The sequence below is a fragment of the Oncorhynchus mykiss genome, chromosome 4, assembly GCF_057628025.1.
Source record: "Oncorhynchus mykiss isolate SJ-2025 chromosome 4, ASM5762802v1, whole genome shotgun sequence".
Lineage (NCBI taxonomy): Eukaryota > Metazoa > Chordata > Actinopteri > Salmoniformes > Salmonidae > Oncorhynchus > Oncorhynchus mykiss.
The window spans coordinates 29651421-29920000 of record NC_143025.1 but is presented as its reverse complement, the minus strand read 5'-3'; the positions used below and the strand labels follow the sequence as shown (position 1 = coordinate 29920000).

General features: G+C 44.3%; 10 protein-coding genes and 1 long non-coding RNA gene across 61 annotated transcripts in view; 6 read left to right on the top strand and 5 right to left on the bottom strand.

Annotated features, from left to right (window-relative positions):
• The window catches only part of LOC110521664 (sec1 family domain-containing protein 2-like), a 64717-nt gene extending 49350 nt beyond the window's left edge, over window positions 1-15367 (top strand). Inside the window, exons 3-5 of one of the 2 annotated variants that reach the window (XM_021599399.3) lie at window positions 7703-7823; window positions 12685-12804; window positions 14565-15367. In XM_021599399.3, coding sequence (XP_021455074.2) covers window positions 7703-7823; window positions 12685-12755 — 192 coding nt within the window. In that variant the 3' untranslated portion in view covers window positions 12756-12804; window positions 14565-15367. The remainder of the gene's footprint in view (window positions 1-7702; window positions 7824-12684; window positions 12805-14564) is intronic. The other variant, XM_090231822.1, reaches the window with a different exon arrangement.
• Window positions 15368-16602: 1235 nt separating this feature from the next.
• LOC110521663 (ras-like protein family member 11B) lies at window positions 16603-19188 on the bottom strand. The gene is made up of 3 exons (XM_021599398.3): window positions 18862-19188; window positions 18583-18719; window positions 16603-17901 (listed from the first exon to the last, which is right to left on the bottom strand). Exons 1-3 carry the CDS (start codon window positions 18971-18973, stop codon window positions 17401-17403), a joined length of 750 nt encoding a protein of 249 aa, XP_021455073.2. The 5' UTR covers window positions 18974-19188; the 3' UTR covers window positions 16603-17400.
• Window positions 19189-58501: 39313 nt separating this feature from the next.
• On the top strand, window positions 58502-77325 carry LOC110521662 (ubiquitin carboxyl-terminal hydrolase 46). The gene is made up of 9 exons (XM_021599396.3): window positions 58502-58932; window positions 66449-66529; window positions 69388-69601; window positions 70242-70483; window positions 71160-71236; window positions 71335-71418; window positions 73271-73468; window positions 74114-74192; window positions 74314-77325. Exons 1-9 carry the CDS (start codon window positions 58897-58899, stop codon window positions 74413-74415), a joined length of 1113 nt encoding a protein of 370 aa, XP_021455071.1. The 5' UTR covers window positions 58502-58896; the 3' UTR covers window positions 74416-77325.
• Window positions 77326-115208: 37883 nt separating this feature from the next.
• LOC110521661 (mitochondria-eating protein) lies at window positions 115209-121574 on the bottom strand. The gene is made up of 12 exons (XM_021599395.3): window positions 121113-121574; window positions 120170-120275; window positions 119978-120093; window positions 119721-119839; window positions 119455-119550; window positions 119212-119346; window positions 116846-117077; window positions 116484-116642; window positions 116135-116310; window positions 115874-115997; window positions 115697-115756; window positions 115209-115353 (listed from the first exon to the last, which is right to left on the bottom strand). Exons 1-12 carry the CDS (start codon window positions 121197-121199, stop codon window positions 115297-115299), a joined length of 1467 nt encoding a protein of 488 aa, XP_021455070.1. The 5' UTR covers window positions 121200-121574; the 3' UTR covers window positions 115209-115296.
• Window positions 121575-122871: 1297 nt separating this feature from the next.
• Window positions 122872-128378, top strand: LOC110522776 (beta-sarcoglycan-like). The gene is made up of 6 exons (XM_036969379.2): window positions 122872-123143; window positions 123969-124178; window positions 124362-124547; window positions 124892-125083; window positions 125244-125375; window positions 125649-128378. The coding sequence occupies exons 1-6, from the start codon at window positions 123129-123131 to the stop codon at window positions 125853-125855; spliced, it is 942 nt and encodes a 313-aa protein (XP_036825274.2). The 5' UTR covers window positions 122872-123128; the 3' UTR covers window positions 125856-128378.
• A 355-nt stretch (window positions 128379-128733) lies between these two features.
• Window positions 128734-140379, top strand: LOC110521660 (uncharacterized). Its single transcript, XM_021599394.3, has 5 exons — window positions 128734-128907; window positions 129146-129580; window positions 132126-132295; window positions 132403-132745; window positions 133474-140379. Exons 1-5 carry the CDS (start codon window positions 128892-128894, stop codon window positions 138306-138308), a joined length of 5799 nt encoding a protein of 1932 aa, XP_021455069.3. The 5' UTR covers window positions 128734-128891; the 3' UTR covers window positions 138309-140379.
• A 248-nt stretch (window positions 140380-140627) lies between these two features.
• Window positions 140628-148980, bottom strand: LOC110521659 (DCN1-like protein 4). Its single transcript, XM_090230774.1, has 10 exons — window positions 148777-148980; window positions 147049-147167; window positions 146234-146415; window positions 145167-145255; window positions 144489-144559; window positions 144198-144289; window positions 143848-143956; window positions 143245-143349; window positions 143035-143137; window positions 140628-142934 (listed from the first exon to the last, which is right to left on the bottom strand). Exons 1-10 carry the CDS (start codon window positions 148793-148795, stop codon window positions 142879-142881), a joined length of 945 nt encoding a protein of 314 aa, XP_090086900.1. The 5' UTR covers window positions 148796-148980; the 3' UTR covers window positions 140628-142878.
• A 14055-nt stretch (window positions 148981-163035) lies between these two features.
• On the top strand, window positions 163036-257080 carry LOC110521657 (protein furry homolog-like). Of its 50 annotated transcripts, none has more exons than XM_090231813.1 (64): window positions 163241-163482; window positions 175002-175074; window positions 212369-212571; window positions 214319-214372; window positions 215648-215787; window positions 215955-216051; window positions 217038-217117; window positions 220023-220103; window positions 220308-220476; window positions 221185-221277; window positions 221772-221870; window positions 222696-222797; window positions 224276-224320; window positions 225522-225625; window positions 225899-226007; window positions 226117-226203; window positions 226300-226471; window positions 226680-226812; window positions 226906-227013; window positions 227174-227411; window positions 227860-228036; window positions 228151-228237; window positions 228525-228793; window positions 229406-229610; window positions 229779-229903; window positions 230089-230146; window positions 230238-230329; window positions 230447-230619; window positions 230710-230870; window positions 230966-231076; window positions 231335-231489; window positions 231583-231682; window positions 231788-231956; window positions 232130-232398; window positions 232493-232633; window positions 232724-232895; window positions 233122-233209; window positions 233284-233396; window positions 235182-235332; window positions 235421-235524; window positions 235691-235873; window positions 236071-236272; window positions 236605-236726; window positions 236892-237079; window positions 237349-237443; window positions 237894-238522; window positions 238694-238962; window positions 239200-239340; window positions 240714-240914; window positions 241220-241381; window positions 241475-241573; window positions 241680-241856; window positions 242604-242816; window positions 243870-244037; window positions 245961-246289; window positions 246466-246543; window positions 247839-248046; window positions 248137-248286; window positions 248562-248660; window positions 249902-249970; window positions 251104-251121; window positions 253724-253834; window positions 254902-255095; window positions 255217-257080. In XM_090231813.1, exons 3-64 carry the CDS (start codon window positions 212452-212454, stop codon window positions 255458-255460), a joined length of 9300 nt encoding a protein of 3099 aa, XP_090087939.1. In that variant the 5' UTR covers window positions 163241-163482; window positions 175002-175074; window positions 212369-212451; the 3' UTR covers window positions 255461-257080. The 50 variants fall into 50 exon arrangements, with proteins under 50 accessions (XP_090087944.1, XP_090087941.1, XP_090087943.1 ...); XM_090231814.1 differs by having other exon boundaries at window positions 227857-228036; window positions 237894-238510; XM_090231812.1 differs by having other exon boundaries at window positions 227857-228036.
• A 205-nt stretch (window positions 257081-257285) lies between these two features.
• LOC100136720 (zygote arrest 1) lies at window positions 257286-258829 on the bottom strand. The gene is given in 4 exon segments (NM_001124681.1): window positions 257286-257619; window positions 257722-257796; window positions 257886-257978; window positions 258137-258829. Coding segments are annotated over 4 exon segments (1002 nt in total). The 5' UTR covers window positions 258827-258829; the 3' UTR covers window positions 257286-257475.
• Window positions 258830-258987: 158 nt separating this feature from the next.
• Window positions 258988-262378, bottom strand: LOC110521658 (putative sodium/bile acid cotransporter 4). The gene is made up of 3 exons (XM_021599387.3): window positions 261682-262378; window positions 260983-261193; window positions 258988-260163 (listed from the first exon to the last, which is right to left on the bottom strand). The coding sequence occupies exons 1-3, from the start codon at window positions 262227-262229 to the stop codon at window positions 259636-259638; spliced, it is 1287 nt and encodes a 428-aa protein (XP_021455062.3). The 5' UTR covers window positions 262230-262378; the 3' UTR covers window positions 258988-259635.
• Window positions 262379-263565: 1187 nt separating this feature from the next.
• Window positions 263566-264248, top strand: LOC149983977 (uncharacterized). Its single transcript, XR_016495201.1, has 2 exons — window positions 263566-263788; window positions 264208-264248. It is a non-coding gene; the product is annotated as an uncharacterized LOC149983977 (long non-coding RNA).
• Window positions 264249-268580: the final 4332 nt, after the last annotated feature.

Below are 268580 nucleotides of genomic sequence, written 5' to 3'. Positions count from 1 at the left end.
CTCTCTCTCTCTCTCTCTCTCTCTCTCTCTCTCTCTCTCTCTCTCTCTCTCTCTCTCTCTCTCTCTCTCTCTCTCTGTCTGTTTCTGTCTCTGTCTCTGTCTCTGTCTCTGTCTCTTTGTGCTTGTGTTTGTGTGTGTTTAGATGAGTAAGTAATGTGATTCCTCCCAGGTTGGTTTGTGTATGCTCAATGAGCTGACCTCTAGTTGTGTGGGTAAGTTGAAGCACTCGATGTTGGTTTTTAAAAGACCAACATATAAGAAGGTCAGTCTCCCAGCAGCCATGCCTAATATGGCTGAGCGGGCTGTCAGTCACGGGGGAGAGTCACTTCATTAGATAGAGAGCAGGGCTGATGGTGTGAGGCTGATTAATTGGTATGAACTTTGACAGGTGTGAAGAGGCCATGTCTGAGGGGCAGAAGGGGGTCTGTACCTGGATATTACTGTGTCATACCTGAGTCAAGCAGAGGAGGATGGAGCCATTTGGAGCCATCCCTGCTATTCAGAGTATTCTCATAAAGCCCTGCTATTCAGAGTATTCTCATAAAGCCCTGCTATTCAGAGTATTCTCAAAAAGCCCTGCTATTCAGAGTATTCTCATAAAGCTCTGCCACACTTTGGGGCTGCATTGTTCACTTAGGGAACTTCTCTCACATTAAAAACTCCATCTTGAATCCTTGGTCTGGTTATCTTGTAATCTAAAAATGGACAGCATTATAGGCCTGGGTAGCTGGGCAGATTAAACCTTCATTCAATTAATTCTGCTCTTTCTTCCTTGCACTCTCTCTCCCTTTCTCTCTTTCTCACTCATTCTCTCTTTCTTGTTTTTCCTCTCTCTTGTCTATGTTTCTCTGAAAGCGATATGCTTGAGTATTGTGTTTATCAGGTGCAATATAGGGCTCAACACACACCATGCCAAGAGAGACACCACAGCACTGCATAAAGAGAGACCTAAGACGACAACACAGCATGATGATAACTGTGTCCATGTAGGTCTTTTCAAAGTGCCCTCTCCGTCACTCCCAGCACTTTGGGGTTGAACTTTTGAACTGAATGCAGTAGCGTGTTGAAGGGATAGAGTGCTCTTAGTGTGCAAGGATAGAATAAATGTAGAATAAATATATCTCTCGAAGAGCTATTAAATGAAGAACGTCGAACTCTTCCTCTCCGAGTCGGGTTGATGAGCGTGTGTACATGTCTGCGACCTGCGCCTATGTGTGTGTGTTAGAAGGGCAGTGATGACGTGGGCAGCTTGAGAAATGTACACCTCCTGGGTGTGTATCTGTAGGGGCGTGTTGTTCTACCAGGATTAACCGGAATGCCCTGCCTGTGGCGGTTGGGTGTTTTGGTGGAGCAGGTTAGGTCACGTCGCACTGACTAATCAGCCATATTTACCGAGCGAACAGCCTAACAGCCTGCCTGGCTGACATGCCCGGCTGTGCAATCAGTGTATGAGCCTCAACAACACTCAACACAGTGCACTAATCAACAAGGCTATTCCAGACCAAAGTCATCAGCGCACACACACACAAACACTTAACACACAAACACTTGTCTTTAGCCATACCTTACCTTTACAATATCTTATTGAAACAGCGAATGTTCATTTTTATGCAGATGATGCTGTTCTTTATTCAAGTGGTGGTAGTTTATCTTTAGCTTTTGAAAATGCCCAAAGAGCATTTAACATCATACAACAGAATCTGTATGATTTAAAGCTGGTTCTAAATTCGGGTAAAACAAAATGCATGGTATTTTCAAATGCCGGGCATGTTACTAATCATGTAATTGCTCCATTGGCTGGACATACTATAGAGCAAGTTAAAGTGTACAAATATTTGGGTGTGTGGGTTGATGATAAGCTGAGCTTCACTGTGCATGTAGAGAACTTGATAAGGAAGCTCAAGCTGGGAATAGGTTTTTGTTACTGGCATAAGGCTTGTTTTTCTTTTGAGGCCAGGAAGGAGCTGGTACGATGTACATTTCTGTTGGTTTTAGATTTTAGTGATGTTATACAGTGCCTTGCGAAAGTATTCGGCCCCCTTGAACTTTGCGACCTTTTGCCACATTTCAGGCTTCAAACATAAAGATATAAAACTGTATTTTTTTGTGAAGAATCAACAACAAGTGGGACACAATCATGAAGTGGAACGACATTTATTGGATATTTCAAACATTTTTTAACAAATCAAATACTGAAAAATTGGGCGTGCAAAATTATTCAGCCCCTTTACTTTCAGTGCAGCAAACTCTCTCCAGAAGTTCAGTGAGGATCTCTGAATGATCCAATGTTGACCTAAATGACTAATGATGATAAATACAATCCACCTGTGTGTAATCAAGTCTCCGTATAAATGCACCTGCACTGTGATAGTCTCAGAGGTCCGTTAAAAGCGCAGAGAGCATCATGAAGAACAAGGAACACACCAGGCAGGTCCGAGATACTGTTGTGAAGAAGTTTAAAGCCGGATTTGGATACAAAAATATTTCCCAAGCTTTAAACATCCCAAAGAGCACTGTGCAAGCGATAATATTGAAATGGACCACTGCAAATATACCAAGACCTGGCCGTCCCTCTAAACTTTCAGCTCATACAAGGAGAAGACTGATCAGAGATGCAGCCAAGAGGCCCATGATCACTCTGGATGAACTGCAGAGATTTACAGCTGAGGTGGGAGACTCTGTTTATAGGACAACAATCAGTCGTATATTGCACAAATCTGGCCTTTATGGAAGAGTGGCAAGAAGAAAGCCATTTCTTGAAGATATCCATAAAAAGTGTTGTTTAAAGTTTGCCACAAGCCACCTGGGAGACACACCAAACATGTGGAAGAAGGTGCTCTGGTCAGATGAAACCAAAATTGAACTTTTTGGCAACAATGCAAAACGTTATGTTTGGCGTAAAAGCAACACAGCTGAACACACCATCCCCACTGTCAAACATGGTGGTGGCAGCATCATGGTTTGGGCCTGCTTTTCTTCAGCAGGGACAGGGAAGATGGTTAAAATTGATGGGAAGATGTATGGAGCCAAATACAGGACCATTCTGGAAGAAAACCTGATGGAGTCTGCAAAAGACCTGAGACTGGGACGGAGATTTGTCTTCCAACAAGACAATGATCCAAAACATAAAGCAAAATCTACAATGGAATGGTTCAAAAATAAACATATCCAGGTGTTAGAATGGCCAAGTCAAAGTCCAGACCTGAATCTAATCGAGAATCTGTGGAAAGAACTGAAAACTGCTGTTCACAAATGCTCTCCATCCAACCTCACTGAGCTCGAGCTGTTTTGCAAGGAGGAATGGGAAAAAATGTCAGTCTCTCGATGTGCAAAACTGATAGAGATACCCCAAGCGACTTACAGCTGTAATCGCAGCAAAAGGTGGCACTACAAAGTATTAACTTAAGGGGGCTGAATAATTTTGCACGCCCAATTTTTCAGTTTTTGATTTGTTAAAAAAGTTTGAAATATCCAATAAATGTCGTTCCACTTCATGATTGTGTCCCACTTGTTGTTGATTCTTCACAAAAAAATACAGTTTTATATCTTTATGTTTGAAGCCTGAAATGTGGCAAAAGGTCGCAAAGTTCAAGGGGGCCGAATACTTTCGCAAGGCACTGTATATATGCAGGCCTCAACCACTACCCTGGGAGAACTTGATTCAGTGTATCATGCAGCCCAAGGTTCATTACAAATCAGAAACGTCTAACACATCATTGTGATCTGTTGTGATCTGATGTTGGCTGGTCGTCATTGACCTTGCGTAGGCTGAAACACTGGTATACACTGATTTATATTGGGTAATATTATCTCTGTTCTTTTTTAGTCAGGTCAGTAAATAAATATCAATTACGGTCCCATTCTGATTTGCTTCTAACAGTACCAAAAATTAGAACAGGTCATGGTAGAAATATTTTTAGTTACGTGGTCCTGGAATTCTCTCCTGAACATTTTAAAATGTGATGATCTAGTTTCGTTAGTGGAGTTTAAACACTTGATCGATGTATATATCATAGAAGAGTGTAATTCTCTTCAGGACAGCTGATTTTAGTCAAGATGTTTTTGTTTAATTGTTGTACTGTATGTGTGTTGACAGTTTTGTTTAATGTTGTGTTAGTGCAGTACTTCTCAAATAGTGGGGCGCGCCCCCCTGGGGGGGCTCGGAGCGAGGCCAGGGGGAGGGCGCGTGTGCCCCCGGGGAACATGCTTTTTTTGCCGCAGGGAGTAGGGTTTTTTTGCACTGAACAAGAGCACACAGCACAGAGCAGGAGATATGAAGTGCAGATAACAAACCCTTAACAGACACCATGGAAAAATATTTAACAGGGATGAAAAGAAAGGCAGAGAGAGACGGGGATAATGAGACAAACGTAAGTCTCCCGAAAGCTAAGACGAGGAAATATGACGAAGCGTATGTAGCGCTTGGCTTCACTGTGACTACGGTGGGAGACGAGGAAATATGACGAAGCGTATGTAGCGCTTGGCTTCACTGTGACTACCGTGGGAGACGAGGAAAGACCGGTATGCTTACTGTGTCTAAAAATGTTGGCAGCGGACAGCATGAAGCCAAATAAATTAAGGCGTCACTTAAAGACATTACACCCCAACCACGCTGATAAGCCACTTGAGTTTTTTTCAGCGAAAATGTGCCGAATATTGCCAACAATCGTCCCGCTTTGTGAACGCTTCTTCAGTAAACCTGCGAGCACTGTTAGCATCCTATAAGGTGGCGTACCAAATTGCTCAGTGAAAACCCCAGTCCATAGCAGAGGAGCTGATACTGCCTGCAGCATTAGACATGGTCTCTGTCATGCTGGACGACGCAAGTGCTGCAAAAATAAAAACTATCCCTCTGTCCAATGACACTGTCGCTAGACGTATAAATGACATTGCAAACGATCTTAAAGAACAGCTGGTAGATAAACTCAAAGACAAACGTTTTGCCTTACAGTTCGATGAAGCAACTGACAGCAACAAAGACTGTTTGTTTATCGCTTATGTACGTTTTGACCTGACAAACTCCCTGTGTGAGGATCTACTTTTTTGTAAATATGTCAGAGACAGAGCCACAGCTGAAGAGCTATTCAAAATGCTGGACTGCTTCCTGACTGAGAATGGGCTAAAGTGGGAGAACTGCATTGGTGTTTGCAGTGATGGTGCACAGACCATGGCAGGGATGAGAAAAGGACTTTGGCAACTCATCAAGAAGGCCTCACCTAATGCTGAGTGGACACACTGTGTTATACACAGAGAAGCACTGGCATCAAGGCACCTTTCCTCTGAATTAAGTGAGGTTATGACTGACATTGTAGGTGTAGTCAATTTTATAAAGACCAGACCACTAAAAACAAGAGTCTTCTCTGCTATCTGTGAGGAGATGGGAGCTGAACATCAAGCTGTGCTGTGTCACAGTGAAGCAAGGTGGCTGTCACAAGGAAAAGTCTTGTCCCGAGTTTTTGAGCTCAGAGAGCAGATAAGAATGTTTTCGGAGCAGGAGCACAAGTATGACCTCACAGAAAAATGTTGTGATGAGAACTTCCTGGCAAAACTGGCCTACCTGAGTGACATATTTGGAAAGCTAAATTAACTAAACCTACAGCTCCAAGGGAAAGATAAACACCTCCCTTAGGTCACAGACAAGATCAGCTCTTTCACTCGAAAGCTTGCAATGTGGGACAGGCGACTTGATGAAGGAAATACTGATTCATTCGAGAACCTGCATGAATTTATTGACACTACTGACTATGATGCCACCTCAGTGATTCCATATATTAAGGAGCATATTTCATCACTGATGGGATTCTTTAAAAAGTACTTCCCTGCAAACAGTTCCCAATATGACTGGGTGAGAGATCCTTTCAATGCACCAGCTCCAACTGGTTTCAGCTCTGCAGAGGAGGACCAGTTCATTGATATGACGTCTGACTCCACATTGAGACTGAGGTTCACATCACAGACACTGAGTGAATTCTGGTTGAGTGTAGAGAGGCAGTATCCACTCTTAGGGCAGAGGGCAATGGGCATTCTTCTTCCTTTTGCAACATCTTATCTTTGTGAGACTGGCTTCTCTGCTGTTGCTGCACTGAAGACCAAGTACAGGTCCCAGCTAAACACTGAACAGGAGCTGAGAGTTGCAGTATCATGCTTCAAACCCCGCTTCGAAAAGCTGTGCTCTGCAAAACGTGCTCTTTGTAGCCATTTAATCCTGACTTCCTCGTTTTGATTTTACAAAATCAGCATAAATTGTTTTATTCATTTTTGTTTCATAGGTTTCGTGTATTGTGCTCCTGAGTTAATGTTGCTGATCAATTTGAATGTATTATTATTTATTGATTATATTTATATTTGATTATATTTATTTAAATTTCAGGCAAATGGATGCACTTTAAGTCTTTTCTGTTACAGACTAAAAAACAATGTTAATAAAGTTATTCTTTGTTGTAAGTTGATCTATATTTCTTTCTTTTTTCTTTTTTTGTTTTCTTTAATGTTAATAAGGATACAATGTTATGCAGAGGTGTACTTATAACAATTTTATAGACAAATGATACTATTTACAGTCGCGGCGGAGAGTTGGGGGGCACGAAATGTTTACTTCTTCCTAGGGGGGGGGGGGGGCGTAACAGAAAATAATTGAGAAGCACTGTGTTAGTGTATGTAAGTTGTTTTGTCTTAAATGTTGTTCCCCCTGCTGCTATTGGACCAGGTATTTCTTGGAAAAGAGATTATCTCAATGAGAAAAAACCTGAATAAATAAAGGTAAAATTAAAATAATTTAAAAAAATACCAACCACAGCACACTGGCTTATAACTGAAAACAAGTCATTTTCATCCCGAGCAACAATGACCCTTTCATAAACAACTCAATACCATCATCTCATCTGCATGGACCATCCTAAATTCAATGAGAGGCCTGCCTTAAAGAGGTGAGGGGTTTATAAATCTCCTTCATAGTTAATCACATCACATCATCTCTCATCCATCCAGTAATGGAGGGGACTGGAGGGTCACACCCAATGATGTGCATAAACCCTGGATGGGTGACGGGGCGCTGTATTGAAGCCGCCGTGCAGCCATCTTGGATTGCCTTCATTGTTTGTTTTTTTAGAAGTATATTCTATTACATACACCTTAATTAATTATTTAAAATTAAGTTCAACATTTTTTACTAATATTACTGTCCCCACCTCAACAAAGAAATACAAAAATACACTTGATTTTGTCCTTGAAACATTTGATTGAAATACTGTAGAATTCCCTTCATTCCTATGGAGGACCGCTCCTTCTGGGGAGTACCAATATGGCGGCCGGTGGCTTCAAATCTTCTAATTGGCCAATACATAGCATTAGCAATCCAGGGTTTATATATACTGTACCACATTGGTCACAACACTGATGAGGGTTCTTCACGCACAAACCCTCTTTCTTTATTCTAACAACCCAGACAGACACAACTCACAGCTACCTAACTAGCACAAAGACCTAATACACAGTACCACTCAATATACAACCATATAACAGTCCCTGTGCTATATATCGCTCCCCATCCACTTTGTTGTCAATATGTCATAACTCACAAGGACAAAGCAACAGGACTGGGAACAGGCTTTTAATCGGCAGCCGCTAACTAGTGAAGTATGATTCATATGTTGTGACTGTCCCTGTTCCTTTGTGTTCCTCTGTGTTCCTGTGTGTTCTCCAGGTGAAGTGCCGTCCATTCCTCAGACAGGTTCTGGAGGAGATCTTCCACCCAGACAGACCTGAGTGTCCCGACATAGAACACATGTCTGGAGGCCTCACCGACCTGCTCAAGACTGGCTTCAGTATGTTCATGAAGTTGAGAGACTGAACCAACACACATATACACACACACACACACAGAAGAGACACACACACACACGTGAGAGGTCTAGTTATGAAAGGGTCATATTTGGCTGAGATGTGTTGGATATGGAGATTGGGACAGAGGTTTATGTAGATTTGGCACAGAGGATATGGAGATTTGGGCTTGTGGGTAAGGTATATACACTACAGACTCCTTTCTGCCAGCAGTCTGACTTCCCCACGTCTGGTATTAGTTAAACTGGTGACTGGCCTGCATAGAGAATTAGACTGGTTGTGCCAACATGGCCTAGTTTCACAGAAATGAAGACCTAAAAAGACAGCCAACCAAGAAAGTCCATACCATCAAAGTAACTTTCTCTGAACCATACAATCTCTATAGTCATCCTATACACACCCTCCATACAGTAAAACATTGATATAAAACTCACTGAAAGTGCCATAAACAACTTTTCTATAAGACCTCTGTACCTTTACAGTATAAGCTTTATCCATAAAACACATGCAGTGTACACCCTCTAGTCTGGAGAGAACATAATGCACTTTCACTGTCTACCTTACCGTCAAGAGGAGACTTCTCAGAAGACTGTGTGCATGTGTAGATCCACTCTATAGGTGAAGGTGTGTATGTGTAGATACACTCTAGGTGAAGGTGTGTATGTGTAGATCCACTCTAAGGGAAGGTGTGTATGTGTAGATCCACTCTAGGTGAAGGTGTGTATGTGTAGATCCACTCTAGGTGAAGGTGTGTATGTGTAGATCCACTCTAGGTGAAGGTGTGTATGTGTAGATCCACTCTAGGGGAAGGTGTGTATGTGTAGATCCACTCTATAGGTGAAGGTGTGTATGTGTAGATCCACTCTAGGTGAAGGTGTGTATGTGTAGATCCACTCTAGGTGAAGGTGTGTATGTGTAGATCCACTCTAGGGGAAGGTGTGTATGTGTAGATCCACTCTATAGGTGAAGGTGTGTATGTGTAGATCCACTCTAGGTGAAGGTATGTATGTGTAGATCCACTCTAGGTTAAGGTGTGTATGTGTAGATCCACTCTAGGTGAAGGTGTGTATGTGTAGATCCACTCTAGGTGAAGGTGTGCATGTGTAGATCCACTCTAGGTGAAGGTGTGAATGTGTAGATCCACTCTATGGGTGAAGGTGTGTATGTGTAGATCCACTCTAGGTGAAGGTGTGTATGTGCTGCGTGTTTGATCGCAGAGTTGCTGTGATGTCTTGTTTAGACAGACTGGGAGTCGTACAGACTCCCTGGCTTCAGCAGCCGCACTTTTAATACTGTGCAACTTATTTCTGACTTTTTATCAACTACTTTTCCACTCAACAAAAACAAAAACTGCAGTTTTGACCACTTTTCCCCAACAACTTGGACAAAAACGTGGAGGTTAAATCTTAGTCTGTTTCCCTGTTACTCAAATCTGAAATCAGAACAGGAATAACTTCTACCAATCAAGACGTACAGCTGTTTTAGTAAGTGCATCAACGACTTTTCCTCTCAACTTTTTGAAGCAACTACCATTTCACCACTTTCCCAACAACTTGGACAAAAACATAGGGCATATGAAATCTTAGTCAACTTCTCTGCTTTTCGAATCTGAAATCAGAACAGAGGATTTGAACCAATCAAGAAGTACAGCTGTTTTAGTAACCCCATCCACTACTTTCATTAAGCTTAATTCCCACTGTTTAGTGAACTGCAATGGATCTTCCCTAAACGCCTACATTTAAAATGGGTTGTTTGGATCCTGGATACTGATTGGACAAGCAGCATTCTAAGCCATGCTGTATTCACAGACACAGGCACACCTATGCCTGTGTAACGGATGTGAAACGGCTAGCTTAGTTAGCGGTGGTGCGCGCTAAATAGCGTTTCAATCGGTGACGTCACTTGCTCTGAGACCTTGAAGTAGTAGTTCCCCGAGGGTGACTGTTGTTGATGTGTGCAGAGGGTCCCTAGTTTGCGCCCGGGTATGGGCGAGGGGACGGTCTAAAGTTATACTGTTACACCTGCTAACAGTTCCGCCTGCATTATCGCTGCGCCTCTATAAGAATATCATCATTTTTACACTGCTGTCCGAATCATCTGTTGTATTTCTCTCAACTCGCACACATTCCCCCTTGCTTCCAGCCTGGCATTTAGTTTGGTGCAGCGGAGGTTAATATAAGCCTAGTTGCCTGCCTCTCCGAACTCGGAAACAATGTTCTGTACCATAGAGAACAAACGGTGTCCAGACGAGACATCAACTTTTTCTGAGCCAGGTGAAATCACGCATCAATGTCATTATTATGGATATATTCAAGTCAACGACAATAGAAAAACAGTTCAAACAAAGGAAAGTGTAGCTAATGTAAGGTGCGATATTTGACGTGACTGAGTTAGCTGAAGTTGGCAACATCAGCACCACGTGTGTTATTTCATAGTGTTGATGTCTTCACTAATATTCTACAATGTAGTAAATAGTAAGCAAATAAAGAAAAACTGTGAAGTGGGTGTGTCCAAGCTTTTGACTTGTACTGGATATGTGACCAATAAAATGTGATTTGATTTAAATGTAATCGCGCATCTGACCAATAGTGCAAGACTTTTGTTCTGGTTTAACCAATATTACGTATTGCTTAATTATAGCACTGGGGGAGCACATTCTGAGAATGAGACAATTACTAAACAATGTGACTTTTGACTCAAATCAGCTACTTTGACCACTTTCCCAACAAGTTAGACAAAAACGTAGAGGGTGAAATCTTGAAATCTTAGTCTACTTCTCTGCTATTCAAATCCGAAATCAGGGAGAAAATGGGGTATACCACCTTGAACACACCTGATCTCGGTAGCTAAGCAGGGTCGGGCCTGGTTAGTACTTGGATGGAGGTCCATCTGGTAATATCAAGTGCTGTAAGCTAAAAAATATATATCATCTGAAATCAGAGCAGAAATATATTCTACCAATCAAAGATAGTACAGAATGTAAAGCGTGACTGGTTCACTTAACTAAAACAAACAGGGCCAAACTCCAATTATTTGTGTTTATTGGTTTTGGGGGGTTTTGTAACTCAGTCGGGGTCTCAACTTACAATTGAGAGTTAGAATAGTAGAATACACAAGGTGCAAATTTGGTTGTGCATCAGCAGTTTTTCTCGTGAACAGTGAATGTATCAGTATTCACTCAATTAACCATGTCAGCTAACTGTTTTTGACTTGTGAGTTAGTCTAGCCAGTTATCTAAACTTTTAAGTAATCATGTCTGAATACAGACGGGCACATGTCCGGGGGCCCTGACCTCCAGTGGGCCCTGACCTCCAGTGGGCCCCCATTGATGAATTTAGTCACTCTCACTCAGATATCATTTACATGTGTAGAATTGTAGGAAATGAGCTTTAAAACTGCAAAAACATCCCTGCCCCATGGCAAAATGAGTAGAATTTAATTAAATGTACACACATACTCAGGTACAAACTCTATTGGGGGGGGGGCCAACCAAATCCCGCTTAGGACCCCCAAAAAGGCTAGAACCAGCCCTGAAAACAAACTTCTTCAACTACCATGAAAATACTTTTAAACAGCTGAAGTAAGTCACACAAGTTTACTTCATGTCAAATTACATTTCTAATTTGGTTGATATTATGTTCGCTTCTCTTTCCTTTCCTTCTCTTCCCTTTCTCTTCTTAACCCTCCCCACCTCCCCTCCCCTCCTCTCACTCCTACAGACGTATCCAACTCTTGGTTGTTGCTAGAGTACAGTGGGTGTGTGTTGCCTGAAGGAGGGCAGGTCTTACCTCTTTAAGGATGCACATGTAGATGTTGTGTTTTTGTCTGCTGTTCTGTGTGTGCTGGTATAGCTAATACACAAATGCATGCACCCGCACACAAAGACTCATACAAATGCGAAATACAAAATGAACACAAAGACCCATACCCATCTGACCTACAACATTGAACAAACATGCTCAGTCTCACATCCACACAAATATTTAAACGTAAACACACACACACTCATATATACACGCTACCTACTCTGAGACACATGTTGAGCCAGCCCAGGCAAACAGCCCTGATGCACATGTCAGGCCATGCAGGACCAGTCCCGCCCCCCTGCAGCTTTGATTGCACGGTTATTATTCGAAGACTGCAGATGTGGCCTTGGCGCTGCTTCCCAGCCAGTAGAGCACAGCCATTATCCATAGGCCAACCAATCACACACAGCACGCTCACCAGACCCTCTGACTCACACTCATGTACAAATCCGTGTATGTCTGGAATGAGTGTTGTTTAAAGCCTTCGACTGAATAGTGCATTCTGACCACTGCTTTGGGCAGTGACTCAGACCAGAGAGAGGAGAGACTGAAGGACAGAAGGGGAGGCCCACTGGGCACAGACCTCAGTTTAATGTCTCGTTTTGATTTACATTTGGTTGAGTTGTAAACTATTGTGAATGAAATCAACAAAAAATTGCCATGTCATTTGATTTAAGTCAAGCGTTAGGCATAAAAAAGACGAAATGCCCTCCTTACGTTGATAGCTTTGAGCAAATCCCATGAGTTTTCCACTTTGACTCAAAGTCATCACATAGAAATGATGTGGAAAAAAACGTTGATTCAACCAGTTTTTGCACAGGGGGTAGTGACATACAGAGAGACAGAGAGAGGAAGAGAGAGAGTGAGTCAGTTTATGCAGAACTGTAATCTGGCTCCACAGATCAGAGTTTGTCTTCAGAGTTTCAGCTCACCAACCATAACATAACCTTCAATTATGTTATGGTTAGCTTGTTCCGTTCAAATTACATGAGCTAATCCTGTCGTGTTCTTTTCATCCCAATCCCTAACCCCTCTCTAGGTGAGCCGGTCACACCACAGCGACCACGGCCTGCTCTTTCTCTTCCTGGTGGGAGGAGTCACTCCCTCTGAGCTGCGCCTGATCCGCGAGGTAGTCTCCGCCCACAAGCCGGGCACACAGGTGAGAGACCCCGGCCTGCTGCTCTTAACTTATCTGGGAGAGCTTGAGTTGAACAAACAACACAGAGGGAGGGATTGGGGAGAGAGAGGGAGGGATTGGGGAGAGAGAGGGAGGGGTTGGAGAGAGGGAGGGGTTGGAGAGAGGGAGGGAGGGAGGGATTGGAGAGAGAGAGGGAGGCATTGGAGAGAGGGAGAGAGGGATTGGAGAGAGGGAGGGGTTGGAGAGAGAGAGGGAGGGATTAGAGAGAGAGAGGGCGAGATTGGTGAGAGGGAGAGAGGGATTGGAGAGAGGGAGGGGTTGGAGAGAGGGAGGGAGGGGTTGGAGAGAGGGAGGGAGGCATTGGAGAGAGGGATCGAGGGGTTGGAGAAAGGGAGGGAGGGGTTGGAGAGAGGGAGGGAGGGAATGGAGAGAGGGAGGGAGCGATTGGAGAGAGAGAGGGAAGGATTGGAGAGAGAGAGGGAGGGATTCGAGAGAGAGAGGTAGGGATTGGAAAGAGAGAGAGAGGGAGGGATTTGAGAGAGAGAGAGGGAGGGTGATGTAAATGGATCAAAGGAGAGGAGATGTGAGAGGCCAGGTGCAGACTACGCTGCTGTGGTATTGATGTGTTGTTTAGGCTACAGCTCTCCAGGTTGTGGCTCAGTGTCGTTACATAACACTCTGTGATGGGTTTGTCATCAGAGTCTGAAGGGACATATCAAAAGAGGAACCTGAGCAGAAAATGCAGCGAGAAGCAGGGAGGGGGCGACCACAAAAATCTGGGTGCTGAGTTGACGATGTTCCTTCATCTGCCCTGGAAGAAAGTCAAGAGTAGCTAGATATTATATAACCCGACACACACACACACACACACACACACACACACAGACCCATATTCTCAGGTGACAGACAATGGATAGTGCAGCAGTAAAAGCAACTCATGTTATATACTCACGTCATATAGACACGTACAGTAAGTGCAAAGCCATTGTGTGTGTTTGGCTGTTTTGAGTGTGGTAATGCATCTCAACAACATCCTCAGCATCAGTGTGTATTGTACATTGTGTGTACATGGTTAGTGAACTGTGAGCCAGTGTACTGTAGTACAGTCTAATCCCTGGCTAGCTGTGCTAATGAAAGGGACGTATAATGGGGTTCAGAGGGGATGAAAGGCCTGAGCAGCATCAAAGCCTGATGAATACATCTCGAATCAGAACAACAGAAGAAAGAGACGCTCTTACTGTGCTGTAGGACCCTCATCCTGAAGCCAGCAGCCCACACACAGTCTGACCTCAGCCCACATACTCTGACCCCAACCCATTCAGACTGCTCCGTCTGTCTGCCTTTAGAGGTGTTCTGATCAGGGCTGGCTTCCAGGAACATAGAGGTCATCTAAGGACTTGGTCATGAATGAAGCCAGATTTAAATGCAGTCAGACAATAGTTTTGTTTGAATTAATGATACAGATATGATGTTTTTTTCAAATCCAGTTCAAAATGAATAGCCTGGATTTGCTTAATGTCTAAACTGAGTCATTGGGTCATATACTGAATGTGGACAGAAGGTGCAATAAATGGCATCTCTATCGAAATCAATTTGCATTATTTTAATTGAGAGATTGTTGCACCTTCCATGTACATTCAGCATCTGCTTATTTTAAGTAGGACGTTTACTCCAGTTGTCTGAACCAATGGTCTGAACACACAGCAACTGTTGTGTTTCTCCTTTGCTGATGTAGCCACTGGCCAGTCTGACTCTCCCTGTCTGTCTGTTCTTGTTCCCAGGTGCTGGTCCTCTCTACCAGACTGTTGAGACCTACAGACGTCCCCGAGCTGCTCTTCACCACCCAAAGACTGGTGCCAGACATTGGTGTGTGAGCACGGAACAAGGACCACACACACACAGACACAGACGCACACACAGACACAGACGCACACACACAGACACACACAGACACACACACACACACACACACACACAGACACACACACACACACACAGACACACACACACACACACACACACACACACACACACACACACACACACACACACACACACACACACACACACACACACACACACACACACACACACACACACACACACACACACACACACACACACACACACACACACACACTCCACCAACACATACCACTCTTAGGGTGTGGAGAGGAGAAATGAGAGACTCCAGTGAGATTGTGTGGTTTGGTAATGGACTGGAGTCATGGGTGTGGTGAGCAGAGGTGGAGGTTTATGAATTTGTCTAGAGGAAAAAACAGAGGATCTAATTAGGCTTTTTTCAAAGGCATTCCCAAATATTTACTTCAGTTGTGTTACGTTAGAGTCCTCTCCCTTCCTTTGTACTACCCAAATCACATTGTAAGGCAACACTTAGGTACTTATGGATTCTCTCATTCCAAACTGTACAGAATGTAAACGTGATCCAATCTGGTGTAATCTGATCTTGAAGCTCAACTCCAAACAGACAGATGACATTCAAATCAAGTTACTTTAATACGTGTTTTGTTGTTTACATTCAATCTGAATATGTTGAATAAATCTTGTATATTTGTGAAACTCATCCATGTGAAATGGAAAGTTCTTGAATGCTAGTGTGTGTGTGTGTGTGTGTGTGTGTGTGTGTGTGTGTGTGTGTGTGTGTGTGTGTGTGTGTGTGTGTGTGTGTGTGTGTGTGTGTGTGTGTGAGTGAGTGAGAGAGAGAGAGAGTTGTAGGGTTGTTCTGGCTGTGGCACTAACTGAAGTGCTAACAGTCCTATAGTATGTGTGAGCTCATTAGAGGTGAGAGTGTGAAGTAACGTGAGGCGTCCTGGTGTTGAGATGGTGTGTCAACAACCAGCCGTTCAGTAGGCAGAGCAGCGGAAATTAGAGACATGTCTCCATGCACATTACAACCCTGACCTGACACCACAAACATACATCAGCCCCTCTGTGACACCACAATAATACTGTTGTGTGGTGGCTGTGATATTTGTTGCCCTGACAATGACATGATCAGTCATGTTGTAATCCTGAAGATCACACAGACACAGCTGTCCTGTCAGTCACACTGCCCACCTTCCCGTGACATCATAGTAAGACAATGGTGGTGCGCTGTTGTAGCTGTCATGTTAAAGGACAATTCCGCCACTTTTGAACCTTATAGTCATGATCTGCAGCACCCAACTAGTGTACCTGTTAAGATAAAGGTCCTACAAAATGCTTCTCTGTGACAGTGTAGGATCAAACTCTGCAGAAAGTTTAGCCAGTGCTCCCCACAAATCAGTGTTTGAAAATCTGTATATTTCTTTCTACACAATGTAGAAATGCACCGTTTACACGAACACTGGTATTGTGCTGATAGTGAGAATGAACTTGAAAGTTGGTGTAATTGCCCTTTAAAATCAAGGCCTCTAAAGATCTGTATCTATGGATGAGTCAAACAGCCGTCACCCTGGTTTTTGTGCATTCTACACCCACTGCTGTGGTAGAATAGAACATGCCATGGATTCTACTTGATTAAAAGCCTTCCTCCCACTTAGAATGGGGTATATGCTAATTCTGTGGCGCCACAGTCATTGATCAACCATTCTTCTCATGAGGTTCAGAATCTGAATTCTCTGTGGTCTTTTAAGAACAGCCCCTTTGAGGACGAGCCTGGTCTGTTAGTGTTCAAAAATGGCATGGTCTTATCACGCTTCATTGTAAATAGTGTAGACCCTCACACGTCTGTGTGTACCTGGTTCATACCTGCCCCGTATAAAAGTATGTCAGTGTATTTCTCAGACAAGAGGTTGTAGTCGAAGACAAGAGTCGTCATGAATTCAATCATTTTATTTTCAAAAATGTAACAAATAAATATCAGTAAGCCATGTGGCTTTCTTAAAGTGCATCACAGATACCCAACACCCCAGTGTCCAATCTATGCTGCCCAGCAGTGACCCTGCTGTCGTCACATAGTTCACTACCATGATGTGCAAAATGATGGTTTTGCCTGCTGTACAAGGAATGCACTGGGGAACTGGAGATAATGACAGACGAGAAATGGAACAGTGACAACACAGCGCGCTGACTTAAGTGCTCGGCGTGTCTGACAGAGTGTTCTCTCAGCATTGCCAAGCAGAGTGGCAGCCCAAATACAAAACTCAAACTGACACAATAGGTACCAGCTTAAAAAAATAAAAAAAAACATTCTGTGCAGTGTCCTTCAAGGCTTTTGTTGCCAGGAAAAAAATATGAGATTGTGTTCACACGTATCTGGGTTTCATTCAGCGCACGGACAGCTTCCCCCTTTGTCCCTTCTGGTGGGCTGACATACCAACACCTCCCAGCTGCTGTCTCATAGCAGACCTCAGTGAACAGTCTCAGACAGGACAGGAGTGACGGTGACAAACAGGCTGACACCGGTCCGCCCCACAGGTCATTTCCGCTGTCAGAGTGAACATGGGGTCAGAGTTGAGCCTCCATTTTGTCTCTGCTGCTCATCGTAAGTCAGGCTGCTCCAGCCATATTGAGAAGTCCCAAACAAGGCACAGGAATCTTCTCTGCCTTCTTTTCTCATTTATTTTCAGTAGCCACTCTGGACCACGTTGTGTAGTAGACGAACCCAAGTCCTTCTCACACAGAGGTGACAGTCCTGACTTTAGCCGACAGGGCCTGCTTGAAGCGCCTCTTCAGGTCCTGCATGTTGGGGGACTTGGGCCTGGGGATAAGGGGTGAGCGTCCCTTCTTCTCAGCCACGCCACTGGAGCTGGCGTGGGAGGACAGAGAGGCTGTGGGCTGCTGTTTGGCCATGTGGCAGCACAGCCTGTGGAAGGCCCCATGTACCTGGCTGTAGTCTTCGCTGGCTGACACCTCGTAGAAGGAGCAGCCCAGCGCTGCCGCCAGCAGGGGGCCCTGTTCGGCATCCACCCGCCTCATGTGCAGCAGGTCCGCCTTATTGGCCAGCAGGATGACGGGTGGCACGTTGGCCCTACCCGCTCGGGCCACCAGCTGGTGCAACTGGCCAATCAAATCAAAGCTATGGCGGTCGGTCACAGAGTAGACCAGCACCACGGCATCGGCCCATTGGATGGAGCAGGTCACATGATCAGGGATGCTGAGGCCGTTACCGGTCAGCTGAGGAGAAAAACGAGGAGATCATGGTTAGAGAACTGTTGCATTGGAACCCATTTGATGAACGTTATATAATCCACCCTAGACAGCTATGGGATTTAAATTGAATCCAGATCAAATATTCCCATCTGTTTATGCAACAGGTCTGTTCTACTGAATGGAGTGCTGTAGTCTAGTCAGCCAGTGGGAGTAACTTAACTCCTCCCCTGCCCCTAGCCTACTCTCTCCTGTGGCTGCTGAGTGAGTGAAGGGGAACTAGGTGAGGTTGATTGAGGAGCCAGGAGTGGGGTATCATTTACCCCTGGCTCAGACATTCACTGAATAGAAATGGGAAATTAGATGGCTAGACTACAAGTCTCTGTACTTCAGTAATAAAAAAACCTGCGGGTTTGGACCAAAGCCCAGACCAGGGAGGGAAGAACTCTACACAGAAAGCGCAGACTTCTCATAGCCTACTATAGTAATATAACTACTGTATATACTGATTCGTGGTAGGAGTAAATCATGATCTATTCCTAAAACCTCACACCAAAAACCCTACACTGATCAGAGGCTAGCCTAAATAGAAGACTAGCCTAAATGGCGTTGTTTTGTAGGCACTCACAAGCAGACGTCTCGAGCGCTCAATTTGAAGCTGTGGGCGGATTTTGAGTTTGTGTAGCAAAAGGCAGATGGTGAACTTACATCAACACCCGGCGTGTCCTGGACTTGGATGGCTACTTGCTCTCCTCCGTCCACCTGGACCTCTCTTGAATAAAGGTTTCCTGCGTTTCTCTCGTAGTCCCCGATGAAGCGCCTTGTTAGAAATCTTACTACCAGAGCTGGAAGAGAAGACGACCATAACATTAATCAAATGGTCTATGAATTTACAAATACATTTCTCAAATGTAGTTAACATAAACAAACAAGTTCAAACAGTAAAACGAAAAACTGTAGATAAGTCCAACTGATTTTTCAATGTACCTGTTTTGCCAACTCCGCTGCCCCCGATCACTGCTATTTTGATGTTCCCGTTGGACCGGCACTCTGGGGTCGCAAACTCCGCGATGGTTGACATGTTCTGGATCAGACGCATTTTGACTAAATCCTCGTTCAGTTTTCAATATGATGCAAAAAAATTATTCAGCTCTGTCAAACAATGTTTCGTAAAATAGTTTGTAAATACCTAAAGTAAGCCCTTAATAGCAGCTTCAGAAAACCAGAAAATCTCTTGTCGGCTGTTCCTTCCAACCCGGAGCTGACTTTGTGAATACTGCAAGATGTGAAAGCCCGTTGGATTTTATAGTGCCAAAGAAATGGTCGATGCTGATTGGCTAGTGGCAACAGCAGGCTCTCTCGGCACCCTGCCTCCTTTCACGTGGATCCGCGAGCCAAACACAAGGAGAAAAAGACTGCAACCACCAATTGGATTCCACGGAATTGTGGAGAAAAAGTGGCCAAAATAAATAAATAAAAAGAATGCCCCGTGCAACAAACAGGTGGGTCAGTTCTTAACAAAACATCATTTCGTATACATAATAAGCCTTAATAGCTACTGTAGAGGGACTGGGGCGCTAGTAATTGACCAGATATATGACATTTTATAATACCCAAAACACGTGAAAAAAATGGTGAATGAGATTATAGTATAAATATTGATCCCCAATAGAAACCAAACCTATCGAAAAAGTTATTTGGGCCTAAGTATAAGAAAAAAAAGGAAGAATATAATGACCACGTGCACACAAATGCTATTTGCACATCTGCAAGGAGAATCTAAAACATCGACAGGTAAAGTGTGATCAAACGCACATCCTATAGTGGGGTGCAGGTCCGGAAAAATTAGTTCTAAAAGTAAAACCCGCACACTCGTAAACTCCACCACGTACCCGTATGAATAAACCCACAACATTTCGATCCTGCAAGCAGTGGCGGATTTAGGTATAGGCGACATGGGCAGCCAACCAAGGCGACATCTTCCCGAGTGCAGCACGAGACAATGCACACAAAAAAAATCGTAATGGTGACATTTGCGCGATCGGTTTTCTATCGCTCATTTGCAAATCACGTCAATGATGCCGGTCTCCCACTCAGAAGTACGAGATGGGGGGGGGGGGGGGGGGGGGGGGGGGGGGGCTAGGTTGACCAGAGTTCTCCCCACTGGAAGCCTGAGGTAGGGGGAGAGGGGGAATCTATCAAATAGCGCACCTTTAAGGTTGTACAGTACTAATGCAATTAGTACAATCAATCACACTATGAAATGCTACCAAATAACCTACAATTCATTCATAATACTGTGAATATATAGTTTCACTGACATATTGTTGCATTTTTTTCTGGTTTGTGTGAAATCGGGTCGCCCAGGGAGCCATACAAGCTAGAACTGCCTGCAAGGATCTTCATGTTTATTAATAAAGGCACAGGGTGGAGTTTATGAGTGTGTGGTCTCTATTTCTAAAATATCACAGTACATAGGCTACACAGGAAAGCAGAAAGGTATTTGTTTAACAGGTGTCCTATTTAGAGACGCATTGACTGTACTTGTCTGTATAAAACATGTGTACCCGGGCGCGAACCAGGGACCTTCTGCACACATCAACAACAGTCACCCACGAAGCGTCGTTACCCATCGCTCCACAAAAGCCGCGGCCCTTGCAGAGCAAGGGGAACTACTACTTCAAGGTCTCAGAGCAAGTGACGTCACTGATTGAAACGCTATTTAGCGCCCACGCTAACTAAGCTAGCCGTTTCACATCCGTTACACTTGCACACAAACATCCAGGTCTTTTGTGTCTGACAGTGTGCACGTGCAAAAGTACTGAGAAGATAGCTGTCGTTTCAGTGGCAGCCGTCCCTAGTTGTGTGAATGGAATATAACCAGACCCTTTGTAGACGACTCCATGGAGTATTGTTGTGAAATAGATCCATGCTGTTGGTGGTAGGTAATGGGAGCAGTCAAACAGGCTCTTCACAAGGCCTCAGCACAGGGGGTTGATGTTCTCTAAACGGAACCCCACACACGCCTATCAGACCCCATGCAATCACACAGAGGTGTGAAAGTTGTCTGGCTGACACCTAACTCGAAGTCTTCCTGACTTCAGAGTCTGGAAAGGCTCCATGGTGTTGTAGGAAAGATGCGTCTATAATGACTGGGGCTGTGGTTTTTAACTGATTGGTTCGCCTGTGTCTTTCTCACTCAAATACTAACCTAACGTAGCAGGCTCAAACACCCACATGGACAGCCACACAAAGGCCCGAGCGCCGCCTCCTTCCAATACAACTGTTGGGTTTTCAAATCCAAACAACGAGATGTCGCAGTCCCCTAGGGAGAAGGAAAAAAAGGTTGACAGAACCAATCAAAGCTCAAGCCAACTTCTGTGTGAATACTGCACTAACAACAGACTCCTGTCCAGACCAGTGTGTCACAGCTCTCCCTCACCATGTACCACGTGAGTCGCGTCAGCCAGACTGTGGCTGCCCCCTACCTCCTCAATTATTTACAACCCTCAATTCACAGCAGAGCACTTAAATATTTCCAGAAACAAAGTATACCGAACAAAAATATAAACGCAACATGTAAAGTGTTGGTCCTCATGAGCTGAAATAAAAGATCCCAGAAATGTTCCATTTGCAGTAAAACTTATTTCTTTCAAAAGGCCTCACAACCACAGACCATGTGTAACCACGCCAGGCCAGTTCCTCCACATCCGGCTTCTTCACCTGCTGGATCGTCCGAGGGAGTGGGAGTGGTGGGTGCTAGGTGCAGAGGAGTATTTCTGTCTGTAATAAAGCACTTTTGTGGGGAAAAACTCATTCTGATTGGCTGGGCTCCCAAGTGGATGGGCCTATGCCCTCCCAGGCCCACCCATGGCTGCGTCCCTGTCCAGTCATGTGAATTCCATAGATTAGGGCCAACATTTTTTTTTTTAAATTACAGAATTCCTTCTATGAACTGTGATTGTAAATCGTTGAAATTGTTGCATGCTTTGGTTATATTTTTGTTCAGTGTAACTTAAATTCAGTAGTATAATGACTTTAAACATTCACTTTTTTTATTTATTTTTTCCATCTTTGACTTTCTTTTGCTCACTTTGTGTTCGTGTGCGTGCGTGCACTCTTGTTTATGTCTGCAGCTTGTGCAGCAGCAGGAGTGTAGGTGCCTGTGGTAACAGAGCAGTGTTTCAAAAGAAAGCATTTTGTCAGTCTTTATTGTTTCTACTACAATTACTGCTGTTCAATAACCTACTTCTCTTTTTAACCTATTCCTTTCATTTTCCTCACTTTATTATCTCTCCCTCTCTCTCTCCCTCCCTCTCTCCCTCTCCCTCCCTCCCTCTCTCCCTCTCTCCCTCCCTCCCTCCCTCTCCCACCTTCCCTCCCTCTCTCCCTCCCTCCCTCTCTCCCACCTTCCCTCCCTCTCTCCCTCCCTCACTCTCCCTCTCTCGTTCTCTCCCTCTCTCTCACCCTCTCTAGCTCTCTCCCTCTCTCACCCCTCTCGCTCTCTCACTCTCTCGTTCTCTCCCTCTCTCCCTCTCTCTCACCCTCTCTAGCGCTCTCACTCTCTCGTACTCTCCCTCTCTCGCTCTCCCTCCCTCCCTCCCTCTCTCCCTCTCTCCCACCCTCCCTCCTCTCTCCCACCTTCCCTCCCTCTCTCCCTCCCTCACTCTCTCGCTCTCTCCCTCTCTCACTCTCTCGTTCTCTCCCTCTCTCCCCTCTCTCTCTCCCTCCCTCTCTCCCTCTCCCTCCCTCCCTCTCTCCCTCTCTCCCTCCCTCCCTCCCTCTCTCCCACCTTCCCTCCCTCCCTCTCCCTCCCTCACTCTCCCTCTCTCATTTCTCTCCCTCTCTCTCACCCTCTCTAGCTCTCTCCCTCTCTCACTCTCTCGCTCTCTCACTCTCTCGTTCTCTCCCTCTCTCCCTCTCTCTCACCCTCTCTAGCGCTCTCACTCTCTCGTACTCTCCCTCTCTCGCTCTCCCTCTCTCGCTCTCCCCCCCCCCCATCTTTCATCCGCGTTCATGCGTCTGCCTCTTGAGGTATGTTGGCAGCCGGTCGTAGACTGATTATGGTCTGGTATGTCTTTTTTATAAGAGCCCCGATGACAGGCGAGGGCACTCATATATAAAATGAATGCCTAGGATTCATCAGCAGACAGGTCCCTGCTAGCTGCACAGCACAGCATGTCACCAGCCCCCCCCCCCCCCCCCCCCCACAACCCACCTCACCACATCACAAACACCAGCCTCCAGTGCCTCATAGGATGGCCGTGTGTTTACCATGCCCATAACCAGCTTGTTCAGGAGTGTCCTTTGTACTGGTGAGTGATCTGCAACTTTGCACTGTCACAATAACGGCTTCGTAATTGTAGCTGCAGGATTTATGCTGGTGATATAGAAATCTCTGCAGCCAGAACCAAATTGTTTAAGCACGCTGGCCACTGGTCAGCTAATGTTAAGGCAGTCACGAGAGACAGAAGTTGTACACTGATGGTTTTTGTGACCGTGCCCTGGCTACAGCTACTTTATTATGCCATGATGGTGACACACTCCTCAGCTTCTATCCCCCTCTAATCTGCCCCCATACAGGTGACTAATGCAGTCATGTCAGAGCCGTTCTACAAATGAGCTCAGTGTTCACCTCCATGCCCGAGGTGTTGCGTTAGCAGCTCTAGGTGCCTGTTAGCCTAATGAAGGGCAGGTGATATTCACTCTTTAGCTCCATAAAGACAGATGTCCGATACGCTGTGAGCCTGTCATTCACATAGAGGTTTTAAGGTGTCGGGTCGTCCAGCCATATAACATCTCACTGACGGCGTACAGCACGTGTCCCTATTATGATATTCTGTGCATTGTCAATTGACAAAGGTAATTGATTGTGTTTTTCGGAATGTGGGTCATAAACCATTCCATTATTGAGTGTAGGATATTGTGATACATACAACCTGGCAGTAAATCAATTGCTCCTCATACTGATAGTTGTTGTTGTTCCTGTTTTAGAGAGACAATGCATTTCAGTTTATGGTATTGTGTTAAGATCATGAGTGTGAATGAGCTCCCTCAGGTACATAGTGCTGCGTAGTTGTGCATTGGGCTGAAAGTTCATTTTCACTGAGCGAGGGAAAGAGAAACACATCCAAATAAATGTGAATGTAAAGAGCAGACAATTAGCCAGAGAGAATAAACAAAGCGTGAGTAGAACAAGGAATAAACTAGAGATAGGGGTGTTACTCACACCGTGGTGACAACAGAAGGCTAGAGGGGACAGAATGGGGGTGGTCTCTAGTTGGGGTGTGGACCCTCAAGGGGACAGGGGGCTTCCATGGAGAAGCAGGGGAGTGGCAGGGTAATTGGGCTTGTGGAGTGGGCAGGGGGAGGGAGTGATGTGGGGGGTATTCTCAGAAGGATGTTTGTTGACACAGAGGTGAAGACTGATTTCCCGTGGTGGGGAATGGAAGTACCCCGCCTTTTACACTCTCCCCAAAGAGGAGAGGAATTCATTAAGGCCATAGACTGGTTCTCAGTACACAAATGCAGTGATCTGGTGGACAGGGACAGTCTGACATGACGTCATGCTTTGGGTCACACCTGTTAAAGGAGCACTAGGCAGAAATCGCTCCACCATTTCCTGGTTGCTAAAATTCTAATAGTTTGCCTAATTTCCATTTAAAACAAGCAAGTATAGTGTAGATAATCATTGTACCATCTAAACTGCTGTGAAATATATTTTCCATAACCAAAAATATTGTATTTTCAGCAGTTTGAAGCTGGTGTACAAAACCAAAAGTAAAATACGCAAAACAAAACGTAAGAGCAGGAAGCGTAGAAATGGCGCAAATAGAATAGGTATACGGCTTCTTAGACCTGCTTTCAATGAGAATGACAGATCTATAACTCACATTGCTATGTGAATTTGGTCGGGTCGCACAATATTGTTCCATATTGCAGCTTTAAGTCTGGGTGAGGTATGATTTGTGTATCACAATATGGATGTTGGTGATATGCAAATCATCCAATTTCATCTCTCTCATGACAAAGCAGAACATTTTCAAAATGGAAGCTGTGCCACGTAAACTTAGCACTAGCAACACTCATGTAGTCATTTTGGTAATTGTTGAAACTATTGAAGTATATGAAACGCTTCAGTCTGGTTTTAGACCCCATCATAGCACTGAGACTGCACTTGTGAAGGTGGAAAATTACCTTTTAATTGCGTCAGACCAAGGCTCTGCATCTGTCCTCGTGCTCCTAGACCTTAGTGCTGCTTTTGATACTATCGATCACCACACTCTTTTGGAGAGATTAGAAACCCAAATTGGTCTACACGGACAAGTTCTGGCCTGGTTTAGATCTTATCTTATCACTCTGACAAATCAATTGTACATTTCGGTGTTCCTCAAGGTTCCATTTTAGGACCACTATTGTTTTCACTATATATTTAACCTCTTGGTGATGTCATTCGGACACATAATGTTAACTTTCACTGCTATGCGGATGACACACAGCTGTACATTTTGATGAAACATGGTGATGCCCCAAAATTGCCCTCCCTGGAAGCATGTGTTTCAGACATAAGTAAGTGGATGGCTGCAAATGTTCTACTTTTAAACTCGGACAAAACAGAGATGCTTGTTCAAGGTCCCGAGAACTTCTGTCGAATCTGATAATTAATCTTGATGGTTGTACAGTCGTCTCACATAAAACTGTGAAGGACCTCAGCGTTACTCTGGACCCTGATCTCTCTTTTGACGAACATATCAAGACTGTTTCAAGGACAGCTTTTTTCCATCTACGTAACATTGCAAAAATCAGAAACTTTCTGTCCAAAAATGATGCAGAAAAATGTATCCATGCTTTTGTCACTTCTAAGTTAGAACTGCAATGCTCTACTTTCCGGCTACCCGGATAAAGCACTAAATAAACTTCAGTTAGTGCTAAACACGGCTGCTAGAATCTTCACTAGAACCAAAAAAAATAATAATATTACTCCAGTGCTAGCCTCTCTACACTGGTTTCCTGTCAAGGCAAGGGCTGATTTCAAGGTTTTACTGCTAACTTTCGAAGCATTACATGGGCTTGCTCCTACCTATCTCTCTGATTTGGTCCTGCCGTACATACCTACACGTACGCTATGGTCACAAGACGCAGGCCTCCTTACTGTCCCTAGAATTTCTAAGCAAACAGCTGGAGGCAGGGCTTTCTCCTACAGAGCTCCGTTTTTATGGAATGGTCTGCCTACCCATGTGAGAGACGCAGACACGGTCCCAACCTTTAAGTCTTTATTGAAGACTCATCTCTTCAGTCGATCCTATGATTGAGTGTAGTCTGGCCCAGGAGTGTGAAGGTGAACAGAAAGGCACTGGAGCAATGAACCGCTCTTGCTGTCTCTGCCTGGCCGGTTCCCATCTCTCTACTGGGATTCTCTGCCTCTAACCCTATTACAGGGGCTGAGTCACTGGCTTACTGGTGCTCTTCCATGCCGTCCCTAGGAGGGGTGCGTCAGTTGAGTGTGTTGAGTCACTGACGTGATCTTCCTGTCCGGGTTGGCGCCCCCCTTTGGATTGTGCCGTGGCGGAGATCTTTGTGGGCTATACTCGGCCTTGTCTCAGGATGGTAAGTTGGTAGTTGAAGACATCCCTCTTGTGGTGTGGGGGCTGTGCTTTGGCAAAGTGGGTGGGGTTATATCCTGCCTGTTTGGCCCTGTCCGGGGGTATCATCGGATGGGCCACAGTGTCTCCTGACCCCTCCTGTCTCAGCCTCCAGTATTTATGCTGCAGTAGTTTATGTGTAGGGGGGCTAGGGTCAGTCTGTTATATCTGGAGTATTTCTCCTGTCATATCCGGTGCCCTGTGTGAATTTAAGCATGCTCTCTCTAATTCTCTCTCTTTTTCTCTCTTTTTCTCTCTTTCTTTCTTTCTTTCTTTCTCTCTTTCTTTTTTTTCTTTCTTTCTCTCTCTCGGAGGACCTGAGCCCTAGGACCATACCTCAGGACTACCTGGCCTGATGACTCCTTGCTGTCCCCAGTCCATCTGGCCGTGCTGCTGCTCCAGTTTCAACTGTTCTGCCTGCGGCTATGGAACCCTGACCTGTTCACCGGACGTGCTACCTGTCCCAGTTCTGCTGTTTTCAACTCTCTAGAGACAGCAGGAGTTGTAGAGATGCTCTGAAAGATCGGCTATGAAAAGCCAACTGACATTTACTCCTGAGGTGCTGACCTGTTGCACCCTCGACAACCACTGTGATTATTATTGTTTGACCCACCTGGTCATCTATGAACATTTGAACATCTTGGCCATGTTCTATTATAATCTCCACCCGGCACAGCCAGTAGAGGACTAGGTTTCTTCCTAGGTTCTGGCCTTTCTAGGGAGTTTTTCCTAGCCACCGTGCTATTACACCTGCATTGCTTTCTGTTTCTGGTTCTAGGCTGGGTTTCTGTACAGCACTTTGTGACATCAGCTGATGTAAGAAGGGCTTTATAAATACATTTGATTTGATTTGATATTGTGATATGGATGCCCATACTGCCCAGGCCCTAGACCTAATACATGTAACACCGCCAGTGCCAATGTTTAGGGTAATACCTGTAAGCCTGCCAACGCCTGATATCTGACATCAGTAGGATGTGTGCCATCCTTAATGTTTTTCCCACAAGATTCCTAAGCAAATGCAAAAAGCAGGGGGTATTTGGAAAACAGAAAAAGAAGGGATAGCTCTATTCACTTATTTGTTTATATCTCTCACAAGTGTGTTAGCATTTGCAATGACCAATAGAAATTCTATTGACCTATTTGTCACAGCAGCTCTTCGCCCGGACAAAGGAAGAGAGGTTGTTTATTCTTATTGAAATGTGAAGATTCAAACATGTTGACAATTTGCATAGTCCTGCATGTCAACAAAGAGGCTGGGGGGCGTGAGGGTGGTGGTGGTGGGGGGGATGAGTGCTGCTATGCTGCTGAGTCTGAATTACAATAGCCCCCTACTCTTAGGAATGTGCCCAAGGCTCTTACAGTGTAAAGTCATTTTATATATATATGTTTTTTTTTTTTTTTTTATTGGCCCATTCACCTCTTTGGAGGACAATAAATAACTTTGTTTTTACAGCTTTTCATTTTTTGTTACCATTACATTCTACACATATTTTACATACATGGCACTTTTTTTACACAGTAGTTGACAAAATATAGTAATTTGATATACAGTGCTCTCCGTAATGATTGGGACAGGGAAGCATATGTGTATTAAAGTAATCAAATGTTAAGTATTTGGTCCCATATTCATAGCATACAATGACTACATGAAGCTTGTGACTCTTCATTTTGGTTGTTTTGGTTGTGTTTCAGATGATTTTGTGCCCAATAGAAAGGAATGATAAATAATGTATTGTGTCATTTTGGAGTCACTTTTATTGTAAATAAGAATAGGATATGTTTCTAAACACTTCGACATTAATGTGGACGCTACCATGATTACGGATAGTCGTGTATGAATCGTGAATAATAATGAGTGAGAAAGTTAGAAGTTAGACCCCCCCCCCCCCCCCCCAAATGCTAACCTCCCCATTATTGTAATGGTGAGAGGTTAGCATGTCTTGGTGAAAAACAGACTGTTTTTCACCAAGACATGCTAACCTCTCACCCTTACCATTTTTTTTTGGGGGGGGGGGGGGGTGGTATGACATTTGCCGTCTAACTTTCTCACTCATTATTGTTCACGATTCATTCAGGTTTACCTGTAATCATGGTAGCATCCACATTAATGCAGAAATGTCAAACTCTATTGGAGAGATGCGACACCATTCTTCCATGAGAAATTGCATAGTTTGCTGTTTTGTTGATGAAAAACGCTGTCTCATTCACCACTCGAGAATCTCCCATAAGTGTTCAATTGGGTTGAGATCTGGTGATTTAGAAACACACACGATCACACACACACACTTTAAACCCCCTATGCTCCTTTGAGACGTGGCATTTATTCATGTATGCCAGGGGAAACCAGGCTTCCCCTAAAAATACACCAAGAAAATAAGAAAAAAACATATTGTTTTTTCAAATCTTTTGTCTCTCTTGTGTTTCAGTTTCCTTCAATTCGGAAGAGGCTCAATGTACAGTTGAAGTCGGAAGTTTACATACACTTAGGTTGGAGTCATTAAAACTTGTTTTTCAACCACTCCACAAATTTCTTGTTAACAAACTATAGTTTTGGCAAGTCGGTTAGGACATCTACTTTGTGCATGACACAAGTAATTTTTCCAACAATTGTTTACAGAAAGATTATTTCTCTTGTAATTAACTGTATCACAATTCCAGTGGGTCAGAAGTTTACGTACACTAAGTTGACTGTGCCTTTAAACAGCTTGGAAAATTCCATAAAAATATGTCATGGCTTTAGAAGCTTCTGATAGGCTAATTTACATAATTTGTGTCAATTGGAGGTGTATTTGTGGATGTATTTCAAGGCCTACCTTCAAACTCAGTGCCTCTTTGCTTGACATCATGGGAAAATCAAAAGAAATCAGCCAAGACCTCAGAAAAAAATTGTAGACCTCCACAAGTCTGGTTCATGACGGCTGGTTCATGCAGCCGTCATACCACTCAGGAAAGAGACGCGTTCTGTCTCCTATAGGTGAACGTACTTTGGTGTGAAAAGTGAAAATCAATCCCAGAACAACAGCAAAGGACCTTGTGAAGATGCTGGAGGAAACAGATACAAAAGTATCTATATCCACAGTAAAACAAGTCCTATATCAACATAACCTGAAGGTCAGCAAGGAAGAAGCCACTGCTCAAATACCGCCATAAAAAAGCCAGACTATGGTTTGCAACTGCACATGGGGACAAAGATATGTACTTTTTGGAGAAATGTCCTCTGGTCTGATGAAACAAAAACAGAACTGACTCAGTTACACCAGCTCTGTCAGGGGGAACGGGACAAAATTCACCCAACTTATTGTGGGATGCTTGTGGAAGGCTACCCGAAACGTTTGACCCAAGTTAATTAAACAATTTCAAATATAAACTGAGTGCATGTAAACTTCTGACCCACTGGGAATGTGATGAAAGAAATAAAAGCCGGAATAAATCATTCTCTCTACTATTATTCTGACAACCCTGATGTCCTTGCCGTGTCTGAATCCTGGCCCAGGAAGGCCACCAAAAATTCTGAGATTTCTATACCCAACTATAATATTTTCCGTCAAGATAGAACTGCCAAAGGGGGAGGAGTTGCAGTTTACTGCAGAGAGAGCCTGCAAAGTAATCTCATACTTTCCAGGTCCATACCCAAACAGTTCGAACTACTAATTTTGAAAATGACTCTCTCCAGAAATAAGTCTCTCACTGTTGCCGCCTGCTACCGACCTCCCTCAGCTCCCAGCTGTGCCCTGGACACCATTTGTGAATTGATCGCACCCCATCTAGCTTCAGAGTTTGTTCTGTTAGGTGACCTAAACTGGGATATGCTTAACACCTCGGCAGTCCTACAATCTAAGCTAGATGCCCTCAATCTCACACAAATCATCAAGGAACCCACCAGGTACAACCTTAAATCTGTAAACAAGGGCACCCTCATAGACCAACTGGCCCTCCAAATACACCTCTGCTGTCTTCAACCAGGATCTCAGCGATCACTGCCTCATTGCCTGTATCCTCTACGGAGCCACAGTCAAACGACCACCCCTCATCACTGTCAAAGGCTCCCTAAAACACATCACTGTCAAAGGCTCCCTAAAACACCACGTATCCTGGAAGGACATTGACCTCATCCCGTCAGTTGAGGATGCCTGGTCATTCTTTAAAAGTAACTTCCTCACCATCTTAGACAAGCATGCTCCGTCCAAAAAATGCAGAACTAAGAACAGATACAGCCCTTGGTTCACTCCAGACCTGACTGCCCTCGACCAGCACAAAAATATCCTGTGGCGGACTGCAATAGCATCGAATAGGCCCCGCGATATGCAACTGTTCAGGGAAGTCAGGAACCAATACACGCAGTCAGTCAGGAAAGCTAAGGCCAGCTTCTTCAGGCAGAAGTTTGCATCCTGTAGCTCCAACTCCAAAAAGTTCTGGGACACTGTGAAGTCCATGGAGAACAAGAGCACCTCCTCCCAGCTGCCCACTGCACTGAGGCTAGGTAACACGGTCACCACCGATAAATCCATGATTATCGAAAACTTCAACAAGCATTTCTCAACAGCTGGCAATGCCTTCCGCCTGGCTACTCCAACCTCAGCCAACAGCTCCGCCCCGCAGCTACTCGCCCAAGCCTCTCCAGGTTCTCCTTTACCCAAATCCAGATAGCAGATGTTCTGAAAGAGCTGCAAAACCTGGACCCGTACAAATCAGCTGGGCTTGACAATCTGGACCCTTTATTTCTGAAACTATCCTCCGCCATTGTCGCAACCCCTATTACCAGCCTGTTCAACCTCTCTTTCATATCGTCTGAGATCCTCAAGGATTGGAAAGCTGCCGCAGTCATCCCCCTCTTCAAAGGGGGAGACACCCTGGACCCAAACTGTTACAGACCTATATCTATCCTGCCCTGCCTATCTAAGGTCTTCGAAAGCCAAGTCAACAAACAGGTCACTGACCATCTCGAATCCCACCGTACCTTCTCCGCTGTGCAATCTGGTTTCCGAGCCGGTCACGGGTGCACCTCAGCCACGCTCAAGGTACTAAACGATATCATAACCACCATCGATAAAATACAGTACTGTGCAGCCGTCTTCATCGACCTTGCCAAGGCTTTCGACTCTGTCAATCACCATATTCTTATCGGCAGACTCAGTAGCCTCGGTTTTTCGGATGACTGCCTTGCCTGGTTCACCAATTACATTGCAGACACGGTTCAGTGTGTCAAATTGGAGAGCATGCTGTCCGGTCCTCTGGTAGTCTCTATGGGGGTGCCACAGGGTTCAATCCTCGGGCCGACTCTTTTCTCTGTATATATCAATGATGTTGCTCTTGCTGCGGGCGATTCCCTGATTCACCTCTACGCAGACGACACCATTCTAAATACTTCCGGCCCGTCCTTGGACACTGTGCTATCTAACCTCCAAATGAGCTTCAATGCCATACAACACTCCTTCCGTGGCCTCCAACTGCTCTTAAACGCTAGTAAAACCAAATGCATGCTTTTCAACCGTTCGCTGCCTGCACCCGCATCACCACCCTGGATGGTTCCGACCTTGAATATGTGGACATCTATAAGTACCTAGGTGTCTGGCTAGACTGTAAACTCTCCTTCCAGACTCATATCAAACATCTCCAATCGAAAATCAAATCAAGAATCGGCTTTCTATTCCGCAACAAAGCCTCCTTCACTCACGCCGCCAAACTTACCCTAGTAAAACTGACTATCCTACCGATCCTCGACTTCGGCGATGTCATCTACAAAATTGCTTCCAACACTCTACTCAGCAAACTGAATGCAGTTTATCACAGTGCCATCCGTTTTGTCACTAAAGCACCTTATACCACCCACCACTGCGACTTGTATGCTCTAGTCGGCTGGCCCTCGCTACATATTCATCGCCAGACCCACTGGCTCCAGGTCATCTACAAGTCCATGCTAGGTAAAGCTCCGCCTTATCTCAGTTCACTGGTCACGATGGCAACACCCATCCGTAGCACGCGCTCCAGTAGGTGTATCTCACTGATCAACCCTAAAGCCAACACCTCATTTGGCCGCCTTTCGTTCCAGTTCTCTGCTGCCTGTGACTGGAACGAATTGCAAAAATCGCTGAAGTTGGAGACTTTTATCTCCCTCACCAACTTCAAAGATCTGCTATCTGAGCAGTTAACCGATCGCTGCAGCTGTACATAGTCTATCGTAAATAGCCCACCCATTTTTACCTACCTCATCCCCATACTGTTTTTATTTATTTACTTTTCTGCTCTTTTGCACACCAATATCTAGCCTGCCTGGTTAAATAAAGGTTAAATAAAAGAAAAAAGAAAAATAAAATTTCACATTCTTAAAATAAAGTGGTGATCCTTACTGACCTAAGACAGGGAATTTTTACTCGGATTAAATGTAAGTAATTGTGAAAAATGGAGTTTAAATGTATTTGGCTAAGGTGTATATAAACTTCCGACTTCAACTGTATCTCAACGGAGACGGAATCCAAGTGAGAGAAACAGTCTACGTCTGTCTCAATATGTGTAGCCTATGTCTCTGATGTTTTCTGGCCCAAAAGTGTATGAAATTGTTGCCGCCCGTAGCATTAAATTCAATAAGAAGGGACGCGAGCGAGCATTTGGCCTCATTTGATTAAAAAAAAAAATTATAATAGCCAATCAGCATTGAGCTAAACTGAGTGAGCTCAACTGTGAATGGTCCTGGGTCACTGAAAAAGTGTCAAGGGATGCCAGTTTGGATTTCACACCATACACATCACATCAAAAGCAGAATGTCAATGACAGAAAAAAACGTGAATTGTTTCATGTCGTTGTCCTCCGGTGGCTAGCGAGCTAGCTAAAATCATCCCTTTCCTAAATTAGAGTCATAGACCGTTTCATCAACATGAAAGAGAGGAGGATGGCATTGGCTTTCCTCTAAAACATGTTTTTGTACACACACACACACACATGCACACACACACACACACACACACACACACACACACACACACACACACACACACACACATCATATTTAGCTTACATTGATTGGACAAAATCGTTTTTGGTACCTTTTATAGTCACTATTAGACTAAGCAAAGGTGATTTGATGATGTTGAAATAGAAGTTGGTACTGGAATAGTGGAGGCAGCTCCTGTTTTCTTTGCAACTTGTGGTAACTTTCTGTGGTTCTAAATAAATAGTTGTTTAGTTGTCCATGACAATGCTCTTTCCATGACATAGACTGACCAGGTGAATGCAGGTGAAAGCTATGAAAGTCACTTGTTAAATCCACTTCAATCAGTGTAGATGAATGGGAGGAGACACTTTAAAGGATTTTTAAGCCTTGAGACAATTAAAACATGGATTGTGTATGTGTGCCATTCGGATGATGAATGGGCAAGACAAAAGATTTAAGTGCCTTTGAACGGGGTATGGTAGTAGGTGCCAGGCACAGCAGTTTGTGTCAAGACCTATAACGCTCAACAGTTTCCCATTGTGTACCAAGAATGGTCCACCAACCAAAGGACATCCAGCCAACTTTATACAACTGTGGGAAGCATTGGAGTCAACATGGGCCATCCTCCCTGTGGAACGACACCTCGACACCTTGTAGAGGTCATGTCCCAACGAACTGAGGCTGTTCTGAGGTCAAAAGGGGGGCGTGGTTATGATGTTGAACTGATCAGACATGTTTTTAGTGCTCTCCTGCCAATTTCGGCTAATCTTATTTTTTATTATTTTAATCTCTTATTTCAAATCCTCATAACATGAACAGCAATTTTCTTGGATAATTTCAGGGGTATCTACATCCATTATGAATCGACTTAAACATAGTCCTCCTAAAACAAAAAGAACATCTCGCACTGACAACGTGGTCCAGACTAGGCCAGTTAGCCCTGCTAATTCAGCCAGCTCTACTAACCCAGTTAGCCCTGCAAGCTCCTCACACCACAAGTCCGACATGACAACCAACGATGTCGATGACCTAAACCAGAACTAAGGGGTTTTGGAAGCAATCTCTGCCATGAGGGCGGACTTTTCCATCAAACTCGAAGGTGTCCTAACAGGGATTATTGAGGTTAAACTTGACCTTAAAGCCTGCGCTTGGACGAAACAGAGGAACGCATTAGCATGGTGGAAGATACTGTCGTCACTGTCAAAACATGTTGGAGAAACAGGTGGCGGACCTTACTTCAAAACCTAACTCGCTCGAGAACCACCACAGGAGGTCAAATTTGAAACTGGTTAATCTACACAAAAAGTAGAAAATGGTGACGCATTTGCATTTCTCGAGAGATTGTTTCCCGAGGCATTGGGTCCAGACAACTTTCCGGTTCCCCTGCGCATTGAAAGAGCCCATCGGCTTCCGGCTCCTACAAGCACAAGAAACCACCACCTCTCCTCGAGCCCTTTTCTTGAAGTTTCTCAACTTTCAAGACAAAATCTGAGAGATGTGGAAAGCCAGGGCTAAGGGCAAGGTGATGTACGGAGACCAAGAGATCGTGTTCTTCCTTCAGATGGGAAGTATCCAGACGCCTTTAGTTGCACAATGTTCCATCTAGCTAATGTGTTTGGTGCAGTATTTCTCAAGTTGGCTGTGTTTATGACTCCTTCACACAAACACACAGAATGTACAGTAGCTCTATCAAACATAGGAACTGGAGTTGTAAAGTGATTACAGCTGCACAGGGAATTTAAGGAAGCACAGACCACAGTAGATACTCTCTATACACACACAGTCCTACAGATCATGTAGGGACGCAGAGGTAAGAGACTGAGATTTATGGGTTTAGGCGACTGTCGAAGGACCTCATTTAGCTGGTAATTTAGCTGTGCCCCTGGGGCCCTGTCTGTCTAGCCTGCTTTACGTGGCCTGGCCTGGTCTGGTCTGCTTCTGGAGGAGTACAACAAGGACTTCTGTTTTCCGACACAGAGCTTCCCTATGGGCTGCCTCTGGGCCAGCTCTTCTCTGTTCTGTAGAGGATGGTGGTTACAGTCTGGAGAAGAGAGGGGGAAGCAGACCCTGGACCAGCACTTTTTTGGCAGATCACCCTCTGGGCTCTACTTTAGGCTTTATGCTTTATATTCATATGGGCTATACATCTCCATCACACAGACAGACAGGCAGAGTGGGTCATAAATCTCCATCAGACAGGCAGAATGGGTTATAAATCTCCATCAGACAGACAGACAGGCAGAGTGGGTTATAAATCTCCATCACACAGACAGACAGGCAGAGTGGGTTATATAACTCCATCAGACACACAGAGTGGGTTATAAATCTCCATCAGACAGATAGGCAGAGTGGGTTATAAATGTCCATAAGACAGGCAGAGTGGGTTACAATCTCCATCAGACAGGGAGAGTGGGTTATAAATGTCCATAAGACAGGCAGAGAGGGTTATAAATCTCAATCAGACAGGCAGAGTGGGTTATAAATGTCCATAAGACAGGCAGAGTGGATTACAATCTCCATCAGACAGGCAGAGTGGGTTATAAATGTCCATAAGACAGGCAGAGTGGGTTAGAAATCTCAATCAGACAGGCAGAGTGGGTTATAAATCGCCATCAGACAGGCAGAGTGGGTTATAAATCGCCATCAGACAGGCAGAGTGGGTTATAATCTCCGTCAGACAGGCAGAGTGGGTTATAATCTCCGTCAGACAGGCAGAGTGGGTTATAAATATCCATCAGACAGGCAGAGTGGGTTATAATCTCCGTCAGACAGGCAGAGTGGGTTATAATCTCCGTCAGACAGGCAGAGTGGGTTATAATCTCCGTCAGACAGGCAGAGTGGGTTATAATCTCCGTCAGACAGGCAGAGTTGGTTATAATCTCCGTCAGACAGGCAGAGTTGGTTATAATCTCCGTCAGACAGGCAGAGTTGGTTATAAATGTCTGTAAAACAGACAGAGTGGGTTATAAATCTCCATCAGACAGACACACAGACAGACAGACAGACAGAGTGGGTTATAAATCTCCATCAAACGACAGACAGACAGAAAGACAGACAGACAGACAGACAGACAGAGTGGGTTATACATCTCCATCAGACAGACACACAGACAGACAGGTAGACAGACAGAAAGGCAGAGTGGGTTATAAATCTCCATCAAATGACAGATAGACAGACAGACAGACAATCAGGCAGAGTGGGTTATAAATCTCCATCAAACGACAGACAGACAGACAGACAGACAGACAGACAGAACTTCCCACCACCAACGGACCAAGCAGCATGGTAAGGTGGACTCCTGGACATGGGAGGACGTTCTGGACGGCAAGGGAGTCTACACATGGGATGAGGTCCTGGCGGGAAGGGATCGCCTTCCATGGGAACAGGTGGAGGCAGCTAGGAGAGCAGAGGCAGCCGGAGAGAGGAACCAGCGGTATGTGGGAACACGGCTGGCAAGGAAGCCCGAGACCTGAGCCAACTCAGTACTGTCACGCCCTGGTCATAGAGAGGCTTTTTATTCTCTATTTTGGTTAGGCCAGGGTGTGACTAGGGTGGGCATTCTATGTCCGTTTTTCTATGTTTTGAAAATGTATGCTTACCATGCTGCACCTTGGTCCAGTCCTTCAGCCAGCCGTGACAGTTGGAGCAACGAATGCGCACCGCATAGATTATATGCAACGCAGGACACGCAAGATAAACTAGTATTATCATCGACCATGTGTAGTTATAACTAGTGATTATGATTGATTGATTGTTTTTTATAAGATAAGTTTAATGCCAACTAGCAATTTACCTTGGCTTCTTACAGGCAGGCTCCTCGCGAGGCAGGTGGTTAGAGCGTTGGACTAGTTAACCGTAAGGTTGCAAGATTGAATCGCTGAGCTGACAAGGTAAAAATCTATCATTCTGCCCCTGAACAAGGCAGTTAACCCACCATTCCTAGGCTGTCATTGAAAATAAGAATGTGTTCTTAACTGACTTGCCTAGTTAAATAAAGGTGTAAAAAAAAAAAAAATCGCCAAAATCGGCGTCCAAAAATACTGATTTCCGATTGTTATAAAAACTTGAAATCGGCCCTAATTAATTGGCCATTCCGAATAATCGGTCGACCTCTAATACTGTGTCATTACTCTGTCACAGCAGCCCCCCTCCCATCACCATCACTGTCCTACTCACAGGAAACAGGTGACCTAGCTAAACAGCACACTGCTGCTACGAGCAAAAAATATCCCCATCACCAGGGCTTTTGAATCCTATTTGGACAAGTTCTCATTTCTATTTATTTACGTAATTATTTAGTCGGATCATTTGCCTGCTCACTGTTGTTACAAGCAGATGCCACAGTTTATAACCATGAACGGCTAAGGCAGGTTTTGTCTGTCCAGTGTCTAATCACAGACTAAAGGTTAATGTGTTAACTCACAGACAGAGGCTCACCCTTGGGTCCTGTCAACACATTCTGTTACTTAATGAATGGAGCAGTTTTACGATGGATTTCACGCCTCATACGAACGAAAATCAAATCAAGAATCGGCTTTCTATTCCGCAACAAAGCCTCCTTCACTCACGCCGCCAAACTTACCCTAGTAAAACTGACTATCCTACCGATCCTCGACTTCGGCGATGTCATCTACAAAATTGCTTCCAACACTCTACTCAGCAAACTGAATGCAGTTTATCACAGTGCCATCCGTTTTGTCACTAAAGCACCTTATACCACCCACCACTGCGACTTGTATGCTCTAGTCGGCTGGCCCTCGCTACATATTCATCGCCAGACCCACTGGCTCCAGGTCATCTACAAGTCCATGCTAGGTAAAGCTCCGCCTTATCTCAGTTCACTGGTCACGATGGCAACACCCATCCGTAGCACGCGCTCCAGTAGGTGTATCTCACTGATCAACCCTAAAGCCAACACCTCATTTGGCCGCCTTTCGTTCCAGTTCTCTGCTGCCTGTGACTGGAACGAATTGCAAAAATCGCTGAAGTTGGAGACTTTTATCTCCCTCACCAACTTCAAAGATCTGCTATCTGAGCAGTTAACCGATCGCTGCAGCTGTACATAGTCTATCGTAAATAGCCCACCCATTTTTACCTACCTCATCCCCATACTGTTTTTATTTATTTACTTTTCTGCTCTTTTGCACACCAATATCTAGCCTGCCTGGTTAAATAAAGGTTAAATAAAAGAAAAAAGAAAAATAAAATTTCACATTCTTAAAATAAAGTGGTGATCCTTACTGACCTAAGACAGGGAATTTTTACTCGGATTAAATGTAAGTAATTGTGAAAAATGGAGTTTAAATGTATTTGGCTAAGGTGTATATAAACTTCAGACTTCAACTGTATCTCAACGGAGACGGAATCCAAGTGAGAGAAACAGTCTACGTCTGTCTCAATATGTGTAGCCTATGTCTCTGATGTTTTCTGGCCCAAAAGTGTATGAAATTGTTGCCGCCCGTAGCATTAAATTCAATAAGAAGGGACGCGAGCGAGCATTTGGCCTCATTTGATTAAAAAAAAAAATTATAATAGCCAATCAGCATTGAGCTAAACTGAGTGAGCTCAACTGTGAATGGTCCTGGGTCACTGAAAAAGTGTCAAGGGATGCCAGTTTGGATTTCACACCATACACATCACATCAAAAGCAGAATGTCAATGACAGAAAAAAACGTGAATTGTTTCATGTCGTTGTCCTCCGGTGGCTAGCGAGCTAGCTAAAATCATCCCTTTCCTAAATTAGAGTCATAGACCGTTTCATCAACATGAAAGAGAGGAGGATGGCATTGGCTTTCCTCTAAAACATGTTTTTGTACACACACACACACACACACACATGCACACACACACACACACACACACACACACACACACACACACACACACACACACACACACACACACACACACACACACACACACACACATCATATTTAGCTTACATTGATTGGACAAAATCGTTTTTGGTACCTTTTATAGTCACTATTAGACTAAGCAAAGGTGATTTGATGATGTTGAAATAGAAGTTGGTACTGGAATAGTGGAGGCAGCTCCTGTTTTCTTTGCAACTTGTGGTAACTTTCTGTGGTTCTAAATAAATAGTTGTTTAGTTGTCCATGACAATGCTCTTTCCATGACATAGACTGACCAGGTGAATGCAGGTGAAAGCTATGAAAGTCACTTGTTAAATCCACTTCAATCAGTGTAGATGAATGGGAGGAGACACTTTAAAGGATTTTTAAGTCTTGAGACAATTAAAACATGGATTGTGTATGTGTGCCATTCGGATGATGAATGGGCAAGACAAAAGATTTAAGTGCCTTTGAACGGGGTATGGTAGTAGGTGCCAGGCACAGCAGTTTGTGTCAAGACCTATAACGCTCAACAGTTTCCCATTGTGTACCAAGAATGGTCCACCAACCAAAGGACATCCAGCCAACTTTATACAACTGTGGGAAGCATTGGAGTCAACATGGGCCATCCTCCCTGTGGAACGACACCTCGACACCTTGTAGAGGTCATGTCCCAACGAACTGAGGCTGTTCTGAGGTCAAAAGGGGGGCGTGGTTATGATGTTGAACTGATCAGATATGTTTTTAGTGCTCTCCTGCCAATTTCGGCTAATCTTATTTTTTATTATTTTAATCTCTTATTTCAAATCCTCATAACATGAACAGCAATTTTCTTGGATAATTTCAGGGGTATCTACATCCATTATGAATCGACTTAAACATAGTCCTCCTAAAACAAAAAGAACATCTCGCACTGACAACGTGGTCCAGACTAGGCCAGTTAGCCCTGCTAATTCAGCCAGCTCTACTAACCCAGTTAGCCCTGCAAGCTCCTCACACCACAAGTCCGACATGACAACCAACGATGTCGATGACCTAAACCAGAACTAAGGGGTTTTGGAAGCAATCTCTGCCATGAGGGCGGACTTTTCCATCAAACTCGAAGGTGTCCTAACAGGGATTATTGAGGTTAAACTTGACCTTAAAGCCTGCGCTTGGACGAAACAGAGGAACGCATTAGCATGGTGGAAGATACTGTCGTCACTGTCAAAACATGTTGGAGAAACAGGTGGCGGACCTTACTTCAAAACCTAACTCGCTCGAGAACCACCACAGGAGGTCAAATTTGAAACTGGTTAATCTACACAAAAAGTAGAAAATGGTGATGCATTTGCATTTCTCGAGAGATTGTTTCCCGAGGCATTGGGTCCAGACAACTTTCCGGTTCCCCTGCGCATTGAAAGAGCCCATCGGCTTCCGGCTCCTACAAGCACAAGAAACCACCACCTCTCCTCGAGCCCTTTTCTTGAAGTTTCTCAACTTTCAAGACAAAATCTGAGAGATGTGGAAAGCCAGGGCTAAGGGCAAGGTGATGTACGGAGACCAAGAGATCGTGTTCTTCCTTCAGATGGGAAGTATCCAGACGCCTTTAGTTGCACAATGTTCCATCTAGCTAATGTGTTTGGTGCAGTATTTCTCAAGTTGGCTGTGTTTATGACTCCTTCACACAAACACACAGAATGTACAGTAGCTCTATCAAACATAGGAACTGGAGTTGTAAAGTGATTACAGCTGCACAGGGAATTTAAGGAAGCACAGACCACAGTAGATACTCTCTATACACACACAGTCCTACAGATCATGTAGGGACGCAGAGGTAAGAGACTGAGATTTATGGGTTTAGGCGACTGTCGAAGGACCTCATTTAGCTGGTAATTTAGCTGTGCCCCTGGGGCCCTGTCTGTCTAGCCTGCTTTACGTGGCCTGGCCTGGTCTGGTCTGCTTCTGGAGGAGTACAACAAGGACTTCTGTTTTCCGACACAGAGCTTCCCTATGGGCTGCCTCTGGGCCAGCTCTTCTCTGTTCTGTAGAGGATGGTGGTTACAGTCTGGAGAAGAGAGGGGGAAGCAGACCCTGGACCAGCACTTTTTTGGCAGATCACCCTCTGGGCTCTACTTTAGGCTTTATGCTTTATATTCATATGGGCTATACATCTCCATCACACAGACAGACAGGCAGAGTGGGTCATAAATCTCCATCAGACAGGCAGAATGGGTTATAAATCTCCATCAGACAGACAGACAGGCAGAGTGGGTTATAAATCTCCATCACACAGACAGACAGGCAGAGTGGGTTATATAACTCCATCAGACACACAGAGTGGGTTATAAATCTCCATCAGACAGATAGGCAGAGTGGGTTATAAATGTCCATAAGACAGGCAGAGTGGGTTACAATCTCCATCAGACAGGGAGAGTGGGTTATAAATGTCCATAAGACAGGCAGAGAGGGTTATAAATCTCAATCAGACAGGCAGAGTGGGTTATAAATGTCCATAAGACAGGCAGAGTGGATTACAATCTCCATCAGACAGGCAGAGTGGGTTATAAATGTCCATAAGACAGGCAGAGTGGATTAGAAATCTCAATCAGACAGGCAGAGTGGGTTATAAATCGCCATCAGACAGGCAGAGTGGGTTATAAATCGCCATCAGACAGGCAGAGTGGGTTATAATCTCCGTCAGACAGGCAGAGTGGGTTATAATCTCCGTCAGACAGGCAGAGTGGGTTATAAATATCCATCAGACAGGCAGAGTGGGTTATAATCTCCGTCAGACAGGCAGAGTGGGTTATAATCTCCGTCAGACAGGCAGAGTGGGTTATAATCTCCGTCAGACAGGCAGAGTGGGTTATAATCTCCGTCAGACAGGCAGAGTTGGTTATAATCTCCGTCAGACAGGCAGAGTTGGTTATAATCTCCGTCAGACAGGCAGAGTTGGTTATAAATGTCTGTAAAACAGACAGAGTGGGTTATAAATCTCCATCAGACAGACACACAGACAGACAGACAGACAGAGTGGGTTATAAATCTCCATCAAACGACAGACAGACAGAAAGACAGACAGACAGACAGACAGACAGAGTGGGTTATACATCTCCATCAGACAGACACACAGACAGACAGGTAGACAGACAGAAAGGCAGAGTGGGTTATAAATCTCCATCAAATGACAGATAGACAGACAGACAGACAATCAGGCAGAGTGGGTTATAAATCTCCATCAAACGACAGACAGACAGACAGACAGACAGACAGACAGAACTTCCCACCACCAACGGACCAAGCAGCATGGTAAGGTGGACTCCTGGACATGGGAGGACGTTCTGGACGGCAAGGGAGTCTACACATGGGATGAGGTCCTGGCGGGAAGGGATCGCCTTCCATGGGAACAGGTGGAGGCAGCTAGGAGAGCAGAGGCAGCCGGAGAGAGGAACCAGCGGTATGTGGGAACACGGCTGGCAAGGAAGCCCGAGACCTGAGCCAACTCAGTACTGTCACGCCCTGGTCATAGAGAGGCTTTTTATTCTCTATTTTGGTTAGGCCAGGGTGTGACTAGGGTGGGCATTCTATGTCCGTTTTTCTATGTTTTGAAAATGTATGCTTACCATGCTGCACCTTGGTCCAGTCCTTCAGCCAGCCGTGACAGTTGGAGCAACGAATGCGCACCGCATAGATTATATGCAACGCAGGACACGCAAGATAAACTAGTATTATCATCGACCATGTGTAGTTATAACTAGTGATTATGATTGATTGATTGTTTTTTATAAGATAAGTTTAATGCCAACTAGCAATTTACCTTGGCTTCTTACAGGCAGGCTCCTCGCGAGGCAGGTGGTTAGAGCGTTGGACTAGTTAACCGTAAGGTTGCAAGATTGAATCGCTGAGCTGACAAGGTAAAAATCTATCATTCTGCCCCTGAACAAGGCAGTTAACCCACCATTCCTAGGCCGTCATTGAAAATAAGAATGTGTTCTTAACTGACTTGCCTAGTTAAATAAAGGTGTAAAAAAAAAAAAAATCGCCAAAATCGGCGTCCAAAAATACTGATTTCCGATTGTTATAAAAACTTGAAATCGGCCCTAATTAATTGGCCATTCCGAATAATCGGTCGACCTCTAATACTGTGTCATTACTCTGTCACAGCAGCCCCCCTCCCATCACCATCACTGTCCTACTCACAGGAAACAGGTGACCTAGCTAAACAGCACACTGCTGCTACGAGCAAAAAATATCCCCATCACCAGGGCTTTTGAATCCTATTTGGACAAGTTCTCATTTCTATTTATTTACGTAATTATTTAGTCGGATCATTTGCCTGCTCACTGTTGTTACAAGCAGATGCCACAGTTTATAACCATGAACGGCTAAGGCAGGTTTTGTCTGTCCAGTGTCTAATCACAGACTAAAGGTTAATGTGTTAACTCACAGACAGAGGCTCACCCTTGGGTCCTGTCAACACATTCTGTTACTTAATGAATGGAGCAGTTTTACGATGGATTTCACGCCTGTGGACAGAGGACTGATCTCACATGAACTTGCACCAACCCATATGCCAAAACAATTCTAGTTATGAAGGTATTTAACTCACGTCAGAGAAAATATGAACTTGTCTTGATCTACATCCACGTTTCCCAGACATGAAAGCGGGACGTTTAAGGACACAGAGCAGTAGATCGCGCTGTGAGGTGACTGACACGTTTTAAACAACAGTGGGTTGAAAAATGAAATGTGAGGAGTTTGTCTATCGCATCGGTCTGTAGAGCTGAATCGAGACCAGACACAAACAATGGTACTCATGAACGTGCTGCAGCATGCAGCGGTGCTCCGCTGGTTTTCAATTTAGTTTTGGTTTAGTTTTATTGAGTTCAGCGAGGTCAATAGTCATGTTCGTTTTCCGATATCTGCAGCCCAACTACGAAATCAATAATACTGTTCGCTACATCGTATGATAATGTTTTTTCCTCTGTCCCTCCCCTGTCCTGTGTTTCCTTAGCTGGAGAACCAGAGCTCAGAGAATAGGGTTGATGAATCTCCTTCTGGAAGGAAGGCAGTGTGGCTCCACTTCACAGGTCAAGCCACGGTGCTCGTCTCCTCTTAAAGTGATGAGTTAGTCCCCAACTTGCACCAATCATTGTGTTGAGAAGAGAAAAGAGAATAATTGCCTGTGAAGTGAAGCTTTAGTCTCAGTCAGCCGTCACCCAGAGGAGAGAAGTCATGTGGCGGAAATTCTTTCTAATTCACTGATACTTTTATCTGTGCCTCTGGCCTAGTTGAATGGAATTAATTTAAGAATTATATATATATTTATTTTTGATTTTTTTGGGGGGAGGGGGTCTTATACAAATACTGACAAATACTGACACATCCAACAAACACACATACACACACAAGGTGTAAACGCTCAGTCAAACGGATACTGTGTAGGCCACACACACACACACACACACTCTTCTCCCCCTAGTCTGTGTAGTGTTGGCGAGGCTGATTCAGAGAGAGATGAGTCTCTCTGTGTAGATTCCCAAGGTCATTCTCTGACGGTTCCTGTGTGCATGTGTGTTTGTGTGCGTGTGTGTGTGTTTGTCAGCAGAAGCACACCACTCGTAGGAGGTCAATGAAAATCTCTACGTCTGAGTTTCAAATGCTCACCTACAACAGTGCTTCTGCGTAAATTGATGTGCAAGACATTTTTATCTAAAGTATTTTTCCTCACAAGACTATATGGGTGTTGCTCACAGTCAACTTTTATGAATAAGCCCAAATGACATGTATATTTAGTTGTTTCCAAGAATGTGTCTGGTTGTGTGTCTTGATGTGTGTGTGGTTGTGTGTCTTGATGTGGTTGTATGTCTTGATGTGTGTCTGATTGTGTGTTTAGTTGTGTGTTTGGTTATGTGGCTGTTCCATTTCCACGTTGCTGAGTGGACAGCGGGTAACACCGCAGGTTCATGCCTCTGCTTCTCTTTAGCCTCTTAAGCCCACCACAGGCGGTACCTGGAGGCCAGTAAGTGCACCCTCTTTCTCCTGACCCGGCCGGGCCCAGCTCTCACTAACACATTCTCAGCAGCACCAATTTCATCTGAGGCGGAGACGAGGAAAATAGCAAGCAATAAAGGGGGACTGGATTCAATGTTCTGGGTGGATACACCATGTAGAATTGGCAGCTGGTGCCAGCGGAGAGGAGATGAGATTTGCGTCTGATAGGCCCCTCAGAGATGAACCACTCAGCACATGACATTTAAGTTCCCCTCGTCCTTACCAAAACACGCCTGGCATCTGAGAGGGACTCGCTGTGCCTGCAAAACGGGTTCACATGTTGCTGCATTTTACCCCTTGGGGAGAGAGAGCAGGCCCAGCCATTTGATTATCCTGACGTTAGTGTGTGAGACAGGAAATCATGGATTTTGGGTGTCGACTCGAGTCACTAAGGACAAAAGGAAGCAGACAGACCGATTAACAAGAGGAACAAGGTAACAGAGTATTTGAGAACCCTGAAATCATATTCCCTCTGCCACACAGAACTATCTATGAATTGGAAGGCTCACCCAGAGAAACCTTTCCCCAAATGTCTATATTCCTCTAGATTACATTAGAGCCATACCAGAATAAGGTTCATGGGGGACATCCTCTCCACCTGGCACAGTAACAGAGTTAAGGCAGTAAATTGGGTTAGAGCTGCCATGTGCACTGTAAACTGACGCATCCCGATCTGCCCGGTTACCCCAGAGAGTCCCTTATACCATAAACATAATTGTCTGTAATCAGGACAAGATACTACTGAGCCATTTCAACCTAAACTTTCAGTTGGACTCTTGACAATAGAGGAGAGGAAACATCGTAGATGTCCAGGCTTTATGCAGCTGATCAGTATCTCTCCCTCAGTACTACTCCATGGAAACTCTCCTTCAGCTGCTTTTGGAACTGTGTCACTCTCTCACAATGCCTCCTGAAAGGTGAGTCACCCACTGCTCACTGTAGGGCTCTCTTAAGAGTGGATCCCCAGGCACACACAGAGTATGAATATGCCCGTCTCAGATGGACTATGACTGAAGAATATTTTCGCTGTCATTGTCCTTGATGGCTGTGGTATTCTGGGGGTAACTTGGGAAGTGCTCTATTTAGTCTGGCACCCAGTGATGGAAGGCTTCTAGAGTGATAGATTGAACATGGAGGTAAGGGACAAACAGTGATGGAAGGCTTCTAGAGTGATAGAGAGAACATGGAGGTAAGGGACAAAGTGATGGAAGGCTTCTAGAGTGATAGATTGAACACGGAGGTAAGGGACAAAGTGATGGAAGGCTTCTAGAGTGATAGATTGAACACGGAGGTAAGGGACAAACAGTGATGGAAGGCTTCTAGAGTGATAGATTGAACACGGAGGTAAGGGACAAACACTGATGGAAGGCTTCTAGAGTGATAGAGAGAACACAGAGGTAAGGGACAAACAGTGATGGAAGGCTTCTAGAGTGATAGAGAGAACACAGAGGTAAGGGACAAACAGTGATGGAAGGCTTCTAGAGTGATAGATTGAACACGGAGGTAAGGGACAAACAGTGATGGAAGGCTTCTAGAGTGATAGAGAGAACACAGAGGTAAGGGACAAACAGTGATGGAAGGCTTCTAGAGTGATAGAGAGAACATGGAGGTAAGGGACAAACAGTGATGGAAGGCTTCTAGAGTGACAGAGAGAACATGGAGGTAAGGGACAAACAGTGATGGAAGGCTTCTAGAGTGATAGAGAGAACACAGAGGTAAGGGACAAACAGTGATGGAAGGCTTCTAGAGTGATAGAGAGAACACAGAGGTAAGGGACAAACAGTGATGGAAGGCTTCTAGAGTGATAGAGAGAACATGGAGGTAAGGGACAAACAGTGATGGAAGGCTTCTAGAGTGATAGAGAGAACACAGAGGTAAGGGACAAACAGTGATGGAAGGCTTCTAGAGTGATAGAGAGAACACAGAGGTAAGGGACAAACAGTGATGGAAGGCTTCTAGAGTGATAGATTGAACACGGAGGTAAGGGACAAACAGTGATTGAAGGCTTCTAGAGTGATGATTGAACACAGAGGTAAGGGACAAACAGTGATGGAAGGCTTCTAGAGTGACAGAGAGAATACAGAGGTAAGGGACAAACAGTGATGGAAGGCTTCTAGAGTGACAGAGAGAATACAGAGGTAAGGGACAAACAGTGATGGAAGGCTTCTAGAGTGATAGATTGAACACAGAGGTAAGGGACAAACAGTGATGGAAGGCTTCTAGAGTGATAGATTGAACACGGAGGTAAGGGACAAACACTGATGGAAGGCTTCTAGAGTGATAGAGAGAACACAGAGGTAAGGGACAAACACTACTCTCTCCTTCTGATATCCCCACCAACACACTCGGCTGTTTTTGAACGACAGAGAAAGAATAGAGGAGCTTTATACATTTCACTTGAATGCATTCAGTTGTACAACTGACTAGGTATCCCCCTTTCCCTTTCCTTTTCCTTTAATATAAACATGCATGACCTTTAAAATTCAGCCTGTGCCCCCCCCAGTCACTGTGCATGCACGTACGTGTGCATACACTGTACATGTCATACGCACACATGCACTCACACATCATCACACTGAACTCCGCTGCTCCCAGCTGCTCTCTGTTAAAATGAGTACAGAGTGTCTATTGTTCTGCTGTTGCTATGGCAGCGCTGTTGGTCTCTCAGGTGACTGGGGCTGAATGTGTGGCAGCAGCACAGGTGCATTGTGGAGGAGTTCTGACTGACTACGAAGGCATCTGTGGAGGAGGCTGTAACAATGGGCCTTGCTTTCCTGTGTGTGCGCATGTGCATGTGCATGTCACTGGATTACATACCGTTCTGTAACTTTACTGCCGTTTGGCCTGATACCAGTTCAGTATGTCCCCTGCTCTGTCTCCTAAATGATAACTCAGGATGGTAACACAGAGACACATTTTACAGTACATACCAATAGGAGGGTCGGCCCCACGGTGTCAGTAGCTCTGGGTCTATAAACACACAGCTGGTCTAGGGGCTTCCACCACCACCACCACCACCACACTGCCTGCCCTGCTCTGCTCTGTTTATAGAAGCAGCTGGGAAGTACATGTTTGGAATAGATTCCAGATGGGGCTGGTGGAACACTGTGTACCCAAGGCAATACATCCACATAGAGTTAGTTTGGAACATACACCTCTCTGCCTCGTCGTTCCATTCTCTCCGTACTATCACTGTTCATCCATTCACTGGCATCAGGCTGATGTTTTCTGAGCCCCCCATAAGTAGGCTACAACTTGGCTGCCAGAGAGAGGACTAGACAATGATCTTGCTCATGACTGGAAAACAGTCTGTCTGCCTCTGAGCTAGTCTGAGTGGAGTGGAATGGGTGACCTATGAGAGAGACTCGTAACTAGTTGATCCGTCTGAACAACGGTCCTCTGTGAGAAGGGTACAGGACATATTATCAAAACCATATGGAGATCAGACACAGAGAAAAACACACATACTATCCCTTTGGAATTTCCTGTGGTTGAGGAGAGAGACCAACCTGCTGTATTCCACTGTAATACAGAATAACACTATTGAACACCCTGCAGACAGAGGCACTATTGACATTCCAGCCACGACATATCAAACAAGATGCATTGCTATTACTGTAACCATTACATCCCACCAATTACCAGAAACGCACACCAGCTTTCAAATGAAAATAAGTTGTTTCCCTTGTTCACATTAAACAAAACCCAACCACTGTTCAAGAGTTTCCGCTCCATAGTACCGTCTCAGCGAAGAGGCCGGTGCCAAGGATAAACAGTCTGCACGACATCACTGTTTCTACTGAATTTCTCATAAGGGGGGAGGGGAGGTTATGTCTCAACTTTTGGGAAATTATACATAACTCAGCTCCTTTTTATGTCTGTAGCAGCCCACAACAGGAGTCATCATCGAAAGTCTCAGCTGGCTGAAACCCTTTAAAGATCTGGAAGATGTGTGTGTGTGTGTGTGTTGTGCATGCTTGCATATGTGTGTGCTTGCTTCCTTCTGTGCGCGTGCATGTGTGTATCTGTGACCCATCTAGAAGAAAAGGAAACGCATACCTATTTAGGCGAGGTGCTTGCTAGTGGAGTAGAAAACTTGAAAATAAAGGAGACCACACTCTAGGAGCTCAGATGCAAAAATGTAATGTCCAACGTTTCGACAGCCAAGCTGTCTTCATCAGGGTATAATCACAAACACTGCGGGATGACTCGTTTATATAGTGTCAAAAGACACGCAGGTGTCTGTAATCATGGCCAAGAGTGGCCTAATATCCTTGGTTAATTCTCAAATATTAAAATGGCATACAGCATACAAACAACAAATGGATAGCATACATGTACGATCCTAGATTCATTTGACTACACAAGCTTACAAACAATTACAATGGCAAAAGTCACAATAATCACAAGAATGGCTTCAGATCAAAGTCTACGTTGAGACCGAAGGGAGCAAGGGTCTTTAAATTAAAGATCCAGGCAGTCTCTCATTTTAACAGTAAATTATCAAGGTCACCCCCTCTCCTAGGGAGGGTGACATGTTCGATGCCAATATAACGCAGAGACTAAATCGAGTGGCCTGCCTCCAAGAAGTGGGCCGCAACTGGATAAGTAAAGTTTTTACACCTGTATCTGTGACCCAGACATGTGGGCCTGCCTGTCTCAGTAATGGGTATAACAGTCCTACAGGCCCAGCAGCGGGTATAACAGTCCTGTCAAATGACAGAGCCACATCTGGGACAGATTAAAGCCCTGAAAACAAAGGCAGAAAACAGCTGTAATAACGTTATAGATTTTCAGGAGGACTAGAGTGGGTATAGCTGAGTGGATTTTCAGGATTAGAGTGGGTATAGCTGAGTGGATTTTCAGGAGGACTAGAGTGGGTATAGCTGAGTGGATTTTCAGGAGGATTAGTGTGGGTATAGCTGAGTGGATTTTCAGGAGGACTAGAGTGGGTATAGCTGAGTGGATTTTCAGGAGGATTAGTGTGGGTATAGCTGAGTGGATTTTCAGGAGGACTAGAGTGGGTATAGCTGAGTGGATTTTCAGGAGGATTAGTGTGGGTATAGCTGAGTGGATTTTCAGGAGGATTAGTGTGGGTATAGCTGAGTGGATTTTCAGGAGGATTAGTGTGGGTATAGCTGAGTGGATTTTCAGGAGGATTAGTGTGGGTATAGCTGAGTGGATTTTCAGGAGGACTAGAGTGGGTATAGCTGAGTGGATTTTCAGGAGGATTAGTGTGGGTATAGCTGAGTGGATTTTCAGGAGGATTAGTGTGGGTATAGCTGAGTGGATTTTCAGGAGGATTAGTGTGGGTATAGCTGAGTGGATTTTCAGGAGGATTAGAGTGGGTATAGCTGAGTGAAAATGAATCGGACTGATCTTTTGTGGGTAATGATGTTCTTTCTTTCCAAGCAGGCAGCCAGACATGTGTAAAGGACACAGTCTACTGCCCTTTGAGAGGCATTTTACAGCCTTTCTGAGATGAAACTATTCAACACACTTCTCTAATGGCTACTCCAAAGACTAGAGTCATTCCATTATGCGCTATGCAATATCATTTATTTGACGAACCTTTCAGTCAGTAGTGACTGGAAATAGTAATAACTGTAATGACCATGTCAATAAAGCTTTCAAACACTGTATCAATGTCTTGAGTGGCAGGGAAATTAAAACGTTTGTGACGCTAAGATTCAAAGTCCATTAAGAGTGACTTGACTAAAATCTGTCCAAATGGAAAAGAACCAGTCAAATCCTCTGACTGAAAAATGTTGCTATGGAATTTAGCAGCCTGTTTTAACATTGGACTATAAAAACTGAGAACATTCTGTTCAGACACAGTGGGGTTAAGAGAACCCAGCAGCTACCAATCTTAATTGTTCCCCTAATTCATAAATAAACCTTGGTATATACAAGAACCTATCAATCAACATGCTCTCAAATAAACCCCTGGAACATTCCATAGCTCAGGCCAACAATGAGGCTTGACGACTTCATCTAATCTTGGTCATTCCCAGCTCCTCATAACACACAAACTGACAGCACACAAACTGACAACACAATGGTGTTGTTTCATTCAATTATTTTCATTTTTCCCCCCCATTTCTCTTGAAGTCTGTTATTTATCAAATTAAATTAAATCAAACTTTATTTACACAGCACATTTCAGACATGGAAAGCAACCCAGTGTGCTTTACAGAAAAAAACTAATGAATAAAAACTTAAATATTAACTAAACCAAAAGGATAAAAAAAAACTAAAGAATAACAATAAAAACGGAATGATTGAAAAGGACCCTAAGGAAAAGCAAAGCTAAAAAGGTGTTTTAAGATCTCTTTTAATGTCCACAGTTTTGGCCCCCCTCGGGCAGGCTATTCCAGAGGCTGGGGGCATAATAACTAAAGGCTGCCTCTCCATGTCTCTTGGTCCTAGGCTTTGGGAGAGTTAAAAGGCCAGTGCCAGAGGACCTGAGGGACCTACTGGGTACATAACTTAAAAGCATGTCTGACATTTATTCTCAGCTGTTTTTGTTCCTTCTTTTTGTTCACATGTAAATGGTATGGAGATAATTGCTGTCAGTGGTGTGAAAGCCCAGAAAAAGCCCATGTTAAAGAAGAGAGACCTAAGGGCCTGGGGCCCTGTGGAGCCTCAGAGAGATCAGTCACTCCTTCCCTCCTCTGTATTATTGACATATAATTGGTGTTTAGGGTGCATGCTAAAGACCCATTAACCTTCCTCCCTCCGAAAGATACAGATACTGTGCCACAAGGCATGGCTGTCCTGTGAGAGAGGAAGAATATTTTATATTTCAGTCAGTCTTCAAAGTGAAGCTAGGTAAGATCATATCCACCCTGCGTCAAACACTAGTTTTCTAATTAGGCCGTCCCGCTATGACCCTACTCTGCCAGTCTTGTCCAGTGTAACTTTTATAATCTTCCATGATTCTATGGGTAGCCTGTTCACATCCTTCCCCAAAAAGCATGCATTTACACAGGCAGCCCATGTCTGATCTTTTGACCAATTATTGGCAAAAGAACTGATCTGATTAGTCAAAAGACCAATTTATGGAAATGATCAGAATTGAGGTGCCTGTGTAAACGCAGCCCTAGTGTCATGTAGTTTTCTACACAATTTAAGGGGTTTTCACAATAGCACTCAGAAGTGAAAATGACTTAATTGGTAATGAATGGGCTTAGGTCATGGGATAATGAAAGTGCCACACATCTCAATGGAGCTCAGATGTTTATTTTTTAGCTAGGCAAGTCAGTTAAGAACAAATTCCTATTTACAATGACGGCCTCCGAGGAACAATGGGTTAACTGCCTTGTTCAGGGGCAGAACGACAGATTTTTACCTTGTCAGCTCGGGGATTTAATCCAGCAACCATTCGGTTACTGGCACAACGCTCTAACCACTAGCCTACCTGCCGCCCCAGATAGGGAGAGGATATCAGATCTTCGTACCAGGTGATTAGACAGGCCTGATTAAGTGTAAAGCCTCAGCCTCTGTGTTGTAATGCACCAGAAATAATCACTGAAGTCACAACAGATATTTCAAGTGTACAGTACAGTATGTGACAGATAGCCTTTTGTTGTGCAGTGCTTGAGAGGACCTGGGCAATCACAGTGGGTGAAGCTCTTGTCTGTGTTGACAATAAACAGCAGTGGGCTGTGAGTCTTTGAAGGGTGGTTGTTGTGTCCACACCGATTTCACCATTAGGCGAGGCTGGTCCTGTTCAAATACCTTTGCAATGCATCCTTTACTTCCCTACAAAGTTATCACTGATCTTAGATAGGCAAAGGAACAATCTACCCTTTCACTTCATACATGATTACACGAGAAGAAGGAAAGAGTGATGCATTAAATAGTATTCATCCTCTAGTCTAGTTAGTGGTTTTCAGTATGACTGATAACTGGCTCCGTAAAGCAGTCACATGCGCCGAATACAACAGGTGTGGTAGACCTTACAGTGAAATGCTTACTTACAAGCCCCTAACCAACAGTGTAGTTTAAAAAAAAATATGGATAAGAATAAGAGATAAAACTAATAAGTAATTAAAGAGCAGCACTAAAAAATAATAATATATACAGGGGGGTGCCGGTACAGAGTCAATGTGCAGGGGCACCGGTTAGTTGAGGTAGTATGTACATGTAGGTAGAGTTATTAAAGTGAAGATGCATAGATAACAACAGAGAGTGGCAGTGGTGTGGAGATGGGGGGGGGGGGGGCAATGCGAATAGTGGGTAGCCATTTGACTAGATGTTCAGGAGTCTTATGGCTTGGGGGTAAAAACTGTTGAGAATCCTTTTTGCCCTAGACTTGGCGCTCTGGTACCGCTTGCCGTGCGGTAGAAAAGAGAACAGTCTATGACTAGGGTGGCTGGAGTCTTTGACAATTTTTAGGGCCTTCCTCTGTCACCGCCTGGTATATATGTCCTGGATGGCAGAAGGCTTGGCCCCAGTGATGTACTGGGCTATTCGCACTACCCTCTGTAGTGGCTTGCGGTCGGAGGCCGAGCAGTTGCCATACCAGGCCAAGCCTTCTGCCATCCAGGACATCTATACCAGGCGGTGACAGGCCCCATGCCAAATCTTTTCAGTCTCTTGAGGGGGAATAGGTTTTGTCGCGCCCTCTTCACGACTCTCATGGTATGTTTGGACCATGTTAGTTTATTGTTGATGTGGACAACAAGGAACTTGAAGCACTCAACCTGCTCCACTGCAGCCCTGTCGATGAGAATGGGGGCGTGCTCGGTCCTCTTTTTCCTGTAGTCCACAATCATCTCCTTTGTCTTGATCACGAGGAGCCGTGAAAGCTGTTAGAACACATCTTGAACTTTTAAACACTCCACAGGAGCCTGTCAAAGGTTTGTTTCCCCTTCCATCATCTGCAAACTTGTCCTGTCAAACCAGAGGACTGAGACATAAAGCACTGAAAAAGGCATAAAACAGCCGACTGGCCTTCATTAACAGCCTTTCTGTTAATCTGTCATACTGTTACTGGTCAGGCTTGATGCCAGTTACCACCATGGCTGCACAGGTCCAGGTCTTCTCTCTCCAAACAAAAGACACACTTCAGGGACCATCATGGGGTTTCAGGAGGAAACAGGGGATGCTATCATAAATAAGGAGTGAGGTTAAACAAGGTCCGTCTGGTGTCGATAGTCTTTTCCAATCTTTCACTTGTCCAATATGAAGACATCAGTGCGCCTGTTCTTGAAAGATATCAATCATCGTTGGTTGGTTCCTAGATCTGTTACAATTGTCAAGGTGCAGACAGTAGTGCACATCCTTCACAGACATTTTAGGTGTGTCTGTGGCCCTTCAGAGTTGTATGTTCCTCTCAACAGGTCCAGAGCCAAGGGTGGAGCCCCTGACCCAGGTTGAAGATATGGTTGCTCCGTCCCACGGAAATGGCCTTGTGACACAGACAGCCATGAGTAAGCAAAGCTTAGAAGGAGTGGGAGTCAGTCTCTAGTCGTGGCCATTACTCGCCTCAACAGGTCTTTCACACAACCACTGGCACACGCCCTCTTCATATGACACACTGTATGTTCAGTTGAAGTCGGAAGTTTACGTACACTTAGGATGGAGTCATTAAAAGTCATTTTTTTCAACCACTCCACGAGTTTCTTGTTAACAAACTAAAGTTTTGGCAAGTCAGATAAGACTTCTGACCCAGGTAAGACTTCTGACTCCTGAACATCTAGTCAAATGGCAACCCAGACTATTTGCATTGCCCCCTACATGTACATACTATCTCAACTAACCGGTGTCCCCGCACATTGACTCTATACCGGCACCCCCCTGTATATATTATTATTGTGTATGACACAAGTAATTTTACCAACAATTTTTTACAGACAGATTATTTAACTTATAATTCACTGTATCACAATTCCAGTGGGTCAGAAGTTTACATACACTAAGTTGATTGTGCCTTTAAACAGCTTGGAAAATTCCAGAAAATGATGTCATGGCTTTAGAAGCCACACCACAGGAGGTGTACCTGTGGATGTATTTCAAGGCCTACCTTCAAACTCAGTGCTTCTTTGCTTGACATCATGGGAAAATCAAAAGAAATCAGCCAAGACCTCAGAAAAAAAACAAGTCTGTTTCATCCTTGGAAGCAATTTCCAAATGCCTGAAGGTACACATTCATCTGTACAAACAATAGTACGCAAGTATAAACACCATGGGACCACGCAGCCGCCATACCGCTCAGGAAGGAGACATGTACTGTCTCCTAGAGATTAACGTACTTTGGTGCAAAAAAAAGTGCAAATCAGTCCCAGAACAACAGCAAAGGGCCTTGTGAAGATGCTGGAAAAAACAGATACAAAACTATCTATATCCACAGTAAAACGAGACCTATATCGACACAGCCTGAAAGGCTGCTCAGCAAGGAAGAAGCCACTGCTCCAAAACTGGCATAAAAAAGCCAGACTTCGGTTTGGGGACAAAGATTGTACTTTTTGGAGACATGTCCTCTGGTTTGATGAGACAAAAATAGAATTGCTTGGCCATTATGACCATCGTTATGTTTGGAGGAAAAAGGGGGAGGCTTGCAACCTGAAGAACACCATCCCAACCGTGAAGCACGGGGGTGGCAGCATCATGTTGTTGGTGTGCTTTGCTGCAGGAGGGACTGGTGCACGTCACAAAATAGATGGCTCATGAGGAAGGACAATTATGTGGATATATTGAAGCAAAATCTCAAGACATCATTCAGGAAGTTAAATGGGTCGCAAATGGGTCTTCCAAATGGACATTGACCCCAAGCACACTTCCAAAGCTGTGGCAAAATATCAACAAAGTCAAGGTATTGGAGTGGCCATCACAAAGCTCTGACCTCAATCCTATAGAAACTTTGTGTGAAGAACTGGAAAAGCATGTGCGATCAAGGAGGCCTACAAACCTGACTCAGTTACACCAGCTCTGTCAGGAGGAATGGGCCAAAATTCACCCAACTTATTGTGGGAAGCTTGTGGAAGGCTACATGGAACATTAGACCCAGGTTAAACAATTTAAAGGCAATGCTGCCAAATACTAATTGAGTGTATGTAAACTCCTAACCCACTGGGAATGTGATGAAATAAATAAAAGCTGAAATAAATCATTCTCTCTACTATTATTGTGACATTTCACATTCTTAAAATAATGTGGGGATCCTAACTGACCTAAAACAGGGACTTTTTACTAGGATGAAATGTCGGGAATTGTGAAAAACTGAGATTAAATGTATTTGGCTAAGGTTTAGGGTTACTGCTGACATCAATTGTACATTTGTGATGAAAGAGACAGAAAGCTGTTAGAACACATCTTGAACTTTTAAACACCCCTCATGAAGATGTCCAGCTGCATGGAAAAGGTCCCGACAGGATCCACAAAGAGGAAGTGGCTTGACTACAGGTTTATGAGAGAACTGCTCAACCCCTGTGTTCATCACTTAGGACATTTCAGGTCTTAGAGAATTCATTTTTTACAACCAAATCAATTTTTAAAAAAAATGTAAATGGCACATTATAGAAGGGCCCAGAAACTTTTTTTTTGTTATTTCATTTTTTGGGAAAAACGCACTTCAACTTCATCCACAACATTATATTCCATTCTGTGCGACTCGAGCTGTTTCCCCTATCCAGCTGTTCCATTCTCCACGTAGCCTGTTACTAGAATGGACAGAGAGGTATCGCTCGAGTCTGTAAGGACCGACACTGGAGATGAGAAGCAGGTATGGGGAGTTGACATTTAATACGGAACAGACAGGTAACAAAACAGGAACAACGTCAGCACACGGGTAAACAAGGACACATGACAATTAATGCTGCAGCAGGGAATAGAGCGGGGAATCAGACAGATATAGGGGAGGTAACGACAGAGGTGATTGAATCCAGGTGAGTCCAATAATTGCTGATGCGCGTGACAGGGAAAGGCAGGTGTGCATACTGATGGTGTCAGGAGTGTATAATGCTGGAAAGCGGTCGCAGGTGCGACAGTACCTGACGGGCTGGCCGAGGAAGGGGCGCTGGGCAAGCCGGTTGGGGCGTAAACTCCCGACGAACCAGGAGAGGCATGGGAGCCTGACGATCCCGCTGCGGCGTGGGAGCCCGATGATCTGGCTGAGGCGTAACAGCCTGACGAGCCATCTGGGCATAAAAACCTGACGATCCGGCTGAGGCCCGAAGTGGGATGGACACCTTCCGAACCTCTCGAGCCAGCTAGGGTGTGACAGCCTCATGAGCGGGCTTAGGCACCCCTGGTTCCATTGGTGTTGGCCCCCGGACCCGACGTCATCACCAACCAGAACACCAGCACTCCTCGATGCTTCATTAGATGGCTGTAGCTTTCTGTAAGGACCGACGCTGGAGATGATCATTTTGAGATACTTTGGGATATTAATAGTGATGTAATTAATGTACAATGTAATTTTGTTTTGATTTTTGTTTAATTAAAATAAGATACCTCAAGCTTTTAAGAGTCAACTGCTCAAAAATGTCAAAATAAAATGTATAAAATATATTTTAACACACTTATCTTCAAGATACATTTTGCCACATAGAGGGTAAAATGTCCCCTTTCTAGCAACTTTTTTGTTTAAAAACATTTTCCTTAAAGCTGGAATCCTTAATTCCTGAAACTGCCACTTCCATTTGCGATATTACAACAACAAATAAATCACTGCAAACAAGAAACAGATTTTTTCACTTCGGATATTTTAGCACAGCCCAATATGTACTTTTTTTCACAACATTGGGCGACTCTCCTCGATTTTACTTTGTCAACAAAACAAAAACCATAACAAAGTCCGTGGGTCGGACCGTGGCACTGTTGCCCCTACAGGGGATTCTATCTTTTGGGGGGTGGGGTGGTGTTTTCACCAAATGTACCCTACTGTCTATTGAATTGGCTGGTTTTGATGGCAAAGGACGATGGCAACATTTGCAATGCAAATATGTCTATAAATTAAGATTCAAACCAATATAACGCGAGCAGCATGACACTTGAGTATCACCATAGTTGGCAAGTTGGTGTGAAATGTGACGTGATTATTCGATGTATGTAAATTATGTACTACTAGCCAAATTCACCACAACTCCCAAAATCCATTGCATCATTCAATCCCTGATCCGAGGATCTGATTAGTCTGTCTGTTCTGTCAATCAAACATCAGAGCACTCGATTCGACAGAAATGCGGTAGCTTTTTGAAGTGGGCGGGATGTACATTTCCTTACATAGCTTGTTGTCCGTTGCTATCAACCTGCCGCAACTTCATGTGTGTTTAGTCACTCATGCATTTGTCATTTTTAGATAAATTATACGTTAGCAGTCTGCGACAATTAAGTAATCAAAGCGTTAAAATTAAGCTGCATTTTTTAAATTTCGTGTTAACTGCATGCGGGTTGGTCTCTAGTCGACACAGTCATTGCCCGTTTTTTTTACCCCTGTGTTTGCGGTCTGGCCTTAGCCGCGGCTGCGAATCAGCTTAATCTTTTCTCAGTATCGTCCTGCATTGAAACATGTTTATTTTATAAATATGACGGTGAGAGGGACCCTGTAAACTAAATGACTGTCAGAAATATCGCCTCCATTTGTAATATGGTAAGTAGCCATAGCGCCTTCGAGTGTCTGCTGCAGTCACCGTTGGCCACCTTGTCTGTGTAATGATGATGAGAGGTTCATGGTTGAATTGCTCCTGGGAGCTCGAGCTGATCGGCTGTAGTATCAAGCCACCAGACCTTGTTTGACAGGGATGCATGGGGGGTCCATCATTTCGGAAGGGTAGCTTGATCTTGAATGATGAGTATGAGCCCTACATGTTTAGCTACTCTAGCCAAATAAACACATGCAATGTCATTTGGCGACGTCAGGAAAATTGGTATCAGACAGCAACGTTGTCACACAAAGCTTGCTGTGCACACTTTACAAACACCTCTTAGTACGGTGAGTGACGTGGTTTGACACCTTTTGACAGGTTGATTTCTAGTGTCAGGCTCGTGTGAATTTAAAGATCCCTAAACTTAACTTGGAAGTGAAGAAAGGGAATATGACAGGTCCTCTCGTATGGCCAGGAAACTATGCTAATCTATATTTAAAGGACCCATGTGCTGTGTGAAAGTGGTTTTCAGGTCAGCTTCCTCAATTACATTATCAGTGACAGTCAGAGAGTATCCTGTCTCATGACATGGTTCCATCCCCACTGCTGCACCTGCACACCTGTGTGCACACACTGCTGCACCTACACACCTGTGTGCATCTGCTGCAGAGCCACGGCAGTGATTGGTGAAGGCAGTGCAATAAGCTGTTAGTGGTGGGAGACTTAATGACATTTTAATTATTCTATGATTGCAATGCTATGTCTTAATATAAATGTTTTGGGTTCATTGTCTCACATGGAGGTGATGACTTGCCAAGGGCATTACTGATGGGCATGATGAGCATCTGACTAACTCAACGTATAGAGGAGGTCCTTCGGTGTAACATTTTACATTGCAGTGTCCTTATGACTCTGTAATTACTCCAAACAGGAATAAGTACACTAGGCTAATGTAGTGTTACCTTTCTTTACCAGAACAGTGTTTAGGCTACTGAATCCTGCTGTTGATAAGGATTCAAAAGTCAAGAAGATGTCAAGTTTGGAAGTACAAAAATGTTATGTGACGCAGAGCATTTGATTGGTGTTGAATGGAACTGTTATCATCATCTGGTCTTTGTTTACTTTCCTTTGTGCCGTTGTTTGTGTAAGCTTTTATGGGACATTATTATTTAGATGAGACAAGAAAGTGTATGTTGTCTAGTTTGATTAAACACTTTGTGTGTCTTTGGCACACGAGCGCAGGCTCAGCGGTGTGTACATGCGTCTGTATGAGAAATTCAACATCGAGAACTCTGTCAAAATGGAAATCAGAGACAACAAAGCAATGTGTTCTGCTTTGACTGAGAGAAAATGACAGCAATTTTAAGACTAAAACAACGCTAGCAGAAGTCTCTATGTTCTCTCAACAAAGACATGGCTTCATCTGGAAGCTCTCTGAGCTCTGGTTAGTCAATGGGCTCTGTCAGGAGATAAGTACCCTGTCACTACATTACAGAATGTTAAATGCTCTTGAATATTTGCATTGTGATACTTATCCCCCTGAGTGAAGAGGTTGGTAGTGAGTTTGTCAGATGATGAAACCAAAGGATTCCTGATTTCCAGTATTATGAATAAGCAGGGTTTGGGATGGGAAACGGCAAGCTACATGAAAGCTATAATAGGCTGGAGGGGACTGCCAGTCATTGTCAGAAATAATCCAGGCATTCACATATCTGAAGCAAAGGTTAGACTTATGTGAGACAGAGACATGTGCAGCATGTGACCTCTCTATAAAGAGGCTTTGGTCCGTCAGTTCCTTGCGATATACTGTACTTACCTAGATGACTATTAGACCAGAGAGTTCTTGACCAGATTCTCTAGCTGCAGTAGTTTTGTGCCTATGAACCAGAGGGATACCTTTAGCACTGAGGCAGTGTGCCCTAGTAGGAAGTCCAATGTGTGCAGCTCACCCAGCACTAACATAAATAACATGAGCATGTCTACCTCAAATCAAATCAAAATCAAATGTTATTTGTCACATACACATGGTTAGCAGATGTTAATGCGAGAGTAGCGAAATGCTTGTGCTTCTAGTTCCGACAATGCAGTAATAACCAACGAGTAATCTAACCTAACAACTACCTTATACACACAAGTGTAAAGGGATGAAGAATATGTACATAAAGATATATGAATGAGTGATGGTTCAGAACGGCATAGGCATGATGCAGTAGATGGTATCGAGTACAGTATATACATATGAGATGAGTAATGTAGGGAATGTAAACATATAAAAGTGGCATTGTTTTAAAGTGGCTAGTGATACATGTATTACATAAAGATGGCAAGATGCAGTAGATGGTATAGAGTACAGTATATACATATGAGATGAGTAATGTAGGGAATGTAAACTTTATATTAAGTGGCATTGTTTAGTGGCTAGTGATACATTTTTTACATACATTTTTCCAATATTAAAGTGGCTGGAGTTGAGTCAGTATGTTTGCAGCAGCCACTCAATGTTAGTGGTGGCTGTTTAACAGTCTGATGGCCTTGAGATAGAAGCTGTTTTTCAGTCTCTCGGTCCCTGCTTTGATGCACCTGTACTGACCTCGCCTTCTGGATGATAGCGGGGTGAACAGGCAGTGGCTCGGGTGGTTGTTGTCCTTGATGATCTTTATGGCCTTCCTGTGACATCGGGTGGTGTAGGTGTCCTGGAGGGCAGGTAGTTTGCCCCCAGTGATACGTTGTGCAGACCTCACTACCCTCTGGAGAGCCTTACGGTTGTGGTCGGAGCAGTTGCCGTACCAGGCCGTGATACAGCCCGACAGGATGCTCTCGATTGTGCTCTCGATTTGGCGACAAGCTGCATTTCTTCAGCCTCCTGAGGTTGAAGAGGCGCTACTGCGCCTCTTCAACCGCTGTCTGTGTGGGTGGACCAAGTCAGTTTGTCCTTGATGTGTACGCAGAGGAACTTAACTTACTACCCTCTCCACTACTGTCCTGTCGATGTGGATAGGGGTTGCTCCCTCTGCTGTTTCCTGAAGTCCACGGTCATCTCCTTTGTTTTGTTGACATTGAGTGTGAGGTTATTTTCCTGACACCACGCTTCGAGGGCCCTCACCTCCTCCCTGTAGGCCGTCTCGTCGTTGTTGGTATCAAGCCTACCACTGTAGTGTCGTCTGCAAACTTGATGATTGAGTTGGAGGCGTACATGGCCTCTGCTAAGCTTCCCAGTAAAGCAATAAAAACAATGGCCTCTGCTAACCTTCCCGGTAAAGCAATAAAAACAATCAAGTGTCCCAGAAAAGTTAGAAAAAATAGCCCACATTAACAAATGCAGCTTAAGAAACAAGGTTCATGAAATTAATAATTTGCTAGTAACAGATGACATTCATATTCTGACAATCTCTGAAACTCACTTAGATAATACATTTGTTGATACAGTATTGTTGTTGTTGATACATGGTTATAAGATCTACAGAAAAGACAGAAATAACAAAGGTGGAGGTGTGGCCGTTTAAATTCAGAAACACATTCCTGTAAAGCTTAGAGAGGATCTCATGTTAAATACGGTTGAAGTAATTTGACTACAGGATCATCTGCCTCACCTAAAGCCCGTTCTGGTGGGGAGCTGCTATAGACCACCAAGTTCTAACAATCAGTATCAGGATAACGTGTGAAATGCTTGATAATGTTTGTGATATCGACAGAGGGGTATATTTTTTGGGGTGATTGAAATATTGACTGGCTTTCATCAGGCTGCCCACTCAAGAGAAAGCTTCAAACTGTAACTAGTGCCTGCAACCTGGTTCAGGTTATCAGTCAATCTACCAGGGTAGTTACAAACAGCACAGGAATGAAATCATCAAGTATTGATCACATCTTTACTAATGCTGCAGAATTTTGCTTTAAAGCAGTATCTAAATTCATCAGATGTAGTGATCACAATATAGTAGTCATAGCTATGAAAACCAACATTCCAAAGGCTGGGCCTAATATAGTTTATAAGAGGTCATACAATAAGGTTTGTAGTGATTCCTATGTTGTTGATGTAAAGAATATGTGTTGGTCCGTGGTGTGAAATGACAAGCAATCAGACGCTGCACTTGACACATTTATGAAATTGCTTATCCCAGTTACTAATAAGAATGCACCCATTTAGAAAATGACTGTAAAAGGGTTAAATTCCGGTGACTTGATGAGGAAAAGAACATGTGTATGGTTGAGAGGGATGAGGCAAAAGGAATGCAAATAAGTCTGGTTGCGCAAACGTACTGCAAATTGAGAAATCGTGACTAAACTGAATGAAAAGAAGAAGCTACACTATGAAACAAAGATAAATGACATAAAGAATGATTGTAAAAAGCTTTGGAGCACCTTTAAATGAAATTTTGGGCAAAATGGTAACCTCAACACCATCATTCATTGAATCAGATGGCTCATTCATCACAAAACTCACTGATATTGCCAACTACTTTAATTACTTTTTTCATTGGCAAGATGAGCAAACTTAAGCATTACAGCAACAAACGCTGACACTACATATCCAAGTATATCTGACCAAATTATGGAAGACAAGTCTTTTAATTTTGTGAGTGTGGAAGAGGTGAAATAATTATTGTTGTCTTTCAACAATGATAAATCACTGGGGTCTGACAACTTGGATGGAAAATTACTGAGGATAATAGTGGACGATATTGCCACTCCTATTTGCTATATCTTCAATTTAAGCCTATTAGAAATTGTGTTTGACCAGATACAATGCTATTTTACAGTAAACAAATTGAGAACAGACTTTCAGCATGCTTATAGGGAAGGACATTCAACAAGCACAGCACTTACACAAATGACTGATTGGCTGAGAGAAATTGATGATAAAAAAGATTGAGGGGGCTGTTTTGATAGACTTCAGTTCGGCTTTTGACATTATCGATCATACTGCTGCTGGGAAAACATATAGGTGTTATGGCTTTACTATATTGCAATATTGTGGATAAAAAGTTACCTGTCTAACAGAAAATACTGTTATTTAATGGAAGCCTCTGCAACATAATCCAGGTAGAATCAATAATTCCCCAGGGCAGCTGTCTAGGCCCCTTACTTTAAAAAATCTTTACTAACGACATGCCACCGACTTTGAGTAAAGCCAGTGTGTCTATGTATACGGATGACTCAACACTATACATCATACTATACATCAGCTACTACAGCGACTGAAATGACTGCAAATTTTTTTTTTAAGCACTGCAGTTAGTTTCAGATTATATATATATATATTTCTAAAAGTTAAAGCATTTTATTTGGGACAAATCATTCACTAACCCTAAACCTCAACTAAATATTGTAATAAATAATGTGGAAATTGAGCAAGATGAGGTGACTAAACTGCTTGGAGTAACCCTGGATTGTAAACTGTCATGGTCAAAACATATTTATACAACAGTAGTTAAGATGGGGAGAAGTCTGTCCATAATAAAGAGCTGCTCTACCTTTTTAACAGCACTATCAACAAGGTAGGTGCTACAGGCCCTAGTTTTGTCTTACCTGGACTACTGTTCAGTTGTGTGGTTAGGTGCCACAAAGAGGGGCTTAGGAAAGTTGCAATTGGCTCAGAACAGGGCAACAAGTCTGGCCCTTGGATGTACACGGAGAGCTAACATTAATAATATGCATGTCAATCTCTCCTGGCAGAAAGTGGAGGAGAGATTGACTTCATAACTGCGTGTATTTGTGAGTGGTGGTAACATGTTGAGTGCACCGAGCTGTCTGTTTGAACAGCTCGGACCCATGCATACCCCACAAGAAATGCCACCAGAGGTCTCTTCACAGACCCCAAGTTCAGAACAGACTATTGGAGGCGCACAGTACTACATAGAGCCTTGACTACATGGAACTCTATTCCACATCAAGTAACTCATGCAAGCAGTACAATTAGATTTAAAAAACATTGATAAAAATACACCATATGGTACAGCAGGGACTGTGAAGCAACAATCATAAGCACAGACACATCCATACATACACTACAACATACGCACTATACACACAACCTCAAACAGTCACACTCCAAACTCCACTATGGCCAAGACCAAAGAGCTGTCAAAGGACACCAGAAACAAAATTGTAGACCTGCACCAGGCTGGGAAGACTGAATCTGCAATAGGTAAGCAGCTTGGTTTGAAGAAATCAACTGTGGGAGCAATTATTAGGAAATGGAAGACATACAAGACCACTGATAATCTCCCTCGATCTGGGGCTCCACGCAAGATCTCACCCTGTGGGGTCAAAATGATCACAAGAACGGGAGCAAAAGTCCCAGAACCACACGGGGGGACCTAGTGAATGACCTGCAGAGAGCTGGGACCAAAGTAACAAAGCCTACCATCAGTAACACACTACGCCGCCAGGGACTCAAATCCTGCAGTGCCAGACGTGTCCCCCTGCTTAAGCCAGTACATGTCCTGGCCCGTCTGAAGTTTGCTAGAGAGCATTTGGATGATCCAGAAGAAGATTGGGAGAATGTCATATGGTCAGATGAAACCAAAATAGAACTTTTTGGTAAAAACTCAACTCGTCGTGTTTGGAGGACAAAGAATGCTGAGTTGCATCCAAAGAACACCATACCTACTGTGAAGCGTGGGGGTGGAAACATCATTCTTTGGGGCTGTTTTTCTGCAAAGGGACCAGGACGACTGATCTGTGTAAAGGAAAGAATGAATGGGGCCATGTATCGTGAGATTTTGAGTGAAAACCTCCTTCCATCAGCAAGGGCATTGAAGTGGCTTCATAAGAAGCATTTCAAGGTCCTGGAGTGGCCTAGCCAGTCTCCAGATCTCAACCCCATAGAAAATCTTTGGAGGGAGTTGAAAGTCCGTGTTGCCCAGCAACAGCCCCAAAACATCACTGCTCTAGAGGAGATCTGCATGGAGGAATGGGCCAAAATACCAGCAACAGTGTGTGAAAACCTTGTGAAGACTTACAGAAAACGTTTGACCTCTGTCATTGCCAACAAAGGGTATATAACAAAGTATTGAGAAACTTTTGTTATTGACCAAATAACTTATTTTTGCCATAATTTGCAAATCAATTTATTAAAAATCCTAAAATGTGATTTTCTGGATTTTTTTCTCATTTTGTCTGTCATAGTTGAAGTGTACCTATGATGAAAATTACAGGCCTCTCTCATCTTTTTAAGTGGGAGAACTTGCTTAATTGGTGGCTGACTAAATACTTTTTTGTCCCACTGTATGTGGTAGGGGCCTGAGAGCACACTTAATGTATTGTGAAATCTGTTGTGAAAGTATTGTAATGTTTTTAAAATTGTATAACTACCTTAATTTTGCTGGACCCCAGGAATAGTAGCTGCTGCATTGGCAGCAGCTAATGGGGATCCATAATAAGTAACACAGCCCTGAAGAAGATAGAACAGACATGTGTGAGTATGGCACTCCAGATGATGTGGAGCCTATTTCATGCTTAATAAGGATGTTTAAACAGTGCACATTTGAGCTCATGTTCTCTCTCTCTGGTCTCCCTCAGGGCACCAATGCCTCTGCTCTGGAGAAAGACATTGGTCCGGAGCAGTTCCCAATCAACGAACACTACTTTGGATTGGTCAACGTAAGTGTCATTCACTCTGTCCACTAGTCATGTTTTCCATTGGACAGGTGCTTGGTGTTGACACTTCATGAGAAACAGGTTGTTTTGTTTGTTGGCTTGTCAGTAATGCTACCATTGTTTGAATGATGTCTTTACACAGTTTTGATGTCTCTGGCTGTCTCAGTTTCCTTGCTATTCTATTTCTAGTAGCTTAACAAAACAAATCTTTGAGGGCCTGATGTTACCCAACTACTCTGTTAGCCAACCCTTCAGATGGCTTCTGTTTAATGACTGGAATGTAAATGAAATGTTGAGCGGTTCACCGTTGGATTGTATGTATAAAAAACATTTAATTAAATAAAACTTCAGATGGAGATTGATGATACTCAAGCGGAGTTTGGCTAGCCTGGTTTCCGTCTCCGTTCAGCCATTACATTCCACTCCTTTCCACTCCTGTCATTTGCAAAAGCGACTGGCCTTTCTGCAATCTTCAAATATTAACATTCTGTCATTAATGCGCTCGAGAAGATTAGAGGATTTGATCCTGATTTGATAAAACCCTCACATCTTTCATCCAATCACAATGTTTATGCAAATTAGACTGATAGGAACATGTTCTAATTCATTCATACATTTGATTGGTAGCATTCTAACAATGGGCATTCTGACGTAATACATTCAATTGTAAACAAAAACATTGCACGTGGGGAGAACAGGAAGATTCCTGTTTATTGCATTTTTACCAGAAGCCAATGTGATCACAATACACCAGAGAAGCTCTTGCCATTCAAAGTTCCCCAGCAGTTCATTGTGAACCCTGGAGCCTATTTTATATCCAGCAAGCAAGAGCAAGGTGCTTCTTTCCTCAAATATATATATTTTTTTATTTGCTCAAAATAAGTGACCAAACTACACTGAACAAAAATATAAAAGGAACATGTAAATGTTTCGTGAACTGAAATAAAAGATCGATGTTCCATACGCACAAAAAGTTTATTTGGCTCAAATTTTGTGCACAAATTTGGATACATCCCTGTTTGTGAGCATTTCTCGTTTGCCAAGATAATCTATCTTCCTGGCAGGTGTGGCATATCAAGAAACTGATTAAACAGCATTACTACACAGGTTCACCTTGTGCTGGGGACAATAAAAGGCCACTCTAAAATGTGCAGTTTTGTCACACATCACAATGCCACAGATGTCTCAAGTTTTGAGGGAGTATGCAATAGGCATGCCGATTGCAGGAATGTCCACCACAGCTGTTGCCAGAGAAGTAAATGTTAATTTGTCTACCATGAGCCACCTCCAACGTCGTTTCAGAGAATTTGGCAGTATGTCCAACCGGCCTCACAACCGCAGACCACGTGTATGGGTTCGTGTGGGCGAGCGGTTTGCTGATGTCAACGTTGTGAGCAGAGTGCCCCATGTTGTCGGTGCGTTTATGGTATGGGAAGGCATACGCTACGGACAACGAAAACTATTTTCATCGATGGCAATTTGAATACACAAAAGTACCGTGACGAGATCATGAGGTCCATTTTTTTTTAAGGTATATGTGAGCAACAGATGCATATCTGTATTCCCAGTCATGTGAAATCCATAGGGCCTAATCAATTTATGGAAATTGACTGATTTCCTCATTAACTGTAAAATCAATGACATTTTTGCATATTGCTTTTATATTTTTGTTCAGTTTATATATTGCTACTTCTCGGTATCACATTGGGCAAGGCTACTGGTTCAAGAGCTATAAGAAGCACACAGAGAGGATGGAAGAGAGAGATGCCAGTGGAGATGCATGAATTTTGCAAGAAGGGAACAATGAGTGGCAGAGATGTGTAAGTTAGTTCATTCATAGGCTGGGCTATTAATCCACCACTTGTATGCTAGCCTATATATTAGGCCTAGCTTACTAGAATGAATTTAGGCGACCACCACCTGTGCTATGCAAGCCAGAGATAAAGAACAATAAAAAAAAAGATGAAGAACATGCTATAAAGGGAAAATACTGGAGTTTTTATAATGTTGTGATATTGTCATAACGATGCCATATATCAACAAAAAAATATCCTGATATGTAACTGTATTGATCCCCCCGTCCCGTCTATGTCCGTTCAGAAAGTTTCCTAAAGTAGCCTGTCTGGAATCCATCTCTTAATAAGAGAGGAGGTACAAATAATGCAACTGAAATGAGCATAACATTTTTAAAATGTAAGCAAGTCATGATGATCAGCATATGTGCGAGGAATGACGACAGGTGCTAGTTTTGCGTTTATTTCCTCTCATTAATGAGAGGCAACTGAAGCAAACGTAGCTTGATTGAATCTTGTTGGCTAATATTTTTCGTATGATTATTTCTCTCATTACGGAGTCCTATATAGCCTCTTTGAACAACATAATCTTGCATTGACACTGTCTTCTCACAAGGGAATGACCGAAGCAGGTGATAATAGTATTGTTTGTTGTTCTTAAAATCCTCATTCTATATTGCACCAAATTTGCACGCACCCCATGTTCCATAATGTTGTCATGGAAAATATGAATGTTTCCAACTACCAATCAGCAGCTGTGCTGTAAATCTGGCTGCATATTGAACGCTAAGATTGCCCGAAAGACCAGTGACAGGAGTGGAATGTTAGCTAAAAAAGACTGCTACCAAGACTAGTTTGGCTACATTAAGTTAAAATTCATACAGGTATCTGATGGCAGCTGTGCAGTCTGGCTGTCACATCCCTTTTTAGATGTGAGAACACTCATCTCACCTCACTCACTCATGAATCTTCTCTCCATATTTTCAATGTTACGTTTTTCGGTCCTCAGAGTGATAAAAATCTCACCCTCTCTTTTTCTATTTGTCCCTACCGGGTTGGCCCCCTCAGTTCGGCAACACGTGTTACTGTAACTCGGTGCTTCAGGCCCTGTACTTCTGCCGGCCCTTCCGGGAGAACGTGCTGGCCTACAAGGCCCAGCAGAAGAAGAAGGAGAACCTGCTCACGTGTCTGGCAGACCTCTTCCACAGCATCGCCACCCAGAAGAAAAAGGTGGGAGTCATCCCGCCCAAGAAGTTCATCTCACGCCTGCGCAAGGAGAATGGTGAGCGAGACTACACCAAACCGAAATACAATCACTGTCTGCCAGGGACTGTCTGGGAGAGGGCTGAGGCTGGGGACAAATACACTACATAGTGTAATACCCTCATAGCTACCATTTTGTATAGGTTGTCATATGATTGTTGTTGGTTGACAAACCGACTGTGTGTTGATCGGTTTTAGACCAGCGTTTAGATGTTTCAGACTGCTGAGACTAGTTATCTTGAATCAACCGTATTCAGGAAAGATACAGTAGGCATGTTTTGAGCTGGGGATTGAGATTGGGCTAGAGGGGAAGTGGAAGTGTTTTTGACAGGTGATAATCACTGTGGGGTGAAGGGCAGGTGCATGTTGTGGTGGCGGGGCGGACATTCAGAGCGTGGGCCTGGAATAGAAGCAGGTTGTTGTCTGACTCCAGGCAGCTCTCTCTCTGAATGAACAATGGACATCTATGTGTGGACTAGGACCTGTTCAGCTGCTTACTGTCACACTCTCCAATTTCACATTTCACACATATCAGATTTGTGTGTGCATGCATGTGCGTTGACCTGCCTTGATTCACCTTGATCAGGCCTGTTGACTGACTGATCACCTTTCTACACAGTTTCCCTGAAAGCCCCTGTCCTCTGTGTCTCCCCCTACAGACCTGTTTGACAACTACATGCAGCAGGACGCCCATGAGTTCCTCAACTACCTGCTGAACACGGTGGCAGACATCCTGCAGGAGGAGAAGAAGCAGGAGAAGCAGAACGGCCGCCTCAAGAACAACGGCACGGCGGTCACCACGGAGACGGAGCCCGAGAACAAGCCCACGGAGCCCACCTGGGTGCATGACATCTTCCAGGGAACTTTGACCAATGAGACGCGCTGCCTCAACTGTGAGACGGTGAGTCAGCGCTGGTAGACCCTATAGAGTGATTTCTGGGGTAGTGGGTTTTGTGGAGCCTCGCAAGCCGCCTGATCTCATGTAATCTCGCGAGATCAGGCAGCTTGCGAGGCAAGGTTTTATGTTCTCTGGCAGGGATTGAAATGGGTGGTCCTAATTCAACCAAGTTATGTAGGACATAAACGCTTATGTAAGAATACTTTATTGATTGGAAATGTGTCTTGTTTTATTTTTAACTCAACCCCTTCCTCAGCAGTGTTGGTAATGCTTTGCCAATCGACTACCAGGGCATAGCTAAGTGACTGTCTCCCACAGAGGGATTAGCTCTGTCTGTAATAGTAAGCTCTCAGCTCTGACGGATATCCTCCAGCCCCCACAGGCTGTGGCATCGGCCTACCACTCTGCCACTCTCTCCTTCTGTATCTGCGACGCAGGAGGCATTGATGCTCAGAGAGGAAGAGAAGTGTGAGGGAGGGAGGTAGAGAATGGCCTTGAACAACCCTCTTCACCACGCTACAGGCACTGTGCTTCTCAATGACATATACTATCAATACATTAAACAGACCCGCTCTCATCTTGTGTGCCAGTGTGTGGTCAGGTCACAGAGCACGTGAAGAGGCAAGTACACTGACTCACCTCATCTGTGTGTTTCTCCTTCCTTCCCTCTCTCGGACAGGTGAGCAGCAAAGATGAGGACTTCCTGGATCTGTCTGTGGACGTAGAGCAGAATACATCAATAACACACTGTCTTAGGTAATATTGACCTGTTACCTGGTATCTTTCTGTACCATAACTACTCCCTGTATCAAGCTTACTGACACAGTCCCCTCTGTGTGTGTTGTGTTCCCCAGGGACTTCAGTAACACAGAGACCTTGTGCAGTGAATACAAATACTACTGTGAGGCATGCTGCAGCAAGCAGGAGGCCCAGAAACGGTCAGTACACAACACTGTTCCCGCTCAGATTGGGTGTGTATGACTGCGGTATCTGTCTCTTCATGTACAGTACCAGTCAAAAGTTTGGGCACACCTACTCATTCAAGGGTTTTTACATTGTAGAATAATAGTGAAGATGTCAAAACTATGAAATAACATATATGGAATCATGTAGTAACCAAAAAAGTGTTTAATAAAATCTAAATATTGTTCAAAGTAGCCATCCTTTGGCTTGATGACAACTTTGCACACTTGTCATTCTCTCAACTAGCATCACCTGGTATGCTTTTCCAACAGTCTTGAAGGAATTCCCACATATGCTGAGCACTTGCTTTTTCTTCACTTTGCAGTCCAACTCATCCCAAACCACCTCAATTAGGTTGTCGGGTGATTGTGGAGTCCAGGTCATCTGAAGCAGCACTCCATCACTCTCCTTCTTGGTCAAATAGCCCTTACACAGCCTGGAGGTGTGTTGGGTCATTGTCCTGTTGAAGAAAAGATAATAGTCCCACTAAGCGCAAGCCAGATGTGATGGCATATCACTTCAGAATGCTGTGGTAGCCATCCTGTTTAAGTGTGCCTTGAATTCAAAATAAATAACCAACAGTGTCACCAGCAAAGCACCATCATACTTCCTCCTCCATGTTTCACAGTGGGACCCATACATGTGAAGATTATCTGTTCACCTACTCTGCGTCTCACAAAGACACTGCGGTTGGAACCAAAAATCTCACATTTGGACTCGTCAGACCAAAGGACAGATTTTCACCAGTCTAATGTCCATTGCTTGTGTTTCTTGGCCCAAGCAAGTCTCTTCTACTTATTGGTGTCCTTTAGTAGTGGTTTCTTTGCAGCAATTTGACCATGAAGGCCTGATTGACGCAGTCTCCTCTGAACAGTTGATGTTGAGATGTGTCTGTCATTTGAACTCTGTGAAGCATTTATTCGGGCTGCAATTTCTGAGGCTGGTAACTCTAATGAACTTATCCTCTGGAGCAGAGGTAACTCTGGGTCTTCCTTTCCTGTGGTGGTCCTCATGAGAGCCAGTTTCATCATAGCTCTTGATGGTTTTTGCAACTGCACTTGAAGAAACTTTAAAAGTTCTTGAACTTTTCCGGATTGACTGACCTTCATGTCTTAAAGTAATGATGGACTGTCGTTTCTCTTTGCTTATTTGAGCTGTTCTTTCCATAATATGGACTTGGTCTTTTACCAAATAGGGTTGTCTTCTGTATACCAACCCTACCTTGTCACAGCACAACTCGGGGCGGCAGGGTAGCCTAGTGGTTAGAGCGTTGGACTAGGTTGCAAGGTTGCAAGTTCAAATCCCCGAGCTGACAAGGTACAAATCTGTCGTTCTGCCCCCGAACAGGCAGTTAACCCACTGTTCCTAGGCCGTCATTGAAAATAAGAATTTGTTCTTAACTAGTTTAAATAAAGGTTAAAAAAACACACACAAAAAACAGCACCACTGATTGGCTCAAACGCATTAAGAAGGAAAGAAATTCCACAAATTAACTTTTAACAAGACAAAACTGTTAATTGAAATGCATTCCAGGTGACTACCTCATGAAGCTGGTTGAGAGAATGCCAAGAGTGTGCAAAGCTGTCATCAAGGTAAAAGGGTGGCTGCTTTGAGACTTAACACTTTTTTGGTTAATACAAGATTCCATATGTGTAATTTCGTAGTCTTGATGTCGTCACTATTTTTCTACAATGTAGAAAATAGTAAAAGTAAAGAAAAACCCTGGAATGAGTAGGTGTGTCCATACTTTTGACTGGTACTGTATTTCTGTGTGTTTTTACTCTTTGCTTGTCTATGTCTGTATATAACTCCTGTGTGTCCCTGTAGGATGCGGGTTAAGAAGTTGCCTATGATCCTGGCCCTGCACCTGAAGCGGTTTAAGTACATGGAGCAGCTGCACCGATACACCAAGCTGTCGTATCGCGTCGTCTTCCCTCTGGAGCTCCGCCTCTTCAACACCTCTGGAGACGCTACCAACCTCGACCGCATGTATGACCTGGTCGCTGTGGTCGTCCACTGTGGCAGGTAGGGTGCACAAACACATACACACACATGTCTATTCTATACTGAACAAGAATATAAACGCTACATGCAGCAATTTCAAGGATTTTACGGAGTTACAGTTCATAGAAGGAAATCGGTCAATTTAAATAAATAAATAAAGCCCTGATCTATGGATTTCACATGACTGGGCAGGGGCGCAGCCATGGCAGGGCATAGGCCCACCCACTTGGGAGCCAGGTCCACCCACTGGGGAGCCAGGCACAGCCAATCAGAATGAGTTTTTCCCCACAAAAGGGCATTATTACAGACAGACATACTCCTCAGCACCCCCACTTCCCGCAAGTGAAGAAGCCGGATGTGGAGGTCCTGGGCTGGCATGGTTACACGTGGTTTGCGGTTGTGAGGCTGGTTGAATGTACTGCCAAATTCTCTAAAACAACGTTGGAGGCGGCTTATGGTTGAGAAATGAAAATTTCTGGGATCTTTTATGTCAGCTTGTGAAAAATGGGACCAACACTTTACATTCATATTTGTGTTCAGTATACATTCAGCACCTTTGGACACACATTCTTATGCAAACACACTTACTCGTATCCAAACAAACTTGTACCTTGTACTTTGCAGAGACTTTGTCATATCACTGCTTTCCCCTTCTTTCTTCCTCAGTGGACCCAACAGAGGACACTACATCACCATAGTGAAGAGTCACGGCTTCTGGCTGCTGTTTGATGATGATATCGTGGAGGTGTGTGTCACAGTCATACTTTTCTGTAATACTGTTATTTTTACTTGGCCAGCACACCTGTTTTATATGTCTCATACAGCATGTTTCATCATTTTGTTGTGTCCCTCTCTGGTTTGTTCAGAAAATCGATGCCCAGGCCATCGAGGAGTTCTATGGGCTGACGTCAGACATCTCAAAGAACTCTGAGTCTGGATACATCCTCTTCTACCAGTCCAGGGAGTAAATTGATTAAACACCCAGCTAACCAGAGCCTCTTAGAGAGAACGATGGGAACTTTGACCCTTACCTGAATCCTGTCTGAGATGTGTGCCAACACCATTCCCTATCCCACGGCCTGCCCTGGGTCTGCCTGCACTTAATTTCCCATAACCCCCTTCCCTCCCTGCACTCAGCATACTGGGAGGACTCTGCCAACTGCGTTTTGCCCTTCAGCCACATGCAACAAAAAAACAAACAGTCACAACAACAAGAACAAGGGGGAAAAGGAAGATCCAACAGGCTGGTGTGTGATGCCTGTTTGTCCCAGCATGGGTCACTCTCCTGGGGTCTGCCTGGCATACAGAGCTGGCTGGACTGGTACAGATACAATCTTCTTTCCAACAGCAGTCTGTATCCTTTATATATCTGTATAGTATGTCTATTTTCACGTAATGTCACACGCTCATAAATCATTTTAGTAGGGTTATCCTGTGACCTTATATTTGTCCTGCCCATAGAAGTCTTCTACCTGGGGTATAGCTAGAGCTGGGATGGAAGTTCAAGTGAAAGATAAACTAGGTGAGAGAGGGTATATGCATATGGTGTAGCTGAAATGCATATTTCAGTGTTAACAGTTTAAGCTGGTGTGGATTCGAGTTGACTTGAGTTGTAACCAAGCCAAACCTTTTCATTGCGGTGCTGAGAAATTGTAGTCCCACAGAAGACCAGGCTTGCATGTACAAACTACAGCTCTACTAGTCTCTAGAATAATCTGGTTTAGTTCATGCCCAGTTCATTATCTGTCTAGTCCTTGTTGTGCAAAACACTATTTATTGCTCTTATTTTATTCATGTTGGGGAGTTGTAATGTTGAGTGTGCTGGTAGGCGGAGGATATTGTGTGTCAGACTCCATCTTGTCTTGTGTATGTGACATCTCCCCCTTACAGAGTCATGTAGGTAATTCACATACAGAGCTCTCTGGGGTTGAATTGAACTTTGACAACGTCTTTTTTTATTTATTTTTGCTCTAGTTTGAAGTATGTGGATAGCTGAGCTCTGTCAAAAGAACCACATGAGGTAAGACGGAGGGGTCAAGGCATCCTTGAACTGTACTGTTTTTCACAGTGAGATCGGTGCAATAGGAGGAGGTGAAATGAGCTGATAAGATGTTGACTTCCCTGTTGAAGCGAATATAGATATTAAATGCTGGTGTGTTTTGTTACCAGCTGGTCTCCTCCCAGTCGTGTGTATCTGTGTGTGAGATGGATCAACAGAGGTGGAACTCCTTTGCTAGGTGCGATATGGGGCTGCAGTTCACACACTGCAAACGTTGGTTTGATGTTACTTAGAACCTTTTAGTTCTTCTGCAGTGACGCCATAGTCTGAATATTGATATGGGTCAGTCCATTGTTGAAGTCATTACATGTGTTCTATCACCATTTTATTTTGCCTCGTCCCTTCCATTGTTAGGCACTTGACTTGGAACCAATGGTCTTTACTCAGAAGCTGTGCCTGGCAGATACTTATATTAAGTTGTGTTTAGTGTAAAGGTGACCAGTGGTCTATATAGACTGTTGATTTACCATCCCATAAGGTTAGGGCCACGTACTGTAGAGTAGAACTATATCAAAGGCCATATAGAGATATTTGAAGACTATTTGAAGAGTGCTGCTCAGACTGTCCTATGGCACTCTAATTCACTGTAATACTGAAAGAATATTGACCCAAATGCATCTCGCTTTAAAGAGATGCTCTGGAACTTTGGCGACTACTAAGTATTCTTTAAACCTCCTGCTTTGGGCTGGATGTGTCAGTGTAGTTTATACATGCAGAATGACTACTTTACCTAAATTAGCCACAAAATCCCTAGTTTGAAAGCGATTATTTCTGGAATTTGTGCTGTGCCATTTTCCTACAGCCCCCTAGCAATTCGAGTTCTAGCCAATGAGCTTCAGACCTTCGCCATTTGAGTAAAATCTGCACATATGTGATGTAGTACACCATTTTCAGGGAACACATTTGTCTCGTGAGAGCTACTTTCAGAACTACTGGATAAAAAGTATACAAATGTACTGGAGAATCTCTTTAAATTAGAAGTAGAGATGATTTGGGTTGTGTGTGAGGTTGAGTGTGCCTCCTCCTTTTTATATGTGAGTTAGCATGTGATGTGTGAGAGTGTGCTGAAGCATCTAGATGGTTAACTGACTATTTCCTTCTGTTTAGTATAACTGGGTAAAGTCAATGATGAATATGTGCCAATCTGGAGTCACTAATGACCTTGCAAAACTGGACAGGAACTCTTACAGAACACTATTTTCTCTGCTAAGATACAAGTGTACATACATTATGTAGGAAATATATTTTTAAAAACCTAGAAGCTAAAACACTAAGAGAAAGAGGAGTTAACTAGAAAATAAAAACAAACCCTGTAAAGAAATATGGAGCTGCTTTACAATCAGTCAAACACATAATCAATTCATCACACAATAGTTACACAATCAAGGAATGTCACAACCAGTCACATTGGGGTTCAAGAGAATTAGCCAGAGCTGTTTCAGGCATTTTAAACGTTATGATGGGAAGAGATACTGTGTGTGCTAATCTTCCAATTACTGTTCTGCACACACCCTCGCTCAGATGCTGTCTTATTGTACTCCTAACGTGGTCTCAACAGTCTAGAAATGTGAAGTGTTCTACCTATGGGACTCTGGTGCAGTGCCTAGAGATGAATACGTACTGTACTAGCATGTCTATGTTGGTAAGAGGAGAAGTTGAAGGGAGATCCAATTAGCTACTCTCAATTCCAATTAGTTGTTTGTAAACTGAAAGTGCACTTTACTAGTGATGAGCTTAAATGCTTTAATGAGAGCCACAGTCTGAGTACTTTTTGGAGTTCCTTGCCCTCTGTTCAATAAAAGGACTATCTACTAAGGCACTGGGATTTGTGAAGAATTAGTGTGTCATGTTCTTTGGATTTTTAAAGTTTTCTTAACCCCCTCACCTTCAACTCGTTCTTCTCTTATCCTCTTCACCCCCAGGCCAGTCCTTCACATCCCCACAGTCGTGTCAGTTGTTTTCCTTTACCCGTTAGTTACGCACACAGTTCATTCCTGTGTTGTCAACCTGGTCACTTCCTCTGTCACATAATGTTTACCAGGCAGTTGCTGTGGTGACAGCCAGCCACAGCATCACAGAACACAATGTACAACAGCCTGTGAGGGGAGACTCCAATAGAGAAAGAGAATGTTCCAGAACTATTAGACATCTTGCTTTCTCCTTCCTTCATCTACTCTATAGTACAGCCATCTGTGACGAAGGTGAGGAAATGAGGAAAGAATGCCTTGTTTTATTGGAATGTGTTTAGTGAAGCTCTGACCCTTGAGAGCCCATCTTGTAGAAGCCAATGCATCATCCGTTTTGCCAGATCGCCTTTTTTTTTTTCATAGACCGCTCTTATGCAGCACAACTAGGTTTAAGTGCCTTGTTCAAGGGCACATTGACGGATTTTTTTTTTTGTTGTTGCAGATCTGGGATTTGAACCAGCAACCTTTTGGTTACTGGCCCAACACGCTTAACCACTAAGCTACCTACCGCTCTGCAGGCTAACAGTCCCATAGGTCTGCATTTTGGGGTGGCATCTGCCTCAGAAAAATATATTTAATGTCTGCCATTGTGATGATTTTAAGGGCTACTGTATGTTGTGTGTGTGTGTGTGTGTACACGCCTGGCTGTGTTTATGTATGTTTCTGCATAGCTGTGTGTGTGCGGAAAGTCATATTTGTTGTATTTGTCTGTGGGTATCAGAGTTAGTCAACTCTGTGACTCTGTCCTTCCCCAGCTCTGAGGACATTTAGTTCCCCTCTCAATCATCCCCAGCTCTAATTACCTCCTGCAGTCTTCACTCTTCCTCACCCTCTCTGTTCTCCCTTTACCCCGGTCTCCTCCCCCTCTCCCCTTGTCCTGTTCTACCTCCCTCCCTGCAGATCAAGTGAATGTACTCTGACAGCTGACTGTGCGCCAAACATTGTAGTGTAGAGGACTAATACACAAACCAAGGCTCCTCTAGCTCGACACATATATATACACACACACACACACACACACACACAACAATGTGGGTACGGTATACGTGTATAGTTATGTGGAATGATTGTGTGAGTGTCTGTCTGTCCAGCCTCACGTCTGCCTGTCTCTGTAAACATGAGTGTCAGTAGGCCACAGTAGTGCAAGTTGTCTGGCATAAGTGAAGACAGCCAGAACAGGGGGCCTAACCAAGCCAGATCTGATCTGGGATTAGTCAGTAAGGTCAAATGTCCTGCCTCATCATGATTACAGCACTGAGTGTCTCTGCATCTGCCACATTATTGTAATTACACATCATTATAATAATTATCTACATAATTAACTCTGATGTAGCAGCAGAGTTCTGCTATTGATGAATGCTAGAAGGGCAGGAAATATGTCACTGATTAAATAAATCAATGAAATAACTTATTTAAATAATTGCATAAATCCCTGTCATAATTCCATGAATCCCTGCTATCTGGTAGGTGATGTTTCTGTAAGAAGTACTATACCCTCCTAGTGTATAAACAAGTAACTTATTGACCTGGGAACAGTTTTTTTTGTGTTTGCTTGTGCGTGTGTGTGCATTTCTGAGGAAAGCAAAGGATGGGTGAGGGGAGCGGAAGGTGGGTGCTTATGTCTGGTCATACATGTCAACAATCGGAGAGGAACTACCCACAATGAATGCCATAGGAGGACTGTGAAGCTGCTTCTTCCTTTTCTTTTCTATGGAAAGCCTCACACCGACCCTGGACCATTCTTAGTAATGCTCCTCCTCCCACGTACCAATATATACAAGGACAAATATCAAACCATCAAAAGAGAATAATGAGTGCAACTTCTAGGAACAAACTAATCACAGCAACAACATCTTCCCAGAACGCATGATAGAAAAAACCCCTGGGGTTCCAAGGAGTTGGAACTTGTGATAAGTATGCTATTATACATAATCTAAAAAAAATAATATTGAATAAAGAGAACAGAACAAACTGTAATGCTGCAGATAAGGTGTAACCAACCGGTGATGACAGTGTATCTATCTGCATTTATATTCCAATACCAAGGAGCACTGAACAACATTACACTACCTGATATTACACAGGAGACATGATATTTGTCCCAGTGGTGACCACCAACCAAACACCAGAGAAATACTTGCTTGAGTTGTAAAGTAGACATATGAACGTGGAAGTTTACCGTCATTTAATCTGGCCAAATAAAGGAATGTTTTTGTTAATGCACTCTTGCTTGTAAAATGTCCATTAGTAATGTTCCTTGGAAATGGACGGGCTGGATGACTTAATACAGTTATTATACTACAAAATTCTGAGGCACTACGGTCTCTGGTGCTTAGTCACTTCTATTTTGGGGACATTCTTATCAGACACAAAACAAGCACATGGATTCCTTGTCGCTCTTAGGACAGAGGTTTAAAAATAGCAGGCAGTTTAGTTGGATGTAAATTCCTGGCATGGACCCCCGAGAGAGGTGGGTACTTCCAGTCCAAGCTTGATGTGCATCCCATCAATCAATCATTCAAATGTATTTATAAAGCCCTTTTTACATTAGCTGATGTCACAAAGTGCTGTACAGAAACCCAGCCTAAAACCCCAAACAGCAATGCAATGCAGATGTAGCAGCCCGGTGGCTAGGAAAAACTCCCTAGAAAGGCAGGAACCTAGGAAGAAACCTAGAGGAACCAGGCTCTGAGGGGTGGCCAGTCCTCTTCTGGCTGTGCCGGGTGGAGATTATAACAGTAAACAAGCTTCTGCCAGACCCGCTGTGACGGTGAACCTTTACTATGCAGGCTTAATTCAAGAGAAGGGTGGCTGGATCACTGCAAACAGAGGTATCACCCTGTCTGACGTGAGACAATAACATGCACTGCTTTTTGGTGCAGTTTTATTCGTCACTGACAATTCAAGGCGAAGATGGTCCATTCACTCACAGGATGTTTCATTTTTAGGTTTGAGTGCCCTCCAATGGCCATTTACTGTCATTACAACTGCAAACCGAGGAAGCTGTTCAGCACCTTCCATTCTTATAGCTTCCCTAACCATCATGCTGAGCCATGTTAACACGGTTGCATTCTAAAACCAGGGTCTGTGTGCCTTTCAGAGGCCTTCTAGACTAGATTTATAATCCCAGTTAGTTTTGCGACCCTAGCAGGGAATAGGTCTGGAGCTAAACCATGCTAAATAAGTCTGCTGCGGGTGGATGCAGTGTGTCTCTTCCCAGTGTGAAACCCCATACAGGCACCATGAGAACAGCTAGACATGCTTTGGCTGAGGCCTTTTCATCTTTCACCAGCAGGACATAAATGTGGTTTCAGAAGCAGCTCAGCAGAATATATAGCAATAAAAGTGCAAGAGGTATTATAGATTGAGACTCACTTATTATTAATATAATCGTCCTTACATGTGACTGTATGTGAGGAGGAAGAACAGGGACTCCACTGTGCTGTTCAGGAAGTGAATGATTCAGAGGAGAAAAAACACTTTGTAAAATGGATTCATTCATTTTGGGCTCCCGAGTGGCACAGAGGTCTAAGGCACTGCATTTCCGTAAAAGAGGCATCACTACATTCCCTAATCCGAATCCAGGCTGTATCACATCCGGCCGTGATTGGGAGTCCCATAGGGCGGCGCACAATTGGCCCAGTGTTGTCCGGGGTAGACCGTCATTGTAAATAAGAATTGGTTCTTAACTGACTTGCCTAGTTAAATAAAGATAAAATAAAACATTTCAGAGGATTGTAACCGTTCAGTAGTTGTTATGAAAGGATAGCACGCAGGTTGTTACGTCAACATCAGATCCAGGGGGTAAAGGTGTCAATGAACGAGGTTTTGACATTATATGTCCCAAAGTGTGCCCTATAGAGGTCATACCAATTATGTATATGTATTCATGTCATTGGATGTTAAGTTATGAGCACGACACGTTTTAGGCTATGTGCTCTATAAGTGGTCTGGAACAAGCGGCTGTAGACACACTGTGTTGGAGCACTGAATCATGAGTCAGAGTCATGCATTCCCACAAAGGAAAGCAGAGGCATGAACACAGTGGGACTGCACATGTGTGACACACAACAGACATGCACAAGCTGTGTTATAAATTGGAGCACACACTCAGACTCAGACTTATCAACAAACAAATAAAATACCCTGCACACACTCACACACACACACACACACATACACACTCACAAGCGCTGGTGCGTGTCTGGGAACGTGTTCCCGCTGAGCACATAAACCTACTGGATATTAATTTATCTTAGAGACACAAGGTGGTGAGTCTGCACACACTGGAACATGGGCTGTTGCAGCTAAGCAAACACAAGAGACATGCTTGCTATGTTATTCCCTCACCATTCATTTAAAGCTTTCACATTTCATGATTGCAATTATAATGCATAATGTGGTATTTTACACATGTTATTATCAGCATCCCTCTTCTTTTAGTCCACCTAATCTACATTTAGAAAGTATCTTAGGAAGTGTGGGTTCTCTCTCTCCCTCCGTGACCTCCCTCCCACTCCCTCCACCCCAGCGAGAGCATGTCCTCCAATCCACGCCCCTCCACCCCAGAGAGAGCATGTCCTCCCTCCCAGGCCCCTCCACCCCAGAGAGAGCATGTCCTCCCTCCCACGCCCCTCCACCCCAGAGAGAGCATGTCCTCCCTCCCACGCCCCTCCACCCCAGAGAGAGCATTCCTTCCTCCCACGCCCCTCCACCCCAGAGAGAGCATGTCCTCCCGTCCACGCCCCTCCACCCCAGAGAGAGCATGTCCTCCCATCCACGCCCCTCCACCCCAGAGAGAGCATGTCCTCCCATCCACGCCCCTCCAGGCCAGAGAGCGCATGTCCTCCCGTCCACGCCCCTCCACCCCAGAGAGAGCATGTCCTCCCATTCACGCCCCTCCAGGCCAGAGAGAACATGTCCTCCCGTCCACGCCCCTCCACCCCAGAGAGAGCATGTCCTCCCATCCACGCCCCTCCACCCCAGAGAGAGCATGTCCTCCTATCCACGCCCCTCCAGGCCAGAGAGAGCATGTCCTCCCTCCCACGCCCCTCCACCCCAGAGAGAGCATGTCCTCCTATCCACGCCCCTCCACCCCAGAGAGAGCATGTCCTCCCATTCACGCCCCTCCAGGCCAGAGAGAACATGTCCTCCCGTCCACGCCCCTCCACCCCAGAGAGAGCATGTCCTCCCATCCACGCCCCTCCACCCCAGAGAGAGCATGTCCTCCTATCCACGCCCCTCCAGGCCAGAGAGAGCATGTCCTCCCTCCCACGACCCTCCACCCCAGAGAGAGCATGTCCTCCTATCCACGCCCCTCCACCACAGAGAGAGCATGTCCTCCCATTCACGCCCCTCCACCCCAGAGAGAACATGTCCTCCCGTCCACGCCCCTCCACCCCAGAGAGAGCATGTCCTCCCATCCACGCCCCTCCACCCCAGAGAGAGCATGTCCTCCTATCCACGCCCCTCCAGGCCAGAGAGAGCATGTCCTCCCTCCCACGCCCCTCCACCCCAGAGAGAGCATGTCCTCCCATCCACGCCCCTCCAGGCCACCTTAGTACACTGATCATTCACAAGACTTCATGGACTGTTGACCGTGAAGTCTGGGTCAGAGGAAGTCACAGTAGCCCCCTCCCCCAACCCCTGAGTTTCATCCCTGCAGAAATATTTATCTTCCTGTCCCTACTGGGGTGAGGGGCAGAGACGAGGGGTGCATGTCTGGACACAAGTCACAAGGCTCCTCAAACAGGGTTGTGTTGGCTTAGGGATCCCTGTGAGACAGGAATGCCTACATCTGAGTACATCAACCACAATGCCCCTGTCCCTGCATAGTCATTAACAAGTTATTATTTCAAGTGTGAAGTCCACTGTTACTATAGGCTTTACGTTACATCAAGATAGGTTCTGCCACTGGATTTATGAGTCAAATGTACGTAATGTTAGTTCTCTGAACAGCACCAATTTGAATGGGAGTATGTAATGGTGTACCATAACTTCAAAATATAGTTCAAAGCTGTATTTATGACTGCAATCTAGTTCCAGACTTTCTCTGATGGGCTCTGCCTGGCTCGCCGCTAGCCTCTCCTCACTAACATAAAACAGAAGTAGACAGCTTTATGACTGGATTGGAAGTGCATGGAGGCAGTGCTGGGGGCAGTACAAATATCAGTGTACTGTGGTATAATGATGCCCTTATGAAGTCCTGTTCAGACTCTGGAATGAGTTCAGCATAGAGAGTAAAGACAGAGGGAGGGTTGACTGAACAGTAACAAGCTGCGTTCCCCAGGGGACGTTAACTAAGGTACGCACATAGGAAAGATTGATCTCACCCCCTTGTGTGCAGTTCTGTGTGGTAGGCTACTGTAATGTTTTGTGTACGTTTGTTTGTGTTTAAGAGAGAGAGAGAGAGAATATACAGCAAAACCATATACAGGATCAACTACAAATTTTAGAATCAACTATTAAAGATGACCAGAAACCACTGGATTCTCCAATTATATTGAAGGAACTACAGGACAAAATACCAACCCTCCAAACCAAAAAAGACTGTGGTGTTGATGGTATCCTAAACAAAATTATAAAACATACATACCAGAAATGTCATTTGGCTATATTTAACCCTTATGTTGTCTTAAGGGTAAAAACAAATGACCCACCACTATGTTAAACAGCAAAGAAAACCCCCTAAATTATAATTTTTCAACTTGAAATGTGATGACTTTTCCTAGAGTGACCACAACATTAGAAAAAGTGAAACATCGCCTTTGTGGCTGAGATCAGTGATCGTGAGGACAGGAAGCCAGCCATCATCCTGGACTACAACCACAACATAGGAGGCGAGGACAACCTGGACAAGGTGATTGGAACTTACAACTGCAGGAGGATGACTTCCCGCTGGCCCCTGATCATTGTCCATAACATCATTAATGTGTCCTCATACAATGCCTTCGTGATATGGAACAAGATCAACCCTACCTGGATGCCTGATAAGCGAATCAATAGGATGGTTTTCCTGGAGCAGCTGGGAAAGGCATTTGTAGGAAGGGCGCGCCTCCCATGCACAGCAGCCTCTGCAGCGCTTGTGAAAGCTCTTCAGGGGGCTGAATCTTGTCCTGATCCACCTGAGGCTGCAGCTGGGGCAGGCAAGAGGAGGAGATGCCAATTCTGCCCCCCAAAGAAGGACTGTAAAAACAAATACTATGCACATGTGAGAAATACATCTGCAAAGTCCATGCACACACACTTGTACACTTGCATTCAGGGCAGCAGGTAGCCTAGTGGTTAGAGCGTTGGGCCAGTAACTGAAAGGGTGCTAGATCGAATCTCCAAGGTGACAAGGTAAAAATCTGTTGTTCTGACCCTGAACAAGGCAGTTAACCCACTGTTCCTAGGCTGCCATTGTAATAATACATTTGTTCTTAAATAAAGGTGAAAAGGTGAACAAAATATGCTAATTAGAATTGATTTAGGTTTTTGTTTTGTATCTATTATCTTGTTTCATTCTTATTTATTGTTGTTGTTTATACACCTTGTGGGTGGGGGCAATGGTTAAAAAAATGGGAGAAGACTAGTATTTTGTTGTTGAATTCCGCATTGTACAGTATATAATAATATATCACTATGTTGCCAAAAAAGTTCAATACTTATTGTTTCCTTTCAATAAAATGCATTCAAAACTACTTTCTGCACATTTCTGCTACTTTGTTAGGCTATACAAGTGTTCTCTTGCAAAACATATATGTTCACACATTTGCAGTACATTTAGCAATAATAATAATAAACCTCTACTTTAGTAAAGAAAACATTTATGTGTTGTAATAAAAACGAGTGGTGTCCACTGATTAAATGCAGTCTTTCTGCATTGTGAAGAGGGAAAACCCAGATATTCACAAAGTTTGTGATGAATGACAGGTTGTTTCTTCATGCAAAATAGATTTGGGGTTCAAAATTCAATTAAGCTGCTTTATTTTGGGGGTTTATTGAAGGCAGGTCATTTTTTACCCTTAGGACAAGGGGAGTATACAGAATGTTAAGACTACACAAGGGTTAAACTCTTTAACATCATCCTCAGCTTTGGCAACTTCCCCAATATTTGGAACCAAGGACTGATCAGCCCAATCCACAAAATTGGAGAGAAAAATGTCAACCCAATAATTACAGTGGAATCGGCGTCAACAGCAATCTCAGAAAAAGCCTGCAGTATCATCAACAGCAGACTTGTACATTTCCTCGGTGAAAACAATGTCCTGAGCAAATGTCATATTGGCTTTTTACCAAAATACGTACAACAGACCGCGTATGCACTCCATCACTCTCCTTCTTGGTCAAATAGCCCTTACACAGCCTGGAGGTGTGTTGGGTCATTGTCCTGTTGAAAACAAATGATAGTCCCACTAAGCGCAAACCAGCTGGGATGGCATATCGCTGCAGAATATGTAAAATATATTTTGATTTGTTTAACACTTTTTTGGTTACTACATGATTCCATATGTGTTATTTCCTAGTTTTGATGTCTTCACTATTATTCTACAATGTAGAAAATATTTAAAAAATAAGAAAAACCCTGGAATGAGTAGCTGTGTCCAAACTTTTGAGTTGTACTGTATATTTTATTAAACCTTTTTGAGTGCAATATTTAATATTCAATTAAAATATTTTTTTGTTGATGTTGTTTGGTGTCTTCTCATTTAGATGTATTGTTTAATTCACTTGCTTTGGCAATGTTAATATGTTTGCCATGCTAATAGAGCCCCACAGTGGAGAGAGAAAATGAATGGTGGAAAAACGATTGGAACCATTTCCCTGTTTGACTGCTGGATTTTATGGGTATTATGATATTGCGTTACTCTATAAAACCCCATTGAATTGAAAGAAAGAGAGAGAGAGTGTGTGAGCGAGAGAGAGAGAGAGAGAGAGAGAGAGAGAGAGATGCCAAAATATGAGCCTTTCTTTGTTCCCCATGGATGTTGTTGGCTTTTTGCAACTTTTGTGTTGTTGTAATGAAATAGTAGCAACTCTTCATGGATTGGTGTATATATCTGTCATCTTGCTGACACTGAATGTAGACACTTTGCTGGAAGGACCCTACAAAGTTGTGTGAGGGTCAATACAGTTGTACGTGGCCAGACTGCCATCCAGTGTTTATGTCGAGTATTTTAGTACTAAGGGTGAATTGTGAAAAAGTCCTAAGGGATGTAAGTGAATTGGCACAGATTCTGCAACATCCAGAATCCAACACAAATAATCAAACAGATGGGCCTCTGCCTCCCATGGCAGCCTGGAGGAAATGCCTTTACATTGATTTCACTATGAATAATGGGATCTGTGTGTGTGTGTGTGTGTGTGTGTGTGTGTGTGTGTGTGTGTGTGTGTGTGTGTGTGTGTGTGTGTGTGTGTGTGTGTGTGTGTTTGTGTGTGTGTGCGTGTGCGTGTGCGTGTGTGTGTGTGCATGCGTGTGTGTTGGTACATCTTGTGGCCAATGCCTTTCTCCTTGCCCTGTTCTCACTCTCCCCCACCTCGTGGGTATTTGCTTTGGTTGGCACCTATCACCTATGACTGTAACCCACAAACAGAACAATGGAGGATATTCTCTCAACTCAGCATCTTGGTGAGTTAGCATGGTCAAACAACAACAAGGAGCAAGACTGAGACCAGAGAGACCACATTACTGAAAGTCGCATTGAAAACCACAGCAAGCAGATTAACATCACAGCACAGGGCATTATTTTCATGCATGCTTTGAAGTGTTGAAATACTTCACCATGCACATGGGGAAAAAAACTAAATTGCTCTTGAAAGTTATATTATTAAAAACATTGTCTAGGCTAAATGTAAAACTGCCACTCGAATTGGTAGACTGCGTTGTTCTCTCTGCTTTGTGCCAGTCCATTACAGCATTGGGAAAAGATTTCTCTCTGCTTTGGAAAGAGTGTTAGGTGGAAACCTCTTAAAGGCCCAGTGCAGTCAAAAACGTGATTTTCATGTGTTTTATACACTGCTCAAAAAAATAAAGGGAACACTAAAATAACACATCCTAGATCTGAATGAATGAATTATTCTTATTAAATAGTTTTTTTTTACATAGTTGAATGTGCTTACAACAAAATCACACAAAAATTATCAATGGAAATCACATTTATCAACCCATGGAGGTCTGGATTTGGAGTCACACTCAAAATTAAAGTGGAAAACCACACTACAGGCTGATCCAACTTTGATGTAATGTCCTTAAAACAAGTCAAAATGAGGCTCAGTAGTGTGTGTGGCCTCCACGTGCCTGTATGACCTCCCTACAACGCCTGGGCATGCTCCTGATGAGGTGGCAGATGGTCTCCTGAGGGATCTCCTCCCAGACCTGGACTAAAGCATCCGCCAACTCCTGGACAGTCTGTGGTGCAACGTGGCATTGGTGGATGGAGCGAGACATGATGTCCCAGATGTGCTCAATTGGATTCAGGTCTGGGGAACGGGCGGGCCAGTCCATAGCATCAATGCCTTCCTCTTGCAGGAACTGCTGACACACTCCAGCCACATGAGGTCTAGCATTGTCTTGTATTAGGAGGAACCCAGGGCCAACCGCACCAGCATACGGTCTCACAAGGGGTCGGAGGATCTCATCTCGGTACCTAATGGCAGTCGGGCTACCTCTGGCGAGCACATGGAGGGCTGTGTGGCCCCCCAAAGAAATACCACCCCACACCATGACTGACCCACCGCCAAACCGGTCATGCTGGAGGATGTTGCAGGCAGCAGAACGTTCTCCACGGCGTCTCCAGACTCTGTCACGTCTGTCACATGTGCTCAGTGCGAACCTGCTTTCATCTGTGAATGACCACAGGGCTCCAGTGGCGAATTTGCCAATCTTGGTGTTCTCTGGCAAATGCCAAACGTCCTGCACGGTGTTGGGCTGTAAGCAGAACCCCCACCTGTGGACATCGGGCTCTCATACCACCCTCATGGAGTCTGTTTCTGACCGTTTGAGCAGACACATGCACATTTGTGGCCTGCTGGAGGTCATTTTTCAGGGATCTGGCAGTGCTCCTCCTGCTCCTCCTTGCACAAAGGCGGAGGTAGAGGTCCTGCTGCTGGGTTGTTGCCCTCCTACGGCCTCCTCCACGTCTCCTGATGTACTGGCCTGTCTCCTGGTAGCGCCTCCATGCTCTGGACACTACGCTGACAGACACAGCAAACCTTCTTGCCACAGCTCGCATTGATGTGCCATCCTGGATGAGCTGCACTACCTGAGCCACTTGTGTGGGTTGTAGACTCCGTCTCATGCTACCACTAGAGTGAAAGCACCGCCAGCATTCAAAAGTGACCAAAGCATCAGCCAGGAAGCATAGGAACTGAGAAGTGGTCTGTGGTCACCACCTGCAGAACCACTCCTTTATTGGGGGTGTCTTACTAATTGCCTATAATTTCCACCTGTTGTCTATTCCATTTGCACAATTTATTTGTGAAATGTATTGTCAATCAGTGTTGCTTCCTAAGTGGACAGTTTGATTTCACAGAAGTGTGATTGACTTGGAGTTACATTGTGATGTTTAAGTGTTCCCTTTATTTTTTTGAGCAGTGTATATATTTCTAAACTACAAGGTTGGTAAAAAAAGGTTGAAATAATGAACATGATGATAATGCCCTTTTAGTGAAAGAGCTGTTTGAAAGTGCTTTGTTGTGATTTAATCTGCCAAGCCTCCACTTGATGTGACACAACTCCCAGCTTCCCCCCTTTCCCCCACCAGCTTCCCATCCTCCCAGTCTGGGATGTCTACAAAATGCTCCAAGCGATCAAGGTCTGTAAAGTACCCGGCCCGGACCTAATTCCCCAGAAACTGTTGAAAGATTTTGCTTGTGAGGGCAGTACTCTCCTATGTCATGTTCACAGCTCCTCTCAGCTCCTAAACATTGGAATGAAGCAGTGGACATCCCCATCCTCAAAACCTGTCCATGTAGAACAACTAAGACCAATATCTCTGACATCCCAGTTTGCAAAGATTGCTGAAGGCTTTGCTCTCCAGTGGATACTCAATGAAATCTCTTCTGACCCCAGACAGTTTGAAAGTCTAAAAGGCAGGTCCACCTCCCATCATCCCCATGACCTTGTTAGCCTTGTCTCTCCAAAGACTCAAAAAAAACTTGGTCTGCTCTTTGGTAGCCACAGATTTCAGCAAAGCATTTGACAGGGTTATCCTCACAATCATCATAAAAAAGATTCTGTCAGTGGGGGTGAGGCTCGAAATGGTCCCATGGATTTGTGACTTTATCGCTGACAGGAGATGGTGAAGCGTGATTCATCACTCCAGAGAATGCATTTTCACTGCTACAGAGTCCAATGGCGGCAAGCTTCACACCACTCCCGCCGATGCATCATTGATGAGTGCAAGGAAAAGGACAGGGCCAAGGAAGGTGAGAGACTCCCATTCAGATCGGACACCACGATAGCGATCACCATCTGGCAGTCCGATGGACAAATCTGGGATTGGTTGATGCCAGGAAAACGCTACCTGCCCAAATGCATAGTACCAACTTTAAAGTTTGGTGGAGGAGGAATAATGGTCTGGGGCTATTTTTTATGGTTCGGACTTGGCCCCTTAGTTCCAGTGTGGAGAAATCTTAACACTACAGCATAAAATTACATTCTAGACGAGTCTGTGCTTCCCACTTTGTGGCAACAGTTTGGGGAAGGCCCTTTCCTGTTTCAGCATGACAATGACCCTGTGCTCAATGAAAAGAAATGTGTAGTGATGTATGTCACACCCCCTTCTTCATCAACGGCGTTCCCCTGTCAGAAACATCAAAGGTCAGGGTGCTGTGTCTCACTGTCCTGCAGGACCTGTGTTGGAGGAGCCAGGTTAGCACCATGACCACAAGCACCAGAAGGAAACTGTTCCTCCTCAAGCGCATTAAGCGCTTCTCTGTAAAGACCTACTGTCCATCTACATTGGCTACGTAAGACCAGTTCTGGAGTATGTTGTACCTGGCTATTTGTCACGTGCGCTGAACACAACAGGTGACCTTCAACCTTACAGTGAAATGCTTACTTACAGGCTCTAACCAATAGTGCAAAAAGGGTATTAGGTGAACAATAGGTAAGTAAAGAAATAAAAGCAACAGTATAAAGACAGTGAAAAACAGTAGCAAGGCTATAAACAGTAGCGAGGCTATAAAAGTAGCTAGGCTACATACAGACACCGGTTAGTCAGGCTGATTGAGGTAGCATGTTACATGTAGATATGGTTAAAGTGACTATGCATATATGATGAACAGAGAGTCGCAGTTGCGTCATGAGGGGTTGGCGGGTGATGGGTGGCAGGACACAATGCAGATAGCCCGGTTAGCCAATGTGCTGCAGCACTGGTTGGTCCGGCCAATTGAGGTAGTATGTACATATGTACATGAATGTACAGTATAGTTAAAGTGACTGTGCATATATGATAAACAGAGAGTAGCAGCAGCGTAAAAGAGGGGTTGGGGACACACACACACAAAGCAAATAGTCTGGGGAGCCATTTGATTACCTGTTCAGGAGTCTTATAGTTTGGAGGTAAAAACTGTTGAGAAGCCTTTTTGTCCTAGACTTGGAACTCCGGTACCGCTTGCTTGCTATGTGGTAGTAGAGAGAACAGTCTATGACTGGGGTGGCTGGGGTCTTTTATCCATTTTAGGGCCTTCCTCTGACACCGCCTGGTGTAGAATAACATCCTATCCCTCAACGTAACCAAGACTAAGGAGATGATTGTGGATTACAGGAAAAGGAGGGCCTCTGTAGTGCCTTGCAGTTGGAGGCTGAGCAATTGCCGTACCAGGCAGTGATTTTGCAGCTGTAGAACCTTTTGAGGATGTCAGGACCCATGCCAAATCTTTTTAGTTTCCTGGGGGGGAATATGCTTTGTCGTGCCCTCTTCACGACTGTCTTGGTGTGTTTGGACCATTCTAGTTTGTTGGTGATGTGGACACCAAGGAATTTGAAGCTCTCAACCTGCTCCACTACAGCCCCGTCGATGAGAATGGAGGCGTACTCGGCCCTCCTTTTCCTGTAATCCACAATCATCTCCTTAGTCTTGGTTACGTTGAGGGATAGGTTGTTATTCTGGCACCACCCGGCCAGGTCTCTGACCTCCTCCCTATAGGCTGTCTCGTCATTGTCGTTAATCAGGCCTACCACTGTTGTGTTGTCTGCAAACATAATGATGGTGTTGGAGTCGTGCCTGGCCATGCAGTCATGGGTGAACAGGGAGTTAAGGAGGGGACTGAGCACGCACCCCTGGGGGGCTCCAGTGTTGAGGATCAGCGTGGCAGATGTGTTGCTACCTACGCTCACCACCTGGGGGCGGCCCGTCAGGAAGTCCAGGATCCAGTTGCAGAGGGAGGTGTTTAGTCCCAGGATCTTTTGTTAGTGATGAGCTTTGAGGGTACTATGGTGTTGAACTCTGAGCTGTAGTCAATGAATAGCATTTTCACATGAGTGTTCCCTTTGTGCAGGTGGGAAAGGGCAGTGTGGAGTGCAATAGAGATTGCATCATCTGTGGATCTGTTTGGGCGGTATGCAAAATTAAGTGTGTCTAGGGTTTCTGCGATAATGGTGTTGATGTGAGCCATTACCAGCCTTTCAAAGCACTTCATGGCTACAGACGTGAGTGCTGCGGGTCTGTAGTCATTTAGGCAGGTTGCATTTGTGTTCTTGGGCACAGGGACTATGGTGGTCTGCTTGAAACATGTTGGTATTACAGACTCAATCATGTTGGTCGGACAGTTGGTCGGCACATGCCCGGAGCACACGTCCTGGTAATCTGTCTGGCCCCACAGCCTTGTGTATGTTGACCTGTTTAAAGGTCTTACTCACGTCGGCTATGGAGAACGTGATCACACAGTCGTCCGGAACAGCTGGTGCTCTCATGCATGCCTCAGTGTTGCTTGCCTCAAAGCGAGCATAGAAGTGATTTAGCTCATCTGGTAGGCTCGTGTCACTGGGCAGCTCGCAGCTGTGCTTCCCTTTGTAGTCTGTAATAGTTTGCAAGCCCTGCCACATAAGACGAGTGTCGGAGCCGGTGTAGTATGATTCAATCTTAGCCCTGTATTGACACTTTGCCTGTTTGATGGTTCGTCGCAGGGCAGAGAATAATTTCTTGCAAGCTTCCGGGTTAGAGTCCCGCACCTTGAAAGCGGCAGCTCTGCCCTTTAGCTCAGTGCGAATGTTGCCTGTAAACCATAGCTTCTGGTTGGGGTATGTACGTACAGTCACTGTGGGGACGACGTCCTCGATGAACTTATTGATAAAGCCAGTGACTGATGTGGTGTACTCCTCAATGCCATCGGAAGAATCCTGGAACATGTTCAAGTCTGTGACAGCAAAACAGTCCTGTAGTTAAGCTTCTGCTTCATCTGATCACTTTTTTATAGACCGAGTCACTGGTGCTTCCTGCTTTAATTTTTGCTTGTAAGCAGGGATCAGGAGGATAGAGTTGTGGCCTGATTGACCAAATGGAGACTGCTCAGCTGGAGTGTGTCCAGAAGAGAGCCTGCAGAATAATTCTGGATGGGTCATATACCAGCTAAAAAAAACTCAGAATAATGTCCTTGGAGAGCAGACAAGAGCAGAACTCCCAGATTGCAGACTGGCTCACCTCAACCAGACAGCAGATTACTGGACGGGCAACCTGCAACAGCCGCAACCTGAACACTCCCATTACACGCACAGGGCGCTATCAGAACTCTCCCATTCCATACTTCACTAAACTGATTAATGCACTTAATGCACACACCATAGAGCCCAGGGGCCTTAGAAATAACTTCCTAAGAACTTTGAAGACGTATCTTCCAAAGCTGCCACCCCAAACCTTGTTGTTGTAGTATAATTTGTTTTGTATTTATTGCATATTTTAACATTGTAATCTATTAAGTTTTTGCTAGATTTTACTATTTGATAATTATATATAATTGATATTATGATTGTAAATTGGTGTATAATTCAGTCTATGACTTTGAGAAACCAATAAAGCCTACTACTACTACTACTTCTAAAATAGCCTGTTTTGGTGGGATGGGTTTTTGGACTTCCATGGTGACATCCCCATGGGGGAAAATTAAGTAATAGACCGAAAAGAAAGAGAGTTCCAAACCTCTCTACCAATAACAGCAAGTTTTCCCATCCCCACCCAGACCTCTCTCAGACAGTACTAGCAAAATTCTTGCTTGAGTAATTTCACTTTGCTAAGAAGCTATTTTTGTTTGTTTTTTGACCATTTGAATTGGAAACAATCACAGTAACGTACTTAATTGGGGCGTGCATACGTATTTGAGAGAGAGCCTGAGTGTTCAGAGGATTCAATGTAAGAGATTTAGCAGCTGCTCTATAAAGTATTTTGTTTTAGCCTTAGACCTCTGGCTCAGTGAGGGCAAACCACAGCTATGAAAGAGTTTATATTCATTTGATGTGACATAGCCTGTTACATATGACCCCTGTGAATCCACAGTTACTCCATCTCTCAGATCCACACAGTCTCCCTACGACAAACATCAGAGTCCCAGATGTACCCTCTCCCTCTATTCACCTCTCTCTCTCCCCCTGTGGGGTGGGGCTGTTAAGCGTTAAGTCAGGGCCAGTCGGAGGCAGGATTGACGCCGTTTTTTGATCGCCAGTTTCCGTGAGAGTCTCAAATCAGGCTTCGCTGTAACTAGTCTCCAGGGAGCAGTAACACTGGGAAACTCACACCTGCACAAAGACTCTACCCAGAGATACTCTGTAATGTATTGCTGCTATAGCCATTAAACAAATCAACCAGATGGTTTTTTATAAGTTACTTTCCAGAATCCAGGCAGGGCTTACTGGTCTGAAGCACATAGGCCAGATATATTACGAATTTCAATTTGTACCATATTTTACGAATTAAAATTCTTACAATATGTAACGAAATTGCCAAACGGATGATAAGTTACGAATTCCGATTTGTGGCTAAAGCTAATGTTACCTAACATTACCTAGGCGAGGGGTTAGGGGTTAAGGTTAAGGTTAGGGTTAGGGTTAAGGTTAGGAATAAGGTTAAAGGGTTAAGGCTAGGATTATAGGGGAAGGGTTAGCTAACATGCTAAGTAGTTTCAAAGTATCTAAAAAAGTAGTAAGCAGTTGTAAAGTTGTGAATTAGCTAAAATGCAAAAGTTGTCCATGATAAGTTTCGAGCATAGAAACTTTGGGTTGCTAGACATTTGCGTTATACACCAACCCATCCACCCCGACCAACCACCCTACTATAATTTTGGCCTTAAATCACATTTCCTGGTTGCAAAAATTCTAATAGTTCACCTAATTGTATTTTATGTGACAAAACAAGCAAGTACAGTGTAGATAATCATTGTACCATGTAAACTGCTGTGAAATATATTTTCCATAACCAAAAATATTGTATTTTCAGCAGTTTGAAGCTGGTGTACACAACCGAAAGTAAAAGATGCAAAAACAAAACTTAAGAATGTGAAGCATAGAAATAGCACACATAGAACAGCTCTACCGCTTCTTAGCGTTCAATGAGAATGACAGATCCATAACATACATTTCTGTGTGAATTTGGTCGGGTCGCCCAAAAAGATACATATTGTAGCTTTTGTCTTATGTAAACGTAACAGACAGTACCGTAATACTTGAGTGTCCCGGATTAATGTTTACTATGTTACAGTGGCAAGAAAAAGTATGTGAACCCTTTGGAATTACCTGCCGCAAACAAAAGAGATCTCAGAAGACCTAAGATTAGGAATTATTGACTTTCATGAAGCTGGAAAGGGTTACAAATGTATCTATAAAAGCCTTGATGTTCATCAGTCCACGGTAAGACAAATTGTCTATAAATGGAGAAAGTTCAGCACTGTTGCTACTCTCCCTAGGAGTGGCCGTCCTGCCTAGATGACCGCAAGAGCACAGCGCAGAATTCTCAATGAGGTTAAGAAGAATCCCAGTGTCAGCTAAAGACTTACAGAAATCTTTGGAACATGCTAACATCTCTGTTGACAAATCTATGATACGTAAAACACTAAACAAGAATGGTGTTCATGGGAGGACACCACGAAAGGAAGCCACTGCTGTCCAAAAAAAACATTGCTGCACGTCTGAAGTTTGCGAAAGTGCAGCTGGATGTTCCACAGCGCTACTGGCAAAATATTCTGGGGACAGATGAAACTACAGTTGAGTTGTTTGGAAGGAACACAACACTATGTGTGGAGAGAAAAAGGCACAGCACGCCAACATCAAAACCTCATCCCAACTGTAAAGTATGGTGGAGGGAGCATCATGGTTTGGGGCTGCTTTGCTGCCTCAGGGCCTGGATAGCTCGCTATCATCGGAAAAATGAATTCCCAAGTTTATCAAGACATTTTGCAGGAGAATTTTAGGCTATGTGTCCGCCAATTGAAGCTCAACAGATGATGGTGATGCAACAGGACAACGAGACAAAACACAGAAGTAAATCGACACAGAATGTCTTCAACAGAAGAAAATACGCCTTCTAGAGTGACTCTGACCTCAATCCGATTGAGATGCTGTGGCATGACCTCAAGAGAGCAGTTGACACCAGACATCCCAAGAATATTGCTGAACTGAAACAGTTTTGTAAAGAGGAATGGTACAAAATTCCTCCTAACCGTTGTACAGGTCTGATCCACAACTACAGAAAACGTTTAGTTGAGGTTATTGCTGCCAAAGGAGGGTCAACCAGTTATTAAATCCAAGGTTTCACATACTTTTTCCACCCTGCACTGTGAATGTTTACATAGTGTGTTCAATAAAGACATGAAATTTATAATTGTTTGTGTGTTATTTGTTTAAGCAGACTGTGTATGTCTATTGTTGTGACCTAGATGAAGATCAGATCAAATTTTATGACCAATTTACACAGAAATCCAGGTATTTCCAAAGGGTTCACATACTTTTTTTTGCCACTGTACGTCTAGTTTATGAGACCAGGCTGGTACCCCTAGCTGGTTCCTTACTCTGTAGCTGTAGACTGTAGCTCTGACCACCTGTGAAGAGGACTGGATTGTTCATTGAAGTGAAATGTTTTTGCTCCCTTTTCATGTGTCCTCGTTCATATACACTGCAAAAAGTGAAATCTAAACAAGCCTAAATCTTATATTGAGTGATATTTCACTTAAAATCTGTTTTTTTCTCAATTTTTTTCTTACCAAGCGAAATAATATACATTGGTAGATCATTTAGCTTATTTTAACCTAAAAGGCTGAATACAAGTATTTATTTCAGGATATTTTACCTCAGTAAGAAGATTGAAGTAAAATGTCTTGAAAAACATCTTGAAATGAGAAACTAGTTGTATGAAGCCTTTTTTGTGTTTTTTTTTGTGTGAAAATGATCTGTGAATGATGTTAGATAATTTTGCTTGGTAAGAAAAAAAAGAAAAAATACACACAGGCAGTGCAGGTTGAAGGTTACATTAGCATGACCTCAAGAGCTTTAGTTGTTGTTAATCAGAACACTCTCCATTTCTGTTGGAAACTGGCATGAGACCGTTATTAAAAGATCCAACTGCAAAAAAATATGTACTTCTTTTATTGATTCTGTATTCATTCAGAGAGAAATGATCATGACAGCCTTCATGGCTTTAACGAAGTCTGAAACGCTAGTCTGTCAAAAGCATTAACCAAATCACCTTTCAACCGGGCCCTTCGTGTGTCGTTGTGCTTTTAAAATAATTTAAGTGAAAATGTTTCTTCAAATGATTAGCAGTACCGGGTCCAGACATGTCTCTGGAAACTGGACTGATTTCAAAAATAAAATATGACTGTTTCAACAGGCTAGTGGAGCCACAATTCTCTCTGTGTTCTGAGCCCTGAATGTCAGCCAAACATTTGGTTACTGAGAGCTTTGATTGGCACACAGGTGGCAGAAACCAGCAGGGTTGGTTAGGTTACTTTCTAAATGTAATCTATTACAGAAGAAGACAAAAAGGATCCATTAAAAGCATATGGTGTGTCATCATATTGGTCTCTGACTTGTGGTCGGACTCACTCAGGTGGAACAAACTCAAACTTGGCCCTTTTTTCATTGTTGAATTGAATATCATTGAGAAAACAGAAAGGTTTCCCGCAAATATATTTTCTGAATTTAAAAGTAATCCAAGAAGTAATCATCTAGTTTTACAAAATTATCTGTAATCAATATTTTATCTGGCAATTTAACCCTAACCAGTCACCTGTCTCCAAGCTGATGACAACATCCTATGAAACCTGAGGTCCAGCGGGCCAAACATTGATCTTATGCCTCCACGTTTTAAAAGACAGACCTTTCTTTTGAACTAACGCATTGAGGCTACACAACTCAGTGACTTTCATTGGTCATCGTTGCTTGTGAAATTCCAGATGTGCTACAACAGAACAAGGGGAGGAAAGAAACGTTGACAAATCTCTGCAGAGGGAGATGCGATGGCCAAAAATATTAAGTAGGCCTAGTTGATGTGAGGTAGATTTATCTTCAGAGAGATAAGAGGAAGGAAGTGTTTGGCAACGGAATCGCTGGCAGAGTGGTCCGTCCGGTTTCTGACCTCGCTGGAGTTGAGCTGCGGAGGTAATGTTGTGTCACGACTGTTTGGACTTTCCTCCTCAGGGTCCGGACGTCAGGCTGGCTGTTAATCAGGCTAACGGGGCTGTCGCCTCTGGCCAGCCCCCATACTGACCTCACAGACTCAGCAGACCCTAGTCATTGTCCAAGGCCATATCACCACTGGCCGACCTGGACAAAGAGAGATGCATCCACTACATCCCCTCCCACACACTGTACACTCCAATACACTCTTCTTCTGTGTGTATGTATGAAGTCACACAAATACTGTACACGATATTTCTAACATACTGTAAACTCTCCAATCACACCTCTCATAACTCTCCCACTCTGCCTACCCTGGTCCCTGCTGTCATAAACAGGTCCCTCCTGTGCAGCGGCCACTGTGTCCTGCTCTGGACCAGATGTGTTTTTATGGCCCTCCAGGGCCACACAGACCCAGAGTCTCCAAGCGTCCAGCGGTTTCCTGACTTACTCCTCCAGTGAGGGATTTCTCCATCAGGGAGCAGAGTAAACTGGCCAAACCCCACCACGTCATTACAACGTGGATAATTGGGTAATATTTATTTGAGACATTGAGATTATAACCTATATTCACCCACTCAAAAAGACAGCCAATGTGTTATCACTATGCTTTCAATCATCTAAAAGCACAAACATATTCCAACAGAAAACAACCTCTGTTTTTTGGGTTTAGTTGCCACCCAAATGTCTATCACTGCGCTTCCACGTCACAATACGGTTGACAAAGTACGTTGAAACAACATTGATTCACCACAACTCTGGACCCCTGGCCCAGTCTGTTTCACATGGACCAATATCCACAACCACTATCAACAGTTTCATAAACTTTGTCTGTGAGAAAGTATAATGTAATCAACCTTGGACTGGACACAATGTAATCTGTTGCAATCTCTTGAGTAAGCATATTACAAGTTCCCATGTTCAGAGAGTGTTGTTGATTGGGAATTGGGAACTGTTCTTGACAGTAGACACACACACAGCCTTGCTTTTGTTCTGTCCTGCGAGTCTACTCTAAAACCTTTCCTCTAGATATTTTTTTCCCTAAGTTGAATGATATACCTCTTTATCTTGCACTTTCCTTGCCTCTCCCCCACCCCCCCTCGTTCCCTCTCTCCCTCCTCCCTTCCTCCTTCTATCCCTCCATCTCTCCCTCTCTATTTTTTCCTCCATTTTCATATTCTCTTTGATTTATGCACTTGGGTCCGGTCACCCATAACTGTGTCATCATGTGCAGTGATATACGGCCCTATTAATGTACCCCTGTTCATCTGGCAGGCTGCAAGGCCTGGAGATGGGGGCCAGAGGCCGGGCCAGGGAGGGTATTCACTCAGACTTCCACTTGGAGTAGAGAGAGCGAACCTCAGGGCTGGCCAGAACTGAATACAACACAATGAAAATGGCCCTGGGCGAATGAGAGGAAGCATCATATGCTTCATTGATGTCGAAACAGAGCTTTGAGGCTGAACTGAAGGCACAATTTGGACTCACATCTCTAGATCTAGCCAGGAGGAGGTCCAACTATAACACAGCTCCTCTAACTAGGGCTGTAAATAAATGTCTCACTTCTATCTCACAGCTGCTCATCCATGTGCTCACCTTGGTGCAACAAGACACAGTAGTCCCATCTTGTCACTTCCTGACTACCAGAGTACATCCACACTGAGAACACCATGTTATTTCAATGTGGAAATGTGGGTAATATTTGGTAGAGATGTTGATCAATGAGATCTCAACCTTTATTTACCCACTCAAAAAGTGAGCCAGAAGTTTGTTTAATTCCCAATGTGTTATCACTATGCTTTCAACCATCTAATACCACAACCAAATTCCAATGGAAAAAAAATGTCAGATTTTTGGTTTAGTTGTCATCTAATTGTGTTATCACTGCACTTTCAACCATTTTGAAGCACAACAAAGTTCAAGAGGGAATACAATGTCAGATAACAAACAACTTAATGTGTTTTTAAATTAATGTGCACAACCAAATGAGATAATAATAATTCTCATGATAATTCTCATAATTCTCATGATAGCACATTGTTAGTAGTCTGTGACAAATATCTAAGCTAAAACCCTGGATGGGAGACCCAATGAATAGCTATAGAGTGTAGATAGATCCACTCTCCAGTAGGAGGTGCAGCCCAGTTTATAGTTATTTTTCTTTCTGGTAGTGGATCTGACGTTAGTTTGAAATATATCAATTCAACTTATATATACAAGGCTTATCTATGTTGAAAATTCCTTACAATTATGACATTATCCTGTAGTTGAAATTTCACCCTCAAAACAACAGTTTACGTTGCTAACTTTTTTTTAAAATCCAATTTTCCACAGAGATGCGTTGAAACAATGTTGATGTTCAACCCGTTTGTGCACAGTGAATCTCTATTCAGAGTCCTCAGTGAAGCAACTCTTTCTCAGTTTCTGCACCGATTCCGCGTATGAAATTGCATGTCAATAGTCATGTGCGTGTCATTATTTGTATGTCCACATGTGTTTGCTCTCTAACAAAAGCTCCCGTGAGTGAAATATTAAGCCTTTAAAGTCAGGAAGTGTTTTCGAAGTGTCCATTAGTCTGTGATTTGAGGACCTATAAAAACCATAGGGGGTGGGTTTAATGGTTTAATGGTTTTTAATACAGAAGATTGCAGGCCTGAATGGTTTTGTCACATGTGGAGCCACCAGAGGGCTGAGAGCGGGGGAACCGTCTGACCCCAAAGATTCAGCCTGGGTCCAGGGCAATAGATCAGGGAAATTGATTCACCTGCAACTAGGGCAATAGATCACATGTGACTTGTGACCAGGGAGATAAATCCCAGGTGACCAAACAGGAGATACAGATGGGTTCTGTTTGGTTCTGCCTGCACTTCATTACCCCATGCACTTTCTCCACCGCTCTTTGACTCTTGGAAAGCAATACGATTCACAAGAAGGGTTGCAACGGGAGGGTATATTACTGGAAACTATTGAAGTTTACCAGTAAACTACCAGAATTTTAATGGAATCTATCAAAAGACATCTAGTGGCCCCTTTGGGTAATTCAGATTTTTACAGGTGTCTAATTATCTCTGGCCCTCTGTTGCGGCCTTATCAAATGTAAAATATATGAAATAATTTAATAAGATGCTTTTAAAATAAAAAATAGACTGACAAAGCTGTAAAACATTATCTTAAATATGAACCATCAACTTAGTGAATGCCACTGGTGTTGACTATGAGGGTTTCAGGATGAAATAAAACTAATTTACACACTTATTTATTTTCGAATGTTAGTATGTACTTTTTCTCAATGTTTTGCATCAAACTAGTGGCAGTTGTAAAAAATGTTGCAGAGTTAATAGAAAATAATGCCATTTTTGATTAGATGCTTTTTCATTAATTAGGCTATTTTCTCTTGAACCATATGGTCCATCTACTAGAAATTCATGGACAATATTGACACAGATATTAAAAAATGGTATTATATATAAATACATTTTTTAAAACGTTATCCAAGTATAAATGACCAAAGTTACGATAGATTGCCATAGATGTTCTGTTAATTACCAAAATTACTGAAGAATCCGGTAACTTTGGTAAAAATACCGGTAGCTTTGCAATCCTACTCACAAGGTTGCAGTTTATGTACAGTTCATTCGGAAAGTATTCAGACCCCTTGACAATTTCCACATTTACAGCCATATTCTAAAATTGAATAAATCATTTGTTTCCCTCAACAATCTACACACAATACCCATAGTAACAAAGCAAAAATAGTTTTTAGAAATGTTTGCTAATTTATACAAAATTAAAAACAGAAATGCATTATTTACACAAGTATTCAGACCTTTTGCTATGAGACTCCAAATTGAGCTCAGGTGCATCCTGTTTCCATTGATCATCCTTAAGATGTTTCTACAACTTGATTGAAGTTCACCTGTGGTAAATTCAATTGATTGGACATGATTTGGAAAGGCACACAACTGTCTATATAAGGTCTCGCAGTAGACAGTTCATGTCAGAGCAAAAACCAAGTCATGAGGTCGAAGGGATTGTCCGTAGAGCTCCGAGACAGGATTGTTGTTGAGGCACAGATCTGGGGAAGGGTTCCAAAACATTTCTGCACCATTGAAGGTCCCCAAGAACACAGTGGCCTCCATCATTCTTAAATGGAAGAAGTTTGGAACCACCAAGACTCTTCCTAGAGCTGGCCGCCCGGCCAAACTGAGCAATCGTGGGAGAAGGGCCTTGGTCAGGGAGGTGACCAAGAACCCAATGGTAGCTCTGACAGAGTTCCAGAGTTCCTCTGTGGAGATGGGAGAACCTTCTAGAAGGACAACCATCTCTGCAGCACTCCACCAATTAGGCAGTTATTGTAGAGTGTCCAGACAGAAGCCACTCCTCAGTAAAAGGCACATGACAGCCCGCTTGGAGCTTGCCAAAAGGCACCTAAAGGACTCTCAGACATTGAGAAACAAGATTCTCTGGTCTGATTAAACATCTGAAAGACATTTGGCACCATCCCTACAGTGAAGCACGGTGGTGGCAGAATTATGCTGTGTGGATTTCTTTTGGCTGCAGGGATTGGGAGACTAGTCAGGATCGAGGGAAATATTAACAGAGCAAAGTACAGAGAGATCCTTGATGAAAACCTGCTCCAGGTCGCTCAGGATCTCAGACTGGGGCAAAGGTTCACCTTATAACAGGACAATGACCCTAAGCACACAGCCAAGACAATGCAGTACTGGCTTCAGAACAAGTCTCTGATTGTCCTTGAGTGGCCCAGCCAGAGCCCGGACTTGAACCCGATCTAATATCTCTGGAGAGACCTGAAAATAACTGTGCAGCAACGCTCCCCATTGAACCTGACAGGACTTGAGAGGATCTGCAAAGAAGGATGGGAGAAACTCCCCAAATACAGGTTTGCCAAGCTTGTAAAGTCATACCCAAGAAGACTCGAGGCTGTAATCTCTGCCAAACGTGCTTCAAAAAAGTACTGAGTAAAGGGTCTGAATACTTATGTAAATGTAAAATTTCCGTTTTTAATTGTTAATACATTTGCAAAACTTTCTAAAAACCTGTTTTTTCTTTGTCATCATGTGGGATTGTGTGTAGAGTAATGAGGGAAATTAACAATTTCATCAATTTTAGAATAAGGCTGTAACTTAACAAAATGTGGAAAAAGTCAAGGGGTCTGAATACTTTCCCGAATGGACTGTATTATAACGTCCACCAAATGAAAATGAAAAAAGCAAGCTTCTACGTTTGCCACCACAGGTTTCAGCTCCTCAGTTCCCATAAACCCATAAAGTTGTATTTTTTTAAATTATGGGTTATTACACGTTCTACTGGGCGTTCAAGTCCCAGGAATGGAACAAGATGATGTTGAGACAGGAAACCACGTCGAGAGAGAGAGAGAAAGAGAGAGAGAGAAAGAGAGAGAGAGAGAGAAAGAGAGAGAGAGAGAGATTTAAAGCAGCAGACAGACTAGAGGGTCCCATGGCTCATCTCCAATGCATGCTCCCCTCCACATTATCTCTGCAGCTATAGTGCACAACGCAAGAGAAGAGAGAAAGGCAAGGAAAGAGAGAAAGAATGTGTATGTGCGTGTGTGTTATAGGTGGTGTACTGTATGTGTGTGACTTCATAAAGTACATACAGTGAGTGAATATAGTGCGCAGTATAGTCATGTTGCCTAGGGCGCCCAAAAGGCTAGAGCCGGCCCTGCATGTTGGGACGGACCTGCCTCTCGATAGGGGAGAGTTGTGAGTTATTGTCCCCAGAAGAGACCCGGCAGAGCCAATAGAGACCCCTCTCTCTCTCATCTGTCCCATCTGGACTGCGGGGTTCTGTAGTTAACCACTCCATGACCACGGCTGACCACAGCACACCTGTGTAAACATTGCCCTGGCTCTGAAAGGGAGATCTCTCAACTCTCACTGGTGTGGTGGCGCAGCAGCACAGCCCCTGTAGAATGCAGGTTGGTCGCACCTTAATTGGGGAGAACGAGCTCGTGTTAATGGCTGGAGTGGAATTTGTGGAATGGTATCAAATACATCAATACATGGTCTCTATGTGTTTGATGCCATTCCATTTGCTCCGTTCCAGCCGTTATTATGAGCCGTTCTCCCCTCAGCAGCCTCCTGTGCTGTAGACTCAGTTCCATCTACGCCATGGTAACGGCTGGTCCTGGCACTGGGCATGGGAGCTAGGAGCTGATTGGACCATGCGAGCCGGGTCAGAAAGGACACGCTCGGTGTGGGAATGGGGTGAGGAAACATGGCCGCAGTTTCCATCACATCCTGGATGGAGTGATTGAGGACGTCATTGATTGCACGTTCCAGAACACACAGGGTTTTCCATACATATTCCCCGGTCTCCCAGGATTCATAGGTTCACTAACACAAAGGTTAAACAAGGATATATAAATAAGTTAATGTGAGGAAATGTTTCAAACTGGCTGATTGCAAGGGAGCCACAATATATCAGGAGAGTATGGAAAAATAACACATTTACATATATTTTAACAACATGTATGTACGTACATGTGTTATCATATATGTAAATTACAGATATCTAAATATAATCCTTATATGTACATATATATTTAAATATATGGACAAAAATACATGGACATATTGCAAAATTGGCAGTTTTCATAGAGTTCTACATATGCGTTTATGTGTGTAAGTATATGGTGTGGAAATATTAAGCCATTAAAAATAAATATACAGTACCAGTCAAAAGTTTGGACACACCTACTCATATGTATTTTTACTATTTTCTACATTGTGTAAAAATAGTGAAGACATCAAAACTATGAAATAACACATATGGAATTGTCAAGTATCTTCCCAAGGAGAAGTGGGTGTGGAGTCAGGCGCAGGAGAAAGCAAATTTGAAAAGGGCGTTTTATTATACAAGTCCAAAGAACAGGAACAGGACTACAACAGAAGCCTCAAAACAACCAGACACCGTCCAGAAAAAAACACCTGTTCAACAGAACACAAGAAAAAGCAACCCAAACAAAATGACAGCTAACGTAACAATCCCGCACAAAACCCAGAGGGCACAGATTAAAATACCCCCCTAATTACCCTAAATCGAACACAGGTGAAACACAAGACAGACATAACCAAATGAAAAGGAAAAAGGATCGGTGGTAGCTAGTAGACCGGCGACGACGACCGCCGAGCGCTGCCCGAACAGGGAGAGGAGCCACCTTCGGTGGAAGTCGTGACAGGAATCATCTAGTAACCAGCTTCATGAGGTAGTCACCTGGAATGCATTTCAATTAACAGGTGTGCCTTGTTTAAAGTTAATTTGTGAATTTTCTTTCCTTCTTAACACGTTTGAGCCAATCAGTTGTGTTGTGACAAGGTAGGGGTGGTATACAGAAGATAGCCCTATTTGGTAAAAGACCAAGTCCATATTATGGCAAGAACAGCTCAAATAAGCAAAGAGAAATGACAGTCCATCATAACTTTAAGACATGAAGGTCAGTCAATAATGAAAATTTAAAGAACTTTGAAAGTTTCTTCAAGTGCAGTTGCAAAAACCATCAAGCACTATGATGAAACTGCCTCTCATGAGGACCGCCACAGGAAGATCCATAGTTACCTCTGCTGCAGAGGATAAGTTCATTAGAGTTGACTGCACCTCAGATTGCAGCCCAAATAAATGCTTCACAGAGTTCAAGTGACAGACACATCTCAGCATCAACTGTTCAGAGGAGACTGTGTGAATCAGGCCTTCATGGTCGAATTGCTGCAAAGAAACCACTACTAAAGGACACCAATAAGAAGAAGAGACTTGTTTGGGCATTAAACATGATCAAACATTCGACTGGAATTCTGTCCTTTGGTCTGATGAGTGCAAATTTTAGATTTTTGGTTTCTTCCACCGTGTCTTTGTGAGACACAGAGTAGGTGAACGGATGATCTCCGCATATGTGGTTCCCACCGTGAAGAATGGAGGATGTGTGATGGTGTGGGGGTGCATTGCTGGTAACACCGTATGTGATTTATTTATAATTCAAGGCACACTTAGCCAGCATGGCTACCACAGCATTCTGCAGTGATACGCCATCCCATCTGGTTTGCACTTAGTGGGACAATCAAACAGTTTTCAACAGGACAATGCCTTAAACACACCTCCAGGCTGTATAAGGGCTATTTGACCAAGAAGGAGAGTAATGGAGTGCTGCATCAGATGACCTGACCTCCACAATCACCCGACCTCAACCCAATTGAGATGGTTTGGGATGAGTTGGCCCGCAGAGTGAAGGAAAAGCAGCCAACAAGTGTTCAGCATATGTGGGAACTCCTTCAAGACTGTTGGAAAAGCATTCCTCATGAAGCTGGTTTAGAGAATGCCAAGAGTGTACCAAGCAAGTAAAGGGTGGCTACTTTGAAGAATATAAAATATATTTTTTAAATGTTTTGCTTACGACATGCTTACTACATGATTCTATATGTGTTATTTCATAGTTTTGATGTCTTCACTATTATTATACAATATAGAAAATAGTACAAATAAAGAAAAACCCTTGAATGTGTAGGTGTGTCCAAACATTTTACTGGTACTGTATATATTTTTAGGAACTGAAACATGAGGTGATGGCGGTGGATGACTGGCACGACAATGGGCCTCGGGATCTCGTCGCGGTTCTCTGTGCATTCAACTTGCCATCGATAAAATGCAATCGTGTTCATTGTCCGTAACTTATGCCTGCCCATAACATAACCTCACCGTCACCATGGGCCACTCTGTTCACAACGTTGACATCACCAACCTGCTCGCCTACACGATACCATACATGCTGTCTGCCATCTGCCAGGTAAAGTTGAAATGGGGATTCATCCGTGAAGAGCACACTTCTCCAGCGTGCCAGTGGCCAGCGAAGGTGAGAATTTTCCCACTGAAGTCGGTTACAAAGCTAAACTGCAGTCAGGTCAAGACCCTGGTGAGGACGACGAGCACGCAGATGAGCTTCCCTGAGATGGTTTCTGACAGTTTGTGCAGAAATTCTTTGGTTGTGCAAACTGACAGTTTCATCAGCTGTTTGGGTAGCTGGTCTCAGACGATCCCGCAGGTGAAGAAGCTGGTTGTGAAGGTCCAGGGCTGGTGTGGTTACATGTGGTCTGTGGTTGTGAAGCCAGTTCGACGTACTGCCAAATTCTCTAAAACGACATATGGTAGAGAAATTAACATTAGTTTATCTGGTAACAGCTCTGGTGGACACTCCTGCAGTCAGTTGCACACTCCGTCAAATCTTGAGACATCTGTGGCATTGGGTTGTGTGACAAAACATTTTAGAGTGTAATGATCATGCCGTTAAATCGTTGTCTTGATATGCCACACCTGTCAGGTGGATGGATTACCTTGGCAAAGGGTAAATGTTCACTGACAGGGATGTAAACACATTTTTAGTTAAAAATTAATTGGGAATTAGCTAGTTAAATGATAAAAGGCTACATTGTCTGCGGTCTGTCCATAGGCAGCTGGCTCCAGACCAGATGGATCCACTGCAGTAGGAAAAATATGAATTTATTTTTGGCTAAACATAATATACTGTAGCTAGCTAGCCAGTTCTATCAGAGACACCCGACCCTCAGTAAAGCTAGCTAAGTTATTTAGCTAGCAATCAACACATTGCTTGGCTATCCAATAATGTCTAACAATAGCTTTGACAATATTGTTTAAAAATATATATATATTTCACCTTTATTTAACCAGGTAGGCCAGTTGAGAACAAATTCTTATTTACAATTGCGACCTGGCCAAGATAAAGCAAAGCAGTGCGACACAAACAACAACACAGAGTTACACATGGAATAAACAAACGTACAGTCAATAACACAATACAAAAAATCTATATACAGTGTGTGCAAATGAGGTAAGATTAGGGAGATAAGGCAATAAATAGGCCGTAGTGGCAAAGTAATTACAATGTAGCAATTAAACACTGGAGTGATAGATGTGCAGAAGATGAATGTACAAGTAGAGATGCTGGAGTGCAAAGGAACAAAAAAATAACAATAACAATATGGGATGAGGTTGTTGGATGTTCTATTTACAGATGGGCTATGTACAGGTGCAGTGATCTGTGAGCTGCTCTGACAGCTGAGGCTTAAAGTTAGTGAGGGAGATATGAGTCTCCAGCTTCAGGGATTTTTGCAATTCGTTCCAGTCATTGGCAGCAGAGAACTGGAAGGAAAGGCAGCCAAAAGAGGAATAGGCTTTGGGGATGACCAGTGAAATATACCTACTGGAGCACGCTACGGGTGGGTGCTGCTATGGTGACCAGTAAGCTGAGATAAGGCGGGGCTTTACCTAGCAAAGACTTATTGATTACCTGGAGCCAGTGGGTTTGGCGACGAATATGAAGTGAGGGCCAGACAACGAGAGCATACAGGTCGCAGTGGTGGGCAGTATATGGGGCTTTGGTGACGAAACGGATGGCACTGTGAAAGACTGCATCCAATTTGCTGAGTAGAGTGTTGGAGGCTATTTTATAAATGACATCGCCAAAGTCAAGGATCGGTAGGATAGTCAGTTTTACAAGGGTATGCTTGGCAGCATGAGTGAAGGATGCTTTGTTGCGAAATAGGAAGCCGATTCTAGATTCTATTTTGGTTTGGAGATGCTTAATGTGAGTCTGGAAGAACAGTTTACAGTCTAACCAGACACCTGGATATTTGAAATTGTCCACATATTCTAAGTCAGAAGCGTCCAGAGTAGTGATGCTGGACCGGCGGGCAGGTGCAGGCAGCGATCGGTTGAAGAACATGCATTTAGTTTTACTTGCATTTAAGAGCAGTTGGAGGCCACAGAAGGAGAGTTGTTTGGCATTGAAGCTCATCTGAAGGTTAGTTAACACAGTGTCCAATGAAGGACCAGAAGTATACAGAATGTTGTCGTCTGCGCAGAGGTTGATCAGAAAATCACCAGCAGCAGGAGCGACATCATTGATGTATACAGAGAAAAGAGTCGAACAGAGAATTGAACCCTGTGGCACCCCCATAGAGACTGTCTGAGGTCCGGACAACAGGCCCTCCAATTTGACACACTGAACTCTCTCAGAGAAGTATTTGGTGAACCAGGCAAGGCAGTCATTTGAGAAACGAAGTCTGTTGAGTCTACCGATAAGAATGTGGTGATTGACAGTGTCGAAAGCATTGGCCAAGTCAATGAATACGGCTGTACATTATTGTCTTTTATTAATGGCAGTTATGATATCATTTAGGACCTTGAGTGTGGCTGAGGTGCACCCATGACCAGCTCGGAAACCAGATTGCAAATTTCTGTTTGAAAAAGCTAGCCTTTGCTTTCCTAACTGACTGTGTGTATTGGTTCATGACTTCCCTGAAAAGTTGCATATCGCGGGGGCTATTCGATGCTAATGCAGTACGCCACAGGATGTTTTTGTGCTGGTCAAGGGCAGTCAGGTCTGGAGTGAACCAAGGGCTATATCTGTTCTACATTTTTTGAACGGGGCATGCTTATTTAAGATGGTGAGGAAAGCACTTTTAAAGAATAACCAGGCATCCTCTACTGACGGAATGAGGTCAATATCCTTCCAGGATACCCGGGCCAGGTCGATTTAAAAAGGTCTGAAGTGTTTTAGGGAGCGTTTGACAGTGATGAGGGGTGGTCGTTTGACCGCAGACCCATTATGGACGCAGGCAATGAGGCAGTGATCACTGAGATCCTGGTTGAAGACAGCAGAGGTTAATTTAGAGGGCAGGATGATATCTATGAGGGTGCCCGTGTTTACAGATTTAGAGTTGTACCTGGTAGGTTCATTGATCATTTGTGTGAAATTAAGGGCATCTAGCTTAGATTGTAGGACGGCCGGGGTGTTAAGCATGTCCCAGTTTAGGTCACTTAACAGTACGAGCGCTGAAGATAGATGGGGGGCAATCAATTCACATATGGTGTCCAGGGCACAGCTGGGGGCAGAGGGTGGTCTATAGCAAGCGGCAACGGTGAGAGACTTGTCTCTGGAAAGGTGGATTTTTAGAAGTAGAAGCTTGAATTGTTTGGTCACAGACCTGGGTAGTATGTCAGAGCTCTGCAGGCTATCTCTGCAGTAGATTGCAACAACGCCCCCTTTGGCAGTTCTATCTTGTCGGAAAATGTTATAGTTAGGGATGGAAATTTCAGGATATTTGGTGGCCTTCCTAAGCCAGGATTCAGACATGGCTAGGACATCCGGGTTGGCAGAGTGTGCTCAAGCAGTGAGTAAATATATTGATATCTAATACATACATGAAATTAGCTAACTCTACTCAACTTCAATTTTAAAAACAATTCTTACCTTGGTCAGTCACAATGCACGTTGGTGGCAAGCTAAAAATGAGCTAACTAGGTAGGTAGCTAGCTGTGTTAGCAAGTTCGTTGAAATCGTATTCTTCTGTCACCCACCATGTGAAAAACATATTTTAATTCAATGTTATGAATGTATAATCAAATAAAATGCCATTATCCATTAGAAAGCTTTTTGGAGGGGACATCTGCTCTTCTCCTTCTGAAGTCTCCGCGACCACGAGAAAATTCAATTTAATTGTCCATTGCGCTATGAAGCGGACCTTCAGCATTACGGATTGAAAAGACCCCTTACAGGCGCTATCTCATCGCCAAACAACTATGACCAGTGAGCTGCTATCATCAACAAAAAGGACCTGGAGGGTGGAAGTTGGCCTAATGTCTGTTTCAGTTTAGTGTCTGCTCTGTCAAGCAGGGGTGCTAACTATATGCGCTGGACAGCCAACTGTGTCATGTGTCTGGCCTGTGAGGAGAGGAGGCGAGCAGGGCAGGACTGGGCTAGGCACAGGCATTGCCTGGGGAGAGGGAAGGGGAGCAGGCCAGGACCGGGCAAGTCCTGGGAGAGTTGGCACTAATTAGACTGTGTTAATTAGGGACTGTGAATGCTGGATAATCACGAGACTGGCATCACCACTGGGATTGTGCTTAATGAGTGCATTCATATGAACACACAAAGACACACACACGCACGCACACACGTGCACTGCACACACGCGCTCTTCAGCATGTCTGGGGGCTCTCATGTCTTATGTATATTCTTTCTCCCTGTTGCTCTCTCCATGGCTCTCAGTGTCTCTTGATGGAGAGTCATGGTTTAGGCCCTAATTTAACTACACAGCCACAAACACTTAGTCTTGCACCAAGTTCCTGGTGTGCAGTGACTTTGAGAGTCCAAGGACAAGGCCAAACTTCCCATCTCTTCTTTAAACAAGTCAAAAGCATATTTTTGGCTCAAGAGAAAACCTTTGTCTTTTTGGAGCCACACTACTCCCCTGCAGAGTCTAGTCTCTACAGTGGAACAACAGTGCCCTCTCATGTCTTACGTGCGTGCAATATGTACAGGAACTCCATTTTTAACATCAGTGCAGAACAGTAGAGGAGAACCACTGAGATCAACACCCTGATGAGATTCTAACTAATGGTGGAGCATACTTTTAATTGACAGCTCTAACTTCACCCATAGGGAACATGCCTGTTTTTCCTTTCATGCACTATGAGGGGCACTGGTACTGTAAAGGATGATGGAAGAGTAATTTGCTATAGTTGGGAGAGAGAGAGGGAAGAACGTTACGGTGCTACATGTTTCTTGCTGTAAGAATAACTTCAACCAGGGTTCTTTGAGGACACAGAAAACAGTATGAGCAAAATAGAGCAGGTTTTTTTTGCTGAAAATTACAAGTGTATGAATTCATAACACATCTGCATGCATTATACCAAGCAGTGCTTTCTAATTTTGCTGTCGGCTTGAGTCCTGAGACATTCTGTAATTACATGGCTGTAGTCTCTCTAAATAGGCCAAGGCTGAGGGAGGTTATGTGATATCCTGGCAACGACAGAATGGTATTGTTATTTGTCCTCGTGGTCAGTGAATCAGTCTTTCGAAACAGTGTGTCTTAGTAACTGGTTTGGTGTGTTCCATGCCTGTCTGCCTGTCTCTGTTTGGTCTCTAGACTCTCTGACAGGGACAAAGAACAACACTAAGGATACTCCAACAGCCACCCACATCATGAACAACCCAAAGCCACATTGGTAATGGGATTATTTGCCACATAGGATGTCCTCATCCCATCCCCAAATGGACCTGTTCATAGCTTACATTCATAGCCTACATTCATAGCTTACATTCATAGCCTACATTCATAGCCTCCATTCATAGCCTATATTCATAGCCTACATTCATAGCCTATATTCATAGCCTACATTCATAGCCTACATTCATAGCCTACATTCATAGCCTGTATTCATAGCCTATATTCATAGCCTATATTCATAGCCTACATTCATAGCCTACATTCATAGCCTATATTCATAGCCTGTATTCATAGCCTGTATTCATAGCCTACATTCATAACCTACATTCATAGCCTATATTCATAGCCTACATTCATAGCCTATATTCATAGCCTACATTCATAGCCTATATTCATAGCCTACATTCATAGCCTATATTCATAGCCTATATTCATAGCCTGTATTCATAGCCTAAATTCATAGCCTACATTCATAGCCTACATTCATAGCCTACATTCATAGCCTACAAAGTACACATAACCTACATACTAGTACAACATGATCATAATAACTGACTAGAATTCAGCATGTTCTGCAGTGGATGAGGGTAAGGACTGCAGGAAAAAATTACTGACAGTGGATGAGGGTAAGGACTGCAGGAAAAAATTACTGACAGTGAATGAGGGTAAGGACTGCAGGAAAAAATTACTGACAGTGAATGAGGGTAAGGACTGCTGGAAAAAATTACTGACAGTGGATGGAGGGTAAGGAAAACAATAATTAAATTAGTCTTCATTATCACAAGAAATTGTTAGTAACCTTTTTTCTGATTTTATTAATTTATTTTATCTTTGAAAAGGCACAATCTCTCGGTAAATAATTACGTTTTTTGTAACAAGAACAGCACAACTACATTATATACAGTGCCTTGCGAAAGTATTCGGCCCCCTTGAACTTTGCGACCTTTTGCCACATTTCAGGCTACAAACATAAAGATATAAAACTGTATTTCTTTGTGAAGAATCAACAACAAGTGGGACACAATCATGAAGTGGAACGACATTTATTGGATATTTCAAACTTTTTTAACAAATCAAAAACTGAAAAATTGGGCGTGCAAAATTATTCAGCCCCTTTACTTTCAGTGCAGCAAACTCTCTCCAGAAGTTCAGTGAGGATCTCTGAATGATCCAATGTTGACCTAAATGACTAATGATGATAAATACAATCCACCTGTGTGTAATCAAGTCTCCGTATAAATGCACCTGCACTGTGATAGTCTCAGAGGACCGTTAAAAGCTTGCCACAAGCCACCTGGGAGACACACCAAACATGTGGAAGAAGGTGCTCTGGTCAGATGAAACCAAAATTGAACTTTTTGGCAACAATGCAAAACGTTATGTTTGGCGTAAAAGCAACACAGCTCATCACCCTGAACACACCATCCCCACTGTCAAACATGGTGGTGGCAGCATCATGGTTTGGGCCTGCTTTTCTTCAGCAGGGACAGGGAAGATGGTTAAAATTGATGGGAAGATGGATGGAGCCAAATACAGGACCATTCTGGAAGAAAACCTGATGGAGTCTGCAAAAGACCTGAGACTGGGATGGAGATTTGTCTTCCAACAAGACAATGATCCAAAACATAAAGCAAAATCTACAATGGAATGGTTCAAAAATAAACATATCCAGGCGTTAGAATGGCCAAGTCAAAGTCCAGACCTGAATCCAATCGAGAATCTGTGGAAAGAACTGAAAACTGCTGTTCACAAATTCTCTCCATCCAACCTCACTGAGCTCGAGCTGTTTTGCAAGGAGGAATGGGAAAAAAATTCAGTCTCTCGATGTGCAAAACTGATAAACATACCCCAAGCGACTTACAGCTGTAATCGCAGCAAAAGGTGGCACTACAAAGTATTAACTTAAGGGGGCTGAATAATTTTGCACGCCCAATTTCAGTTTTTGATTTGTTAAAAAAGTTTGAAATATCCAATAAATGTCGTTCCACTTCATGATTGTGTCCCACTTGTTGATTCTTCAAAAAAATACAGTTTTATATATTTATGTTTGAAGCCTGAAATGTGGCAAAAGGTCGCAAAGTTCAAGGAGGCCGAATACTTTCGCAAGGCACTGTATATTTGAGTCCAAGTTTTTGGGGTCTATCACCAGGTTTTGCATACACAACACTAACACACTGTTTAATGCAAAATGAAAGATTAGACTGTATAATGATTTCAAATAGTGAAAAATAGTTAGGCTCCACATTTCATTGATTACAGCCTAACAATTATCCTAAATATGGTATATGTTGCTTTTGGATCTTGTGCGTACAGTAGATAATAAGCAACTTCATTAGGACTAACAAAAAAAGGCATATTTTCTCAAGTCAACCATTTGAAGTTACAGAATATGTTTTGCATCACTTTAAATCCCTTCTATTGTTACACATCCATCCAAACCACACATCTAGCTAATATCACAACACCAAAAAAAAGAAACATGGACTGGAACGGATTACTTTACAAACTGTACGCTTAATCATTATTCTCAGCAATACCAATCTCTCGTGTTTTTTGTGGAGTTGAACAGTTCTGACTGAACTTTAGCACCATGTGTCTTACAACAACAGAAAATCTAACAAAAAAGCAGGCTAAGACTTACATTAAAATTACATTAAAATGTATTCATTATATTCTTTATAACCCAGAGTCTATCAAGGTTTGAGGTTAAAGATAAAACCTAAACTACAACAGTCTCAGAAAATGATACTGTGCAGGTCTAAATGTCCTTAAAAAGTTACATTATGGTCAACCACACAATCATCCTGGTTTTGCATAGTGCACAGTTAAGAATCACTAATATATTGGGCATAGATTAAACACACACACGCGCACACACACACACACACATAGCCTTGTCACGTGCTGCTACAGCACCCTGAAAGGATTGTTCTGAAAGGACCAGCTGCCAGAGTCTCTGGATACTGTAATGGTAACATGGAACTTCTCTCCAGAATACTGTAAACCCTGGACCAATGTCCATCTTGACACGGAGTCTAACTACTTAACATCAAGTCATCACAACTGACAAATAACGACAGGATCCAGTCCATTAAAGCTAAAGATCTGTCTTTGTTGCAAACATGAAATCGATGTGTAGAATTTGGTTTTCCTTTTGTAACTCAGTGGTCAGTTAGGGTTTACAGGCGACTGGCGGAGAGACGTCCAGGAGAGGGGCTTCTGCTGCGACTAAACCCCTGAGAAAGAGAGAAAGTCTGTCACACAGAGCATTTCTTGCACCTTTGGATTTGAGATGAAGTTACTCTCTCCCACTAATACAACATCTAGAAGTTGCTGTTTTGTTGTTGTACTTACCCCAAGGGCTCAGGGTATGCATGGATGTATTTTGGTGGCAAAAGAAAAGTCTTAACACTAAATCACACATGCACAGCTTTCATCTAGTGTGCTTTCCCAACCGCAACTTCCCTGAATATTTTCTTGCATCATAAAAACCCTGGGCTGACACATCTTTCCAAAGAGTTTCTTGATATTTGTGACATTATTTCAACGTGTTAGGTCTCAGTCGTCGTAGTAACTTACGAGAGTGCGTGTGGGGCTGCCAGAGCGAACAGGACTGCAGCTCCTGCTTCTGCTCCTCCACTGGAAGAAAGCAGAGAAACACCACATGAGTCATTCTGCATGTTATATTGTGATCATGCAGTAATTGCTCAAGCAAAGCCTATGATTCTACAGTAGGGACTGAAGGTGCATCAGTACCAGAGCTCCTCTCCTGGTGACTGCCTCTCCCTTCACTATGACACTGTCCCCCTCCACCAGTGCTGGCCACACATGATACGCCACCAGAGGAGCAGTAAACTCAGAGTCATAGCTACGACGATACCTGGTAAAGAGTGAGAGAGAGGGAGAGAGAGACAGAGAGAAGAGGGAGGAGATGTATATACGGGACCAGGGTGACATCTAGTGGTAAGATTAGGAATTGTACATCTAACATCATGAAGTCAATGGATGCAGACTGACTTGTTGTCGCTGTAGAGTTCTCCACCACTGGTGAAAGCCAGGTCCAGAGGAGAGTCCAGTGTCTGCATGGCGAAGGCCACTCTGCATGTCTCCCGGATGAAGCTGTTGATCAGGACAAAGTCCACCTCCGGGGGGAAGGAGATCCGTGGGTTTACATTCATGGCGTTGATCACGTCCTGGGAGAGGGAAACACATCACAATACACTCTGACACACATCTCCTATTAACAAACACTCAATGAGCTACAGTGCGTGAGACTCTTGAAATTGTAATGTAAAGGTGACTGGAATCTACAGGTTTTTGTAACATGTCAGACATTGTCAGTAAGAGAGAAAAGTGTAGGCCATACATTAACACTGGCCTGCACGTCGTAGAGGTCCAAGTTCCTGACGATATAGTCCACCACCGAGTCCTCCAGGGTCTCCGGCCCCAGGTGGGAGGGTGACAGGGTCTTCTTTACTCGCAGCTTGAATTGACGGTAGGCCAGCTTGGCTGCCTGGAAGGCCTCCTGACACACACACACACACACACAAAGGGATTAGAGATACTGTATGGTATAGGAGATTTACAGAGAAACCAGAACCTCAGATCTGACATGTCAAAATGTGCTAGGATGATAATCTCCAATACATTGTGAATCCCAGCTAATCATCACAGGTTGTACTGTATGTAGTGTTATTCCATAATGTACAGGGTTTCCAGATGTCATACCACAGTGGCAATGAAGATGATTCTCTGGACCATCTCCAGGTCATCTATGTAGCGTCGGAGCAGACTCTGGGCCTCCAGGCGCTCCACAGCATACAAGTCACTGAAGCGGGACACCAGCCTGGCGTGGCGGGACGAATTGGTGAGCTGGGCCCGGGTGGGAGACTCACTCTTCAGAGGGCTGGAGGGGCGGCTCTGTCTGGGCAGGGGGCTGGGGGAACAACTCCTCACCAACCTGAGACAGATAGAAAGGAAGAGAGGAGGGATGGTTGACTTATGCCATGTTAATATGATAGTGCCTTGCGAAAGTATTCGGCCCCCGTGAACTTTGCGACCTTTTGCCACATGTCAGGCTTCAAACATGAAGATATAAAACTGTGTTTTTTTGTGAAGAATCAACAACAAGTGGGACACAATCATGAAGTGGAACGACATTTATTGGATATTTCAAACTTTTTTAACAAATCAAAAACTGAAAAATTGGGCGTGCAAAATTATTCAGCCCCCTTAAGTTAATACTTTGTAGCACCACCTTTTGCTGCGATTACAGCTGTAAGTCGCTTGGGGTATGTCTCTATCAGTTTTGCACATCGAGAGACTGACATTTTTTCCCATTCCTCCTTGCAAAACCGCTCGAGCTCAGTGAGGTTGGATGGAGAGCATTTGTGAACAGCAGTCTTCAGTTCTTTCCACAGATTCTCGATTGGATTCAGGTCTGGACTTCTAACACCTGGATATGTTTATTTTTGAACCATTCCATTGTAGATTTTGCTTTATGTTTTGGATCATTGTCTTGTTGGAAGACAAATCTCCATCCCAGTCTCAGGTCTTTTGCAGACTCCATCAGGTTTTCCAGAATGGTCCTGTATTTGGCTTCATCCATCTTCCCATCAATTTTAACCATCTTCCCTGTCCCTGCTGAAGAAAAGCAGGCCCAAACCATGATGCTGCCACCACCATGTTTGACAGTGGGCATGGTGTGTTCAGGGTGATGAGCTGTGTTGCTTTTACGCCAAACATAACGTTTTGCATTGTTGCCAAAAAGTTCAATTTTGGTTTAATCTGACCAGAGCACCTTCTTCCACATGGTTGGTGTGTCTCCCAGGTGGCTTGTGGCAAACTTTACACGACACTTTTTATGGATATCTTTAAGAAATGGCTTTCTTGCCACTCTTCCATAAAGGCCAGATTTGTGCAATATACGACTGATTGTTGTCCTATGGACAGAGTCTCCCACCTCAGCTGTAGATCTCTGCAGTTCATCCAGAGTGATCATGGGCCTCTTGGCTGCATCTCTGATCAGTCTTCTCCTTGTATGAGCTGAAAGTTTAGAGGGACGGCCAGGTCTTGGTAGATTTGCAGTGGTCTGATACTCCTTCCATTTCAATATTATCGCTTGCACAATGCTCCTTGGGATGTTTAAAGCTTGGGAAATATTTTTGTATCCAAATCCAGCTTTAAACTTCTTCACAACAGTATCTCGGACCTGCCTGGTGTGTTCCTTGTTCTTCATGATGCTCTCTGCGCTTTTAACGGACCTCTGAGACTATCACAGTGCAGGTGCATTTATACTGAGACTTGATTACACACAGGTGGATTGTATTTATCATCATTAGTCATGTAGGTCAACATTGGATCATTCAGAGATCCTCACTGAACTTCTGGAGAGAGTTTGCTGCACTGAAAGTAAAGGGGCTGAATAATTTTGCACGCCCAATTTTTCAGTTTTTGATTTGTTAAAAAAGTTTGAAATATCCAATAAATGTTGTTCCACTTCATGATTGTGTCTCACTTGTTGTTGATTCTTCACAAAAAAATACAGTTTTATATCTTTATGTTTGAAGCCTGAAATGTGGCTAAAGGTCGCAAAGTTCAAGGGGGCCGAATACTTTCGCAAGGCACTGTATCTGAGTGAGTGACTAACAATATCAATGAGGGCCCCCTGGAGGTCTCCTGGGCACGTACCCTCAGTGCCCGTCGGTAAGTCGGCCATGATTACTACATGTTTAGATAGCTGGCTAGACAAACTAGTCTAATTTACCAATCTAAAAAAAATGACTGACCTTGTGCATTCTACTATTCTAACTCTCAACAGTAAGTGACTGAATTCCTAAAACAAATGTTGACATTTTTTGTTAAGCTTTTTTTTATTTTTTTATGACCAAGGTCTGACCCTCTGTGTCCTCAGTTGAAGCTACGGCCCTGTGTGTGTGTATGTGTGTATGTGTGCGTGTGTGTGTGTGTGTGTGTGTGTGTGTGTGTGTGTGTGTGTGTGTGTGTGTGTGTGTGTGTGTGTGTGTGTGTGTGTGTGTGTGTGTGTGTGCATGCGTGGTTGCGTGCGTGTGTGTGTGTGCGCGTGTCCTGCTCACCTCTCCTGCAGCATGCTCTTCTCTGCTGTGAGGAAAGACACCTCATCCCTCAGCAGACGCACCTGTCTCTCATAGTCATCCAGAACATCCACCTTCCTCTTATAGGTCTCCACCTGGTCACGGGCCGCACGCAACCTGACACACAGATACACACCATAATAACCTCGGAACATACACACCAATAAGCCAAAGAGGACAAATAATACTTAAATGAAATATTGTATTACAGTATTTATCCCTCACTCTGCTTTCAGCTGTAGTATCTCATCCTCGGTGGCCAGCAGAGTTGTGGCTGACATATTTTTTGTGTTGTCCAGCTGCAGATGAGCATCCGCCAGTCTGTAAATGCATTCAACATACCAGTAGGTGAATAAAACAGAGACCAGAAAGTTAGCCATACTAACGTAACCTGGGGCAGACTGATTTGGTTGGATAGAAATGTATAGATGTATAAATGTATAGTCTATTGTATAGATGAGTCATTTGTTGTATGTTTAGCGCAGACTTACTCCTGTTTGACAGAGTCCAGCTGTAGGTGAGTGGAGCACAGCTGAGTCTCCATCTTCTGCATGTCGTTCTCATGGGAGGCAGACAGCTCTCTGATCTTCCTCTCCTTCTCCACGGACTCCTGCATGACAACACTCCTCATTTAACCTTGATTATCACTGTCTTATTTACACTATGTGACAGGACAGCATAATAGAATAGAATAACTTAATGAATGTACAGTAGCTAGAACCATAAATAACAGAACAGATTATTTCACCTGGATGAGGTTGAGGCTGGTGTCGTTGGTGACAGAGGAGGTTGCCATGGAGAAACAAGTCCCCAACCAAGGCAGCAGGCGTGATTTGAGCACATCCACTCCTGCATAGTGACCACCTGAATCAAAGGAAAAGGAGACATTATTAGAGAATGTCAAAAAGAGAGGGAAGTTGTGAGAAGCTTGAACACATACCCTCTCTAGCAGTGAAGTTGAGGATGGTGAAGAGCTGACCCTGTATCTTGGAGGTGAGCTCTACCAATTCACAGCACCTGTTCAGATTCTGATCACAGGAGATGACCTAGGAAGGTGACAGACACTGTATGAGAATTATGTACCATCACAAAAGGGACATACATTTTAAAGATGTAATGTCATCTCAATTGTGGGGTCAACAATGTAGGACATTTCAAAAACAAACATTCACATGGATCATTGATTAGTGCATATCTGTATTGATCATATTGAATTGAGGGATATATATGTGCTTTTAAAATAAATTATCTGTGGCTTTCAGGCAAATGCACTGGTTGGTCTCTGGAGTATCTGTGTGATGATGCATGGGTTCTGTCAGGACAAGCGGTTCAGGTTCACACCAAAATGCTCAAGGGGGCGTGCACGAGCCACTAGCTTTCAGAGTCAGCAATGGTTTCACGGTCACCATGACGACTAGCGTCTATAGCAACCAAACTTCGCCAGAAAATCTATTTAATCGAAACAATTGAATTCCTTTAGCCCCTACAGTGTTTCAAAAACGTTCCAATCTATTGTCAATGTGATACATTGTAAAAAAAATTAAATAAAAAATACATACCAAATAATGATTCCAAATATATTTCACTATCTGGCCATAAGTAGGCTAATCAAGTTATTTTAGATGGGTGGACATAAATTCTATAGAGGAATCAAGTTCTCATGGGAAGAACGCATTTGCTGAATCAAACAGTGATTCATTAAATATGCTATTGATTTCCACACTAATATCACATTTATTATAGCCAACACTAATTTAGACAATAGCCTAAACTATTACATGGATCGAATGATTGCAATAATCATGTGTCGCCTATCTGTATTGTTGGTTAGGCCACTTTTCAGCCAACAGATTTAGGGCAGAAATAAATTATTGATGACTTACATGGTAGTCCTTGTACCAGGACTCAAGTTTGTCCTGTAGAACGCTGAAGGAAGATGTGTTCACCAGCCTCCTTAGCGAGTCGGCCATGTCTGCTCCCTCCCTAATCTTGAAAGGTTCAAAACGCTTTGGACAACCGTGGGACTTAATCTGGGGCGAGAGCGCCCGTGACAGGCGCGCGCTCCCTTTTTATACCCGCCTTAGAAATTCTTGCCCTTGCCGTTTTGTCCACCTTCGTTACAACGGGTGCCAAGTACCATCTCAGTTGTGGCAACGCTTTTTACTCATTTTACTCATATACAGATTGAGAATGTTTGCTAAAGCCACTTGCATTGTTTTCAGTAATAGTCTGGTTATTCTTGTGAGAAATGTATAGACCGTAAGCGTCTTCTGCCGGTTCTTCCTTTATGATGTAGGCGCACAAGTGAAGTAGGCTGTCTGTGCTGTAAACGAGACCATTGTAATGTCATACTGTTACACACACGTGGGCGTTGGGTGTCTCCTGCCATTAATGTCATATGTGGAAGATGTGAAACACTGAGCTTTTTTTTCAGAGCCCCAGTCAATTTCGGATGACGTCAGTATTAGTTAGACAAATCGGTTATAGGCCGTTTCTGTTTTAAGGTAGGCCTACTGTACTATGGTAATTTTGTAACACAATCAAAATAAATGTTTTTTGGTTTGTTGCTGAATGTGTTCTGTGCTTGAAAAAAATGGTTTTGGTTAGTGTGACATCATCGTAGTGTGTGTGGTCAGGTTTCCTAGGTGGGGCGACCTGTTAAAACTCATGAAAAACCGGCATACATATGAAACCTTGCGCTAGAATGACAAAGGCATAATTCTGTTAATTATAATTAATTATAAACAATTTAACTTGTTGTGTTAAAACAAACTGTTATTGGTAGTGTTTTAAAACATAATAATTATTCATGTAAACAGTTATTATATTTTATGAAAACCAGGTTTTAGTATTTAGTATTGTCCCACTTCCCCTGATTGGTGTTTGATGAATCTTAAAAAATGATCTTTAATTCATTCAAATATATTTCTGGCATTAGATATTATAAAATACATTGTAATTAGTTGTTTAAGTTGTTCATAGCATCTCTGAATCGATGTTATACACTATATAGGAAATAAACAGTATAGGATGAGGGTGGAAGGAATTAGAGGGAAAATAACAAACAAGGGTAGGAAGGAAATAAAGGAAGCACAAGGACATGGAAGAAAGAGACTATAGAAAGAGGCTACATTCATTTTGAAAGGGGAATTTGGGGGATAGTAGTGTTCCAGGATCAAGTTAAAGCTGTGCAGACTCCCAAAAGCTTGGAATGTCCCCCAATTCATTTTCCAATGGCATGGGGAGGGTTTAGTAAATGTTTATTGTCACAAAATTGTGAAAACAGTGTGTTATCTACAAGCTTCTACAAATTCTACAGTCTTATTGATTGAAGTGGGACACGAATGTAGTTCTAAGGAGAACAGTTAATTTACTAAAATGTCCCACTAACACTGAAAGCCACGCTTTAGCAAAAGTGTTGGTCTGGTAGTGTTTTAGGGGCTGTGGCATCCATACATTATCAAGTTGTGTCATCATCTCTGATAAAACCTTTATTACTTGAAATAAACAACACTTAAGTAGGGATAAAGTGATGTTAATTGTCTGTGGACTAGTATTCGGAAGCCCTGCCTGGAAGAAAATATGAATGGACAGGCTTTATATGGACTTTCTTATTTTGGAATCCTGTTGCGGGCCTTTCCCATTGGCTGGTTTAGCCAGGAAGGAACCATCTGTGATAAACATGGACTGTAGCCTACAGTGATCCAGCTATGAACAATTTGATAAAAAGGCTTCAAATTCCACCTGCTAATATAATAATTACCCTAATAAAAAACTCGTCACAAGTATTAAAACTGGACAGATATATATTATTTTATTCATTTGAATGAAGTGGTCTAGTCCACTGTCTTTCCGGACTCCGGAGCTGTCAAACGCTTTGGAAGAGGGGGAGGGTGAACATGGCGTCTGAGCAGGTCTGTTTCCAATAAGACATTATTGTTTTTCTACATTTTGCATTCCCGTTTTGCTTTCCAAACGTCGGTGGTTTAGATGTAGGCATCTATATGCACTACGAACTCATTTGAAAGGAATTACGGTATTCGGGCGGGCGTTGTAAAGCGTATGCGGAATATCCATAGTACGCTATCACGCTTCCAAGCCCTGTACTACCGTTACGCTTTTTATGATAGACATAGCTCGAAATAACGGCTTGATTGCCGCAGTTTTTCCACGGCATTGGGAAGTTTAAACTGGTTGTATTACCCCAAATCATGAAGTTATCTTTTCATCAGAGTTGAATATGGACATGGACTATTCATATTTGTTACGTGGAATATGCGTGTACTTTATTTTTAGTCATTACCTACAGACAGAGAGACCCGGGTGTTTAATTGCGCGCATTCCTCAGAAGCAACCTGTCTATCCAGCGACGCCTGCATAAAGTCTAATAAAATAGAATGTGGTGGTTACAATATGTGGTTCTGTACTCAGAGATACAGTATATTTGTTACATTGTAACTACATATGACAGCTAAATAAGCTGTCAATTGGGTTGTTACAATGTATCAACTACTAGGTCAACTAGATTGCAGAGTGGGAAAAAAATAACATGTGGTAGTTACAATGTATAGAAAACTCTTAATGTTTAATCTCACCCAGAGAGGTGTACAGTGAAGTCTATGCTTTGATTGATGGGGACCACCCAGAAAGTGTTGTTTGTAGATGTCACAGCAGTATAGCATGTTAAAGCTGAGTGAGCCTACTGAGCCTTGACATTGCTGCTGTTCTGTGTGCTGAAGGAGAGTTCTAATGGGCCTGTGAAGAGGTCCATGAGGGAGAAGGCCATGGAACGGAGGACCACCAACAAGGAGCACAACAGCAACTTCAAGGCGGGCTATGTGCCCATTGAGGAGGAGCGCCTGCACAAGACAGGCCTGAGAGGACGCAAGGGCAACATGGCTGTTTGCATCATAGTCCTGCTCTTCTTGCTGGCTCTCATCAACCTCATTGTGAGTGCCCAATGACACACAAAGCATCCTCTGCATAATGTCACCATTCTTATTTATCTGAATTCACTTTTTAACTCAGGCTAGTATCATCAGAATGTTAGTTATGGATATGTTATAACTAGTTCTGATTACGACAAATCAAGTCAATATATCTGAATCTCTGACATTTGTCCCGTCTCTCAGATCACTCTAGTGATATGGACAGTGATCCGCATCGGGCCCAGTGGTTGTGACAGTATAGAGTTCCATGAGAGTGGGCTGCTGCGTTTCAAGCAGAAGGCAGACATGGGCGTGGTCCACCCACTACACAAGAGCACTGTGGGGGGCAGGAAGGACCAGGACCTGGTTATCACCGGCAACAACAACCCGGTGAACTCAGGCAAAACACACTCGCTTAGGAAAAATACACTCACTTAGGCAACACACACACAGAAACACACACACACACACACACACACACACACACACACACACACACACACACACACACACACACACACACACACACATACACACACACACACACACACACACACACACACACACACACACACACACACAGAGAATAGATTCAGAACACACAAATACATTGGTATAAGCAGTCTATACACACACACTTCCCCAGTCTGATTAATGTATTCATACCCAGATATGAATACCTTAATCAGACTGTATGCTCTTACATGTATATGGTTTTTGTATATGTGTTCCAGGTGGTGTTTCAGCAGGGCTCCACTAAGCTCAGTGTTGAGAAAGAGAAGACATCCATCACCAGTGACATGGGCATATCCTTCACTGACCCCCGCACTCAGAACACCTTCTTCAGCACTGACTTTGAAAACCACGAGTTCCACCTGCCCAAAGGAGTCAAAGTACTCAGTGTGAAGAAAGCCTCCACAGAAAGGGTATATTCCAGGCCAACAGAAGCCATCTAATAAAACATGTAGCACCACAAATAGTGTTACTGTAGATAAAATACATTCTAGTATCCATTGCTGTCATTGATTGATTTATTTTTATCCCAGAAAAAAGTGGTAGATCTCTGAATACTCTCTCTGCTTTCAGATCACCAGCAACGCTTCCTCTGACTTGTCCATCAAAGGGGACAGCAAGGCCATCATCCGCGGCAATGAGGGGGTCTTCATCATGGGCAAGACGGTGGAGTTCAGGATGGGAGGGGACATCGAGCTCAGAGCTGTGAGTGTTACCCCTTACCCAATTTGGTCTACATGTTTATCAGGCCCTCTCCTCGGGCCCCCAAGACTTTTCACATTTTTCTTTTAGCCCTAAACTGGCACACCTGATTCAATTAGTCAAAGATTTGATGATTAGTTTACTAATTGAATCAGGTGTGCCAGTTTAGGGTTATAACATAAATGTGAAACATCTGGGGGGGGGTTGGGAAACCCTAGTCTATGGTGTATTGCATTCCATTAAAAGTTATGGTTAACAAGGTCTTTCTCTTTGCAGGAGAACAGTATTGTTCTGAACGGGTCGGTGATGGTGAGCGTCAGTCGCATGCAAAACTCCTCAGTGGGGGCCAACGTGTATTTCGACGAAGGTCTGTTGAGGTACAAGCTGTGTATGTGTGGAGACGGCACTCTGTTCCGTGTCCAGGTGAAGTATCAGAACATGGGCTGCCAGACCTCAGACAACCCCTGTGGAACGGCCCACTAAAGAGACTGGAAGACAAACTGATGTTACACCATCCATCCTGTCCTACAATTAACAGATGGTCAAGTATGGCCAGCCAATGTTGAAATACCCTATACTGCATACACATTCAAAATGTAACACCCAGAAACACTCTCTTTTTTTATGGTGGCCTTTTTGTTTGTCTGCATATCCGCTTGGCCAAAGATAAGAGCTACATACTGTATTATCATTTTGTTTTGTTTAGACTTAGAGCAGCACACTATATGAGGTAACAACAGACACAGCACTCTACCAAGCAGTCCAGTATTATTACCGGTGTTCTGGGTATTTATATTGATAATGATTTGCTTATGTATATTTCCACTGGCAGCTGTGTGTGACTCGAGTACAAGTCACCCTGTATTAGGCATCAGCCACTGATCACTTAGCCACTATATTTATGTTTTGATTATGGTTAGTTAAGGAGTAATGACTTGGAGTTAGTGGGATATGTGCAAGGGTTAACACTTAAAATAGGAAACATAATTTTAGCTTAAAATAGGAAACATACTTTTAGTGCGCCCTACATTGCTATCTACAGTGCATTCGAAAATTCTTCAACATTATGTTATGTTACAACCAATTAAAATTAAAAAACAGAAATACCTCAGTTACATAAGTATTCAGACCCTTTGCTGTGAGACTCGAAATTGAGCTCAGGAAAAATCCTGTTTCCATTGATCTTCCTTGAGATGTTTCTACAACTTGATTGGAGTTCACCTGTGGTAAATTCAATTGACTGAACATGATTTGGAAAGGCACACACCTGTTTATATAAGGTCCCACAGTTGACAGAGCATTTCAGAGCAAAAACCGAGCCATGAGGTCGAAGGGATTGTCCGTAGAGCTCCTAGACAGGATTGTATCAAGGCACAGATCTGGGGAAGGGTTCAAAAAAATGTCTGCAGTATTGAAGGTCCCCAAGAACGCAGGGGCCTCCATCATTCTTAAATGGAAGAAGTTTGGATTCACCAAGACTCTACCTAGAGCTGGCCAAACTGAGCAATCGGGAGAGAAGGGCCTTGGTCAGGGAGGTGACCAAGAACCTGATGGTCACTCTGACTAAGTTCTAGAGTTCCTCTGTGGAAATGAGAGAACCTTCCAGAAGGACAACCACCTCTGCAGCACTCCACCAATCAGGCCTTTATGGTAGAGTGACCAGACGGAGGCCACTCTTCAGTAAAAAGCATATGACAGCCCATTTGGAGTTTGCCAGAAGGCACCTAAAGGACTCTCAGACTATGAGAAAGATTCTCTGGTTTGATGAAACCTAGATTGAACTCTTTGGCCTAAATGCCAAGTGTCACATCTGGAGGAAACTTGGTACCATCCCTTCCGTGAAGCATGGTGGTGGTAGCAATATGCTGTGGTGATGTTTTTCAGCGGCAGGGACTGGGAGATTAGTTAGGATCGAGGGAAGCATGAACGGAGCAAAGTACAGAGAGATCCTTCTTGAAAACCTGCTCCAGAGCGCTCAGGACCTCAGACTGGGGCGAAGGTTCACCTTCCAACAGGTCAACGACCCTAAGCACATAACCAAGACAACGCAGGAGTGGCTTCGGGATAAGTCTCTGAATGTCCTTGAGTGGCCCAGCCAGAGCCCAGATTTGAACCTGATTGAACATCTCTGGAGAGACCTGATAGAGCTTGAGAGGATCTGCAGAGAAGAATGGGACAAACTCCCCAAATACAGGTGTGCCAAGCTTGTAGGTTCATACCCAAGAATATTTGAGGCTGTAATCTCTGCCAAAGGTGCTTCAACAAAGTACTGAGTAAAGGGTCTTAATACTGTGATAATAACAAACAAAAAAAAGTGTAATACATTTTGAAACATGTCTAAAAACCTGTTTTCGCTTTGACATTATGAGGTATAGTGTGTAGATTGATGAGAGGGAAACAAATATTTTATCCATTTTAGAATAAGGCTGTAATGTAAAAAAAGTGTGGAATAAATCAAGTGGTCTGAATACTTTTGGAATGTCCTGCACATCTGCCTTCTCATCCTGTATGTGCCAAACATTGTCTCTGTGTTTTCACAAGGGAAGAGATTGGAGTGTCTTTAGTTTCGGTGCCAAATGAAATTCATTTTCATGTGTCTATAATATCATACTGCCTAATGCTCAGAAACAGGACAATTGTAAGATATACTACAGATTAATGCAGTCAGCTGCTTGTTGTTGTTGTTTTTTGGGGTGGTATTCATGAGGCTTTTGTGTTTGTTTCAATTATACATTTTGATAACATTGGTTTGAAACAAATCATTTTGAGTGACATTTTGTGCAACATAACATGAGTGGCAGTGCTACACGTGTGATGTGTATTTACTTTGTGCTAACTGGAGTGTATATTCAATTGTTGCTACGGTAACAGTGTGGTCATCATCTCAAGCAGCAATATGGACTCCATGCCTTTTATTTATGTATGTATTCATTGTTTTCCACTGGAAAAAATGGCCATTATTTATCTTCCATGTTTGTTTAATAAAGGGTTGTGCTGTGTTTGAAAGGCCCTGTTGTCTTTTGTCAATTTGCAGTTTTATTTTCATGTTTAAAACCACCCTTTTTGTGCCCTATCCCACCATGCCCACTTGGAGGTGTTATGCCACAATTCATTTAGTGTGTATTACATGTTTACTACATTTCACACTGTAAAGGGGCTAAATAACCTAGATTTCTTTTTTAGCTTAATTCAGTTCCGATCCAGTGATTTATCAATCAATTGTAAATCCAAGCTAGGCTTAGTTGTCCTTGTTATGAGGATTCCTGGCAGCACAGTTACCTATGAAGGAGAGGGTAATAACATCCTGGTAAGACATTAACCATGGCATGTGAATGATTGAGGGAATCTGCGAAATGCTTATGCCATTTTTGTGTATGTGCATGTCTGACTCAACATGGCAGTACACACTGCAGACTTTGATCTGAAACTACAGGAGACAAAGTAAAATAATATGCTACCTTTGCCGGTGCACTGGGTGGGGAGAGAGTGAGAGTCACAAGTTCGCTTCGGTTGTATACAATGCGTACACGGAAGGGTGAGTTAGATTTTTTAAAACGATTTCATTTAGATTTTTGTTTATGACGTGTGCCAATATTGCAGTTTGATTTCTACATTCGAGAGTAATGTGTGTGTTTTGATTCCATTTGGGTGTTTTTGTATGTGTTAGATGTATTAGATTCATATTTAATACGGTATGTGTTCAGATATTGTCTTTCATGTTGAAACTCACATTTCGCTAACTTTAGTTATTCTCTCTTGTTTTACCTATATAGGCACAGGGCGGTTTGTGATGGCCGTGTCTCAGTGGATGTTCTGTGCTGCAGTGCTGCTCCTCCTCATCCAGGGGATCCAGTGTTCTCCCGTTCCCCCTGCTTGTCCGGAGTCCTGCCTTTGTCAGAAAGGTCTGCTAAACTGTTCCTTCGCTGGCCTTTCCCAGGCCCAACAACATGTTCCATCCACTGTCACTGAACTAGATCTATCTCACAACCTCCTGAAGTCCATTACCCCCTCATGGTCAAGTTGGAGGCTTAAGAGTCTATGGCTTGGACACAACAGCATCACTCACCTGTCTCTGTGTGTGCGGAGGACCTGGAGGGGTAAACATTGGAAAATCCCCCTCTCACGTAGCCGAGGGAGATGTGTGTCCTGGGCCCCAACTCTGCAGCTGCTCTCTGCTGAGAGGAACCAGCTAGAGATGATTCCTGAAGGTGAGTCTCTCTCTCACACACACAAATACATAAGGAATTGCTTCGCTGTACTATACATGTAGTTACACTAATCATGAAAATGTGACTTTGCCTAACACACATACAGTAAATAAGCACACATGCTCACACACACACATTCACACCCATACGCCTGTGAATGATTATCCTTAATAATTAGGACTTTGCTCTAAAAGAAAATGATTAAACCAGCCCTGCCAATCACAAAAATAACTTGACAAACCATTGCACAATCTTCAGCCAATCTTAGAGGCTGTTTACTGACATTCCAATGGCTCATAAGAGGGTGTAAAAGTGCAATGATTGTGTTTTAAAAGAGGGCCAAGCCTCAATCATCATTTTACAGTAGTAGTTAATCTCTCTTTGTCAACATTCCATCAGAAGAGTTGAACCTTTGAGTTGTATATGTATCTGCTGGTGACTGTGAGTGTTTTCTCCTAGTTTGAGGTTTGTGAGGACTGTGGGCAGTTGTTATGTGAGCTCTGTGAGACAGACAGAGGCCTCTCTATGCTGCTTGATATTCTGCTCACAGTCTCCCAGTGCTCCTCTAATGAAGCCCAGGCCCACAATGTCTCACTTCAGCTCAGCAGTCTCAGCCTAGAGAGAAGAGGAGACTGGGGAGACTGAAAATCATAGTGTGAAATAAGTGCTGTCAATAGAAAATCCTTGGCTTTAATCAGTCATAACAGTACACATATTTCTACCCAACCCCAGTGATTGTTTGTTGTCCCAGGCAGTGGTGTAAAGCACTTAAGTAAAAATACTTTAAAGTGTTACTTAGGTCGTTTTCTGGGGGTATCTGTACTTTACTATTGATATTTGGATAACGTTTACTTTTGCTTCACTACATTCAAGTATGAAAATAATGTACTTTTTACCCCATACATTTATCCTGACACCCAAAAGTACTTGTTAGATTTTGAATGCTTAGCAGGACAGGAAAATGGTCCGATTCACACACTTATCAAGAGGACATCCCTGGTCATCCCTACTGCCTCTGATCTGGCGGGCTCACTAAACACAAATGTTTTGTTTGTAAATGATGTCTGAGTGTTGGAGTGTGCTCCTGGCTATCCGTAAATAAATACACAACAAGAACCTTGTGCCGTTTGGTTTGCTTAATGTAAACAATTGGAAATGATTTATATACTCTTACTTTTGATTCTTAAATATAGTTTGCGGTAACACTTTACTTGACACCCAGTCCCAAAAACACAACATGACATGCTTATAACAGCTGACATAACTTGTCATAACCTGTCATAATATGGTCATAACACTGTCATGACCCATACATTTACACCTGCTGTGACATGCATTGCATTATGTTTTGTCTGGTTATGACACGTAGTACATAAGAGTGTTAAAACCCACATTTATTCAAATTCGTTTTTCCCCTGCCAAGAAGTTTCCTTTTGTTTGAAAGTTTGTTTCTTAAATCCTTTGTTGTTAGTGTAATGAATTCTTTAGTCATGTGTTTTTAGATCATATTTTAAATAGCTTGTAGAAAATACACTTTATGACACTGTCATGAAGCATTATGGGCTTCATAATCATACAAGCCAGACAGGCCTTTCATGTACATGCCCTTATATTAGTCATCAGTCAAAAAGAGGGTGTCTTATCCTGCTCCTGAAATCTGCTCCTGAAATCTGCTCCTGCATTCATCCCAGTCATCAGCAACAGAATATTGGGGTAGTTGCATGTCTGACATCAATGTGTGTGCAATTACAATTATAATTTAATATGGTCAATATATATATATTTTAAATATAAAAATATATATACACACACACACAACATAAACATACTGTTGACACGGGCTACGATGTAATGGAATCCTTTGCCTTGTGTGGTAGGTTTTGTGGGTTTTTACACTATTTTGTAGGTGTCATAACCAGCCATAAAATCACGCAATATATGTCACAACAGGTCTAAATATATGTGTCATAACAGGTTATGACAAGTTATGTCAGTTGTTCTGACATATAATGACATGGTTATGATGGTATCATAACATGTTATGACGCTAGGTGTCAAGTAAAGTGTTACCACCAAATACTTTTAGACTTTTACTCAAGTAGTATTTTACCAGGTGCCTTTAACTTTTACTTGAGTCATTTTCTATAAAGGTATCTTTACTTTTACTCAAGTATGACAATTGGTTACTTTTTCCACAACTGATCCCAGGATGGAATGTTCAGCGTAGATAAAAACAAAACGGTTACAAGTACTCTACCATGTTATTGTCAATCACTCAAATACTGTTAGACCTGTCAGTTATAGGGAGCTGTAAGGGCAGGTATACATTCATCTCTGATTGGTCGGCTGCTTGTAAAGCTCTGAGAGGAATGCTGGACTGCTGCCCATGTATAGAACAGTACAGAGGTGAGCAGGGGACTTACACCTTACAATTACTATCCTCTGTGCATTCACACTGAGGACAAACAGGGGCCGCCCCAGTCATCTGTGTAATTACACCAATGTTACTCCAATGTTAGGACTGTGTTTGTGCTTTGTCCTTCAGGCCTGGGAGGTAGTGAGTTCCTACAGGTGCTGCAGCTCTCCCACAACAGGATTTCTGACCTGCGACCTGGAGACCTGAGCAGGTGCCCCCTTCTGAGAGAGATCCATCTGCAGCACAACCGTATCTCCAACCTCCACCCACAGGCCCTGAGGGACATGCCAGAGCTCAGGGTAACTATACACATGATAACTACAACATCATAACAGTCATTTTGTTATCCTTTTCCTCCCACCTGACCATATTTTTGATATTCATGTTCATCATGTCATCCTTCAAGGTCCTGGATATGAGCTTCAACTTGTTGACCACGATCACTCCATCAGACTACCTGTCGCTGCGTAACCTGAATGCCCTGGTGGTGAGTGGGAACAGGTGGAGGTGTGACTGCAGCCTGCGGAGCTTGAGGAGGAAGATGGCCTACGACAGGGACATGGCCCTGCAGCAGACCTGGAGGGGGGTGGTGTGTACATCCCCCTCCACCCACGCAGGTAGAGACCTGCTACACCTGGAGGACAGTGACCTCACCTGCTCTACTGCTGAGAACAGGGCGGGGCTCCACCAGGATGTGACAGTGGATAAAGGGACGGAGATCCTGCTGCCCTGTGGCTCTCCAAAGCAAGGTAACACACTTCTTTCACGGTCTCCCAAACTCGGTCCTGCCCCCCCCCCCCCATGTTTTGTTTTTTGCCCTAGCACTACAAAGCTGATTCAAATAATCAAAGCTTGATTATGAGTTGGTTGTTTGAAACAGCTGTGTAGTGTTAGGGCTAAATCCAAAACGTGCACCCAGAGGGGGGGCAGGACCCTGCATTACACCAACAGTTAAAGGCCAAGTCTAGTCAAAAACGTGATTTCCCTGTGTTTTATACGTATATATTTCAACACTATGAGATTGGAATAATAATGTGGCATTGTGAAAATGATGATAATGCCCTTTTAGTGTGCGAGCTGTTTGAAAAGGCCGACTGAAATTTCAGCCTGTTTTGGTGGGAGTTTTGGCCTGCCTAGTGACATCACCAGGCGGTAAATTAGTTAATATACTAATAAGAACGAGTTCCAAACCTCTCTGCCAATAACAGCTAGTTTTCAGTTTTCCGTTCCCCACTCAGACCACTACCAGACAGTTTTAGCAAAATTAGAGCTAAGAAGCTATTTTTGTTTTCTTTTTGACCATTTTAATTGAAAACAATCACAGTAAAGTACTTAATTGTTATCCAGAAATAAAAACAGATGCATTGGACCTTTCATTTCTTTGTTTGTGTGTGTTGAGTATATAGCTAACAACCATTCGAATTGTAATCACGCTTGGCTTTATAATAGTCTCCCACTGTTTGTGTATTTGTTCTAGATTCAACATGGTGGACGCCCAATGGACAAGTTCCTGGGAGCCAGGCAGGCCTGCTGATCAGTGACATCACAGAGCGAGACGCAGGACTGTACGTGTGTGTCTCTGGGCCTCACGAGGAGTTTGTGTCTGTATTCAACCTGCTTGTTCACAAGGCACAGAGGAAAACTAGAGACACTAGGAGTTTACACAGGGAGCGGCTACAGATTAACTCAGAGTTAGGCAGCATCCAGGGGGAAGGTCAGGAGACAGACTTGAACTCTCTAGACCTCCACAGGGCTACCCAGAGAACACAGTCTGACTTGGTCCTGGCTGTCTGCCTGTCTGTGTTCATCACCTTCCTGGTAGCATTTGTAATTGGTGCTCTGACCAGACCTCTCCTGGACGCTCTCTGGAGGAGGTGCTGTAGCTGCTGTAACCGTACCAAGCAAAGCGCCTCCCCACCACAATCGGTCTCCTCTGCTGGGCAGTCCCCCTACGATAACAAGGCCTATTCAGATGAGGATGAGCGAGAGGAACTAGGGACACACAGGGAGAGGAGAGTGACATTTAGTGGACATCCTTCAGAACAAAGGGATCAGAATAGTATTCCATACTATGATACTGTGGCCAATGGTATGCAGGACAACCTCGCTGGGGAATATGATGCAACATATGAGAATGTTCAGGAGAGGGATACCTCACACCCCTCCCTTGAGGTCTATCACCCGCCTGAGGAGGAGAAGCCTAGGGCACGGGGCTCTGTCAGCTCAGGAAGCTTCCGACATGACAACCCAGAGACAGACACTCACAGTGGAGACCTCTCTGATATGTCTCTGAGTGAACCACAAAGGGGAGCTTACCCAGTCCATACCCACGGCATGGAGTTTGAATCCATCCCCGACCCAGAACAGTTGCAGGGGTGTCGAAGCTCGTCTGTGTCTTCACACTCTGACCAGGAGAGTCCAGATAAGGATCAGGATATGGACTGGCCCAAAGACAATTTGGCTCAGAGATTGGAGGAGCGCAAGACCCGGAATAATTCCTGGGAGCCTCAATCCCCCCAGAAGGAAGACGACTCCTTTGAGCGGAGTTCAGATTTCCCTACAGTTAAACCAGTTGATGTTCTACAGATCAACATTGGCAGAGTGGGTGAGATCCCTGGATTTACTTATAGGAAATCAAACATGGCAGATCCCAACCCCATGGATCCTGAGCTGTGGAATGACAGCGGAGAGAGCTTTGAGTTCCCTGATTCCATCCAAGGTGCATCGGCACGATCCAGTAGTCAAGATCTTTCAGGTTCTGCTTTTGCTGATCAGTTGAGAAAAGACTATGAACAAGCGTGGAATAAAGAAACACTTGTGAAAGAATGGAGGGAGAATGATGAGTCCAGCTCCAGCAACTCAAGTGACAGTGGGAATGAACCTACAGAGTACACTGTGAACCCAGAGATGGGGGTAGTGAAGGAGAAGGAGATTGTCCAGGATGCACTACTTACACATGATAGCACAACAGACCCTGCAGCAGCGAACCCCTATCTCAAACATGATGTCAGTTTGGACAAGCAGCACTATAAGGACCCAGTCAGTCCCTCTCCAGGTGAGGATGGATTTCATGTAAGTGAACTGAGACAGGAAGTTCAACGCTCTCATTTGTTTTCAGAACACTCTGATTTGTCCAGTGATAGTAGTGATGAACCCACAAAGTCCACAGTGAACAAGGATAGCGATGAGGAAGAGGAGGATGAAGCTCAAGTCCCAGCTGTGACACACAAAGGTCCATCTCTCAGTCTTGGAGACATTAATGTATCTTTGGCCTCAAGGAAAGCTCTCAATATTGGCTTCTCCAAGGATGGTTTTCAATATCAACCAGAGCCTGAGACAAGGTCGCCTGGCTTGGATCGAACCACCCAGAGTGCCATCAGCACAAAGGAGCCCCTTCCCCAAACTTCATTGCCCTCAGACGTGGCAAGGGTTGAAGACCCACCAGTTTCAGTCTACATCCCCAGACTCAGTAAGCGTTTAGATACTCAGCCTCCTCAGGAAGCTTCACCTGCTCCCGCAAAAACACCACCACCCTCTGAATCCTCTTCCAGCAGTGAGAGTGAAGATGAGACTACAGATAACTCAATGAAACTTGACAGAGAGGTCCCAGATGTCTCACAGAAGAATTCATCTCTCAGTCTTGGAGACATTAATGTCTCTTTGGCTCCAAGGAAAGCTCTCAATATCGGCTTTTCCAAGCAAGGTTACCAATATCAACCAGAGCCTGAAAAAACGTTGACTGGCGTGGGTCTTTCTTTCCAGAGTGCCATCACCCCAAAGGAGCCTTCATTGCCCTCAGACGGGACAAGGGCTGGAGAGTCTCCAGCTCCATTCTATATCCCCAGCCTCAGGAGATGTCTGGATATTCAGCCTCCTCAGGACACTACACCTGCTCCACCACAAACACCACCACCCTCTGGTTCATCCTCTTCTAGAAGTGAAAGTGAGGATGAGACTACAATGAATCAAAAAAGAGAAGAGAAAGCTAAGGTCCCAGATTCATCTTTCATTCCCGCAGGCATTGATGTCTCTTTTGCACCAAGGAAAGCGCTCAATATTGGCTTCTCCAAGGAGGGTTTTCAATATCAATCAGAGCCAAGTTTGACTGGCATGGGTCTAACCTCCCAGATTGCCATCAGTACAAAGGAGCCCTTTCCCAAATCTTCAATTCCCTCAGATGGGACAAGGGATGAAGAGTCTCTAGTTCCACTCTATATCCCCAGTTTCAAGAGACATGTGGGCATTCAGCCTCCTCAGGAGACTCCACCTGCTGCCTCACAAACACCACCACCCTCTGGTTCATCCTCTTCTGGAAGTGAGAGTAAGGAACTTGACAGAGAGGTCCCAGATGTCACACAAAAGGATCCATTTCTCAGTCTTGGAGACATTAATGTCTCTATAGCCCCAAGGAAAGCTCTCAATATCAGCTTCTCCAAGGAGGGTTTTCAATATCAACAAGAGCCTGAGACAAGGTTGCCTAGCTTGGATCTCTCCTCTCAGAGTGATATCACCCCAAAGGAGCCTCTTCCCCAACATCGATTCCCAGAAGGGACAAGGACTGGAGAGACTCCACTAGATATCCCCAGCCTCAGGGGCCATTTAGATATTCAGGCCACTCAGGAAACTCCACTTGCTGCCCCAGGGTCACGCCGACCTGCTGGTTCATCCTATTTTAACAGTGAAAGTGAGGATGAGATGACAATGAATCAAAAAAGAGAAGAGAAATCTCAGGACTCCGATTCATCTTTCATTCCCGCAGGCATTGATGTTTCTTTTGCACCAAGGAAAGCGCTCAATATTGGCTTCTCCAAGGAGGGTTTTCAGTATCAATCAGAGCCAAGTTTGACTGGCATGGGTCTAACCTCCCAGATTGCCATCAGTACAAAGGAGCCCCTTCCCAAATCTTCAATTCCCTCAGATGGGACAAGGGATGAAGAGTCTCTTGTTCCACTCTATATCCCTATTTTCAAGAGACATGTGGATATTCAGCCTCATCAGGAAACTCCACCTGCTTCCCTACGAACATCGCATAACTCTGAATCAACCTCTTCCAGCAGTGAGAGTGAAGATGAGACTACAATGAACCAAAAAAGAGAAGAGGAGAAAGCTAATGTCCCTGATGTCACATATAAGTATCCATCTCTCAGTCCTAGAGACACACCCATGAATGTCTCTTTTGTTCCAAGGAAAGCTCTCAATATTGGCTTCTCCAAGGAGAATTTTCAAAATCAATCATCAGAGTCAAAGTATGAGAGTATAACCACCACAAATGATAGAGGTTTTCAGGAAGATGCCAAGCCTGCTCCCAAAACATCAATATTTTACTCCACCTCCTCAGACAGGGCGAGAACTGAGGAGCCACCAGTTCCACTCTACATCCCTGGACTCTGGAGGCATCAGAATATCCAGCCCTCTCAGGATGCCACACTGGCCGAATCATCCTCTGCTAGCAGTGAGAATGGAGATGAGCTTACAGAACACACAAAGAAACCAGGGAGAGACGTCACAGATTTCTCGCTCAGTCCTGGGGACACGCCTATTAATGTCTCCTTTGCCCCAAGAAGAGCTCTCAATATCAGCCTTTACAACTCAGCCAGTACCACAGATGAGGTGGAGAGGAAGACCGGAGCAGAGGACAGGTGGGAAAGGCCAGGGCTTGGTGGTCTGAAGGCACTGTCAGAGACACAAAGGTGGGACACAAAGGACAGTTCTACAAACATGAATGTTTCTTTCTCTCAAAGGAGTGCTCTCAATATCAACTCAGACAGCAGAACAGATGAGGTGGGCAGGAGAGCCAGAGCAGACTACAGCAGTCCCATACTAGAGCGTACCATTAGCAGAAAAGACGGAGGCTTTGAGGAAGAAACCAATCCCTCTCCCCAACTGTATTTACCAAAAACATCATCCCCTTTCTCCACTTCCACTGATGAGGCGAGGCCTATAGAGTCTCCACTCCAAATCCCCCGCCATAGGAGGCGTCTAGTTGTAGACATTCAGCCCCACCTGGCTCCACCTAGTGCCCCAGGAACACCACCACCTTTCCCAGAGGGAGAAGAGGCAGCTGGTTCTGGATGGAGGAGCAGGGGACAACAGAGGTGGAGAGCCATAGATGGATTTGGCCGTACATCCATGACACAGGGAGATGAAGGAGAGAAGAACTATATGGGGTTATTGGCTGCTAAACCATTCGGCACAGCTCGTCAGTACCAGAGCGTTACCCCAGAAACCATTATGGCCACACAGCATAGTGAGATCTCCGAGAGGGATGGTTCTGACCTCACCTTCTCCACTGTAAGACACAGTGAGGCTTAAGACCGACTGTATTTGTTTGTGCTGATTTAAGATAAGTTGCACTTAATCTTGAGAAAAACGCAGCAGACGACAAAGAGATTAGAAGTTGGATTTTATATTTTATTACAGAATTATACTGTTCTTACATTGTTGTAAAATATGAGTAATTTGTGGTGGAAAACCAGACACGTTTATTGTAATGAAAATGGCTGTTTATATGACTTTGAATGATATAATAGACTGAGGGATTGTAAAGGTAGGAGCATTAAACACTGTTTGAATTTCCCAGATTCACATCCTTACCTACCTTACTCGATACACAAATCCCCTTTTTTCTTTGCCACAAAATATATATCTTCATGACACTGCCTCTCCACATGATGTGTATGCACAGACTGGTCATAGACTAGACGTAACATGGCAAACGTAAATCCGGGACCCTGATATTAGTATGATACACTATATATACAAAAGTATGTGGACACCCCTTAACATGACTGTTTTCAGCTATTTCAGTCACACCCATTGCTGACAGGTGAATAAAATCGAGCAGACAGCCATGTAATCTCCATAGACAAACATTGGCAGTAGAATGGCCTTACTGAAGAGCTCAGTGACTTTCAACGTGGCACCGTCATTCTGATGCCACCTTTCCAACAAGTCAGTTTTTCAAATTTCTGCCCTGCTAGAGCTTCCCCGGTCAACTGTAAGTGCTTTTATTGTGGAATAGAAACGTCTAGGAGCAACAACGGCTCAGCCATGAAGTGGTAGGCCACACAAGCTCATCGAACGGGACCCCTGAGTGATGAAGCGCGTAAAAAAACGTCTGACCTCGGTTGCAACACACTACCGAGTTCCAAACTGCCTCTGGAAGCAACGTCGGCACAATTACTGTTTGTCAGGAGCTTCATGAAATGGGTTTCCATGGATACCTGCCCCAATGCATAGTGCCAACTGTAAAGTTTGGTGGAGGAGGAATGATGGTCTGTGGCTGTTTTTCATGGTTCGGGCTAGGCCCCTTAGTTTCAGTGAAGGGAAATCTAAACGCTACAGCATACAATAACATTCTAGAAAATGTTGTGCTTCCAACTTTGTGGCAACAGTTTGGGGAAGGCCCTTTCCTTTTTCAGCATGAAAATGGCCCCGTGCTCAAAGCGAGGTCCATGCAGAAATGGTTTGTCAAGATCGGTGTGGAAGAACTTGACTGGCCTGCACAGAGCCCTGACCTCAACTCCATCGAACACCTTTGGAATGAATTGGAACGCCGACTACGAGTCAGGCCAACATCAGCGCCTGACCTCACTAATGTTCTTGTGGCTCAATGGACGCAACATCTAGTGGAAAGTCTTCCCAGAAGAGTGGAGGCTGTTAAAGCAGCAAAAGGGGGACCAACTCCACATTAATGTCCATGATTTTGGAATGAGATATTCGACAAGCAGATGTCCACATACTTTTGGTCATGTAGTGTATGTTATGTTTGGTATGTTTACATAAGATAGGTTACTTAAATCAAAAACAAAAAGGGAGGGTGGAAAAAGGAGGAAGGGAAGCGCTACTAAGGGACACAATAGTACATTTTGGTAGATAGAAGGTGCTCTTTGGTAAAAGGGGTAAATTGGTCATCAAAAAGAAAGGAGGACCAAGGCACTCTTTATATAATTAATTAAAATGCCTTTATTAGTATGGCATGTTCAATAGAAACAAAGTTTTAAAAAACCTGACGTGTTTCAGCTACATGGCCTTCATCAGGGAGTACAAACGGAGGGTGGTTGGTCAGGTGGATGGGTAAACATAGAACGTGAACACCTAGCAACCCAAAGGTTATGTGTTTCAACCTCATCATGGACAACTTGAGCATTTTAGCCAATTAGCCACTACTTAAAATGCTAGCCAACTCTTCCCCTAACCCTAACCATTTTAGCTAACCTCCCTAACCCTAACCTAGCTAACATTAGCATTAGCCACCCCTAGCTAACGTTAGCCACAACAAACTGAAATTCGTAACATATCGTATGAATTGAAATTCATAACATATCGTACGAAATGCTCTGAGACCACGTTGGTATGCGTCATAAATAAACCTGTAAAGAAAGTAACTGTGTTTGTGATGCCTTTGTCTCTGTTGTTCTATGGATACCTGAATAATAAGGTGCACACACTGCACATGTAGTTATTACTGTGGTAATGCAATAGTCAGAACAAAAAGACATTAGGCCTACAGTAGAGGGACCAAATATGATCCTGTGCAATTTAGGAACGCAGAATGAAACATCCTTTGACAACAATTGTTCACAATCGTTCTGTAAAGGAAAATGACAAAGCAAAAATGAAAGACAACGATAAGTTAATAAACCCATTTATACGTAGAGATAGGTTACAGTGAAAACAGACATACATACTGTACATACAGTCAGGACAAAGTTGTTCTTCCTCCTGCAATACCAATGTAGAATACCATCTGAATTAGACTTTGTGCAAATGATTAGTGAGCCGTTTAGAAACTAGCTCCATCTCCTACCAAAACCTAATATACACAAATACACTGATTACTGACAGTCAAAGCATCATGGATCACTGATAGGTGAAGCTATCATGTGTTCTTATTACTTCAGAAATTGAACCATTTACTGTACATGCTTTAGTTCAGACCACTGGGTTTGACCAATAAATGATTGACATATGACCCGGATACCACTCTTACACCACACCTTCAACACTGCACAAAACTTGTCTTCTTTCTCCAATTTCTCGAACTTTTGTTAACTTCAGTTCATGTCAATTTGTTGGAGAGACTAACAGTGTGGTTCTGTGTGTGTGTGTGTGTGTGTGTGAGTGTGTTAGAAGGGAGTGGTTGGGCAAATGCAGGATGGAACTCCTCTTCCCCAAATGAGGTTGCATGTGTGTTCCAGCTCTGAATATACACAGTCATGGTTTTCATAAAGCGTTAAGACAACATGACCAAGGATATCAAATGAAGCACAAAAACACTTGCACAAATTCCTGTACAAAAACAACAACAATAAAATAAGTATTCAAAAAAATCTCATCCATTCGCAGATGGCTCTGATGGAGAGCATGCATGCAAGGTTTCACTCTCATGACAATTGAGCGTCACATCACAGCTAGAGACAAAAGTTGACATGTGTTACAAGAACATTAGCCCTACGCTAGGCAAAAAGAACACCATTACATCACCACCGGGTTCTAAATCTAACCCGTCAGTGTCCATGGTTTTGAGACCTCTTGAATGATACATGGCAATGCATGCATGCTGGGATTGGATTTCCCCTTAATGTACAGCCTGCCTACCCTACACAACCTATTCCTCAAAGGCCTTAAACAGTCTTCCAATTATAACACTCTCAGTACTGGGGAGAGAGAGAGGCTCGTTAGTAATATGGATTAAACTGGACATGTTCAGTGGACATAACAGAAGACAAGACCAAAGCAATATGCCAGATATGAAGAAAAAAATAGAGGTACGTTTCTATTTTAACTTGCAACTTAGGCCAAACAGTCTAATTTAATCCTGAACGTATCCCTGACCACTGTGTGTGTGTGTGTGTGTGTGTGTGTGTGTGTGGGGTGCAAGTAAAGTGACTTCTATAAATTGTTAAAGAGGCACAGAGAACTCTTAAAAACCTACAGCTTAGAAACATAGATTGGTCACATAACCAATGAATGCTGGCCAGTCCACTAACGACTGACCACTGCACTGTAATAAGAGTTAATAAGCAGCACTGCTGATTGGTTAGTTGTTGTGGTATGAGGTAATCTGAAGCCTTCACAGGGGGCTACAAAGCTTTAGCACAGGCTGGTATCACAGTAAGACTAAGGATGGAAAAAAAAGGGGCTCAAAAAGCACTGGCACAAATGACTTCATCACAGTAAACTGTACAGGTGTCATCATCCACCTGTAACAACAGCTTTAATGACCATGACTAAAAGAGCACCTACTGTAACACTCAGCCATTTGACAGTGTGCTTCTTCAAGAATTCCAATTCAACCCAAACAGGACAAAACTGATAGAAACGATGGGTTCTGTAGGTTATAAAGAGTCAAGCACAGATCAAGTTCAAAGCACGGATATGCAATATTCAAATGTGACCGGGTCAAAAAGACCTTGTTTTTAAGACTAAGACCGACCGTTCAAAATGGAGGGATTTAGTTGAATTCCTCCTAACGGGAGCAAAGGGTTCAAGAGTGGATCTCTCGCACACACAAAACCATTTAGCCACTCATGAGAACACGATATCCTAACACGCAGCAATATGACATCACAGTGAGGGGGCGCAACGCCACTGGGGCTCGCCGTGTGATTACCCACAATGTAACATGGGTAGGGATCATTACCTGGAGAGGGTTTTTTGTCTCCATGGTGACCTACATCCTAATCTCGCCAGAGTGGCTTGCACCTAACCCCCCACCTCCCCCCTCCCCCCAAACCATATCGCTATCATTACCTGGATGCGCCACCTGCCATCACTGACAAGCACCTCTCCCATTTTGTATTCTTTGTTTTTAGTTTTCTCATAGCCGTTTGTCATCGTCGTTGTATTATAATGTGGTTTTGTTGCAGTCTACCTGATGCTATGACATCTCTCTTTCTTTGTACCATTCCACAAACTCATCCAACAAAACGGGCCCTGACAAAAGGAGAAAAGAAGGATCACGTTAGAGCACTGATCCCTTGTACCACTTAGGGAATGAGTGATTGTGTATTAGTGTGTGCATGTGTCCACTTACAGGCTCCATCCTCATCATAGTTACTGAGGTCTAGGTTGATTGTCCTGCTGAACTCTAGAACGTTGCACCACTGGTCTTTGTTGATAACCTTATACTTGGACTGCTGAATGACAGACAGGACAGGCAGTCAAGACATAGTGACAAAACCGTGTCAAATGTTGTATGTACGGTATCAAGTTGAATGTTACACAGGTTAGTTAGACACCATACCTCTAAAAACTGATTGAATACAGGAAACAGTGGCCACGTCTTCCCCAGGAGAAGCCCCAGCATGCATTTGGCTGTGTTCAGGTCTAAACTCCTCTGGTCCTTTTCCTACAAAATCAGAAATGAAGGTCTCTATTCAATCAGTATCACGGAAATTCAGCTTTACAGCGTGACCGAAATTTAAAGGCAATGTTCCCGCTTTAGCGGAGACTGCCTTCCCTGTAAATATGTCGGCTCAAACGGAAATGACCTTTACATTTATTCTGCGGAGTCTGTAATGCCTCACCTTTACAGATTGAATAGAGCCCTAAGATGTCTCAGAAGTCAGGGGTCAAATATGACTGACTCAATAGATGAGAGCTTCAGCCATGCAAGACACTCAAAACTAAGAGCCTATCAAAGACATACTTCCCTACCTGACGTCACTTATCCCTTGTGTTTATTTCTACAAATGGTAATAGTTTAATTTGTCTGTCATCTTTTGTGTGTTGAATCTAAACATCAACAAATAAATATACCAGTCAAAATAAATATCCCAGGGGAATAAATATCCCAGTCAGAGGAAATCTAGTGAGAATACTGCAGATGCGGCTTTGCCTCACTCACCCGAGCAAAATCGAAGGCGTATCTGTAAATGAGCTTAAAGTTGGTGGTGTCGTTTAGGACAGACCTCAAGTAGTCCAGGGAGTTCCTCAGCCTCTCTGTGGAGTCACACCTGACAACGCCAGAGAGACAAGTTAGAGACAGACTAGAGTCCCGGCTGACAGAGTACAGACTGTTGACTATAAAACAGACAGTTGAATATAAAGTAGACTATACAGACAGAGGCAGTCTATAAACCCAGTCTGGAGTCAGCACCATTTTGTACATGGCACAGCTAGAAAAGGACAAACTGTAGGGACAGACACACAGAACACACGTAGAGTAAAACACACAAACTGAGAGCAGAGACTTACTGCAGGGAGCCCATGCCTTTCAACCACTCCTGTAGGGTGAAGTAGCCCATACTCTGGGCATCCAGCTTCCAGGCCAAAACCAGCATCACCACCTGTTCACAAAGAACAGCATACACTCACATGCTATAACACAATGAAATGCTTGAGATGTTTACTTTTCAATGAGCCATTTTCATCTTTGTGCCATCTCTGAATAACGGAGCTGTACCCAACTATAACCACCAAGTGCATGCACATGTGGATGGATTACAAATGTCACCCATCTACATAGACATGACTAGCCATCCTTACATTCTCTGGTTCCACTCCAATATCTTCACAGAACTTCTCCATTCCCTCTGGCCCCACGACATCATCACAGCCTATCAAAGATACACACATATATATATACAGGGCCATTATTTATGACATCATCCACTCCTACCAGAAACAAACACATAGGATTAATCTCTGATATTATGACAGCATAGTATGCCACAGACACAACAATGCTATGACATCACAACCATAGAGAGTCTATTATATTTACATGGTGTGATATCATAATGTGGAGGTCAAAGCAGTCCCTATTATGACATCGCATCACGAAAACTATGATTGTAATCGCTATTGTTATGATGTCATAGAATTCTATGACATAGAATGAGGTAACAAAGTATTCTGACATCATCACAGCAAAAATTACAATCACAATGCGTACATACATACGTAACAATTCTCTATGACCCTATCCCACCTGCAGGTGACAAACACAAAACATTAATCTATGACATCATTTCAGCAAGCAAGAGACATCCTTTATGAAGCAATCAATGATGCCCGATTCACAGCTCTCACACAGTACAATTCAACTATGACATGAAAACCCAAATCTAAAAGTAACAAAGGTATTTACACCATTATGGGCAGTGTGCTTATATAAACTGATAGAGAATTGCAAAATGTATATTTACAAACCTTGAGTCTCACCTGCGTACTCATAGAACCACTCCAGACATCTTTTACTGGAGAAGGTCTCTTCCTCTCGGATTTGTGGTGCCTCATGTTTTCTAAAAACACTGCATTTGGAAAAAGACCATTCAGACACAATCTACGGCACTGCACACCCAGCATATTTCACACATTACTGCGGGTGCTGGGAATACAGTGTGTGACCTAAAATCCTACCGTCTAGGAGCATATCAAACACTACGATGGAGAAAAAAGTTAATCCTGACAAATAACTATTGGATGAGCTATGTGATGGAAAGTCCTCTTGCTGCTCTTTTGGATTTCTAAGCTGACAATGAAGTATGCAAATCCACTGGGGAGACAAATCACGTGTCATCACGCATGCATACCGTTTCAGTGAACAGTTGAAAATCCAGAACAAAAATTGCATGCAATTGCGTAACATACTGGATTAGGTTCTGGGGGAGATGTATGAGAAAAAAGATACTGGACTGAGGAGCAAAAGAAGGGGGGTAGCTCCACCCGCCTCTCTCTGCAAGGCTATGGGTCAAACGTACCCTCCCCTTCCCGAATTTCGATAAGACGCGCACACCCGCTAAATCAAGACTTGTTCAAATAACCAGTGACAAAAACCTGCGCACATCAACAACTGTTATTCGCTATGCCTCGATCAGACTGACAGCGTCTTTGCATCAACGCTTTGTAATTAAATGACACAGCATTTTTATTATGCAATCCAAAAATGTTTACTGGATATGTGTGCAACAAAAGTTCAACATCCACCCTTTTCTACTATTTCTGTCAAGCCCGATGCATACAATTTGATGCATACGTTGGATATATAGACCACAAAGAATGCACTGCAACTGCCTCCACAAGGTAATGCTGCAAGGCAAACACAGCGTTTATTTGGAAATGAATGTACTTCTGGTGTCGGTGTGATTGAGGTGTTAGTCATCCCCGTCTTTTGACAGATAGCCTGTCCACGAGTGATTAGTGAATCTAAATAAGTTGGATATAATTCCTTTTATTGTGTAAAACCCGATGTAACTGATGCATTCGTTGGTGTAGCAGGTTGGTAGTACCTGTCCTGGCGACTCTTCTTAGCTGACAGATCATCTCCAGTAGTGGGTCTCCTCTTTTTCCTTGGAGGCATGGCTCTGGAGCGGCAGGCTGAGAGAAACACAATACGAGAGAGACAGAGAGTGAGGAGAGAGATATAGAGAACAGCAACCAGGTTTCCATCCAACCTTTTTATGCGAGTAAATACATGTCAGATTGAAAATGTATTGACAGGCCGTGATGGAAACAGCAAATTTGTCGGTAAACTTTCCAAATGTCGACAAAACAAAACACGCTAGACAAGGTGGGATCTTTTTGCGTCGGTAAAATGTATTATGTGAGAAATGGCCATGGAAATGCCTTTATGCGCAAATAACCATCACATCGAAGTAAACTTGGGAGTCACTCGATGATATGTTGTGTGGTCCTCCCACTACGACTTGGAAAATGGTGGTGGGAAAATGCTAATATTGTGATAAAACCTGCCGCCAATTGGATCGAAACCTAGCTAGTAAGTGTCATGTGGGTCTTCGCATGCAGTGAGCAAGGGAAGGGTGTGATGGGAGGCCTGCGCTCTCATTTCCTCAAGCTTGTAACCTTTAGAGATGCAGTTATTATTTCAGAGAGAGAGAGAGGGAGGGGAGAAATAGGATGAGAGGAAGGATGAATTAATCCCTTTTAAGTATCCATCCAGGAATAGAAAAATCTATCCATGTCTATAACTCATTAATAACTAGGATTCATTTGTAGATAGGGGTAAATGTCCATGATCAAATTCTTAGCGTTTTGCCAGAGTAACTCCATAATGTAAACTGTTGGAACAGGTGGCTGGTACTCATATGTCACATGAAAAACACATAATGGTATGAGGGCAAAATGCTTTTACCAGCCTGTGCAGGGTGTGGTAGATTTTGTGGATGCTGGCCAGCGTAGAAAAATGGGAGTTCAGCTGAAAATCTAAAGGAGGAAAAGTACATTTCAGCACATCTCTATATGTAACACCACTACATCACATGCATTAGATATGGAACAGACACGCAACAGCAACAGTAGGCCATACTAAACAATGATCTGCTTCTCAGAGAAACATAACCTTCTCACAGAAATATAGGTTTCCCAGGGCACTGATAGCTGGGAGAACTCACAATCTGCTACCCACAGCCTGCCTACATCACCATGCTCCTCCCTCTGTCATAGGGGTCACATCTTTGCATTCAGCCAATAGGAATGAGAAGGTATGCATGTAACCATCTTAATCACCTTCATAATTTGCATCAAAGTAGTTGGGATGACTAAATAGTGATGTCAAACAGCCATAACTGCACATAATCAATGCCTTTCATCGTGATGGGATTGACAATAAAATGTTCATTTTTATGCTGAGCAGTTATAATCGTTCAGTAGGCATAATACCAACAAGAAATAGGTATGAAGGACTGTAGCTACGTAGATACATTAGAATACAGTAATATAATACAGTAGTCTACAGTCAGATCATGAGCAGGATTGACAGGTGAGGATTGTATTCAAACGTAACAGGGTTCACAGAACGCCAGACAAAAAAAGTAGAGTGGTCGATTATGATTAAACACCACGCCGACATGGCCTATCCAATAAAACATGTAATCTCCTCATCTGCGCTCACGAAGTGTCATTTTCGTTTTTAATCCGTTTCTTTAGTCAAAACGCTCACACACCTAGATCAACGAAAGGCCGAACCTCATGATAGCACTAACTGAATAGACTACTTAAAATAGCAATACAGACACACAACTTGCACAGAGTTTACAAAGTATCTGGAGAGTAGAGGGAGACATTATGGTTGTTGTAGTCCATTTCCTGGATCAAGGCTCTAAGATCTTGATCAATGGAGAGTGGAATTAGACTACAATTCCCGCCCTCAGAAATTAACATTTCATTCTGCACCCCTCTCCTGACACTCACCCCAACTGATGAATGCATATTATATCGATACAAAAATGTTAAATCCTATGGAATAGTGCATGCAAGTATCTTATGGTTCTCTTGCAACAGTTGATGTATATGACGCGCAGTCGGCCAGCTCTATTGCAGCAAGCATAGAAATATATTTTACAGAACTGCGTCACAATTTTCATCCTCTGTAATTTTCCGCAGTTGACTGGAAAACTGACCTATTTAGCCTACGTTGTTCCAAGTGTAACTTGCTTTGCAGTAGCACTTCATTCCCGTCCGTAAATAAGCGACAAAATAGCAGTATAATAGGTCGACAATAATTACATATTTTGCTGATGTATTCAACCGAATAGTAGCCTTTGCAACGTTAGTTGTCCTAACAATAAGTCAACAAAAAGTGCGTACATTCAGCAATAACACAGTACAGTCCCTTTGTTGCGCCCCAAGACAACACTTGGAAATACAAAGAGAATGGCAATAGACAGATAGTCTGCACATACCTCTATTTGACACTCGATTAACAGCTAAATCTAAAGGTAAACAGATAGATGCAATAGATCCGGTCGCTGTTACGTAAGTTATCAATACGAGGAGCCTAAACACACCAAAAGCCACTACTATAGCTACTTACTTGCCGCATCAGAGTGCATTTTTATGAAACACACAACTGCCTGTGTGAAGTCCGCAGACCGGCCAGTAGGCGGGACATGTCAACATAACCAATGCCCACAGATGATTTGGGTGGACAAGGAACCTAGTAGCCGCACCCCTACTCCTTCATAATAGGCTGTCTCTGGTGTCATGTAGGAAATCTGAAGACAAAGAATTTGGACCCTCCTTTGGGTGAACGTGAGAGGTCAAAATTCCAAACCAGGCCATCCCACCGCTGAAGTTCATTGGCTAGGAAAAGTACCTACGTATGTCAATGGAAGAGTTCGATTAAGCTGCCTCGGGTTGAACCGAACTATGGCCCAACACGTGACCGGGCGAAACCGGTGAGCGAGGCACGCTCTTTTCAAATCAAACAGTAATCTGCGCCGCTCAGTCGTATTGTGAAAAGTGCAGCATCGTTCAGAAACATACATCTATTTTTTCATAAAATATATGCTCGAATTTTCAAACTGGTTTTCATTGTGACGGCAGATAAAGCGTTTTTATCTTAATCAATCACTTTTGCAAGTGTTAACACATAATCATACTCGTTACTCCACGACCTTAACCCGAAGTCACTTTTGTTTTGAGCCGACTTCTCCGCCGGCCAAAACGGGGCACCCGGCTCATGTTCCAAATGGACGCAAACAACGCTAAGCCGGTTCACCCAGGGAATGCCCTGAGCATTAATCGAATCCCCTCACTAATCGGAATTTCCTCGTGCAAGAACGAAAACCAACCCACGATGGACCTTCATTGGCCGGTTCACGCAGTAGGAACCTCCCAATACACTTTGTGAATGGTGAAAATTACCTTCAGTCATAAGCAACTACGTTTGTTGTAAAATACAATTGGTTACACAGAAAACTGTTGTTTACAGAAGGGCGTGATTTTATTTATTGTTCCCCATCTGAATGAATTGTTTTTTGTCTCAAGTTCAAAATGATATTCTGACATCCCATGTTTCTGCAACATATTTGACAAGCATAATGTGTAAAGCTCAATTTTGTAACATTCTGTGCCTGGCCTCAAATTCATAAATGTATGGAACTTAAAAAGCCATGTACTTTTCATTTCAAAGGACTTACATTTCATAGCTACCTTTGCAGAATAGGTGCTGCTTGATTCCACATAAGAGCAGCCCGTTAGTTTGCTGGAATAGGTCAGCCTACATTATAGTGATGGGTTTGACAGGGCAGCCTTTGTGGGGATCTCCCAGTCACATACCAGAACTGCAGGGAAAACATCCTGTTCTCACAAGAAGGGTTTAAGGAGGAGGAGGCATTTACTAAGGGGTAGAGCACTGAGAGGTCAATACAGATTGAGTTACAGTGCTTCACTAGAGGGAAAATAAGAACATAATAAATTGTCACCTGGATTAATGGGTTAGAATGGGACAAATAAAGCAACATACACATTTTAGTCAAAAGGACATATGTTGTTCTGTGATTTTCAAATGAAACTGCAAACCTGGGTAAACAATGGCATATCTACAACACTTCATCTTCATTGAGATATTTTAGGCCCTCATCATAGATACAGCATATATCTCTGCCTCAACATAGGATAATATAAGCAGGTTAAGTCATGTAATGGGAGGGGGTTGTACTTCCTAGTATTCATATTTAAATTGTGCTTCAAATATTCTTGGAATCATATGTGAAATATTTCTTAGAGTAACCACTGTAGCTTACTGGGAACTTAACTACTCGTAACAAAAATATAAACACAATATGTAAAGTGTTGGTCCCATGTTTCATGAACTGAAATAAAAGATCCCAGCCATTTTCCATATGCACAAATAAAGGATTTCTCTCAGATGTTGAACACAAATTTGTTTACATCCCTGATAATAAGCATTTCTCCCTTACCAAGATAATCCATCCACCTGACAGGTGTGTCATGTCAAGAAGCTGATTAAACAGCATGATCATTACACAGGTGCACCTTGTGTTGGACAATAAAAGGCCACTTCAAAATGTGCAGTTTTGTTAACAACACAATTGAATGTTAATTTCTCTACCATAAGCCATCAGCAAACCGCTCACCCACACGACGCTATACACGTGGTCTGCGGTTGTGAGGCCGGTTGGATGTACTGCCAAATTTTCTAAAGCGACCTTCAAGGATGAATGGCCCATTGTCGTGCCATTCATCCGCCGCCATCACCTCATGTTTCAGCATGATAATGCATGGCCCTATGTCGCAAGGATCTGTACACAATTCCTGGAAGCTGAAAATGTCCCAGTTCTTCCATGGCCTGCATACTCACCACACATGTCACCCATTGACCATGTTCAGGATGCTCTGGATCAACGTGTACGACAGCGTGTTCCAGTTCCTGTCAATATCTAGAAATTTCACACAGACCTTGAAGGAGTGGGACAACATTCCACAGGCCACAATCAACAGCCTGATCAACACTATGCGAAGGAGATGTGTCGCACTGCATGAGGCAAATGGTTGCACCAGATACTGACTGGGTTTCTGATCCACAACACTACCTTTTCTTTAAGGTATCTGTGACCAACAGATGCATATCTGTATTCCCAGTCATGTTAAATCCATAGATTAGGGCCTAATGAATTTATTTCAATTGACTTATTTCCTTATATGAATTGTAACTCAGTACAATATTTTAAATTGTTGCATGTTGCATTTATATTTTTGTTCAGAGTAATAAACAATAAAATACCCTATGTATTCAATCAGATCCATTCAAGACCACAAGAGGGCGATAACACCTGCAATCTAGTAATCAGTCTGGTAAATACAGCCGAGGACAACACCTAAATGAGACTAGGCTGGCACACCCAAATCATTTACATTTACTGAGCTGGACTTTATTCCCAGTGACTCAAATATTTATTTGATGTATAGTTGTCCTTGTGTGACAACAGCAATGTGGCAAGAGTCATGTGACTTGAAAGCAAAGTATATGGCATATTACATACAGTTGAAGTCGGAAGTTTACATACACTTAGGTTGGAGTCATTAAAACTTGTTTTTCAATCACTCCACAAATTTCTTGTGAACAAACTATTGTTTTGGCAAGTCGGTTACGACATCTACATCTAGTATTTTTTCCAACAATCGTTTACAGACAGATTATTTCACTTATAATTCACTGTATCACAATTCCAGTGGGTCAGAAGTTTACATACACTAGGTTGACAGTGCCTTTAAACAGTTTGGAAAATTCCAGAAAATGATGTCATGGCTTTAGAAGCTTCTGATAGGCTAATTGACATAATTTGAGTCAATTGGAGGTGTACCTGTGGATGTATTTCAAGGCCGACATTCCAACTCAGCCTCTTTGCTTGTCATAATGGGAAAATCAAAAGAAATCAGCCAAAACCTCAGAAAAAAAATGTAGACCTCCACAAGTCTGGTTCATCCTTGGGAACAATTTCCAAACGCCTGAAGGTACCACGTTCATCTGTACAAACAATAGTATGCAAGTATAAACACCATGGGACCACACAGCGGTCATACCGCTCAGGAAGGAGACGTATTCTGTCTCCTAGAGATAAGCGTAATTTGGTGCGAAAAGTGCAATCAATCCCAGAACAACAGCAAAGGACCATGTGAAGATGCTTGAGGAAACAGGAACAAAAGTATCTATATCCACAGTAAAATGAGTCCTATATCGACATAACCGGAAAGGCCGCTCAGCAAGGAAGAAGCCACTGCTCCAAAACCACCATAAAAAAGCCAGACTACGGTTTGCAACTGCACATGGGGACGAAGATCATACTTTTTGGACAAATGTCCTCTGGTCTGATGAAACAATAATAGAACTGTTTGGCCATAATGACCATCGTTATGTTTGGAGGAAAAAGGGGGAAGCTTGCAAGCTGAAAGAACACCATCCCAACCGTGAAGCATGGGGAGTGGCAGCATCATGTTGTGGGGGTGCTTTGCTGAAGGAGAGACTGGTGCACTTCACAAAATAGATGGCATCACGAGGGAGGTAAATTAGGTGGATATATTGAAGCAACATCTCAAGACATCAGTCAGGAAGTTAAAGCTTGGTTGCAAATGGGTCTTCCAAATGGACAATGACCCCAAGCATACTTCCAAAGTTGTGGCAAAATGGCTTAAGGACAACAAAGTCAAGGTATTGGAGTGGACATCACAAAGCCCTGACCTCAATCCTATAGAAAATTTGTGGGCAGAACAAAAAAGCGTGTGCGAGCAAGGAGGCCTACAAACCTGACTCAGTTACGCCAGCTCTGTCAGGAGGAATGGGCCAAAATTCACCCAACTTATTGTGGGAAGGTTGTGGAAGGCTACCCAAAACATTTGACCCAAGTTAAACAATTTAAAGGCAATGCTACCAAATACTAATTGAGTGGATGTAAACTTCTGACCTACTGGGAATGTGATGGAATAAATAAAAGCTAAAATAAATAATTCTCTCTACTATTATTCTGACATTTCACATTGTTAAATAAAGTGGTGATCCTAACAGACCTAAGACTGGGAATTTTTACTCGGATTAAATGTCAGGAATTGTGAAAAACTGTATTGAAATGTATTTGGCTTAGGTGTATGTAAACTTCCGACTTCAACTGTACATACTGTTTGTAATATTATTTTCTTGAGTTCTTTTTGAAACCACTGATACATGAAATGATATACTCATTAAGACCACAGCAGGTCTTTGTACTCTGGACCTGCCCTAGCTAGCAGATTGTAACGGGTTAATGTGAAGCTGAATTAGCCGTTACAGGTTAGGTACTGTTTGGCATAGCGCAGATAATTTGAGACCAGGGCCTCTGCAGTGTTTATTGAAAAAGGGAGCAGTGAGGAGGACAGTGTAGTCGAGGAACAAACAAGAGTAAATTGAAACGTGTAGCAAAGAAGACTAGGTACAAGGAAGAGAGCTCCTGATATAGAGGTATTGACCATGGTGGTGTACCACACATAGCCTACACATCTAAACAACAAACCTGTTTAAACAGTGCCTTCAGAAAATATTCATACCCTTTTATTTTGTGTTACAGCCTGAATTGAAAATTGATTACATCTATTTTCTTCTCACCCATCTACACACAATAACCCATCATGACAAAGATTTTAGACATTTTCTCAAGCTCTGTTAAATTAGATGGGGAGCAGCAGTGAACAGCAATCTTCTTGTCTTTCCAATTATTTTCAATGGGATTCAAGTCTGGGCTTTGACTGGGCCTCTCAAGGACTTTCATAAAGCCCAGATTGGTGAAGTGCTGCAGAGACTGTTGTCCTTCTGACAGGTTCTGTCATCTCAGCCAAGGAATCTGTAGGACTGTCAGAGTGGTCAGTGGGTTCTTGGTCATCTTCTTGCCCTGTTGCTCAGTTTGGTCAGACGGCCAGCTCTAGGCAGAGTCTGGGTAGCTCCATATTTTTTTCAATTATGGAGACCACGGTGATCTCGGAAACTTTCAACACTCTAGAAATTGTTTATACCCTTCCCCAGATATACTGTATGTCTCATCACAATTTCATCTCTATCAAGGCGAGACCCAAATGCAGACACCTGAGGCAGATGGTTGGAGTCTTACGCTTACTAATCCAAAGGGGTAGGCAAGAGAATGGTCGTGGACAGGCGAAAAGGGCAAAACCAGATCAGAGTCCAGAAGGTACAAAGTGGCAGACAGGCTCGTAGTCAAGGCAGGTAGAATGGTCAGGCAGGAGGTTACAAAGTCCAGTAAGGGTCAAGGGTCAAAACTGAGAGGACTAGAAAAAGGAGAATGCAAAAAGCAGGTGAATGGGAAAACCACTGGTTGACTTGGAAACATACAAGACGAACCGGCACAGAGACAGGAAACACAGGGATAAATACACTGGGGAATACAAGCGACACCTGGAGGGGGTGAATAAAACTATATTTAAAAACAGATTTTTACAGGAACTAGAAAAAGTGTTACGGTAATGAGATGTCCACAGACACTGTTTGTACCTAATAAATATTATAGTTTAATGTAAACTTCAAATAATATACCATTTTTAGGATTTATGGACAAACTACAGCAACATATTTGGCATTTTATTAAAATATATATATTTTTTCAAAAGTAAAATTGATATAAAATGACCTGAGAATTTAATCAAGCCCCTTTCCCTGGAAATGACATGTTTTCACATTCTACCTTCTGCATTCCAAACCATCTCAGACCTGAAAATTGCTGGACGCTGTTGGTGACTGATGATGGGGGGGCAACCTGGTGTGTGTGTGTGTGTCTATGTGCATGTCTTTCTTTTCCTCTTTCATTCTCATTCCTTTTTTGCTCTGCTCAGAGATGAACAGTAGTCTGCAAATACTGTGGTTTTGTATAATTGCCCGTATTCAAAGGGTTTGTTCACAAGAGGACTTCGGACCTTTTTTAATGCCTTGTTTTCTGACCATCAGTCACCAAACGGGTTAATGATCTCCATTACAGTGGAAGTTCAGTGAGAAGGTATGATGTAAATAAAGCTGAACATCAACCAAACTGCCAACAAATAATACAGTATGACAACTACTAACCTCATGTTCCTCTCAGCTCTTCCCCTCTCTCTGGGAAGCATGGCCGTCACTGGGGGGGGGGGGGGGGGGGGGGGCTCATCTACAAAGGTAAGACACTAACATTACAAAAGTAATATTGGAATTACCACTCTGCTGTTACACAAACAAACATGCACTTTCTAATATGCATTAAAGAAACTTGTCCCATTCCCAAAACTAGCAGGTGAGTCGTGAGTCCATACTGTTTGTGGAAACCTGGTTTCTATGGTGACATGGTCACACATTACTTTTTCTGCAACTTTACAGGGACTGTTGGCCTCAGTGGAGTTGATGCTACCTGCCTAAATGGTGGCAGATGCTGAGTTGCTGGATAAACAAATGGGCATACATGTTGATTTTAGCATTTCATGGGTGACAGGTAGACTGAACCTGTATGTAAATACGATATCAGCTATCGTGGCTTAAACTTTAACATGCCAGTGGATTATCATGTATGTTAAAGTTAAGGCACATGAATGGTGTGTGCTGGTGTGAGTGATTAATAAAGCTAACGTCTGATTGGGAGTCTGTTGGATGACTGGTGTGATGTGGTTGTTGAGCGGCTTCACTGCAAGTATATTGTATGTTTTGGATAATAAATAAATAAGATTTTTGAAAAATGTAATAAATAAAGCTAACGTTGGTGAGTTTAAGCATTAGCAGGATCCTCTGTCTCTTTTATTCACTGCCACCATGTGTGTGTGAAGAGTGTAAGAGACAGCGAGTCCCTGCTGCACCTGCACCTACAGAGAACATGCAAAGCTAGAGGTAAAACACACTCAATTATAATGATCCTCTATTCTCCCCCCCAGTAAGTTTGAGACACCATGGAGTCCAATCCAGGGGATGTCACAACTACTCCCGCTCCTCCCCTCCGGCATTAGACGTGGCCAGTATACTAACCACCGGTCCTGGGATCAATCATTATGTGCACCTGCACGTCATCATGAGGCACACCTGGACTCCATTACCTCATTTATTACCTCCTCTATATCTGGCACTCCCTCAGGCTCTTTCCCCAGTCACTATTGTTCCTGTGTTTATGCATAGACTCTACTGTTATGTTGTCTCGGTCCATTCTTGTTTTACTAAACGGCTCACCTGCTTCTTGACTCTGTGTCTCTGCTACAGGATGCTGTGCAAATGGACTTGACGAAATGATTGTGTGTGTAGTTTTACAAAAAATAAAGATTGAGTATTTACCTCAGTTAAACACCTTGTTGATTTGTGTTCAAGTTTGTGTACTCAGGATGAAACCATGTAGCAGTCCTTGCCATAGCAGCATTGTTGAACAGATTAGATGGCTTTGCCATGTTCTCTTTTAATTATGAAAGTTAACGATCAGAAACCCTGAGCTGTGCAGGGCATGTTTATTGACTGAGTGAAAATCACTTGGACTGACTTCTACTTTGACACGCACACACGTGTTTGTATGTCTGTCATCCAAACAAAGCTAGCATATTTGTAGCTTCGGCCTTTGTGGAGTCCAGCAAAATTAAGGCAGTAATAAAAACATTTTTTTTTAACATTGCAATACATTCAAAGATTTTACAACATTAAGTGTGTGCCCTCAGGCGCTTACTCTACTACCACATATCTACAACACAAAATCCATGTGGATGTGTGTGTATAGTGCATATGTTATGTGTTTGTAGAGTGTCTGTGCCTATGTTTGTGTTGCTTCACAGTCCCTGCTGTTCCATGCGGTGTCATTTTATCTGTTTTTTATTTATTAAATCTAATTTTACTGTTTGAATGAGTTACTTGATGCGGAATAGAGTTCCATGTAGTCATGGCTCTATTTAGTACTGTGCGCCTCCCACAGATTGTTCTGAACTTGGGGACTGTGAAGAGACCTCTGGTGGCATGTCTTGTTTGGTATGCATGGGTGTCCGAGCTGTGTGCCAGAGACAGCTCGGTGCATTCAACATGTCAATACCTCTCACAAATACAAGTAGTGATGAAGTCAATCTCTCCACTTTGAGCCAGGAGAGACTGACATGCATATTATTAATGTTAGCTCTGTTCGTGCTGACCTGTTCGGAGACAATTGCAATTTTCCTAAGTCCCTCTGTATGTGGCACCTAACCACACGGCTGAAAAGTAGTCCAGGTGCGACAAAACTAGGGCCTGTAGGACCTGCCTTGTTGATGGTGATGTGAAGAATGCAGAGCAGCTCTTTATTATGGACAGACTTCTCCCAATCTTAGCTACTGTTGTATCAATGTTTCATCATTACAGTTTACAATCCAGGGTTACTCCAAGCAGTTGTCTCCTCAGCTTGCTCAGTTACCAAATTAGCATTACAAGATTTAGTTGAGGTTTAGGGTTTAGCGAATGATTTGTCCCAAATACAATGCTTTGAGTTTTGGAAATATGGAGCATACAGCATGAAGAAGACAAATGACTACAGCCGGCAGACCCTACCCAAACCAATTTGGTTTAATAATCAACCCAATTGTTTAACAAAACATAAGCGGAAGTAAAACAATATGCGTTGCAGGGCTATTTTTCATGTCTGCTGTACATGGTGGATTTCTGCGGTGACGGCGCCACATCTTACTGAAAAGTCAACAGACCTGACAGCTGGGCAAGTCTGGTCCTGGAGGAAATCTCAGTCAACACATCCTTTGTTATGTTACTTTTGACAATGCTGCGAAAAACCAAGTGAGGGGACCTATACATTACAATTGAATACAGCCAACAAACTTACTAATAGCCTGTTTCCATCCCATCATTTTCGTTCAAATGTAAAATGTTCAGTATTACCAAAGTCAGCTCATACTTTTTTGAAGGTTTATCTATAAATCCTATTCCTAAATGAATACATAAATATTTTTCCATGTCAGTGAATAATTCCATTCTTTGATGTCATCTGGACCTTTTCTGGTGTCAGGTTCTTGTGCTGAGGTGACCGAGATCCCAGATTAGAATGCCTGGGGCAGCAGGTAGCCTAGTGGTTAGAGCGTTGGACTAGTAGCCGAAAGGTTGCAAGATCGAATCCCAGAGCTGACAATGTAAAAATCTATTGTTCCGCCCCTGAACAGGCAGTTAACCCACTGTTCCTAGGCAGTCATTGAAAATAAGAATTTGTTCTTAATGGACTTGCCTAGTTAAATAATTATATTTTTTTTAAAGCTGAAAGTCAAGGGCCTCTTTTTTAAAATGTTATTTATTTATTTTTTCCTTTATTTAACTAGGCAAGTCAGTTAAGAACAAATTCTTATTTACAATGAAGGCACGCCAAAAGGCAAAAGACCTCCTGCGGGGACGGGGGCTGGGATTAGAAATAAAAAATAAATAACATATAAATATAGGACAAAACGCACATCTAGACAAGAGAGACTACACAAAACTACATAAAGAGAAACCTAAGACAAAAACATAGCAAGGCAGCAACACATGACAACACAGCATGGTAGCAACACAACACAACAACATTCTTGTCTCTAATAATGGACAATTCTAGAAAGCTGCTATTCATCTTCACTTTTGACACTATATTATTTTGACATTTATTATTTTGGGAACATAGCTGTAGACGGTTTGGTTGTTTGGCAAAAAAACGACATGTGCGCAACTATGGGGAAAACAGACATGTCTTATCCTTGTTACTAGCTATCTGGCCATCCAGAATCACAACACACGGACTCCTGTCACACTGAAGGGTGCGCATCGTTCTTGTGACGACGTCAGCCTCAGCTAACCCGTCTATGTGTCCTTCAAATTAGTATGGCATGATTGCATAATTAGCAGAGTTCTTGTGTATTCTGCATGTGCCTTCTCCTGTTACAGCAGCTGATCAATGGCTCCTGAAAGAAGACTATTCACTCGACCCATGCATCTCCATATTGGTTATTTTTACACTGTTGAGGCAAAAACAAAATAACCACACAGCAAATCTGCTATATCTATGCATTGCAGTTCACTAATGCACCCGGAATATTGTGTTTAAATCAACAATTATAAAGGCTATACGGTTAATTATTGCTACAAACTACAAAGCAAATGCTAGTGTATGTTATCATGTGCCTTAATACAGACACCCTGCTCTGGCACAATAATTTAAACTGATGTCCAAGTATGTGAGCACTGTTAACACACTGAATAATCTATATAGTCAGGCCCTATCCTCATTGTTATCAACATATGTGAATAGTCCCAAATAATAACAGATCACTGTGAGGAGTGAGTCACCATCTCTCTTTGGGAACAGGTGTTTCAGCTGGGGGCTTGAGCTAAAAAAGCCTTATTAGCATCTCCCAACCCTGATTGGTTTTGAGGAGCAAACCTGTGTACAATAAAAATCTAACTTGGTAAGACGTCAAAACAATAACCTGTTACCACAATAAAGGCTCAAATGACATGATGAATATTCATTCAACAACCAAACGAGTGTGTGTTTGAGGGGGGCGGGGGGATTAGACGCCATACTGACTGTTGAGGGATATGACGTTGCCCTTGCTTTAGGGCTTCACCCAATGGAGAATTCTCCAGATTGTTTACATTTCTCCTGACTTAACTTTGTGTAGGAGTTCTTTCCGCCAATGTATCCAAACAGACCAGAAACTGAAAAAAGACACCACACAAACACAAAAATGAATATTCCCAAAGACATGACAATGCTTCATATACATTTTGAATTCCAGCAGGACACTGACAAGCCACATATTCATTCAGTCGACATTCAAACCGGTTATAGACTATATGAATGCAGCTGCCACTGTATTGAAGCCATTGGACACAGTTTATCTTTGAGCACTATGCTTTATTACGGGCGATAGGTTCAGTACACATCACTGCATTCAGTATCAGCATGTAGTCTGGCCCTCTTTGAAGTCTCGTAGATCGATTAATTGCACTCTTTTTGTTTTTAAAGCTCTCCTGCATAAACTTCTGCCGTACCTTACTTCATTGTTAACTTGTTAACTGGTATGAGATATCAGACCCGGTCTCAGGGATGGCTAACTCTCCACTGAGTTGGGTAGATCTGGTTGCAATTTTTTTGCACCTTTTGTGTGGAATGATCGCCAATGCATTTTAACATTTGAGGAATTGGTGTCTGTTTTTTAATGATTGTGTTGTCCTTTTAATGCATTGATGTATAATAATGTGTCTTTTTATGTATATATGGATGTGTAGTTTAATATGTCTATTGTATTTTGATGTGTATTGTTGTGTTAAACAGGGCTCGTCTGGAAAAGAGACCTTGGACTCAGCATTGGCTCCCTGTCAAAATAAACATCTGCCTTTACTTACTAGCTACTTTAGGCAGGTAACCAAATCGTAATGAGGGTGCAAGGACTCTTGGAAGGGAGATATAGAAAGGGAAGTAAAATACAATGAAAGACATTAGGCTGATATTTGAATCACAATTTTACTGGACTGAACATTAAACTCACCTTTCATTACTAGTACTTGAGCTACAGACACTGCCACAGCAGTTATTGGAAAGACTGAGAATAAAAAATGTTGTCATAAGTGCATACAGAATCCATACATCCTTATAGCTCTTTATTTTAACAATGCATGCCCAAAACACTTCAGTAGCTATATGATTGAGTAAAAGAGAGCTCAAGAGAGGAATAGAGAGGGGAAGATCTGGTATGTCTACCAAATGGCACCATGTTCCCTTTATAGTGCACTACTTCTGACCAGGGCCCATACGACTCAAAAGTAGTGCATTACATAGGGAATAGGGTGCTATTTGGAACATAACCCTGACCTTTGGCATCCTTATGCTGTAGCATGACTTACAAGCTTACCGCGCGCGTGCATCCACATGCAGGTTGATTTTGTTCACCCAAACCAGAAGCAATCAGGACACGCATGTTGAAATATTCATTTAGGGACAGGTCAAAAAGCATTAAACATTTATGGCAATTTAGCTAGCTAGCTTGCTGTTGCTAGCTAATTTATCTTGGGATATAAAAACATTGAGTTGTTATTTTACCTGAAATGCACAAGGTCCTCTACTCCGACAATTATTCCACACATAAAATAGTCAATCGAATTGTTTCTAGTCATCTCTCCTTTTTCCAGGCTTTTTCATCTTTGAACTTATATGGTGATTGGCATCTAAACTTTCAAAGTATTACTACACCGACCGGCAACACAGTTCGTCTTTCAATCACCCACGTGGGTATAACCAATGAGGAGATGGCACGTAGGTACCTGCTTCTATAAACCAATGAGGAGATGGTAGAGGCAGGACTTGCAGCGTGATCTGTGTCAGAAATAGAAAGGACTTCTATTTTAGCCCTTGGCAACGCAGAAGCTCGCGATCAGTGTGGGTGGAATAATTGAATAACATGGATTTCAAAATGTATTTTGCAACGCACGCGACGCGAGAACTGTGGTCAGCCTATAAGGCTTCTTTTTCTTCTTTGGACTTTCATAGTATTACCATGACGACGACCGACCTCAGTTCCTCTTTCAATCACCAACGTGGGTATAACCAATGAGGAGATGGCATGTGGGTATCTGCTTCTATAAACCAGTGAGGAGATGGGAGGAGCAGGACTTGCAGCATGTTCTGCACCAAAAATAGAAGCAACTTCCATTTTAGTGCCTGGCAACGCAGACGCTCATTGGTGCGCAATGATTGAATAACATGTATGTGTACATTTATTTTGCAAGCTTGCGCACGGACGCGAGCGGTGTGGTCAACATGTAATTAAGGGCTTGTAAGTAAGTATTTAACGGTAAGATCTACACATGTTGTATTTGGCACATGTTGCAAATAAAGTTTGATTTGGTTGACAGAATGCCAAGAGTTTGCAAAGCTGTCATCAAGGCAAAGTGTGGCTACTGAAGAATCTAAAATATATTCTGATTTGTTTAACTCTTTTTTTGGTTACTACATGATTTCATGTGTGTTGTTTCTTAGATTTGATGTTTTCACTATTATTCTACAATGTAGAAAATACTACAAATAAATAAAAACCCTTGAATTAGGTGTGTCCAAACTTTTGACTGGTACTGTACATCTAATTTTTGCTTATAGGGGCTTATAAACCCAGGGTCGTTACAATATCAAACCATAGCCAGTTAGCCACATGCCTAAATACTCATGCGCCCTCTGATATCCAGCGTTTACGCAAGGTATGCCGCGTTCAGAACAACTGGGAACTCGTGTACGACTTCAGTGCGTTCAAGACCACTTGGAACTTGGAGAAAAACAGGGAACCTGCTGTTGTACACCACCACCAGAGGGCATCACGTGTACAGAAGCACACCTTGTCCAAAAGCATCAAAGCGTCCGGGGAGCAGGGGGATAGAGAGCAGCCTTGTGGCTAATGCCGCGTTCACGTTCTAAGTCGGAGCTAGGAAACTCAGAAATGTCCAACTTGCTAAGTGATTGACTGCAGCATGTGTACAGCTCAGCTACAACCAGTTAGCAAGTAGAACATTTCTGAGTTTCCGAGTTCCGACTAGCACTTGAAATTTTACACTGCGGTAGCGTCAGTTTGAAAGCCCCTTTTACCACTCATTCTCAGGGACACCATCCAGTCAATGCAGAGACGTAAGTTTGCCAGAGGCAGAAAAAATGAAATAATTGATACAATAGGTTTATACTAATCTTAAAATGCATGACAAACGGCAAAATCGATAATCAATGCCCGAATATGTCAAAGAGGACAATGTAGTGTAATTGCAGACCACAATTCGGGGTGTTTCTTGATGTGGGCGTTCCTTGATATCATAGATGATTTGTTAAAGTTGTAGGTTGGGATAACGAGGACAATTCACGTGGCAGGTTAGGAGGATAAAGATTAAGGTTAGGAAAAGGGTTAGTCTTAGTTATAATGTTACATTTGTCAACAATTGTTGTGCCCGAAGCGAAATTAACGACCACGGTTCAATAGCGAGCAACAATGGGAGTAACTTGACGTTAAGAAACGCCCTTAACTGTGATCGGCAATTACACCCTTCTCAAAGAGGAGGGTAGTTGTCATTGGACGAGTTTTAGGTCTTTGAAAAAAATGAACGTTCTAAAAAAAGAATGAAAGGAAATGGGAGGTGGGGACACAGACAAATGTTGAAATATAATTTCTGCGAGGCCTGTGAAGCTTCACTGTTGGAAAAAGCTAAACTAGTTTAGCATGCCAAAGGAGTTGGATTGCTAGGAAACAAGCTAAGCGCACTTTGAAAGAGGTAAGCTCGGCCGAGATTTGAAATACTCGGTCCCACCACAGATAGCTAGCTAGGCAGTTCAAGTTAGCAAGCTAATTTATGAGTAGCTAACGTTTCGTATAAATGGATTAGTTAACGAATTGCTTCGATAACAACTAGCAGCCGTTAACTAACCGTTTGTCTGCCATAGGTTGCAGTTAGTTAGCTGGCTAAAGCGCACCCACATTGCTAGTTAGCTCACGTTAGCCCGGTTAACTAGCTAACATTAGCTATAAGCTATTTATTTTCTAGGTAAGTTAGCAACATAGGCACAGATAGAACAATGAGCTATGAGGGTTAGTTATACAAATCTTTGCATAACCTTAGTTAGCTATGTTGTCAGGATTTTGGCAAGCACCAGAAATACTTGAATGAGTATGCTACAGTTGTCAGCAAGCTAGTTATGGTGTCAGAAACAAATTCCACGCTAGCTAACATTAACCAACCAGGCTAACCGTTAGCTACGATGCAATATAGAAGACACAGCACAATGATAATGTTGGTACAGTAGCAAGTTCGCTGTTAGTTCATTATGTAACGTTAGTTATAGCGAACTATAACCCCCTGTTTCTTTTGTTTTGCCTCTGTCCATCCGTTGATTTACGTCCCGTAAATTGTTCCTGACACAATGTATTGGCAATTTGACTGGCAAGGATACGTAGTAAGTTACTAGCTAGGATACCACTAATGTTTAAGGATAATCAGCAAATATCCATATACACTTGTTATTACACAACTCAATCTTACTTCGGAAACGCCTTTACTTTGTCATGCCAATATACCCCAAAATTGTATTCAATGCTAGTTGTGTATGCCTAGGCCTGTAGCCCAACAACAAGGAATATCTTTCTCTCCCCCAAAGATTAAATTCTCTATCAATATCATTGCTGGGTGTTTTTTTCACTCTACCTTGATGTATATTCTGTAGGTGCTAGATATAAAGTTAACCTCCAATCAGAACTGTAATAACTAACATTCTGTAATTGCTACTGGGCACTCTTTCTTCCAAGTGTGTAATTACAGCAACAGCCAAGTTGTCCTGTTTAGCAGCTGTTTTTGTCCCCCTCTTAAATTGGACCACATCCAGGCTGGCATGGGAACCAAACATCAGTGTCTGTGAAAACGTTTGGCAGTGTACACACTGCACAGTAAAGATCAATCATAATAGGGTCGGTCGCCTGTCTGTCTTCTGGTGTGTTTGTACTGGGAAATAGTTGTGTGTTTCATGTCTAACATTCTTAGAACTTTATCTGCTCTGTTGAGTGCAACAGACAGACAATGGGGAGTTTGTTCTTGTTTTCTGGAGGCAAGCATTGAAATGAGAACACAGACACACAGAGGAATCTGGTCACTTTGCAATGAGCCTGGAGGTGGAGAGGGCTGAACTATTTCAGACGTGGCCTGTGGACCCCGAGGCCTTTACAATGCACTTCTCATCTGGAGAAAAGTTTGTCTGTGTCACTCCCACATGGGTGTTGTACATGCTCTGAATAATCAGTAACCACTTAATTCAAGGACTGGTGCTCTTTCATTGTTGAATAACAGGCCACATCTTACATAACGTACAATGCTGATGCATCATAATGGGTTAGAATTTATTATTTTGATTAAAAAAACATCACTAGATTGTCATCGTCAGGACAGGAGGCTGTTAGTTTGTTAGGACTAGTAGCAGTCTGGTTTGTTGTGGTGACTTTAAGGTGAGTGTAAGGTACAGTGAGGTCCCTGTCTGTCCCATCCCATACGTGTCTCTCGCTGTGTGGTTGACTTATCCTCCCGGCTCCACCCTGCAAGGATAAGCATCTGATGGCAGTACAGGTGTGATTGCACTGTACACAGACACACACACTAGGTCTATGTGCATAGAAACAGCAGGGAATACCTCTAGATTGCAGAGGGGCATCTATTATTCGGAGCATAATTCCAGGGAATGTGTGATTTTGGTTTAATCTGGTAAGACATTAATGGCATTGAGTGTAGGGATGAAAGGCCAGGCTCACTAAGAATGGCCCTGACAAAGCATCCCTGGCTCCCCTTTGCAAGGAGTTAACTTTGCAGCTTGTCCTCATTTATTTGTGCTGTTATCAAAATAGTTTCTATCATACACCAAACATGTGACCATCATGACACGTTTGAAGAAACACTTTCCTCTGAAATGTCTCTGAGGTTGTGCAGGTATTCATGGTCTGAAAACAGAAGTACTGTGTTCTCTTTTCATACCAGCATTATGTCATGTCTGTATAATTCCGATGAATACGACTTGATTGTCGCTAAGGATTTGCCCACGCATCAGGTACATGGAATGAACAATGTTAATACCTTGGTACAATTGAGCAAGGTCTCTCAAATTTCAAGGTGGCATGATGTTTTTGAAGACCACTAAGAGCTGGCCTCTGGTTGAATGGTTCTCCAACAACAAGGAATATCATTCTCTCCCCCAAAGATTGCATTCTCTATCAATATCATTGCTGGGTGTTTTTTCGCTCTACCTTGATGTATATTCTGTAGGTGCTAGATATAAAGAGCTGGTCTCTGGTTGAATGGTTCTCCTGTCAGGCCATGGGCTTGTCTCCTCTCAGGATGAGCCAGAGGGCCATGGATCACTTATCACTGGAGTGTGGTGGTTAGATTTACAGGAGCCAAATAATAACTGTGCAGTAAAGAGCATTTCTCTTCTTATTGAGCCCGGTGTCGCACTGTTTCTCCTGTCCCATCAGACTGACACTATTGTCCTTCCCCTCTCTTACTGCTTTGTCCCTGTACTGACCAACTGACTGACACTTTTTGCACCTCTGCCATCTGGTAAACAAATATGATGCTTTCCATTATTTACATACAGGGAGCTCATGGCTGCACATATCTTGCCTTGCTTCTAGACTCTCTGTAACACCTGTATCTGACTGACCTATGACGTCTCAACAGTTCACCTACTGCCTTATCAAGAGAACTTAAAGAGAACCTGGATTTAGAGTGAACTACATCCGTCTGTATTCTTATTACCAGTTGAATTACAGCCTGTATTTGCTTGCCTGGTGACTGTGATGCTGGATCTACTGCCAAATGAGCTACTAAACCTAACTGAAAAGGTTGGAGGCATGACTGTGTTTGCTTGGAGCTAAATAATTAATCTGAACTGCTGCAGTGGGTATCCACCGGCAATAATGAAGAGCATGTTAAACTGAAAGGTCATGCAAGTTACTGTTTAAATAGTTGGTCTTCATCCGACAAGCCCCCCCCTCCCCCTCGAGTCATAGGATCTCTCTGATTTTAGGATCACTTTCTCTTTGGATTCTAAGGCTGTGTTCTGTAATACACAGAAATGTGGGGTAAATTCAGCTAGAAATAGCCTATAATTGGACCTTGCCGAGGCAGATTATTTTTGGGTCGGGAGAACTGGTTTGGAGCAGGATAATTAATGTTTGGGACTGACTTCACCAAAGAAACCACCCTTTCCTTGGCCCAAGGAAAGCCAACTCTCTACCTCTCACACCTCATACAGTGTGCTTGTGTTTGGATTGGAACTTTCAGGGATGTGTACTAGGCTTAACATACCTCTATTTTTAGAAAGCACACTAGTTATGTGGAAGAGCATTTAAAACACGCAAATAAGGGGTCCTGTTTGGGTGGTAGAATGAACGCCTTCTCTGTCAGAAGCTAGTGATGTTTCCGATTCATAGGAAGGTAGTGATTATGCCAGGGCAAAGCCTGTCATTTTAGTCCTGGTGAACCAGATGTACTTAGTTCTTCTGTCTTTTTGCATTACCATTACAGAAATGGGTGTGGCTCCATGTGTAAAGCACAACACATGCCTGTGTTTCGTACCTGGATGATTGGGGTGTAATAATAGTGAGACCTCACCCCAGTCATAACTGCACCAGTGAGATCAAGATAATACAGTATATTCTCACTTGTAGATGAGATCAGCATCCTGTCTGACCTAGAAAACCCTGGGGGATTTCAGTTTCACTTAACCATTCATCAGGTTGGTGCTGCATACTGTGGTGCCCTTTGTTGTCCAGGCTTCTTACTCTCACCCCACGACAGTCTATTTCAGCACGTCTGTCACAACCGGTCATAGTGTGTAGGTAGGCCTAGTTACGTAAATGTCAATGTTATTATTTCCAAGCTGCAAAATGCGTGAGTGCAACTCTGTACTTCTGCTGCTTGTCATGGGTCTATATAGAGATGGCAGGGGTTCCGTTAGCTGCCTTTTGGGCCCCAAATAAATGCATAACTGATTAAATTGGCGCTGATCAATTGTCCGGGAGAAGGAAAAAAATAATCCCTTCATTGATTGAAATAGCCTACCAGTCGATTTATGTCGTGAGCTGCTAATATAGCTCAAATAGCTGTTTTAATGAAGCTGGACTGAAACGTGATTTGATAAGCACAATCATTGCGCAACAATACATTTAAAAGAAAGATACTTTTATTTCTCAACTGGTAATTGAAGCGCGCTTCCAACTAGGCAGGCTTCAGCGCGTCACACGCCACTTTGCAATGAGCTGGAGGCAGCATGGATTTAAAAACATTTACGTACTTGTTTGAAGCTTGAACGCTTTACTACATACTGGGGCATGTCTTACCTTGCTTCAAAGTAGTCTAGCAAAAATTAAACCAAGCGGGCAGGCAATTATTTTATAAAGACTTCCATGTGCCATTGAAACCAGTAGCCTTTGTCTCTCATATGCTCTATTTATTTTCAAATCAACTTTCATTTTCCAGTAGCCAAAGGCACAATCCTAGTCATATTAGCAACCCATGCTAGTTGTTGCATATTTTAAATCTCCTCTCTTTCTAAATTTCTAATGGGATATTTATCTGTCACATGAAACCGCTCACAATGGCGTTTTACGCTAGTTTCATTACACCGAACCCAAACCGGCTGCGCGCGTGCGCCATCGTTCAGACATTTATTTTGCCCCCCCCCCCCACCCCACCAAACGCGATCACGACACGCAGGTTAAAATATCAAAACAAACTCTGAACCAAATTACATTAATTTCGAAAATCATGAAACATGTATGGCAATTTAGCTAGTTAGCTTGCACTTGCTAGCTAACGTTAATTTGTCCTATTTAGCTAGCTTGCTGTTGCTAGCTAATTTGTCCTGGGATATAAACATTGAGTTGTTATTTTACCTGAAATGCACAATAACCTCTACTCCGACAGACAACGGCCAACCGAATCGTTTCTAGTCATCTCTCCTCCTTCCAGGCTTTTTCATCGTTCAATTTATATGGTGATCCATCTAAACTTTCATTGTATTACCACAACTACCGGCAAAACAGTTCGTCTTTCAGTCACGTGGGTACCTGTTTCTATAAACCAATGAGGAGATGGGAGAGGCAGGACTTTCAGATTTATCGTCCCACAGCTGTCCCAGAGTCTGGAATAGGCTAGTTCTTTCTCGCGCAGAACGACACGCTGACCAATGGAGAAGGCAAACATTTCTACTATGGGTCATAGTAGATTGACATGCAGTGCATTCGTAAAGTATTCAGACCCCTTGACTTTGTCCACATTTTGTTATGTTACGTTACAGCCTTATTCTAAAATGGATGAAATAGATTATTTTCTTTATCAATCTTCACACTACCCCAACTTGAGATGCATTTTAAGGCAATGGATGAGAAAGTTAACTGATCATTTCCAAACGTTTAGGTCAGTTGTATGCTGCTGCTTTGCGATCTATTAACGCAAAGGTTGCATTTAAATGGGCTACTTTTTACTGATGCATTTGGCAATATTCAATTCATAGGCACAAAACATATAAACCAAAGCATTCACTGTGAAAGTTGATAGTCTACATGCAGTCCATTCATATATAAACTCAGCAGAAAAAGAAACGTTAGCTGTGTTTATTTTCAGCAAACTTAACGTGTGTAAATATTTGTATGAACACAAGATTCAACAACTGAGACATAAACTGAACAAGTTCCACAGACATGTGACTAACATAAATGGAATAATGTGTCCCTGAACAAAGGGGGTCAAAATCAAAAGTAACAGTCAGTATCTGTTGTGGCCACCAGCTGCATTAAGGACTGCAGTCCTCCTCATGGACTGCACCAGATTTAGCCAGTTCTTGCTGTAAGATGTTACCCCACTCTTCCACCAAGGTACCTGCAAGTTACCGGACATTTCTGGGGGGAATGGCCCTAGCCCCTCACCCCCGATCCAACAGGTCTCAGACGTGGTCAATGGGATTGAGATCCGGACTCTTCGCTGCCTATGACAGAACACTGACATTCCTGTCATGCAGGAAATCACGCACAGAACGAGCAGTATGGCTGGTGGCATTGTCATGCTGGAGGGTCATGTCAGGATGAGCCTGCAGGAAGAGTACCACATGAGGGAGGATGATGTCTTCCCTGTAACGCACAGCATTGAGATTGCCTGCCATGACAACAAGCTCAGTCCGATGATGCTGTGACGCACTGCCCTAGACCATGACAGACCCTCCTCCTCCAAATCGATCCTGCTCCAGAGTACAGGCCTCGGTGTAACGCTCATTCCTTTGACAATAAACACGACTCCGACCATCACCCCTGGTGAGACAAAACCGCAACTCGTCAGTGAACACTTTTTTTTTTTTTTTTACCAGTCCTGTCTGGTCCAGCAACGGTGGGTTTGTGCCAACAGGCAACGTTGTTGCTGGTGATGTCTGGTGAGGACCTGCCTTACAACAGGCCTACAAGCCCTTAGTCCAACCTCTCTGTCTTTTGTGGACAGTCTGAACACTGATGGAGGGATTGTGTGTTCCTGGTGTAACTCGGGCAGTTGTTGTTGTTGCCATTCTGTACCTGTCCCGCAGGTGTGATGCACCGATCCTGTGCCGGTGTTGTTGCACGTGGTCTGCCAATGCAAGGACGATCAGCTGTCCGTCCTGTCTCCCTGTAGCGCTGTCTTAGGTGTCTCACAGTACGGACATAGCAATTTATTGCCCTGGCCACATCTGCAGTCTTCATGCCACCTCGTAGCATGTCTAAGGAACGTTCACACAGATGAGCAGGGACCTTGGGCATCTTTCTTTTGGTGTTTTTTCAGTCAGTAGAAAGGCCTCTTTAGTGTCCTAACTATGATATTAATTGCCTACCGTCTGTACGCTGTTAGTGTCTTAACGACCATTCCACAGGTGCATGTTCATTAATTGTTTATGGTTCATTAAACAAGCATGGTAAACAGTGTTTAAACCCTTTACAATGATGATCTGTGAAGTTATTTGGATTTTTACGAATTATCTTTGAAAGACAGGGTCCTGAAAAAGAGACGTTTTATTTTTTTTACTGGGTTTAGTTTATGCTTGAGTCGATACATTTTTCTTGCGCACACCTGTCAATTTTTTTTTCTTTCCTGGATGGAAATGTTACACTCCTGTCATGTAAAAATTACTGGCATGGCAGACTCGGACGGGACAAAAATAATTATATACATAATTATATTACCCGACTTTTGTTTGTGAATGCAATTTCCGAAATGGAACGGTTTATTTATTGTTTAAGCTATTTATTCTTTTTTTATTTAATAAAAAAAAAATTGCCCCCTTTTCTCCCCAATTTCGTGGTGTCCAATTGTTAGCATCTAGTCTCATCACTACAAATCCCGTACGGGCTCAGGAGAGACGAAGGTCGAAAGCCATGCGTCCTCCGAAACCCAACCAAGCCGCACTGCCTCTTAACACAGCGCGCATCCAACCAATGTGTCGGAGGAAACACCGTGCACCTGGCGACCTGGTTAGCGTGCACTGCTCTCGGCCCGCCACAAGAGTTGCTAATGCACAATGAGACAAGGATATCCCTACCGGCCTAACCCGGACGACGCTAGGCCAATTGTGCGTCGCCTCATGGACATCCCGGTCGCGGCCGGCTGCGACAGAGCCTAGGCTCGAACCCAGAGTCTCTGGTGGCACAGCCTCTGGTGGCACAGCTATTTATTCAAGACTCACTTTACTTTATTTTAAAACTAAAATGCTTGATTTGCATTTAAAATCATGAATGACGCATATGCTGCGTGATGACATGAACAAATGATTTGATTGATACAGTGGCTTATAGAAGTTGAATATAGGCCTAAGTAAGCACCAATATGACATTTTTGGCTGGTACTGATATCAGATTTTTTTTTCCCCTTGCCAAAAAAACAATACTGATAACCAATTATTACATTTTTTTTAGCTTCCTTTTAAGTGTTCTAGTACAGTTAAATAGTTAGTTGCACACACAAATGGATGCAGCGGTCTAAGGCACTGCATCTCAGTGCAAGAGGCATCACTACAGTCCCTGGTTCGAATCTAGGCTGTATCACATCAAGCTGTTATTCGGGAGTCCCATAGGGCGGCGCACAATTGGCCCAGCGTCGTCCGGGGTAGGCCGTCATTGTAAATAAGAATTTGTTCTTAACTGATTTGCCAAGGTAAATAAAGATTACACACCACACTGTCCAAAAAGTTATTTTGTTGGCATTTACGTATGTCCCCATTACCAGTAAAACATAATCAAAACCAATTTCTTTCACTTACTTGCTATGCTGTTTTGTTGTTCTGTCGTTTCATTCTCAACCAGGATTTCTATGGAACGCCGTTTTGGTCTTTGCGTGTCAAATAAGCTTGTTGACCAATCAGGACCTGAATTTGACTGCACGTCACATAATTTAACGTGTTCATACTTGTTTTTTCTCGTAGTTATTACACATTGATTACACTATCACTCGTATTTCATGTCACAACGATTCATCGATACGTATGCTATGATGCTGGTCAAGTTGTCTCGCGCAACAGTGCTGGTCATAATTTTTAAATATTTTTTAAAGCTAGCTAGCTCATGGATGCAAACAATGTTCTTCCCCAAAAGCATAGCAAAATGACATATGTTTCAGTAGCTATAGCTAGCTAGTTAATTATATAGCTAGGTGTCATCTAAAATTACCCTAATGTAGAAGACAGTTCTTATTTGATTAATGGTGGTTGGACCCATCTATGTGAAGCTCACCACAATAAGGATTAGCCACAATAGTGGACTTTGCAGTTAGCCTTCAAAATAAAAGTATGGCTTAATTCTACAATTTGGATGAATTTGCATCAAATTCAAAGAGATACTTTTATTTTGAAGGCAAACTCCAAATTCCGCTATTGTACCTAATCCTTATTGTGGCTAGCTTCACAACACAACCCGTTCTGGTCGAGCCTCACTAGCCAGATGAAGCTAGCTGGCTGCTTGTAACGTTAGCTTTGGGCAACAGGGTTAAGTAGCTGGCTAGCTATTTATTTGAACTGAAGTTCAATTACAATAGGTGAACAAGTGGCAACCTAGCTAATACTTACTCAAGGATTCCTAAAATATTGCTAAGAATAATGAAAATGACTGCAGTTTCTACTGGTCATTGTTTTCAGACTGGTTGTAATTGGTGCTAGCTAGGTACCCCAGAAGTTGTGGTCAAACAAATTATGCTTTATTACTAACAGGGTATTGTAAACACATCATTCGTGGCCTGTGTTTGCTTGTTTGCAGACCGTTTTTTGTACAGCTTTGACTGTGTTACTGTATCTTTTTTGACACGCAAAGACTCAAATGGTGTTCCATAGTATCTATGTCGTGAAGCTAATAGCAGTGACGCTATTACTGTGTAACTCCGGTAGGGCAACATCTGACAAATGGCACACTTGGTAGTGTATGCCAGTGCTCGACCAGTCGGCGAAAGCCAACATCACCCACGACAGAGAACGGTTGATTGTCAAGGGCAATGAATTCCATTATCTTGGCTTTAATGGATTTCGCCTTTGCGTTTTCTTGCTGAAATTTTCTTACTCTTTCCACACCCCAGACGTTGTGGGCTAGGTTAGGAATGCTGTGTTGTGCAAGATTTTATGTGGTGTCATTACATCATGTTATATAGGTATGCACGTCAGCTTTGACATCGCTTCTGCACATCGGCGTTAAACTAGACATCTACCGATGTTGGCATTTTTAGTTAATATCAGCCGATTCCGATATGTTCACTTTTTTTAAATGTGTATATATATTTTTTATATTGTGCATTCCAAATTAAGACTATGTAGGATGTGCTCTTAGGCCTACAGATTGATGGTGGTTATAAAGAGTGCTGTACTAAGCCTACTAATGATGACATATCATGAGAAAGAAAAAGGAGCATCATTATAAAAATTATTTTTCTGACCATTTGGAACAAAGCCTTTTATTACAGAAGAAAATATTTTAAAAACAGCCGAATTTGTGAAACTGTTTACTTCACATGTTACGTGAGGTTTGTTGCTGACAGAATCAGTAGGCTATTAAACAACCGGCAACAGAAGCAGGATCTCTCTTACTTCTGTAGATTACTTCTGATTTTACAAAGCCAGGCGCATCTAACAGTTAGGCTATTGATTATAAACCCAATTTTTAAGTTTGGGTTTCCTCTCCTCACTTTTCTTAGACAAGGCAAGGGCTGCCTTCTCATATCCCAGCTCTGCTGCTGCTTCCGGGGCATTGTTCTAAAAACCGATAGGCCGGGTAACTTTGCTATTGTGCACATAGCATCATGGTCTAGGAAAAGGCACCAATTCAACAGCACACTGATCCAATGAGGGAGAAAGCGCATTTGTTATAAAATAATATTTTGTATTAGTGTCGCACCATTGTTCTTATGTAATATAACCATATTCAATTTCAGTAGCACCTGTCTCAGAAGCACCATCCCCACGGCCTCCACAATGGTTCAGTCCACTCAGCGCGAATCACACCGGTATCTTGTACACCAAGAGGTTTTTTTTTTTTTTTTTTGTAAAGTCAACCTTACATGAGAGGTTCATCTTTCATTTTATATATACTTTTCTTACAAAAAGTGGGGCAGTATATGTTAGAAATATCTAAACTTGGATTTTGGAGGGCATAATAGGTGCATTTACCCTAATCCGTTACTCCCCAACCCAGTGAGGTAAAAAGGGCCTTTATGGTCTTATTCTCTGCTCCACTTGTTCTGTCTGTGGTCTGGTAACACACCTTTCCGGTGTTGCGGTCTGAGCTGTAACAGGAAGTTCATCTATTATTCACAGGTCTGTCAGTGTGTGTGCGAAGCATTTTTGTCTGTGCGTTTTGGAGTAAGATGCCTCATTCCACTGTGAGTGTGTGTGTGAATGAGTTTGTTTTGCTACCTTTTTAAATACTGATGTGCTGTGAAGTTAGAGGTCTTCTGACAGTTTCCATTGAATGTCTGATCAATGGAAAAAGGATGCACCTGAGCTCAATTTCGAGTCTCATAGCAAAGGGTCTGAATACTTATTTAAATAGGGTATTTCTGTTTTGTATTAATACATTTGCAACAATTTCTAAACCGGTTTTCACTTTGTCGTTATGGGGTATAGATTGTTAAGTTTTCCTCAATGTGGAAAAAGTCTAGGGGTCTGAATACTTTCCGAATGCACTGTATAGGAGGTTGTTACAGGATGCATCTCTGTGGGTGATTGACTGGTGTGGTAACTAATTGAATGATTTGTTTCACAGTCTTGTGCACTGACATCGTTGGGACCTCTCCTTCCTGACTGCCCCAATACAGCCACTGCTCTATGGCCTTAAGGTACGTAACATTACACAGGTTTAGCAGGAGCTGTTTGCACTGTGATTTTCTTACATGGCTGTTACATGAGCTCAGAGCTAAGCAGTGTGGGAACTGGGAAAGATTATTATGGCTGAAATAATAATGGTAGTTATTTGTTTAAATATTCCTTTAATTCTCTGGGCTTTAAACACTATATTAGGAAGTGGCATAGATGTTTTGGGCACTTTGACAAGTGCCTGGCTGCCAAACAATCTCACTGGCAGGGGTTTTGACTCTAGGCTGTGAACTAGGTGTTGTCTGTCAGCTGTGTGACATGAGAAATGTCACCTCAGTCTGACACTGATACACTCTACCACCATTAGACAGAACACACGAAGAAAGAGTTCTGTTCTTTGTATCATTTCCTTTGTGTCGTATGAGTCTCTTTCTTGATAGATCAGTGAAATTTGTTGACGGGTTCCTTTCGGGCTAAGTGTGTACTGCCGTGCTTGTCTGATAGCATGGAAACGCCAAGGTATGCAAGGGCATGTCTCTGCAGGACATAGAGGAGCACGTTGGTTCCTGCAACATATCAATAGAATAAGTTTGACCTTTTAGATTGCACTCTTTTATTGGTTCTTGAGCAAGCAGTAATGTAGCAGAGCTGGAAGGGAGCTGTTAGGTTATGTTCACTTTAATCTACCAGTTTTATAGTGCTGTGCAACACTCTGGCCTCTAGCTGGTAATTTGAAGCCCTCTTGTTAGTTCTGAGTGGTGATTGGCCAAGACCGAAACGTGTGTGATTGTGACCCAGGGGCTGGTTAAGTGACATTCTCACGTTCCCCAGCAATGACAACCATGTTGCCTGTGGGCAGGCCTAACAACTACCTCAAAGAGAGGCAACATGGCGACTGCCTGGTTTCAAAGACCCCCCCCCCCCCCCCCCGTGTTCAGGTCTATGAAAGATCTGGATATTTGGAGGCAATGATGGATGAAGCGAAGCTCCATCCTTTCAGACCTGTGAAACATTGAAGGGGGTATGTGAGAGCCAGGTGAAGGGGCAAGGCCAGAGGCATTGGAGAAGTGTTGCAGTAGCAGGAGGTGATTCACTGCTGAGACAGGCATCAAAGGTGTGTCATGTCAGACTGTGTTTTCTGACTGCGCAAAGCTCCTTTTATCAACTCCTGTAGTTTTTGTCCAGACCACGGGAGGGCGTACAGCAACTGTCCTTACCCAACCTACTCCAGCTGTTGTTTGGGATCAGGTCAAGTGGACTAGCTGGCTGGGTTTCTGTCACGTGGAGGGAGCACAGCTCCGTTCTCACATAACAGGAGGGTCATCCTCAGGACTCCACTCAGTGAATGACCTTTTGTCTATCTGCGAGTGTAGCCAAGTGTTTGAGCGCTGTACAATCTGAGACGGCCCGGCCCCGGCAGTTTTCCTGTTTTTCTCAGGCGTGAAAGCAGGCCTGAGGCCTAAGTAGCGTCGGGGCGGAATCCAGGGAGGCGTAGGAACCCTTGCGCATTGTTCCCTGAGTTTCCTCGCTCACATTCCCCAGGGCTGACTGGGATCTGGGCCTCCTGCACTGGGCTATTGTTTTAACTTTGCAGCAGCACTGACCTGGCCTCTCCACACTGCAGCCACCTCCACTGGCCATTGTACTGCCCTGGTCCAGTGATGACGATCTCACTGATCACTTGGCTTTCTCACTCACTCTAGGACTAACTGGCTTCTTTCTCTCTTCCAATCCTCTACTCAGCTCAGTCGGTCTCTTTCGTGCAATCTTTCAACTATTCATCTGTTATTTTTATCTGTTTTCTGTCAGATTCATTTAGTTTTTTTACATACACTGTGTACACAATTAGGAGCACTGATATTTCCATGACATAGACTGACTAGGTGAATTCAGGTGAAAGCTATGATCCTTATTGTTGTCACTTGTTAAATCCACTTCCATCCGTGTAGATGGACAGGAGGAGACGGATTAGAGGTATTTTTAAACCTTGAGACATGGCTTGTGTATCTGTGCCATTGACGGTGAATAGGCAAGACAAAAGATTTAAGTGCCTCTGAACGGGGTATGGTAGTAGCTGCCAGGCACACCGGTTTGTGTCAAGAACTGCAACGCTGCGTTTCACGCTCAACAGTTTCCCGTCTGTATCAAGAATGGTCCACCACCCTAAGGCCATCCATCCAATTTGACACAACTGTGGGAAGCATTGGAGTCAGCATCCCTGTGGAACGCTTTCGATGCCTTGTAGAGTCCATGCCCCGACGAATTGAGGCTGTTCTGAGGGCAAATGGGGTGCAACTAAACATTAGGAAGTTGTTCCTAATGTTTTGTCAACTGTGTATATCTGCATTGGAAAAACATCTAGATTAGAACCACAATGTACCAAAACAAAATTATCCCAATAATCCATGTCTCCCTCCGGCTCGGCTTTGGATGTAGGTTCATCTGCCAATGTTTTCTGTGAAGATTGGGAGTTCAATTATTATGTGAACTAATCACTTGGTTAGACTGAAATCAGTACTACTGTACATAACCCCTAGTCACACCAATGCAACATAGATATTGTGAAAGTCTAGGTCTGAAGAACTTGCAGCATCATCTTGGTGATTTCATCATGTTTCTACTCCCTGAGCAAAGGACCCTCTTCTTAAAGGGAATAGACAAGCCTTGAGAGTGAGCTCAGCGCAAAAGCTCCTTCATCAGCTCCTCTGCTCAATGCTTTTTGTGCTGGCAGTGCAGTCTACTGACTGGCCTCTGGAGGGCAGGGCTGCTGTAATGCTAGTTGCCTAAGACTTCCCAGGACACCACTACTGTCCTTTATTTGGCTTGTATCCATGCCACATTGCAGCTTTATTCTTACACAGCAAAACCCGTTATGTGGTTAGTACTGAATGTAACTGAAAAGTCAAATGTGAAGAACAAGACAAAGTGTTTTGGCTGACATTTCTGGATTCTTAAAAAAACAAACTTTCTGTGTGGGGTGTGGGTGATTTGACAGAAAGCAGCTTTAGCACTCACACGGGGGGTGTACGCTGGGGTGGTACTGAAACCATTACACCACCTCAACTTGTTCTCACGCTGCACCAAAGGATGTGAGCACTTCCTCTTTACTTCCTACTGTGCCAGAACTCTAACCCAAGGCTCTGTCCTGCTGAACACTAATACAGCTGACCTTAGTAAACCTGCATCAGTAGGCGCTGTACCTGTCTATTGCATCTGAATCCAATTGAGCACATCTGGGACATCATGTCTCGCTCCATCCACCAATGCCACGTTGCATCACAGACTGTCCAGGAGTTGGCGGATGCTTTAGTCCAGGTCTGGGAGGAGATCCCTCAGAAGCATGCCCAGGCGTTGTAGGGAGGTCATACAGGCACGTGGAGGCCACACACACTACTGAGCCTCATTTTGACTTGTTTTAAGGACATTACATCAAAGTTGGATCAGCCTGTAGTGTGGTTTTCCACTTTAATTTTGAGTGTGACTCCAAATCCTGACCTCCATGGGTTGATACATTTGATTTCCATTGATAGTTTGTGTGATTTTGTTGTCAGCACATTCAACTATGTAAAGAAAAAAAGTATTTAATAAGAATATTTCATTCATTCAGATCTAGGACGTGTTATTTTAGTGTTCCCTTTATTTTTTTGAGCAGTGTATATTTAGTAACCTATAGAGCAACGGTACTCTAATACTATTTGAAAAGGTCCAGTCACACACTTCCTAGGTGGCAAAGGTAGGAATGGATATTGTCTAGGGAATTGCCAGGGAACTTCCGATACGATATTCTAACGGTTCCGGTGCCGATATGTATTGCGATTCTCACGATGCTGTATGTATTATGATTCGATATTGCAATTTGATGTTCCAAAACATATTGCTCACTACTGTATATGTCTGCTGCAGAGAGACAGAGCATGAGCGAGAGGGTTTTAACCTTTCTGATCTCCCCATCCGGGATCGTGAATACAGACTCAAGCTCATTACCATAATGCACCGTTAACTATTCATGAAAATCGCAAATGAAATGAAATAAATATGCCATCTCTCAAGCTTAGCCTTTTGTAAACAACACTGTCATCTCAGATTTTCAAAATATGCTTCTCAACCATAGGAAAACAATCATTTGTGTAAAAGTAGCTAGCTAGCGTAGCATTTAGCGTTAGCATTAGCGTTAGTATCCAGCACGCAACATTTCAACAAAAACATAAAAGCCTTCAAATAAAATCATTTACCTTTGAAGAACTTCTGATGTTTTCAATGAGGAGACTCAGTTAGATAGCAAATGCTCAGTTTTTCCAAAAATATTCTTTGTGTATTAGAAATAGCTCCGTTTTGTACATCACATTTGGCTACCAAAAAAACCCGAAAATTCAGTCCTCAAAACGTGAACTTTTTTCCAAATTAACTCCATAATATCGACTGAAAACATGGCAAACGTTGTTTAGAATCAATCCTCAAGGTGTTTTTCACATATCTCTTCGATGATATATCGTTCATGGAAGCATGGTTTCTCCTCTCAATCAAATGGAAAAATACTTGCACCTGGCTTTGCGCACCAATTTCGACGCAGGACACCAGGCGGACACTTTGACCATAAGAGACTACATTTTCCATCTTCCAATGATATGCCTACAAATACGTCACAATGCTGCCGACATCTTGGGGAAACGGCAGAAGGTCTAAGCTTATTCCTGTCGCATTCACAGCCATATAAGGAGACATTAGAAAACAGAGCTTCAGAAATTCTGCTCATTTCCTGTTTGACGTTTCATCTTGGTTTCGCCTGTAGAATGAGTTCTGGGGCACTTACAGACAATATCTTTGCAGATTCTGAAACTTCAGTGTTTTCTTTCCAAAACTAGTCGAGCATCTTTTCGTGACAAAATATCGCGCTTAAAACGGGAACGTTTTTTATCCAAAAATGAAATAGCGCCCCTAGAGATCCAACAGGTTAATCAGTCATGAAAATAAGTGCTGATGACATTGACTCACTATTTTAAAGATGGAGATGGATGGAGAATAAGCTTAGGAGGTAAAATACTGGAGTTTTTGCAGGTACAACCAACTAGCGCTAGCTAACGCTTATTAAAGCGTGTGCGAGACGATGGGATTGGAAAGTGTTAAGTGTAGGGTTGGGCAGTATCCAGATTTGCATAGCCTCACATCGTCCTCTCTGACTGGGATTTACGGTTCAGTACACAAGGCCCCCCCCAAAAAAATATAATAATAATCATCCCAAAATGAATGCTAACAACATTAGCACATTAGCTAATTTGCATTTAGGCTCCTAGCTAAATATGCTAACGAGCACAAACGAAAATAAATTAATTGCAAAGTCAGGCAATCCGGCTTATAAAATTATACATACAGTTAGGACCAGGTCTCTCTTAAAATATATTTTATCTCAATGAGGAAAAACTTGTATAAATAATTAAAACATATATTTTAAAGTTGACGAGCAAATGAACAATGTTTTGACACATGCTTGTCTGAAGACCGAATAGTACTGTGTCTCTGTGGAATTTGAGAGTCGCTAGGGCAACGGGAAAGCCTACTATGCTCAGAGTAGACAGGGGAGGAGCAGAAGGGCCCAGAATAGAGCGGAGAAAAACACAAGGAAATCAAGCTGAAGTGGCAGCTGTACAGATAACTCATTCGAGGGGCTTTGACATCTCAAACATGGCAGAAAGCTAACACAATATAATGCCCCGTGACCTTACTAAATCAGCCACTTCGATAACTAGCAAGTTAAACTCAGGGTTCGCCCTAACGCAGAATTCTTTGTTTTTCACGCAGGAAAAAAATATAAAACTCAGAATTATCTAAACTGCTTCTTAGTGTTATTTCTGCAGCATTAAACAATGTTCTATTCAGTTGCGCTTCTCCACTCTGAGAATTCACAAAGGCATTCTATCAAAAGACAGCTCTGACTGTAGCTACTTTTCTCTGGTACTTCTCTCTTTGTAGCCAGCCTACTTTTCTCTGGTACTTCTCTCTTTGTAGCCAGTCTACTTTTCTCTGGTACTTCTCTCTTTGTAGCCAGCCTACTTTTCTCTGGTACTTCTCTCTTTGTAGCCAGCCTACTTTTCTCTGGTACTTCTCTCTTTGTAGCCAGCCTACTTTTCTCTGGTACTTCTCTCTTTGTAGCCAGCCTACTTTTCTCTGGTACTTCTCTCTTTGTAGCCAGCCTACTTTTCTCTGGTACTTCTCTCTTTGTAGCCAGCCTACTTTTCTCTGGTACTTCTCTCTTTGTAGCCAGCCTACTTTTCTCTGGTACTTCTCTCTTTGTAGCCAGTCTACTTTTCTCTGGTACTTCTCTCTTTGTAGCCAGCCTACTTTTCTCTGGTACTTCTCTCTTTGTAGCCAGCCTACTTTTCTCTGGTACTTCTCTCTTTGTAGCCAGTCTACTTTTCTCTGGTACTTCTCTCTTTGTAGCCAGCCTACTTTTCTCTGGTACTTCTCTCTTTGTAGCCAGCCTACTTTTCTCTGGTACTTCTCTCTTTGTAGCCAGCCTACTTTTCTCTGGTACTTCTCTCTTTGTAGCCAGTCTACTTTTCTCTGGTACTTCTCTCTTTGTAGCCAGCCTACTTTTCTCTGGTACTTCTCTCTTTGTAGCCAGCCTACTTTTCTCTGGTACTTCTCTCTTTGTAGCCAGCCTACTTTTCTCTGGTACTTCTCTCTTTGTAGCCAGCCTACTTTTCTCTGGTACTTCTCTCTTTGTAGCCAGTCTACTTTTCTCTGGTACTTCTCTCGTTGTAGCCAGTCTACTTTTCTCTGGTACTTCTCTCGTTGTAGCCAGTCTACTTTTCTCTGGTACTTCTCTCGTTGTAGCCAGTCTACTTTTCTCTGGTACTTCTCTCTTTGTAGCCAGCCTACTTTTCTCTGGTACTTCTCTCTTTGTAGCCAGTCTACTTTTCTCTGGTACTTCTCTCTTTGTAGCCAGTCTACTTTTCTCTGGTACTTCTCTCTTTGTAGCCAGTCTACTTTTCTCTGGTACTTCTCTCTTTGTAGCCAGTCTACTTTTCTCTGGTACTTCTCTCTTTGTAGCCAGTCTACTTTTCTCTGGTACTTCTCTCTTTGTAGCCAGCCTACTTTTCTCTGGTACTTCTCTCTTTGTAGCCAGCCTACTTTTCTCAGGTAAAATGCAAGATGAACTTTAAGCAAAACATTATGAAAGATAGCTGGTTACAATCATTCTATGATAAACAGAAATATGATGGCCAAATACTTTTACATTCATTGTAAGCTCATTTACTTGTGTGGCTGACAGCCAAATCGTGTTGCACTTCTGTTGTCGTCTGACAATTAAGCTATTTTCTGCCGAATGTGTTGCACTAATGTATTTTCTGTGAATGAAAACTATAGTTGCACGTCCCTGATCACTCTTGAAACAAAACAACACGGTTGACTTTCAATATAAAACGCAACCCCTGTCAATACACAGCTGGACTCACCTGCTCCTGCTTTTTCCCGTTGTGCTATTTACAAACTAACACGACTGGCTCAAAAATTCTGGGGAACTACAGTAAGCTTCATAATGTGACGGGTGAAATGAAGAACGCTATATTTCTCTTAACGTATTGCACAAGTTGCTTGCAGGTATTTACTTACAGTAGCTACAAACATTACAATTTATTGATGAACTTAAAAACAGTTTTGACATGATTGAAAAACCATCCCGTGGCTATTTACAAATACCCCGGCATACGGTATACCGCCCAAGTTTAGCCAAGTGTATGTTTAGTACCATATGACAGTTCACTGGGCGATAAGGATTATCAGTATACACAGACAGGCCGGAGGGTAGAGTCATCCTGTCATGGAACGCATGTCCGTGGCTCATAAACAATGACACTGAAAAAATGATTGGTTGGAGAGAGATTCTTTATTGTATCTCAATATATAGCCAAGAATCCTGAAACAAAAGAGAATGTTGGTTAGAGTTGCGCATTCCGTTTGCCAACAATACGGTGACGTAAGGCGCCAAAGTCGAGTGTTTGTGTACGCCAGTTATTAAAACAATGTAACTTGTTAACCATGTTTCTACCGTATATAAAGCCGCCCATTTAAACGTACATGCTCTAGCAATGTGAAATATATTATTACGGTAACGATAGACGTGTTGGTAGAGAATAATCATATCAACCTAAATTGTTTGTCTTGAAGCGCCGCGCTGTTTCTTGTTGAAGTGCCGGTGTGCATTACGCAAATTAGTCTACGAGTCAGAGGAACATTTTATTGGTTTATGGGAACAACTAAAGTGATGAATTATCCCAGGGGGAAATTACTTAATGAATGTGTATTGTGTGACTTAAATAAATAGTTATGGCACAAGTTAATTAAGTCTGGGCTTATGTAAAACTGTTGCTTTTATGGTGTTATATGTCCATAGGAAATTACGCATTATGGTAAAATGTGTTTCGGGGCTATAATGATGGAATGTTCCTAACTGAAGGGAGTTCCTGGAAGGAGTACTTTAGGTGGTCAGTTGGCCTTTGCCTGGGGGAGAGCAGGCTGGGCAGGTAACAGGTTGGCTAGAGTAGAGCCATACCTGAGTTTTGTAATAGGTAAAGAGTTGTTGCCGGAACAGTTTATACCTAGAATATCTTAGATTTATTCTTTGTCAACATCCTGTTTTTATTTTCTATACTAAGTTTATCGTCCTGCACCTGTTTAATATTGTAAATAAAAGCCTCCTAAGAGAGGTGAGCGCCAGAACATCCAGTCTCTCTGATCTGCCGCTTCTGTTTTTACACACCCCTTCCACTTCTCACTAATTCCCCACCAAGACTGGTCTCTCTTCCTTCTCGCTCACTCTTCTAAGAGAGGTAGGCCAGGGTGTTGTCTCTGTTTTGATTGGCTGTGGGCCCAGGCGTGCGTTATCTCCTGTGGAACATGTTCTGGTCCTGCCCCTGATAGGGCCTGGCAACTGACCTGGCCTGGCTCCACCCACTCCTGATTACATCACTGCTGGAGTGTGATGTCTGTTTGCCTTCTCCCTCTGAGCAGACAGGTACTGTTTCTGGCTGCGCAGGAAGTTTCTCCCATTCCGACTCTTCGCTGTAGGGGGATACAACAGACTGAGTTTCAATAGGCCAGATAGTGTCTCTTCATTCTTCTAATGGGCTGTCTGTTGTTGACTATCGTAGTCTACGATATCACTGACTGTACAGCGCTAAGCAGCAGACAGACCTAGTGGCTGTAACCCTGGCTGTTAGTGGTAAACAGCCAGGTAGTTTTGTGGGGGAAGATGGTGCAGAGTGACTGACTGTGGATTTGGACTGGATGCTGGACTGAGTGAGTTAGCGTGAATACAGACATACATGGAGTTCCTAAGGAGCCTGGTCCCGGCCGCCATATCGTGGGACGGGGGGGCGTTGGAGTCTGGGGGAGGGTTGCCCCGGGAGACAGGCCCCCGTCTGCTGAGGATGAAGCGCTTGGGCCTGCTGGCCATGGGCCAGACCATCGAGGAGGACCAGGAGGGTCTGGTGAGTACCTCCACCACCAGGCCCGTCCGCTCCAACCGGACCAACCGCATCAAAGGTACTGACAGACTAGGAAGCTTTCTCTTACAATGAATGACTGACTCACCTTATCAAGATCTACAGAGTTTTGCATTCATGTTTAACTCTGTCGTATGCATTTGAGGCGTTGTGCTGTTGAGCAGAGTCAACAGTCAATCAACTGGCTGAATCTTTAGTTTGATCTTGGCCTAGTACATGGTAAACCAATATTGTCATCAGCTGCAACAACTTTCTAATGTGATACCTATGAGACGCCATCACATGAAACACAGTAGGCTATAGGGTCATCGAGGGTTTGTGCTGTTATTGCCACATCAGCACCTCCAGGTAAAGTAAGGCTTTGTGTCTTGTGTGTGTGAGAGTTTAAAATTATTGTGGTAGTGAGTGATCTGGGACATTGAGAATTCTGGGCTCTCAAGTGGCGCAACGGTCTAAGGCACTGCATCTCAGTGCAAGAAGCACTGTGTGAATCCAGACTGTATCACATCCGGCCGTGATTGGGAGTCCCATAGGGCGGCGCACAATTGGCCCAGCGTTGTCCGGGTTTGGCCGGAGTAGGCCGTCATTGTAAATAAGAACTTGTTCTTAACTGACTTGCCTAGTTAAAGGTTAAATAAATAAACATTTCACATGCAGCATGCTCATACTGCTATGACAGACTGAGAACTCTGTGAAAGGGCACAGTGAAAGTTAGCAGGACGGTGGAATATTCTATCACAAAGTCACTGAGCGGTGTTATATTGTATGCTGGAATGGAACTTGAGTTGCTGTTATTTACATTTTTTTGGCTTAAATATATTTTTAATGCTCTATGATACGGTAGCTTCTGAGTTTAATGGCTTGGAAATGACCTCTAAAATGGTTTGATTTGTTTCTGAAAGACCATTAAATACACAAAAAATAATTTACTATTCACTTCAAAATGGAGGACCCAAACTTATCTGTTTATAGTAAGCACTCAACAGGCCTCTCGTTTTGTGTGTGTGTTCACCAGCCTCTTTCCATCGTCTGCAGGGTGATGACTCGTCAGTCGATCAGCGTGGCTTTGTGCTCAGCCCTGCCTGTCAGAACACGCTCGATCTCTGTTTGCTCCTCCCTGAAACATGGCTGAATCAACAAATCAACCAATTCTCCCTATGAGAGATTTACAGCTAGTCCACACTGACAGCTTGCTACACCTAAATACAGTCCCACGCTGTTTTCCCTTCAGTTCTGACCCGAGGTTGAGAGAGAGAGCTTACATGTCTACGAGACGACACAAAAAGCTTTTTACTGTAGCAGCCGGGTGAAGGTATGAGTGTTACTCTGAACTCCACGCTGTTACTACTGATATTCCTATTCTGGGGCAATGAGGCGCCTCTATTCAGGTTAGATTTGACAAAGTCGCTGAGTTGTACAGAAATGTATCCATGCCACGCACATGGTGGAAGTTGAGCGGGTAGCACTTTGCCCGGTTTGGAAGTTGACCCCCCCCCTTCTCCGGGACTTTCCTGTGTGGAACATGTTTGTGGTCTCTAGATGAATTTCCCTCCCAAATTTTCTCTCTGAGAATGAAAAACCTGAATGAATCCAGGTTCTATTCAACCAGGACACTGCCTTCTGCTCTATTAGACAGGAACACACTACTCTGAAGTTGATGACGGTGGTAATGTGTCGTGTAATGGATGGGGTGCGTGATGATGATGATTACTGTGGTTTATGGCGTAGCCTAAAGAATCAAGGAACCATTTTGAATGTTTTTGAAGCGGCTCTTTCTGCAGTTTGCGACCTCCCTCACACCCTTCCCATATGATTCAGTGTCACGTCCTAGGTCTCTCCTCTAGTCTGCCATGGCCTGCCCTTCCTGCATTGACTTTTGAGGTAGTGCTCTCTGTTATTGGTCATTGAAGCACACAATGACATCACCCCTGTGGTGGATGTGCTGCAACCTGATTCCAGGGAATTATTTGATACGTATTTGGTTAAAGGGTGCCCGGTGTGTTTGTGAATGTGACTAAACGCAGGTGTTTTTGTGTGTATGTGGTGTACTTTATAATGTGGAGATGTGTGTGTGTGTGTGTTAGGGATGGGGTTATTGGCTTATTGGCTGACTCTTGATACACATGTTGTAGCCTAGTACCTCTTTCTCAACTGGTGTCTCTGACCTCCAGGATGGTGCTGGTACAGACATCTAGCGCCAGTTTTGTAATCGGGCTGCGTACAGGGAGCAGTCCTGCAAACCCAAAAGGCAGTAACAGTAAAATAGTATTACCGAGCCAGCCAGCACAGAGCTTGGTCTGCAACTCCAATGGGAAAACTCTCATAGCAGAGGGGACACATCATTTTATGAACACTCAGACTCTCAAATAACTGACCCATCACATGAGGAATGAAATTGCAGAGAGTGAGGGGCTACGTGTGTTTGTGAAGAGGCTTAATTCCAAATTGGCTGGCCGACAGCAGCTCTGTGCTTCTATCCGTAGGGAGGGACTCATTGTGCTGTGCTGTGGTGACCTTAAAGTAACTCTCCCCTGACTCGGCTCTGTGTATTTGATAGTCAAATCTGGGGAAGATGGGTCAAGTGAGGTGGAAGACAGGATATGGTGAAATGGCGTGAAGAAGGTGGTGGTGGTTCTGGATGGAAAGTGAATGGTTATGGATGGGAGCTTCTAGTGCGCATTGTTAGACATGTTATTAACATCTTAAACAATTATTGAATATGCTCAGCTAGTTGCTTAGGGATCAGAGTTGAAACAAAATCTATTAGAACCAACATTGCCTCTCACCTTGACGTAGTGTTATGGCGCTAAATGTAATGTTGATAGCATTGTGAGCCACTAGGAGGAGGACGGTCGACCTGTTCAGAATTTTTTTATTTTTTTATTTTACCTTTATTTAACCAGGTAGGCCAGTTGAGAACAAGTTCTCATTTACAACTGCGACCTGGCCAAGATGAAGCAAAGCAATGCGACACAAACAACAGAGTTACACATGGAATAAACAAACGTACAGTCAATAACACAATAGATCAAATCTATGTGCAGTGTGTGCAAATGTAGAAGAGTAGGGTGGTATAAGGCAATAAATAGGCCATAGAGGCAAAATAATTACAATTTAGCATTAACACTGGAGTGATAGATGTGCAGATGATGTGCAAGTAGAGATACGGGGGTGCAAAAGAGCAAGAAGATAAATAACAATATGGGGATGAGGTAGTTGGGTGTGCTATTTACAGATTGGCTGTGTACAGTGATCGGAAAGCTGCTCTGACAGCTGATGCTTAAAGTTAGAGGGAGGTATAAGTCTCCAGCTAAAGCAATTCGTTCCAGTCATTGGCAGCAGAGAACTGTAAGGAAAGGTGGCCAACAGAAGTGTTGGCTTTGGGGATGACCAGTGAAATATACCTGCTGGAGCGTATGCTACGGGTGGGTGTTGCTATGGTGACCAGTGAGCTGAGATAAGGTGGGGCTTTACCTAGTAAGGACTTCTATATGACCTGGAGCCAGTGGGTTTGGCGACGAATATATATATATATATTAGCGCGAGGTCCACCCAACGAGCGCATACAGGTCGCAGTGGTGGGTAGTATATGGGTATATATGTGGGTAGTATATGGGGCTTTGGTGACAAAACAGATGGCACTGTGATAGACCACATCCAATTTTCTGAGTAGAGTGTTGGAGGCTATTTTGTAAATGACATCGCCAAAGTCAAGGATCGGTAGGATAGTCAGTTTTACGAGGATATGTTTGGCAGCAGGATTGAAGGATGCTTTGTTGCGAAATAGGAAGCCGATTCTAGATTTAATTTTGGATTGGAGATGCTTAATGTGAGTCTGGAAGGAGAGTTTATAGTCTAACCAGACACCTAGGTATTTGTAGTTGTCCACATTCTAAGTCAGAACCGTCCAGAGTAGTGATGCTAGTCGGGCGGGCAGGTGCGGGCAGTGATCGGTTGAAGAGCATGCATTTAGTTTCACTAGCATCTAAAAGCAGTTGGAGGCCATGTGAGTGTTGTTTGGCATTGAAGCTCGTTTGGAGGTTTGTTAACCTCTCTGGGATATGTGGGACTCTAGCTAGTGAAAATGCAGAGTGCCAAAATCAAATAAATTACTATAAAAATCTAACTTTCATGAAATCACACATGCAAGATACCAAATTAAAGCTACACTTGTTGTGAATCCAGCCAACATGTCAGATTTCAAAAAGGCTTTTCAGCGAAAGCAAACAATGCTATTATCTGAGGATACCCAGTAAACAAAGACAGAAAAGCATATTTCAACCCTGCAGGCGTGACACAAAACGCAGAAAGAAAGATATAATTCATGCCTTACCTTTGACGAGCATCTTTTGTTGGCACTCCAATATGTCCCATAAACATCACAAATGGTATTTTTTGTTTGATTAATTCCATCGATATATATCCATTTATTTGGCGCGTTTTATCCAGAAAAACACCGGTTACAACGTGCGCAACATGACTACAAAATATCTCAAAAGTTACCTGTAAACTTCGCCAAAACATTTCAAACTACTTTTGTAATACAACTTTAGGTATTTTTTTAACATAAATAATTGACAAAATTGAAGACTGGATGATCTGTGTTCAATACAGGAGGAAAACAAACTGTAGCTAGCTTTCAGGTCACGCGCCTCTATCAAAGAGTCCTTTTCACTCTAGCCTCGTTCTGAACCGTGTTTCTTCTTCATTACACAAAGGAAAAACCTCTCCAATTTCTAAAGACTGTTGACATCCAGTGGAAGCGATAGGAACTGCAAGAAGGTCCCTTAGAAATCTGGATTCCCAATGAAAACCGATTTGAAAAGAGTGACCTCAAAAAAACATCATCTTAATGGTTTGTCCTCGGGGTTTCACCTACCAAATAAGTTATGTTATACTCAGACATGATTCAAACAGTTTTAGAAACTTCAGAGTGTTTTCTATCCAAATCTAATACTAATAATTTGCATATCTTATCTTCTGGGGATGAGTAGCAGGCAGTTTAATTTGGGCACGCTTTTCATCCAATATTCCGAATGCTGCCCCCTATCCTATCGAAGTTAAGTGTCCAAAGAAGGGCCAGATGTATACAGAATGGTGTCGTCTGCGTAGAGGTGGATCAGATAATCACCAGCAGCAAGAGAGACATCATTGATATATACAGAGAAAAGAGTTGGCCTGAGAATTGGACCCTGTGGCACCCCATAGAGACTGCCAGAGGTCCGGACAACAAACAGGCCTTCCGATTTGACACACTGAACTCTATCTGAGAAGTAGTTGGTGAACCAGGCGAGGCAGTCATTTGAGAAACCAAGGCTATTGAGTCTGCCGATAAGAATGCGGTGATTGACAGAGTCGAAAGCCTTGGCCAGGTTGATGAAGACTGCTGCACAGTACTGTCTTATCAATGGCGGTTATGATATCGTTTAGAACCTTGGGCGTGGCTGAGGTGCACCCATGACCAGCTGGGAAACCAGATTGCATTGTGGAGAAGGTACGATGAGATTCGAAATGGTCGGTGATCTGTTTGTTAACCTGTTAGATCTCTAGGGGCGCTATTTCATTTTTGGATAAAAAACGTTCCCGTTTTAAGCGCGATATTTTGTCACGAAAAGATGCTCGACTATGCATATTCTTGACAGTTCTGGAAAGAAAACACTCTGAAGTTTCAGAATCTGCAAAGATTTTGTCTGTAAGTGCCCCAGAACTCATTCTACAGGCGAAACCAAGATGATGCATCAACCAGGAATTAGCAGAATTTCTGAAGCTCTGTTTTCCATTGTCTCCTTATATGGCTGTGATTGCGCAAGGAATGAGCCTACACTTTCTGTCGTTCGCCCAAGGTCTTAGCAGCATTGTGACGTATTTGTAGGCATATCATTGGAAGATTGACCATAAGAGACTACATTTTCCAAGTGTCCGCCTGGTGTCCTGCGTGGAATTCGGTGCGCAATTGCCAGCTGCTCGTACTTTTCCATTTGATATAGGGGAGAAACCATGTGTCCAAGAACGATGTATCAATGAAGAGATATGTGAAAAACACCTTGATGATTGATTCTAAACAACGTTTGCCATGTTTTCAGTCGATATTATGGAGTTAATTTGGAAAAAAGTTCGCGTTTTGAGGACTGAATTTTCAGATTTCTTTTGGTAGCCAAATGTGATGTATAAAACGGAGCTATTTCTAATACACAAAGAATCTTTTTGGAAAAACTGAGCATCTGCTATCTAACTGAGAGTATCCTCATTGAAAGCATCAGAAGTTCTTCAAAGGTAAATTATTTTATTTGAAGGCTTTTATGTTTTTGTTGAAATGTTGCGTGCTGCATGCTAACGCTAAATGCTAACGCTAAATGCTAACGCTAAATGCTAACGCTAAATGCTAACGCTAAATGCTAACGCTAGCTAGCTACTTTTACACAAATGATTGTTTTCCTATGGTTGAGAAGCATATTTTGAAAATCTGAGATGACAGTGTTGTTTACAAAAGGCTAAGCTTGAGAGATGGCATATTTATTTCATTTCATTTGCGATTTTCATGAATAGTTAACGTTGTGTTATGCTAATGAGCTTGCTGATAGATTTACACAATCCTGGATACAGGGGTTTTTTCATAGCTAAACGTGACGCAGAAAACGGAGCGATTTGTCCTAAACAAATAATCTTTCAGGAAAAACTGAACATTTGCTATCTGAGAGTCTCCTCATTGAAAACATCTGAAGTTCTTCAAAGGTAAATTATTTTATTTGAATGCTTTTCTGTTTTTTTGTGTAAATGTTGCCAGCTGAATGCTAATGCTAAATGCTACGTTAGCCATCAATACTGTTACACAAATGCTTGTTTTGCAATGGTTGAGAAGCATATTTTGAAAATCTGAGATGACAGTGTTGTTAACAAAAGGCTAAGCTTGAGAGCTAGCATATTTATTTCATTTCATTTGCGATTTTCATGAATAGTTAACGTTGCGTTATGGTAATGAGCTTGAGTCTGTATTCACGATCCCGGATCCGGGATGGGGAGACCAGAAAGGTTAACTTCGCTTTTGAAGATTTTAGAAAGGCAGTGCAGGATGGATATATGTCTATAACAGTTTGGGTCTAGAGTGTCTCACCCTTTGAAGAGGGGGATGACCGCGGCAGCTTTCCAATCTTTGGGGATCTCACACGATACGAGAGGTTGAACAGGCTAGTAATAGGGGTTGCAACAATTTCGGCAGATGATTTTAGAAATAGAGGGTCCAGATTGGCTTGCCCAGCTGATTTGTAGGGATCCAGATTTTGCAGCTCTTTCACAACATCTGCTATCTGGATTTGGGTGAAGGAGAAATGGGGAGGCTTGGGCAAGTTGTTGCAGGGGGTGTAGAGCTGTTGGCCGGGGTAGGGGTAGCCAGATGGAAAGCATGGCCATCTGTAGAAAAATGCTTCTTGAAATTATCGGTTATTGTAGATTTATCAGTGGTGAGTGTTTCCTAGCCTCAGTGCAGTGGGCAGCTGGGAGGAGGTGCCCTTATTCTTCATGGTCTTCAATGTCCCAAAACCTTTTGGAATTAGTGCTACAGGATGCAAATTTCTGTTTGAAAAAGCTAGCCTTATCTTTCCTAACGGACTGTGTATATTGGTTCCTGACTTCTCTGAAATGTTGCTATTTGACGCTAATGCAGTACGCCACAGGATGTTTTTGTGCTGGTCAAGGGCAGTCATGTCTGGGAGTGAACCAAGGGCTATATCTGTTCTTAGTTCTACATTTTTTGAATGGGGCATGCTTATTTAAGATGGTGAGGAAAGCACTTTTAAAGAGCAACCAGGCATCCTCTACTGATGGGATGAGGTCAATATCCTTCAAGGATACCCGGGCCAGGTTGATTAGAAAAGCCTGCTCGCTGATGTTTTAGGCAGCGTTTGACAGTGATGAGGTTTGACCACGGGCCCATTACGGACGCAGGCAATGAGGCAGTGATCGCTGAGATCCTGGTTGAAGACCGTGGAGGTGTATTTAGAGGGTAAGTTGGTCAGGATGATATCTAAGCGGGTGCCCGTGGTTATGGATTTAGGGTTGTACCTGGTAGATTCCTTGATAATTTGTGTGAGATTGAGGGCATCTAGTTTAGATTGTAGGATGGCAGGGATGTTAAGAATATCCCAGTTTAGGTCACCTAACAGTACGAACTCTGAAGATAGATGGGGGGCAATCAATTCACATATGGTGTCCAGGGCACAGCTGGGGGGCTGAAGGGGGTCTATAACAAGCGGCAACGGTGAGACGCTTGTTTCTGGGAAGGTGGATTTTTAGAAGAAGAAGCTCGAATTGTTTGGGCACAGACCTGGATAGTATGACAGAACTCTGCAGTAGATTACAGCTCCTATCAATTGTTGTTCTTTCCCCCCTACTTTGTGCAGAACACTGTGGACAGGAAATGTATCTTCCGTCCTCACTGTGGCCTTATAGGAGGAACTCCCCCTGCCCAGTAATGTCTGGAGCCAGTCAGGATGGCCAGCCACTGTCACTCCTCCCATTGGACGTCTGCCTCTACCTGACCTGCCATGGTCTTTTTCATTTGAGCTTTGAGCGCTAGTACAGATGGGCCTATATCATCAAAACAAATTGCTAAAATGTGGAGGTATGCATAGCTTAGTTCCATTGTTGACATTCTTGTTGGGGGCCCAGTGCTCTTTGATGATATCCTGTTCTGTTTTGGAAGAGTACTGTTTGATCTAACCTGAGAGAGCTGATACTGTTGTACTGCGTTCCTGAAGATATGAACAGTGTTTATTCTAAACAGTGCCATCTCTGATATGGGCTCCTGAGTGGCGCAGTGGTCTAAGGCACTGCATCTCAGTGCAGGAGGTGGCATTACAGACCCTGGTTTGATTCCAGGCTGTATCACAACTGGGAGTGATTGGGAGTCTCAAATGGCAGTGCACAATTGGCCCAGCGTTGTTTTGGGAAGGCCGTCATTGTAAATAAGAATTTGTTTCCAAACTGTCTTGCCTAGTTAAATTAAGGTTAAATAAACAATTTGAGCCATGGGTAGGTGAGGGGTGTGTGTGTGTGTGTGTTAAAGGGATACTACTGAACTTTACCAATGAGGCCCTTTATCTACTTCCCCACTGTCAAGTGAGCATGCTGGCAGATACCATAGACTTCCATTCAGTGCAATAATGCTAGTTAGCATTGGCTCGCGAAACTACCTATTAACTTCCTTGATACTGAACACAGAGACCTAAAAATGGTATCCACAAGTTCATATGACTCTGGGGAAGTAGACATTGCCAAAATCCAAAAGTATCCTTTTAAGGCTGGGAATTTCCAAGGACCTCACAATATGATATTATCACTATACTTGGGTGCTTATGTATTGCGATTCGATATCATGATTCTCTATGTATTGTGATTCGATGTTCCAAACTTGGGCATATTGCTCACTATGCCTGCTGCAAAGGGACGAGAGTGCATGAGAAAACGAGGTTTGATCAGTCATTGAATGAAAGTACTGAAAACGTGTTGGCTCATCATTGGCAAAAAAAGAGAAGGAGAAATACTTTAAGTTTTTGTGTAGGTACAGCCAACTAGCACTAGCTACCGTTACTTAACTCTAGAAAATCCTTGTTGGACCCCCACCTTTGGGCCAATGACATGCTTTTTGAATGTCAACATTTTTATAAATACATTTCATACACGCTGTTGCAAAAATGAAGGTTTTTATGAAGGTCTTGGGTAACATTAGAATACGAAAGAAAATGTATCTCAAAGAACACAATAGCATTTTCATTATTTTATGTAGCTAGACTATGTCATGAACAAACCAAAAACCACAACACCAAAATTCAAGTGTTGAAATCCATTAAAGGGATACTTTGGGATTTTGGCAATGAAACCATTTATCTACTTTCCCAGAGTCTGATTTGACTCATGGATACAATTTTTAGGTCTCTGCATCCAGTATGAAGGAAGTTATAGGTAGTTTCGCGAGCCAATGCTAACTGGTATTAGCGCAATGACGAAGCCTACGGTATCTATTAGCATGCTAGCAGTTACCATAGACCTCCAGTCATTGTGTTAACGCTAGTTAAAGATTTCGCTAACGCTAGTTAACAACTTCAAATTGCGGTTGAGGAACATTGCTTCTGATAGAAAAACCGAGATGCAGCAGAGCTTAGTATGCTGGTGTTTAGACCGATGCCTCAGAATGGCACAGCCACATACGATCAATCACCGACAGCAATGAACACACTACTCCCTCTCCTTTCTACTGTCTTTGTTTTAAATGGCTAAACTAATTCAGTACTGCTCCATCATAAGGCTCCTGACTGCCCAGTGACAATACTGCAGGGCGGGCAGGGTGTGACAATGCAGGTCTTTGTGGAGAGTTTGTTTACAATGCAGAGCCCTGCTTGGTTTTGCATAACTTGTTATGTTGTGAGAGACAGTCATGTGATGGTGAGAGCGACTGAGAAAGAGAGAAGTAGAGAGGTTGCACTACAAACGGAGGAAAAATAGATATTTTGTTAGTGTTCATCTTGTATATCTGTTCTCGCTGAAGTGTTTTGTGAACCAAATGTAATACTGTGTATGACCACAAATCCGTTGTCATGTGGCTCTATTTCAGTCTGCAGCCAGGGTTTAAGAAGAGACACAAACACAATGGGGTGTGTGTCGCCAACGATGTGTGTGCGTTTCTTTGTGTCTTGATGGCTGTTGCTGGACAAAAACTATGATGTAATCCTATGACTCCTATGGGTGTGTCAGTTTGTTGTTGACCTAAACGGATTAAGTATCCTTCTACCCATCATGCCATGCTCTGTGGGTGAGGGCTGCAGCGTGCCATGTTCTGTGCCCCAGGCAGGTGTAAAGGTGAAACGCCCCAATATGGAATCTCATGGCCAGCAGCTACTCTTGGCTATTCTGTGTTGGTGTGTGTGAAATACATTTTTATAGGTGGACCATTTTTTGTATTTAAAAAAAATAATTTCCTGTTTTTGTTGAAGTGCTGAATGGAGTTTGAATAGTGTTTAATTTTGGTTTTATGCTGCTCTGGTGTCCTCTGCCCCCCTCCATATTCTTTCCTCCAGCCCACCCCCCACACCCCCTCGGCTTATTCAAGCCCTCTTTTTCTTCCTCATACTGCAGTCGGGGATGACGCATCAGTACTACTGTGGAGAGAACAGGAAGTGTAGTTTTGATAGGCCAGCAGCGCTGGACCACAGCCAAGGAACACTCGCAGCATTTTGATGACATCACCTCTACCCCCCCCCCCCTCACCCAGCTATTGAAACTAACCCTCTAGAGGGGGAGAGAGAGTGCGTCAGCAAGCATCAGTGAGCGAACAAGAGCTAGTTGAGGAGGGGAGGGGTTGTCCGCAAGCGAATGGAGAGGGAGAGCGCAACGGGGGGAGAATAGCTGACAGTGCTAGCAGTAGCAAGCTTGGACTCGACACAGAGGAGAGAGAATATTGCTGTGCTCCGCCGAGACCAGAATATATATTTTTCTGCGTGCTGCTCCACTTCCCATTCCTCTCTCTAACATCGGGAGGAAAGTTGTTTGTTTTATTTATTTATTTTCCTATGGTATTCATTCACCTCCGTGTTGTCTGTGCTGGGAGTGTGGTAAGGGACTCTGTGGATTGGCTAGCGAGCGGACGTTTGGATGGAAATGCAGCTCTAAAGATCCTCACGCTCTCCTCTCTCCGTGCCTCTCTGGGTGGTTGTACTTTCCACTGAACCCAGCTTACCGCCTGACACTTCCCCATGGGCCTCTCTGCAAACAGCAGCTGACTGGTGTCTGTTCTGAAATTCACCATGAGTCCTATAACCAGCTCCTCTGGAGGGTAGAACTGGGCTCCTGTCTGTTAGGAGGAGAGGTGTGTGTGTTTTGGGTGAGAGGAAGTGTATTTATGGGCCAGCGAAGTTGGAGTTTCCGGTCTGTGTTTTGGAGGATAACGTTAACAAGACTGGTCTTTGGTAACAGCCCTCGCTGGCGTCATGCTGAGCCTGCAGGATTCACTCTTCTTTGAGATCAGTATCAAGTCTCTGCTCAAGTCGTGGAGCGGCAGCTGTGAGTACCCTCGTCACACTGCCCGTCACAAGCGCACACCCAACGTTTACATACCATACCTAGCAAACGACACGCTTATCCATCTATATCACACGCTTACGTGGAACACAGCCATTAAGACTGATTATTCTCTTGGACATTTGCACCAATGGTTTAATCCGAGCAGAAAGGGGGAGCGGGGGGTCTAGATGTTTGGTCCAGCTGTGCCCGGTCTAGTTTGGTCTGTGTGCGGGTAGGAGAGGATTGAGTGTTCCCCTTCCCCCCCCTCTCTCTCGTCCTGACCTCTCTACTGGTTGGCTGCTCTTTATTCCTCGGGGCTTGTTGCCCTGATGAGCATCTGCAGATACAGACTCCGATTACAGGCGCACACAGACGGGAAGTCCTCTCCCCTGAATGTCTCCGTGAGGGCGCCAGGTGCTTGTTGTGTGGGTAAATGTGTCTGCACAAGCTCTCTCTCTTTTGCTCTCTGTTGTCTGTCTGTCCGTGTCTCTCCCTCTCTGTCATCCTCTGGGATGGCTAATGTTTCCTCATTGATCCGTCTTCTTGTTGACTCCCATTAGTCGACTGGTATACAGATCACATTGGAGGGCCTGTGCACCATCCTATTGACCTTACCCATGGTCCTCATCTCTACTGGAAAGTTAATTCCAGTAAGGGTCACTACTGAAGCTGTGCTTGTTTGCCTCCCCTCAGTGCCTTTGATTATCAAGAAATACGCACAGTGAGAATATTGGTCACGTCACTTTTCTTGACTATGACTAAGCCTATTCTGGCTTCGTCTCATTTTAATATTTCCTCAAGACCTAAGTGTCCCCGTTTTTAATTTATTAGATTTTTTAAATAATTTTGATGATCATTTGATCAGAAAACGGTTATCTGTACTGTGTTCGTTAGCTTTGAGGAACTTCGGCCGTACTGAGATTTGGCCTCCGGAGGCTCTGCAATTGAGTCACAATCAAGCTCCGTACCGCATCGCGGTGCGCCTCCCAAATGTTGTCACAATGCAGAGGGCTCCGTAAAGCTCTGCGTTGACATGATTTAGTTGACGGTAGGTGGGGAGTGGTGGTACGTCCTGTATCAACACAAACTCACTTCCTTGACAACTTCCTTCACAACAGCTCTGCAAAGCACGCATGCCCTGACCTCTGCGGAGGCCGAATCGCTGTACATCAAATCAAATGTTATTGCTGTCACACATTCAGCAGGTGTTATTGCGGTTGTAGCGAAATGCTGTGCGGCCAATGGAGACACTGGAATAACCATAAATCTCCTTTAATGTGGCGCAAGCACAATGAGCGGTGCTTTATTTTCTGTTGTCAAACTGCTACTAGAACCCTAATTGTAAACCAGACTAAACGGTAATATGAAACTAACAGTCTGTTATTCAGTCTGTTACAGTAGCTAGCTGGCACCTCGTAATGGCTCAGTAGAAATGCAAGGTGACCGTTGGGTAAACATGTTCCTAATGAATGCCCCTTCACCCCTCTGTCCCCCCTCTGTTGGCTGCCAACTCTCCATTGGGCCTCTCACTTAGAACAATGACGAGTAAGGCTTAGTTTCAGCAACTGTCACTATGCCACCCTGCCAAAACGCTACTCTCCCGCCCTCTCCCGCTTTCCTTCTGTTTCCCCCTATATTTAATGTCCCAGGATGTGCCCTGTCCTCAGTTCAGCCTGTCCTCAGTCACAAGTGTTCAGTCTAAACACTCATTATAACAAGGTGACTCTGTGATCATCATGCTCGGCAGTGAACCGACAGGTGTGTAATCACACCGTAGTACAGATAACCCTGCTATCAGTCTGCTTGTTACACCAGGGTTATCCACATCCCTTTTTAAACACTGGGAATGCATTTCACTTTTACTACATTGCATGTGTGATCTGAGTAATACAGTGTTGTCTCTGAATTGACTATGGGATTATTTGGACCTAAAGGAGGCCAGTCCAAACGCATTGGAATCTGGACGTGTCCAGACACATTTCTAGAATAGCGCTTCAGTACTACAACAGTGTTCTGTATGTGCAAACACATACACATAGTGTGTGTTCGATTATCCCTGGTTGTCCTGGGAGCGGAAGTGAGGGCCTTGGGCAGGGCTCTATTTTTAAAGTGACAAGGTGGAGTCGCTGGCTCTAATACTTGTATAATCCCGCTGGGTGCTCTTTTTAATTGCAGGTCTCACAGTGGACCTCTGGCACGCTATGAATGATGAACATGGAGCATGTGTGGCCTGGTTCATCTCCACTCAACACAGTAGCTACTAGACTAGCTCTGGCTGGAGGGCTTGATCTGCAAGAGTAATCACTATTATTAGTCTTGTAGATACTTACCATTCGGAGTCCTCTTCTCTCTAGAACGTCCTCTTCTTGGAAAGATCACGAAGTGCTCTGACGGGCTTGGTCATTTACTTGCCATCACAAGGTCATACTATGCGTTTGCATTGCGATTTGAATGTGAAATGGGGTGTTGGGTGAGTCAGTACTGTAGTAAATCAGTATAATGACAGGCCAGACAGCAAGTGGAAGCAGCTCACAGGTTTATGGAGTGTTTGTGAACATGTGCAATCGGGTCAGTTGGGAGAGGGAGGGAGGGAGGTGTTGCACGTCACAAGTGAGCGAGGCAGAGACTTGGCCAGGGAAAGGAATTGGATGGTTTGCATTTTTTCTTCACTCTGTTGTTGAGTGGAAAAGTACAAACAATGTTGGGTTTCTCATTTCTGTGAGCCAGGCAGTCAGCAGCCCAGCCGGCCCGGGACAGAGGGAGACGGGGGGGAAGGGGGTGAGAAAGAATGGGAGAGGGACTGGGAAGGAGTCGGAGGGGAGGAGAGGGAAGAGGGTAGCAGAGGGGGTGAGAGGGAAAGAGGGGGGCGGGTTGGAGGGGAAGGGAGAGGTGGTGGGGAGAAGGGTATGAGCAGGGGAAGTGAGGGAGAGGAAGGGAGCAAGGAAGGGGAGGGAGGGAGCAAAGAGCGAGGTGGGGTGAGGGAGAGAGGTGGGGTAAGGGGGCGGGACGGAGGACGAGAGCGGAGGGACGGAGGACGAGAGGGAGTGAGGGGACGGAGGGAGAGAGAGCGAGGGGACGGAGGGAGAGAGAGCGAGGGGACGGAGGGAGAGAGAGCGAGGGGACGGAGGGAGAGAGAGCGAGGGGACGGAGGGAGAGAGAGCGAGGGGACGGAGGGAGAGAGAGCGAGGGGACGGAGGGAGAGAGAGCGAGGGGACGGAGGGAGAGAGAGCGAGGGGACGGAGGGAGAGAGAGCGAGGGGACGGAGGGAGAGAGAGCGAGGGGACGGAGGGAGAGAGAGCGAGGGGACGGAGGGAGAGAGAGCGAGGGGACGGAGGGAGAGAGAGCGAGGGGACGGAGGGAGAGAGAGCGAGGGGACGGAGGGAGAGAGAGCGAGGGGACGGAGGGAGAGAGAGCGAGGGGACGGAGGGAGAGAGAGCGAGGGGACGGAGGGAGAGAGAGCGAGGGGACGGAGGGAGAGAGAGCGAGGGGACGGAGGGAGAGAGAGCGAGGGGACGGAGGGAGAGCGAGCGAGGGGACGGAGGGAGAGCGAGCGAGGGGACGGAGGGAGAGCGAGCGAGGGGACGGAGGGAGAGGGAGAGCGAGGGGACGGAGGGAGAGGGAGAGCGAGGGGACGGAGGGAGAGGGAGAGCGAGGGGACGGAGGGAGAGGGAGAGCGAGGGGACGAGGGGACGGAGGGAGAGGGAGAGCGAGGGGAGGGAGCGAGGGGAGGGAGAGCGAGGGGACGGAGGGAGAGCGAGGGGACGGAGGGAGAGCGAGGGGACGGAGGGAGAGGGAGAGCGAGGGGGGAGAGGGAGAGCGAGGGGACAGAGGGAGAGGGGACAGAGGGAGAGCGAGGGGACGGAGGGAGAGCGAGGGGACGGAGGGAGAGCGAGGGGACGGAGGGAGAGCGAGGGGACGGAGGGAGAGCGAGGGGACGGAGGGAGAGCGAGAGCGAGGGGACAGAGGGAGAGGGAGGGAGAGGGGACAGAGGGAGAGGGAGGGAGAGGGGACGGAGGGAGAGCGAGGGGACGGAGGGAGAGCGAGGGGACGGAGGGAGAGCGAGGGGACGGAGGGAGAGCGAGGGGACGGAGGGAGAGCGAGGGGACGGAGGGAGAGCGAGGGGACGGAGGGAGAGCGAGGGGACAGAGGGAGAGGGAGGGAGAGGGGACAGAGGGAGAGCGAGGGGACGGAGGGAGAGCGAGGGGACGGAGGGAGAGCGAGGGGACGGAGGGAGAGCGAGGGGACGGAGGGAGAGGGAGAGCGAGGGGACGGAGGGAGAGGGAGAGCGAGGGGACGGAGGGAGAGGGAGAGCGAGGGGACGGAGGGAGAGGGAGAGCGAGGGGACGGAGGGAGAGGGAGAGCGAGGGGACGGAGGGAGAGGGAGAGCGAGGGGGGGGAGGGAGAGGGAGAGCGAGGGGAGGGAGGGGAGGGAGAGCGAGGGGACGGAGGGAGAGCGAGGGGACGGAGGGAGAGCGAGGGGACGGAGGGAGAGCGAGGGGACGGAGGGAGAGCGAGGGGACGGAGGGAGAGGGAGAGCGAGGGGACAGAGGGAGAGGGGACAGAGGGAGAGCGAGGGGACGGAGGGAGAGCGAGGGGACGGAGGGAGAGCGAGGGGACGGAGGGAGAGCGAGGGGACGGAGGGAGAGGGAGGGAGAGGGGACAGAGGGAGAGGGAGGGAGAGGGGACGGAGGGAGAGCGAGGGGACGGAGGGAGAGCGAGGGGACGGAGGGAGAGCGAGGGGACGGAGGGAGAGCGAGGGGACGGAGGGAGAGCGAGGGGACGGAGGGAGAGCGAGGGGACGGAGGGAGAGCGAGGGGACGGAGGGAGAGCGAGGGGACGGAGGGAGAGGGAGAGCGAGGGGACAGAGGGAGAGGGAGGGAGAGGGGACGGAGGGAGAGGGAGGGAGAGGGGACGGAGGGAGAGCGAGGGGACGGAGGGAGAGCGAGGGGACGGAGGGAGAGCGAGGGGACGGAGGGAGAGCGAGGGGACGGAGGGAGAGCGAGGGGACGGAGGGAGAGGGAGGGGACGGAGGGAGAGGGAGAGCGAGGGGACAGAGGGAGAGCGAGGGGACAGAGGGAGAGCGAGGGGACAGAGGGAGAGCGAGGGGACAGAGGGAGAGCGAGGGGACGGAGGGAGAGGGAGGGAGAGGGAGAGCGAGGGGACGGAGGGAGAGGGAGAGCGAGGGGACGGAGGGAGAGGGAGAGCGAGGGGACGGAGGGAGAGCGAGGGGACGGAGGGAGAGCGAGGGGACGGAGGGAGGGAGAGCGAGGGGACGGAGGGAGGGAGAGCGAGGGGACGGAGGGAGGGAGAGCGAGGGGACGGAGGGAGGGAGAGCGAGGGGACGGAGGGAGGGAGAGGGGAGGGAGGCAGAGCGGAGGGAGGCAGAGCGAGAGAGAGAGAGAGAGAGAGAGAGAGAGAGAGAGGGGGATGGGGTGAGGGTAAGGGTATGAGCAGGGGAAGTGAGGGAGAGGAAGGGAGCAAGGAGGGGGAGTGGTGTAGCGAGGAAGGGAGAGGGAGGGAGCAAATAGGGAGGTGGGGCGAGGGAGGGTGAGGGAGAGAGGTGTGGGAGGGAGTGGGGTAAGAGGGAGAGAGTGGGGAGGGACAGAGGGTGAGAGAGAGGGTGAGAGAGAGGGTGAGGGACGGAGGGAGAGGGAGCGCGGGGACGGAGGGAGAGGGAGCGCGGGGACGGACGGAGGGAGAGGGAGCGCGGGGACGGACGGAGGGAGAGGGAGCGCGGGGACGGAGGGAGAGGGAGCGCGGGGACGGAGGGAGAGAGAGCGCGGGGGGGGGGGGTGAAGGGGTGAGGGAACGGTATGGTAGAGGTAAGGGAACGAGGAGGGAGGGTGGAACACTGGAAAAGGGCAGGAGGGTGGGGAATGGAAAAGGGCAAGGGGAGGAGGAAAAGGGAGGCTGAGAGCACAGGCCTGTAGTGAGCTGGCTATGTGACGTCATCAGGGGAGAAAGAGGGTGTTGGTGTGGAGCACAGTAAACAAAGTGGGACTGTTTCAAAGGCTCTCTTTGCTGCAGAACAACATTTGAACTACTCTCAGCTGACACTCCCCAATTTTGTTCCCCCATTAACCCAAACACTGTCCCTGACTCCCCGAGCTCTTTTACATAAAGCAGCATGACTGTGCTGCGATTCTGCTGCAGCTGCTGAACCAACCGGAAATGTCCGATTTATGTTAAGTCTGCAAGTAAGGGTGCCACCTTCAGCTTTTTGTGACTGCGGCTGGCTACAGTAACAGTAGACTAACTTGTGTGGCTGCTGATAAAAAATAAAAAAAAGATTTAAGAAAATGGAAGGGCTGTAATGCTCCCCAACACTAATGTATAGACTAAAGCCACCCAACTCTGAAACGCAAAAGACTCTGTTAGGGCCCATTCATGTAACCTATGAGTTAAACTGTGTGTCTGTTTGTTCAGTAGGGTTTTAATGGGGGAGTTGCTGGGTGTGAACATGTTTCCTTCTCTTCTGAAAAACTCATTAATTTTTACTGTGTGCTGGTTCACTCCTTACTATTGTTTTGAAGTTTGGGCAACACACCAGTGTTCCCATGGTAATCAGGAAGAAACAGTGAGGCGTTTCCTTGGAGGGAGGTTGGGAGTCAGCTGACCATTGGCCATCCGTCCCAGAGTCCCCTCTGTCCCAGAGTCCCCTCTGTCCTGGCAGGCAGACTGTGTCCTAGTACAGCAGCAGGGCCCCTCTGTTGGTTGCTGTGTCTATAAATTAGAGGTAGACCGATTTATGATTTTTCAACGCTGATACCGACAATATTGACAATTACAACAATACTGAATGAACACTTATTTTAACTTAATATAATACATCAATAAAATCAATTTAGCCTCAAATAAATAATGAAACTTGTTCAATTTGGTTTAAATAATGCAAAAAGAGTGTTGGAGAAAAAAGTAAAAGTGCAATATGTGCCATGTAAGAAAGCTAACGTTTAAGTTCCTTGCTCAGAACATGAGAACATGTTAAAAGGAACCACCAGCTTTCATATGAGTCTTCAATATTCCAAGGTAAGAAGTTTTAGGGTGTAGATATTATAGGACTATTTCTCTCTATACCATTTGTATTTCATTAACCTTTAACTACTGGATGTTCTTATAGGCACTTTAGTATTGCCAGTGTAACAGTATAGCTTCCTGGGCAGCAGCCACCCCCGAAACAGCGTTACCCATGCAGAGCAAGGAGAACAACCACTCCAAGTCTCAGAGCGAGTGACATTTGAAACGCTATTAGCGTGCACCCAGCTAACTAGCTAGCCATTTCACATCGGTTATACCAGCCTCATCTCGGGAGTTGATAGGCTTGAAGTCATAAACAGCGCAATGCTTGAAGCACAGCGATGAGCTGCTGGCAAAATGCACGAAAGTGCTGTTTGAATGAATGCTTACGAGCCTGCTGGTGCCTACCATCGCTCAGTCAGACTGCTCTATCAAATCATAGACTTAGTTATAACATAATAACACACAGAAATACGAGCCTTAGTTTCCGGATTCGATCATATTAATGACCTATCATCTCGAAAACAAGACGTTTATTCTTTCAGTGAAATACGGAACCGTATGGTATTTTATTTAACGGGTGGCATCCATAAGTCTAAATTATCCTGTTACATTGCACAACCTTCAATGTTATGTCATAATTACGTAAAATTCTTTCAAATTAGTCGGCCCAAACTGTTGCATATACCCTGACTCTGCGTGCAATGAACGCAAGAGAAGTGACACAATTTCACCTGGTTAATATTGCCTGCTAACCTGGATTTCTTTTAGCTAAATATGCAGGTTTAAAAATAAATACTGGTGTATTGATTTTAAGAAAGACATTGGTGTTTATATGGTTAGGTACACATTGGAGCAACGGCAGTCCTTTTTCACGAATACGCACCGCATCAATTATATGCAACGCAGGACACACTAGATAAACTAGTAATCTCATCAACTATGTGTAGTTAACAAGTGATTGTGATTGATTGTTTTTTATAAGATAAGTTTAATACTAGCTAGCAACTTACCTTGGCTTACTGCATTCGCGTAACAGGCAGGCTCCTCGTCGAGTGCAATGTAATCAGGTGGTTAGAGCGTTGGACTAGTTAACTGTACGGTTGCAAGATTGAATCCCCGAGCTGACAAGGTAAAAATCTGTCGTTCTGCCCCTGAACAAGGCAGTTAACCCACCGTTCCTAGACCGTCATTGAAAATAAGAATATGTTCTTAACTGACTTGCCTAGTAAAACAAAGATTAAATAAAGGTGTAAAAAATACATTTAAAAATCGGCCAAATCGGTGTCCACAATCGGTGTCCACAAATAACGATTTCCGATTTGTTATGAAAACTGGATATCGGCCCTAATTATTCGGCCATTCCAATTAATCGGTCGAACTCTACTATAAATGTCAGAAAAGCTTTCTTTCCCTTCAGCTTGGGTATGCAACCACCTTGTGTGTTAAATGTTGACTGTGTTTGATAGAAGTAGTCCTGGATGTGTGTGTGTGTGGTTCTGTATAGTTTGGCAGACAGTAGACGATTTTGTGCTTGAATAATGTGGTTCCTTCCCCTTGTAGAAGTACAGACATGTGTTTTCACCTGTTTCTAGAGAAACCAACAGGCTGGAACAGCACACAGATCAAACGAAGGCTTAACTGACGCACACACACACACACACACACACACACACACACACACACACACACACACACACACACACACACACACACACAATGGCTATTGGCTATATTTAGTATTAAAATGTGTGCATGTACCAACCAGTGTTTCCATTAGGAAAATATGACTCCGATTTTAATTTCCTGAACCTACAGTGCCGTGCGAAAGTATTCGGCCCCCTTGAACTTTGCAACCTTTTGCCACATTTCAGGCTTCAAACATAAAGATATAAAACTGTATTTTTTTGTGAAGAATCAACAACAAGTGGGACACAATCATGAAGTGGAACGACATTTATTGGATATTTCAAACTCTTTTAACAAATCAAAAACTGAAAAATTGGGCGTGCAAAATTATTCAGCCCCTTTACTTTCAGTGCAGCAAACTCTCTCCAGAAGTTCAGTGAGGATCTCTGAATGATCCAATGTTGACCTAAATGACTAATGATGATAAATACAATCCACCTGTGTGTAATCAAGTCTCTGTATAAATGCACCTGCACTGTGATAGTCTCAGAGGTCCGTTAAAAGCGCAGAGAGCATCATGAAGAACAAGGAACACACCAGGCAGGTCCGAGATACTGTTGTGAAGAAGTTTAAAGCCGGATTTGGATACAAAGAGATTTCCCAAGCTTTAAACATCCCAAGGAGCACTGTGCAAGCGATAATATTGAAATGGAAGGAGTATCAGACCACTGCAAATCTACCAAGACCTGGCCGTCCCTCTAAACTTTCAGCTCATACAAGGAGAAGACTGATCAGAGATGCAGCCAAGAGGCCCATGATCACTCTGGATGAACTGCAGAGATCTACAGCTGAGGTGGGAGACTCTGTCCATAGGACAACAATCAGTCGTATATTGCACAAATCTGGCCTTTATGGAAGAGTGGCAAGAAGAAAGCCATTTCTTAAAGATATCCATAAAAAGTGTTGTTTAAAGTTTGCCACAAGCCACCTGGGAGACACACCAAACATGTGGAAGAAGGTGCTCTGGTCAGATGAAACCAAAATTGAACTTTTTGGCAACAATGCAAAATGTTATGTTTGGCGTAAAAGCAACACAGCTCATCACCCTGAACACAACATCCCCACTTGTTGTTGATTCTTCACAAAAAAATACAGTTTTATATCTTTATGTTTGAAGCCTGAAATGTGGCAAAAGGTCGCAAAGTTCAAGGGGGCCGAATACTTTCGCAAGGCACTGTATATGCATTGGGTACATAAACCATTAGGGGCGTCCACATACAGTGCTCAGAATGACACAGATCACATTTATATTATGGTAATGCATCTTAACAGAACATGCAACTTGTGTAATGAAGCAGCCAATAAAACATAATTTTCAAACATGTGCAAAAATGCTATTTTGTGGGAAAGCACATTTCTAAACAACTCCCCTGATAGCGGTTCCATATGTGACTGAGATCTGAAGATGCAACAACGCGGATGGGTTGCTAACATGACTCTGATGGTGCCTTTGGCTTCTGGGCAATGAAAGAATGTTGATATGCAAACCAATAGAACAGGAGAGAAATTGCATAGTGGTGGATCCAATTGGGAAGTAAATGGAAATACATTTTCCAAAATTATAAAATGACTCATGTGTATACAGAAATAAATTAAATAATTAAAATACCTCACCAGAAAGCATGACTTAGCCTAGGGTTGCACATTTTGAGGAATATTCAGAGGTGGAAACTTTCCATGGGAATTAACAGAAATGTATGCAAATTAATATGAATACCATTTAAATGTAGATGTTTTTTTGCATTGGATGTATTTACCATATATGGAGATAAACATTTTACCTTATAAGTAGGCATAGTTGCAAATGATTAAATCCTAGAAATAAAAACAAATTGAGTTACTAATTGAGATTAATTAAAATGAGTTGACTCTTCACATGGGATGATTTCACTGAACAATAAAATAAATGGAATATTAAATGATCCATCGCATCTCCCCAAAAACATTTTGAACATGCATCTGTAAAATGATATTCTAGAAACTAAAGCTTTGGTGGTCTTCCTCTCAGGCTTCCATGTCTTCTCCCTGGACCTCCTCAATTTCCACCTCTTGAACATCAGACTCTGAGTTCTCATCTTCACTGCCACTTTCCAAACTTGTTGAGGATGGCTTATTGTCAGGCTCAAAAAGCCTCAAATTTGCATGGATGGCCACCAATTTTTTTTTAAACCTTGTATTGGTCAGCCTGTTGCGTGCTTTTGTGTGTGTGTGTGTTCCCAAACAAGGACCAGTTGCGCTCTGAGGAGCCTGATGTTGGTGGGATTTGGAGGAGGATGATGATGGCAAAAGGGGAAAGAGCCTCAGATCCACAGTCCCTTCCACCAGGTGGCTGATGAGATATGTTGGCACGACTGCCATAATGGATTTTCATCCCAAAGCCCTTGCTTGGAAGTGTACTTCGCCAGACTGCCAAGAACCTTGCCCTCATCCAGGCCAAGGTGGCGAGACACAGTAGTGATGACACCATAGGCCTTGTTGATCTCTGCACCAGACAGGATACTCTTGCCAGGATACTTAGGGTCCAACATATACGCTGCGGCGTGTATGGGCTTCAGGCAGAATTTATATATTTTCTATATTTATAGAATATATTTCTTTACTGCAGTTTCCTCTGCTTGGAGCAACAGTGAAGTGGGCAGGGCACTACACATTTCTTCTCTTACATCTGCAAGCAGAGTCTGAACAGCAGACAGGATGGCATTGTCTCCCACAATCCGTGCAATGGCTCCTGCTATAGGTTTCAGGAGTTTCAGACTGCTTACCACTCTCCCAAAATCCATCACCCAGTGCTCTAATTCTTCTCACTTTGCTTGGTGAGGTAGATTGCTGCTATAACTTGATGACCCTTCACATACCTAACCATTTCCTTGGCTCTCATCCATTGTTTTCAGTGCCATGATGTCCTTGAGGAGCAGATTTAACGCATGAGCAGCACAGCCAATGAGTGTGATGTGAGGGTAAGACTCCTCCACTTTAGACCAAGCAGCCTTCATGTGCGCAGCATTGTCTGTCACCAGTGCAAATACCTTCTGTGGTCCAAGGTAATTGATGACTACCTTCAGCTCATTTGCAATGTAGAGACCGGTGTGTCTGTTGTGTTTGTGCGCTTGTAGAATACTGGTTGAGGGGTGGAGATGATGTAGTTAATTATTCTTTTCCCACGAACATTCGACCACCCATCAATGATGATTGCAATACAGTCTGCTTTCTCTATGATTTGCTTGACCTTCACTTGAACTCTGCATCCAGCAAATGAGTAGATAAAGCATGTCTGGTTGGAGGGGTGTATGCTGGGCAAAGAACATTCAGAAATCTCTTCCAATACATATTGCCTGTGAGCAACAGAGGTGAACCAGCTCAAGCAAGACATTCATCAGCATTTCTCCGACTATTTTCCTCCATTGATTTAAAAAAAAAAAACTTCTGATTCCAGGAGGACCATTAGTTGTTGCTGTCATTTTCACCTCGAATAGAAGTAGAGGGACTTTTGTCAACGGTTGCTTGTTGTGAGTGCTGATGGAACTTTGTGAACTTGGCCAGATGATTCTGCATCCTTGTTGCATTCTTCACATATGATTTGGCACAGTATTTGTAAATGTACACTGCTTTTCCTACATTAGCGGCAGTGAAATGTCTCAACACATCAGATAGTGCCCGTGGCATTTTCCTGTAAAGAGTAGAAAAAAATGTGTAACAAAAACAGAATACAATTCCATGTACAGCTAAATAGTTAAGCAGTTAGATTAAACAACTGATTTTGTAAGATGTTTTAAAATGAAACATGTATGGAAACAGGTTAATTAACACTCCTCAGTTAACAGGCTTAAGCAAGCTAAAACCAACATGTTAGTAAACCCCAACTAGCAGAAATTAACAAGTTAGAAATGATTTAAACACACTTTGCTGTAGGCTACTATTTAGTAGTTAGTAATCAAACCAGTATTGTAATCAAACTTACCAGAAAGTGTTTAGTCCTTGACTCAGACAGTGTAGTAGTGTGGGCTCAATAGCATCTCATTAGGGTGCAAGATCTTGAGAATCAGCTGTACATGTGATGGAGGAGTGCACCGTGCATGCTGAGGGTTGCACTTCCATTTGAATTGGGGATAGTTGAACCAAAATATGCCGCAAGACCTAGAACTGCCTCATGTGTTTCCCACAAAAAGAAGTTTCACTGTTATAAGCTAACTTTTTTTTGATGAATTTAAGCAACATTTCCCAAATTCCAGAGCTTAACTTCCCATGGAAAATTTCCAGAAGAAGTATTTGGTTTGTTTCAAATCACAGGCTCGTAGGCCTATGCCTATTTGGGCAGCGCCCTTGGCAATAGGCCTAGCTGATTATTGAGTTGCGTCTGTCAGTGAAATGCATCTAAAATATGTGTGAAGATAATGTGGCTTTTTGTATAATTAAAAATGTTGAGACAAGAAGGGCAGGGGTGTGTGGTGACGATATGGACAAGTTTCTCTAGATTGGCTGAGCTGTCTCCTGCCAATTCTTGCACATTCATTGTTTCATTGTGTGAATGTTTTGCTCTTTTGATTCATTTATTTTTATTCACCATTTACATATGACACCAGTATTAAATGTACTGTTAATCCCTGTCATTTGGCTACATACATTTCTGTTAATGCCTGTATTAATTCGTCATTTTTACCGTTCTCATTCTTGGAGTGGAAACATTGTTTGCGTAGTCCACAACCTGCTACACTTGTGAAACAAGTTTTGGTTTATTTCATAACCATCATTTAAGAGATTTGTCCATTTGTTGATTGCTAACATTGAGCACGTCAAAGAAAAGACGATCAGAACATCTGGTTTCTCTGGCCTGCTGCATAGAAACGTAGGAAAGTGTTTTACATCCATTACAAATTCTAATATATTAACTGTAGTTCCTCACATTAAACTATTTTACAACAATCTCCCCCTAGATAATCACCAAACCTCAGTGTGTGAAAGAGCAATGGCAATTATAGGCCTACTGCTGCATTGGCCTATAGACTGAGTTCCATGTGCTCATTTCTTTAGCCGCCAATGAATCACGGCATATCAATATGGCAAAGGGTTTGGTATTCTCGCATTAGTTGACTCTTTTTAATCATTTTAATTCGTATTGTTATGATAAATGAGCATATGAAAATCATAACTGGCACGCAGAACAGTAGAAACGGTAGGATAAATTGTAAACCATTCCCTAACTTGAAACTCACTCCTATGAAGTCTTTATACATGCGTTTCACTACACCCGCAATGACATCTGCTAAATAGATCTATGTGATCAATCAAATTTGAATTATAAAATCATTGCCTCTACATTTCTATGGTCAGATTGTGCCTAAAGGCTACTTTGTAGCAAGGTACAACATGCCTCATAATATGAAATAAAACGTTTTAGGTTTCAAACAATTAAGTATTTCTTAAATGCATACTGCCTCCAGCTCACATTGTGAAGTGGTTGGTGACTCGCTTGATAGCCTGTTGCCTGCAATTGAATGGTGAATGGGAGGCGCACTTCAAATTCCAGTTGAGAAACAAAACTCATTTTAACATTGCATTTAGCATTGTTGCGCAATGACAGGGTTTATAAAAGCAGATACATGTTTTTCCTCCAGTGGCAACCAGCTGAGGAGCTGCAGGAGAAATCCAGCTGGATGCTGTGTGTGTCTGATAGTCATTGTGTATCTTATCCAACAACTAACAAAAATGCACAGGCAATAAAAATGTATTCCACTAAATGATGCACATTTTACCTATAGACCGATAAGTATGACTGTCAAATGTATTCAACTGGTATTTCCATGAATGAATAAAAAGCATTATTTTGCAATGGGATTTTTTTTTTTGTGGTTCCATGTCATTTTTGTCCGGCAGGTTTATCGGCCTTTCACTTTGTTGATTAATGGAAACCCGGGTACCAACCAGCCCTCATATAAGGGCGCACATTCACACACACTCCTCTCTGAGTTTAGTTTCCATCCTGACCCCTCTGGGAACGTGTTACAGGAAGCTTGTCTAAATATTGAACACTTCTGTGCACAGTTTGTGTGAAGTTTTTCACTCTAATCTGCTGGGTTCTTTGATATTCCTATTTACATAACTGTGTTTGTGCAATGGGGCAGGGAGGGTGAATCTGCATCTGTTTTAACTTCTCATGCGCTAACAAGAGACCTGACCAGGTGAAAGCTATGATCTCTTGTTGATGTCACTTGTTAAATCCACTTCAATCAGTGTAGATGAAGGGAAGGAGACAGGTTAAAGAAGGATTTTTAAGCCTTGAGACAATTGAGACATGGATTGTGTATGTCTGCCATTCAGAGGGTGAGTGGGCAAGACACAATATTTAAGTGCCCCTGAACAGGGTATGGTAGCAGGTGCCAGGCGCTCTGGTTTGTGTCAAGAACTGCAACGCTGATGTGTTTCACCTCCAACAGTTTCCTGTGTGTATCAAAAATGGTCCACCACCCAAAGAACATCCAGCTAACTTGACACAACTGTGGGAAGCATTGGAGTCAACATGGGCCAGCATCCCTGTGGAAGGCTTTCAAAACATTATAGAGTCCATGTCCTGACAAATTGAGGCTGTTCGGAGTGCAAAGGGGGCGCAACTCAATATTAGGAAGGCCTTATTAATGTTTTGTACACTCCGTGTATATTGTTGGTCAACTCATTTGGGTTTGATTTGGTGTAGTCCAGTGAGGCCAGAGACCAATGCTACATCCCTTTTACCCAACATTGAATGTGTGCTGCCCTCATAGCCTGCAGTTAGTTGGGTGATGGTAAACTTTTCTAGTGAAATCAAGCAACCAATAGGTTACAGGCTAATCAAATGTGTAGATTTTTTTTGTTGTCTTCCACTGAGCACCCACTGGCATACTAGCATAGCTCCTCTGTGTGTTTAGGTTGATTATTGAGGTTCCTTCTCTCTTTCATCTCTCCACTGCTCTCTCTCTCTGTTTGGATTATAGCTGACTCCTGACCTCCAGTCATGTGATGGTGTTCAGAATCACTGCCTGCTCTGCCTGTCTCTGACCTGTCCCCTCTCTCTCTCTCCCTGCAGCCTCGGCCCCAGTCAGCAGTGTGAGTAGACGCCGCGCCCCCTCCGTGGCCCCCCTGTCGTGGGAGAAGCGAAACGCCGCCGCCATGTCGAGCATCACCATCGACCCCGAGCTCAAGCCCGGGGAGTTTGTCATCAAGAGCCTGTTGGCTGAGTTTGCTGTGCTGGCTGAGAAGAAGATTGAGGTGGTGATGGCTGAACCGCTGGTGAGTTGCTGTGATCTGAGAGCGAGGAAGTAAGGCCACATTTCTAATCAACCCCTAGCCCTGAATCCTAGGCACTTGTCTGAAAGAATTGGATAGGTGAAGCAATAAAAAATAAAAAAATGTATTAATTTATTTTACCCCTTTTGTCCCCAATTTCGTGATATCCAATTTTAGTTAGTCTTGTCCCATCGCTGCAACTCCCTTACGGACTCGGCAGAGGCGACGGTCAAGAGCCATACGTCCTCCGAAACACGACCTTGCCAAGCTGCACTGCTTCTTGACACCGCTCGCTTAACCTGGAAGCCAGCCGCACCAATGTGTCAGAGGAAACATCGTCCAGCTAGCGACTGAAGTCAGCTTGCAGGTGCCCAGCCCGCCACGAGTCGCTAGAGCGAGATGGGACAAGGAAATCCCGGCAGGCCAAACCCTCCCCTAACCCAGATGATGCTGGGCCAATTGTGCGCCGCCTCATGGGTCTCCCGGTCACAGCAGGCTGTGAGACAGCCTGGGTTCGAACCCTTTAGACCGCTGCGCCACTCGGGAGGCCCATTGAAGCAATATTCTGACCGATATTGCAATGTGCTTTTACCTTTCAGATCTACATAGGCTAGCCACTACAAATAGGGGAACTAACTGTTTATTTGGAATTAAGCAAAACGTTTAAGGCTATTCTCACTAGCCGTTAATCAGGCCGTGTCCTTAGTTTCTGCTACAGAGCAGTCCTTGGCTAAGGGCCAAAGAGGTTAAATGTCATTTTTCTAGTGACTGCTTAATGTTCAGTCTGTAAACAGACACATCCTTAAACTTGGAGGGGTTAATGTGTGTGATTTCTTCCTCTGTGTGTGTGAACGTCTAGAGTGTGAGAAATGAAGCACATTCCAATGTGCTTTCCCAGAATTGGAGCAATAACATTTTTCTAGGAATCTAGAGCTTTTTCTACCCGGATATCGAGACTCCGTGGGAGGTGTAATCCCATGCCTTAGCTAGGGGCTGGGAGGTGTGTGTGTGTTGGACACTCGACTGTTCTCCCCATTTAGCTCTTTTCATCTCTCTATTCATTTACCCGAGTGCTTCCCTCATTCTGCTGCCATCCCCTCTCTGCCAACCCCTTCTTTCTCTCTCACCCCTTCATTCTCTCTCCCTGGTCCCTGGCTGGTGTGTTTGTCCAGTGGTCAGCTGGTAAATAGACTCGTGACTGTCTACTCAGGGGCTGCTAGGCTGGTAATGACCCCAGGCTGATGGCAGAGCTTGTTCACTGTCAATTGCTATACTCTATATCGGGGGGGGGGCGCAGAGGGGCGCAAAGTACGGCCCAGGGCCGTGTCCTGCCTACCGGGCACTTCAATCTGACACGTGAGACACAAAAATAAACATTATATACACACAGACTGTGTATTTATTTTTTCTCTCCCCAATTTCATTGGTTCCATTGTTGCAACTCCCGTACGGACTCGGGAGAGGCGACGGTCGAGAGCCGCGCGTCCTCCGAAACACGACCCAGCCAAGCCGCGCTGCTTCTTGACACAATGCCCACTTAACCCGGAAGCCAGCCGCACCAATGTGTCAGAGGAAACACCGTACACCTGGCGACCGTGTCAGCGCGCATTGTCTCATCTCCTGTTTCACCTGGCCCCACATCCAGGGGTCTGCTGGTATCAGTGACATAGGGGTCCTATTATGTTAGGAATCCATATTTGTCCTTTGCGAACTTGACTGACAGCCCTGTTTCTGTCTTTCTCTCCCTCAGGAGAAACTGTTGTCGCGATCCCTCCAAAGAGGGGAAGATGCGCAATTTGATCAGGTGAGTTCTAGTGTGTGTGTGTGTGTGTGTGTGCGTATGCATTGTTACATAGTCTATCCCTCCCCCACCCACCCTCCCATCCATACAGTAGTTGAATTCTCCAGCTCCACCCAATCAATCCCCACTCAGTGCCCCATGCATCCCTCATCTCCAACTGGTTCCTGCAGAACTCTGAACAATGGAGCTGCTGCGGAGTGCTTTGTTCAGCACAACACAAAGTCAATGAGGATATGGCGCTATAGATCCAGCTGCCTCCATTGTGACTGGGTGAGGGAGGGGGGGCATACAGGGAGGGGGAGGAGAGTGGGCACAGAATCGCTGTGTCATCCTCCGCAGTAAATCAGTGTCGGGCGCTGGAGTGTGTCCGCCTGGCGCCTGGAGGGCTCAGAGAGCAGTTGCATAACTCTCCCTCCCAGCATCCATCATCCAGCACCCTCAGCACACTGCCCCTCACAACATGCACTTAATTCAGGCACGCGCCATTCATTGTGCGGAAAGGTACGATTACGCGGCCCAGCTGCATATTGCCTGACTGTGAACACTACACACTTGACATACATAGGACTATGACTGCTCTGGTGCATGTTATAGAAGAACAACTGAGGATAATGTACCGTAAACCACGTACATTTATTGCGAGCATTATGGCTCTATACCCCTACCATTTTGTCTACCATGATGTTGATAAAAGATCCATGGTATGAGGTTGCAATTCACCCTCTGTTCGTTTAACATATTTGATCTGATGATCAAAGTGCTGAGGAGGTATTTCAGCCAGAGCCTGTTTGTTGGTCGGCCCTGACGTACTCGCTGTAGGGCCACTGCAGAGCCCTGTGCTGTGGCGGCTGCAGCGCCAGCTAGCCGCTCAATAGGATAGGACCTCACTGTGCTCGACACGTCAGCGAACAACGCACTCACAATCCCAGTCGATACATCCTGTTCTCTACTGTATGTCACCCAGTAATTACGTCATCTCCCCGCAATCCCTCTCCACTTCTCTCTTTCTAGATCCCTTTCCCTGCATCCTCCTTTCTCCTCACCTCAACTTACAGTGGAGCCTTTTCTCTGTGGTGGTAGAATGGGCTGTCTACATAAAATATAGCGCCTCTGTCTGCGTGTAATGATGTGTGTAATATTGGCGATGAAGCTGTCTGTTCCCGTGAAGATGTTTGTATTTATGTATTTTACTTTTTTTGTTGTACATTCTCATCCTCTGGTAAGCTATAATAACGTGTGTTGACTCTATTGTGAAGCGTCTGCGTGCTCTTCTCACAGTTAATAAGCTCTATGAGCTCCATAGCGGAACACTGTTTGCCCTCCCTGCTGCGCACACTGTTTGACTGGTACCGGCGGCAGAGTGGCACCGAGGATGAGTCGTATGAGTACAGGCCTCGCTCCAGCACCAAGTCCAAAGGGTACGATACTCCTGTTATCTGCTCATCCCTCTCTCCTGTCCTCCCCTCACTTCCTGCTCCTGAACAATCAACCTGTTTCTGGTAAGCGTGTTTAGTGTTATTCAGTCTGTCATAACCCTCTCCCTCTCTCTCTCTCCCCCTCGATTTATTACCCTCCCTCCCCATAGGGATGAACAGCATCGGGATAAAGACTACCTATTGGAGCGGAGGGATTTAGCCATAGATTTCATTTTCTGTTTAGTTTCAGTAGAAGTTTTAAAACAGGTAAGTCCTGTTTAACTTTACTTCTGTTTGTTTGTCTGTGCTGTTAGTCCTCTCCCAGCGTCCCGAGTGGCGCAGCGGTCTAAGGCACTGCATCGCAGCGCTTGATGCGTCATTAGACCTGGGTTCGATCCCAGGCTCTGTCACAACCGGCCGTGAGCGGGAATTCCCATTGGGCGGTGCAAAATTGGCCTGTGTCGTCCGGGTTAGGGGAGGATTTGTCCTGCGTCGTCCGGGTTAGGGGAGGGTTTGGCCTGCGTCGTCCGGGTTAGGGGAGGGTTTGGCCTGCGTCGTCCGGGTTAGGGGAGGGTTTGGCCTGCGTCGTCCGGGTTAGGGGAGGGTTTGGCCTGCGTCGTCCGGGTTAGGGGAGGGTTTGGCCTGCGTCGTCCGGGTTAGGGGAGGGTTTGGCCCAGCGTCGTCCGGGTTAGGGGAGGGTTTGTCCTGCGTCGTCCGGGTTAGTGGAGGGTTTGGCTGTGGGGGCTTTACTTGGCTCATCGCGCTCTAACGACTCCTTGTGCCGGGCACCTGCAAGCTGACTTCAGTTGTCCCTTGAGCGGTTAATCCTCTGACACTTTGGTGCTCTGGTTTCTGGGTTAAGCGGGTGGGTGTTAGGAATCGTGATTTGGCGTGTCATGTTTTGAAGGACACATGACTCGACCTTCGCCTCTCCTTAGCCCGTTGGGGAGTTGCAGTGATGAGACAAGATCGCTATTGTAGATCACAAAATTGGGGAGAAAAAAAGGGGGTATAAAAATAAATGAGTCCTCTCCCTTAGCATATCGAGCTGTCATCCTAAACTACACCATCTAGACCGACAGCAGACTAATCCAAACCACACGCTTAGACCATCAACCAGCCCCGACTGAGCATAGAGCTTGGTTGTCCTTGGCTACAACAGGGAGGAGAATGAATGTTAGCAAAGAGAGAGGGAGACAGCATGAAGTATCAATGTGCCTATTATGACTGGTGATTTAATGTTTGCGTCACAGATTCCTCTTCATCCCGTGCCAGACGCTTTAGTACATGAAGTTCTGAACCTGGCATTCAAGCACTTTAAACACAAAGAGGGGTAAGTGTAAACGACACACACACACACGCACACACCAGACCTGGGACGACTCTAGTTATAACTATCCTTTGTGATCAATTCAGGGGAACAAATAGTTACTTAGGAAGTGACTACAGCTATTTGAATACAGATCTGAGAAAGCAAGTACTTTTAAATATTTGAATACTGATCTCAGGAAGTGGTTGGTTTAAAAAAACATTTTTTTTATTTTTTAGAAACTATTGGATTGGCTGCCTTCAGCTAATGGCAGGGCTGTATCTGGAACTGTATGTTGAGGATAGAAATGGAATGATTTGTGCAAACACAATCTCCTGTACTATTCCAGTATACCGGACTTTGATCTACACATATTTGATACTTTGATCTACAGAATACATTTCTCAGACAATTCAGGAGATCTCCATTCTCCCGAATGTCCATTGCCCCAGGTTTACATTATCAGGTCAAGCCAACTATATTTTGTGGAGGGAAGAATAAATAAGTTGTGACGCTCAACTATTGTATGGCTCTTTCAACATGCCACTGAAAAGGTTAAAAGCTGCAATTCATTTGATGATACCTGAAAATACTGTAGAGTAATTCAAAGCCATTTGCAAACAGCAAGTTGAACCTCTTTGTCGAGCCGAGGGTAAGTGTTGTTTCAAGCACACACACAATACCATCTTTAAAGGGATAGTTTACTCGGAATACAGAGTAACATGATTTCCCACCGAACTCTGCTGTAGTTGATTCAACAAGGCCGTTTTGGGATATTTAGGTTCCTTCCGACACTCGATAGAAATATATTTTATTACTGTGAGCATTCTCCTAAACGTTTAACATGAAACTGTTCTTGTGCCTGTGTAATAAAACTGTAATTACTTTTGGCGCAACATTTTTATGAGCGTGTTATATAATACTTTCGTAGTAGCATTTTAATTGCGCGGCAATTAAAGTTTTTGTAACTACTGTACACAAGGAAGTTTCACATTTTAATGTCACATGCACAAGTACAGTGATATGCAAGGTGACTAGGCATCAGGATGTATGATAAACAGAGTAGCAGCAGCTTATAGTGTGTGTGTGTGTGTGTGTGTGGAGTCAGTGTAGAAGTATGTGCATACGTGTGTGTCTGCGCAAATTGTGGAGTGGGCATTTTGTATGTGAGGAGTATCGGTGTGCGTAGTATGTAAGACCCTGTGAGTGTGCATCGAGACGGTGCAAAAAATAAGAATAAAATACGAAGGTCAACTCCGATTGGCTACATAGACTTTCTGTTAGATATTAAGCAGTCTTATGGCTATGGGATTGAAGCTGTTCAGGAGCCTGTTGGTGTCAGACTTGATGCACCGATGGCGCTTGCTGTGCAGAAGCCGAGAGAACAGTCTATGGCTTGAGTAGTTGGAGTCTTGAACGGTTTTCTGGGCATCCTTTCAAAACCCCTGATGTAGAGGTCCTGGATGGCAGGGAGCTCTGCCCCATTTTGAGGATTTGTGGGCCCATGCCAAACCTTTTCAACCTCCTGAGGGAGAAGGCGCTGTCGCACCTTCACTGTGCGAGTGTATGACCATATTAAGTTCCTACTGATTTGGACACTGAGGAAATTGATGTTCTTGACTGACTTCACTACAGCTCCGTGGATGGGGACATTGTGGCATGAAGCCGTGGAGTTCTTGGGAACAGGCATGATGGTTGTCATCTTAAAACGTGGGGATTCTCTGAGAATGTGCCCTGGCATGCTACCAGGTGACTGTTCCCCATTCCATGGAATAACTCCATTATTATGTAACAACTTTGCTATGGTAATAATCACAAAGTTACAAAGAACTTAATGTCAAGTATTACTGTATTACCTGTCTCAGCCATTATGAAAATACATTTGTCAGTCATTTTGAAGCTGCAAAATTGGTCTACTCTAATGTTGAGGTGATTTGAATGTCCCTCGTGTTTAGTTCTAGGCTAAATAGGCTATATTAAGATGTATATCTAAGAGCCCTTAAAACCATGTGCTTATGATCCTTTTTTCCCACGTAAAAAACCAACTCATTTCCACTAACTTGTTCTTGGTTCTTCATCAAATATTTTGTTGGTTTTCAATTTAATTGCATATATTCAAATATTTTCAAATGTTGCTTTGGTTTTCTGAGAGGTATTCAAAATAGTTTCAAATGTTATTTGTTTTTCGGAGACCTGTATTTGAATATCAAATCATTTTTGCCTTTTAGTTGTAACTATATAGACTAAATTCGACTACCTTGAGTATTTGAAAAGTTGGTATTTTCAAATAAATAAGTTACAGCTTTTTTCTGCCTAGGTCTGTCATATATATATATATATATATACCAGCGGTGTTCACTCTGATCCTGCGAGGGCCGGAGCCTGCTGGTTTTCTGTTCTACCTGATAATTAATTGCACACACCTGTTTCCCAGGTCTAAATCAGTCCCTGCTTTGAGGGGAACAATGAAAAAACGCAATGGAACTGGCTTCGATGTCCACAGTTGAGTTGAGGGCTATATACAGTACAGTACTCTAAGTCCAACACAGATAATATTCCTGAGTGGTTTTGGCTCTGCAGGGCAGTGACTCATTACTCATTACTGTTTGGATAGACTGTTTTTATAACCCATGTGTGTGACTTTATGGCCTGTCCACATCATTGTCACTTACAGAAAACACAATCGCCACTTGTTAGACAAGTTGAGTAAACCGTCACTCAACTGTTTCAACCCTACATTATACAGCCACATGCCTCTGGTTTTTACAGAGATGACTGTTTGGGATGATATTTCCTTTAATAGTTATGTTTGTTCAGCTGCTTCTCACTGGTCTGTTTATGGGTCAGTGTCTTCGTACACCCATGTTAAAATATTACGAGAGCTACTTCTTTTTGTGTGGGTGGGTCAACGATGTCTTCTGATTGACAGGTACTCCGGCCCCAACACTGGCAATGTGCACATCATAGCAGACCTGTATGCGGAGGTCATCGGCGTTCTCACACAGTCAAAGTAAGCGTTTTCTCCTTGGTGTTTTTCCATGTTCAAGTCCTCTCAACACCGTCGAAATAACTGAACAGGTCACTCCTGTTTTATTCACATGCCACTTCTAAACTATATGTTAAAAATGCGCCAACTCCTTATGAAAGACTCAGTCCGTTGAATCAGAGGCTGAGTCAGACGCTAAATCGGTGTAATGTGCGTTGGTCGCTCCAGGTTCCAGGCGGTGCGTAAGAAGTTCATCACGGAGCTGAAGGAGCTGAGGCAGAAGGAGCAGAGCCCCTACGTGGTCCAGAGCATCATCAGCCTCATCATGGGCATGAAGTTCTTCAGGGTCAAGATGTACCCCGTGGAGGACTTCGAGGCCTCCTTCCAGTTCATGCAGGTCAGTTATCCTGGGTCAGGTTCATTTAGAGCACACCGTAGCAAACCGTACCAAGAAAAGAAGCGTTCCTCATTGGTTCAAGTTCAGGCATTCCTTCCCTGTTTCAAAACTTCAGTTTTTGGTGAATTCTACCCTGATGTGTCCAAGCAACAGGCGTTGATCTAATCTACTGGATGCCCAGACTGTACGGTACTGTATGTCTGATTGTGTCCGAGTGGCTCCGTATGCTCGACTGATGGCTCTCAGCGGAACCACTGTACACCCATTAGAGGTTTTACTGCAGCCCTTTTGTTGGGACTCAGCAGCTCTCGGTAGCAGAGCCTCATAAAGCCAGAGTAACGATCAGATAGCAGATCATTGTGCCAAGAGGAGTGTGTGCGTTGTAGGCCCAGCCAAGAGCACTGAACGGAGCAATGCCTTGTCGTTAAGCTCAATACGGCAGCAAAAATCTTGCTCAATATGCTCCCCTCGAAACGAGCCCTGATTTTTCCAGCGTGTTAATGGAATATGTTGGGTAATATGCAGAGATTTAGGGGTTCTAGGCTGGGTTTCATCAGCTGATGTAAGAAGGGCTTTATAAATACATTTTGATTCTGCCCATATGCGAGAATCCGTTGCACTGTCTTGGTTTTATGTGTCTAATGGGTTTGTTGATCTGTCACACTGTTTGTCCTCATCCATGTTGGTATGGCTCGGTGTGTTCCTCAGGAGTGTGCCCAGTATTTCCTGGAGGTGAAGGATAAGGACATAAAGCATGCATTGGCTGGCCTCTTTGTTGAGATCCTCATCCCTGTTGCTGCTGTGAGTACCAACCAGACAACATAATACAAAACATGGGGAAAACCCCACATTCCACAGATAGATTCCACTGTGTTAGTTACCATAGAAAGCACATTAGATTGGCTGTAATGTCATTGGCTGCATCTGAAATTGCACATTATTCCCTAAGTGTGGGCCCTGGTGAAAAGTAGTACAGAATTATTATTTTTTTTTTTCACCTTTTATTTAACCAGGTAGGCCAGTTGAGGACAAGTTCTCATTTGCAACTGCGACCTGGCCAAATAAAGCAAAGCAGGGCAACACAAACAACAGCACAGAGTTACACATGGAATAAACAAACATTCAGTCAATAATACAATAGAAAAAGTCTATACACAGTGTGTGCAAATGAGGTAGGATAAGGGAGGTAAGGTAATAAATAGGCCGTAGTGGCGACTATAAAGGGAATAGGTTATCATTTTGGTCGCATGTATTAATTGAATGAGCTGTGGTGACCCCTTCCTCCCTCCCTGCAGGCGGTGAAGAATGAAGTCAACGTGCCATGCCTCAAGAACTTTGTGGAGATGCTCTACCAGACAACCTTTGACCTTAGCTCCAGGAAGAAGCACTCTTTGGTAACGTCAACTCTTCCCTCCCACTCCTCTCTCCCGTCTCTTTTCCCTCTCTCTTTTTTTATTACGTCAACTTGTTAACTTTCGTCTCCCTCACTTTCCCCATTTCCCCCCTCACTTTCCCCATTTCCCCCCTCACTTTCCCCATTTCCCCCCTCACTTTCCCCCATTTCCCCCCTCACTTTCCCCATTTCCCCCCTCACTTTCCCCATTTCCCCCCTCACTTTCCCCCATTTCCCCCCTCACTTTCCCCCATTTCCCCCCTCTCTTTTCCCCCATTCCCCCCCCCTCTCTTTTCCCCCATTCCCCCCCTCTCTTTCCCCCATTTCCCCCCCTCTCTTTTCCCCCATTTCCCCCCCTCTTTTCCCCATTCCCCCCCTCTCTTTTCCCCCATTCCCCCCCTCTCTTTTCCCCCATTTCCCCCCCCATTTCCCCCCCTCTTTTCCCCATTTTCCCCCCCTCTTTTCCCCATTTTCCCCCCCTCTTTTCCCCATTTTCCCCCCCTCTTTTCCCCATTCCCCCCCTCTCTTTTCCCCCATTTCCCCCCCTCTCTTTTCCCCCATTTCCCCCCCTCTCTTTTCCCCCATTTCCCCCCCTCTCTTTTCCCCCATTTCCCCCCCTCTCTTTTCCCTCTTTTCCCCCATTTCCCCCCTCTCTTTTCCCCCATTTCCCCCCTCTCTTTTCCCCCATTTCCCCCCCCTCTCTTTTCCCCCATTTCCCACCCTCTCTTTTCCCCCATTTCCCCCCCTTCTCTTTTCCCCCATTTCCCCCCCTTCTCTTTTCCCCATTCCCCCCCTCTCTTTTCCCCATTCCCTCCCTCTCTTTCAGGCTCTGTATCCTCTGGTGACGTGCCTGCTGTGTGTCAGTCAGAAGCAGTTCTTCCTCAATAACTGGCACATCTTCCTCACAAACTGCCTCTCGCACCTGAAGGTAAACGACACAATCAGCTCAAGCATGTACCTGACAGAGTTACTGGCCTATAAAGGACTCTGAAAAGAAATGCAAACGTCCATGCCAATTTCACATTTGAATAGGACGCTTTCTGTTTTATCTTTAAAGACTGCGGCTTCCCTAATGTTTGAAGTTCACTGGGACATGTCATTGAGTGTTATTTTCGAAAGACTGTATAATGAAAATAGATTTATCTCCCTTTAGCTGTATTATGTGCTATGAACCTAAAATGTTTGTTGCGTACCGAGTTCTGTCATGTGTTACTGTTACCATGACTGAAACCGTATTGCTCTAGCAGAATGTTCTTTAGCCCAGGTAAGTTGTTAATTGTCATAGTGAGATGTTAGCCATCCCCCACACATCAGAAATGGATCTGAGGTGTTTTGGGGTTGAAGGGTGTGCCTTAATAATCATATCTTCCTCCTACCCTGTCCGACAACCCCTTCCAAACCAATCAAGCCAATCAATTGTGCTCCTCTCCTGTACCGTACCTCAAGCCAATCCAGCCCAGATTTGACTGTGTTGTGTGACTGTCTCCTCGCTTCTCAACTCTGAATAGATTCCCTTGTGGCGATTCATTCCCTCTGATTTCATGGTGGACATGTGCTTTAATTCCCTTTGCTCCTGATGACTCTGTTGTTGAACTGACTCTCTATAATCACAGTCAGGTGGTGATTCAGTTGCTTTTGATATCCTGTGAAAGATTAGATTCTCTTTGATTACGTAGTTTTACTGAACCTGGTGATTTTAGATTACATCAGCACCAAATGGACTCATCTCCCTTCTTTTTGTGGTGGAACCTTGAGTCTCTGGTGGAGATTTGTTTGGGAATGAGTGATGATTTAGCTCCTATTGTCCACTGGGCCATTTGAACCCTGTCCTTGTTCTCACATCACTCCAGATCAAATGCTGATTCCGATTTGATTCAGTTTAGTGCCTTACCTTGTTTTGGAGAGCAAGAATCAATCCGATTTTGTCGGTGTCCGTTCACTGTCCCTCTCCTCACGCCATCTGTCCACACCTTCTTCAGCCCTGCTTTGTGTGTGTTCTCTTCCCTGTCAATTTGATTTGCCATCTATTGCACATCTTTCATCTCTTCACTTTCACAAAGTATGGAATATAAGATCATGCTACATGTCAAAATGTAAAAAAACAATGTAATATTGTCTAGTGTATCTTTGCACTCTTTCTATACGACTATATTGATGGATATTTGTGTTTTGACATATTACTGCTTTTGCATTTCATACTTTGCATCTCACTTCTGTGTCTAATATGAGACTGACTCAAGTCGATAGGAGGCAGTTAGTTGGTAGTGGGTTTTTTTAGTCAAACTTCTCATTTTTGTGTTTCTATTATATTTTGCTCTGTTCTCTTTCTAACCTGCATGTCTCCCTCCCCTCATCCTCACACGCCATGTCTCCTGTCGTTTTGGCTCACATTTTCACTCGCTCCAGATACCATCTAACAACAGCATCCGAAAGCAGATTGAGACACTGCAGGTGAGTTTGTCTGGTGGCATGACCACACACCCCCCCCACCCCCCTCCGACAGATCACCTGACCCTGTCCTGAGCCTCTGGAGGACAGAGGGGATGCACCTCCTTAGCCGGGGGCAACAATGCGCTGGACACTGATAGTCCTCTTAAAGTGGAACTTACTGAGAGAAAAGATTACACAGAAAATAGTGGTTGGACACTTGGCTCTTTATCGCAAATTGTTTGAAACGCAATGATGGCTTTGACTTCATCAGTGGTTTATGGCTTTGCTGTTTTCTATGTATAGTAGTGGTTAGAGCATCATCCTGGTGACGTCAATCGAGCGGACTGCATCATACCAATGTGTCGCTAACCCATTCTCAGAGACCTACCTTACTCTTTGAGGGGTGTTACGAAGCCAGCTACCTGGAAGGGGTAGTTGGTAGATCTGAGGACTAACCAGATGGATTTTGTAGTCTCGGTTTGGAGACTCGTAGGGTCCTGCATCATTTTGTTTGTTCTATTAGCGTTTGTGAGAGGCTGTCTCTCATTACACCCAATTCTATTATCTCTGTGGCGTTGCCGTGCGGCTGTGTGAAGCACCCTTGCAGCTCCATGGCCCACTGAAGGGTTGGAAAGGTCATTTTAGTACCCTTGAAAGAATCCTTTGTATGATTGTCCACTGTTGATGTTGGAGGAGGGTATGTTGCGTGCCTGGGTTTGATTCGGCAGCACTGTGTACTTGTGTTTTTACTCACCGTTTTTAGTTTTTGTGAACGCTCAGCTGTACAAACATTCCCCGGGGTTCAGAACATCAGAAACTACCGCTAGCATAACACGCTGTACTACATCTATATATAGACGGGCTCACTCTGGCACAGGCTTCTTTTACGACAAGCTGAAATCTTTTCAAGAATCTCGTACATCGGTCGTTTTTATATAAGAGGATTCCTAAATGTAATTGGTGTGTGACGGATGTATGAATCGGACAGGCCGTTAGATCTGAAGGCGGACCTCGTTATCCAATCACAGATACGACGTGCCGCGAGTCATATCCATCACTGGGGCATCTCGAAACATTTTACTCTAAATGAGACATGAAACACGCTGTATAAATTGTCTCATTCAGTACAGTAGGTCAAAGGGATGGTTTGTGCTCCACACCGGACTTCCCGGAGGAGGCAGTTGTTCTAAATGTTCCCTCTCTGTCCCTTTTTTTTTTATAGAACAAAGACCCCAAAATGTCCCGTGTGGCGCTGGAGTCCCTCTACAGACTGCTGTGGGTCTACATCATCAGGATCAAGTGTGAGAGCAACACCGTCACGCAGAGGTCAGTACCAGCCCGGCCCAGAGAGACGGGTCAGGGCCCACACACTCACCCTGTTGGCCCATGACCACGCTATCTCTGTGTGAACAGACACTGTCAAATGAAAGTCACCCAGACCAGCACCTAAATCACCATATTACAACAAATAAATGCCCACTCCTTCTACAGAAGCAGAACTAGAATCCCATCTACACTCAGAACTGGTCTAGTCTACAGTCTCCTTGGTGAACATCTCCAGTTGAATAATCCCTTTAATGCTGTCCTGTTTCCCTGCAGCCGGCTGCTCAGCATCGTTTCAGCACTTTTCCCCAAAGGTTCCCGTAGTGTGGTGCCGAGGGACACGCCCCTCAACATCTTTGTCAAGATCATCCAGTTCATAGCTCAGGTTTGTCTTATGAGGTCATGCTGGAGCAGTTCTTCCTGTATAATTCTGCTAATGGCTTGAATGTTATCTGTGATTAGTGATTATTGGTCTTTTGTGGCTCATTTCACAGGAAAGGCTTGACTTTGCTATGAAGGAGATAATTTATGACCTCCTGTGTGTGGGGAAATCTCACAAGACCTTCACCATCAATCCAGAGGTAAGCGATGGCCGAGAGACGACAGTCATTTTCCAATCATACTCGCTGTGATTATACTCTTCAATCTCTGACTGTTCCTTTCTCCCTCTCTATCAGAGGATGAATATTGGCCTGAGGGCCTTCCTGGTGATAGCTGACAGTCTGCAGCAGAAGGACGGGGAGCCGCCCATGCCCACCACAGGGGTCATCATGCCCTCAGGAAACACTCTGCGGGTCAAAAAGATCTTCCTTGCCACCACCCTCACTGACGAGGAGGCCAAGGTCATCGGTAGGTCAACATCTCTGAGCTCCACCCTGGTCACTACAGGACAGTATGACTCGGCTATGACTCAGGGACTATGGACCAAAGTTATATGGACCAAACCCTTGATCATTGTACACTGTCCCTGCCGAATACATTTCTCAAATAAATTCTTATGGGAGTGGGTCATTTTAAGGTTAAGTTTGTGTACAGTGTAATGACTGTGTGTTTGTAGGCATGTCGCTGTACTACCCAGCAGTGAGAAAGGCCCTGGACAACATCCTGCGTCACCTGGACAAGGAGGTGGGGCGCTCCATGAGCATGACCAACGTCCAGATGTCCAATAAGGAGCCTGAGGACATGATTACGTAAGGGCCTCTCTGACTTAAAATATATGTGGCCCATAACGTGTGTTTTTTACTATGTGTGTGTCCTTTACGTGTGTGTGTGTTATGTTGCAGGGGGGAGAGGAAGCCAAAGATCGATCTGTTCCGTACGTGTGTGGCGGCCATCCCCAGGCTGATCCCGGACGGCATGAGCAGACAGGACCTGATCGAGCTGCTGGCTAAGTAAAGGACCCCACTCCTTCGCATGCGCCACCTCTGTCTGGGACTAATTGATCAACAGAGCAATGGGGCTTTTTATTTTGCCAAAGCTGTGCCTTCAAAAGCTCTGTTTGTGATCCCATTTTGACCTCTGTCTGACCCATGCGTCCTGTCCTCTCTCCAGGCTGACCATCCACATGGACGAGGAGCTGCGCGGCCTGGCATTCACCACCCTGCAGGCCCTGATGCTGGACTTCCCAGAGTGGAGGGAGGACGTGCTCTCTGGCTTCGTCTACTTCGTGGTGCGCGAGGTCACCGATGTCCACCCCACGCTGCTGGACAACGCCGTCAAGATGCTGCTGCAGCTCATCAGCCAGTGGAGGCAGGCCGTCCAGACCAGCAACAAGACCCACGAGGCACAGGTGGGTGGAGAGTGGATAGCTCTCATTTTGTCCGGTTGTGGTCAACGCTGTGTGTTTTACATGTGCGTAACGCCGTACAAGGACAGAGGCTCAAACTTCTTGCTCTGTACTGTAGTAGTAGGATTATTTAAGCAATAATGCCAGAGAGGGTGTGGTATATCGCCAATATATCACGGCTAAGGGCTGTTCTTAGGCACAACGCAACGTGGACATTCCTTAGCCATGGCCACATATCACAAACCCCCGAGGTGCCTTATTGCTATTATAAACTGGTTACCAATGTAATTAGAGCAGTAAAAATAATGTTTTGTCATACCAGTGGTTTACAGTCTGATAAATCATGGCTGTTAGCCAATCAGCATTCAGGGCTCGAACCACCCCGTTTATATTGTGTATTTTGAATTGGGTTTGTGTGATAAAGTAACCCTGTCTGTGTGTGCTCCAGCAGGGCCCTGGAAGCGGGCCGTCTCTGCCCCTGGAGCGCTCTCCTCTGTGGGGGGTGCTGCACGTGGCGGAGGGCCTGGCACTGGTGGTTCTGTGCAGCTGCCGTCCCGCCACGCGCAGGCTGGCTGTTAATATCCTCAAAGAGGTCCGAGCCCTGCACACCGCTCTGGGTATCGCCAAGGTAACTCCCAACTCAGACTGAGATGGGGTTGTGAAAGTGACTCAAATAATGAGAAAGTAACCTCAGTTAAGATGCAAGAGACTTACATTCACTGTTTCTGCCTGTCTTTTTCAGGGAGATGAGGAGTTGGCCATAGATGTGATGGACAGGCTAAGTGCGTCTGTGCTGGAGAGCTTCATCCATCTCACAGGAGCTGACCAGGTACGAATTGCAAAGCTGTTGTGTAACACACACACATGATTTTGATTTAACTAGGCAAGTCAATTAAGAACAAATTCTTATTTACAATGACTGCCTACCAAGAGGCAAAAGGCCACCTACGGGGGCTGGGATTCAAAATAATAATGTAGGACAAAACACACATCACGATAAGAGACTACGTAAAGAGAGACCTAGGACAACGCATGGCAGCAACACATGACAACAACATGGCAGCAGCACAACATGGTACATACACCCTGACCCTCATCCTCCCCTCTCCCCTGCAGACCAACCTGCTATATTGTCCCAGCGGTATCGACCTGCAGACTCTGGCAGAATGGAACTCGTCTCCCATCAGCCACCAGTTTGACGTGGTCAGCCCGTCGCACATCTGGGTGTTTGCCCACGTGACGCAGGGCCAAGATCCCTGGGTCATCAGCCTGTCCAGCTACCTGCGCCAAGAGCACCTGCCCAAGCACTGCCCCACCGCACTCAACTACGCCGGGATGTTCGCCTACACGCGCCTGCAGCTGCTCTCTCCGCAAGTGGACATCAAGTATGTCTCTCCAGGCCTTTACTCTTGTCAATGTGGTTCTCTTGGGTGCATGTACACGTTTACATTTGAGGTTGTAAAAAGCCACTTAGAATTGATGATGTTGCAGTCCGCGCACTAGAGGGCTGAGTGACGTCACCCTGTCTCGTGTACGGTGTCCATACGGTCTACACCGTCACTGGAGACTCTGCGAGTGGCTGTGGATGACTTCATCCTAATATATCCCTCAGCTGTGTATACGTATGTGAGCCCCGTGAGGAGGAGAGTTGGCGCCTGTCTTTCTACTGTGTTGTATGTCTGTGACACACATGGAAATTATTTCAGTAATATTGTAAATCAGTCCCTCCAGGATTCCAAGATTCTGCGACTTCCCTGCATATTATGCTATGGCTTGCAGATTTGACCAATCACCTCACTATTTCCACGTAAAGCACTCAAAGTGTAGCAATATTATCATATTAAACTTACCCATCAGCAGAGTACAAAAAGAGGACTTGCAATTTCAACCAATCCCAGCAACAAAAAATATATATATATATATATATATATATATACATACACACACACACCACCTGCCTGTTATTAATATTTGACCTTTGTCCTCTGCCCCTGCAGCAGCCCTATAAATGCTAAGAAGCTGAACAGCCTGAGCAGCAGTAGTGACTCGTACGTGGGGCTGTGGAGGAACTACCTGATCCTCTGTTGTAGCTCCGCCACTTCCTCCCCCAACTCCTCCTCCTCCACCTCTGGCTCCGTCCGCTGCTCCCCGCCTGAGACGCTGGCGTCCACGCCGGACAGTGGCTACAGCTACGACTCTAAGGTCAGAGGGCATGACCTATACATTTTTTTTTCTCTACATGTTTTACTTGAGTGCTGTCAGTGTGATAATGCCTATTCCAAGTTGAAAAAACGCCATCTCTATCCTTTTAGTTAGATATTGAAAAATCATTACTTTTCATATTGATTTCTGATCTTTGTGTGTGTCCAGATTATTGGCACTCCGTCCCCCTCATCCCTGTTCAAACACGTTGTACCGATGATGCGCTCTGAGAGCATGGACATCACAGAGTCACTCGTCCTGGGGCTTGGCAGGACCAACCCCATGGCCTTCAGGTGAGGGAGCCACCCTGTACGTCGACCTGTGGCTGACAGTCATGTTTCAGTTGCCTGTGTTGGAATTTTCATGTTTGAATATATAGTAGTGTGTGTGTTATTTGGTTAGTAGGCACAGAATGTAGTGAGTGAGTTTGTACAAGCGTTTTCCCGGTAGTTTTCCTTACTTCTATTCCGTCTTCCAGAGATCTGATAGAGGAACTGAACCCCATCATTAAGGAGGCTCTGGAGAGGAGACCTGAGGTGGGTGCAGCTCACTGACCCTCACATCTCCATGTATCTAACATAACACTGTACTACCTACTCAGTACGGGTTCTGCTCATCTTGTTGCAGAACATGAAGCGACGTAGGCGTCGTGACATCCTGAGGGTCCAGCTGGTCCGGATCTTTGAGCTGCTGGCCGACGCTGGCGTCGTCAGTCAGACGTGAGTGGAAGCCAGAACAGAACCATTACATATAAATACACACGTAGTTATAGAATATAGAATCATGCACCGTCCATCTTTTGACTCCACTGACCCCTGTACTGTGTGTGTGTGCAGTGGGAGTGGCGGTCTGGACGGGGAGAGTCACTCTCTGAACTCGACACTGTTGGAGTATGTGGATCTGACGAGACAGCTGCTGGAGGCTGAGAACGACAAAGACTCAGACACACTGAAGGACATCCGCTGTCACTTCAGCGCTCTAGTGGCTAACATCATTCAGAACGTCCCAGGTACTACACACACACACACACTATAAAGTGTAAAATGTTGTATATGTGTGTTTTGTGAGTGGCTATTTGACATCTGCGTATTCCCACCAGTGCACCAGAGGAGGACCATCTTCCCCCAGCAGTCTCTGAGACACAGTCTGTTCATGTTGTTCAGCCACTGGGCGGGTCCCTTCAGCATCATGTTCACCCCACTAGACCGGTACAGCGACCGCAACATGCAGATCAACCGACACCAGTACTGTGCTCTCAAGGTACAACCAGCTGTTCACACGCAAGACTATCACTGAGATCCCACTCTGTAAACACGTCATGACGGGGTAAATGTTTGTCTACTGCGTGTCTGCAGGCCATGTCGGCAGTGTTGTGCTGTGGTCCAGTGGCTGATAACGTTGGCCTCTCCTCTGACGGTTATCTCTACAAGTGGCTGGACAACATCCTGGACTCTCAGGACAGGAAGGTAAGAGAAGAGTCCTTCTGCACTACAGCCTCACTGCTGGGCTTAAACTATTCCTTGATTACCACCAGCTGTCCGTCATCGGCACTGATATGATCGCCAAACAGGATAAGGCTAAACTTTCACGGGTTCAATTACTTTGAGTGGTACGGATGAAGGGAAGGAAATAGCTTGACTCTTAAGGTGCAGCGGTGAGTGTATATGGAGGGCTTGTGCTGATGGTCCCTCTGATAGTCTGTTTCTCTGTGTGTGTCCCTGCAGGTGCACCAGTTGGGCTGTGAGGCGGTGATGCTGCTGTTGGAGCTGAACCCAGACCAGAGTAACCTGATGTTCTGGGCTGTCGACCGCTGTTACACTGGCTCACGCCGCGTGGCTGCCGGCTGCTTCAGGGCCATCGCCAACGTCTTTCACAACAGGCATGTCGGCCATTTTATAGTGTGTGTGTGTTTCTGTGTATTAACTCTGTAATCCATAATGTGTTAATATGATTGATATCGTGTGGTCTACAGGGATTACCAGTTTGACACTGTGGTGCTGCTGAATCTGATCTTGTTCAAGTCTGCTGATTCATCCAGAGATATCTATGAGGTGGCCATGCAGCTGCTGCAGGTTGGTTTGCCACCATCCAGGCCACATACTGGATCTATTTGGGAAAAATCCAGTATTTTTTACATGTACTTAATGTGATTTTTCTGTGCGTGTTCTGTTCCCCAGATCTTGGAGCCCAAGCTCTTCCGTTACGCTCACAAACTGGAGATCCAGAGAACAGATGGGATCCTGAGCCCTCCCTCCCCGCTGCCACACCTCTACTCTGTCTCCTACTACCAGCTGTCTGAGGAGCTGGCCAGGACATACCCAGAGCTAACCCTGCCCATCTTCTCAGGTCTGCACCGTTACATCACACACCATCCTACACTCTTCTGTCTCAAAGGACACCCTGGTTAATGTAGTGCTCTTTAAAAGGAAATGGCCGGTCATTCGAGATGCGTAGCTTTGGCGTTTGACACATAGATTTGAGTCTTATCGGTGCGGCGACTGTGCCGTTTCCTTCCCCAGAGGTGAGCCAGCGTATCCAGACAGCACACCCTGGTGGTCGCCAGGTGATGCTGCACTACCTCCTGCCCTGGATGAACAACGTGGAGCTGGTGGACTTCAAGCCGTCGCCACGGCGACAGGAACCCCCAGTCTGTGAGGAGGAGGAGGAGGAGGCCCACGAGCGCGACATGATGATGGTCAACAGCCGGCGCTGGCTCAGAGGGGAGGGCTGGGGCTCCCCACACGCCACCACCATGGTGCTCAACAACCTCATGTTCATGACCGCCAAGGTATGACCGCGACCTGACCACACACAGGCATTACGTTGTCTGCTGCTGATAAATGATAGTGTTTGTTTGAACTGTGTTTCGCTTGTGTATACAGTACGGGGATGAGTTTGCGTGGTCAGAGATAGAGAACGTGTGGACCACGCTGGCCGACAGCTGGCCAAAGAACCTGAAGATCATCCTGCACTTCCTCATCAGCATGTCAGGGGTCAACAGTGAGCCCAGCCTCTTGCCCTATGTAAGTCCAGTTTACACACAGTGTCCTCTCTCCCTCACACCTCCCATATTCGGTCATCTTAAATGTTTGTTAAAACGTGTGTGTCGTCAGGTGAAGCGGGTGGTGGTGTACCTGGGCAGGGATAAGACTATGCAGCTGCTGGAGGAGCTGATGTGTGAGCTGGACCTGACAGACCCAGTGAGCTCTGCTGTCACTCACATGGACAACCCTCCCTACTACCGCATCACCTCTAGCTACAAGATCCCCTCCGTCACCTCAGCAGGTATATAATCACACGGTCTTCTATACATGTCCCTCTACGTTATATCCCCACTGTCCTGGTATATGAAACACAGATGCTTGATGTTTCTATGTTACATATTCTCCCATCTGCTCCCTCATGGACTGTTGGACTGTATGAAGGACTGTCATAATGACATTGTCTGTCATGTACCTCATGAACTTTGTTGTCATAGTTTCTAGATGTCTATCCCCATCTCTGTCCACAGGAACCAACTCCAGCAGTAACACCATGGTGCCAGGAACCGACGCTCACCATGACAGCAGCAAGAATAAAGACTCCAACATGGATGACGGGTATGAGATCACACACTAACACACACACCGAGACACTCCCAGTAAGACTACAGCTGTCTCTCTGTTGTCTGCAGTTCCACCCATCTGGACATCTACAGCGGTCTGAACAGCAACCTGAACCGTCAGCACCACCGCCTGGAGTCTCGTTACAGCAGCAGCTCTGGAGGATCCTATGAGGAGGAGAAGAGTAAGAGACAGCCATACTACTCTATGCTTTATGTACGGTTGATGTCAAAAGTTTACATACACTTAGGTTGGAGTCATTAAAACTCGTTTTTCAACCACTCCACAAATGTCTTGTTAACAAACTATAGTTTTGGCAAGTCGGTGCATGACACAAGTAATTTTTCCAACAATTGTTTACTGACAGATTATTTCACTTACAATTCACTGTATCACAATTCCAGGGGGTCAGAAGTTGACTGTGCCTTTAAACAGCTTGGAAAATTCCAGAAAATGATGTCATGGCTTTAGAAGCTTCTGATAGGCTAATTGACATCATTTGAGTCAATTTTTGAGTCAATTGGAGGTGTACCTGTGGATGTATTTAAAGGCCTACCTTCAAACTCTGTGCCTCTTTGCTTGACATCATGGGAAAATCAAAAGAAATCAACCAAGACCTCAGAAAAAAAATGGTGGCCCTCCACAAGTCTGGTTCAGCCTTGGGAGCAATTTCCAAATGCCTGAAGGTACCACGTTCATCTTTACAAACAATAGTACGCAAGTATAAGCACCATGGGACCACGCAGGGGTCATACCGCTCAGGAAGGAGACGTGTTCTGTCTCCTAGAGATGAACGTATTTTGGTGAGAAAAGTGTAAATCATTTCCAGAACAACAACACAAGACCTTGTGAAGATGCTGGAGGAAACCGGTACAAAAGTATCTATATCCACAGTAAAACAAGTCCTATATCGACATAACCTGAAAGGCCGCTCAGCAAGGAAGAAGCCACTGCTCCAAAACCACCATTAAAAAGCCAGACTACGGTTCACAACTGCACATGGGGACAAGCTCATACTTTTTTGGAGAAATGTCCTCTGGTCTGATGAAACAAAAATGGAACTGTTTGGGCATAATTACCATCATTATGTTTGGAGGAAAATCGGGAGGCTTGCAAAGAACATCATCCCAACCGTGAAGCACAGTGGTGGCATCATGTTGCGGGGGTGCTTTTTTGCAGGAGGGACTGGTGCACTTAACAAAATAGATGACATCATGAGGGAGGAGAATTATGTGGATATATTGAAGCAACATCTTAAGACATCAGTACTGAAATCAGTCAAAACAGAAAATGTGTGTCAGTCTCTCGTGAACATTTCTGAATTACAATATATACTGTGGAGCCAGTTAAAGTTAAAGCTTGGTCGCAAATGGGTCTTCCAAATGGACAATGACCCCAAGCATGCTTCCAAAGTTGTGGCAAAATGGCTTAAGGACAACAAAGTCAAGGTATTGGAGTGGCCATCACAAATCCCTGACCTCAATCCCATAGGAAATGTGTGTGTGGGACTAAAAAAAAGAGTGCGATCAAGGAGGCCTACAAACCTGACTCAGTTACACCAGCTCTGTCGGGAGGAACGGGCCAAAATTCACCCAACTTATTGTGGGAAGCTTGTGGAAGGCTACCTGAAACGTTTGACACAAGTTAAACAATTTAAAGGCAATGCTACCAAATACTAATTGAGTGCATGTAAACTTCTGACCCACTGGGAATGTGATGAAATAAATAAAAGCTGAAATAAATCATTCTCTCTACTATTATTCTGACTTTTCACATTCTTAAAATAAAGTGGTGATCCTAACTGACCTAAGACGGGGAATTTTTACTAGGATTAAATGTCAGGAATTGTGAAACTGAGTATAAATGTATTTCGCTAAGGTGTATGTAAACTTCTGACTTCAACTGTATATACATACTGTATGTCCACGTTGCCACAGGTGTGTGTGTGATAATCCACTGTTTTCTCCAGGTGACTCCATGCCGCTGTATGCTAACTGGCGTCTGAAGGTGATGGACCACAACCGTCCCGAGCCCCTCCCTTTCCCTCCCACAGGGGGCTGCTGGTCCCCTCTGGTGGACTACCTGCCGGAGACGAACACCCCTGGAGTACCCCTCCACAGGTAACTTCGACCCTCTCCACTTGACCTCTGACCTGTCTGTATGACCTTTCCCCTGTCCCGGCTGACCCTCTGGTGTGGTGTATCTCAGGTGTAACATAGCTGTCATCCTACTGACTGACCTCATAGTGGACCATGGGGTCAAAGTGGAGTGGAGCGCCTACCTTCACCTCCTGCTGCACTCCATCTTCATAGGTAACTAACCACTCACCTCTATACAACTAACTGATTACAATTTGAGTGACGTATACTTGTCTTTATACTCATCATTTACAGGCAAAACAAATGCAAACTCTACTTTTGCCAGTGTTCATGGAATAGATTTTCTCAGCAGTCCGTTGTTTTTTTCTCCCCCCACCAGGGTTGGACCACCAGCACCCTGAGGTCTACGAGCACTGCAAACGCCTCCTGCTTCACCTGCTGGTCGTCCAGGGAACCAACAGTGGAGTCCAATCCCTGGCCTCCGTGCTGCTGCGCAACCGAGAGTACAACGACCCAAAGGTGCTGACTGTGAAGCCACCGCCCCACGAGTTCAACCTCACAGGTCAGTAGCGTTCTGCAAAGATCTGAGTAGCCAAGCTCAAGCACACAAGGATCCCTTTGCCTGGTTCTATAAGATCAGTAGGGGGCAGCAGAGATCCATGTCCTTATTTGCTCTCCAGTCTTCACAGATCAGTGTGTGACATCTCAAGTTTCTAGCGATTTGTCAGCCATGCTCGTGTCTGTGTGTTACTCACGCAGGAGTGTGTGACTTTGTGCCAGACTACCAGCCGTCACCCATGACAGACTCAGGCCTGAGCTCCAGCTCCACGTCGTCCAGCATCAGCCTGGGTGCAGGAGTCGTCCCCCTGCCCCACCTCACCCCCACCCTGATCAACGAGGTGGATGTCACCGCAGAGCAGTATGAGAAGGTCAAAGCCCTCATCGAGTTTGTCACCTCCAGGTAGTGCCCGACACTCAACTACACTACATTTACCTGAAAATCTTTTTTTTTTTGCACTGTATGTGTGTGTCATAGCTCTATATATCAGTTTGTCTTGTGTGATGTACTGTACCATCATGACTCATTTCTTCATCCAACCCATGCATCTGATCTCGCACTTGCAGCCATGTCTGAAAGGATGGGGTATCGTTCATTTGCATGTGTTTGCGTGTGCAACTACAAACCATTTTTGTCTTGGGGTGAGAATATCAGGGTTCGATGAGTTGTGTGACGATCGTTCGGACTTCCCCTCGTTTTCTCTCCTGATTCAGTCTTGTCTGTCTGTCCTGCAGGAAGCGGGGGCCCCTGTGGAACCATGAGGACGTGTCACCCAAGAACCCCAACATAAAGAGTGCTGACCAGCTGAGCGTGTTCCTCCGACATGTAGTGACAGTCTTCAAACAGTCCCAGTCAGGTCAGTCAGTGTGTTTGTCACTTCCTTATCCCTCTCTGCTGCACTGACTGTCCTGTCTGTAGCATTTCTTAGCGCTAAAATATTGCCATTAATTATCCCTCTGTTCTTATGTCTAGCATCCTTGTGTTTTTATTTTAAATATCTCTGGCGGTTTGTGTTAATCAGGTTTCCAACTGGAGCAGTTGCTGAGTGAGGTCGCCCTGCAAACTGCTCTGTCCTGCTCGTCTCGTCACTACGCAGGACGCTCCTTCCAGATCTTCAGGGCTCTCAAACAACCCCTCACAGCCGCCACGCTTTCCGATGTCCTCTCACGCCTCGTAGAGACAGTGGGCGACCCGGGAGAGGAGGCACAGGTGAGCTTGACCACCCACCGGTATCAAGACAACCACCTTCTAGTATGACCTTTGGGCTGTCTGCTCTATTAGTTTTCTCACTAACTTCTGATCTCAGATGAGAGGGAGCATAGCCGCTTAAACAGGTACTATACTCCAGAGGGTTCAGCCACTCTGACCTGTGATCAGTGTGGATCAGCAGCTCTGTTAGGAAGCAGCGGCCACTGGGTACTGCAGTATCAGGGGTCGGTTTGTCTCGGTGGTTGACCTCTGCTCCTCTGTCTCCTCAGGGTTTTGTTATCGAGCTGTTGCTGACTCTGGAGTCAGGGATCGACACGCTCGCTGACACCGTCAAGAACTATGACCTCCTCACTGCCTTGGCACAGTAAGCACTGACCAGTTAGATCTGGGCAATTCCACGGTAACAGTGACAATGAGACTCTCTGATTTTTTACATGAAAATGTTTGTCTAACAAAACCAATGATTGCAAAGTTAAGCAAACCATACAACTCTATGCACAAGGACTACTTAACAATGTCCACTGAGAATTTACAAAAACACGTTTTACAGTGCAGATGCAAAGTTTGGTAACAGAATGACGACGGTTTGTGCTGTTTGTTCCGTCATTCTGTTACCAAACTTTGCATCTGCACTGTTCTTCAAGTAAACGTGTTTTTGTAAAAGGTTCAGTGGACATTGTCTCACACTGTTACTGTGGAATTTCCCGTCGCTGATACGAACACAATTTTGTCAACTCGCGCTCTCTAAACACACGCATTATCGACACTTTAAAACCCTGTGTTAGCGAAATACTCATTGTCATTAATCCTGCAGGGCCTCTGCCCATGAGCACCTGCTGGGGGCCAAGTTTGCAGCTAAAAGGAAGAGCACGGGCCAGCTGAATCTGAGTAGCGGTGGTCTTTTCCACCAAGGCCACTACCCCCACAGCCACACCCGCAGCAACTCCCTCCGCGCCAGCCTCATGGGTGAACGAAAGGGAGACCGCCGCCGCAGTAACACCCTAGACATCGCCGACCGGCTGGCCGGTAGCCACGGCAACCTAGCGCGAACGCAGAGCTTGTCGTCGTTGCGGGAGGGTGGCAGAGCGGGTCCTGGGGAGGAGGCCATCCCTCCTGTGGACCCATCCAACCTGATGGCCACGGTGTTCTGGATAGCGGCCTCCCTTCTGGAGTCGGACTATGAGTTTGAGTACCTGCTGGCCCTGCGGCTGCTCAACAAGCTACTGGGTCAGCTGCCCCTGGAGAACGCAGACAGCAGGGAGAGACTAGAGAGGGTGCAGGCCAAGCTGAAATGGTACAGCTTCCCTGGTCTGCTGCAGCTCTTCCTCAAGGGCTTCACATCAGCTTCCACCCAGGAGCTCACCATTCACCTGCTCAACAAGCTCATCAGCGTCTCCCGCCACACACTGGTCGACCCCTCCCAGGTGGCAGGTAAGCGAGCAGGTATTGATGTTATAGATTTTATTCAGCACAAGTTCCTGGCTTCATGCTTGGTAAATGGCACTAATCCCCCTAGTGCCTTCTGGTTGGTTTAGACCTGTTTCTCTTCCTGTGTTAGCTCGGGCGATCTAGATTCACTTGATCCTGATGTCATCTGTTGCCGTCTCTTTGTAGGTTTTCCTCTGAACATCCTGTGCCTGCTGCCTCACCTCATCCAGCACTTTGACAGCCCCACTCCGTTCTGCAAGGAGACGGCGGATAAGATAGCCAAGGTGTGTGCCGAGGAGAAGTCCGCCACGCTGTCAAACCTGGCCCACATGATGAGCCTGTACAGCGCACACAGCTACTCCAGAGACTGCGCCAACTGGATCAACGTGGTGTGTCGTTACCTGCACGACGCCTTCGCTGAGATCACATTCAATCTGGTCACATACCTGGCCGAGGTAAGCACCCGCAACACCAGGCTTTCATAGAAGTAATGAGGAGAATCAAAGCTAGCAACTTATTACGTAATCCGTCTACATTACACCCACTGGTTAACCTCCGTTTACAGGAGCTTGTGTTTTTTTATTATGGCAAGTCAGCAGTTGATTGTTGATCAGCTGGTAATCAGATGTCCAACATCTAACCCATGATAGCTGCTGTTAGCCTGTTCCTTACCCTTCCCCTCTCATCCCCAGTTGCTGGAGAAAGGCCTACCCAGCATGCAGCAATCCCTGCTGCAGATCATCTACAGCCTGCTGAGTCACATTGACCTGTCGGCTGCACCCGTCAAACAGTTCAACCTGGAGATCATGAAGATCATCGGAAAATATGTCCAGGTGAGACCTGGTTTCGCCCTTTAGGTTCCAGCTCAACACTCTGACACTGTTTAGGCCTCATCTCGGAGAGGTTTGAGGAGAATGAGCGGGAATTGGCTGATACAGGAATAGAGCTGCCTGACGCAATGTACTGTATGTGTCACATGGCTCTTTCATTTCAGCAGATACAGCCTTTGGTGTGTAAGAGAGTGAATATGTGAGGGAGAAAGCAAGAATGACTCACTCTCTACAGAGTGACACACTTGAAGATTTAAAGCAGGTCATGGATCTCAGGCCATTTGGACATAGTCAGCCAGCCAAGGCTCTTTATAGAAGAGCCTTTTACCAGCCCTGACCCCTGGGCTTGAACTGCTCTTCAGTTAGAGCTGCAGCTGGCCTGACTACCACTCCTACCCTCCCCCACCCAGCCTCAGGACATTTCTCCACTCACCGACCTCCACAGCAGTGTGTGCTTTTGTACAAGTGGATTCTTTTGTTAGTATGTTTGAATAAAGACTGTTAATTCAGACCGAGTTCTTTCAAGGCTGCTTGTAAGGGTTGTCAGCCTGGTCTGAGTAGGACCGAATATGCTGACCCTCAACACAGGGGCCCCACAGGGGTGTGTGCTTATTTCCCTCCTGTACTCCCTGTTCACCCACGGCTGCGTGGTCATCGTTAGACTCCAGCCTCCAAAGCCATAGATTGTTCTCTCTGCTTCCGCACGGCAAGCAGTACCAGTGCATCAAGTCAGACACCAACAGGCTCCTGAACAGCTTCTATCCCCAAGCCATAAGACTGCTAAATATCTAACAGAATGGCTATGTTGTGATTTTGATACTGTTTCTATGCAAACTCACAGGACTCTATGCACTCACGCATAACATGCCCACACATTTATACTGACTCTACACACGCACACACACACACACACTTACTCACATGCAATCATAATTTACGCTGCTGCTACTCTGTTTATCATACATCCTGATGCCTGGTCACCTTACCCCTATACATATCCACCTCTTTCACTCCAGTATCCCTACACATTGTAAATATGGTATTGGAACTGACCCACTATATAGCTTCTTACTTTTGCGTGTTCTTATTTTTATTTGTCATGTTTTTGTTCTACCTTGTTATTTTTTGTATTGTTAGTACTATATTGATTACTGCATTGTTGGGTTTCAAGCTTTCATGAAAGGCATTTCACTGTACTTGTGTACGTGACATGATAACTTGAATTAGAAAATGTCATACAGTATCATAGGAGCACTGAAAGACAATATATTTCTTAACTTTCCCTATAACTGAGGTGTCCTCCTAAAACCATTTTTAAATTCTCTCTCCTATTGACAATCTAACCAACACCACCTCTGTTCCTGTGCATTCCCCAGAGCCCGTACTGGAAGGAGGCCCAGAACATCCTGAAGCTGGTGGTGTCTCGGTCGGCCAGCCTGGTGGTGCCAGACGAGGTGCAGCGCTCCTACAGCACCGAGTCCTCTGGATCCCCAGAGATCGCCTTCACTCGCATCTTCAACAACTCCTCTAAGGAGCTGCCCGGCAAGACGCTGGACTTCCACTTTGACATCTCAGAGGTGAGGTCTTGCCTGCTCTATGTGTAAATGGATGTTTTTAAACTGTTGTGCTTTGTGTGTTATGTTGTAACATGTTTTTGTGTGAAACTGTAAATGCTGCTAAAACGTCAAAACAAAGAAGTACCTTTCTCAGACATCTGTCCTGAGCTAGGTCCTTGTTATCTTTTCGTCCTTCTCTGATTGATTGTTTTTTTCACTCTTTCCATGTTTCTCTCACTCGTCTTTTACCTTCATCCCCTACCATTTATCAGAAAATAATCAGACCTGTGTAATCCAGATGAACTGGTTTAACCTTTGACCCCCAGACGCCCATCATAGGGCATAAGTACGGGGACCAGCGCACAGCTGCAGGGCGGAATGGGAAACCGCAAGTCATCGCTGTGACCCGGAGCACGTCCTCCACTTCCTCTGGATCCAACTCCAACGGCCTGGTGCCTGTCAGCTGGAAGAGGCCCCAACTCTCTCAGGTACTTTCAGCCACGGGATATGTTACGACGTGGTTTGATATGTTTAACGTTGGAATGTCTCATGAATTTTTGGTTTATGTTGTCTTATTTCAGAGGAGAACCAGAGAGAAGCTCATGAACGTTCTCTCTCTGTGTGGTCCTGAGTCTGGCGTTCCCAAGAATCCTTCTGTAAGACACCTGGCATGTCAAACTGTGAGCGAGCAGGACTAGTGATCAACTTCAACAAAACATATCCTATCCCTCCATGTGCTTTAATTTGTACATGTTTACCATAACTGTACTCTCTGTCTGTGTTTAGGTGGTGTTCTCATCCAACGAGGACCTGGACTCAGGTGACCAGCAGACCAGTCTGATCCCCACGGTGGAGGAGGTGGTGAGGGAGGAGGACCTGCAGGGAGAGGATGCAGGAAGTGAGCAGCAGTTTGGAGTCTTCAAGGACTTTGATTTCCTGGACGTGGAACTGGAAGATGCTGAGGTGAGGGGTGATTTACGGTACACTAGGATAAGTCATCTGTACACACACACACACACACACACCTGTCTTGTATATAATCATTTGCAATAGTCTCTCTGCTGTTGCATCATTTTAGATCATGTCGTTGATGGGTGACAATAAATGGTTTCATTCAGTGTGTGTGATTGTGGACTCGTGCACTCAAGTACGTGTGTGTGTGTGTGTGTGTGTGTCTCGGTATGACTTTTCGTCCATGTTGTCCTCTAACTGTCCCTACTGCCAACTCTTCCTAACTCACTTTGTTACCTTTCCTCCTTTCCCGCCACAAGGAGTTGCAGGTAAGTTTTGGGCCAGCAAGAGCTGCTCTCCTCAGTGCCCCGGTGGCCCTCTGTCAGTCCATGTGATTGTCACCCTGTAGAAGCACCTGTTTTGTCAGTCTAGAAACAGACAGCCAATGAAGCATGCCACAAATACTTTGTGTTTCATGATTGATGTCGTCTGCACTTTGTCCTGATTTTCCTCCTCTTGTGCTTTTATTTAGTTTGTCTTTAAAGTTCTGCAGCTCTATGTCCGAAGTGATTAGGGTCAAAGCCTTGGAGAAAAGGCGTTGTTTCCTCCCCTTCCCATTACTGCAAACACAGCTCTTTTAGATGTGGCATGTTAGTGACGTACTTCTGGTTTCTTGTGCTGTTGTCATCCATCCACATCTTCGACAGATATCTCACACTTCAGTTAGTTCTACTGGTATCTGACTGTTGTTTCCTGTAGGGGGAGAGCATGGACAACTTTAACTGGGGCGTGCGCCGGCGCTCCCTGGACAGCATGGACAAGGGGGAGGGAGACGGGGACACGCCGTCCCTGCAGGAGTGCCAGTACACCGGGAGCACGCCCAGCCTCAACCTCACCAACCAGGAGGACACGGACGAGTCATCTGAGGAGGAGGTACTGAGCGCTAGCCAGATTCTCACCCGCTCTGGCCTCGTAAGTCTCACCCACCACCAGGGTGCCCCCGTCCCCCTCCCGCCCCCCTCCCGTCCCCATGCTCCTCACACAGCCCGTTGGCATGGTGTGTGTGTGTCCGCTGAGCAGAGCTATTGCAGAGCTGCTACCTTACCCGGTTTGCCCTGGGGCTAGATGCTTGCTTCCGCTGGTAACAGTCACTATTTCCCTCTCTACCCTCCTTCACCCCAATCCTAGATGCTCTACCCTAATTTTACCCACAAACCAGTACCCCCCTTCCCCCAGAAGTTTGTTTTTAGGTAAGTAAAGTAGAGACCCAAACACTGTACTTCTAAGAATCAGTCCAGCTTTCTGATATGTTAAAGGTCACAGACATAACATATGGGAATCAATGAACTAACTGGGAGATTAGTTACAATAAAGTGAAACTCGAGTCCATAGCATGCCATGGCAAAAACGTATGTAGTCAAGTTACACCTGGCAGAAAATGAACAGCATGTTCCTTTGTGAGCATGAACCCAATATCGTTTTAACCCCCAAACCTCTGGCTGCCTTTCTCTAACGTCTCTTTGCTTTGCTATAAAAAAAATATATATATATCTTCCCAGGGTGTTATCGACAATATGCTGTTATTCCTGGAGCTGCTCTTCAGTCTGTGCTGTCTTCTTAGTCCTCCTTTGCTCTTGATAGTGCACTGTGAGACTGATCCTCTAGTGGCCCTTGGGCCCAAACACGGCTTTGTAGTAACTTTTAAACAATGCTACCATGAGCATGCAGCATGTCATTCGCAGACGGAGTCATGTAAGAATATATACTTTTTCGAATAACAAGAATGTTTTGTAAGGATGCCTGGAACATAGCAGATTTTTTATTACTGGTAAACGTCTTACTCTTGTATGCAAAAAAGAAACTTGCATGTTGAACAATAGAAACTTAACAGTATACTATCAGATGTCCTGGAGACTCGGAGCAGAGGAGACCAGATAATATATAGAGTTTGGAGGTTTGATTTATTTACTATCTAATTCCAAATGGAAAAGTTGAACCGTTCTTTGCGTCCGTCTCTCACTCCAGATGAACAGTGACTCGGCTACGGACGATGCCACGTCCAACCACGTGGACTCTCTGCAGGAGTCATCCAGCAGTGCCTTGACAGAGGAGACCACGGCCCTGCTGCCCCGCCAGGACAGCACTGCACTGGAGATGCCCCGCTCTGACTCAAACAGCAGTCAGCTGCCTGAGGTGCGACCAATCGGGAGAAATAAATCGGGGTGCTCCGGTTCTTTCTAGCGCCTTATCTTCTTCTTTTAACCACTTTCTACCTCTGCTGGGCTCTCTGTCAGTCATGTTTTTTTCACGCAGAGGGTTGGTGGCCACCTCCTCTCTCTCCGCCTGCCTCTAGGGAGAGTGCTGTACCTGGGGTGCAGTGGGCTGGCTCTTGTCCTGCCTGTTCCCTGGACAGGGCCGTAAGGGGTGCTCTCTTTGTTCACATCTCCTTCCGTCTCATCTCTTTCTCTCTGCTTGTCGCGCTGCTCGGGGCTTGTGGGTGTTGTGGTGGGCTGGCTCTTGCTTTCTCTGATTTAGCTGGTTTGTGGTTCTTGCTTGTGTAATTGGGGGGGACGAGATCATCGTCAATGCTCACCTCAGGCTAGCCGAAACGGTTCACCTCTCAATTTGGAACCTGAACATTCAAAACAAAACCCCTCGTTAAATACGTGCTGCGCATTGGACACCAGCGGGGCAGACCCATATGTGAGTATGAGCTAGTTCAGCCGGCTACGCTAGAGAGCATTGTGACACGACACAGACATGCGTTAGATATAACCAGTGAGGACAGTTCACCAGGGAACACGGTTAGGGAACCCATAATCACTAACAGCTTCCATTAGTCCATTTTATCTCTGCCACTACTACACCCCCCCAATAATGTGAATAAAGATTCCCTGTGAGCCCCTACTGCCCCTGCCCGTACCCATCAGCTCAAGGACATCTCCTCATGATAGGCCCAGCTCTTAGTGTAATGAGCCCCAGATAAAACCATCGATTCTCTTGCTCATCCCCTCCACGACGGCCCGGACGGCCACCCACTCCTAAAAGCTTTCTGTAATGAAGCCATCGTGCCTCGGGGACGCTCTGGCAGCCTGCCACCTTCTCCTCTCTGTTCCTTAGACCCTTAAATGGAGGGAAACGAGGCACAGACAGAACACGTCCATTTCAATTACATGTTCTAGACCCCCGTTCCGTGGACGTGTCTTCCATGAACACAGTTGACTTGTAGTGTTTCCTGTCTAATGACGCACACTGTGGTTTAATGCAGGTAACTGCCACCGCAGAGCAGTTTGTCATTGTCAGTCGGGTAACAATGTGGCGTTGTGTTCAAACGTCACGTTTTATGGTCTTCTGTAGCTAGTCATTTAGTGTGAGCCATAAATCGGTAGTTTATGATCCATCCGTATGGGTTAGAAGGCATAGGGCAGGGGAGGACGGCTCATAATAATGAATGGAGGGAATTGTATCAGACACAGGGAAACCAGGTGTTTTGTGGGAGACCATTCCATTTATTCCGTTCAAGCCATTACCATGAGCCCGTCCTCCCCATTTTTAGATTTTTTTAAGTGACACCCCTGACATAAGTGCAACACTAGATTGATTTTGGCCCTATTTCTTTAGCGTGTTCCCTTTCTCTAGAAAAACACCAAGTTACAGTATGAGCTTTTTAAAGTGAACATCAATCTCTTGAATTATGCTGACCGTGACCTCTATTTTCTTGAATGTTATAAAATGAGATTAAGCCAGTAATGTTTTTGTCAGGAATAGATAAAGGTTAAGTAGATCAGTGGTTCCTACCCAGGGTTACTGGGAGCCCTGGGGGTACATGGCCAAGACACAGGGGGATTCTTGAGAAGACCCACCAGACCATAAACTCACTGGGGAAATGAGGGGGTACTTCAGGGGTACTCCAGGCAGAGCAAAATTCAGTTGATGGTACAATAAGCAAAAAAAAAACTGTTGGCAACCACTGAAGTAACTCTTAGGGAGACTTTTAGAAGGGCTGTCATGCCAACCAACCGGTTCTGTAAGGTCTCGAGAGAGAATGTATCTTTGTATAATGATGTAGTGAGTGTGTATATCTGACCACCTGAGCTCCCCCTGCTGGCTGTTTAGGATGGGGTGAGCATGACGGCGGCAGATGAGCTGAGCAGCAGCGTGAGCACGGACACGGGGTTTGGCAGCAGTGCCCCCCCTCTGCCCCCTGAGCTGTGTGACCTCACCGACTCCCACTACGACCTGGACCCGGCCCCCCCTCTCCCACCGGCCATAGACACCCCGCCGGGGTCCCTCTGTGAAGAGAGGGACTCCCTCACAGCCATGCCTCTACCCCCCATCCTAGACAGCCCCTGTGGCTCTGTGTGTGAGGAGGACGTGACGCTGGCACTGAAGGAGCTTGACGACCGCTGTGAGGAGGAGGAGGCTGACTTCTCCGACATGTCCAGGTAAGTCTACTGACTTTACTGACCAGTATCAGAGGACCTGTATGAGTGGCCATATGTGCGGTGGTTGTGGCCTCTAGTCAGATATCTGTTTGTCGTCGGGTGTATATTGTTGGCAGGTATCATTGATCCCGTCTCTAGATTGTCATCCTGTTTTACATTTGCATACCTGTTTTCAGTTCAGACTTGCATGCGGCGAAGCGGAATCTGGGGGGAGTGAGTCAACAACCAGAGTATTGCTGGCATCAATATCTCAGGTGCCACGTACTGCTGACGTGCCCTTGAGCAAGGCACTTAACCCCTTAACCTGCTCCAGGGGCACTGCTCTGCAGCTGTGTTGCTCCCAACCTGTTTTGTGTGTGTGTGTGGGTCTTCGTATCATGACAGCAAGTATTGTATGTGCGTTCTGTGTTTGCCCAAGTAATTGATCAAGTGGGCGGCTGAGTGTGTCGTGTCGGGGCTGCCTGGCGCCTCTGCGATTTCCCTGGTCTTATGAACTGCTGTAATTGGTGAGCTCATCTCTGGCTCTTCTCCTACGCGGGCAGGGCTGGTAGTGGAGCTGGGGCTGGGCTGGAGAGGCGGGCATCTCTCTGAAGGTGGGCCAGCTCTGGCTCCTCTCTTTCCTTTTAATATACACACGCTCATCAAGGTGGACCAACTCCGTCTTAACGGAGTTAAGTTACTGATCACAGTACAGCCACATACCAACTCTATTCAACTACCAGAGATGTAGAAACCACGTATACACTTCTTGCTTGCTCATTCAGTACACAAGTACTTGAATTAATTTCCCCCATTTCCAAAACTCAGGCAGTTTGATTGATCGCTAGAGGGAATGGCAGTGCTCCTAATGATCCTCCCCCGGAAAACAGAGGGGCTCTGCTGTGTGTGTTTGTGCGCCAACAAGAAAGCTTAACTCGGCAGGAGGTGTTGCGCTGCCTGCTGTGAGATTGGGGCCTTGGTGTGTGTGTGTGTGTGTGTGTGTGTGTGTCAGATGCTGGGCTCAGATAGAGCTCTGCTTTGCATTCCTGTGTGGTACGGTGCCGTGTGCTAGGCAGGCTAGTGCAGCTAGCAGAGAGACTCAGTGTTACTGTGCTGCAGGGAGAGAGAGAGACTGTGTTACTGTGCTGCAGGGAGAGAGAGAGACTGTGTTACTGTGCTGCAGAGAGAGAGAGAGGGAGTTAAGGTGAGGATGAGAACGAAGTCTGTGTCCTCCACAGCGCTCGGCAGCGCAGGCATCAGATACTTCTACTCGGTCTGCTTCGTCAGGCTGTTCGGTCCCACAGGCCTGTGAGTATCCGTGTGTGTGTGGTTGTGTTAAGATGGTAGGAGAGCCATGTATTCTCTTTGCTCTGTAGTAGAGCTCTGCAAAAGAAACACTGCAGCAGAAACATCTGCAGAGGGAGAGGGGAGGAGGCGAGAGACGGAAGTGTGAGGTTGTTTTGGTTGCAGTCAGAGCGAGGGTGTATGTGTTTGTGCATTCAGAATTGGGTGAATCCTGTGTGTGTGTCAGTGGTACTAAGACAGACCCTGTGTGTTTGTCTGTTCTCAGTCAGGATGAGGGCGATCAAGATGGTTTCTCAGAGGTCCAGGCCTCTCCGCCCCCCTCACCCTTCCTCTCCGCCATCCTGGCAGCTTTCCAGCCCGTTGCCTATGACGACGAGGAGGACGCCTGGCGTTGCCATGTCAACCAGATGTTGTCGGACACGGATGGGTCCTCTGCTGTGTACACCTTCCACGTGTTCTCCCGGCTATTTAAGGTGAAAGCGTGGAATATGTTTAGTTGTATGTTTTGTATATATTTGTGTGTGTTCGCTCTGTTGAGTGTGTTATTGTCTTGGTGTCTGCAGAGCACGCAGAGGAAGTTTGGCGACATCACCCACTCGTCAGTGCGTTTCCTAGGAGAGCGGCTGCAGCGAATGGGGAACCAGTTCCTCAGCTCCCTAGAGGTCATGACCTCTCACTCCCAGTGCCCCACGGTGCTGCTGGACGCTGAGACGGTGAGTCTGCGCCTGCTAACCCAGAGATGACCACTTCCTTAATGTGAAGTTATGTTGCATCATTTCTCTGGTTGGGAATCATGACGAAGCTAACTGTAGCATGCTTGTCGGTAAGATATTTTTAGCGACAGCAGCAGTTGTATAATCAGACGTACTTGTTACGCAGTGCAAATGCACTTGGCCTATACTGCAGGGAGTTGACACACTCATGTGATGTTGTATTGTGTAGTTGGTTGTGTCCTGCAGTTGGTTAACGCGTCTGGTCTGTGTCGTAGTTGGTGTCATGTGGACTGCTGGAGACTCTGAAGTTTAGTGTGCTGGAGTTGCAGGAGCACCTGGACACCTACAACGGCAAAAGAGAGGCGGCTGAGGAGGTGAGCTTTCCCCGTTCATCACCATGTACATCTAATCGTTACACACTCGTCCCTATCTACAGTACTCTGACCTCTAGTTTCCTAAACCCTCAGACCACGCAATCACACATCCTTATTCTATGGCTAATTATCATAGCACATATCTGTCTGCAGACCGGCCCTGCACCAGAACACTGAGTGGCACTTCAATGGCCTCTCATTTATAGTGAGGAAAACCTGAAGGCTCAATGAGCTATCCGATTACGCCTCATTTCACCTCCAGCCCAGCTCAGGGAGGAAGAGGCTGAGGGAACAGAACCGAGACAATGAGCTGTCCGATTTACGCCTCATTTCACCTCCAGCCCAGCTCAGGGAGGAAGAGGCTGAGGGAACAGAACCGAGACAATGAGCTGTCCGATTACGCCTCATTTCACCTCCAGCCCAGCTCAGGGAGGAAGAGGCTGAGGGAACAGAACCGAGACAATGAGCTGTCCGATTTACGCCTCATTTCACCTCCAGCCCAGCTCAGGGAGGAAGAGGCTGAGGGAACAGAACCGAGACAATGAGCTGTCCGATTACGCCTCATTTCACCTCCAGCCCAGCTCAGGGAGGAAGAGGCTGAGGGAACAGAACCGAGACAATGAGCTGTCCGATTACGCCTCATTTCACCTCCAGCCCAGCTCAGGGAGGAAGAGGCTGAGGGAACAGAACCGAGACAATGAGCTGTCCGATTACGCCTCATTTCACCTCCAGCCCAGCTCAGGGAGGAAGAGGCTGAGGGAACAGAACCGAGACAATGAGCTGAGTCATAAGGAGATAAATGTCGGCTGTCGCTTGTCGTCGGGTCAGCCATTGAATCACAGGAGGATACGAGTGGATTTGGCGTCCGTTAGCGTCCTCATTGCTAGCGACATCCTCTGCTGACGGGCTAAAAATATTCTCTGGCGCTCCTAAATCAGTTAGAGGGTTGGACAGGAGGGAGGGAGGAAGGAGAGATGGAGGGGGGGGGGTAAAGAGGACAGATGAGATTGATAGAGAGGGCTCCAGGATGCAGGGGCGCTAATTGAATGAGACGGGTGCAGTTCCTGGAGGATTGGTCTCCACCCCCCTGCACTGGAACCAACCCTCTTTAATTCGCTAAGTACAGCACTCTTATTAAATCTACCCCCCACCTGACCCCTGCACAAACACACACTCGTCGAAAGAAAAAAGACAATTTCATGACGTATTCTCTCCCTCCCTCCCTCATCCCATTCACACAGTGGCTGGAGAACTGCAGGAAGACGTTTCGTGACAAAGATGGCAACCAACAACCCAACACTCAAGCCCAGGTATGACTAACCCACACATCTGAACACAGCAACTTTTCGTCTTTCAGGAAATGTGACGACAGTCTGAGTGCCTTTTCTAACACAGTCAAACAGTCGATACGCATGATAACACGCCTGTTTGAGAACAAAAAAATGTTTCAGAGAAAATCTTTACGCGTCAAAGCTAATTCATCTCCCCTCGTCCTCAACACCATATTTTAACATCCCACCAGCTCAGTGATATAATCACTACTGAACTGTCCACTGGTCCTGAAGCCAGTATTACTTCAGCTCATCATGGTAGATGTAGCTGATCTGAGGACAGCTGAGAACCTCTACCGTGCGGTCTCCTCCTGTACTCTGACACCGCTGCTGGAGGTTCTAGATGTATTGCCTCTTTGCTTGCCCCCCCCCCTTTCAGGTCAGAGGACATGCTTGGCTGTGAAAAATGACCTATTACAGACTAAAGCTCTGTTGTACTCTCATCAGCAGAGAGGCACATACTCATTCGCTGCTCTCTTCTACTTAATTCTCTCTTCTCCCCCTCTTGGCTCTCTCTTCTCCCCCTCTTGGCTCTCTCTTCGCCCCCTCTTGGCTCTCTCTTCTCCCCCTCTTGGCTCTCTCTTCTCCCCCTCTTGGCTCTCTCTTCTCCCCCTCTTGGCTCTCTCTTCTCCCCCTCTTGGCTCTCTCTTCTCCCCCTCTTGGCTCTCTCTTCTCCTCCTCTTGGCTCTCTCTTCTCCTCCTCTTGGCTCTCTCTTCTCCCCCTCTTGGCTCTCTCTTCTCCCCCTCTTGGCTCTCTCTTCTCCCCCTCTTGGCTCTCTCTTCTCCCCCTCTTGGCTCTCTCTTCTCCCCCTCTTGGCTCTCTCTTCTCCCCCTCTTGGCTCTCTGTCTATATCCTGCTCTCTGTTTTCCATCTCTGTATTTATACACTGCTTTGACTTGAACACACTGATCCTAGACCAGCTAATGTGCGCTGTGTTATCTGAGAACCACTGTTGGGAATGGGCGTTATGATGGAGGGGTTGTTACCCCTCCCCTCCTCGTCTGTCAGGTCACTGTATCAGGGTTGCGATGTGAAGGCTCACTAATTCTTGGTCTTTCTCTCTTCCTGTTTTGTTTGTTTGTTTTTGTGACCTGCTCACCCTCTTGCTTAGCAAATGGAAAAACTAGCAGTAAGTGGTTCTCTAAGTATTCTAGACTCCAATATAATCATGATGTCCGGACTACACACTGACCATCTCATCCCTCTCCTGCCGCAGTCGTCAACCAACCAAGGCCTGGGCCCTCCCACTCTGACTCCACCTCTCTCTCATATATCTAAATAATTTCCCCAAGCCTACTGTTTCTCATCATTGGCATGTATGCAGATATATGCTCTACTTTTGGCTTCGCCTTGGCTGAATAATCTTGTCAATGTCTTAACCCCTCCCTCATCCCTACTGATTTACACAGCAGATGTAAAATTGCGCAAATGAAATCATGATTGTGGTAGTTGTCTGCCTGATTTGAGAGGGGGGGTGTTGCCCTGGGTTACGGGGAGGGGAAGAGGATGGGGAGAGAGCTGTGAAGCCATGTTTAGTCTACCTTCATTTTGCATGCTTATTGCACCATTTCCATATCTGTTCAAATTCCCATTCTCTTCCATGTTTCCTGCATTAGAGAGAATGTTTTGATCATTCCAGTAACATATTTGGTCGGTTTAGCTCTGTGGTTGGACGGACCTTATCCATAAGGGTCGTGACACAGGTGGTGATGGTCTTTGTATAACCCAGTCCTCCATGGCTAATAATGATGCCGACCTCTGATTGGTTAGTAGCTAGTTAATAGGGCTAGACTGTAACCTAGGCCTCGTCGGTTCTCTTTAGGGCAGGGGTCTCCAACAAGTCAATTACAGCCCACTGATGAGTAGCTCGCCAAACAATTCTGAAAATACACTGTATATGCAAGAGTATGTGCACACACCCCTTCAAATTAGTTGATTTGGCTATTTCAGTCACTTCCGTTGCTGATAGGTGTATAACATCGGGCACATCGGCATGCAATCTCCATAGACAAACATTGGCAGTAGAATGGCCTTACTGAAGAGCTCAGTGACTTTCAACGTGGCACCGTCATAGAATGCCACCTTTCCAACAAGTCAGTTCGTCAAATTTCTGCCCTGCTAGAGCTGCCCCGGTAAACTGCTGTTATTGTGAAGTAGAAGCGTCTAGGAGCAACAATGGCTCAGCTGCGAAGTGGTAGGCCACACAAGCTCACAGAACGGGAGTGCTGAAGTGCGTAATGTGTAAAAAATATATATATATAATAATTGTGGGTACTCAGTTGCAAACTGCCTCTAGAAGCACAATAACGGTTAGTCGGGAGCTTCATGAAATGGCTGTCCATGGCCGAGCATCCGCACACAAGCCTAAGATCACCATGTGCAATGCCAAGCGTTGGCTGGAGTGGTGTAAAGCTCACCGCCATTGGACTCTGGAGCAGTGGAAACGCGTTCTCTGGAGTGATGAATCACGCTTTACCATCTGGCAGACCAACTGACAAATCGAGGTTTGGCAGATGCCAGGAGAATGGAACCTGCCCAAATGCATAGTGCCATCTGTTAAGTTTGGTGGAGAAGGAATAATGGTCTGGGGCTGTTTTTCATGGTTCAGGCCCCTTAGTTCCAGTGAAGGGAAATTTAAAGCTACAGCACACAGTGACATTCTAGATGATTCTGTGCTTCCAACTTTGTGGCAACAGCATGACAATGCCCCCATGCACAAAGCGAGGACCATACAGGAATGGCTTGTCTAGACCGGTGTGGAAGAACTTGTCTGGCCTACACAGAGCCTTGACCTCAACCCCATCTAACACCTTTGGGATGAATTGGAATACAGACTGTGAGCCAGGCCTAATCTCCCAACATCAGTGCCCGTCTTCACTAATACTCTTGTGGCTGAATGGAAGCAAGTCCCCGCAGCAATGTTCCAACATCTAGTGGAAACCCTTCCCATAAGAGTGAAGGCTGTTATTGGAGCAAAGGTGGGACCAACTCCATATTAATGACCATGATTTTGGAATGAGCTGTTCAACGAGCAGGTGTCCACATACTTTTGCACATACATGCCATTTTCACGCGTTCCGCCGCAAACTGTCATAAACAAATCTCACTAGTATCAGACACCGCAAGCTCCCAGCTACTATCTAACCAACGCAACATTGAAAATGTCTCAATTAAATGTTGTCTGGCATAAGTATATCATGAAGTACTGTATATCATTTGTATCTGTTATTTGCAAACATTGTCATGAAATGAGCAGCAGCAGTACAGAACCATCACTAAACTGGCACATTGGAAATCGCACTAGATGCGCAAGTAAAGGGGAATTACACTTTTTTTCCCTCCAGACCCCCCCCCCAAAAAAAGGTCTTCTGATGTGATTTAAGCATTGACATCGATGCAGAACATCAATTTAAGAGTGGGAAATATTTGTATATTAAGACTACTTTGTCTTGTACACTAAGGACTCGGGGAAGAGCTGCGGGGGGAGAAGAGAAGAAAGTGCCTATTTGAAAGCTCAAAATAAGTAGCTTGCAACGTTTATTTTTTTTTAAAAAGTAACTCATGGTAGAAAAGGTTGGAGACCCCTGCTGTAGGGACGTCGCTCCGTGCCTTGTTAACCCTTTCATCTCCTCCCCCGTTAGTCTCTAACCCAGGATATCCGTCCGTCTGATCATGTGACCATTATGACCTGGTGTGGCTGGTGTGTTACTGTCTCTGCTCTCTCTCTGTAGGAGTTGGAGCTGTGTCGCAGGCTCTACAAACTGCACTTCCAGCTGCTGCTGCTCTTCCAGGCCTACTGCAAACTCATCAGTCATGTGGACACCATCAAGAGAGAGGCAGAGGTGAGACAGAGCAAGGGGTTTGCCCCCAAACACTTTACTCAACAGGGCCTGTGTGGTGGGACACTCCATGTGGGTGGTACAGAAGGGCAGCATGAATACAGTTCTAGGCTGTGTTAATAGGGGTTAGTTGTGTCATTTATTTACAAGCCAAAAAGAAACATCGCTCGTCACCCACTCAAGCACACTTGAGTGTTTCACGTCACACGCACCATTGTGTATGCTAGGTCAACACAGAGAGGGTGTGTTCGTTGATTTCCCTTCCCCAATGAGCTCTTTAATTGGACTTCAGGTTGGTTTCAGGAAAGCTTGAGACATTGAAGCCCCCTACATCTTCCCACATCTTCCCTGAAAGGAAAACAAGCAGTGACAACGCACACGCTCAATTAAACTCACTTGCTTCCTGTGTATATACACTGAGTGTACAAAACATTAGGAACACCTGCTCTTTCCATGACAGACTGACCAGGTAAATTCAAGTTAAAGCTATGATCTCTTATTGATGTCACTTTGTAAATCCACTCCAATCAGTGTAGATGAAGGGGATGAGACTGGTTAAAGAAGGATTTTTAAGCCTTGAGACATGGATTGTGTGTGCCTGCCATTCAGTGGGTGAATGGGCAAGCTTATGCTTTTTGGAATGAAAGATACTGTAACGGCAAAAGTCGATCTGTAAAGTCATGAGCCGCTTTTGTAGATGACAATATACAAATGTGCCCCGGAGAAAAGATATAAACATTATCCAAGATACCTCCACGTATATGCTCTTTCTCTCACGCGCTCGCACACAATTTTGCCGACCAGACATACAAGCACTAAGACATAGTGACAGTCAGGCACTCTCTTAGTCCCTATCTAGTGGTTCTGCTGCTGTCTAGCCCTGCTGTCTTATGGCTTTTTACTTGAGATAAATCTCATTAAATCCCCTGAATGAGAGTGAATCATTTCTCACATGGAGAGATGAGGTCAGATATTTCAATTAATCACATTGCTTCATTGACTTTCTAGACAAGTCTTGCACGTGCCCAAATACACGTGAGATTATCTGACCTTTTTTGCGTGTCTCCAAGGTGACCAACATGTCAGAAGAGCTGGCCATCCTTGAGAGCTGTTTGAAGCAGGTGGAGTCAGGGGTTGATGGACAGGAGGATGTGGGCGTGTCGGATGCTTCCCAGACCAGTACGGAGACAGCCATCCAATCACTGATTGAGACCCTGAGAGCCAGAGACTTCGGCTCTGCCCTCACACAGGTCAAAACCTTCAGGTAAAGAAACAAAGGACTACATCTTTTCTACCCTACACCTATTCCTCGATGTATAGACTACACAGGCATGTGTCTAGTCTTCTGTCCTGATGCTCTCTTCCTCCTCCCTCTCCTCCACTAGGTCTCTGTGGCCTAACGACATCTTTGGGAACGAGTCAGACGACGCGGTCCAGACACTCCTGCACATCTACTTCCGTCACCAGACGCTGGGCCAGACAGGCTGCCTGGCTGTGGTGGGGCCCAGCAGGGACCTGTCCCAGGCCAGCGGGCGCCTCATGGAGCTCAACCTGCAGATCAGAGAGGCTCTGAGCCAGGCCCAAACCTGCCAGGCCCCCCAGACCACATTGGTCAGCACTGGACTGTGAGCCTTCAGGCCCAAAGACTGGACTGGACTAGTCTAGACTAGACTGGACTGCAGTAGACCTCTCCTGTACCACTCACAGCTTCCATCTGCTCTGGAGGCTGGGGAGACAGTGACGTGTGTTTGGGGAGGACAGAAGAGACTCCACCTAATAAGGGCTAAAGGATGTGTGGGAATAGCTGTGACTCATATTAATATATATTACATATATAAAATACTTTAAAAGCTCGTATCTGTTTTCCCAGAATAAGCCACCTTGCCAAATTCAGCTGCAATAAGTTGGGGTATTATGTGACTGGTGAAGACTGGCCCAGGAGCGAGAAGTAGGAAGGAGACAATGGGGATGATGATGCTAAACTGGAAGCGTTTTGGCGGAAATTACCTGATGGGTCTCCCATATTGGCCAGTTGCCTCCTCAGCCCCAGTCAGGAGACTGGTTGGGGTTTGAGGTTCGGTCAGGGAGATGTGGTGTTCTTGTAGCAGAGAAGTTGGAGCATGGGCGCCTTGGGAGTCGGTCCGGAAGGAAACCGGATGGCTTTGTGAGAGGACAGGGCAGTCCTTGTCAAGATTCATAAACAAACACAAAAACAGTTTTCAAAAGCATGCTTGAAAGAGAGAAGCACTGCAATAATATTTTTTGAGAAATGTACTATTTTTTATTAGAGCTAACATCCTAGGTTGTAAATGTTAGGGTATTTAACATGTAATTGTAATCCTAGGGGAGCTATGTCTCCCTTCCCTTAGGGACTGGAAAAATATAAATTGATCTGTTTATTCACCTGCGTTGGAGACTAGCATCATCTTCAGCAGGTCTTCTAATGAAACTCACTCTGTAACCAAATAAGTAGCTGCCTGTAGAGACTTTAGGCTGTGTGGTATATATTCTTGTATACACAAATGCATATAATTGCACAGAAGTGCAGACTGGCTACAACTCATTATGTAAACATTAACTTATTTTACTCTGTATATATTTTAGAAAATGTAAAACCATTATTTTCCCCTTGTACTTTTGTTGCACTGTTAGGATGTATGAAGCTGATGTGAGAAAGATAGCTGATAGTCACTAATGACCCACTCCACTATTATAATCCTGTCACACCAACTTTAACATTTCCCCAAGGTTGGCCTGCGGGTCAGTAAATTGGAACTGTTTAAAGGCGCTAGCTAGCATAGATTCTGCTTCCTGTTGGACTGCCACAGCCCAACCAAGCCCAGTCCTATGCATTCCTTCTCTCCACTGTGATCTCCATGTTGGCCCTGGAACAGGCTCCTCTAAAAAGACATGAGGGGAAACTGAGGCCTGTGTTTATCCATGTTGGCTGCAGACAGCTGCACTGATGGTGTGCCACAGCCCTGTGTTCTGAGGGGAAACTGCTGCCATTAAGGCTCTGCTTATGCTTCTGAAAAGGCACTGCTTGATGTCAGTGTTGCAGGAAACTTGTCATGGCACATTGTAAACGATCACTGTACTCATTCCTCACAGAACTTGTCTGTTGCATTTGAATGCTGATCTTAATTTAACAGATTTTCCTGGAAAATTGTAGGGATGCATTACCAATATACTTTTTTTGTCATCTCACATACCAAGCCTTCTCTCTGGATAAATAAAAACTTGATTGAATGTTTCAGACTATTGTTATTTAAAGGCCCATTGAAAAATCAAACCAGACAGTCCTAGCAAAATTACATCTGCATTGAGCTCCAGTAACCTCACTCAATGGCTGGCTAGTCAGGCTGTCCTCAGTAACAGGTCATGTGCATAGTGATTAGCATCTGAACCACTGACAAGCCATGCTAGACAGGGAGAGATAAATGCCAGAGAATGTAGACTGCTGAGTATTGCCACTTTATTTCACATTCAGAAGTGTTTTCCTGCTATCATAATGAAAATAAAGGCATAACAGAAAATAATGAAATCCAAAAGTATTCTCCTCCAGCCCAGAGCCTCTTTAAATGTGCACAGGGGCTTCTCTGGGCTGCAGGACTTAGATGTGACAGTTCATGTGCAGGTTCCTGCTAGATGATGTACTTGAAACTGAAGGTGCGGTCACAGGAGAGCCGCTTGCCCTTACACCTGCCACACAGATCCTGTCTGTGGGGGCGTTTGGGGTCAATGTGGCGAGGGGTCACTTCGCACACGCAGCGTGACTTGTTGCAAGTCTGTGGAGACAGAGGACATGGTTAAGTGGAGGACCCAAGTTTAGTGTCAAGTCATGATTTGTCAGTTTAACAACGTATAGTACAGAAGCCTAGATCCTTAACCTGGCAGGTGATGTCCTCGACCCGGTAAGGATTGAAGGACTTCTGGCACGTTCTACAGAACTGCTTGAAGTAGACCTGAAACGGAGACAGCACTTGATAAGAGGCACTACCAGAGTAGCAGCAGTAGTCATAGGCCAGGGATTGAATGGACCAGTTTACTATACCTTGCTCGTTCCTTGGACGCACCAAACATATGCGCTCTCCCAACGCAGGTTGCAGTCTCTGCAGTGATAGTACCCATACTTCTGCTCCAGAAACTAGGAAGGCATCGAGTCTAGTCAGAATGCGAATTACATAGAGCATCTTGGTCTAGACGGCCACTACACAGCCACCTTTACAATTACTCACATGTCAAATGTTTATTTTGAGTCTTTCAGACTGGCCGACTAAACTACTGTCAGCGTTTGGGGCTCACCTGAAACCTCACGCGGGTCTTGACTTCCGATCCATCCTGATCGGCTTTGACATCCTCGGTCGTAACTGACCGGTCAGTCTTCTTACTAGTTTTTTTACCTGGCCCAGTCTTTTCGTCCTTTGCCTTTTCTGTTCTGTCCTCCGCAGACTTCTCGCCTTTATTCTTTTTCCCGGCCTTCACGGTTTCAGGTGGGTCACCGGTTTGTGCTTCACTCGGTCCCCCTTTGTCGTCTTCTAGAAAATATGCAAGTCTCCTAGAAGCTACAGGCGAGTAGACAGCCAGTGTGCGAGGGTAGAGCACGCCTCCCACCGAGCTGCCTGGACTACCCGCAGGGCTACCGGGTGCCTGGGCCTCCTGTTTCCTCTTGCGCAAAGCGTCTCGCTTTCCGGTCATGAGAGTCCTTGGGCCGAGGGAGCACTGCACGGAGACATCCTTCTTCGGGTTGACCTGCACAGCGACATCTTTGGTATTTGCTTTCCGTAGCCTCGGTGTAAGATTGGGGTTTATTTGAGACAGGATGGATTTAAGTTGCGCGCGCTGGTGGTTATCAAAATAGTCCTCAGTAGCCACATAGTTGGACAAATAATTGTTTCTCCAGCCCGCACCTTTTGGTTTGGGATACCTGCCAGAATAAGGGTTGTAAGATGAATAGAAATAACTGTCGATCGACTCGTCTACATATGTAGCCATTTTTTCTCAGCCAACTTGGGTTATTTGGTTTACCGATTTAAATAGATTGACGAGACACGATTTCATTAATTGTACGCAGGTGTGGCAGTCCTCCTAAATTGGCCTCCAAGACCAATCCGCAAATATAACGGAACTCCGCAAGATTACAGAATGCAGAAGTGTCAGTAGATATTTTATTTTTCCTATATCATATATATTTTAATATACATTGATAAACATATACACAATTGTATATTTTACAGACGGGTTGTCATCGTACATATATGGTGATATGGAGTAGTTAGGTTTTGTTGAAGAATTGTACTGCATGATTTTTCTTCTTGAACTGAAACTATAGGCACCAAAACATGTACCCTTCGACTTGAATACTTGCTTTGAATGCAAAACAATCATTGACAATGTTAGCTATGTAGCTCATGATCATGTTTGACTTTACAAGCAAGTGAGATGATACATTTGGTAAACCGCTGTTGTCCTGCATCAGTGATGCGAGAGTGGATGAATATATTTTATGAAATCCATTTTCACAGCCATTTTGATTCATACACAAGATGTTGAAGTAAGCTCAGATATGTTTTTTTACTTCTATGAACCTGTTCATAATTGTTTTTATGGTCTTATCAATTGCTTCACATATATTTTGGATCATTCTCTCACTTCATAAATAGTTGCAGTCTTCTGTCCTGTCATGAGACACACCCATAGAGTTTCTGCCCTGCGGGATTTTTTTTGATAGTGACGTCATGAGCGGACCTGAACGTCTTTATGCGCCACTCCGCCCATGGTGGGCCGTCGTCGTCTCATGCCCACTAAACAGGAGTAGAGTCCGGACAAGGCTCCAGCATGATGAGATTTGGGTCACTCGTGGTGACCGCCCCGTAAGAAGTGTCAAAACCCATATCCTCGTCTTCAAACCTATTATATCCAATATCTCTGTTGTCCCCTGGTGGGATTGTGTCTGGTTTGTGTAGAACCTCTTTCCTGTACATCCGGTAGGCCAGGATGATGATGCCGGCCTCGGCGGCCTGGAAGAGGGCGTAGAGCAGAGGGAACATATACATGCCCCCCATCAGCTGTGGTGGGAAGGCCATCTTCAGGATGGCTGTGCAGAGCTGCACGTTCTGGCACCCGGTCTCCAGGGACACGGTCCTGCGGATGTTGGGCGGGAGATCAAAGAGGGTGGCCAGGCCGTAGCCTGCAGCGTAGCCACAGGCAGGCATCAGGACAGCTACCACGTAGACAGACGGAGGGATGGTGGCCAGCAGCTCTGGCCCCAACATGGCCCCCGTCATGATGAACAGCATCACCAGGGTCACCAGCAGAGACCACAGAGACAACTGGGGAAACAAACAGCACGGAATCAACACAGGTTTTATGACATCGACATTCTCTACATCCAGGTTGTTTTAGAAGGGTAGAGGGAAGAAACAATGGACGCATTTTCAGGATATTCAAACAGAACCAGTATTATTAAGGAGCAAGGGAAAGCTACAAGTGAGCAAGGTCCACTTGAATCGATGTTGTTTCTTGCATCCTTTCCCCTCTGTGTATCTATCATCCAGTTCTATGACTCTGTCACACATTTCGTGCCCCTCCCTCTCCTGTCTGAGCTGCCTTTAGATACATTAATGTGAAAGGGAGGGGCAGAGGGGCTCTCCCTGACAGTACTCTGCATCTGATGTCACTGTGCAATGTGAGCAGGCTTTGTCGGCACTAAAAGCTAGACATAGAAAAATGACTCAATGGGTACAATGTCACACTAGTGATTATAAAGTCAAAAGATCCACAATTGACTTTTACAAAAATGTTGATTTATTTTACTAGCAAAACTACCCTGTTTAATCATAAAATGTACTATTTTAGTCTTGTATGTCATTCTTAATGTGACACTTAGAATCAGGAAGTAATTGAGGTAATCTTACATTTGTATTCTTTATATAGTACCTAGGTCTAATACATTTTATTGATGAATTTCGTGTAATATCATATTTCTAAACTAAACTATAGAAAGGAAAAGGGCAAAGGAATATAACAAACCAGCTTTTCACTGTCTGTCTAAAATATGTGCCAAGTGCTCTCAATCTCACAATGAACCAGTCAACCCATCTCCAAACCTTCCTCTATACCGGACCGTTATTTGAGGCTGCCCTGTATACCTTTAAAACGATGTCCGCCGCCCGGTTGTAACGGTACCGGAGCACGACCCCCAGGCCAATTGGGATGAGAGTGCTACAGAGGGTGAGGATGATCGCGCCGAACGGCATCAGGTTGACCACCGGGGTGTTGATCCAGGCGCGGCTATATATCCACAGACATAGAGGCATCAGAACCAGCGCTAGGACCGTGGAGGAAATGGTCATGATGATGCTGAAAAGAGAAAGACAAAAGTGAATCACACCATCACATTAACTTTATTCGAGTCCCCAAAAGCAGAGTGACCAGTACATTAATATTACTTTTTAGAATGGTGGACGAATATTAAGTGATGGGTCCTCAAATAATGGCATCATGTTCTATTTAATAAATTAAGATGTGTTCAAATCCAACTTTTTTGAAAATCTGGACCACAAGTCCCAACAGTATGCTATGCTGGAGATACGACTGTGCGTAAAATTCAATTTTAATTATCATGCGTAAAATTCTACCAATATGCGTAAAATCCAAGTAATAGCCTACGTGTGCCTAAACTTCGAGTTATAGGCATCGTGAATAAAGTGCAATAACAGACAATGTATCAATTAATATAGGTTTAGTTTTCCATTCATCCAAGTAGGCTATACATTGAGATCATTTTATTTGCGTTTTATAGTCCACTTGGAAAGGTGGGAGATAGTTGTATTCGTTCCTTTAGTTACCTCAGATTCATCTCCCCGTTCACTAATAACGACATGATGTTGGATAGGTTTCCTCCTGGACAGCAGCCACACAGTAGCACGGCCATAGCCGCCACATCGTCGAGAGAGAATGCCAAAGCAAGCAGGAAGGCGACCAGGGGCATGATAACAAACTGGCACACTAGCGCCAGCAGAACCCCGATGGGTCTGCGGATATGTTCCCCAAGCTGACTCACATCTACCGTACACCCTAGGCCCAGCATGGTGAAGCACAAGACAATCCCTACAAACACATTGATTCCGTGACTTAGCGGGGAATCCCAAAAAGCAACCACCAAGTGAGCAGGTTCCGTCGGTGGCAGCTTAGCCCGAAGCCCAGCAGCAAACGCAGTCCTTAGAGTGTTGACTTTCAGAGATACCGGGTCGTTCGTTACGCGTAATTCTGTCATGGCGAGCTCATCTGTGAACCCTTCGTAGAGTCGGGAGATGGTGTCATTCATGGTGAAGTTGAGGAATTCTGTTAGGCCAGCAGTTGGAACATCAGTGACCACCACGCTTGAGTTCTCCATCGCCTTACCAGGGTACAGATGCTCTCCACAGTCGGTGTCCACCTGAAGGTGTCAGTGCGTAAACTGTGGTCCCCTAGCGGTGCATCGTCATTGCGCGCTGTCACCAATGACAGAGGAATAAACTCGAGGCTCAAAGTGTTAGAGAATGCGGTGCATCAGAGCATTTCTCCGTTTTAAACACAGACCATGAGACCCACATAGTGACGTTTGGGGCCACGGATTGGCTCACAGCTGACACGCGCGCCAGCATTCCAGAAAGACGCAAATTGCTCAAGGCGGGGGAGTCTGCTCATCATCTCTGGAGAATTCATATCAGGGGTGATGGGCTCGATCACCCCTACAGGCTTTTATCTTGAGCTCGTGCACAGGAGAAAACGCCTTTATTCATCGCATTGGAAATGTATATCACTCACAGTTTTCTCTAATGTGTTATAGTATATTAAAATATGTATCGGGTTGGAACACCTAATTTGGGTAATATTACTTTCGAAAAATACATCCATATTTTGAATAAGTGCCTGGCTGTAGTTTACTGTGACAAGCGCACAGTTCTAATGACTTGAAATGTTTAGGTTGAGTAGGCAAACAGGGAAACTGGGATGCTCTTTATATACATTCATTAACCGCGGGCACGTTTCTTTTCTTCTCTGTGCTATTTCTATCTTTCGTGAATTGGATTGACAGTTTTGAGGTAATCACCATAAACCTGCGTACGTCTCACAGAGTTATTTGTGGGCGTTATCTCACAGATCTTTCTGAATCGGACTGACCTGCTGTTTTCATACTGGCCACTTCCAAGTCATGCCATTAAACGAATGAAACCATTCATTAAATGACAATTCCCGGTTAGAGAGGACCATCTTTCCCCGCCAGATCAATCCAGCATGGGTGTCTGAAAGTGGGCGTGCGAAATAAGTGGGAGGATCAACATAAGTGGGTGTATGGAAACATAACAGCTAATTGGGCAGATTGGTTGCCACTCAAGACAGTTTTGTGTGGCTGCTTGCGGCTTCCTTGTAGTGTTTTAGTTAAACCGGTTAGGATAATTCATGCGGGCGGTTAGGAGAACTAACATAGCAGGTTATGAGAATTAACGTGGCAGCAGTGACCACTGCAGGGCAGGTGGGGCAAAAAAAATAAAATATAATAATATAAATATATATATACACATATATATATATATATATATATATATATATACACACACACATATATATATATATATATATATATATATATATATATATATATTACATGTATTGCATGTTATTTTGACATTAATATGTGTCACATATCAGTTTGTAAACAATGTACTTTGTGCTGCCATCCTGTTAGAATGGTAACAGATTATTTTATTACAATGGTTCAATTGGATTTTCATTGTGTTCAATGGTGTTATTTGCCCCCTAGTGGATGTTTCTGGTACTTAGAAAGACTACGCAAACAGGAAGTAGAGAATTTGTTCTGCACGCATAGAAGCAGCTACAAACAACGCTACGGTGCAGGTCTTTCAATGTAGTTATTTCTTGTCACGCTTCAGCCTTGGAAAATATTTGTTTGTAAATTCGATTCAAGCATTTAGTTAATGATTATAATCTTGTTATTGATAGATTTGCTTACATATCAATGTTGGTTGCATTTACTCACAAATTGCAATGCCTTTCATGTATGTCGTTAGCTGTATTACTTTGCTCGTGCGTCATGCAAACGAATTGTAAAATATACAATACTGTAGTTTTGTTACTGTTCCTAGTGTAATGTGCTTTGTTATTCTACATAAATGGTTGTACATTATTAGAGTAATGAAAGGAGCCAATTACCATATGAGTAACAATTAGCTATATGGTTTGGCATCATGCCAGATGCATGGTACCTTAGCGCGTGCTTTGTATTTATGCAACTTCAAATGTATAATGTACAGCTACAGTGTTTCGGTGTGAATTGAATACTAAAGTATATTATTTTCTGTATTTTGCAGTTTCACAACATAAACGTTTTCAATATATTCATTCAAGAAAAGTCACGCCTTGGGAGTTTTATTGAAGACTTAGTTGTTAGCTATCTGTCTAGTTTTGCATGGGAACGCAACTCAAGGGCAGAATATACTTTTTTAAAATCATTGAGTTAAAAATGCAGCAAACAAAGAGTAAGGCAGCTCCAAAATGTTGGCGTTTCAGCCTAACCCGGTGCTTTCTGTGGTGGTGGGGCAGCCTCATTCAAAACAACTGGGAACTGGGTAAATCTCAAACTCCAGTGAGTCCAAGACAAATGGGAACTTGGAAAAAAACGACCTCTGACTGAGGAAAATACGTTTTGAACGGTCATCCAACTCAGAATTCCAACTCGGCAACTCTGACCTCGCCTCCCGAGTGGCGTAGTGGTCTAAGGCACCGCAGTGCTAGCTGTGCCGCCAGAGATTCTGGATCCGAGTCCAGGCTTTGTCACAGCCGGCCGAGACCAGGAGACCCATGGGGCAGAGCACAATTGGCCCAGCATCGTCCAGGTTAGGGGAGGTTTTGGTGACTCCTGTGGCGGGCCGGGCGTAGTGCACGCTGACATGGTCGACAAGTGCATGGTGTTTCCTCTCACACATTGGAGCGGCTGGCTTCCAGGTTAAGTGGGCATTGTCATGAAGCAGTGCGTCTTGGTTGGGTTGTGTTTCGGAGGAAGCATGACTCTTGACCTTCTCCCGAGTCCGTACGGGAGTGCAGCGATGAGACAAGGCTGTAACTACCAATTGGATACCACGAAATTGGGGAGAAAAGGGTGTAAAAAAAAAAAAAAACCTCTGACCTCTTTCTAGAGCTCTGACCTGAAGATCCATGACATTATGATTCAACTTTGTTTTTTTATTGAGTTCCCAGTTGTCTTGAAAGCACCATAAATCTAGAGAATGCCAGACTTGGATGACAAAGTTTGCATCACCTTCCTGTTCAAACGAACACAGCACAGGGGGAATCCAAATGTCTTACATAAATGATGTAATATGCCAAGGATATATGCATACTGTAGCTTGAAAGTAATACCAAGTGTATGTTGTGTAGTAAGCTGTTATTAGCCCATGTGCCTCACCCTAATAATTTGGTCCATTTCCCTAGTCCTGTTCTGACTTGGTAGTGCACATGTAGTCTATAGCCTGTTTTAGATAAATGTAATCATCAAATATTGTAAGAGCTTTCATTGTCCGCTTATATGCCCCCTTTATTTATCTTAAAGTTCTGGTTTGGTGTACAGGGAGAATACTGTAAGAACGGCCCATGTTCTGTTGCTGTACATTTCAAAAGTGCTGAACAAATAGTTATATTGACTAGAGGAGACCCTGAGTAAGGAATTGCATTTTTTTTAGAGATTGGTTGACTGACAACAAATTGTCACTACATTTGGGAAAAACTTAATCGATTTTGTTTGGAAAAAAACATAGATTGCTTAGGGCTGACAAGATAAAGGTAAACTGTGCAGGCAAGGAGATTGAATATAAAAGAAGTGTATCTTATCTTGGTGTGTCCCTAGATCAATCCCTTTCTGGAGACCTGATTGCTGCTAAAAATTATTTCTAAAATGGCAAACAAATCTACATTTTTATATCGTAGCACTAGATAATTTAACATCAAAGTTAAGAAACTGCTTGTCTCAACCTTGATTCAGTGTAATTTTGATAAATCCTGCTCTGCTTGGTATAGTGGGCTATCAAAAAAGCTGAAAAAGAGAATGCAGGTCATGCAAAATAATGTTATCAGGTACTGTATATGCTGAATGTCCCCCCTAGGACACACATTGGGTTACAGCACTTCCGGGAGATGGGCTTGTTGCCTTTGGAGTCCAGAGTGGACCAACTTAAAAAACTTTTAAGGACCCAACTCTTTTTTTTTTTTTTGCCTAAAATGACATACCCAAATCTAACTGCCTGTAACTCGGGACCTGATACAAGGATTTGCATATTCCTGATACCATTTGAAAGGAAACACTTTGAAGTTTGTGGAAATGTGAAATAAATGTAGGAGAATATAACATATTAAATCTGGTAAAAGTTAATATTAAGAAAAAAACATGTGTTTTTTTGTACCATCATCTTTGAAATGCAAGAGAAAGGCCATAATGTATTATTCTAGCCCAGGCGCAATTTAGATTTTGCCCACTAGCAGTATATATGAAAAGTTTTAGACTGATCCAATGAACCATTGTATATCTGTTCAAAACATTGTATCAATACTGCCCAGATGTGCCTAATTGGTTTATTAATACATTTTATAATTGTGCACTCTCCTCAAACAATAGCATGGTATTCATTCACTGTAATAGCTACTGTAAATTGGACAGTGCAGTTAGATTAACAAGAATTGAAGCTTTTCAGACTCACTCCAGGTATGCAGTTACCCATGACTAAATTAATCCCACATGGAACGCTGTCAGATGGAGCAGTTTTCCCCCGAAGCCTAATTGAATGGTAACCTATGGAGCTTCAAGTCGCCTTATAACGGGGACAGAAGCAGCCTACTTTACACATACAGTACATGTATATTGTGCTGGCACATAATGCAGGACCTGTCAGGAGCAGGAAATTAACTGAAACACTACAGATGACTTGAGGCTCTATTCAATCTGCAAAATTGAAGTGTACAGATTGCGCAATAGAAATATGAAGGTCATTTCCGAATGAGACGACATATGGCAACAGATACATGGACTACAGAGGGACGCTGTTTCGCTCGCCCGGATGCTTTCTCCAATGACAGTTTCAGCATAGAGGAAGCGAGAGGGCTCACTCTCGCCAAAATCTGTACAGAATAAGCCCAATGCGTTTCTATGGGCATAATATGCAGACCTAAACTTGTCACCTGCCTTCCAGCCTTTTGGACAAAGACTCCCATTGTTACGGCAGAGACATTAGCATCTCGTCATTATATACAGAACCCTGGTTTCAGCCTCTAACGAATTGGTAAAGGAAAGTGGGCGGGTGCACAGTGCACTGTTAGGATGATAGTTTCCCCGAAAGTAAATTGATGTTGCCAACATTATATAATTACTACTGTCTAAATAAAATCATTCAAAATACTACACCAGGGAGCATAACTTAGACACAGAGGATCATTAGCTTTTTATTTTATTTTAATTATCACAAGTGTGTAGTCCTTTTTGGTAAACCCACAATTTGGGTAGTGCGCATGGCAGTAGGTCTAGCTGTGCTGTTAGTGAATAGCATCTAAAATATGTGTGAAGATAATGTGTTTAGTATAATTTAAAATGTTGAGACAAGAAGAAGGGGAGGAGTGTCTTTCTCCAGAATGCATGCTCTCAGCTCTCCAGAATGCATGCACTCAGCTCTCCAGAATGCATGCACTCAGCTCTCCAGAATGCATGCTCTCAGCTCTCCAGAATGCATGCACTCAGCTCTCCAGAATGCATGCACTACGCTCTCCAGAATGCAAGCACTCAGCTCTTCAGAATGCATGCACTCAGCTCTCCAGAATGCATGCACTCAGCTCTCCAGAATGCATGCACTACGCTCTCCAGAATGCAAGCACTCAGCTCTTCAGAATGCATGCACTCAGCTCTCCAGAATGCATGCACTCAGCTCTCCAGAATGCATGCACTCAGCTCTCCAGAATGCATGCCAAGCTCTCCAGAATGCATCCACTCAGATCTCCAGAAGGTGTTCAGTTGTCTCCTGCCAATTCTTGCCATTCATTGTTTCTTTGTGTGAATTGTTTGCCCTTTATGTGTATTTTTTTTTTAAATAAATAAATTACCTGTCACCAGAAAACCTAGTACATGTACCTTTAATCCCCCATCATTTGGTTATATTAATTTCTGTTAATGGTGTATTTAGGCCTACTGTTCTCATTCTCGGACTGGAAACGTTGTTTGCTGAGTTCACAACCTGCAACACTTGTGAGAAACCATTACGAGTTTTGTCATTTTTGTCATTGTATTTTGTTTGGAGTTCTCCATGCGTCTGGTTTCTCTTTCCAGATAACTTGAGGGAGCATGTACGCCTGAGCATACACAGAAGTAGGCCTACTTGATAGCCTGCATGCAAAAGTAGGAAAGTGCCCATTTGGCAATGTCTGATTTCTGATTGTCATAACTCACCACGTCCACCACTAATAAACTGAGTTTCTCAGAAATGTTTTCTTCACCTCACACAGTAAATCAACAAAGCCTGTTTTTCTATTCATCAACTGCAGCAAATGATTAGTTCCTCAGTATTTGAAAAATCTTTCCAACACTCCCAGCCTCGATAATCACCAAGCCTCAGTGTGAAAGAGCAAAATACATAATATGACCTAAAGTATGTGGACACTTGCTCGTCGAACATCTCATTCCAAAATTATGGGCATTAATCTGGAGTTG

Excerpts from the sequence above, each read along its gene's own strand:
- LOC110522776 (XM_036969379.2), top strand. Across the intron at positions 124,548-124,891 it reads TCACCGGCAACAACAACCCG|GTGGTGTTTCAGCAGGGCTC; the intron begins GTGAACTCAGGC and ends TATGTGTTCCAG. Across the intron at positions 125,376-125,648 it reads GGGACATCGAGCTCAGAGCT|GAGAACAGTATTGTTCTGAA; the intron begins GTGAGTGTTACC and ends TTCTCTTTGCAG.
- LOC110521662 (XM_021599396.3), top strand. The coding sequence starts at position 58,897 with ATGACTGTCAGAAATATCGCCTCCATTTGTAATATG. Across the intron at positions 58,933-66,448 it reads TCGCCTCCATTTGTAATATG|GGCACCAATGCCTCTGCTCT; the intron begins GTAAGTAGCCAT and ends GGTCTCCCTCAG. Across the intron at positions 66,530-69,387 it reads ACTACTTTGGATTGGTCAAC|TTCGGCAACACGTGTTACTG; the intron begins GTAAGTGTCATT and ends TGGCCCCCTCAG.
- LOC110521658 (XM_021599387.3), bottom strand. The coding sequence starts at position 262,229 with ATGGAGAACTCAAGCGTGGTGGTCACTGATGTTCCAACTGCTGGCCTA. Across the intron at positions 261,194-261,681 it reads AACGGGGAGATGAATCTGAG|CATCATCATGACCATTTCCT; the intron begins GTAACTAAAGGA and ends TTCTCTTTTCAG. Across the intron at positions 260,164-260,982 it reads CGGCGGACATCGTTTTAAAG|TTGTCTCTGTGGTCTCTGCT; the intron begins GTATACAGGGCA and ends TTGTTTCCCCAG.
- LOC110521661 (XM_021599395.3), bottom strand. The coding sequence starts at position 121,199 with ATGGCCGACTCGCTAAGGAGGCTGGTGAACACATCTTCCTTCAGCGTT. Across the intron at positions 115,998-116,134 it reads GAACTCTACAGCGACAACAA|GTATCGTCGTAGCTATGACT; the intron begins GTCAGTCTGCAT and ends ACTCTTTACCAG. Across the intron at positions 115,757-115,873 it reads TCACCAGGAGAGGAGCTCTG|TGGAGGAGCAGAAGCAGGAG; the intron begins GTACTGATGCAC and ends GCTTTCTTCCAG.
- LOC110521659 (XM_090230774.1), bottom strand. Across the intron at positions 145,256-146,233 it reads AAGAAGAGTCGCCAGGACAG|TGTTTTTAGAAAACATGAGG; the intron begins GTACTACCAACC and ends TTCCAAATGCAG. Across the intron at positions 142,935-143,034 it reads CTATGATGAGGATGGAGCCT|GGCCCGTTTTGTTGGATGAG; the intron begins GTAAGTGGACAC and ends TCCTTTTGTCAG.
- LOC110521663 (XM_021599398.3), bottom strand. The coding sequence starts at position 18,973 with ATGCGTCTGATCCAGAACATGTCAACCATCGCGGAGTTTGCGACCCCA. Across the intron at positions 18,720-18,861 it reads CAGCGGAGTTGGCAAAACAG|CTCTGGTAGTAAGATTTCTA; the intron begins GTACATTGAAAA and ends CTTCTCTTCCAG. Across the intron at positions 17,902-18,582 it reads AGGACACGCCGGGTGTTGAT|CTGACCGGTAACGGCCTCAG; the intron begins GTAAGTTCACCA and ends TTTTCTCCTCAG.
- LOC110521657 (XM_021599364.3), top strand. The coding sequence starts at position 184,375 with ATGGAGTTCCTAAGGAGCCTGGTCCCGGCCGCCATATCGTGGGACGGG. Across the intron at positions 227,014-227,173 it reads CTGATCGAGCTGCTGGCTAA|GCTGACCATCCACATGGACG; the intron begins GTAAAGGACCCC and ends TCCTCTCTCCAG. Across the intron at positions 232,634-232,723 it reads AGCCCAGCCTCTTGCCCTAT|GTGAAGCGGGTGGTGGTGTA; the intron begins GTAAGTCCAGTT and ends GTGTGTCGTCAG.
- LOC110521660 (XM_021599394.3), top strand. Across the intron at positions 132,296-132,402 it reads GGGACATGCCAGAGCTCAGG|GTCCTGGATATGAGCTTCAA; the intron begins GTAACTATACAC and ends TCATCCTTCAAG. Across the intron at positions 132,746-133,473 it reads CTGTGGCTCTCCAAAGCAAG|ATTCAACATGGTGGACGCCC; the intron begins GTAACACACTTC and ends TATTTGTTCTAG.